Raw genomic sequence first — 223,731 nt, 5'->3', positions numbered from 1 at the left:
TCCTATGTGCCACCAAGGAATCTAATTCATCTTTCATCTCATTCATGTTCTTTTGAAACAAGATACATTGGGAGTCAAGTCCTTTCAGGTGTTTATATAAATACATATATATATATATATAAAGTGGATTTTATGTTCTCCTTCCATGTAAGTAACAATTCACAATCATAATGTAAAGAAGAAATAGAAATCTGTTGTATTGTACTTCAAGATGCTTCCCTGATGTACAGAATCTCCTTGTAAAATAAATAATTGCATTGTATATCAGTCTTCCTATCAATATTAATTATTAATGTATTTTAGAATTAAAAAGGACAAATTATATTATTTTGGTATGTAGTATTTCTTTTTTATGTTCTACCTCATTCCAGAAGTTTTAAGGTAGGTTAAAAATGATTCCTCAGAGACTTCCCTGGCAGTCTAATGGTGTAGACTTCCATGCTCCCAATGTAGGGGCACAGGTTTGATCCTGCTCAAGGAACTAACATCCTGCATGCTGCACGGCACAGCTAAAAAGGGGGGGAGGGGAAGTCCCTAAAATATTGTTAGACATCCTAAATGAGAAGTAAATGAGGGAGAAAAGTTATAGTAAGAACATTAAATGCAGCCAGAGGTGAAGGTCAGTAATGTTTGTGTCTGTCTATATACAATTGTAGAAAAAGAATAAGCTTCAGAGTTGAAAGCCAACTGTGAACCCCACACTATGTAGCTCTAGGTTTTATTAATCCCACCTAGTCTGGGAGGTAAGTAAAAATAAACTCATTTAACCAGTGAAGAACTTCAGAGGTGAAGTTACCTCCCCAAAGTCAAAGCAAATTATGTAATCATCCTTTACATATATTCAAGGAAAAGCAAGTGCATCCTGACCAATTGTCCCTAAAGGGACTTCCTGTATGTGGACCACATATAATTAGACCTTAGGCTGACATCACAAAAATAGGACAGTTTGTAGCTCATGTATTCCACTCTGGCAAGCAGCCCAGTTTCAATCCAGGTGGCCCCACCAATGACTCACTTCCTACTTTTCGCTTCAGAGGCTGGTCTTGATTAGCATGCCACCCTTTACCTAGGGTTAAGAGAAACCATGAGTCAGAATTGCTTGAGTCATTGGGCTCCACCTGCTCCCATATCTTCCTTCTACTAGCCCTCCAAAGAGACCTCAAACTGCCATTACCTTTTTGAGGTCATGTGTTGTCTCTAGAAGTGTTTGCAGCAGTTCACAACTCAATAAAAAATGAGGTTAAAAAACAGGTTAACAACAACAACAAAAACATGCACCTCATGTGTGGACCTTACTCACTGCCTCTACCGCCTACGGTATCAATTATCAGAATTAGAGATCATAATATGTTCGGCATCCCAAATGTGAAACTTTGGTACTACTATGTTCAGCATTCCAAATCTGAAACTTTGGTATTAGTATATTTGCAAGTTCCTCTCTTACCTTGCAGGTCCAGTGTGGCAATAAATTCTCTACCCCAGCAATGTCTCAGTTCCTTTATCTCCTCTTGCCTTATTTACCACTCAAGTTGGAAGCCAGCATAATTTAACAGGACTTTATAACCCTCAATCCATCCTCCAATATTGCCACTAGAGTTAACCTTTCTAAAAGGCAAAGACAGTCAGCAATTCTTTTATTTCAAAACTTATTAGCCCCTAGGACTTCCCTGGTGGTCCAGTAGTTAAGAATCAGCCTGCCAGTGCAAGGAGCATGGGTTCAATCCCTGGTCCAGAAAGATTCTGCCCACCTTGAAATAACTAAGCCCGTGCACCACAACTACTGAAGCCTGAGCACCCTAGAACCTGTGCACCACAACTAGAGAGTAGCCTCTGCTCACTCAACTAGAGAAAGCCTGAGCCCAACAATGAAGACCCAGCACAGTCAAAAATTTTTTATAAATTAAAAAAAAAAAACCTTACTGCCCCTTAGATACCTACAGGATAAAATTTAAACTTTGCCTGGACTACAAGATATTTTGTATTCAGCTCTTGACTACTTATGCTCATGAGAAGTCCAGGCAGTTCTCCTTTTGATGTTCCCAATCAAGCTGACCCCTTACCCTTCCTGGGAGACCACAGACCCACCAGTTCCTCAGCCGAGAATGCTGTCATCATTTGCACTTCACCCTTCTACTGTTCTTCCACAACCTTCTGCTATTCTTCTACTAAGAATCTGCCTGCAAGGCAGGAGACCCCAGTTCGATTCCTGGAAAGGGAAGATCTACTGGAGAAGAGACAGGCTACCCACTTCAGTATTCTTGGGCTTCCCTTGTGGTTCAGCTGGTAAGTGAAGTGAAGTGATGTGAAAATCGCTCAGTCGTGTCTGACTCTTTGCAACCCCATGGACTATACCATCCATGGAATTCTCCAGGCCAGAATACTGGAGTAGGTAGCCTTTTCCTACTTCAGGAGATCTTCCCAACCCAGGGATCAAACCCAGGTCTCTCACATTGCGGGCAGATTTTTGAGCAGCTGAACCACAAGGGAAGCCCTCAGCTGGTAAAGAATGGTTCAGATGGTAAAGAATAGGCCCGCAATGCAGGAGACCTGGGTTCAGTCCCTGGGTCGGGAAGATCCCGCAGAGAAGGGGATGGCAACCCACTCCAGTATTCTTGCCTGGAGAATTCCATGGACAGAGGAGCCTGGTGGGCTACAGTCCATGGGGTCTCAAAGAGTTGAACATGAGATGAGCGACTTAACACTTTCTTCTACTATTCCTTCAAGTTTTAGCTCAAATTTTAACTCCCCAAGAAAAACCTCTCAGCCTTTAGCCAATTTTTCAATTGCTCTATCCTCAGAATACCGTATTTATGCCATACATCATTTATCAAGTAGGATAATTTGCTGTCATGTCTATTTCCTCCACTGTGAGTTCTCAAGGACAGAAAAGGTGGTTCATCTCAATATCCAGTGTCTAGCACAATGCCTAGCAAATTGTCATATTCACTATGGAAATATTGAACGAGTTATTGAAAGACAACTGAATACTCGTAATATCACCAGAAAAGTAGCAGAATTATTTGTCTTTCTTCCTCTAAACTACTAGTTCTCAAACCTTTTTGTTTCGTGACCCCTTCATAATTTAAAACATTACTCAAAACCCCAAAGAACTGTTGTATCTGTATGTGATATCTATTGATACTTACTGTACTAAAAACTGAGAAAATTTAAAAACATTTATGATACATTTCAAAATAATAATCCATTACATTAATTGATCATATATTTGTATTAAAAATAACTATTTAAAAAAATAGAGAAGAGTGGCATTGTTTTACAAAGTAATGCTCAAAATTCTCCAACTAAGCTTCAACAGCACGTGAACTGAGAACTTCCATATGTTCAAGCTAGACTTAGAAAAGGCAGATGAACCAGAAATCAAATAGCCAACATCCACTGGATTATAGAAAAAGCTAGAGAAATTCCAGAAAAAACATCTACTTCTGCTTCGCTGACTACACTAAACCTTTGACTGTGTGGATCACAACAAACCATGGAAAATTCTTCAAGAGTGGGCTTCCCTGGTGGCTCAGCTGGTAAAGAATCTGCCTGCAATGTGGGAGACCTGGGTTCGATCCCTGGGCTGGGAAGATCCCCTGAAGAAGGGAAAGGCTACCCACTCCAGTATTCTGGCCTGGAGAATTCCATGGACTGTATAGTCCTTGGGATGACAAAGAGTCAGACACAGCTGAGCGATTTTCACTCACTTACCTGCCTCCTGAGAAACCTGCATGCAGGTCAAGAAGCAACAGTTAGAACCAGACACAGAACAACACACTGGTTCCAAATTGAGAAAGGAGTACGTCAAGGATGCATATTGTCACCCTGCTTCTTTAACTTACATGCAGAGTACATCATGAGAAATGCCAGGCTGGATGAAGCACAAGCTGGAACCAAGATTGCCACGAGAAATATCAATAACCTCAGATATGCAGATGACACCACCCTTATGGCAGAAAGCAGAGGAACTAAGAGCCTCTTGATGAAAGTGAAAGAGGAGAGTGGGAAAAGTTGGCTTAAAACTCAACATTCAAAAAATAAAGATCATGGCATCTAGTCCCATTACTTCATGGCAAACAGATGAGGAAACAATGGAAACAGTAACAGACTTTATTTTCTTGGGCTCCAAAATCACTGCGGATGGTGCTGCAGCCATGAAATTAAAAGATGCTTGCTCCTTGTAAGAAAAGCTATGACAAACATAGACGGCATATTAAAAAGCAGAGACATTACTTTGCGGACAAAGGCCCCTCCAGTCAAAGCTATGGTTTTTCCAGTAATCATGTATAGATGTGAGAGTTGGACCATAAAGAAAGCTGAGCGCTGAAGAATTGATGCTTTTGAACTGTGGTGTTGGAGAAGACTCTAGAGAGTCCCTTGGACTGCAAGGAGATCAAACTCGTCAATCCTAAAGGAAATCAACCCTGAATATCCATTGGAAGGACTGATGCTGAAGATGAAGTTCCAATTCTTTGGCCACCTGATGTGAAGAACTGACTCACTGAGAAAAGACCCTGATGCTGGGAAAGATTGAAGGCAGGAGGAGAAGGGGACGATAGAGGATGATACGGTTGGATGGCATCATCGACGCGATGGACATAAAGTTGAGTAAGCTCCGGGAGTTCGTGATGGACAGGGAAGCCTGATGTCCTGCAGTCCATGGGGTCGCAAAGAGTCGTACACGACTGAGCGACTGACCTACTACTACTAACTATCCGCCTAAACACTTAAAAACACGCACTTGCTGTAACCTGCACGCTCCTTCCGGAGAAGGCGATGGCACCCTACTCCAGTACTCTTGCCTGGAAAATCCCATGGACGGAGGAGCCTGGTAGGCTGCAGTCCATGGGGTCGCGAAGTGTCGGACACGACTGAGCGACTTCACTTTCACTTTTCACTTTCCTGCATTGGAGAAGGAAATGGCAACCCACTCCAGTGTTCTTGCCTGGAGAATCCCAGGGACGGCGGAGCCTGGTGGGCTGCCGTCTATGGGGTCGCACAGAGTCAGACACGACTGAAGGGACTTAGCTGCACCCGCAGCAGCACGCTCCTTCAAGGTACTGCGGGAAGACTCTAGTATCGCGAGATGCCGCTGAGACAGGTTAGGGTGTTAACCTGCATTGGGTTCCCAGAACCCTTAGCGAAATTCTAATCCCCTAACTGCGCATGTCGCGACGCAGGCGCAATAGACATTTCTTGACTTCCGCTGGCTTCAGGAGCTATAAATACCGATGCCGGGCGTTTTTGGGGTCTTTTCGGGAGAGACTCTCGTGGTACGCTCGTGTTTGTAGGTGAGTGGGACCAACTGCCCACTTTAGTATGATTCCGAGTCTTCGGCGTTCGTGCCAACTACAGCTACTCACAAAAAATGGGGTGAGGTGGGGTGGGGTGGGGTGGGGTGGGGTGGGGTGGGGTGGGGTGGGTCGGAGAGGCCTCGCGCGCCGCCGGTCTTGGCTGTAGCTAAGGGGTGCTGGCGACGGAACTCGCGGGCCTCCAGGACTGCCGCCCTCCACGCCGAAAAGCTTAAGTGCGCAGCGCCCTCATTTCCTAATGCGCCATTATGCCGCCTCCAGGCGTGTTAGCGTCTTCAGTCGAGTTGCAGACGGGGCATTTTGTTTGATTCGCTGATTTAGAAACGGCTCAGCTTCCACTTAGTTTTTCTTTGGCGATAATGTTTAATTTTGGATGATAGACTTATGGTCCTTAACTGTATAATCGCGTTAACTGCTTGCATTTGCTACTTAAAGTATTGTGACCAACGTGGATACCCCGGGAGGTCACTCTGCCCGGGCTCTGTCCAGGTGGCGTACGGGAGCACAGGGCTCTGCCCGGTGATGTACAGTCCCCTTCCACAGCGTTGGAGATGAAGCCGGGCCTTGAGTCTGCGCCTGCATATTCCTACGTCTTCTCAGAGTCCTGTGGACAATGACTGGGGAGAAAAACCATGCAGGAAACAGATCTCTAGAGCAATCTGTCTGGATATGGGGTGCTCCGAAGTGAGTTTTTTTAATTGTGTTAACCTGTTTTGCTGTACAGTTGGGTTAAGGTTTTCCTCTTTTGCAGCATTTCGTTTGGGATTCCAAATACAACTAGATTTGAGGTGAGTAGATCTACGAATTGCGTTTGGCCTATCGGTGTTTGCTTTTTTTAAAATTTTGTTCCACGAAATTGATTTTCACGTCTTTAATACTCGTGATAGAGGAGATTTTTATATTGCAAATGGACTAGTTTTGACAAAGTGATTTAACCAAAGTCAGCAAAGTTTTCACGCGTGAGCTGTGTAATGTGTGTATCTGCTCAGTCACGGAGAACTAAGGATTCGGGTCTATATTACAAGTGAAAATGGGCATATGCTCCAGCATACTTAAGAAAGTAACTAACAGGTAAAGCATGAAATAGTCAATAGCTAACATGAACTTGGAATTTGTGAGCAGCAGTTGATAATCTTGTGGACTTTGACTTGGTTCAAGTATAGGTGTTACATGAGATAAAGGGAAATGTAATCTCTTCAATAGTGGTACAGTAAGTCTGCTACATATCAACCTTTCTGTGAAAAGCGTTGTAGACTTATTACACCGCACTACAATATAGCCAATTCCGTGGAGTTGACAGTACTGTACAGCCCATTGCGTTAGCTGAGTGCCTAGACTAACTTCTGTGATGTTTTGATATTGTTCAGATATTCCAACGTGGATACCCCAGGAGGTCACTCTCCCTGGGCTCTGTCCAGGTGGCGTAGGGGAGCATAGGGCTCTGCCCGATGACGTACAGTCCCTTTCCACAACGTTGGAGATGAAGCTGGGCCTTGAGTCTGCGCCTGCATATTCCTACAGCTTCTCAGAGTCCTATGGACAATGACTGAGGAGACAAACCATGCAGGAAACATCCAATATACAAAAATTTTTAAAGTGAACTAAGACTGTACAAATGAATCTAATCCTTTTTTCTTTTAATGTCATTTTCAGGAGAGAAGAGCCTCACCAGCTTTGCAGTTAGCAATGCTCTGGAGTCTGTCTTTGACAGGGAAATGAGTAAAGTAAAAATTAATTCTCCAGGCAAGAATACTGGAGAGAAACCCATTCCTTTCTCCATGGGGATCTTCCTGACCCAGGGATTGAACCTAGATCCTACTGCATTGTAGATAGATTCTTTACCTTCTGAAACACCAAGTAAAGTGAGTAATACATTAATGGGAGATAAGCTTGGGAGATTTGGAAGTGTATAGGTACGATATTTAACCCCTGGAACTGCACCTTACAACCCAGCAGTTATTTAGTGTTCTGTTGCCCAGGCACTTACAGAAATTTACAAGAAATGCCAGAGACCATATGGGCAGGTCTTAGAAGGTATAGTAACCTGGAAGGCTCAAGAGATCTTTTTAGGTTTCCTATCTGGTGAAAACGTGATGTAATGACAGTAAGATATTGACCTCTCTGTCAGTCTTAAAAGTGGAAAGTAGGGATGGGATGGGGAGGGAGGTGGGTGGGGGGTCCAGGAAGGGGAACACATGTAAACCCATGGCTGATTCATGTCAATGTATGGCAAAAACTATTACAATATTGTAAAGTAATTAGCCCCCAACTAAAATAAATAAGTTTATAAATAAAAAAAAAATTTAAAAAAAAGTGGAAAGTAGGTGCCCATGAGAATGCATGTCTTAAAGAAATACATCAATTTCTAATGTAATCGTGAACTTTAATAAAGATGACTATGTATTTGTGTGGTTTTTGGGGGGTTTTGTTTTTGTCACATCATTCAGCTGGTAGAATCTTAGCCTCGACTAAGGATCAAACCCAGATTTCCCTGCAGTGAAAGCAGCCAGGGAATTCTGTGTGAGTGTTGTGTGAATCAAACTTCTTGTTCAAGCTGTGATACCTGGTAGGTTTTGCTTTAACTGAAGGTCTTGAGCTCTTGTGTTAAATATTGGCATTTGTGTACTACTACTATTGGGGAAGTGCATTCATTGCATTTGCCAAGTCCTGTCCAATTCTTTTTCACCCCCATGGACTGCAGCACATGAGGCTGCTTCTGTCTCCCAGAGTTTGCTCATACTTAATGTCCATTGTGTCAGTGATGCTATCTAACCACTTGATCTTGTTGCCCCTTTCCTCTGCCCTCAGTCTTTCCTGGAATCAGGGTCTTTTTTCCATCTGGCTACTGTATTGGAGCTTCAGCATCAGTCTTTCTAATGAATATTCAGGGTTGATTGTAACATTGTCTGGTTTGATCTTGCTGGCCAAGGAACTCATCTCCAGCACCACAGTTTGAAGGCATCAACGTTTTTTATGGTTTTACGTGAATACTGGAAAAACAAGCTTTGACAATGTGGACTTTGTTGAAAGCTTGAGTCTGTCTTTTTTTTTTTTTTATGCTGGGGTGAGAATTCAGAGGTGGTGGTGTGTCACCAGGTTGGGGACTCTTCACTACCCCATGGACAGTAGCCTGCTGGCAGGCAAGAAAACTGGAACAGGTTGCCATTTCCTATTGCAGTGGATCTTAACCCAGGGACAGAACCCATGTCTCTTGTGTCTCCTACACTGGCAAGCAGATTCTTTACCACTCTGCCACCTGGAAAGCCCACAGTGTTTAAGGTACTTGTCTATAAGTTTTATAGATTTATACTTCCCTAAATTTAAAAGATGTTGAGAGGTCCTATTCTGCTCCTCTGTCAAGGGGTGTGCTTGAGTCACAATAGAACTTTGTCAAGCCCTTTTACAGGCTGCAGCATTATGGGAAAGTCATGAGACCCTGAAGGATGGGGACTAGTGGGGAGCCACCTAGAAGGTAGAGTCTAGATCTTCAGTGCGGCCATAAAGGGAATTTTACAAGATGGGGAGGTGGAATACCTTGTTCCATTGGGGTCAGGTACAAGGGAATTTTTTAGCTTGGTGGGTTGTGGCACAAACAGGAATGTTCAGATTTAATGCCAAGAGGGTAAAAGAATAGGTTGAGTCTGCAACTTCCCAGGTTCCTCTGTCCTCCACTATCTGCCATTGGTTCAAGTTCTTGTCCGTTAAGTTGGTGGTGTCTAACCAGCTCATCCTCAGCCTCTTGGATTGCTTTAACTATGGCTCGCTATACAAGCCATTACATAAACAAATAGCAACACTTCCAGTGCTTACCTGTGCCAGATTCAGATTCTAAGTACTTGGCATATGTTAATCACAACCCCAGGGGGTGGGTATTAATTTGACTGCTTTTATGGGGAAACCCAGGAAAAGAAAAATAATTGCCCACTTCAGTTGCTCGGTCATGTCCAACTCGGCGACCCCATGAATCGCAGCACACCAGGCCTCCCTGTCCATCACCAACTCCCGGAGTCTACCCAAACCCATGTCCATGAGTTGGTGATGCCATCCAGCCATCTCATTCTCTCGTCCCCTTCTGCCCTCAATCCTTCCCAGCATCGGTCCTTTCCAATGAGTCAACTCTTCACATGAGGTGGCCAAAGTATTGGAGTTTCAGCTTCAACATCAGTCCTTCCAATGAACACCCAGGACTGATTTCCTTTAGGATGGACTGGTTGGATCTCCTTGCAGTCCAAGGGACTCTCAAGAGTATTCTCCAACACCACAGTTCAAAAGCATCAATTCTTCAGCGCTCAGCTTTCTTCACCGTCCTAATCTCACATCCATACATGACTACTGGAAAAACCATAGCCTTGACTAGACGTACCTTTGTTGGCAGAGTAATGTCTCTGCTTTTCAATACGCTATCTAGGCTGCTCATAACTTTCCAAGGAGTAAGCGTCTTTTAATTTCATGGCTGCAATCACCATCTGCAGTGATTTTGGAGTCCAGAAAAATAAAGTCTGACACTTTCCACTGTTTCCCCATCTATTTCCCATGAAGTGATGGGACCAGATGCCATGATCTTAGTTTTCTGAATGTTGAGCTTTAAGCCAACTTTTTCACTCCTCTTTCACTTTCATCAAGAGGCTCTTTAGTTCTTCGCTTTCTGGAAGTGGACTGGTCCTCTATTTGTATTGCCAGGGTTGGCCCTGTGTCCAGTTCACATTTTGGCCTCATTCCCACAAATGCTTTTGGATTGTAGATGCGCAATAAATCTGAATAGTGTTTTTAGTATAAATTCTCAGGATAGGGCAGGGTTCTAGGTGGGATTTCATCCAGTATCCAAGTCTCAGTTCAGTTAATCTGTTCAGTCGTGTCTGACTCTGCAACCCCATGGACTGCAGCACGCCAGGCTACCCTGTCCATCACCCAACTCCTGGAGCTTGCCTATGATCTTGGGCAAGCTACTTAACTTCTTACTGCCTGAGTCCATGTACTCTTGCATAGACTGTATGCATACACGCTGAATTGTGTCTTACTGACCCCATGGACTCTAGCCTGCCAAGCAAGCTCCTCTGTCTATCAGATTTCCTAAGCAAGAATACTGAAGTGAGTTGCCATTTCCTTCTCCAGGGGATCTTCCCAACCTAGAGATCAAACCCATGTCTCCTACATTGACAGGCGGATTCTTTACCAACTGCGCCACCTGGGAACCATGGGGACACTAAAAGTACCTACTTGGATTTGTAAGTGTTAATGTTTGTAGAAAACTTAATCTGCTAAGTACAATGAACCTGTAGGAAAATTCTCTGACTTAAAAGCAAACAACTAGGGACTTCATAAAGTGCTCTAAAGTGCTGTTTGAGTGCAGCACTTTAACAGCATAATGTTTAAGGATTTGAAATAGCTCAGCTGGAATTCCATCACCTCCTCTATTGTTCATAGTAATGCTTCCTAAGGCCCAACTTGACTTCACATTGCAGGATGTCTGGCTCTATGTGAGTGACCACACCAATTGATCCATTCAGTTTTACTGAATAAAGTCTTAGCACCAAAAGTAAACTGCCTACTAAATCAAGCTCTGTTTCACTGGGAACCCTACCTATCCATGAGAGAAAGAGGGAGATGCAGGGATTAGTACCCTCCAAGATCAGCTTATGACCAACCTAGATAGCATATTAAAAAGCAGAGACACTACTTTGCCAACAAAGGTCCATCTAGTCAAGGCTATGGTTTTTCCAGTGGTCATGGATGGATGTGAGAGTTGGACGGTGAAGAAAGCTGAGCACCAAAGAATTGATGCTTTTGAACTGTGGTGTTGGAGAAGACTCTTGAGAGTCCCTTGGACTGCAAGAAGATCCATCCAGTCCATCCTAAAAGAGATCAATCCTGGGTGTTCATTGGAAGGACTGATGTTGAAGCTGAAACTCCAATACTTTGGCCACCTCATGCGAAGGGTTGACTCATTGGAAAGAACCCTGATACCAGGAAGGATTGGGGGCAGGAAGAGAAGGGGACGACAGAGGATGAGATGGCTGGATGGCATCACCAACTCGATGGACATGGGTTTGGGTAGACTCCGGGAGTTGGTGATGGATAGGGAGGCCTGGCGTGCTGCGATTCATGGGGTCGCAAACAGTCGGACACGACTGAACGACTGAACTGAACTGAAGATCAGCTAAGTAGGAAATAGCAGGGCAGGATTTGAACCCATCTCCAAAACTGTATCAAGATATACTACTAACTTTGAACAAGGCAGTGTGGTAAGGTATGTACATTACTTCTTCTAGTACTCCATGCACCCCTGTAAAGTAGGTACAGTGTTTGCCCATTTTGCAGTGGAGACTGAACTTGGAGTTGAAGAACTTGCCCAAATTATATAGCCAGTAAGTGGCAAAGCATGCATCTGAGCAAGAAAGTTGACTGCAGAATGTGTACTCAAACTACATCATACCATGCCTCAGGAAGTGTTAGCTGTTTTCACCTTTTGTATTCAGCTAGTTAGTACCCACTAGGGGACTGGAATGCAAAAGTAGGAAGTCAGGAAACACCTGGCGTTAACAGGCAAATTTGGCCTTGGAGTACAGAATGAAGCAGGGCAAAGGCTAATAGAGTTTTGCCAAGAGAACGCACTGGTCATAGCAAACACTCTCTTCCAACAACACAAGAGAAGACTCTACACATGGACGTCACTAGATGGCCAACACCGAAATCAGATTGATTATATTCTTTGCAGCCAAAGATGGAGAAGCTCTATACAGTCAGCAAAAACAAGACCGGGAGCGGACTGTGGCTCAGATCATGAACTCCTTGCCAAATTCAGACTTAAATTGAAGAAGTAGGGAAAACCACTAGACCATTCAGGTCTGACCTAAATCAAATTCCTCATGATTATACAGTGGAAGTGACAAATAGATTTAAGGGACTAGATCTGATAGAGTGCCTGATGAACTATGGACAGAGGTTCGTGACATTGTACAGGAGACAGGGATCAAGACCATCCCCATGGAAAAGAAATGCAAAAAAGCAAAATGGCTGTCTGAGGAGGCCTTACAAATAGCTGTGAAAAGAAGAGAAGGGAAAAGCAAAGGAGAAAAGGAAAGATATTCCCATTTGAATGCAGAGTTCCAAAGAATAGCAAGGAGAGATAAGAAAGTCTTCCTCAGCGATCAATGCAAAGAAATAGAGGAAAACAACAGAATGGGAAAGACTAGAGATCTCTTCAAGAAAATTAGAGATACCAAGGGAACATTTCATGCAAAGATGGGCTTGATAAAGGACAGAAATGGTATGGACCTAACAGAAGCAGAAGATATTAAGAAGAGGTGGCAAGAATATACAGAAGAACTGTACAAAAAAGATCTTCACGACCCAGTCAATCATGATGGTGTGATCACTCACCTAGAGCCAGACATCCTGGAATGTGAAGTCAAGTGGGCCTTAAAAAGCATCACTACAAACAAAGCTAGTGGAGATGATGGAATTCCAGTTGAGCTATTTCAAATCCTCAAAGATGATGCTGTGAAAGTGCTGCACTCAATATGCCAGCAAATCTGGAAAACTCAGCAGTGGCCACAGGTCTGGAAAAGGTCAATTTCATTCCAATCCCAAAGAAAGGCAATGCCAAAGAATGCTCAAACTACCACACAATTGCACTCATCTCACATGCTAGTAAAATAATGCTCAAAATTCTCCAAGCCAGGCTTCAGCAATACGTGAGCCATGAACTTCCAGATGTTCAAGCTGGTTTTAGAAAAGGCAGAGGAACCAGAGATCAAATTGCTAACATCCGGTGGATCATCGAAAAAGCAAGAGAGTTCCAGAAAAACATCTATTTCTGCTTTATTGACTATGCCAAAGCCTTTGACTGTGTGGATCACAATAAACTGTGGAAAATTCTGAAAGAGATGGGAATACCAGACCATCTGACCTGTCTCTTGAGAAACCTGTATGCAGGTCAGGAAGCAACAGTTAGAACTGGACATGGAACAACAGACTGGTTCCAAATAGGAAAAGGAGTACGTCAAGGCTGTATATTGTCACCCTGCTTATTTAACTTCTATGCAGAGTACATCATGAGAAATGCTGGGCTGGAAGAAGCACAAGCTGGAATCAAGATTGCCGGGAGAAATACCAATAACCTCAGATATGCAGATGACACCACCCTTATGGCAGAAAGTGAAAAAGAACTCAAGAGCCTCTTGATGAAAGTGAAAGAGGAGAGTGAAAAAGTTGACTTAAAGCTCAACATTCAGAAAACTAAGGTCATGGCATCTGGTCCCATCACTTCATGGGAAATAGATGGGGAAACAGTGCAAATAGTGTCAGACTTTTTTTGGGGGGGCTCCAAAATCACTGCAGATGGTGACTGCAGCCATGAAATTAAAAGACACTTACTCCTTGGAAGGAAGGTTATGACCAACCTAGATAGCATATTGAAAAGCAGAGACATTACTCTGCCAACAAAGGTCTGTCTAGTCAAGGCTATGGTTTTTCCAGTAGTCATGTACGGATGTGAGAGTTGGACTATAAAGAAAGCTGAGCACCAAAAAATTGATGCTTTTAAACTGTGGTGTTGGAGAAGACTCTTGAGAGTCCCTTGGACTGCAAGAAGATCCATCCAGTCCATCCTAAAAGAGATCAATCCTGGGTGTTCATTGGAAGGACTGATGTTGAAGCTGAAACTCCAATACTTTGGCCACCTCATGCGAAGGGTTGACTCATTGGAAAGGACCCTGATACCAGGAAGGATTGGGGGCAGGAAGAGAAGGGGATGACAGAGGATGAGATGGCTGGATGGCATCACCGACTCGATGGACATGGGTTTGGGTAAACTCCGGGAGTCGGTGATGGACAGGGAGGCCTGGCGTGCTGCGATTCATGGGGTCGCAAACAGTTGGACACGACTGAGCGACTGAACTGAACTGATACCATAAAATCTGTCTCAGTTGTAACAAATTATCAATCTGCTATGTCCCTGGGTCTACTTGACTCTGGAAAATATCAATACTTAGACATTACTTTGCCAACAAAGGTCTGTCTAGTCAAAGCTATGGTTTTTCCATCAGTCATGTGTGGATGTGAGAGTTGGACTATAAAGAAAGATGAGTGCCAAAGAATTGATGCTTTTGAACTGTGGTGTTGGAGAAGACCCTTGAGAGTTCCTTGGACTGCAAGGAGATCCAACAAGTCCATCCTGAAGGAAATCAGGTTTGAATATTCATTGGAAGGACTGACGTAGAAGCTGAAACTCCAATACTTTGGCCACCTGATGTGAAGAACTGACTCATTCGAAAAGACCCTGATGCTGGGAAAGATTGAAGTGGGAGGAAAAGCGGATGACAGAGGATGAGATTGTTGGATGGCATCACCAACTCAGTGGACATGAGTCTGAGAAAACTCTGGGAGTTGGCAATGGACATTGAGGCCTGGCATGCTGCAGTCCATGGGGTCGCAAAGAGTCGGATACGACTGAGCAACTGAACTGAGATAAACATGAGTGCAGTTTCCTAAGGAGTGAGAGCCCTTCCTGGCTGTTAACCTCTATCTTTCACCACTTTCTGTCTTTGTGTACATCTTTCCCTCTGATGGATGGAATCTTAGTTCCCCAAGCAGGGATCAAATCCAGGCCCACATGCAGTGGAAGAGTGGAGTCTTCGCCACTGTACTGCCAAGAAAGTCCCAGAACCTGTATCTTTATGAAGATACCTGACATTTGATGATGATTTGCCACGTGCTAGGCATTCTTTAAGCCTTAAAACAGCCCTATATATGCAGGGACTTTTTTTATATCCATGTTATAAAAAAGGAAGACAATCAAGGTTAGATTAGTTCCCCAAAGTCACACATCTTTAGATGAAGGTTCAACCACCACCCTTACCTCCCTTTCCCCTAAGGACCCAGAATGGCCTCTCTTGAAGGGAGGGTGGGCTCCTTGAGCGTTCCATACTGATAACATTATTATCATTCTAATGTGATTATTTTTTTACTTGATGTCCATCTAAACTGCTAGTTGAGTTATCCTCAAAGAATGGGATGCTTGGCACATAGCAAACACTGGTTGATGACTTTGTTTTTCTGTGTTCTACTTCATTGATTTCTGTTTTGATCTTTATTATGTTCTTTCTTCTATTTCCTGGTTTCCTAAGGTAGAAGCTGAGGTGATTAATTTAAGACCTTTCCTTTTTTTCTGTTACAGGCATTTAGTGCTTTGAGTTTCCCCTAAATACTGCTCTGGCAATATTTCACAAGTGAAAAACAAAAGAAACAATATTTCACAAGTTCTGCTATGTTCTCTTTTCATTTAATTCAGTTCAAAATACTCTCAAATGCTGCTGTGATTTCTTCTTTGATCTGTGGGCTACTTAAAAGTACATGTTTATTGTTCATATTTTTGTTTGTTTAGGCCACACCACAGGGCTTGCAGTTTCCCACCAGGGACTGAACCCAGGCCATGGCAGTGAAAATGCTGAGTCCTAACCACTAGACCCCCAGGGAATTCCAAAAGTGTATTTTTAAATAATTGGGAGTTTTTCAAAGATCTTTCAGTTCTTTGTTTCTACTTTCCATTGTGGCCTGAGTATATACTTTGTTTGATTGAATCTTTTCAAATTTAACAAGACTTTTTCTAAAACCCAGTATGTTGGGAATTGTTTCATGTGCACTCAGGAGGCATGAGTATGTTACTGTCTGAAAAAATCGAGGTGGAATGTGAAAGATGAAGTATTCTGTAAATGTCAATCAGTTCAAATCCATTGAAAGTGTTGTTCAAGTCTATCCTGGCTGGTTTTCTTCCTACCTATCAGTAATATTGAGAGTAAGGTATTGAAATGTCCACCTGTCTTTGTGGATTTGTCTATTTCCTCTAGAAGTTCTGTCAGTGTTTGCTACACGTATTTGGGACCTCTGTTATTAGTTGCATATATTTAGGATTGTGCATTTTGATTTTCTTCTTTACCATAGGGAAAGTACCTTCTTTTTAAAAATTTTTAATTGGAGGATAATTGCTTTACAATGTTGACTTGGTTTGTCATACAACAACGTGAATCAGCCATAAGTGTACATATGTCCCTGCTCTCTTGAACCTTCCTCTCATGCCCCCTCACCCAAACCCACTCCTCTAAGTTGTCACAGAGAACCAGGTTGAGCTCCCTGTGTTAATACAGCAACTTCCCACTAGCTATCTATTTTACATATGGTAATTCCCAGGTAATGGAAATGATAAAGAATCCACCTGCCAATGCAGGAGAAGCAAGAGATGCAGTTTCGATCCCTGGGTTGGGAAGATCCCCTGGAGGAGGAAATGGCAACCCACTCTAGTATTCTTGCCTGGGAAATCCCATGGACAGAGGAGCCTGGCGGGCTATAGTCCACGGGGTTGCAAAAGACTTGGCAACTAAACAACAACAACAATGTATATGCTTCAATGCTCCTCTCTCAATTCCTCCCTCTCCCTCCCCCGCTGTGTCCACAAGTCTGATCTCTGTGTCTGCATCTCTATTCCTGCCCTGCAAATAGGTTCATCAGTATCACTTTTCCAGATTCCATATATATGCATTAATATACGATATTTGTTTTTCTCTGACTTACTTCACTCTGTATAACAGACTCTAGGTTCATCCACCTCACTACAACTGACTCAAATACCTTCTTTGTTTTAATAATACTCTGCTCTAAAATTTACTTTGCTGTTAATATAGCTGCTCCAGCTTTCTTTTGACTACTGTTACTAGAGTCTCTTTTTCTGTCTTTTTACTTTTAATCTATTTGTGTAGAGTTGACCCTTGACCAACAAAGGGGTGCTCCTGTATCGGCCCTCCGTATCTGTGACTCTGCAACTTTGGGTTTAACCAACCTCCGATTGTGTGGTACTACAGTACATAGTTCATATTTATTGAAAAATATCTGAGTATAAGTGGACCTGTGCAGTTCAAAAGTATTGTTCAAGGGTCAACTGTGTTTGTTTCTGTTCAATGTGTGTTTCTTGTAGGCAGTGTGTCGTTGGGTCTTGCTTTTTCTGTTTATTATGACAATCTCTGTCTTATTTGGAGTGCTCAAACCACGTTTCTTTTTCTTTTTTCTCTTATTCCATTCTTTTTTTTCTGTGGTGGCTCTTCATTGCTGCACTCAGGCTTTCTCTAGTTGCGGCTAGCGGGGGCTACTTTTTGTTGCAGCTCAAGGGTGTTTCATCGTGGTGGCTTCTCTTGTTGTGGAGCACAGGCTCTAGGGCACACAGGCTTCAGTAGTAGAGGCTCGTGGGCTCTAGAGCACAGGCTTAGTAGCTGTGGTACACAGGCTAAGTTGCTCCACTGCATGTGGGATCTTCCCGGACCGGGGATCCAACTGCCATCCCTTGCATTGCAAGGAGGATTCTTAACCACTGGAACACCAGGGAAGCCTCCAGACCACGTTTATTTTTTATCACACATCTGTTGGCTTATAGTTTATGGTTCGAACATTTTTTAGCCATTATTTCTTCATATATTTTCTTCAAAAAACAAAAAGCATTTTATTTATTTATTTGGCTTCTCTGGGTCTTAGTTGTGGCATGAGGGCTCTTAGTTCCCTGACCAGGGATTGATTGAACTGGCCTCCTGCATTGACAGCATGGAATTCCAGCCACTGGACCACCAGGGAAGTTCCCTCTTCAGTTCAGCTCAGTTCAGTCGCTCAGTTGTGTCCGACTCTTTGCGACTCCATGAATTGCAGCACGCCAGGCCTCCCTGTCCATCACCAACTCCCGGAGTCTACCCAAACCCATGTCCATTGAGTCAGTGATGCCATCCAACCATCTCATCCTCTGTCGTCCCCTTCTCCTCCTGCCCCCAGTCCTACCCAGCATTAGGGTCTTTTCCAATGAGTCAACCCTTCGCATGAGGTGGCCAAAGTATTGGAGTTTCAGCTTCACCATCAGTCCTTCCAATGAACACCCAGGATTGATCTCCTTTAGGATGGGCTGGTTGGATCTCCGTGCAGTCCAAGGGACTCTCAAGAGTCTTCTCCAACACCACAGTTCAAAAGCATCAATTCTTCGGCGCTCAGCTTTCTTCACCGTCCAACTCTCACATCCATACATGACCACTGGAAAAACCATAGCCTTGACTAGACGGACTTTTGTTGGCAAAGTAATGTCTCTGCTTTTCAATATGCTATCTAGGTTGGCCATAACCTTCCTTCCAAGGAGTAAGCATCTTTTAATTTCATGGCTGCAATCACCATCAGCAGTGATTTTGGAGCCCCCAAAAATAAGTCTGACACTGTTTTCACTGTTTCCCCATCTATTTCCCATGAAGTGATGGGACCAGATGCCATGATCTGAGTTTTCTGAATGTTGAGCTTTAAGCCAACTTTTTCACTCTCCTCTTTCACTTTCATCAAGAGGCTCTTGAGTTCTTTTTCACTTTCTGCCATAAGGGTGGTGTCATCTGCATATCTGAGGTGATTGATATTTCTCCCGGCAATCTTGATTCCAGCTTGTGTTTCTTCCAGCCCAGCATTTCTCATGATGTACTCTGCATAGAAGTTAAATAAGCAGGGTGACAATATACAGCCTTGACGTACTCCTTTTCCTATTTGGAACCAGTCTGTTGTTCCATGTCCAGTTCTAACTGTTGCTTCCTGACCTGCATACAGGTTTCTCAAGAAACAGGTCAGATGGTCTGGTATTCCCATCTCTTTCAGAATTTTCCATAGTTTATTGTGATCCACACAGTCAAAGGCTTTGGCATAGTCAGTAAAGCAGAAATAGATGTTTTTCTGGAACTCTCTTGCTTTTTCGATGATCCATCGGATGTTGACAATTTGATCTCTGGTTCCTCTGCCTTTTCTAAAACCAGCTTGAACATCTGGAAGTTCATGGCTCACGTATTGCTGAAGCCTGGCTTGGAGAATTTTGAGCATTATTTTACTAGCATGTGAGATGAGTGCAATTGTGTGGTAGTTTGAGCATTCTTTGGCATTGCCTTTCTTTGGGATTGGACCGAAAACTGACCTTTTCCAGACCTGTGGCCACTGCTGAGTTTTCCAGATTTGCTGGCATATTGAGTGCAGCACTTTCACAGCATCACCTTTGAGGATTTGAAATAGCTCAACTGGAATTCCATCACCTCCACTAGCTTTGTTCGTAGTGATGCTTTCTAAGGCCCACTTGACTTCCCTCTTCATATATTTTCTATTCCTACTTCCTCCTTATTTTCAAGGTCTCCAGTTACCTATAGAGTAGGCCACTTATTAAAGTTATTCCATAGTTCACTCATACTATTTTCACTTAAAAAGTTTTTCTATGTTTCATTTTGGGTAGTTTCTTTTGCTGTGCACGAGGTTCACTAATCACTGCTTTTCCAATATCTAGTCTGTTATTAATCCCATCCAGTATATTTGTCATCTTAGATATTATCAAGAAGTTCACTTTGGATGTTTTTATATCTTCCATGTCTCTACCTAACTTTTGGACATATGGAATACAGTTAAAATAAGTTTTAATATTATTCACTTCTAATTCTATCATCTCTGTCATTTCTAGGTCAGATTCAATTGATTGTCTTCCTTACTATGGTTTATGTTCAGTAAATAAAATACAACAATAATAGAGTGAAAAATTAAAATTAATATTTATGTTCAAAGAAGAAAAGATAAATGGGGCCAAAGAAGGCTTCATGGAGATGGCAAATAAAATTTAGCCTTAAATATATGTATCTGATATATATGTAAAAATCAAATATATATATATATATCAAGAATTCAACTAGACAGGAAAGAAGGCACTAGTAGGAAAGGTGAGAAAGGTAAGAAAGCAGGAATGAGCATGGGCATGTTGAGAGGACAGTGCAGAGGCCAAGGGGGAGATGAGAAAACAGCAGCTTGGGGCATTTGGTGCTCCTAGCACAGCACTGAAGAAATACGTAAGTCTTCAGACTTAGAAAATGAGCTTATGGTTGCTGGGGAGAAGGATGCGGGGAAAGGATAGCTAGGGAGTCTGGGATGAACATGCACACACTGCTATATTTAAGATGGGTAACCAACAAGGTCCTACTGTATACAGAGAATTCTGCTCAATGTTATGTGGCAGCCTGGATGGGAGGGGAGTTTGGGGGAGAATGGATACATGTGTATATATGGCTGAGTCTCCTCACTGTTAACCTGAAACTGTGAAACATTGTTAATCAGCTATATTCCAATACAAAATAGTTAAAAAAAGAAATATGTGAATCTTTACAGATTTTTAAGCAAGTCGAAGTCTCATAGTCATGATTTAGGGAGACTAACTTGGGGATCTTGGAATGAAATGAAGGCCAGGAGGGTGCTGCTTTAGACCAGAGCGGCAGAAATAAAACATGGAGAGGAGAGGGAAGAGCCAGGAAAGATGTTGAAGTTTAAGAAACTTTTAACCTTGGCTTGAAGGATGAAGGGTGGTGGTGGGGGTCTTCATCCATGGAAAATGAGGCTTATTTGGTGTATTGAGTCTTCTGCATAGAGCCCTAAGACTAAAACCTAGCGTAGAGGTCAGTACCAGACAGACCAGATGGGCTGTCCTCTCAGTTAAAAGGTGGTGGCTCAGCCCCGAACAAGATTTCTGAACTCCTTCTACCACTTAGTATCGTGACCCCAGACAACCTGCTTAACGTCTTTGAACCGCATTTTTTTCATTTTCCAACTGTCAAGAGTTTTGTGAGGAACAAATGAACTAATGGACGGATGTGTGTCTGAAGTTGAAGTTAGAGGTTTTACAAAATAGGTAATACTTATTTTTATAATTACATCAAGCCATGTGAATGAATAAGATCTTGGAGGAAGACAGCAGAGACAGAGATCCCAGGGTTCAAACTTGGAGGAATTTCACAGCATATCATCCAAAAGGGGAGTCTGTGATGGAGGCAGAAGTAAACTTGAGGAGGTAAGAAACCTTGAAAATGGGGAGTGCTTTGGGGTGGGCTCTGTATGGAAGAAATTCAGCTGGTAAACGCTCATCAGGCGCTTCCCTGGTGGCTCAGATGGTTAAAAAATAATTTTTTTTTTTAAATCTGCCTGCAATGTAGGAGACCTGGGTTCAATCCCTGGGTTGGGAAGATACCCTGGAGGAAGAAATGGCAACCCACTCTAGTATTTTTGCCTGAGAAATCCCAGGGACAGAGGAGCCTGGTGGGCTACAGTTCATGGGGTCACCAAGAGTCGGACACAGCTGAGCGACTAACACTTTCACTTCAAACACTCATCAAAAGTGTCCATCTAGAGTCCAGGAATGATAGCATGACTTTCAGAGTCAAGAGTCTACATGAAATGGAGAAAACATCCTTCTGCAGAGGTCACTCCTTTGACCTGGGAAACCCCCAGACACAATGAAAAGGCCTGAAAGGTGACCACAGGGAACTTGAAATCCTGAAGAACTGTTTGAATCCATCCTGAAGAAGGAGCATGTTAACAAGAGCAGGGTAGGCAGCTAGCGTTTTCCATCACTAGCTCCCAACCTCAGTTCACACCCTCCTCTTCTTTCTTATCTGGCCTCCATGCCTCACTCTTGGTTTCCCCTCTGCCCAAGGCCCAAGCCCGTTCTCCATTTGTTTTGTTCCAAAACAAAAATCTGTTCCCATCACTCATGTGCTCAGATCCCTTCCAGAGTTCCCCATGTCCCCAGGATAGAGGCGGTCTCCTTAGACAGACGAAATCGCTAAGTCCCTCTCATGGCACCCTCTGCCCCCAGTCCGACTTTGGCAGTTTTCCCAACCCACCAGAGGCTCTCATTGCTCCCTGTCCTCGCAAGGATGCTTCTCCTAGGATGCCGTGCCCTCTTGGGCTTAACCTGGAAAGCCTTCGTTAAGTCCCAGCTGAGCTGGATAACCCTGTGCGTACCCTTGTCACAACAGCCCTTGTCACGGCCCTGAGTAGTTGTCGATAGTCTGACTTCTCATCTTTCTCTGACGGAAAGCCCCTTGAGAGCAGGGACGATCAGTGTCTCTTATCCGTACAGTCCCTCCAATACCATATTTTTTCCCAGGCAAACCCTCATTGCAAGCAGACCGTCTGGTTGTCAGTCCACTAGTTCCAATTTAGGGTCTTCAAAACACACACCCGCTCTGTAACCCGGGGCCGGGGCGGAAAGAGCCTGGTGGCGAGCGCCTTAGCCGGATCGCGCCACCGGCACCTCCCGGGGGCGGCCGCCAGGGGGCGCCGGGCTCTTTGTTTTCTTTTCTGGCCCGGGGTCGGGGCCGGAGGCCCGCAGAGCGCATGCTCTGGGGCAGTTCGCGGCCGGGCCGGCGAGCGGAGGAGTTCCTTGTGGTGGACCTGCAGCGAGGTAGATCGAGCCAGTCACGCACGGAGGGTCGGGGCGGGGGGCGGAGGGCGGCGCGCGGGGCGGGCACAGCCCGGGGACGCCGGCGGGCGGCGACGGGCCGGGGCCGTTGCCCGCGCGCGTCCGTGTGGCGCGGCGCCGGCCCCACGTGAAGCCAGCGCGGCTGGGAGGCGCGGGTGCGGGCGCGCGGGTCTGCGGCCCCGCGGGGCGCCTGGGAGTCCGGGCCCCGCCTCGCCCGAGCGAGGGCCGCGCGGCCCCTCCGCCGCCGCGCCTAGCACGCCCGGCCCGCGCCGCCCGCGGGGGCGGGAGATTCAAACGGCCGGAGCGCCGCCGGCCGGGGTTTTGCGCGCGGCCGCGGTGACCTCGGCGCCCGCGGTGCGCAGAGCCGCGCGCCTCCCGGGCCGGGGCTGCCGCCCCGGCGGTGCGGCGTTTCCGGAGCGAGAAAGTGATTAAAAAAAAAAAAAAAAGTCCAGCATTGGTTTGGAGAATGTGGTTTGCGGAGCAGGGTGGGAATCCCGCCCGGCGAGGGTCGCCTCGAGGAGCTCGAGGGTAGGCTGCCGAGGGTCTGCGCAGGGAGCGAAATCTCAGCGTCAACAGGCACCGCCACGACTGTTAACCGGTGGGAGAGGTGTGCCGGGAACTCCGCATCAACTCATCTGTCAGCAGATTGGTCGCTGGCGGTCTCCTTGGTGTCGCGCGTGCAGGGATGGGGAACATGGTGAGAGGGCCCCGGGTGGCCGTGATCGAGCTCCCTGTCTCCCCTGGGGAGGCCCATGTGGGGCCACAGTTACTGTCCAGGGTGATCCGCAAGGTGTGCCGATGGAGCCGGGGCGCTTGCTGCTCCTGGCGGATGTTAACCGAGGTGCTCCAAGTGTGACTTGAGTGCCTGTAGCAGAAGTCGAGTGTAGGGAGTATGGATGGGGAACTCGGACGTTCACCCAAGCCTGGGCAGGATGAGTGATGGCTTTCCAGCCGAGGTGACTCTTGGCCAGGGTTTTGAAGGAACAGAGGAGTTATTCAGGCGGACCGAGGGTGGAGGGCTTCTGGTGATCCAGGCAGGGAACACTGTGCATGCAAACGCAGGAAGGTGTGGGTGAGTGTTATCATCAGAGGTACCACGGTGTTTAAGTCTGATTGGCGCACAGGGTACCAGGAGAGGAAGAACAAGATGATCGAGCAGAGGCTTGGTCTCCAAAGGTCTGGAGTGCAAGTGCTGGGTGGGGCGGAGAAGGCAGCGATGGTTTTACCCAAGAAGGGCATCAGAGTGGAGTCTGGAAAGGTAAACTAGGAGTTCTCCATGCTCTTGTTGGGAAGCCATCCTGTTCAGCTTTGCAACTTCCTAGTTGGCTACCCCTGGGCCATCCACCTAATCCCCCTGGGCCTTGTCCTTACCTGTAAGATGAAGATAAGAGAGTTACTAATATTCTATAAAGCTGTGGTTCTAACACCTGGTGGAAGGTGTGGCCTCCTTCTGCTGGGAAAAATGAATGCACTTAAGCCCAGGCCCTCCTCTGTATTTTTGGGCTTCCCTGGTAGCTCCGTTGGTTAAGAATCGGCCTGCAATGGAGGAGACCCAGGTTTGATCCCTGGATGGGCAAGATCCCCTGGAGAAGGAAGTGGCAACCCACTACAGTATTCTTGCCTGGAAAATCCCATGGACGGAGAAGTCTGGCAGGCTACAGTCCATGGGATCACCAAGAGTCGGACACAACTTAGCGACTTAAACCACCACCACCCGCTCTGTATTGAAGGGGGATCCTGGTAAGGAGCTCTTGGGTGCGATCTACCAGCTCTGTCCCCAACATCGGGCAGGAAGGAGTTACTGCCCCAGTGTTTGTTGACAGACAAACAGAGCCTCTCTCCTCCCTTCCCTCCCAGGGGACTTTCCTCACAAAGAGATTCTTCAGCCCTTGCGTCTGTCTGGCAAGTGTTTGCCTCCTGACATTGGGGTGGCTGGGTGGGGACAGCTGCTGTGTTTGGAGAGGGTGCTGTCTCCCTTTGCAGAGATGAGATCACAGGGGGTCACAGCAGGAACACAAGGGGCCTGGTAGACTGTCTAGTCTACCAAATGAAGAAACAGGCCCAGGGAGAAGTGGGGATGGGGGATGCTCTGGTCCTGGTGGGGAGTGGTCGGCAGACCTGTCATCCCACTTCTCTGTGGCCTGGGCCCCCTTCCCCTCAGCCTTCACTTTCGTATCTGTAAAGCCAGGATGATCACACCTCTGAGGGCAGGGTGTGAGCATTCTAGAATTGGCTGGCAAATGCTGTTGTTCAGCCACTAAGTCATGTCCAACTCTTTGTAACCGCATGGATTGCAGCACGCCAGGCTCCTCTATCCTCCGCCATCTCCCAGAGTTTGCTCAAATTCATTTCCATTGTGTTGGTGTTGCTATCTAACCATCTCATCCTCTGCTGCCCCCTTCTCCTTTTGCCTTCAATCTTCCCCAACATCAGAGTCTTTCCCAATGAGCCGGCTGTTCGCATCGGGTGCCCAAAGTATTGGAGCTTCAGCTTCAACGTCAGTCCCTCCAATGAATATTCAGGGTTGATCTCCTTAAGGATTGACTGGTTTGATCTCCTTGCAGTTCACAGGACTCTCAAGGGTCTTCTCTAGCACCATAATTGAAAAGCATCAGTTCTTCACCTTAGGTGCCTGTTAGTGGAAGTTGACTCTATCTGACTTATTGAGATTGTATCTCGCTCTTCTTCCAGACTGTAAACTCCTTGAAGATGGAAGCTGTGTTTGTGTGTTGGGAAGTGAAGGGTGGGGACAAAAGACTAGGACTTATACCCAGCCCAGACTCGCAATGTCAAGTTAAGAAAACACACCCAGGGACTTCCCTGGTGGTCCAATGGTTAAGATGCCACATTTCCACTGTAGAGGGTGCAGGTTCAATCCCTGGTCAAGGAACTAAGAAAAATAAAATAAATAAATAGTGTAAACCCATGGCTGATTCATGTCAATGTATGGCAAAAACCACCACAATATTGTAAAGTAATTAGCCCCTAACTAAAATAAATTTATTAAAATAAATAAATAAATAAAAACACATTCAGACCGATTAGAGAGGAAGTCTGTCCCAAGGGACTTATTTGTGCGGTAGAAAACATACATGTGGGTCATGGGTACAGGACTCCACCTTTTAGAGGGTGCCCTCATCCCCCATGCTGCCTCCAGGATTGCTCATAGACACTGCAGTGCCTGGAGTCCTCCCTTTGAGAGATGAAGACTCTCAAGTTCAAAGAGGACTCAGGTGGGCTGGACTTGAAAGCCAGTGCTCTGTGCACTGCGGCATGGAGTTGTGCTTGTGGTCCTTCCACACATGGCTTCAGCACATCTCTCGCCCATCTGGCCCTCTCTCCCAGGCCCTCACTGCTTCTGTGTCTCCCCTTTGCTCTCACCCACCATCCAGTCCCTTTCAGCAGGCTCCCACCCTCTGCTCCCTGCCTTTGGCCAGGTTCATAGGGGATCCTGGGGAGCCCTATCCAGGCTACCTTGACCTCTGCCTGGATCATGACCTGCCTTTAGCCAACCATTCTTTTGCTTTTAATTATCAGATATACCTGGATTCCATTCCTGGCTCTCTTTTCCGGCTGTGCCAGCTTAAGCAAGTAAATCTACTTCTCTGCGCCCCGGTTCCCTCAGCTGTTACATAAGAGTGGCAGAGCCCTCTTCAGCTTGTTGTGAGAAGTTAAAGGTGGTTAGAAGGTAGGTGTGGCCAGTGCCCCAGAGAGACTCATCTGAAGGAGCAGATTGGTTAAATAATTATGATCCGAAGTCTGTCCTAATTTCTCGGAGAGAATGATTCCTTTAGGATTGAGAGAGGGATCCGAGGCAGTTTACCAATGGAGGCAACTTTGAGTAGAAGTTCTTGCCGTAGGATAGGGCTGGGGTGGGATGGAGATGCACTTGGTATGGAGAGAAGAGGAAGCAGTCTTAAGATTGTGAGAAGGGAGGGTGTGACAGGTAAGATGAGGCCAGAAGTTGTGTCAGTACCAGACCCTGAGGGTCTTTTAAAAAAGATCATGAGTATCTAGTAGAATAACATGTTTTTTGGTGGGGGGTTAATGATCCATGACACTGAATACCTCCTATAGCCTTCGTTTTTCTGTCTCCACTCCAGGCCTTTCCCATAGGTCAACCCAACAGCAGCACCGATGTGCTGACACCATTCTGTTTCCTGGGTTTTTTCACTTCTTGTTGTGAGTACTTGTCCGTGCTCCTCCTCAGACTCCCTCCCCAGCACAGCTGACGGCTGCAGGTCACTCTGATGAGCTGATGGGGACATATGCCTTTGGCGGGACAGGGCCCCGGACCCAGTGAACCAGCTGCCAGCCTGGCCGAGGGTACAGCTGTTTACTGGCAAGAGTGGGTCCCTGGTGTATCCCACACTCCTTAACCCATCCAGCTCTGCCACCTTAACATCCCTTCTTGGTCGGCTCCCGCACACTTCACAGTTGACAGAAACGCCTGGCGAGGTGGGCCTCTCGGTCTCTCCTCTGTTTGTCCCCCAGTCTTCTCCGTAACTGCAGGTCTACCATCTACCTAGTTACTTAAGCCAAAGCCTGGGAGTCCTTGTGTTGGGCCAAGTTCACAGGGGGATCAAGGGGGCCCTGCCCAGGATCCCCTGGATTTTTTAGGATGAAATAGTCATTCTGAGTTCCTTCCCCACCCTCATTCCCTACATCTAATCCACTGGCAAAGCAAGCCTGTCTCCTAAATTGTCTACTTTTCTCTCTTGCCTCAGACCAAATCATGTCACCGACTTCTCATTTGGATGCCTGCAATTGCCTTCTCTTCTAGTCCTTTCCAGAACAATCGTTAATGAGACAGTCTTCTTAACGCTTGTCTGTTTTCCCTCCTAGGCCTGGTACGACCCGGCCCCTGCCCCCCTTTGGCCTCTGATCCATCACTGTGCAGCTATGGCCCTGCTGGCCTTCCCAGGTTCCTGACCATGTCACATGGTTTTGTCCAAGCTTTCCCCCTGCTGGCTTTCTCTGCCTAGTATTTCAAGTCTTAGCCTAGATGTCACCTATCTGACCTATATTTCCTCCCCTATCCCACTTACTACCTTTTTTTTTATTGTGATAAACTATACATAACATAAAATTTACCATTGTAGCCATATTTAATTGTATATAGTTCAGCGGTATTAAATACATCCACGTTGTTGTGTCCCAGGAATATTCCTGCTATATCACCTTGCCTGTACATCACACCACACTGTCTATAATAATACTGTCGCTGCGTGTGTATGTGTTTCTGTCTGTAAGCTTCATGAGAACAGGGAGAGGGTTAGTTGCCTTTTTCCTTGCTACCCCTGGCCCAAAGCCAAGCAGTGGTAATAAGCATTCGTGGAAGAATTGAGTCCGTGCTGCTATGGACCGTGTGCTTGGCACTGCAAAGCCCTTTACAGACATTTCATTCCATCTGGACAGCAGCCCTCGAAGTGGTCATTACATCCCTTTTACATGAGGATACACATAGTTCAGAGAGGCTAGAACTGCCAGAGAGGCCAAACAAGGTTGTACAAGCAGGGTTGAGCAAACCACAGCTCTATCCCTGATGCAAAGAACTGACTCATTGGAAAAGACCCTGATGCCAGGAAAGATTGAAGGCAGGAGAAGGGGACAACAGAGGATGAGATGGTTAGATGGCATCACGGGCTTGATGGACATGAGTTCGAGCAAGCTCTGGAAGTTGGTGATGGACAGGGAAGCCTGGTGTGCCTCAGTCCATGGGGTCGCAAAGAGTCAGACACAACTGAGCAACTGAACTGATCTCAGTGAAGGTGCATTTCTAGTGTGGGAAGAGGGGTCTTAAAGAGGCTGGTTGGAGGGGAGGAGTGCCACCCTGGAAGAATAAAAGTTGGGTGAAACACAGAACTGCCACCTCAACAAAGTCAAAACTGGGCCAGTCTCAGCCTGTTGAAGCTCAACCTGCAGACGCTCAGCCCACACAGCCTTGGGGCATTCTAGGCCTTTGGCTACTTCCTTGTCTTCAGCACTTTGTTCTCCTCCCCCAGGGTAGCCAGCAGAAATGTACCTGGAGGTTCCAGGCTGTTGACCTCACATTCACATACCGTGGAACGGGGAGCTGGAGAGGCTGAGGCTCTAGGACCTACTGGAAGGAAGGAAGGATGAGATGCTGTTTAGGCCCATGGTGGAGCCTGAGAAGGGTTCTTAGAATTCTCTTGCCATTTATAGCCTTGGTTAAAGTCTCCATCCCTTTTCTATAAAATGGAGGAGAGGTGGTTAGGTTAGATTAAATTAGCTGTGCCTAAGCATTACCTGGAACAGACCCTAGATGTTTAAACACCAGCATTGATTTATTGAGCCCTTACCCTACCCTGTAATTGTATGTGTGTGTGCTAAATCACTTCAGTCGTGTCTGACTCTTTGTGAGCCTATGGACTGTAACCTGCCAGGCTCCTCCGTCCTCCACTATCTCTCAGAGTTTGCTGAAATTCATGTCCATTGAGTCAGTGACACCACCCTTATGGCAGAAAGCAAAGAAGAACTAAAGAGCCTCTTGATGAAAGTGAAAGAGGAGAGTGAAAAAGTTGGCTTAAAGCTCAACATTCAGAAAACTAAGATCATGGCATCTGGTCCCATCACCTCATGGCAAATAGATGTGGAAACAGTGGCAGACTTTATTTTTGGGAGCTCCAAAATCATTGAAGATGGTGACTGCAGCCATGAAATTAAAAGACACTTACTCCTTGGAAGAAAAGTTATGACCAACTTAGCATATTAAAAAGCAGAGATATTACTTTGTCAACAAAGGTCTGACTAGTCAAGACTATGGTTTTTCCAGTAGTCATGTATGGATGTGAGAGTTGGACTATAAAGAAAGCTGAGCACTGAAGAATTGATGCTTTTGAACTGTGGTGTTTGAGAAGACTCTTGTGAGCCCCTTGGACTGCAGGGAGATCCAACCAGTCCATCCTAAAGGAAATAAGTCCTGAATATTCATTGGAAGGACTGATGGTGAAGCTGAAACTCCAATACTTTGGCCACCTGATGTGAAGAACTGACTCATTTGCAAAGACCCTGATGCTGGGAAAGATTGTAGGCGGGAGGAGAAGGGGACGACAGAGGATGAGATGGTTGGATGGCATCACCGACTCAATGGACATGAGTCTGAGTAAGCTCCAGGAGTTGGTGATGGACAGGAAGGCCTGGCGTGCTGCAGTCCATGGGGTTGCAGAGTTGGATATGACTGAGCGACTGGACTGAACTGAACTGAGTCAGTGATGCTATCTAACCATCTCACCCTCTGCCGCCCCCTGCTTTTGCCTTCAATCTTTCCCAGCGCCAGGGTCATTTAAAAGAGCAGGCCATCTTTTATTTCATGGCAGCAGTCACCATCCACAGTGATTCTGAGTAGTTACTATCCCCATTTTACCGAAGAGGACACTGAACGGTGAAGAGATTAAGTAACTTTGTCCAGGATCAAACAGGTGGAAAGTAGCTGAGTACGTGGCCTGGCTCCTCTTAACCACCGCTCGCTCCACCGCTGCTGCAGATGGCCTGCGGCTGCTATCAATTCCAGAGGGATCACAGAGTTTGGGAGCCTTAAGACTCAGCCGTCTTTCATAACCTTAAAAACTGGGCTCAATAAAGATTTATTTCAAAAACTGCTTATGTGGAGGAAAAAGGGCTTTCGACCCAATTTGGGCTGAGTTAAAACTGAGACAGTAGGACAGAGTGTCTGTTCTCAGTGGCCTTGAGAAGACAACAGCAGTTAGTTGAAGCAAGGAGGCAGTCAGCGCGGATGGCTCAGCTGCCCTGATCGTGCAAGGTGCCACGACCCTTCGCGTCACCCAGAGGCATTTCCTCTCCCCCCTTTGTAACACCAGCTGTTTGTATATTAGTGTGAGTGTACATACAGTGTTTATTTCTTGTTGGATGGGTTTAGAGGAAAGCCAGGTTCCTCCTAGGAGTGGTGGCATTTTGGATCAAAGGGCACAGATGGTTTGGTTTTTTTAATTTATTTAATTTTGGCTATGCTGGGTTTTCATTACTGCTTACGGGCTTTCTCTAGTTGCAGTGAGTCAGGGCTACTCTGTTGCAGTGCATGGGCTTCTTACTGCAGTGGCTTCTCCTGTTGTGAGCGTGGGCTGTAGGGCATGCAGGCAGAATAGTTGTGGCATGTGGGCTTAGATGCTTCACAGCATATGGAATCTTCCCGGACCAGGGATTGAACCTGTGTCCCCTGCATTGGCAGGTGGATTCCTAACAACTGGACTGCGGTTGAGAAAGTGGTCTGGTTTGGTTTTATTTAATGAAAATAGCTGTGAGTGTGTGTTTGTGTGGTCTGATTATAACAGTAATGTATCACGAAAGTTACTAGTGGTTATGTTGGGGTTGGAAGGAGTTGTGATGTTCATTGAATGTTCTTCAATGTTTTAATTTTTTAAGAATAAAATTTAAAAATATATGTCATGCTGTTTGTATCTTGGATTAAGATATAAAGAAAGAAGTAAAAGTTGTCCATAATCCCATTTTCCAGAGGTTACCGTTGTTATTATTGAATGTATTTCCTTCCACATTTTTTTATATGTGTATGCTTTTTCTTTTCCACAAGTAGGATGATGGCCTGTTTTTCAATCTGCTTATGTTCCTTGGCAATGATTCAGTAAATAAATCTCTGAAAAGATCACTTTTAATGGCTTCGTACTGTTTTATCATCAGTATGCCACATAATATCTAGCCAGTCCCCTACTCCTAAGTACATGGGTTGCTCCATTTTTTGTTGTTTTAATTTTTTTAATGTTATGAGGATACAGTAGAGAATATTAGTGGAATTTAATCTTTGGGCTTATTTATTATTCAGTTCTTCTCAGGTAAATTCCGAGAAGTGGAATTGATAGGCATTTCTTTTCACTTTTTTTAGGTTTTTTGATAAATATTGCCTGAATAGAACCATTTCTGACATGGAGTCTTTGCCTGGGTTTTTCAGGACAAGAAGATGCCACCCAAGCGTACAGCTAAGAGAAGATCTCCCCCAGAAGATGCCCTCCCCAAAAGCAAGAAGGTGAAGGGTAAGTTGACCCTCAGTATGGGTGGCCTCTTGGCATCCCCAGAATCTGGGACTGGGCTCCTTCCTCCCTGAGATTTGAAGCCAAGGGGCCAGGAAGTCCAGGAACTCCACCGAGCTGGAGGGTCTCCTGTAGCTCACTGATTCCCACCCTCTGGGAATGATAAAGGGGCAGAGACTTGCTTAAAAGCCCTCAGGTGAAAAACTAGACCTTATGGCTTTGCCCTAGGCAGTAATGCCTGGTTAAGACCATTGACCTCCAGACTGGGTTCACGTCCTGGCTCTGCCACTTTCTAGCTGTATAGCTGTGGCAAATCACTAACCTCACTAAACTTAGACTACCCCATTCATAAAACGGGCAACCTCACTGGGCTGCCATGAGCTCGTGTCCTGGTTAGCATTCGAGAGAAGTGCCTTTGGTCTCCTCTCTGCGGGGACCCTGGAGGGAGTCAGGGAGGAGAGCCACCCCCAGTCTGGGAGTTAGGGGGCAGTGTGGACCCACACTCAGACAGTGTCTGTCTTTTGCAGACCCTCGTAACCAGGCAGTGAGGGCCGTTGCCTCCCGCCGTGTTCCAGGCGCCCGCTCCTGCCAAGGTGCCTGCGGGCTGTGCCCTCCTGACCAGAAGGCTCGACCAGGTGGCTGCCTGCCCAGAGCGCCCTCTGCGCAGCCGCAGCAGTCCTGGCAGCCGTGGCCACACCCCCAGGGGTAGGGGCTGGACGCCATTGGCTGTCCGGGGTGCTGGCAGCCCCACCCCTCATTGGCCAGATGGCCCCGCGCCGCACGCTGATTGGCGCGTACCTCTTCGCAAATGTTCACCCCCTGGTGGCTCAGATGGTAAAGCATCTGACTACAGCGAGGGAGAACCAGGTTCAATCCCTGGGTTGGGAAAATCCTCTGGAGAAGAAAATGGCAACCCACTCCAGTACTCTTGCCTGGAAAATCCCATGGACGGAGGAGCCTGGTAGGCTACAAGTCCATGGGGTCGCAAAGACTCGGACACAACTGAGCGACCTCACTTCACTTCTTCGCAAATGCCTGTGCGGTCTCTTACTCCTTCCTCTCCTCTTCAGGCTGCGTGTCTGCTCCTCAATAGAAGTGGAGTGGGGGTCAGTGTGCCTGTGTCCAGGGGTTAAGTCACAGCCTGAGGACGGAGACTAGGGACTGTGCTTGACCATGTAGGCCTCCTCGGTTTGGTTTCGCTGCAAACTCTACTCGTTATTAGCTCTTAGGACGCTCATTTCTATACAATGGGAGCCTGAAATGGAAGGCCTATAGCATAATGTGGGGGGCTGCAAATCAATTTAACATTTGTAGAGTAAGCAGTGTTAGATGTTGTTATGCCCTGTGTGTTAGTTGGTTCCTGACCAAGAACAGCCAATCACAAAAGCTATCTTGTGCCCCCTTTCTCCCCACCTGGACTTTTTTCTATGTATCAAGTGTATTATTGCCATTTCCTTCCACTCACATTAATAATGTGCTTACGTGGGCACTTTCCTGGTAGTCCACTGGCTAAGACTCCATGCTCACAGTGAAGGGAGCCAGGGTTCCATTCCTGATCAGGGAACTAGATCCCACATGCTACAACTAAGGACCCTGCATGTTGCACTGGGACCGAGCATAGCCAAATAAATAAATACAGATTATTAAAAAAAAAAATGTGCTGGAGTTTTTTGGTTTTTAATTTAAAATTAAATTTTTTTTTTTATGTGAGTCATATTTTAAAGTCTTCATTGAATTTGTTTCAGTATTGCTTGTTTTGTGTTTTGGTTTTTTGGGTGTGAGCATGTTGGATCTTAGCTCCCCCACCAGGGATTGAACCTACACACCCCTCTATTGGAAGGCAAAGTCTTAACCACTGGACCACCAGGGAAGTCCCTAATGTGCTCAGTTTTTAATCTTTACAAACATTCTTTGAGATAGGTACTTTTCTTACCCTCGTTTCACAGATGAGGACGCTTAGGCTTGGAGAGGTCTGACTAACGTTCTGTGGCAGGGCAGGGATTCGAACCCAGGTCTTTGTTATCCCACAGCCTGTGCAGCGACCTCTCCTCTCTCTTGTCATCCTGCATGCTCAGGGGCTATCTTCTTTACCCCTCAGTCTCCCATAGGTCCCACGGCACAGAACCAGGTATGGTGCTGACACTGGGCCAGGGTGACGTGGGCCAGCTGGGGCTGGGCGAGAATGTGATGGAGAGGAAGAAGCCAGCCCTAGTGTCCATCCCAGAAGACATCGTGCAGGCTGAGGCTGGAGGCATGCACACTGTGTGCCTAAGCAAAAGTGGCCAGGTAGGTCAGGGTGGCACCAGATGAGACAGGACCTGGGATTGGGGGGCTTGGGGAAGGAGCTCTGAACCATATGCATTACTCTGTAGAGATGGGAGTGGCCTAAGCAAGAACATATTGAGAGGCCAGACCTCGCACTAACGGGGGCATCCTCTGCACAGGTCTACTCCTTTGGCTGCAATGACGAGGGTGCCCTGGGAAGGGATACGTCAGTGGAGGGCTCGGAGATGGTCCCTGGGAAAGTGGACCTGCAAGAGAAGGTGGTACAGGTGTCAGCAGGAGACAGTCACACAGCAGCCCTCACCGAGGATGGCCGTGTCTTCCTCTGGGGCTCCTTCCGGGTAAGACTGGGTCTAGAGGATGGCTGTGGAGCTGGTGAACAGAATTAAATATAGCTAGTGGGGCCCCATCTCCACGCCCGTGTTGTACTTATGGAGAGATTGAGACCCTGGGAAGAGCTTGCACCCAGACCCAGGTTTCTGGTTCTTCATCTAGGCCTGTGCACACTACTGGCTGTTCCTATGAATCTGATGTTATGATGTTGTGTATCTTGGAAAAGGGGTGGGTCAGGGATACCTTTGGTCTTCAGCTGAGCCAAGAAGCCTGCTGACCCATCTCCTCCCTTTTAACCTCCCCGCCTCCCCTTCCCAGTCTCTTTCCACGCTTCTCAGAAGCATATCTCAGAATTTCCAAGACGGGAGAGTGTGTTTTAAACAGCACATTCAGCATTAAAATTGTTTTGGTACTTTGTTATTCAATTTATTTTGAAATGTCAGAAATAAAGGAATCTGATATTTCCTCGTTGGAGTTCTTTTAACACTTTTTAATGGAGAATTTCAAACATGTAAGAGTAATCAGAATGCTATATTGAACTCTTATTTACTTGCCTGAACAATTATCAGTTTATGACCAAACTTGTTTGATTTTCACTCCCTTCCATTCCCCAACTCCTTTGTTATATTTTAATTCAAATCACAGACCACATATGATTTCACTCATGAGTATTTCACTATGTGGCCTGGCTCCTGCCCACCTCTTCATCCCCACCTGGCACTAGTGCCCTTCACCACACAGCTCTTGGGCTGCCTGCAAAGCTGGATCTGGCTGGTATGAGACAGGCAGGGCTGGCTGGAAACTGACCCACCCCTCCCTTCCAGGACAATAATGGTGTGATCGGGCTCTTGGAACCCATGAAGAAGAGCATGGTGCCTGTGCAGGTGCAGTTGAGTATGCCCGTGGTGAAGGTGGCCTCAGGTGAGTCTGGGTTCGCACTCTGGGCAGGAGTTGGAGAACCATTATCTGGGTCTGGCCCAGCCTTGGGCCTTAGAAACAACCCCTGCATCCCCTGCTTTTCTCTCACCCTCAGGAAACGACCACTTGGTGATGCTGACAGTTGATGGAGACCTCTATACTTTGGGCTCCGGGGAGCAGGGCCAACTGGGCCGCGTGCCTGAATTATTTGCCAATCGTGGTGGCCGTCAGGGCCTTGGTGGGTGTTTGTTTGTTTTTAATTTATTTTTGTCTATGCTAGGTCTTCATTGCTGCATGGGCTTTTCTCTAGTTGTGGCAAGCGGGGGCTACTCTCTAGTCATGGTACTCAGCCTCTCATTACAGTAGCTTCTCTTGTTTCAGAGCACAGGCTCTAGGGCACACAGGCTTCAGTAGTTACAGCTCATGGGCTCAGTAGTTGTGGCTCCCAGGCTCTAGAGCACAGGCTCAATAGTGGCTCATGAGCTCACAGCATGTCGGATCTTCTGGGATCAGGGATTAAACCCAAGCTTCCTGCACTGGCAGGCAGATTCTTTACCACTGAGCCACCAGGGAAGCCCGTGGTAGGTGTTTTGCCTATTTAGTTTCAGTTTAGGTTCAAAGGATTCGTTAACCACTCATCACACACAAACAAAATGCTGTCGGTTTCACCTGTGTGTCATAAGATTTCGTCTGACCTCAGGGCGTTGGCCTGGCCTCCAGGGGCTTAAGAAATTCCAAGACCCACTCCTTTTCTTAAGTGCTGCTTGACTTACTGGTAACAATTGGTGTGTTCACAAGCAGGCATGTAGTCCAGGCAGGGTCCAGGCGAGGTCAGATGTCGGTCAGAGGCCTGCTCCCCTACTTCTGAAGCCTGAACAAGACTACCTCCAGTTTAATTTCCCTAACAGTAGGTGGCTTAGGTTCCTCTGGTGGGGCAAGTTTGGCAACCCACCCCCTGCTGAAGGTCAAAGGCAGAAGGGATCCTCTTGTGTTCAGGCTTGCATCAGGTGGACCTGCAGCGATAGTTAAGGAATCCCCAGACTTTCTCAGAGTTGAATCTTTGCTCTACCCCTTACTGGCTGTGGGCCCCCAGACACAGTTTCCTCATCTCTAAACTACCTGCCTCACTGGGTTGTTGTGAAGTGAACCAAGTTCATATAGAAGGCTGTCTGAAGTACAGTGAGCCCCATTTAAGTGTTACCTCTGTGGCTGTGGGAGTCTGAGTGAGGCGCCTGGTTTCTGGTGGCCTCAGTTTCCTCTTCTGTATCCTACGGAGAAGAGTCCCTGCGTAGGCTCCCTGTGAGGGCTTCAGCAGTGAAGGAGACACAGGGGGGCAGAGAGAAGAGGCCCTGTGTGCCACTGACTCTGACCTTCTCTGCCTGCAGAACGACTCCTGGTCCCCAAGTGTGTGATGCTGAAATCCAGAGGAAGCCGGGGCCATGTCAGATTCCAGGATGCCTTCTGCGGTGCCTACTTCACCTTTGCCATCTCCTCTGAGGGCCATGTATATGGCTTTGGCCTCTCCAACTACCATCAACTTGGTGAGTCCCAAGCCCATCATCCAGCATAGCCCAGGGTGACTTGGGTTGCAGTCCTGCCTCCACCACTCATTCATTGTGCCCCCTCCCTATGGGGGTCACCTAACCTCTCAGAGCCTCAGTTGTTGTTGTCTTTAATATTCATTTATTTATTTTTGCTTGTGCTGGGTCTTTGTTGCTGCACTGCGGCTTTCTCTAGTTGTGATGAGCGGATGTGATGAGGGAGGGGATGAAGAAGGCAATTCCTTGGACAGTGTCATCCCTGACAGCTCCATCCTGGCCTTTCTCCCGTAGGAACCCAAGGCACAGAATCCTGTTTTATACCTCAGAACCTAACATCCTTCAAGAACTCTACCAAGTCCTGGGTGGGCTTCTCTGGGGGCCAGCACCATACAGTCTGCATGGATTCAGAAGGTAGGGGGTCTTGACCTATCTCTGGGTGGGGGTGGAGTGTTCCCTGGGCACAGGCCTGGGCCCACTCCGTAAACAACAGTGCTTGGAACCTGGGCTTGCTCCATGGATTGGGCTAACTGTGGGTCCATGAGGGTCACCCCACCCGCCAGCATCCTGGTGGTCTTCCACCTGTGAGTTCAGTGGGGGCCTGTGGAGGTTCTCCCGGGCCTTCCTCCACACTGAAAGAGATACTGCAGATCTCCTCACCACCTTGGGGCTGGGGGATCTGCTCCCACAGATATCGGCGCTCACCTGGCCTACCTGGAGTGTGCCCTCTGCTATTCTTTGTCTCTCTCCCTCCTCCCACAGGAAAAGCATACAGCCTGGGCCGGGCTGAGTATGGGCGGCTGGGCCTTGGGGAAGGTGCTGAGGAGAAGAGCGTGCCCACCCTCATCTCCAGGCTGCCCACGGTCTCCTCAGTGGCTTGTGGGGCCTCTGTGGGGTATGCTGTGACCAAGGATGGTGAGTGGGACCGCCTACAGTCGGTCTGGTTGGGGTCTTGGGGTCATGATTCTTACCAGAGTGCCTAGCAGGCTCCGTTGCCCACCATTTGATGGAACTGAGTTGTGGAGAGCAGTGTTTGTGATGATGTTATTTTTGTCCTGATTGTTAGAAGCTCTGGCTTTGATGACATAAAGTGGGTAAACATGTTATTAAAATTATTTTAATGTGTTGGAGCCAAGGGGGTATATTAATTACTGAGGCCCAGATAGGCAAGGCTTCCCAGGTGGCTCAGTGGTAAAGAATCTACCTGCCAACGCAGGAGATACAGGAGTCGTGGATTCGATCCCTGGGTCAGGAAGATCCCCTGGAGGAGGAAATGGCGATGTACTCCAGTATTCTTGCCTGGAAAATCCCATGGACAGAGGAGCCTGGTGGGTCACAATCCATGGAGTCACGAAGAGTCAGATACAACTGAGCCTACAGGCCAAGACAGGCAGAAGGACTGGAACCCAGGTCTCCAGACTCCTAACACAGGCATGCCTTTACATTTTATACGTTGGTGACCCTTTTATTATACAACCTAGTAACTGCCAGCTTCCCAGGGAGCTGTACTTACAATTTCATTAGGAGAAAGAAGGCTTAGTAGTTGGGGTCCTGGCAAGCACAGCAGAGGAGGGTGTGGACAAGTGGTCGCCAAAGCCTGAGGGAACAGACTTGGAAGCCTTGAGAAAGCAGGCTGGCAGAGGTGCTTGATCTGAGACTATCTGGAAAGAGTTCCTGAGGAAGTGGGGCTTTTACTGCACCTTGAAGCTTGAGTCTTTAATGGTAAGAAAAGGAGAACGTCCAGAATAGTCTCAAAGGCAGGTAGTTCAGGGAATGGAGGTGATGTAGGGGTTTGGGGAATGACCAGTCATTGTCAGGCCTTGAATGCTATGCCTGGGAACAGGGAGAAGTCTTTGGCAATGCATAAGGTCTGTGGTCTCTGGTTGACAAAGCTCTATTTTGTCCATCGTCTCCTTGCCTCCTCTCAGCTTCTCTGAACTCCCCAGAGGCTGGGACATTGCCAGGCTGCCTCAGGCCAACCCCAGAAGGCACCCTCATGTGCCAGGCTTCTCACCCTGCAGAAAGATGGGGCTGGGGATCCTCGAGACAGCTGCCCCTGTTTCTCACCCCTGTAGGTCGTGTTTTTGCCTGGGGCATGGGCACCAACTACCAACTGGGCACGGGACAGGACGAAGACGCCTGGAGCCCTGTGGAGATGACAGGCAAACAGCTGGAGAACCGGGTGGTCTTAACTGTGTCCAGTGGGGGCCAGCACACAGTCTTACTAGTCAAGGACAAGGAGCAGAGCTGGTGAAGCCTCTGAGGGCCTGGTTCCCGGCCCCCACAACCTCCCTCTTGGAACAGGGAAGCCGTGACGACTGCATTTCCCAGCAGGCCTCTCCCAGCCCCAAGGACTCTGTCACCTCCTGCCTTTTCCTCATCAGCAGAACAGAACCCTTCTCCCCTTTGCGCTCCCCTCTTTTCTGGAATCATCCTGGGACCTACAGGATGAGGGTGGGTTAGATGGAAGAGAGGGGAGGGGTTTTTATCAGAAGGAACGTTGCTCACCCCATGGCCATATGGTCAGACCGTCCCCCTCATCTCTACTTCCCATGGTCCTGGCTGACCCTGGTTTTTCCTCTCCAAAACCAAAACTTCCTCCCCTGCGTGTTTGGTGCCCATATACGCTGAGAAGTCAGGCTCCATCAAGCCCTGCTCTAGTCCTGTGCCACTCTTCCCATCCTTCATGACCCACAGGCGGACACATGGTACAGTCGTCAGACCCAGCTGTCATGGACCTATGCCTGGGGGAAACTGGAGAAGGGGCAGGGCTCCCCAGCCATGGGCAACCCCAAGCCAAATAGTTGGCCCTGAACAGGTGCCCATGGGGCAAAAAGAAAAACAATGCTCCTCTGCTTGATCAAGAAAAAAGCCAATCAGCCTTTTTCCCAGAAGCACAAAGCATTCTGTCCTTCAGGCCTTGTCTGCAGTCTCCCCCATTCAACCTGCCTCACCTGCAGCCAAGGGCCTGAAATCTGGAAAGGTAGCTGTGCCTGCAGGGCAGGACTTGTGGGGAGAGGGGAAGGAGGGCTTTATAAAGAAACTTACAGCAATATTGAGAGTGAAGGGAGGGAGGGGAAGAGGGTTGGCAGGCTAGAGGCTGGTCCCCAGAAAGCGAAACAGCAGCTTGTACAGTGGCTGAAAAAACAGGAAAGGGTTTTGATTTTTTTTTTTTTTAATGTATTTTGGAGGGGAGAGTGAAATCTTTTAACACTTTGAATAAATTTAGAGTTTTATAAAACAGGCCACTTATTTTCTACGCACTCCCTGCTTTTTTAAGGGAGCACCTGCTGTGTTGGGAAGGGCAGAATGACCCCATGCCTGTAGACCTGGGGAAGACTAGGACTTCAGTGATGTCAAGAAGTCCTGGTATGTGCCAGCTGTTCATTTTTTGTTTGTTGTTTTGTTTTTGTTTTTTGTATGGAACAGTCGCTGTTCTAGACAAATCAAAAAGAGTTGATTGGTCTTTGTTAGGTACTTATGTTTCAAGAATCACTGAATTTTTAAAAAATTATATTGTACAGTATGTGAGACATGGGATGGATCTTTTAATATCCTAATTTGAAACCAAAATTTTTGAGTACAATACATCTCTAGAAATACTTAACACTAAGTTTAACGATGTATCATTGCAAAAGCTAGTGTAACTGATTAAACATGATTAACTGCACAATAACAACTTACGCATAATGATGTAGATTTTCACAGGCATTTGAGCAACCAAATCATATAGAGGTGACCTGTCCAGTATGGTGGACAATAGCTACTTGTGGCTATTTAGATCTAATTTAAATTTGTAAAAATGTAGAATGAACTTCCTCAATTTCACTAGCCACATTGCAAGTCCTCAGTAGTCAAAAGGGGCTAGTGCCTGTGGTTTGGGGCTATGCAAATACAGAAATTCAAAAACATTTCTATAATTGCAGAAAGTTACAGTGGACAGTGCTGATATAGGAGATCTATATATGTACAGCAGGGAAGTTTTATTAGCACCAGGAGGATTCTTGATGTCAGCTACTCTTGGAAAAATGAATATGATGTAAAATAACTTAAAATGTATTCTGTGATTGTTTTTTTCCTTGAACTTTTAGTTTCAATGCAGGTCCTATCCTGATTAGAAATTGACTTCTTTGAAGGGAAAAAATCAGAACTTTCAACTTTAATATTTTCATTGTAGAGAAGCACTGTGTGTCTGGTCTTCCCTCCCCCCACCAAAAAAGTCCATTTGGATTAGATTTATTGAAGCTTTCCCTTTTGACATACAGCAGATTGAAAGTACTCTCCTTAAAAACAACTCTTGTGGATTGGGACTTAAATGGGCCAGGCACTGTACTGAGCACTTTGCATACAATAATAGCTCATTTCATCCTCACATCAGCCTTGCGAAGTCGGAATTGCTGTCCCTCAGGAAAATGTCCCTGGGAGTTCAAGTGACTAACTTGAGATCAAGCTGCCTTTCTTTTCCTTATAGTGAAAGTCACTCAGTTGTGTCCGACTCTGCGACCCCATGGGCTATACAGTCTATGGAATTCTCCAGGCCAGAATACTGGAGTGGGTAGCCTTTCCCTTCTCCAGGGGATCTTCCTAACCCAGGGATCGAACCCAGGTCTCCCACATTGCAGGCAGATTCTTTACCAGCTGAGCCACAAGGGAAGCCCAAGAATACTGGAGTGGGTAGCCTCTCCCTTCTCCAGCGGATCTTCCCAACCCAGGAATCGAGCTGGGGTGTCCTGCATTGCAGGCAGATTCTAACAGTTATAAAGCTCTCTGTAGGTGCTTTATGTATATTAGAAAAGTATCAGGCACAAAGTAAAGGCTCCACAAGCCTTTGCTGTTACAACCGTTGCACATTTCAAAATTCCCTGTGCTTCATAATTGCCTTTTTTTCACATGCTTACTTTTTTGGTATAAGTATTATTCAATAATTCAGTGTCAGAGTCTATCAGAAGTGTAAATCTCCTTTTTTACGTTCAAACGTATCGAGTACTCTAAGTTTTACCTTTTCCCCTATCCTCCTCCAACCTACATTGGTTACCCCAAAACAAATGTAATCACCACATATGGCACAGCCATTAACTAGTATTTACGGTCATAATAATGTAGCTGTTCAAAGGTTTAACAAATTATAATCAGAAGATGGAAAGGTGTGTATATCTGAGGGACGTCCCTAAAATATCTGAAACTACAAATGAATAGAAATTATATTATTTAGGGCTTCCCTGGTGGCTCAGTGGTAAAGAAGCTGCCTGCCAATACAGGAGATGCGGGTTTGACCCCTGATCCTGGAAAATCCCACATACTGCAGAGCAACTAAGCCCCCGCCACAACTGTCTCTCTAGAGGCCTGCGGCCACAGCTACTGGAGCCCTAGGGCCTGTGCTCTACAAGAGAAGCTACCAGTGAGGAGCCTGCGCACGACAGCTAGAGCGCAGCCCCCACTCCCCACAACCAGAGAAAAGCCAGCACAGCAATGAAGACCCAGGACAGTCAAAAATTAAATAAAATCATCTTGTAAAGTGTATTATTTAGAAATGCGCATATTTTAGGGAAAAGGTTTGGAAGTGGTTGCTTCAAGGGACTGGGAGTTGGGATAAGGGATAGGTGGGATAAGGGACAGCTGTTTATTGTTTGACATGAAATCAGTTTTTTTTTCCTGGTGTCTCAGTTCAGTCGCTCAGTCGTGTCTGACTCTGCAACCCCACGGACTGCAGCACACCAGGCTTCCCTGTCCATTACCAACCCCCAAAGCTTGCTCAAACTCAGGTCCGTCGAGTCGGTGATGCCATCCAACCATCTCATCCTCTGTCATCCCCTTCTGCTTTCCACCTTTCCCAGCATCAGGGTGTTTTCCGTTGAGTCAGTTCTTCGCATCAAGTGTATCAGACCTTGCAATGAACATTCAGGACTGATTTTCCTTTAGAACCGACTGGTTTGATCTTGCAGTCCAAGGGACTCTCGAGAGTCTTCTCCAACACCATAGTTCAAAAGCATCGATTCTTCGGCGCTTAGCCTTCTTTATGGTCCAACTCTCACATCCCTATATGACTACTGGAAAACCCCAGAGCTTTGACTATGTGGACCTTTGTGAAATTAAAAGACACTTGCTCCTTGGAAGAAAAGCTATGACCAACCTAGACAGCATATTAAAAAGCAGAGATATTACTTGGCCGACAAAGGTGTGCAACATATCCCTGACGTTCTTGTGGGAATTTGATTAGAAACAGCAAACAAGGAATCCTGTTTGATAAAACTTACATTCTAAATTAAAAATAAGTATGTAAAAATCTTCCACATGTAAAATGAAATTTTAAAAATAGTAAACCAAAAGCACAGGGGGTGGCAGATAGTGCTATTTATCGGTTATAATTCAAAGGCCTCCAACTGCCATGTTGCAGAACTTATTAGAAGCCAGGCATTAGGCCAAATGTTTTTCCAATTGGTCGTTTTCTCCTCACAACAAACACGGTTTGGGACTTCGCTGGCGGGCCAGTGGTGAAGACAATTCCAATGCAGGGGGCATGGGTTTGACCCTTGGTCTGGGGATTGAGACCCCACAAGCCACACTGCTTGGCCAAACAAAACATGGAACAAGGTGAGTACTGCTATTTGTTGGTGAGTTGCTAACTCGAGTTCAACCCTGTGGACTATAGCCCGCCAGGTTCCTCCTTCCACGGGATTTCCCAGGCAAGAACACTGGAGAGGGTTGCCATTTCCTTCTCCAGGGTATCTTCCCCATATACGGATGGAACCTGTGTCTCCTGCGTTGGCAGATGGATTCTTTACCACTGAGCCAGCTGGGAAACCAAGTGCTACTGTAACCCCAAATAGTGAGGAGGGCTGGGATTTGGGCTCTATTTGTTCAAATCTATAGTCAAAGCACCTAAACACTACTGTGGAAGTGAATAGAATAAAACTGGGAATTTGGCAACTTGTGGTTGGATCTAAGACTGAATCCACCAGTGCTTGACTTTGGAGCCAAACACCCCAAGTTTGGGATGTATATACTGTCAAGGAAGGGCTGAAGTGGTTATCAGCCCAGAAGGAGCCTTGGAAATGGATCCTCAAGCACTTGGAATGACTTTCACACTGTTGGAGATGACAGTTCTCATAGAAGTTTCACATTCTGGGAAATGGGTATTCAACTGAGGTGAAGGCTTGGGATACTCCCAGATTAGAAGTCAAGTTGTCAGGATTATCTAGAAACTGTTCACTGAGGGCCTTCTGTGGCAGGTCACTGTTTTGGGACGGGCTAGAATTGGTTTGGATTAGTGTAGGAGATATGGGATGCTAGAAAGTGAGAAGACTTGGGGACTGATTGGCTGAGATGACACAGCTGCCCCAATTTACGCTCGCTGTAATTCTGCTCTCCCTGCTCCCCGGGGAATGATGGAAGAATCCCATCGCAGCAGTCAACAGAAATCTCTTGCAAACTGGGAAATGCAGTGTGAAGGGGTGGCTGGACTGGACCAGTCAGTAATTTGCCTGAGTGAGTGGAGCTGAATCGTCCAGACTCCCAAAGGAGATCTTTCACTTAAAAAAAAAAAAGTGCTTACGTTTGCAATTTTTTTTTTTTTTTTTTTTTTTACAAGGAGCGTAATATTCTGTAATTTTATCTGTACGTGTGTTTTTAAATAGAAACCCGAGAAAGCCAGTCACCTGCTCCACCCACAGCTCGGCGCTGGGCGGGGTCTTCCCCGCCCCCTCCCGCGAGCTCTAGTCTTGGCACCAGCCCGCAGGGAGCCGGAAGGACCCGGAGCGGCGCGCGGGCGCGGCCCTGGGCGCCGAGCTGCGGAGCATGCGCAGAAGGCGGCCGAGGCGCATGCTCCCTGGAGCTCCCGCCGTGGCGGGCCCCGAGTCCGCGCCAGCCCGGGTGGCCCACAGAGTCCCGGCGGGGCCGCGGGCATGGCGGCCAGCCTGTGGATGGGCGACGTGAGTGAGGGCGGCCTCCCGAGTCTGTGGCGCAGAAATGTTAGCGTCGCGAGGAAGAAAGGGGCCGAGGGGGGCGGGTCCTCGGGTCTCCAAAAGGGTGGAAGTGAGTGGGGAGCGGAGTTCTTTTAGGCGACGCCGGCGCGAGTCCCAGTATTTAGGTGCCGGGGGGCCGAGACTGAGGGGAAGGGTCCTCCTCGGGCCCTCAAAGGATGGAAGTACTTGGAGAGGGGGAGTTTTCGTAGGTGACGCCCAAAGTGAGTCCCAGCGCGTAGGTGAAGGGGGCTGACTCGGAGGGGGAGGGGTCTTGGGGGCCCCGATTGGGTTCACGGAAGCGAAAAGGAGGGTTTAGGGGCGGATAGAATGGGAGGAATCCTAAGGGTTGAAGAGCGGCCCTGGTTCTGGGACTGGAGGGGTGGATTCCTCCATCCCAGAGGGGCGGCTTCTACAAAGGAGCACATTTAAAGGGCGAGGGACCGGGAACGCAGGAGTTCAGATCATTCTGCGGATGGCAACCTCTTCACCCCGCCCCCCCCGTCCTCCTCGCCCCCCCGCCCCCCCGTCCTCCTCGCCCCCCCGCCCCCCCGTCCTCCTCGCCCCCCCGCCCCCCCGTCCTCCTCGCCCCCCCGCCCCCCGTCCTCCTCGCCCCCCCGCCCCCCCGTCCTCCTCGCCCCCCGCCCCCCCGCCCCCCGTCCTCCTCGCCCCCCCCGCCCCCCGTCCTCCTCGCCCCCCCGCCCCCCCGTCCTCCTCGCCCCCCCCGCCCCCCGTCCTCCTCGCCCCCCCGCCCCCCCGTCCTCCTCGCCCCCCCCGTCCTCCTCGCCCCCCTCGCCCCCCTCGCCCCCCTCCCGCCCGCAGCGTGCAGCCCACCCCCGGGGCTGAGGGCGGAGGGGCTCCGGATCCGGGACCGAGGAGCGTGGATGCTGGCCCGACCTGCTCTGCTCTTGTGTTTACGCAGCTGGAGCCCTACATGGATGAGAACTTCATCTCCAGAGCCTTTGCTACCATGGGGGAGACAGTGATGAGCGTCAAAATTATCCGAAACCGCCTCACTGGGTTTGTCCTCTTACTTCAGTCTTCTCCGTTCTACTTGATAGATGGCGCCGCATGTGTCATTCAGGAGAAGGGTAACATCGCGGAGGGTCAGGGCTTCTGACCCCTACTAATAGTTGTCATAATGATGTTACCGTTTGGGGGCGTACAGCTGACTTGAGCCAGCCTGGGTTTGAAAGCTCCTGTCTGCTGTGTGTGACTTTGGGCAATTGACTTAATCTCTCCCTCTTGACTATAAAAATAGACATAATGAAAGCACCTACCTCATAGAGTCCTGGTGAGGATTAAGTGCCATTAATTCACGGTCAAGGTTTACCACAATGTCTGGCATATGGTATATGCTTGGTAAATATAAATAGGTTATGATTTGCTAGGTAAGAAGCACTTTAAAATCACAAAAACCTCTGAGCTAAGTACTGTCATTAGAGAAGCTTAATAGCTGTCCTAAGTTTACACAGCTTTTAAATGAGAAGCCAGGACTGTAATTCAGCTGTGTTCTCGAAGTTCATGTGTACCCTTAACTCTTATGTGAAACACTACCTATGTGCTGCTGTTCTAGATTTCCTGGTCACATGGCTGAAATAAGCCGGAAATAGTCCCTCCTCTCATGGAGTTTACTACATTCTAGTAGGGGAATGAGACAGTAAATACATACAGAAAACAAAATGTGAAGAATACTTTCACATAGCCAAAAAGAAAAAAATTGATAGTGTTTAGTGAGGATCGACTTTGTGCTGAGTACTAAAACAGCTTGCTAAAGCATCAGATAGTTGAAAAATGATGGGAGATATGAAGTGCAGCCTAGTCTTTGGCTGTTTGGTAAACAGGTACTTTCTTATTGTTATTATAGACAGAAAACCCTGATAATCAGCTGCTGGCATGAAAATACATTCTGTAATGCTTTCCAAAACACTGACATAGGTTCTCACATTTTAGTCTTTATTAAGAATTGGAATCATCCTTTCCTGCCATTGGGCTTCCCTGGTGACTGAGTGGTAAAGAATCTGCTTGCCACTGCAGGAGACTTGGGTTCAATCCCTCGGTCAGGAATATCCCCTGGAGTAGGAAATGGGAACCCACTCCTGTATTCTTGCCTGGGAATTCCCAGGAACAGAGGAGCCTGGTGGGCTATAATCCATGGGGTCACAAGAGTACAACATGACTTAGTGACGAAACAACAAATAACAACCATTGATTACTAAACCCTAGCTGTTTTTTCATGGTGGCACCAACATACATATTGCATGTGCAGTCTGCCTCACGTGACAAAGACTTTGAAGTGCCTTGTGAGAATACTGTAAAATAAATAAATGTGAATTAAAAACCAGGAACAGAAAATACGGGGAAAAGATAAGACCCAAGGAAAAGTAATGCACAATAAAGCATAGTGCTTAAGAATGTAGTGGTTGGTTGCAAAATACTTAATACCACAGAGCTATACAGTTAAAAAATGGTTAAAATGATAACATTTTATGTAATTGTGTGCGTGCTCAGTCGTGCCTGACTCTGCAACCCCATGGACTAGCCCACCAGTCTCCTCTGCCTATGGGATTCTCCAGGGAAGAATACTAGAGTGAGTTGCCATTCCCTTTTCCAATGTTATGTAATCCCTAACGACAATTTTTAAAATTCAGCAAAGGAAAAAAAAGAATACAGTCTCATGTGGAGTAACCACATCTCTTCCATCACTGGTGGGACTATAAAATGTTACAACCACTGGGAACAAGTATCTGGCAGTATCTTTTTTATTTTTTTCCTTTTTTTAAAAAAAACTTTATTTAAATTTTGGCTGCACTGGGTCTTTGTTGCTGAGCATGGGCTTTCTCTAGTTGCTGTGAGTGGGGGCTACTCTCTAGTGCGAAGGCTTCTCATTGCAGTGGCTTCTCGTTGCAGAGCAGGGGCTCTACTCAAGTGGTCTTCAGTAGTTGGGGCACACAGGCTTAGTTGCTCTGAGGCATGTGGGATCTTCCCTGACCAGGGATGGAACCTGTGTCCCCTGCATCTGTAGCTGGATTCTTAACCACTGGACCACCAGGGAAGTCCATACATCTGCCTCAGCAAGTCTAGTCCTAGGTATTTACTCAAGAGAAATGAAAACATGCATCTACCACAAAAAGAACTTCAATATGTATAGCACATTTTGTGTGTGTGTTTGTGTGTGTGTGATCATGCATGCGAGCTCAGTCACTCAGTCGTGTCCGACTCTTGGTGGCTTCTCTGCCTACGGTATTTTCCTGGCAAGAATACAGGAGTGGGTTGCCATTTCCTACTCCAGGGGATCTTCCAGGCCCAGGATTGAACCCACATCTCTTGCATCTCCTGTATTGGCAGGCAGATTCTTTACCACTGTGCCACCTGGGAAGCCCCATAGCACGTTGGACAATGGCCCCAAACTGCAGTCCAGGTATCCATGAATTAGTAAATATATAAATACTGTTATAGTCATACAGTATATGACCGGTATACATATACAGTTTATGTATATGTATGGTATACGTGTGCGGTATATGACATACAATTTCCGAAGTTTGCTTAAGTTCATGTCCTTTGAGTCGGTGATGCTATCTAGCCATCTTATCCTCTGCCACCCTCTTTTCTTTTGCCTTCAGCCTTTCCCAGCATCAGGATCTTTCCCACTGAGTCAGTTCTAAAATACACAAAATTAATCTGTGGTGGAAATAACTCAGCATCTAGAAGAATTTGTGCATTTCATTGCATGTAACTTAGAAGGAAAAAACTGGACACAATAATTGAACTCTAGTTAATAATACCTCTCCAGTACTCTTGCCTGGAAAATCCCACGAACGGAGGAGCCTGGTAGGCTGCAGACCATGGGGTCGCTAAGAGTAGGAAATGACTGAGCGACTTCACTTTCCCTTTTCATTTTCATACATTGGAGAAGTAAATGGCAACCCACTCCAGTGTTCTTGCCTGGAGAATCCCAGGGATGGGGGAGCCTGGTGGGCTGCCGTCTATGGGGTTGCACAGAGTCAGACACGACTGAAGCGATTTAGCAGCAGCAGTAGCAGTTAATAATAAGCATATTAAAATAATTGAGAAAAGTGTACCAATATCTGCAACTTACTTTGAAATGTATCAGAAAATAAGGATGATATCTGTATTTTCCAAGTCTCCTATAAATGTGTTATCATACTTTCATTATTTAAAAAAAAAGAAAAAATATCAACAAAAACAAAAAAAATAAGGATGATAAATGGGTAAGGACGTGGATGGATGGATTGTCACTTGGTAAAGTAATTATTAAAAAAAAGTGGGTATATACATATATATATGTATAAGGGTGTTTGCTGTGACAGCTCTTTCAGTTTTTATGTTTGGAATTTTTCATAATAAACTGCTGGGGAAAGAATATAGTCAGATTATCCTGAACTCAAGTCCAACCTTTGGCAGGTACCAGCTGTGTGGTTTAAGGCGTATTGTATAATCCTGAGTCTCAGTCTCCACATCTAAATGGGAGCAGTAGTTAGCTTCCCTCATGGGATTATTCTGTGAGGATTAGATGAGATGGTGCGTGTGAAGTAGAGAGCGCAGTGCTTGGCCTACAGTGACTGCCCAGTAGCAGTCGGCTCTTACTGGTGGTGGTCTTTACATCGGCTTAAGATTCTAGCACACGCAAGACAGAAGACACAGGTTTGCCCCACCGTTCTTCTAAGGGTTAACATTTATGGAGCTCATACACTGTGTTCTTAGATCCTTGCGCTCCGGTACTTCCCTTGCCCATACCTTTTGGCTTGGTGTCCATAAGGTTATTTGAACTCAGTATCGTAGTTCCGGAAAAGTCGGATTTATTTCACTGGTGATAGATTTAAGAATGCTGTTAAGGAAAACTGTTTTCAGTATAAATCTCTTAGGAGGAAAGAATATCAAGGATCTAGCCACATCTACCTACTCATGTCCCTTAGTGATGCTTTAAAAATAGACCACCAAGAATCTCACAGATATCCCCCCAATTAGGTCAGCTCCATGGATTTACTTTATCCAACTAGATTTTAAGTTTCTTAAGGTCAGGAACCATGTTCTTCAACTCTGTATCAGCCTGGCTGGTGGTAGGTGATCAAAAATTTTTCAATTATGAAAAATTTAAAACATCTACAAAGAGTACAATGAACGCTCGTATAACCACCACCTAATTTAAAAAATTGTTAATATGTTGCTATATTCTCCTTATCTACCCATCTATAAAGAGAGATTTAGGTAGGTAGATGTTTTCTTTTTGCTGAACCACATGAACGTCAGTTATAGGCATTATGACATTTCTAAATATTTGAGTATTGTTTTTTAATGAACTAGGATCCAATCAGAGATCAGATCCTATATTGCATTTGTCTCTTTTTAATGTAGAAATGCACACTTCTTTCTTTTTTCAGAATAATGACTTTTTGAAGAGGTAAGATTGTCTTACATTAGGTTCTACATTCTGGATTCTGGTCCTATATTCTGGATTTATTTGTTTCCTTGTCATAGTGTTTCACTTGTTCTGTTCTTAATGTTTCCTGTAAACTGGACATTAGGTCTGAAGGTTTGCTTGGGTTGCATAGGAATATTTTTTTTTTCAACTCTGCCAGGTGTTAGGGCACAGGAGATCTTCAATCTTTGTTGCATTGTGCAGGATCTTTAGTTGTGGCAAGTGGGATCTAGTTGCTTGACCAGGGATGGAACCCACGCCCCCTGCATTGGGAGCTCAGAGTCTTAGCCAGTGGACCACCAGGAAGTCCCAGGAAAGTCCCAGGAAATATTTTTGGCAAGAGTTCTTCATAGGTGTTACAATACATAAATAAATGATTTACTAAATGAATCTGGTACTGGACTGGATTGGCAATACTTAGGTCTATAAATTCTGAACTGGAGTACAGCATGGAACAAAAATAATATGGGCTGTCGTGAGAAAAACATTTTTTCCTCCAGCCCAGACTTAGTCTCTCGTCTAGGTATCACATCTTGTGTGTGCATGTGTCTGTCTGTCTGTCTGTGAAAGCTTGAATTATTCTTTTTTTTTTAAATTGGAGGAAAATTGCTTTACAGTGTTGTGTTTCTGCCATTCAACAACTTAAATCTGGCACAATTAAACATATATCCTATCTCCCCTCCCTCTTGAACCTTCCCTCACCCCTCCTTTTTTAAAATATTTATTTATTTGGCTGTACCTAGTTTTAGTTGCTGCTTGCAAATACTTAGTTGCAGCATATGGGATCTAGTTCTCTGACCAGAGATAGAACACAGGCCCCTTGCATTGGGAGCTCAGAGTCAGCCACACGATCACTATCAAAGTCCCTGGGTATCAGATCTTGAACCATTCCCTTTTTCTGTTTTCTCTCCAGGATCCCGGCTGGCTACTGCTTTGTAGAATTCGCAGATTTGGCCACAGCTGAGAAGTGTTTGCATAAAATCAACGGGAAGCCCCTTCCAGGAGCCACACCTGTAAGGACACTTAGATAATGATAATATTGCCATTTTTGTTACCATGGATAACTATCATTTATTGAATCCCTATCATATATTTTATTTAATCCTATAACAACCCTAAGCAGTAGGCATTGTTATCTTTGACAGACCAGGAAACTGAAGCTCAGGGAGATGGAATATCTTGCCCAAGGCAACACAGGTAGTAAGTGGCAGAGCCAGGATGCAAACTGAAGGTTGGTTGCCTCTAAAACCCATGCCCTTTCCACTCTGCACCGCTGCCTCCCTTCACAGAAGACTTGAACCTCTAGACCTCTTGCTTGATCGACAAAGTAGAACAGGCTGGCAGCTGTGAGGACACGTTTCAAGAGAGTTGCATTCTGCTCTTCCCACAGTTACTTAGCTTACAGCTGCACCACGCTGGCACACCTGGGCTCATAGAACCATGGAGCTGGCAGTGCCCTTAGAGGTCATCCGTGCATCCCCCTCCTTTTAAACAGGAGAAAAGGCTGAGGCTTAGAGAGGGGGAGATGTTTTGGCCAAGGTAATTTATTTCAGTTTTTTTCAAAAATTGTTGATTCTTGAAACACCGTTCTCTGTTTTAGTTTGTTCATTTTTAAATTTTCAGGCAAAGCGTTTTAAACTGAATTACGCCACTTATGGGAAACAGCCAGATAACAGGTAAGTAGAGAGTAGCCACAAGGTAGCTTCAAGTCCTGGGAAATGTCTAAATCGAGACAAGATGTGTTCACTGCCCTGGTCACTTCCAGAGAGGAGGATGGGGAGCTGAGTTTGACCCCAGTTTGCTTCCCTCCTGAAGGCCAACTCCTCCCATCCCTGTTGGGGGACACTTCCAGTTTGCTTATGTGAAGGCCCTTGTCTTCTGTGTATCTGCTCCGTCTCCTAGTCCCATGACTGCCCATGGTAATGACATTTTATTCAGTAAGAATTGCTGTAGCAACATAAACGTATCAAGCATTTCAGATTGCTGTTTGAAAGCTGGAGAACAATGTATCAAAAGCTTTAGATAGATTTATACCCTTTGAACCCATAATTTTGCTTTTAAGAATTTATTCATGGATATGTGTAAAGATTATTCCTGGGTGGCACTAGTGGTAAGGAACCCGCCTGCCAATGCAGGAGACATAAGAGACGTGGGTTTGATCCCTGGGTTGGGAATATCTGGAGGAGGGCGTGACAACCCACTCCAATATTCTTGCCTGTAGAATCCCATGGACAGAGAAGCCTGGTGGGCTACACAGTCCATAGAATCGCACAGAGTTGGACACAACTGAAGTGACTTAGCACGCATGTGTAAAGATTAGCCTTGAAAATGTTCGTTGATATCGTGTAATATCACTTATATGAGGAATCTTAAAAAAGAACTTACTTATAAAACAGAAATAGAGCCACAGATGTAGAAGACAAACTTATGGTTACCAGGGGATAAGCGGACGCGGTTAATAAATTGGGAAGTTGGAATTGACTTATACACACTAGTATATATAAAACAGAGAACTAATTAGGACCTACTGTATAGCATAGGGAGCTCTACTCGATACTGTGTAATAGCTTATATGGGAAAAGAATATAAAAAAAGAATGGATATACGTATAACTGATTCACTTTGTTGTACACCTAAAGTTAGCACAACATTGTGTATCAACTACAGTAAAAGTTTTTTTAAAAAAAATGTTCATTGAGATACTGCATATAATGGGCAAAACCAGGGGAAAATCCAAGTAATCTAATAATAGGAAAGTGGTTTAAGTTAAAAAATGTTCATTTTTTGGAATATTATGTATCCATTAACATGTCATGTTGTAGCAGAATACTCACATGTCAAGATGTTGGTGAGATGCTGTAAGTGAAAAAAAGGCTGGAAACTAAATGAGTGGTATCCAGTTTTTGTTAATTCAAAGGAAGAAGCTAAAGCAAAATGACAAAAATGCATATCACGGTGCTCATGGTGATTACCTTTGAGTTGGGTTATTGGTATTTTATTTTTCTTTGTCTTTTTATATATTTTGATCTTATACAAGGAATATGTATCATACTTGAAACAAAATAATAATGAGTTTATTGTTCTAGTACAGGGGTTAGCAGACTGTGGCCTAATTTTGTTATTACCTGAAAGCTAAAAATGGTTTTTACTTGTGATTTTTTTGGCGGTGCCTCATGGCTTGCAGGATCCTAGTTACCCAACCAGGGATTAAGCCCGGGCCCTTGGCAGTGACAGCACAGAGTTGTAACCACTGGACCGCCAGGAAATTCCCTCTATATTTTAAAGTTTTTATTTGTTTATTTGGCCATGCTGCACAGCTTGTGGGATCTTAGCTCCCTGACCAGGAATCGAATCTATGCCCCCTGCAATGAAGGTGGACCACCTTAAGTAACTACTGGGCCACCAGGGAAGGCCCCCCAGCCCCCTTTTCATTTTTAAAGGATTGTGGAAACAGACAAAAGACAACAGAAGTCAGAGGTGCCCCGAGAGAGCCTACAATAGTTCCTCTACTGTCTTCACAGAAAATTTTGCTGACCCTGTCCTGAAAGTTGAGGGATTTCATGTTAGCCCATCTCTAGGAGACAAGGTTCAGTTCTCATGCTCTCTGTACTTTTCACCATTTGGATTAAAAGTATGCAGAGAATGCAGAATCTCTGGCTTGTCCCTTGGTCTGCACTCATGTAATGCTTGAAGACAGACAGGCTTTATAAGGTGGGTGAGGGACTTGGGGCAGGAGACTCCTTCCAAACCTCTTCTACCAGGATTGCCAAATGAAACAAATTAGGTTAGGTTAAGGACCCATCGGGTGTGTTGTTCTCTAAGGCGGCACGGAAGAGGTTTATCTAGAATGGGCCAAGAGAGCTCACAAGAACAGAAGTTTTTCTTTGTGTCTGAATCTCGTTCTCTCTTCTCAGCCCTGAATACTCCCTCTTTGTGGGGGATCTGACCCCAGATGTGGATGATGGCATGCTGTATGAGTTCTTCGTCAAAGTCTACCCCTCCTGTCGGGGAGGCAAGGTGGTTTTGGACCAGACAGGAGTGTCTAAGTAAGGCCTTACTTTTACTGATGCCCACCCTGTTGGTTGCAGCATGTATCTCATAGCTGAGGGGGTGATAACAAGGGCATGGTGGTGAAGAGCGCAGGCTCTGGAGCCAAACTGCCTGGTGCAAATCCCAGCCTCAGTACTGCCCAGGGCTTATGCAGCAAATAAGTTACTGAACCGCTGCCGCTGTTTCCTCATCTGTGAAATGGGACTGGTTAATAGTATCTGCATCTCATGGAGGTTGGTGTCAGGATGAAATGATGTAATATAAATAAATCAATAGAAAATGCTTTATAGGTATTTCCTCTTTTATTGTTGTTACTTTAAAACTGGAAAGACTTCAACAAGGGTTTATATTTTTTCCTCCCAACAATTAACAAGGGTTAATATTTTTATATTACAGGATATTGAATATATAGTTCCCTGTGCTATACAGTAGGACATCATTTATATATAGTAGTTTGTCTCTGCTAATCTCAAAAACTCCTAATTTATCCCTTTTCTACCCTCTTTCACCTTTGATAACCTTACGTTTGTTTTCTGTGTCTGTGCATCTGTTTCTGTTTTGTAAGTAAGTTCATTTATATCATATTTTAGATTCCACACATAAGTGAGGTCATATGATATATGTCAGGAAAGATTCCTTTTTGATCTGAGTAGTAGTTATGAGCTTGGACTTTGAATTCTGCTTCTGGTATGACTTTGGGCAAGTCATTAAACCTCTTTGAAGTTTGGTTTTGCCTTCAGTAAGACGTGGATACTCCCTTCATCAAGTTGTTGGACAGTTTATTGAGATAACTCTGGGAAAATACTCAGCATAGTGCCTGGGAAATAATAAGTGTTCATTAAATGTTAACTGTCAATTCATTTATCCCCAAGTGGGATATGAGTTCAGGAGAGCAGGAACCTTGTCTGCTTGTGACTGCTGAGTCCCAGGGCCTTGGGTAGCACCTGGCATGCAGGGCAGGCTCGGTAAATACTTGGCCTTCTATGACTGTTACTACTACTGCTTCTACTGTAGTAATAATAATAATAATACTTCCCAGTAGATTGGGAGGGAAGCTCCTGTTTGGGGAGAAGCCCCATCAGGATGGCATGGAGGAGATTGGTGAACTGAAAGTGGGACCCTCCAGTTCCTAGGTCTCATGCTGCTCTGTGACACCCCTCTGTTTCATGGGGTGCTCAGGCCTGCCCATGTGGTTTGATGGGTGCTCTCTCTCTTCTCAGCTTCTTTTCTATTCTTTGGTTTTACCTGCATCACATCTGTGATCTAAATAGTGCGTGTGTATGTGTGTGTCTTTTTCCTGCAGGGGTTATGGTTTTGTGAAATTCACAGATGAGCTGGAACAGAAGCGAGCCCTGACAGAGTGCCAGGGAGCCATAGGACTGGGGTCTAAACCAGTGCGGCTGAGCGTGGCCATCCCCAAAGCGTGAGTCCTGCGCTGGCATGGGAACGGGGAGAGCCTCTGGACCCACCCCCACCAAGACATGCCTCGTCGGTTGCTAATAATCAGGGCATCCGCTTGCTGATAATCAGGGCATCCGCTCGCTGACTGGGAGGCTGCCAGGAGACTCAGTGCAGGCCACAAATAATGAGTGCCTGGTATTTGCCAGTCTGGGTGCTGGAGATGAGCCAGCATCACCATTGCCCCTGCAGAAGCTTACAGCTGAGGAGAGAGCTATGACTGGGGGAGGCAGGTACATTCAGAATCGCCGTAGCAATGCTGGAAAAGCAGCTGGGCGCTGCAAACTTAGTTTGTGTGCTCTTTGCCCAGTAGAGCTGCTGTTGAAACGTACAAACCTCTTATGAGTGCCCCTTGCTATGGGAGTGGCTAAGAATTCATGATATAGGAAATTGCCACAAGCCACGCATTGTGGCCAAAAAAAATGAATGATATAAGCATGATAGAATATTATGTACATCACTATTGTACCTGTCACTCTGGGCAGAAAACCCTTCTTCCCGTGCAACTCCAAGCATGTTTTTTACTCAGATATAAGACAGTTTTTCTCTGCGTAGAATCTTCCATCCTTTGGCCCAAGCAGTGGTTCTCAACTTGAGGACATTGGCAACACCTGAAGATAAATTTGGTTGTCACACCCCATACTGGGAGAGGGGAGCCTCTGGAATCTAATGAGTACAGGCCAGGTATGCTACTAAACATCCTACAGTGTGTAGGACAGCTCCTGGAACAAAGAATGGTCTCCTCTGCCACCCAAAAGTCAATTTTATGAAGGCTGAGAAACTTTGTGTTTAAAGTAGATAAGTGGTTACACTCTTCAGGCAGAACTTCCAGGTGGCCGTGTTTTTTAAGGCAGCAAAAGATTTGGAGGTTCTTCGCAGTTTAGCTTCAGCGATTCTCCCCTCCTAATGTTATTTGTTCTAAACTCTACTGTATATGTAAAAACATTAAAGAAAACATTGAAAAGAAAGTTCCTTGTTACTCTAAATTACTGCTTATAATTTCTGGGTTCCTTTTCAGGCTTTTCCATAAGCTTCTGTTCTGTATAAATGTAGATATTGATGTAGATACACACACACTGCATGCATATGGGTCAATTTACATGTGGTAGATTCATTGCTTTATTCATTTTTAATTACAATAACAATGCTCACTCTTTTTCTTCCCCAGTTTACTCAGTATACACACTCACTTTGCCATAGAGTTGCATAGTTGTCATCGTTACAACATTTTTAATAGCTGCGGAATATTCTTTTGATTGCACATTCTGTCTAGCAGTTCCTCTGATGTTTACTATTTTGGTGGTTTCTGCTGTGTCATCATTTATTCAGTCAATGATAACAGTCCCTGCAATCGCAGCCCCGCCCTAGACTTTGAAATTGTAGCGATAAACAAGAAAAACAAAGTCCCTTCTGCAGAGGGTTATATTCTGTTACATCTGTTTCTTTATTGAACATTGTTGTCAGCGTTTGATGCCTGCCTCTAGGGAGGTGCCCTCATGCACTAAGAACTGAGTGATAAGAGTTTCCTTTGAGAGTCAGACTTGTAAGAGCGAGTGTGGAAAAACAGAAATGTGTAGACCCAGGCCCTGTACCTTCAGTGACCTGAACATGTCATGAGGGTGGTAGACTCCTTGGACATGTGGGTCAGGGGGGTAGGGCCATGGAGGCAAACATCAGCAGTTTTCAGCCTGGCAGTGGGCAGGGAGAGGAAATCTCTGCCATTAGACTTCATTGAGGCGCCCCATCGGGAGGTGATGCTAAGGCCTAACTGCTCTGGCTGAGTGCTCACCAAGCGGACATTGAGCACAGGAGGAACTTGGGAAGAGCTCATCACCTGTGGTTTTTTAAGGTTTTGAAAGCAGTGGATCTCTTGCAGGCTTGACATTGTCTTTGGTTAGCAGTGACTGGGGTAACTGGAGAGCAGAAAGCTTTCTGTTGACCTTGGGCCTCAGCCCTGATTGGTGAATGCAGGAAGAGGGAGACGGACGGGAGACTTGAGTCCGCAGGGCAGGTGCTGTATGGACCGTGTTGTGGGAGGGGTGCAAGCCTTGGAGTTAAAATTTGGCTCCAGTCCTCTGTGTGGTCTTGGGTAAATCACTTAACCATTCAGAGGCTGTGTTCTCATATTTATGGAGGGAATAATAAATAATAGCTCTGTCGTAGAGCTGTGCAGACCATATATGAAAAAGAATGGGCACAAATCCCAAGTACCTACTCCACAAATGATATCTCTGACTACAGTTCCAGGCTCCTGAAACACTTACCTTATGTTTTGTAGGGAAAAGGTGATAAGATATTTTGTAATTTGAAAATGCTCCTTGAATCATTCTAAATCCAGATTATCCAGGCCATGTTTACCTGAGCCTTTGTGGCTGGCAGAAAAACAGCCCCCCAAGATCTTGAGAAGGGGAAAAGTCAGTACTAATAGAGTTTGTAAGGGAGACAAACCTAACCACTGCAAGTGCCTTTTTTTTTTTTCAATTTGGCCATGTTCTCTGGCCCACAGGATCCCAGTACCCGATCAGGGATCGAACCTGGGCCCATGGAATTTAAAGTGCAGAGTCCCAACCATTGGACAACCAGGGAATTCCCAAAAGCTCCTATCTTTAAAGCTGGGTTCTGGGATCAGACTGCCTGGGTTTGAATCTCTTATTCACTATGTGACTTTGGACAAATGATGTAATCTCTCTGTACCTCAGTTTTCTCACCTGTGAAATAGGATTAGTTACATATTTACTGTGTAGCACCATTGTGGGGATTAAACAAGGTAGTCTGTAAAGCACTTAGAACAGTCCCGGTCATACAGTATTATGGAAATGTTTGCTCATTTGTTTGTTTATTTTCCCTTCTTCATTTAAGGAGCCGTGTGAAGCCAGTGGAATATAGTCAAATGTACAGTTACAGCTACAACCAGTATTACCAGCAGTACCAGAACTACTACGCCCAGTGGGGCTATGACCAGAACACAGGCAGCTACAGCTACAGTTATCCCCAGTATGGCTACACCCAGAGCACCATGCAGGTAACCATAATTTGGCCAGTCTGGCCCCACATCCTCTAGAGACCTGAGTGATTCTCCAGGATGGGGTGGTTAAGGACAGGAGCTTGCGCTTCAGAAAGACAGAGGGAAAGATGAAGTAGCTTAGTTCCTCTTGTTAAAAAGCCATCCTAGTCATGGGCCAGGCTTTCACTGTGCTTCTCACCCACCTCTCTGGTCTCTTGGCAGACATATGAAGAAGTTGGAGATGATGCGTTGGAAGGTAAGAAGGGACTGCCTTCACTCAGTGTGTAAGATGTGAAGGTCACCTGAGTGGGGAGTGCGGATCCCAAATCACCCCAGGGAGCAACAGACGGAGGAGGGAGCCCGAGGTTCCCTGGACACGTGGTGTTCTACCCCAGGATGTAGGTCTGAACCAAAAACTCCGTTGCGTTATATTTGTTTCACAGTTTGTCAGATTCATGTAAAATAATTTTTTTAATTTCACGTTTTAATTTTTTTCCACACTCTTTTTTTTGGCTACTTTTTTGGCTACGCTGAGTCTCTATTGCCGAGCCCGACAGTCTTTCTCTGGTTGCAGAGCACAGGCTCTGGAGCATGCAGGCTCTTTATTTGTCACGTGGGCTTAGTTGCCCTGCAGCTTATGGAATCTTGGTTCCCTGACCAGGGGTTGAACCGGAGACCCCTACATTGGAAGGCAGATTTTTAACCAGTGGACCACCAAGGAACTCCCCCATATATCTTGAATTACATATTTTCTTCACTTTCAAGTAATAGTTATGATTGAAAGTTTGGAAAATACAGTAAAGTATAAGAAAGAAACTAAAAATCACCCCCCAGTTTCGCTACATGGTAATAGCCATTATTGCTTATTTAAAATTAAAAGTGTTTATTGTGATTTTTTTTACTGAATTTAACAGAAGAAAAAGTAAAACCAAAGTAATTGTTGACCTTCAGACAAATATTTTTTCAAATGAGATATTTATACTTTTAAAGGAGTTTAAGGTTTGAAAAAATTATTTAAAAAAACTTTTTTTAATTTTCTTCAAATATTTCTGAACAGAATGTTAGATTTGAGGTTTAAAGAAGTAAAATCAGACACCGATTTCTAAGTAAATCTTTATTTTAAGGTACAAAGAGACTCCCCCAAGTTTAAAATCTTAAGTCTGTTTTAAGAATTATTCTTCAAGAGAAGGTCATAGGGAAAATGTGATCTGTAAGCAAAATATCCTTTAAAGGAAACATCATCTGTAGTCATAAAACAAACTTCATAGCGTTTTAAAGCACTTCACTGAGCCTCTTGTCATCTGATTCTGGCAGCAGCGACCATAGGGGTGGGCTGGGCAGACAGTGATCTCCAGTAGAGGGATGGTGAGCTGGAGATACACGTGGTCTTCTCAGGGTCACCCAGTGAGTTAGGAGCAAGGTTCAACCTGGAGTCCCTGTCTTTCTATCCTTAGTCTCTTGCCGTTTCTTGCCTCCTTTTTAGAGAAATTATCCTGATTATAATATTTGTGTGTAACTCCTTAGAGTTTTTCTATTTCTTCATCATCCATTATTATAGCCAACACTGCTATAATAGTTTTGCAGGCACTGCTGCCTATCAACACTTTGATGAATAGGTACTTTTATAAATCCCATTCTACAGAAAAGAAAACTGAAGCTTAAATAGTTAATAGCCAGCAGTTTTTACTATGTGCAGGGCACTGTTCTAAGCACTTTTACAGATATTAACTCATTTGATGTTCACAGTGGTTCTGAGGTAAGTTCCATAATTATCTTGATTTTATAGAAGAGAAAACAAATTAAATTTCTTGTTCAAGGTCAGCATAGTTGCAACATCGTAGCAAGAGGTAGACTGTCTTGGAACCCTGCCGTCCTGCCCCAGACTTCAGGCTCCTTACCACAGTTATAATGCCTCCCTCTTTTTTTTTTTCCGGTGGCTAGATCTTAGTTCCCCAATTGGGGATTGAGCCCAGTGAAAGCATGGAGTCCTAACCACTGGACAACAGGGAAGTCCCTAACGCCTCCCATTTTAACCTAATAGCCACACAGAAACAGGGCCCAGGAGGGCTCGTCGTCCTTCTTCATCTGTACCTCGGGTTCAGCAGGCTGTCTTCCAGGCCCTGTCATCCATGAGGAAGGGTGCTGTTCTGCCCACCTCCTTCTATAACCCAAGTACCTGTCCTTGGGAATTCCCTGGCGGTCCAGTGCCAGGTGCTTTCACCACCATGGCCTGGGTTCAGCCCCTGGTCAGGAACTGAGATCCCTAGAGCTGCGTGGCTCGGCCAGAAACACCCAAAACAAAACACAGCAGCAGCAAAAATGCTTGCCCTTGCTGGAGCCTTTTGCTGTCCTGTTCCCATATGTCATTACCATCGCTGAATGGAGTAGCCAGACTGGTCATGCTCTGCTTTCCCAGAGTTCCCATATGGAGCTGCTGTACGTGCTCAAAACTTCAACTCGTAATTTAGATTAAAATTACAAGAGAGATTCCTCTGGTTGCAGGAATGAGCACAGTACTTCTGTGAAAAGATTCACCACTAATTGGTTGATTCAGCACTAACTGGCTGATTCTTACGAGCACCTGAGAAAGTTGGAAACAGTTTACAAAAGAAGCGCAAATGGCCTATCAACCACAAGAGAAAAGAATTTAAGCATATACTATTTGTGTTAGTCAAGAGTCTCCAGAGAAACGGAGCCAAAAGGATATATATATTTATAATCTGTGATGTGCTTCAGCAAGCTGGAGACTCAGGCAGGATTTCTATATTAGCACCTAGAGGTAGAATTCCTACTTTGGGAAACCTCAGTTTAAGGCCTTTAGTTGATTGGCCAAGGCCCACCCACATTGAGAATAATCACCTTTACTTAAAGTCAACTGATTTGTAGATGTGAATCACATCTACAGAATATCTTTATCTAGACTGGTGTTTCACCAAACAACTGGTCACCACTACCCTGACCAAGTTGATACAAAATGTAACCATCACACTGCTAATACTAGTACTTAAATACAACTTAAAATATACTATCTTTCTAGTTATTTAAGAATTCTTAAAATGTTCATATTCATGAAATCAATTTTACCTGAAAGATTTTATTCCCAAATGATACCAATACAGATAAATATCTAATAATAGATTTATTAAATATTGGTAAGATTTTCTTTTGTTTTATTAAATCATGTCTTTTTCTAAGAATATTGATGTAGAAGAATGTTCTCAATGAAAAAAGTCCTGAAATACAATAGGATATACAGTAAAAACTCAGTTAGGTTTTTTGGTTTTTTATTTTGGAGGGTATAACTCACATAATATAAAATTCACCCTTTTAAAGTGTACAATAGTTTTTAAAAATAGCCACAAAGTTGTGCAGCCATTACCACTGTTTAATTCCAGTGAAGAATCCTGTGAAACCTCTAGCAGTCACTCCAATATCCTGACCCTGGCAACCACTCACCTACTTTGGATTTACGTATCCTGAACATTCTAAATAAATGGAGTCATGTATGATATGTGGTCCTTTGTGAATGGCCTCTCTGACTTAACTTCTGATTTCTCTGTGTTATAGCATGTGTCATTCCTTTCTTTTTATGGTTGAATAATATTCCATTCTGTGGATATACGTTTAGTTGATGGACATTTGGATTGTGTCCATTTTCAGTGTTATAAATAATGTTGTTATGAATATACATGTATAAGTTTTTGTGTGGACATAGAAAAGTTTTCAGGGAAAAGTTTTCAGTACTCTTCAGTATATGCCTGGGAATGTATTGCTGGATCATAAAGTAAACTCCGTTTAACCATTTGAGAAGTGGCCAGACCTGTCCAAAAAGACTTGGAGCATTTCCATTTCTCCACATTCTCACCAACAATTACTATTTTTCATTTTGGCTATCATAGTGGCTTTGATGGCAGATTGCCACTTCATGGCAAATAGAAGGGGAAAAAGTGGAATCAGTGACAGATTTCCTCTTCTTGGGCTCTAAAATCACTGCAGATGGTGACTGAAGCCATGAAATTAGATGATTGCTTCTTGGAAGGAAAGCTGTGACAAACCTAGGCAGTGTTAAAAAGCAAAGATGGCACTTTGCTGACAAAGGTCTATATAGTCAAAGCCATGGTTTTTCCAGTAGTCATGTACAAATGTGCGAGTTGGACCATAAAGAAGGCAGAATGCCAAAGAATTGATACTTTCAAACTGTGGTGCTGGAGAAGACTTGAGAGTCCCTTAGACAGCCAGGAAGTCAAACCAGTCAGTCCTAAAGGAAATCAACCCTGAATACTCATTGGAAGGACTGATGCTGAAGCTCCAATACTTTAGCTACCTGATAAGAGCCAACGCATTGAAAAAGACCCTGATGATAGGAAATATTGAGAGCAGAAGTGGGCAGCAGAGGATGAGATGGTTGGTTGGCATCACTGACTCAGTGGACATGAGTTTGAGCAAACTCAGGGAGATGGGGAAGGACAGGGGAGCCTGGGGTGCTGCAGTTCAGGGGTCTTATTTATTTGGCTGCACCAGGTCTTAGTGGTGGCAGTTGCAGCATGCACAGTCTTTAGTTGTGGCATGTGGAATCTAGTTCCTGGACCAGGGATCGAACCAGGGCCCCCTGCATTGGGAGTTCAGTTCGGTCACTTAGTCGTGTCCAACTCTTTGCAGCCCCATGGACTGCAGCATGCCAGGCTTCCCTATCCATCACCAACTCCCAGAGCTTGCTCAAACTTGTGTCCATTGAGTCAGTAATGCCATCCAACCATCTCATCCTCTGTCGTCCCCTTCTCCTCCTGCCTTCAATCTTTGCCAGCATCAGGGTCTTTTCCAATGAGTCAGTTCTTCGCATCAGGTGGCTAAAGTATTGAAGTTTCAGCTTCAGCATCAGTCCTTCCAATGAATATTCAAGACTGATTTCCTTTAGGACTGACTGGTTTGATCTCCTTGCAGTCCAAAGGACTCTCAAGAGTCTCCTCCAACACCACAGTTCAAAAGCATCAATTTTTTGGTGCTCAGCTTTCTTTATAGCCCAACTCTCACATCCATACTTAACTATTGGAAAAACCATAGCTTTGACTAGACGGACCTTTGTTGGCAAAGTAATGTCTCTGCTTTTTAATAGGCTGTGTAAGTTGGTCATAGCTTTTCTTCCAAGGAGCAACCATCTTTTCATTTCATGGCTGCAGTCACCATCTGCAGTGATTTTGGAGCCCAAGAAAAGAAAGTCTGTCACTGCTTCCGTTGTTTCCCCATCTATTTGCCATGGAGTGATGGGACCAGATGCCATGCTCTTAGTTTCTTGAATGCTGAGTTTTAAGACAACTTTTTCACTCTCCCCTTTCACTTTCATTAAGAGGCTTTTTAGTTCCTCTTCACTTTCTGCCATAAGGGTGGTGTCATCTGCGTATCTGAAGTTATTGATATTTGTCCCAGCAATCTTGATTCCAGCTTGTGCTTCATCCATCCCAGCATTTCGCATGATGTACTCTGCATAGAAGTTAAATAAGCAGGGTGACAATATACTTCTTTCCCAACTTGGAACCAGTCTGTTCCATGTCTGGTTCTAACTGTTGCTTCTTGAGCTGCATACAGATTTCTCAGGTGGCAGGTCAGGTGGTCTGGTATTCCCCTCTCTTGAAGAATTTTCCACGGTTTGTTGTAATCTACACAGTCAAAGGCTTGGGAGTGCAGAGTCTTAGCCACTGGACCACCAGGGAAGTCCCTGCTGTTCTGAGTTTTGTACTGACAAAACTTCCTTCTCTTTATAGGTTTATCACACAGATATATACCCCTAAATAGCAGGGTTTCGTTTTGCCTGTTTTTGAATTTTGACGTTGTGCTGTGTATATTGTCTTGCTTCTTTCATTCGGTGTTTTATTTGTGAGATTCATCCAAGTTGGATGCAGCGGAAGTTCATTTTCAGTGCTCAGTAATATCCCCTTCTAAGAATAGTTTACTTGTTAGGGGTTTAAAAGGAAACTATTAGGTATTTTGTCATGATTTCTGGTGAACAAATACCACTATTGCAATCAAGAAAAAAAATTTAAAAATACAGAACTTGGTGTTTCAGCTTGTGTATTTGACTCTAGCTCTTTCATTAGACATTCATTGTTCTTGATTTAGTAATCTTGATTAGGTTTTCCAAACCCAAATTTCAAAAAAGGACCACACCAGAAAATCTGACATGTGACTGCTGCAGGTATGTGTGCTGCTGCTGCTACTGCTGCTAAGTCGCTTCAGTCGTGTCCGACTCTGCGACCCCATAGATGGCAGCCCACCAGGCTCCGCCGTCTCTGGGATTCTCCAGGCAAGAACATTGGAGTGGATTAGTGTTTAATAAACATGGAATGACAGCCAGAACTACTTGAGTACTAATTACCTGTTACATTCTGTAAAATTATTAGAGTTAGACCCTTGATTAACTTTACCATCTGAGCCAAGTAAGCCCATAGTAAAGAGTCTGCCTGCAGTGCGGGAGACCCTGCTTCGATCCCTGGGTCAGAAAGATCCCCTGGAAAAGGAAATTGCAACCCACTCCAGTGTTCTTGCCTGGGAAATCCCACAGAGGAGCCTGGCAGGTTACAGTCCATGGGGTCACAAAGAGTCGGACACGACTGAGCGACTTCACTTTCTACTTTCTTTTCTTGATTAACTAGGGCTTAGGGGCTCCTGCTAGCCTCAATCATAAATCCACATGTAACCTGTAGTCAGCCTTCACTATCCTCCATTCCTCCGCATCCTTGGATTCAGCCAGCCGTGGATTGAATCGTGTAGTACTGTAGCATTTACTCTTGAAAACCTCCACATGCAAATGGATCCTGTCCTGTTTGAGAGTGAACTGTCCACTACCCTGTTCTCTTCCTCACCAACCCTACAAAGGCAGCAGTGCTGGCAGCCCTGGTGAGGAAGGAGGGAGCAGGGAACTGAGTCTCCCATGGCTGCTGAGTGCTGCTCCCCTCTGCGCCCCTGAACCCACTCTTGCTTCTCTTCCAGACCCCATGCCGCAGCTGGATGTGACTGAGGCCAACAAGGAGTTCATGGAGCAGAGTGAGGAGCTCTATGATGCGCTGATGGACTGTCACTGGCAGCCTCTGGACACAGTGTCTTCAGAGATCCCTGCCATGATATAGCCAGGACGAGGGACAAGCCAGAATGGATTTGTGAGGGAGAAAAAAGACTCCTTTTTTAAAGTTCCTCCAAGACTTTTTTGGAAATATTTCATAAAGATTTTAGTAATCAACCACTCCTGCAATTATATTTTTCCTCTAACACTGCTGCCTTCATTTGAGTTTGAAAACCCAGAGACCAGTTGGAAGAGGGTTGAATGAGGTTCATCTTTGAACAGGAATCTCATTTATCCAGATAATGTCACCTACACTCCTGGACATAATGATTAACCAAGGTGGGTCATCAAGTTAGTAAGCCAACTTCTTAGTGAAGTTCACATTTAAGGTTGTGATTACCTGCTGGGATAGTGTCACATGGTGGGCAGTTACTTGTTTTCAGGTTTCTTTTCCCCCTACAGATTTGCTTCAAATCAGGTGGCTAGGAATTCATTATTTGAAGGGGGGAGTCAGTTGCAGGGCCCATTGAATGGTTGGTTGAATGGTGGCTCAGACGGTAAAGCATCTGCGTGTAATGCGGGAGACCCGGGTTCGATCCCTGGGTCGGGAAGATCCCCTAGAGAAGGAAATGGCAACCCACTCCAGTACTCTTGCCTGTTAAATCCCATGGACAGAGGGGCCTTGCAGGCTAGTTTCATTTTTCAATTTGAATGGTCGAAGTGTTCAGGTTTCTCTGTCCATGAAATTTTTCAGGCAATACTGGAGCAGATTGCCATTTCCTCTTTCAGGGGATTTTCCCCGCCCAGACATCAAAGCACCTCTAGTATTGGCAGGCAGATTCTCTTACCACTGTCCCAACCTGGGAAGGTATAAGTGTTGGAGCCAGCTTACTCTAGACCAAAAAGGCCTAGACTGTTTTAGGTATAAGATGGTGCCATGTATGTGCCAATCCCACCTCTTAAGAAAACGTTAAAACGAAAGTGCATAAGCTATATTAAACTAAATGCATGAGTCTTACTTACATATAGGAAATGGTAATTCAGAAAGCTAGCCTATGAGATTATCAACCACTACCAAACCAGATCTTGATGACTGTCACACACATCTCTGCTGTATTTTCCAAATAGGAAATCCCATTTACCAGGACCCTCCTGAAGTGCCTGGAATTATGCCAAGGATCACTTCCCTAGCTTTGTGTAGACCTGAGGGGTGGCAGAGTTATGTACCCTTCAAAGATCATTAAGCACCAGTCTTGGGCTCAGCCTGAATTCTCACTCAGCAAGAGTAATATAATTGCAAGTATAGAACTGATCCATACCACTTTCTGAGAGATCAGTCTTCAGAGATTGAGCCTCTTAATTCACCTTGGGTCTTATGAAATATTTAAATAAGAATAAGCAATAAATTGAAAACATCAAGAAACTGACACAAACATATATCCGTGAGTCTTTTTTATTGGTCACTTATATGCCAGCAGCATCACCAAAAACAAAACAGCTGTTTCCACCTGAAAGCGCCCCCTGTCTCTTCATTTGCCTTTTTGTTTCGCTCCTGAAAAGGAAGTATAAGCCAGTGTGTTAGTAATGCCCCAATTAATCAATGCCCCTGCAGGTTTTCGTAAGAGCTGGTCTCAGTCCCATATCCGCATTTATCATCCACAGATGTCCACTCAGATTAGGTTTCATCCTAGACCAGTCACAGCCTGAAAAAATACCAAGCTAGACAGAACTACCTGTTTCTACCCAATCGTCTCCCACTCTCAAAGGAGGGGTGGGTAAGACTCCATGGCTACCCAAAACCACCAAGCGTGAGCAGCAGTCAGCCCTCACAGTCCTCAAGGTAAAGACATAACAGCTGCTACATTCTACTCTCTGGATGTGCTCTTGGCCTTAGTGCAGGCAAAATCTAACAGACCAAGTCACAAACACTTTTGTCATCTGGTTATGAACAGCCAATAAACACAGCTTCCAAGGAAAGCCAGATGTAAATGATACATTAAAAAGACAGGACTTTTACACACTGAGTATCTTCATCTATTGGCTACACTGCTTAGAGTCTTAACAAGTACAAATGGAAGCTGTGATAAAGCTTCAGCTAGACATTCAACTCACCCAACTCTGTAGATCCCCACAGATGAAGACAGCTTTACCGGCAGCAGGTCTTAGGGGGAGAAAAGTATCAATCAGGAGGCAAGAAAGCTATTGGTATATCCCTCCCAAATACAAAAATATTAGCCAGCAATTACTACACCAACTGCCAGTTTCACATATAGTCTCCCTTTAAGCCTAAGATTACTCCATTTTAAGGGGTGGAGAAAACAAGTTCCAAGAAGATTCAACTTTGTCTGAAACTAGCCCACATGCTGTACAGCACACACCACGAGCACAGTTTCAGTACTACTATTCCTCCTTTTACGACCACCAAGACCAGGGTGTAGATCCGATGGGAAAGGGAACTGGAGGGTCAGGCTGTCTCCAATGCCCAACTTTACCTTATTCTAAAGCACGGCTCCAGCGACAAGCTGGTATTTTCAGTTACTTCAGTATCAGGCACTGCCAGTTAAAAAACTGGGGGCAACCTGCAAAAAAGAGTGTGGAAGCTCTAACCAAAAATTTAATCTACATAGAATGTGATTTTGATGTAAACACATGGATTCAAGTGGAAGACTTCCAGCCCAAATCCTGAGAGATTATAGGAAAGTCGAGTGGCAGCTGCAGGTATTGTGCTGACCTGTGCTGTCAAAGTCTCTCCACGTTGCTCTCGCATGCAGTTGGAGATCCCATGGCCACAACAAGCCACAGCCCTTGGAAACATGCTGTACTGACCCACTAGGTGGCGCCCAAGTCACATCTTTACAGAGCACCCACCAGGTCCTGAGGCTTGTGTTCCATCACTGTCATGTCTTCACTCACCAGAAAGGTCAACTTCAGTCATCCTGGAATCTTCTGGCACAACTAAAATGAGAACAGCATTGTCCTGAATGACCTACTCCTTCCATTCATCTGGTTTTCAGAACCAAGGGTTGTTTTTTGTTTTTTTTTAATACTTACTTATCTTTATTTATATGACTTAGCTGCAGCATGTGGGATCTAGTTTCCTGACCAGGGATCAAACACAGGTCCTCTGCATTGGGAGCCTGGAGTCTTATCCACTGGACCACCAGGAAAGTCCCAGAACCAAGGTTTTTGACTCGCCTTTGGACTGATGCCTTAAGCTTTTCAGGGCAAAGACCCACAGAATGGCCACAATCTGCACCACTTGCCCCTGGATTTCCCCAGTACCAGTATCTAACCCACCCATATCTGCATCTCCATATTGGTTCTTGGCCTCTGCAAGCCATTTCTCAAAAGCCTTATTCTTGCATGTAAGACCCCGTCAATGGAACATTTCTGGTGGCCTCTGAAAACGTGTCAGTTCAAACAAGGGTCTCTGGTTGTACCTGAGAAATGGCAAGTACAATGGGAACTGTCTTTTCCTGAAATGTTGCAGATCAGTTACAGCAAACAGAACGGCGACCGTCAAGGAAAACTGTCACTTTGGGCTCCTTTTTGACCACAGCAGCTATGTGGAAGCAGCTGCAGCTTCGATAAGGGCCACGGGGGGCGGGGATCTAGGTCACAGGGCAGACCCAACACTGCAGCCCTCAGACTCACCTAAATCCTGTGCGTCAGGACTCATCTACTGGGACATTCTGGAAACTAAAAGAGAACAGACATCCTATAGGTTCTGATCACCACCTTCTTTTACTATGTGTCAGTGGTTTGTCTCATTTTATCTTCACAGGATCGTTTTATCATCCCCGCTTACATCAGATTTAGACTTGTTACTTGCCGAAAGTCCCCTATCAATGGAGAAAGTGACAACCTTGGGATTCAAAATAGGATCTGAACGACTATAGCCCGTCCTCCAGAAAAGCTTGTCCTTATACCCACCAGGGTGACTTCCTTATCATGTGTTGTGCAGCCAGATAATTTAGGAGGCAGGCAAGTTAACATGCCCAAGGTCACGGAGCAACTGTCACAGGCCTATTCAAGGTCTGGCTGACCCCACCACGTGGTCTACCCCAACTTAAGCCGCTTCAGTCCCAGAAATGCCGTACACCCGACTGCCTGCCCATGTTACTCACCCGTCACACCGGAGCACAGGGCCGCGAGGGCCGCGGCGGGAGCAGGGCGTGGCCCACACAGGGTCCGGCCTATTCCAATGCGCCTGAGAACCACGTGGCCTTCCGGACCTCGGCCCGACCAGGCCAGGAGGCCTGGATCGTCTGTTCCGCGCTCAACATCCCGCCGCCTCTAGAGGCAGCCCCGGCAGGTCTGGCGGTCGTGGCAGCCAAGCTAAGGCCGGGTATGGCGGAGGATGGGCGTGGACCACTTTCAGACAGAGAACACAAGACAGACAAGGCTACCAGCGCGCTGCTGCCGGGAAAAAGGACGCTTGTGAGCAGGGAGGGGGTTTATATAGGCCCCGCCCCTCGCAGCTGTGCCTGACGATTGGGAGCAGCGCGCCGCGCGGAACGCTGGGAGTTGTAGTTCGTCCGCGTTTGGCGAGCGGCCGAATGTCTGACTCGCAGTCCTAATCGCGTGTCGCGTGGGACCCTTTTCACTCGGTTGGAGGAAGCTTGTGTAAGTGGTTTCTTCAGGATCCGAAGAGATTCCTCCGCCATCATTCAGCACTCAGTGAACGTCCAATAACCCAGGATGGAGCTCATAAATATCACCGCCTTTCAAAATTGGGAAGAAAAAGCAAGAGAGTTCCAGAAAAACATCTATTTCTGCTTTATTGACTATGCCAAAGCCTTTGACTGTGTGGATCACAATAAACTGTGGAAAATTCTGAAAGAGATGGGAATACCAGACCATCTGACCTGTCTCTTGAGAAACCTGTATGCAGGTCAGGAAGCAACAGTTAGAACTGGACATGGAACAACAGACTGGTTCCAAACAGGAAAAGGAGTACGTCAAGGCTGTATACTGTCACCCTGCTTATTTAACTTCTGTGCAGAGTACATCATGAGAAATGCTGGGCTGGAAGAAACACAAGCTGGAATCAAGATTGCTGGGAGAAATATCAATAACCTCAGATATGCAGATGACACCACCCTTATGGCAGAAAGTGAAGAAGAACTAAAGAGCCTCTTGATGAAAGTGAAAGAGGAGAGTGAAAAAGTTGGCTTAAAGCTCAACGTTCAGAAAACTCAGATCATGGCATCTGGTCCCATCACTCCATGGGAAATAGATGGGGAAACAGTGGAAACAGTATCAGACTTTATTTTGGGGGGCTCCAAAATCACTGCAGATGGTGATTGCAGCCATGAAATTAAAAGACGCTTACTCCTTGGAAGGAAGGTTATGACCAACCTAGATAGCATATTTAAAAGCAGAGACATTACTCTGCCAACAAAGGTCCGTCTAGTCAAGGCTATGGTTTTTCCAGTGGTCATGGATGGATGTGAGAGTTGGACGGTGAAGAAAGCTGAGCGCTGAAGAATTGATGCTTTTGAACTGTGGTGTTGGAGAAGACTCTTGAGAGTCCCTTGGACTGCAAGGAGATCCAACCAGTCCATCCTAAAGGAGATCAGTCCTGGGTGTTCATTGGAAGGACTGATGTTGAAGCTGAAACTCCAATACTTTGGCCACCTGATGCGAAGAGTTGACTCATTGGTAAAGACCCTAATGCCGGGAAGGATTGGGGGCAGGAGGAGAAGGGGACGACAGAGGATGAGATGGTTGGATGGCATCACCGACTCGATGGACATGGGTTTGGGTAAACTCCGAGAGTTGGTGATGGACAGGGAGGCCTGGCGTGCTGCGATTCATGGGGTCGCAAAGAGTCGGAGACGACTGAGCTACTGAACTGACTGAACTGAACTGAATGTTTACCCAGTCAGCTGGGGGAGGGCTTTTGGTTCAAACCGCCTGAGCACGTCAAGGAGCAAAAACTGAGCAGGATTTCGGTGGAGGGATCTGGGGGCGGGCTTCTTTTCCAAAAGGAAGAGGTGACTGATTACAGAACTCATTAGATGAATGCATTCTTTGTTCCGGCTTATCTCTTTGGCTAATAGATAAAAAAAAACTACTGAGTGCTTACTAAGTACATTATGCTCGATTATCTCAGCAAGTTTTCAAAATAACCTTGTGTATGGGAATTACAATTATGCCTCTTTCACAGATAAGAAAACAGAAATGGCTTACACAGATTGCAATTGAGTTAGGACCTAAAATGCGGAAGTTCACCTCATAGGCCACACTCATATAATCACTGTGCCATATACAAGTTTTATCCATAAAATGAATAAGCATCAATATATATATAAAAAAAAGTAGTGGGACTCTGAGGTCTCAATGCAGGGGCCCCAGTTTCCATCCCTGGTCAAGGAACTATATCCCACATGCTGCAACTAAAGATCCCACCTGTGGCAGCTAATACCCAGGCGTCCATGCTCAGCCAGCTCTGACCCAGGCTCCTCTGTCCATGGGATTTTCCAGGCAAGGATACTAGAGTGGGTTGCTATTTCCTCCTCCAGGGTTGAACCCCTGTCTCCTGCATCTCCTGCACTGGCAGATGTGTTCTTTACCACTGAGCCACCTGAGAAGCCCAAGATTCATGCAGGCAAATAAATAATTTAAAAAAATATTTCCATTATATATTTTAAAAAGAGACAAATTGGGAGAGAATATTTGCCAAACATGCACTGAATAGGGGCCTTACATCTAGAACATAAAGAGCTCTTAAGGAACTACCCTGGTGTTCCGGTGTTTAGGAATCTGCCTGCCAACAAAGGGAACACGGATTCCGTCCCCGGTCCAGGAGGACCCCCCATGACGCTGAACAGCTAGGCCTGAGCGCCACAACTACTGAGCCTGCGCTCTGAAACCTGCGTGAGCTGCACCTATGGAACCCATGTGCTGCAACTGCTGAAGCCTGAGCTCCTAGAACCTGCACTCTGCAACAAGAGAAGCCACCACAATGAGAAACCTATAAATAAATCAATTGCTCTTAAAACTCAACAGCAAAAAGTAAAATCACTCAATTTTTAAAAAGGGGGAAAAAGAAGCGGTAGGACAAAATTTGAAAGACACCTCACCAAAGAAGATAAACAGATGGCAAATAAACACATGAATGATGCTCAATATCATAACACTAGGAAATGGCAACCCACTCCAACATTCTTGCCTGGAAAATCGCATGGTCAGAGAGGCCTGGTGGGCTACAGTCCATGGGGTCGCAAAGAGTCGGACACGACTGAGCGACTTCACTTTCACTTTACAAACACAGTGGAAGGGCTAAAAGTTAAAAAGATTGACAATATCAAGCAATGACAGAAAAGTAGAGCACATGGAAATTTCATGCAATATTCAGGACAGTAAAATGGTGCAACCACTTTGGAAAACGGTTTTGCAGTTTTTAAATAAGTAAAAATGCACCTACTATCTGACTCAACTGTTGCAGTACTAGGTATTTCCCAAGAGAAATGAAAAGTATACATCCACACAAAGACTTGAACATGAGTGTTCATAGCAGTTATATTTGTAATAGGCAAAGACTGAACACAACACAAATGTCCTTCAATAGGGATTGGATAAATAAATTGTGGCATACTAATACAGTGAAATACTATCATGTTGAGTGAAAGAAGCCAAAGACTATATGCTGTATGATAAAAATTCCAGAAAATACAAACTAATCTTTAGTGCCAGAAAGCAGATTGGTGGTTGTCTGGGAGAGGAGGTCAGGAGAGAAAATTAAAGAAGGACATGGAGAAACTTTTGAGAATAACAGATGTTCATTATCTCAGTTGTGGTGGCTTTGTGGGTGTACACTTATGTCAAAATACATAGTGTATATTTTTAATATGTGCAGTTTACTATGTATCAATTACATTTTAATAAAGATGCTAAAAACAAAAAAGTAAGCAAGAGAAAATGCAGATCATGTAATTCCCCTGCCCCACAATCACTGACTTCTCAACACATTTGGAATAAAGCTCAGTCCCCACGATGGCCTCTGAAGCCACAGGTGATTTGGCTCCTCCTCCTCTTTGCTTTCATTACCTGATCCCTGGTCCAGGAGGATCCCACATGTGGCAGAGCAGCTAGGCCCCTGTGGCACAACCGCTGAAGTCCACACGTCCTAGAGCCCATGCTGTGCAACAAGAGAAGCCACTGCAATGAGAAGCCCACAGACTGCAATGAAGAGTAGCCCCCGCTCACCAAAACAAGAAAAAGCCCAAGCAGCAACAAAGACCCAGAGCAGCCAATAAATAGATACATTTTAAAAATTAAATTTAAGAAATAAAATTAAGATCTGATAGGCAGTGGGAAGCCGCTGTGTAGCACAGGAAGAAGCTCAGCTGGTTGCTCTGTGATGACCTAGAGGGGTGAGATGCGGGACGGAGGGGATGGATGTATACATAGAGCTGATACACTTTGCTGTACAGCAGAAACACAACACTGTCAAGCAATTATATTCCAATAATAACATTCATTAATTACAAAATCAAACAAAGGGAAAAAAAAGACTAAGATCTGTCTAATGCAAATGTGCACCTGCTACGATTCACAGTTACCCCAGAACTGCCCTGTGAGGTGGATGCCATGATTTGTCTCACTTGGCAGAAAGGAAGCAGGGCTGGGGAGGAGAAATGACTTGCCTCTTGGGGAGTCACATAGGCAGTCTATGACAAAGTCAGCTGACAACTGGATTCCAGTGCCAAGTGGAGTCAGGGGCAGACACATGACCCCAGCCCACAGCAGGAACATCTAGGAGAGGAAGTTCAAGGAATCTGATGCTGACAGTGCAGTCTGCCCACATGCTGACCACAAAGGCTTCTGGGATGTCTGTGTTCAAACTCCCTTTCAAGCTGTTCCATGCCTCTCTGCCTTCACCCACTGCCCCTGTCTGAGTGCCCTTCCTCGCTCACCTCCCCAGCTCCCACTGTCCTTGGAGACCCAGCTTCAGCTTCAGCTTCTCCAAGAGGTCTTTTCTGACCCTGTGGCTTCCTGAGTCCAACTCTGTTGTGGTATTTGAATGAATAATGAGTGAATGAATAAATGAATAGCCCATCCACTTTTATTCATTCATTCAACTATAAATATTTACTGAGCCAAGCACTGAGGATACAGCCACTGGTCCTTGTCCTCCAGGGGCCTGAGCCTAGAAGGGAGACAGACATCACAAAGGACAAAAGGGCCTGTGACCTCACTAGCCAGTCAATGAGGGGCTTCTTAAAGACATAGATCTAACCTGAGGCCTAAAATTAGGGTTAGTTACCCTTTGAAGAGCAGAAGAGGAGTGTTCTTGGCATTGGGCTGATAAGAGGAAAGATGTTCAGCATGGCTGGAGCAGCAGCGGTGGGTACAGAAGGGAGTGGGTGGAATGAGGGGAGACAGTTCTGCACAGGCCTGAACTGTTTTTCCAGCTGAACAGAGCAAGGTGATGAGAACATCCTGATGGAAGCCTCCGAGGGGCAGGTGGGAATGGGGCAGACTCTCCTGGTTTGGACAGAACTGGTCGGGAGGATTCCTCCCCCAACAAACACACCCTACCTGATTTTCCTCTTTCTCTCCTGGAGTGGGGGTGAGCAGAGACTTGGGCCCCTTCAGGCTAGTGCAGTGACCGAAGGGCAGAATTACTAGGAGGCTTAATAAAATGGCTTCTCACTGATTTATTTAGGAAACCTGGGCCTTCCCAGGTCCCCAAACTGTCCAGCCAGAAACAAATTTGGCCACTACTCTGTCTTCTGTGCTGAGTGATCTTGGGCTGGTTACTTAACTTCTCTGAGCCTCAGTTTTCTCATCTGTAAAAAGCCGGGCAGACTAACACCTACTCACAAGGTTGTGTGAGGAGGAAATGTGATGATATGATGGTTTGCCTTAGTGAGAACTGCTTCCCACTGCCAACCTGTTAAACTGGTAACATCCACCCATTGTGGGTTAATGGGATTAAACCAGCAGACAAGCTGTTTGGGACCAACCTTGAGCCTTGATGTCCTGGGTGTTCAGAAAACCAGACTGGAAAGAGTGGAGGAGATCTTGAATGCTGGAGCATCTGCCTTACCCTCGCCCCTAACTTTGTCCTGGTCCTTTGGGAACTTGCTTTGCAGTTCCCTTCTGTGGCATCAAGGGTAAGCCACACATGTCAGATGTGTGACAAGCCACACATCTGAGCCTCAGTCTCCTCAGCTCTAAAATGGGCACACTATAGCCTTCTCAGAGGGTTGCTGTCCCAAAGCATAAGAAACTGACCATCTCACCTCATAAACATTAGCTGTCCAGTCCACAAGCCAACTGCACTCTCTCTGGAATTGTAGTTGTCTGGCTACCCTGCCCCCTCTACCTGACTGTGTCCAAGTCTCTCTCTGGACCCTGGGGCCCAGCACAGGCAGGCAGGGTGGAAGCAGTGGGGCCTGCTGAACCCTTGAACCTGAACACTGAACTGGAGGCTCTAGACCAGGGCCAGTAGGGCTCCAGGAAAGGGGCATCTGGGTGAGAAAAGTGCATCTATAAACCATCAACTTTCTCCAGGTCCAGCAGCAGGGGCGCAAGGGGGTACTAACAGAGAGTTGGGGCTGCAGAGGGAAACCACCCCAAAGAATGAATAAAGTGGTTGCTCTGGCGCTGTTAGTCAGTCTTAGGCCAGTGCACGTTGGGTGTGGTGATCGGTCCTCTGTAGCCCTCCTCCCCACATTATCTAGTTTAATCTTTTCTTCCTTGAAGTAGAGATTATTATCTCCACTTTACAGAGGAGAAAACTGAGGCTCGGAGCGAGGAAGTGATCTGTCCAGGTGTTTCCACCGGGCCGGGTGGTTTCCCCGGCGTCCGGTTCCGCGTTGCTGAAGATGCCCCAGGTTCTCCAGGTCGGGGTCTGGGCGTCTCTGGGGCCGCCCGGAGGCGGGGGGCGGGGCCCAGAGACTGGGCGTGGGGTGGCTGCGGGGCGGGGGCGTGGTTGCGGGCGGGGGCGTGGTCGCACAGTTGGCCCCCGGGTCTCCGGAGGCGAGACGCTGGCCATGGAGGCTAGGGGCTGCCGTTACCAGTTTCGGATCGCGCTGCTGGGGGACGCGGCCGTGGGCAAGACGTCGCTGCTGCGGTGCTACATGAGGGGCGCGCCCGGGATCCCCGAGCCCGAGCTAGAGCTCGAGTCGGCGCCCACGGTGGGCGTTGAGTTCTATACCCGCACTGTGCAGCTTCAGACCGGGCCGCGCGTCAAGCTGCAGCTCTGGGACACGGCGGGCCAGGAGCGCTTCAGGTGCGCGGTGGGTGGGAGGTGGGCCGGGAGAGGGACGAGAAGGGTTTGGGGTGAGGGGTTTCTGGTTGGGGCGGGGTGACCATGGGGATCCCTCAGAGTCGCCGCCCTCAGTGGCCTAAGTAGAGATCTGGGGGTCCCTGCCCTGGGCCTGGGTCCTTCACGCTTGAGTCATTCATCCTACAAATAACAGCTGGTGGGCTGAGCCCCTGAGCTTGATGCCTGAGACCTGGCCTGGCCGGCCCCAGTGGAATATTCGACATTGAAACCTAGAGGGATGAATGACCTGGGTGCTGAGAGGGCCCACAGAAGCGCAGAGAGGGAGGTGTCAAGGAGAGGTGGAAAGAGGAGAAATTTGTGTTGGCTGTGAAGGATGCGTAGGAGTTTGCCAGGCAGAGAACGGGAAACCTGCGATCAGGAAAACATCAGGTTTTCTCCAGGAATGGTCAGGAGAGTATGGGAATCAAACTGCTCCCTGACTGAGGAACACACAGTAACTTGGGAGAGACACAGACCCAGGGAAAAGGGAAGCAGAGGGTGGTGTGAAATGAGCTGAAATGGGGGTGTGAGGCGGTCACTGGATGGAGGGGGACGCATAACCCTCTCCCACCTTACTCTCTTCACCATTAGGTGCATCACCAGGTCCTTTTACCGGAATGTGGTGGGTGTCCTGTTGGTCTTTGATGTGACAAACAGGAAGTCCTTTGAGCGCATTCGAGACTGGCATCAGGAGGTCATGGCCACTCAGGGCCCCGACAAGGCGATCTTCCTGCTGGTTGGCCACAAGAGTGACCTACAGAGTGCCCGTTGCGTCTCACTCCAGGAGGCGGAGGAGCTGGCTGCCTCCTTGGGCATGGGCTTTATGGAGACTTCCGCCAAAAGTAACTGCAATGTGGAGCTGGCCTTCGACACCCTTGCCAACGCCATCCAGCAGGCCTTGCGGCAGGGGGACATCAAACTGGAGGAGGACTGGGGGGGTGTGCGGCTCATCCAGAACACCCAGATCCCCCCGCCACCCAGCAAGACACAACACCCGGGCCCATGCAGGTGTTGACTCTAGGAGGGAAAGGGTTAAAGCAGTGCTGGTGGGATGGGGAGTGTTAGTATCTCTCTGGAGGCCAAATGGCAGAATCTATTCAGACGGTTATTACAAACCATATCCTGGCACAGTCATGCCTCCTGGATTTTGGGGTCTCGGAGCTCAGCCCCTTTTCCACCAGAAAGGTCTAAGAGGCCAGGTGTGCAACTTCCTGTCCTGGAGCCTGTTTCCTCTGTGGTCAGAGGAGCTCATAACAGACCCCACTCACGGGGGGTTGTGGGCATGACTGAGATCATGGATGCCTATGCTCAGCCAGAGCCAGAGCCTCCTACACAGTGAGAATCGAATAGCAAGAACTGTCATCGCTGCTGCTCTTTTCTCTTGGCCAGGATGTGGCCATTTCAGGCAGCGTCCCTGGGCTCGGACGCCGAGCTGCTCAGCGTGTGGACGCTGCTACACAGGTGAGGAGGGGAGCAGGGGCTTTCAGGCTGAGCCAGGTCTTCAGGCTTGGATGAGAAAGTGTGCCCTCAAACCTGGATTGCTGCCCAGTGCTCCTACTCCAAGGCCACGGATCGGAGAGGCAGGGACGAATATGAACAGCTCTCTAGCTGGGCACATGGTGGACACTGTTGATTAGCCACCAAAATCTCCCCTCAGGGCTGAAGAACCCATGGCCTCTTCCCCACCAAACCTAGCTGCTAGGAGTGCTATGTGGTGGCGGAGCCCAGGTTGCTCTCTCTGGGAATTGCCTGCTCATCTGGGGCAGCCCACAGTCCAGCATCAATATATCAGATCTGTTGGGGGAAGGGGGAGTGTTCAAAGTTCTGGCCTTCTTGCCTCAACTCTAGACAACTCTGAAGGAAACATCCATCTTCATCACTCTCCATGGGGTCCATTGAGGCCACTGTTAGGACAGCATCACAGCTACATTCTCCTGCTCAATCCTGCTTGCTTCCCTTCTTTCCCCCCAGGAGGTATTGATCTCAAGAATCTCCTAATAGGGACTTCCCTGGTGATTCAGTAGCTAAGACCCTGAGCTGCTGATGCAGGAGGCCTGGTTTCGATCCCTGCTCAGGGAACTAGATTCCACATGCTGCAATAAAGATCGAAGATCCTGAGTGCCACAATTAAGACTCGGTGCAGCCAAGTAAATATTTTTTTAAGAAAGAATTTCCTAATAAAAATCTGCACAAAAATACAAGGGGGAAAAAAAAAGTCTGCACCTTTGGAATTCCCTGGCGGTCCAGTCGTTAGCACTCGGTGATCTCAAAGCCAAGAGCCCAGGTTCAATCCCTGGTTGGGGAACTGAGATCCCACAGTCTGCATGGCGTGGAAAAAAATTTATATATAAAAGTCTAGGGGACTTCCTTCATGGTCCAGGGGCTAAGACTCTGAGCGCCCAATGCAGGGGGCCTGGGTTCGATCCCTGCTCAGGGAACAATTACCCACATGCTGCAACTAAGACCCGGTGCAGCCAAACAAGTAAATACTAAAAAAATAAAAGTCTGCACACTGATTTGTTCTCAGAATCTGGCTGCTAGGGAACTTAACCTGCCACAGAAGCTGCTAGGCACAAAATATCCAGTGGCAATGCAGGAAAGCTTTATGGAGAGAGGAATCTTTATACTTCACTGAAGGCAGAAGGAGGAGAGGGTGACAGAGGGTGAGATGGCTGGATGGTATCACTGACTCAATGGGAACTTGGGCAAGCTCTGGAGATAGTGAAGGATAGGGAAGCCTGGCGTGCTGCAGTCCATGGGGTCACAATGAGTTGGACATGGCGACTGAACAGCAACACAGCAGGTGTAAAGGGGATATCTGGGCGGCCTCATTGTGCCAGTGGGCAGGGCAGGGCAGTTGCCATAGTAAGAAAAGCACAGCCACCTTACTCACTTTGTGACCTGGGGCCAGTTACTCTACCTTGTTGAGTCTCAGATTCCTCCTCAGTAACCTGTCACTGAAAACCTCACCTTCCTAGGGGTCTTGGGAAGTTTTCACTCGGGGTGATTTTTAGCTTCCTCGCCACGGCGCCTGGGCCAGGAGGGACCTCACTGTGCTCTGCTTCCTCCCTGCCTTCTCTTTTTAAAACATCACTCATTCTTCTGAACATCTTGCAAAGTTGGCATGACTATCCCCATTTCACAGATGAGAAAGTGTAGGCAGGAGAGGGGAATTATTTGCTTTAGAGTTATTATCATTCCTTCATCAAAAATGTCTTAAAATGAGCTCTACTCTGATCTGGGCTGCAGGGATACAGCAGTGAACAGGACAGAAAAGCAGTCCTAGGGCTGACATTCTAGTGGAAGAGAAAATACTAGTAAGTGGGACTAAATGAGTCCTAGCTGTAAGTACTATAAAGACCAGAGATTCGGGAGGTGGGCCTGAGGGTGATGGGGGCTCCTTTAGAGCACAAGGTCAAGGAGGGCGTCTCTCAGGAGATGGCCTTTGATTTGAGAACCTAGATGAGGAGGAAGAACCAAGCTAAGAGCAGAGATCTAGGCAGAAGGAACAGTGCCCAGCTCTGATTGGGCACTTCTTATGTACCATTTGCCAACAAGTTTGCCATTGCTGTCTCAGTGCAGAGCCACCCCCACCCCCCCAATCTTTAGTGTAGATTGTATCACCCATCTTGAGGGTCTCAGGCCTATTGGGTGTGATTTAGCATCCACATTGCCCCAGGGGATCTTTTCAAAATACAGATTTGACCTGGCTGCTCCGCTCCTAGGATCCTTCCCTGGCTCCCCATTGCCTGCAGGGTAAAATCCAAACCCTGTCCCCCCAAGTCCAATCTGATCTGGTCCTACGGCATCTCCACCTGCTTTGCCCAGGTTCCCAACCACCTACAGCCCTGGGCTTTGCACATGCTGTTCCCTTTGCTTGGAACACCCTAGCACTTTCCTCCCTCCCTGTGTTATCTGATAGCCTGCAACAGTCAGAATAATATGGCCTCCTCTTAACCATTGCATTATCCCAGCTGCCAAAAATAGGGCAGGCTTTTGGTCAAACCTGGGTTTGAATCTCAGCTCTGCTATATACAATTGTGGACCCTGGGGAACTCATTTCATCTAAGCCTCAGTGGACTCATCTGTAAGATGGGGATAATACTACCTAACAAGTTTTAGAAAGGATCAAATGACAAATCAAAGGCAGTACTCCTCACTAGGCTCTAGGAGTTCAAAAGGTGAAGTCCACTTCTTCCCCTGAGGGTTTTGCTCTTGTGACTGTTAGGGAACAGAAGCATACTTTAGAGTACATACTTTAGGGAAGTAAGAATCCCAGACGCTAACAAAGTTCTTAAAGGTCCTGACCCCTTGCAGAGATATGGGTTAGGCCCCCCACAGGCTACTTGGTCTCCAAGCCTTTCCATGAGCTGCTTCCTTATCTGAAAACCTTGCAACCCAGGCCTGAATCCCCTGTGCCCTTCAGAAGGAACAGAACCAAAGGTCTGCCACCCAGGAGACCCTTTCTGAAGACCTGCCTATTTTGGGAGCCACTGAAACCTGGCAGATGAAGAGGGAAGGCCCGTCCTACCCCCTCTGCACAGGCTGGGACTGGAGCCTTCTGGGTAGATCTTTCCTCTACCTCTCAGTCTCAGTTTCTTCACAGTAAAATGAGAACAATTCCTACCTCACAGTTTTGCTAGAGGATTAATTATGACGTGGATTAAGTGTTAGATTACTTAACACTTAATAAATGTTAGGTTATTTCTGCTAACAAGCCCCCTCTGGGTCTTTCGTGTGTGATTCCCTTGCCTGGAATGTTCCTCTTCCATCTCTGTCAAAACTCTGTTCACCCATCAAAGCTTAGTCCAACTTAACCTATTTCTTTCCCTGAGCCTTCAGGGCACTTATTGGAACGGCTCTCCTCTTTGCACATTTCAGGCTCTGCTATACCTTTTTGCCCCACTAGAGGGCAGCTCTTCAAGATCATAGATCTCCCAAGTGAGCAGCTTCAAGTCTGTGCTGCCCTCCTCCTCCCTGCTTTACCCCATGCAGGAGGGACCCTCTCCAGGATGGCTTCTTGATCCCAGATGGCTCCTTCTAGGTCCTCAAAACCCACCCCCGCTTTTGTGACCACTCCCTACAACTGCCTTTTGGTTCATTCAAACTTTTTGTTCATATGCCTGCTGTTAGCATCAGAGGGCTTCCCTAGTGGCTCAGCTGGTGAAGAATCTGCCTGCAATGTGGGAGACCTGGGTTCGATCCCTGGGTCAGGAAGATCCCCTGGAGAAGGGAATGATATTCTCCAGTATTCTGGCCTGGAGAATTCCATGGACACAGTCCATGGGGTCGCAAAGAGTTGGGCACGACTGAGTGACTTTCACTAGCATCAGAATCTTCTTGTCAGATAGAATCTTTCCCACAGCCCTAAAATGCTCCACAGCTGAGAGAGGTAATGCTCAGGCTGAAGAGGGGTGGGAAGCCCACGGTCGGCCAGCTGGGCTACCCACACAATACACCACACCCTCCCACCCCCTGCGAGACACACACACGACAGACTCCAAACACGGGCACTGGACCCCACCACTAGGCCTGAGGGCTGCCCACCCCCAGGCTTACTCTGCTCACCTCTGACCATTCTCTCCTGACATAGCACCTTACGCTTTAGCCATGTTGATGAGGTGACTTCTTCACACCTCCAGGCCTTTGCATGTGCTGTCACTCCCCTCTCTGTCCACCCCCAGGACTTGGGGAGAGTGTTTAGGGCACAGTCAGGAGAGCAGGTGCTGGAGTCAGAGGGACCTGGTTGAAATCTGAGCACCATCACTACTACCTGTGTGATCTTCAGTAAATTACTTAAACTCTCTATTAGTTGCCTCACTGAAAAGTAGGGTTAAATGAGATTATTGCAAAGTGCTTGACACTTTTTCTTCAGGCTTGTTGGGGAAACAACCTTATTCACAGGTGCTCGGCACAGCACATGGTACCTAATAAGTTCTCTTACCAAGAGCCTCCCGATGCCAGAGGCTGGAGCACCCAAGTTCCTCAGCCCTGCTCCCCACTCCCTGGGCTGCTCAGCAGGTGTTAAGTCGTCCGTGTGCTCAGTGTGCAGGCCTCTGGGAATCAGATGGGCCTGGTTACTTAGTGAGGTAGGAGGCCTTGCACCCAGGCTAAGCTGCCCCAGACACCAAGTTAGGAGATCCCTTATAGATACTTGGTGACACCTCTCCCCACATCCAGTCACCAAGGCACACATGTGCACCACTTAAACAGCTGTCAAATCTCCCTTCTCTCCACTTTGTTACAACCACTTCAGTCCAGGCAACAACCTTCTCATGAACCTCTGCTTCTACAAATGTTTTCTTATCCCCTCCACTGTCTGGCCAGAGTGATCTTTTCAAAACACCAATCTGACCACATCACATTTCTGCCTAAAATCCTTCAATGGTTCCTGCTTTCTGGATAAAGCCCACTCTTCTGAGGCCTACAAGACACCGCACGACCTGGCCCATCTCACTTCACCACACTGCACTGGGGATGGCAAATATGCAGCTCTCTCTCCTTGAGAGCGACCCCGCCTTCCCATGGACCCCTCAAATTATAGCTCAATTGCTCAGACACTCTCCCCTGACCCTGGAAGCCTCTGCTTTGTAGTTCTTGTCACAGAGGCAGGTTCCCTTTCACTCGGTGGCAGGGACACTCCCTGTGTTCATTCATCATCGTTGGCCATGCCTGGCATGGGCAGGGGCACAGCTTATAAACACTCGCTGGATGAACAAGGCTCTCAGGAAGCACACAGGACAAGATGTCTCAGCTGGAGGAATGCACTCACCTGTCACGCAGCTGATCAAGAACTGAGGTCTTTTGACTCAACCTAGCTCTTGCCATTAAACTGCCCGGATTCCCTGCCCCCTTCTGTCCTCAATGGAAGATTCAAAACTAATTCTGGATTCCTTCTTGGCTGCCGAGGCCAATGACTCGCTCCTACTGCAGGAACTTGGTGGGAGGCTTTTTGCAGCTTGGTAATCACCAACAGAAGATCCTTTGCATGTCCCTCAGCAGCATCAGGAGGTTCTGGAGAAAGAACAACCCTTCAACATCCTCTTCCTGGTGGGAGGCCACGAGAGTGACGACTGAGCGACAGGTGATGCCGGAGGAAGGCGAGAAGCTGGCTGCCTCTTTGGGTGCTCATTACATTGAGATCTCAGCCAAAAGCAATGGTGACATCCAGCACAGACTTTAAGCTGTCACTCGGGAGATCTATGAGCTGTGAAGAGAGGGGTCATGGGGCCAAACTCAGGGTGGGAGTGAAAAGCAGGGTCCCACCACAGACCAAGTCTCAGGAGGCAGAGGCCCAAAGCAGGGCAAGGGGGGATGTGTCCATGCTGGTGGCCCCTGGGGGGACAGCCATGCTCCCTGAAGCTCCTGGAACCCTCATGATCCACAAAGGTCTCTGCCAGGCAAAGAAGAGGATGATGCCAGGTGCCACTGAAGGTCATGACCCTGAGGTCTCAAAGCACCTGGTTTTCTCTGTATGATGGTGAAAATACTAGGATCTCCACAACCACAAACAGACAGAAGCCTGCACGGAAAGGCCTTCCCCCAGGTCTATTGCTATTGTTTCTCAGCATCAAGTATGAACTCCAGAAGTTCCAGAAGAGCATATCAAAAACAATTTCCCCAAATCAGGATGCCTCTTCAGTTTGGGGCTCATAAGAAAAGGTCACCCCGCTCGATTGTTATGGCAGAGAGACTGGACTGAAAGTCCTGCTGATGGTAAAGTCTTCCTTGGAGTAAAATAATGGAAAAATTCCTGGGTTTTTTCCTCCATCACAGAAATGAATAGTGCTGCCACCTACTGACTAGAGGACTGCATTCAGCCTTGCTTATCCTTCTCTGGCATTTCAAAGGCTGTAAGCTATGTACCCTGTGTCTTTCGATTAATAACTTCTTTATTCTGGAAAAGCAAATGAAAGTCATATTCATATAAACACTGACATTACAAAGTACAGGGAGAAGGGTGAGGGAGAAGGGAACAGAAACCTCTACAGACTCTGCTAATATTAATACTCTCTCAACAAACAAAACCATAATGCTTTGTCCCCTATTCAATCACTTATATAATAAACCACAAATAAAATCTTCTCTGGAAGATACACTGCTCTTCTTTGAGACAGCAGGGAAAAGGGACTGGAAGTTGGGGTAGGAGGCTTTATTCTTTTGGCAGATCCTCTCAGTCATTATAGATATTGCTGCACTGTTAATAAAAAATATATGCTTCTCTGTAAAGCATTAAAAAAAAAAAAAAATCCAAGGATGAGATGGCTGAGGTCTCAGCTCAAGTATCTCCGAATACATTGCTGTCCATCCCCTGACCTTTCCGTGCGTTATTTCTTGGTTGTTTTCCGGATCAACGCCATTCTCTGAAAGGAGAGAGAAATAAGCAATTGCACAGGTTAGAGTGAGGAACTTTCCAGGATATCCTTGTGTGGTTACCAGGCAGCATGGTCTATGCCACTCCTGAGGCTGGAGTCCTCAGGAACTCACAGGCACAGGACAGCTCAGCAGACTCCTTCTAAATAAAGTGCAGTCTGTGGGGCCCTAAGAGATGTTTACATTGGCCAGTAGACACATTTCATTGACCGAAAGGCTCAAAGAGCCCTATGCTAGCAGGATGGCAAAAAAAAAAAAGAAAGTTAAAAGCAGAATTGACATCTTTTGCCTTTCAGGGATTTAAGGGAAAGGCCATCAAAATATGTGTTTTCTAGGCTTACTCCTCCCCTCACCAATCTCTTTTCCTGATGGTGGAGAAAAGAGGGAAGAGGCCTCTGTTTTGAGCCTGTTGCCAACACACAAAGGGAGCTGACGTTTCATACCTGATGACCTGCAATGGAGGAAACTGACTCTTAATAATTTCCACCATAACCCATCAGGGCAACATTCAGATCATGGGTTTCAAATCTTCCTATTACCAGCCACTGGCCAAATTAACGACTTGCTTTGCTCACTCTTTTTGACCAAGAGATTGTTTTAACATTATGATATTTGCTGATTGATAAATAAATAGGGCTGAAAGTGGACAATTTGATAGCAGAACCAAACTGACTGTCCATTGTTGCCTGGAGGGACTCCCTTCTGAACAACACTGCAGTCCTTTGATTTAGGCTATCGGCAGGCTTCTTATAGAGCTTCTTTGTGAGCTTTGTAAACATACCCATCCAGAGATCCTAAGCTATGGAAAAGCAAGGTACACTCAGTCAGAACTGCCCAACTGTAGCCATCTAAAGCTTGCAAAAAGCCCACTTTCAAATCAGAGTAGCCAGTTAAATTAAGACTTGTCAAATGGAAGCCAACATTGCTATGAGACTGACTAATGACAGGGACAGCTTGTTCTCCAGCAGAAATGAAGACAGATTCTCTTACTGACCCCTCAGTTCTGCAGTAAGAGGGACAGAGAACAAAGGCTAAGCTGGGGCAGAGGCCAGAATGCCTGGCAGAGCAGCCTGGGTGCTACCTCCTGGCATAGGTATAGCATACTTCTTTCCTTAAACTGCCCGTTAGTCAGGGGGTCCTAGATGATGTTCAAATAAGCAACAGTGAAAGATTTCATTAAAGAGATGCGGTGGGGGCGAGTTCCATCCATGTTAGAACCTAGAATCAACAACTTTAAGCAACACCCACAGACACTCAGTTTTTGGTCTCATCAGAGTTGAGAGAAAAAACAGACCCCATGCGAGAACAGCAAAGTACCAAGGAAAAACCTGGCTGACGTGCCATGGAGCCTTGCTGCCTCCTGCCCGCTCTGACATTTGGGGGAAATGACAGCGCAGTCATTTCCCAGCTACAGATGGTAGCTGTGTGCCTTCTCTCGGAGACACAACTCAAGGAATCAGCTGTGGCAGCCTTGGGACTCTGAAGGCTTCTCACCTGTTTGTGAGCTTCTGTGGTGCAAGCTTTTTTGTAGGGTCGGATTTCTTCTGAGCCAAACCCTGGGATCCACATGTTCCACTGGCGTTCTGTAAGGAAGAAGCCCACACAGAGATAAGGGGACCAGGAAGAGAGTGTCCAGGTGCAGTGTGACTCTCAGACAAGGGTCAGGGAGGATTAACCTAGGCAATCCACTGTACTAATAAACAGTAACTCTGAAGAGCGGCTCTATGGGACCCAAACAGGTAACTGCATATGGTGCCTTCAAGGTTTTAGAGGACGCTGTTTGACCTTCTTGCAAGGAAAAAGGAGGTAAATGAGTCAAAATTTTGAGCGTGAAGACCTAAGGTTTTCTATGTGGCTTTTCAGGAAAGTTATTTGTTTCTTCAATCATCGTACCCTTATGCTCAAGGCAACCCCTTTCAAACCTAAAGGAGGAGTAGGAACAGAAAGGCACTCTTGGCAGTCTGGAGTGAAGAGCCAGGTCCTAGCTCTGTTGCTTCCCTGTGGAGCACTATAATGTTGGGTCTTGGTTTCTTGACCTTTTATATGGTAGTAACAACAGAAATACTCATTGGAAGGACTGATGCTGAAGCTGAAGCTCCAATACCTTGGCCACCTGAGGCAAAGAACCTACTCATTGGAAAAGACCCTGATGCTGGGAAAGATTGAGGGCAGAAAGAGAAGAGGGCAACAGAAGATGAGATGGTTGGTTGACATCACTGATTCAATGGACATGAAATTAGGCAGACTCCAGGAGATGGTGGAGGACAGGGAAGCCTGATGTGCTGCAATCCATAGGGAAGCAGAGAGTTGGACACGACTTGGCAACTGAACAACGACAACAGCAGAAATAACCACCTGATAGAGGGGTTGAGAGCCCTCAGGGGCATAATGCAATCCCAGAGCCTGAGAAAAACACACAGAAATACAGATACTGACACAGGTATGTCCATGCCACGCTCCATGTCCTTGTGCCACTAGATGACCATGCCTGTAAGACTGCCACTCCAAGTTACCAGAGGGCAGACATTTGGTTATTCTACTTTGTCAGAAACTGGCATAGCTACATGGACCCCTCAATCCACAGATAAAAGTGTACTGCACTTTAAGTACAACAAATGTAAAAAAATCACACATATAAGATTATTTGGGGAATAAATCTCTACTCAAGGAGTACATATTTAACGTATATTCAAGTACAACTAATTAGAAGATACGTAAGTTAATCAGCTTAGTAACCCTGAATATTTACATTCATTTAAATCTAAAGAATTAATATGAATGTATATTCTACAAATAAATATATTTAATGCAAAAAAAAAAAAAAGAAATGAAAAGAAAGAGAAGTCACTCAGTCGTGTCCGACTCTTTGCGACCCCATGGACTGTAGCCTACTAGGCTCCTCAGTCCATGGAATTTTCCAGGCAAGAGTACTGGAGTGGGTTGCCATTTCCTTCTCCAGGGGATCTTCCCGACCCAGGGATAGAACCCAGGTCTCCCACATTGCAGGCAGATGCTTTACCATCTCAGCCACCAGGGAAGACCATGTCAATCAGAAGGTGAGGTTATTTAACTATTCAAGTATAGGAAATAACTGGGTGAGAAGCAAACACTGGCAGCAAACATCCCAGCCTGTCCAAAAGAAAGCCATCAGGTTTACAGCTCCACTGGCAAACTTATCCTTGCTAGGCCTAGGAGGAGAGGAGGTGTGTGCAGCTGACCTAGATGGTTAGCACCAGGTTCCCTAACTTCCCATACTCTGATCCCATGCCTCCCAGCCATCTTCCTTATGATTCAGGTTCCATTAGGCTCCCTGACAAGAAGCTATTCTGGTCATATGGAATTTCAGGTATTCATGTCTGTGATGATTATTTCTTACCCTTAATGAAGAAACTGACATTTCAATTTTATTTTCAACAATCAAAATACAAAATACTTTTACAAACAGGAATGTTAAACTCTAAAAGTAATAGAAACTGTGTGGGATTGTTTTGGGGACGGTATGATAAAATATACATACAATTAACTATTTTTAAGTGTGTGGCTCAGTGGCAGTAAGCACATTCACACAACCATTGCCACTATCCACCTCTAAAACTTTTTCATCCATCCAAACCAAAACTCTGTACACATTAAACAGTAACTTCCATTGCTCCATCCTCCTAGCCTCTGGTAACCACCATTGTACTTTTGGTCTCTATGCATTTGTGTTGCGGTGGTTTTAAAGTATATCTTCCATCAAGAAGTGGAGTCTGTGATCCCTCCCCTTGAACCTGGACAGGTCTTTGTGATTGCCTCATAGAACAGAATTCAGCTTCCCAGGTGGCATTAGTGGTAAAGAACCCACCTGCTAATGCAGGAGATGTAAGAGATGGTGGTTGAGAAGATCACCTGGAGGAGGAAATGGCAACCCACTCCAGTATTCATGCCTGAAGAATCCCATGGACAGAGGAGCCTGACAGGCTATAGTCCATGGGGTCACAAAGAGTTGGATAGAACTGAAGCGACTTAGCACATGCACATGCAATGCAGTGTGTCTTCAGAGACTAGTTAACAAAAGCCATGCTGTTTCTGCCATGCTTGTTACGCAATAATAGGTAACTGAAATATCTGTCTTCTGCTATTCAGTTCAGTTCAGTCACTCAGTCGTGTTTGACTCTTTGTGACCCCATGGACTGCAGCATGCCAGGCTTCCCTGTCCATCACCAACTCCTGGAGCTTGCTCAAACTCATGTCCATTGAGTCGGTGACATCATCCAACCACCTCATCCTCTATCATTCCCTTCTCCTCCTGTCTTCAATCTTTCCCAGCATCAGGGTCTTTTCCAATGAGTCAGTTCTTTGCATCAGGTGACCAAAGTATGATGTGAAAGTATGATACAAAGTCTTCTGCTAATAATACCAGAAATGTTAACCAGAAGTGTGTCATTTATTCCACCCCCAGTTCCAGTACCTTCTGAGCAGTAGCTCCCTGCTACTGAGAATACTGAGAAGGAAGCCTTTCAGTCATGGGCTGATCTGCAATGAATCCCTTAATAACTGTGCCTCATTCTCTTGGCCTGACTTTGTAGTCACAGATTGTTCCCTTCCTTTTGATCATACTGCAACCAATGCAGCAGGGGATGGGGATAGGGGTGGCTTATTCATTTCCAAGTGATTTTGATTATCAATGTTAGATGAGTATCTCCCAGAAAAATCTCAAAAAAAGAAGCTCAAAAAAGAGCTCAAATTTAGTGTCTTAAGTAGAAAAGCAGAATACAAAATTATATGTGCATTAGGGATATAATGTTCTTGGGAAAAATACATCAATAAACTAAAAACTGGAAGGAAAATACCATTATATGAATGGTGGAGATATAATAGCTACATTTTACTAAGCTCATTATTTTGTGCCAGTCACTTTTAAACATTATCTATAATCCTCACAATGACCCTGTAAGGAGGATATTATGATCCCTACTTTACAAATGAGGAAATCGGCTTTAAGAGAAAGTAAGTAGAAAGGATAAGGTGATACAGTTAGAACGTGGCAAACCCAATGCCAGGGCTCATTCCCCTAACATGGATGGATTTCTCTTTCCTGTTTACTGTTACTATTGAATGAATATATAAATCCAAGAGCCCTAAAGTCTGATCCTGGCAGGAAGGTTCCTGAAGGAGCAATAGTGTGGATACCTCAGAGAGAAATGAGACCGCATACCTAGATGCAGCTGGACATCTTTCACCTCCAGGGTGCTGGACTTGCGATGCCGAGCAAGCTGGCAGGCAGCTGTCACCACACTCTCAATAAAATCATCAGCAATCTGCAGCAGCATCTGGCAGAAAAACGGTGGGGGAGAGTAACATGGCAGGGTAGGCTCCTGTTGCTGAGACACCTGTATTTGCTTGAATCACATATCTAGTCAGGCTTTCTATTACAAGGCCTGGAATCAGCATTTGAATGAAGGTAAGGAGGAGGAGTGAGGACATGAGAAACATACCCACTCGTTAACCAGGTTGAGAGAAACTCACACCTTTCTAAGGATGCATTTTCTGTACTTTCTACCTAGCAGCAGTCAACCACCCCAAACCCTACCCCCTCTATATCTTCTTCTGAATTAGGGAGGAACATAAAAGTGAATCATTAAATCCTCATTTTCTCATTAAATCCTTCATATTCTCTTAAGCATTTCTATTTCCATTATCTCACCGAGTCCTTATAACAATCCCATGGGGAAAAAAAATGGGGCACAGATTTTATCCTAGTTCTATAGAGGAGGATGCTAAGATTCATGGAGACTAACTTGTTCATAGCCATGTAACTACTAAGCGGAAGCAGGATTCGAGCTCAAAGTTCTGAGTCCAAATCCTGGATTCTTTCCACTTCATTATCCATTATTCGTAGACCATGTAAAGAGCAAAATCAGAACTCTGAAGTTAAAAATCTACAATGAAAAAAAACTGAAATTTTGATTAGTGAATACCTTCCTCATGTCTTCCTCTGGAAAAAAATTAAATAAAATTAAACCATAGTTATAAACATTCCTTTTTCTGCTAGACCATTAATATATTGCTATCTTTCCTATGGAACCAAACTATCTAAAAGAAAGATTTCCAATGATTAAACATGGCAAGTCAACTCCAAAAATGACCTCTCCTTCCCTAACCCAATAAAACAACAAGAAAAGGGGGAAAAAAGACATATAAATCCACAAAGACAACAAGAAAAGGAGAGAAAACCTTAATGGGCAAGAGATTCTAATAAACTTTTACAGCAAGTTTTTGGAAAAGAGGTAACAAAGAAAGAATGGGAACTGACCTAGCAGACAGAAGGTATAACACAAATGCCAGCAGAGGGGACACCAATGAGAACTGAACTTATTTGCCAGATCCAGGATTTGGAGTGATCGTTAACCACAGAAGACTTGACTGAGATATGGAACTAAAAACTGAAGAACTGTTACATGTCTATATACAGAACAGACTTCCAATCCTCATCTTCAAAAGCAGCCAAGCGACTTTTCCCCACACATATCAGGATTACTAGACATCTGAAGAAAATCTCCAACACTAAAAAGAAAATAAACAAACCAAAGAGGGATAAGGGGACCCAGAGGAAACAGACAATACAGGGAAAAGAAGAAAATGTCAAACAACATAATTAATATCTTCAGAGAGAAAAATAGAAAAAGACCCTAACAATCATAAAATAAGAACAGAATGGCTTAAGGGGAAAAAAAACAGTCAACAAGAAAAAGTTCATGGAAATTAAAATTTTTATTAAAAAAAAAGTTAACATTTAGAAGATAAACTGAGGAAAATCTCTCCAGCAAGCAAAACTTAGAATTGCAAATAAATGAACGATAGAAAAGATTTTAAAAACCCACAAAACTAAGAGGATCAATGCAGAAGATCCAACATCCAACTGTTACTGTTATAATAATCCTGTGGGGAAAAAAAATGGGGCAAGGATTTTATCCTAATTTTACAGAGGAAGTTGCTAAGATTCACGGAGACTAACTTGTTCATAGCCATGGAACTACTAAGCTACATGGACAACTGCCATTCCAGAAAGAAAGAACAATAATAGAGAAGAAATTATCAAAAAACTAAGATTAAAAAAATGGAACCCTCATAACAGCTGGTGGAAATGTCAAAGGATGGAACACTTTATAAAAACAGGAAATTCCTCAAAGGAAAAATACAGTTACCATATGACTCATCAATTCCAGTCTTAGGTATATATCCAAAAGAAATGAAAAATATGCCCACAGAAAAAATTGTACATGATTTCAAAAAAAGAAAGAAACGAAAGAAAAAACAAAAAACCTGTACATGAATGTTCATGGCAATATTAGTGATAATAGCCAAAAAGTGGAAATAATCCAAATGTCCATCAACTGATAAATGGAAAAACAAAATGTGGCATACCCATCCAATGGACTATTATTATTATTCAGTCATAAAAAGAAATGAAGTATTGAAACCTGCTACAACAGGATGAATTTAAAAAACATTATGTTAAGTGAAAGATACTAGTCATATAAGACCAATTATTATATGATTCCAATTATTTGAAATGTTCAAAATAAACAAATCTACAGAGACAGAAAGTAGGTTAGTGGTTGCCAAGGGTTGTGGGGGTTGGGGGAAAATGAAGTGACTGCTAAGGGGTATGCATTCCTTTTAGGGGTGATGAAAATGTTCTAAGATTATGTTGATAGCTGTACAATTCTGTGAATATACTAAAAACCAATGAACTGTGTATATTTCAAATGCGTGAATTGTGTATTACATGAATTTTATTTCAATAAAGCTACTATCTAAAAAACCAAACTCACATAGTGAGGACAAATATTTTCCCTCCAGATTAAAAAAAAAAACAAACATAAAATAACAGTGGAATTATACTGTTTTTGCAACCTGTATTTCCTTTCTCTATCATTCCATATTCCTCAGAAAAGGCAAAAAAAAAACCCAAAACCAATATCATCTTTGAATTGAGGTGCGCAAGTGTCTAAAAGAAGCCTCTAAGAACTTAGCACAACAAAAGAAAAAAGATACATATAAGGCTCACATGAAAATTCAGAACAGGAAAAAATTTAGACCCTAAAAGAACTGGGACCAGAATAGCCTAAGGTTTCTTGGATTTCAGAAGACAATGGAGCAATCCCTTCATCACTAACAGGAAAAAAATGATTTCCAAATAGAATTCTAAACTCAGCCAAACTAAAAATTAAGTGTGAGGTTAGACTGCAGATATTTTCAAACATTTTACCTATCATCTAGCTTTTCATAGGAAGTAACAAAAAAAAAAAATCTAGTCTAACAAAAGGAGGGAGTAAAGTAAGAGGATGTGGGATTTAGGAGACAAGACATCCAAACAGAAAAAGAGCAAAAGGAAGGGGAGGGGTCTGTGTAAGTGGATTAAAATAAATCAAACTAGAAGAGGATGGAGGTTTCTGAGAGTATGATCTCCAGGAGGGGGAAAACCCAAATCAAGTATTTTTCCATTTGGAAATAATGTTGATGGGGTATAAGATAGCTAATAGTGGAAGCTGAATAAAAAAGGCACAAAGAAAACTAAGTAACAAAAAGGGTCAATTATTTACTTGAAGAAGATAAGTTATACCAAAAAGGAAAGGTAGTCATAGGCATGACTTGGCTCAGTGGTGAAGAGTAAATAATTAAACAGCCAGAATAATGTAAATACTGATTTCTGAGCTGTGCAAAAATTGTGACAAAATGATACTGGAAAAATGAGAGAAAGGAAAGCATGTATGGCATGTATGTGAATGGTTTAACAAATTCTTGTCTACCATAACAGTAAGTTTACAACCATTATAAAATTAATGAATCAAAGAATATCTGTTTAAGTATATTACTCAGAAATTCGGTGGAATGGGTACTTCCCTGATGGTCAAGTGGTTAAGGCTCAGCACTTCCAGTGCATGGGGCATGGGTTCAATCCCTGGTCGGGGAACTAAAATCCCCAGGCACCAACAGTGTGGCCAAAAAAAAAAAATTAATTAAAAAAGAAAAGAAATACAGAGGAAACAATTTAAATTGTTGAAAGTGACTGCCTATGAACAGCAGGCTACACTCTTTTTGACAGGCAAAAATAGCAGTGTTGTTAGGTATAAGCGCTAAGCATTCTCTAAGGTGATTTGTGTAAGTTATTCTACCGGACCCTCACAAAAACCCTGAATAACCCTGTAGATAAATAATGTCATACCTTACCAACACAGGAGGAAGCTGAGTTTCAGAAAGCTTCACTAACACACCCACAGCGCCAAGTCTCAAATTCAGATATATCTGCATCTAAAGTCTGTGCTGTTAACGGCCATTCTATACGACATCTCAGGGACACAGTCTCTGGAGTACCCAGTCCTACCTTACCTCCTCCACATCTTCGTCCAATTGCTCATTAGGATCCACTTCTCTTACCAAGTCCTGTAATTTCTTCTTGGTCAATACCTAAAGTTAATTGGAAGAACAGTTTTCAGCCAATTTACTGGGTTTGATTTCTACTTTCCAAAGAATTATCAGTCTGGCCTACCTGGAACTATTACTGGAAGACTATACTCTAGAGACAAGAATAGCCTAGGGAAAGGCAGAAAGAGCAGCATGGAGGAGAGGCCAACATCTGTCAAACAATTTTAGGAAACTCTGTATTAATTTGCAATTTTCTGACCACAAGTTGTATAACTCCTCTGCTGCCTTTGGACAAGCTCTTCCACCCTTCTTCCTATCTGCTCAGCTCACAGAGCCTCCTTTCTGTGCTTTCCTAGGCTATCCAGGTAAAAGCAACCACCTCCTCCTTCGGCCTCTATCGTACCCTGTGTATCCTTCCATCATTGGGTTTCTTTGCTTGTTTTCTGACTTAATAGCCTAAAAGCTCCTCGATGGCTGGGAATATGTGTTCCTCTCTGTTTAACTGAATATTTGCATAAGTATGTACAACTATGAGCCCCTCCTTCATAAAGGAAAAATTATGTCATGTGTGTATGCCACTAAAGAAGAATCAAAAGACACACACTAAAATGTTAACCAGTTACTTTGGGGTGGTAGTAGAATTATGGACTATTTACTCTTTCTAAAATTTCATGAAAAGCCTGCATAACATTGGAAATAGGAAAAAAGAATATAACTTTAAAATAAATATTTGTTAATAATGTCTCAGATCTATCCATTCTACCATTATTGCTTAATTCAAGTCTTTACCACATATCGTGACTTGGTCTTCCTCTCAGTCTGCTCCCTTTCTTACCTTTCTCACCCCCTTACTGTCAAACTAATCCTCCTAAGATACACTAATTTTAATGTCTCACTGAATATTTGCAAAGATTGTTTACTGACTAAAAGTTCCAGTGGAAACTAACATAGGCCCAGTATGTTCAGCCGTAATCCCACCTATACAATTTTAACTTCTGCTCTTCTCCAACTCCACACTCAGCATGGTAATCAATCTCCTGACTATCTGCCTAACCCTTCCCATTCACCATTGCTAGTCCCTCCCCCATTCTCTTGAACTATTGTCTCCTCATCCTGTTCTACTCAGTCTACAAGGCCCAAGTCAGAGATTATACTTATTTTTTATGGCTGTGGACGACAGAATCAGGATCATGGGTAAAAAGAGGGGGTCAGATTATAGAATCATTACAGAAAATGAATAATGGTAGCAGCTAGATGAACTAGAAGGAGAAAAGACTAGAAGCAAGAGTACTTTTATTATAGGAATAATGAATAATGAATCCATTAATTATTTACCTATTTTATTTTGCTCAACAATTATATAGCATATATTTATATATAAATATATAAAAACCTGTCAGAGGCAAAGTATTGTATTAATGCATGTATGTGTATATATATATATATACATATACACATATATATGTATACACACATATATTCTACAAAGTAAAAATTGATAAATGTACATGATATATCGATAAAGAACTTGAGAAGTCTGAGAGGAAGAGGCAGCATCTGAGATGGACATCTCTCAAAGGATCACTGCTTTAAAGAGCAGATAAGAAGTGCCCACAGAGAACAAAAAGAGGAGGATACCTGATTGTTTTCAGGGCTGAGACGCCCTCCTGTCCCAGGAGTGCCTGGGATCTTTACCACTGCAGTGCTATTGGCCATGGAGCCTTGTGGAGGGGTGCTAGCTGGTTCCGGTTTTATTGATGAGAAATTGGACAGGTTGATTAGGGCTGAGGGACCAAACTGGTTCATAATCTGTCTTGCTTTGGACTTCAGCTCATAGAGCTTATCGAGATCTTGTTTCTTTTTGGAGCTATGAGGACCAAGGCCAATCAACTGTAGAAGAAAAACAAAAGAATTAATTCAAGAAAAACATGTAATAAAGGATGAGTTTTAAAAGTAAAATTCTATAAGGTCTGTTGGACTTTAAAGGGTCTTCATTTGCAACCTGCACATTCAAACTGGAATGAAGAATGTTCACTGCTCTCACCTGATATTTAGAAACCATCTCTTTCTGAAAAGCTAAATAAATAGTCCACACAAGTGAAATAAGAAATTAAATGAAATGAGGAATCTTATGTACATAAATAAACTAAAATGAGCAAGACATTTTTGAAGACTTTGTAAAAACAGAATACTTGGTTAAATAGTACATGCATTATTTTTGAACATCAAATAACACTAAATTCAAATAAATCATGGCACAATCACATACTTGAAACCTAGTCACAAAACTTCAAAAAACAGATTAGTTCATTTCAGCATTTCAAACATGCTTAAATCTATGCCAGGGCCTGATAAACACAATAAATTTAGCAACTGTTAAAAGTAAGCTCTTCTCTGTCATCAAGGGCAAATTTTCTGAGTGTTAGCAATCTTTAAATACATGCAGAGTCCCTAGGCTGGAATAGCCAAGACTTCTAAATTTTAGAGCCAAGAAGTTGACTCGGTGGACCTCAGCTTTGGTGTCATCAAGATCAGAAGCACATTCAAGAGGTTCTGCCCACAGTGACCTCAAGGAGCTTACTTACAGCTATCTGAGTGTCTAGATCTTTAATTACATCAGCAACGGCTGTGAGCCCGGTGAAATGAGAGGCAGCCATTTTCAAAAGCTACCTGTAAATGAATAACTGGCGTCAAGCACCACCCTTGTCACAGACCCATTTCAGTTGCATGGCCTGCATGTCTTCAAAGACCAGGATGCAGAGAAACATTTCCTTATTCCTACTGTGCACCAAGAAAAACATCTCCATCTCTTTCATATATAACTTTTGAAATTAATTAATGATAACAGCAGTAACATTAAGACTCTCTTCCAAAAAAATGAATGCTCTACTGTTAGGGATAAACTAGCAGCAGATGAAACACTTTATTGGCCAAAATTATAGAGTTTGAACCTGCAAGAATCATGGCAAAGTTTTCAGAACTTGATAAAGCTTAGCAACCTAAATGAGTATCTCCATCTATTCTAGTCTTGCTCCTATTGCTGAGTTCCTCTCCAACAAATTGTCTAACTCTCTAATGGGAGAAATCATCTTCTGCTGGTTTACTCTTAAGAAAAGCAACTAGTTAAATGGTCAAGAGAAACTTTGTTGGCCAAGAGTTGGCTGAGGGGGGTAGCATAACATTAAGGTTACTTTTTAAAAAAAACACATGGTCCATGCTTCCTTCTCCCTTACTCACAAATGTTACCAAAGAAAGAATCAGGAAAAGAAAAGGTCGTTAAATGGTAATAACTGTTCTAATGTTATAAAAAACAAACTATTTTCCCAGAGCAAGTTCTATGATAAAGCTTTATTGAAGATTATCAGTATGAACATACTCTGTCCTCAAATAACATTCCCACAACATTCAACAGACTTACTTCCCAAATAGCACTGAGTATTGCTCAAAGTAAGTGGAAGAACTTTTTTGTATTTCTGAATAATGGGAATTTCCCTATTAAGAACTTGGAGATAGGGACTTCCCTGGTGGTCCAGTGGCTAAGATTCCATGCTCCAATACAAGGGGCATGGGTTTGAACCCTGGTTGGGGAATAAGATTGTACATGCCACAGCTAAGAACTGGTGCAGCCAAATAAATATTAAAAAAAAAAAAAAGAACCTGGAGATTAAAAAAAATAGCTATCTACACAGTACAAAATATGAATAATCATATAGGAATTAATCATAAGGAATAGCTCTGATGGCTACTAATAAAATAAACTGCCTTAATGAAATAAGTGGAATCTGTATAACGTAAGAAAAATCAAAGTTTCTAAGACAGGACTGAAATTTACCGTTCCCACTGATTCTGTTGAGAAGCAAATGATACTTCTAACTTTTCAAAAATTCTGGGTCAGTGAGCTACTTCTTTCATTAAAACAAAACAAACAAAGCAGATGATAACCAGACACCCATTTCCAGACTGGCACTGCTCTGAGTTTCCTAGACTGCTCCTTTATTTGGCTGAATTTAAAGCACCAGAACACACCTGGGTGGGTGATGATTACTTGGGCTTATACACCTGTCAAGCTCACCTGACTGAATATTTAAGATCTGTGCATTTTAAATTATGCCACAATTAGGGACAATAAACAGGTAAAAGATTACAAACAGGTAAAAGATTACACTCCTAGGCATTTATCTCAGAAAACCGAAAACTTACATTCTCACACAAAGCTATATAACATGTATCAATAGAGAAAAGACAGATTATTGAATAAATGGTGGTGTATGACTGAATATATCTGGAAATCATCTAGTTTCATATTTAAAATTTAAATAGTTGATCAATTTGCACTGGGGGGTGTTATACATTTTCCTTTTCATATGCTCCTCCATTCCAGATGGATCAGATATTTAAATTTTAAATATCAAATCACAGATAAAATACAGAATATCTTTAAAGAATATTCTGAAACCTAAACTTTACACTTTATACAAAAATTAACTCAAAGTGGATCGCATATGTGTAAAATGTATAACTACAAAATAAAAAAAAAAAGAAGAAAATTTTTGGGCTCTAGCTAGGCAAAGCATTCTCAGACATGACACCAAAAGCATGATCAATAAAAGGGAAAACTGATAAATGGGCCCTCATCAAATATTAAAAGTTTCCTCGGTGAAAGTCCATGTAGAAAAGATGGAAAGACAAGCTACAGACTAGGAGAAAATATTTACAAACTATAGATCCAACAAAAGACTAGTATCTAGAATGCATTAAATAAACTCTCAAAACTCAATAGTTTTAAGAAAAGTAATTCAATTCGAAAATGGACAAAAGTCACACCAGACATTTCACCAAGGAGGATAAGCAGAGAGCAAATAAGCAAATTGAAAGTCATTCAATCAACATTAGTCATTAAAAAAAAGGCAAATTAAAACTATAATGAGATATAACTACATAGTTATCAGAATAACTAAAATAAAAAATAGTGACACCAAGTGCTAATGAGGATGCAGAGAAACTGGATCCCTCACATATTGCTAGTGGGAATACAAACTGTATAGCCACTCTGTAAAACAATTTCTTAAAAATCTAAATACATACTGTCACAGAGGAGCCTAAAAAGACATGAAGACTAAGTGGAAAAACTAAGAACTGAATAAACCATGGACTTCAGCTAATAATGATGTATCAAAATTGGTTGATTAGTTGTAATGAATATACTATACTAATGTAAGATGTTAATAATGAAGTGCATTATTATAGTAACTGGGTACAGGGTATATGGGAGCTCTATACTATCTTCTCAATTTTTCTATAAATCTAAAATTGCTATCCCCGTAGGACCTCCTAGATAAATAAATAAAACTGCTCTAAGAGTTTATCAAAAAATGGAAAAGAAAAAAATCACTAATACAGAAAAAAACAGGAATGAATCAAAATATTTTGGTGGAAAAAAAACCAGTCTCAAAATAATACATACTATGATCCCATTTATGTGAAATTCTAATATCTAATGATCTAAACACAAGTCTCTAATGATAGATGAGGCAGAGACTGACTGCAGGGGGGCAGGGTGGAAGTTTTTGAGGTGATGTAAATGTTCTATATCTGAAGTGGGGGGAACGCTTACATAGCTGCTACATTTATCAAAACTCACAGAACTATATGCTTACAAGGTATATATTTTATTGAATGCAAATTATACCTCAATAAAGTGAATCTGGAAAAACAAAAACAAAAAACCACGCAACTGTTATATGACCCAGCAACTGCAATCCTAGGCATTTATCCTAGATAAGTGAAAACTTCTGTTTATACCAAAACCTGTACATGAATGCTCATGGCAGACTTACATGCAATAATCAAAAACTGCAGTCAATTCAGATGTCCTTTAATAGGCGAATCATTAAACAAGCTGTGGTATATCCATACCATGGAATACTACTCAGCGAGAAAAAGGAATGAACTACTGATATGCACAACTTGGATGAACTTCCAGAGAATTATGCCGAGCAAAAGCCAATTCAAAGAGTACACACTGTATAATTCCATTTATATAACATCTTTGAAATAGCAAAATTTTACAAACAGAGGACAGATTAGTGAGGTTGTCAGGGACTGGGTGGGAGGGAGGGAGAAGTTGTTATAAAGGGGAAACGAAAAGCCCTTGTGATGGAACTGTTCAATATCTTGATAGTGATGATGGATAAATTTATGTATAAAAAGTGATGAAATTGTGTAGCACTTAGTACATATATACATATAAGCAAACACATGCAGGTAAAACTGGGGAAATCAGAACAAGATTGTTTGGTTGTATCAATGTTGATATCCTGATTGTCATATTACTCAACAGTTTTGCAAAATGTTATGGTAGAGAAAACTGGTGGTGCAAAGGGTGCTCTGTATTATCTTTTATAATGTTACACAAATCTAAGTTATCTCAATTTTTAAAAATTGGAAAAACAATATTCTCAAGAGTAAATAATATCCTTTTAAAGATGAAAGCTCAGGAGCAATAGCTCAGGAGCCATAAAAGAGACTAATTGTTCAATTACACAAAAATAAAAATGTCTGCATGGCAACAAATGTAACAAATGAAGTTAAAGGACAAACTAGCAAAAATATATGCAAAATGTATCAAAGAACTAATTTCTTTTATATATAAAAAATAACTGCAAATCAGTAAGAACTAACTACCCAAAATAAATACTATGAAGAAATATGACAGTACAAGAGAAATTCAAATGGTTCTTAAAGCAATGAAATGATCCTTATTCTCATTTATAATAAAAATACAAATTAAAACTACAAGGTACTATTTATTTGCCATTTGGCAATGATGAAAATGTTTTAGTATACATACTGTGTTTGAAAATTTTATGGAGAAATAATCATTTCATAAGTTGCTGGAGTGGGGGGAATGAAAATTAGTTAGAGGTCTCTATAAAGAGCTACTTGGCCATATCTATCAAAATAAGAGAAGTATATATTGTTTTGATCCCATGGTTCTATTTTTAGCAAATTATATTACAGTTGAACTTGTATGTGAATAGAATACTATACATACAAGCAATTTCAACCTAAATGTCTATCAAAGTGATAGTTAAATACACTAGAATATAACTATATAATGGAATACACTGAAAAAAAAAAGACATGAAAATATTATCTAAGTGAAAGAAACCAGTCACAAAAGACTATATATTGTATGATTCCTTTATATGAAATGTCCAGAATAGACCAATCTATACTGTAGTGGTTGCTAGAGCTGAGGAGTGGGGAGATGGACAGGGACTGACTTCTAATGTTTATGCGGTTTCTTTTAGGAGTAACAAAAATAATCTAGAGTAGACTGTGGTGATGGTTGCACAGCCCTCTATGTACCACAGAACACTGGACTAGGGACTTCCCTGGTGCTCCAGTGGCTAAGACTCCAGGGCTCAGGTTCAATCCCTGCTCAGGGAACTAGATTCCACATGCCACAACTTAAAAAAAAAAAGATCCCCCCGCCTCAACTAAAGATCTTGAATGCCACAATGAAGATCAAAGATCCGTGTGCTACAACTAAGACCTGGTAAACCAAATAAACAAAGAAACCAAAACACTGAATTGTGTACTTTTTCTTTTTTTGGCTGTGCCCCATGGCATGTGGAATCTTAGTTTCCCAACCAGGTGTTGGAACTCCCGCTCCCTGCATTGGAAGCATGGAGTCTTAGCCACTGGACCACCAGGGAAGTCCCTGAATTGTATACTTTAAATGGGTGAATTGTATAATATGTGGCTGTCTCAATAAACTGGTTTCTAAAAAGCAAGGAAGTTCATGAAATGACCTGCAAGATACACTGTACATTGAAATTGCAAGGTACAGAATAGTGAGGATAATTTGCTATCACTTGTTTTAAAAGACACATAATTATAAATGTATAAATTATTCCTGGAAAGATACATAAGAAACTGATAGCGATGGTTGTCTTGAGGGGGATAGGGGAATGGTAGTATCTCGGTGGCCATGGAACCAAGGTGTGAGACTTATCTTTCATTATATACCCTAAATTCTGTAATATGTGCATACGTAACCTATAAAAAATTAAAATAAACTACTGTTTGGTTTGTTTCCTCTGAAGAAATAGGTAATATTGACCCCTGTTTTTAAAACCTAACAAAAAATAGAGCAGTAGCAACAAAAATAAATCTTGACCTTTATCTCATACCTTATACAAAATACATTCAAAACTAATCACAGACTTAACAGTAAAAATGTAAAACTATAAAACTTCTAGAAAACATAGGAGAAAATCTCCCTAACTTTGGGTCAGAATTCTTAGATACAACACCAAAAGCAAATCCACAAAAGAAAAAATTGATAAAGTGGGCTTAATCACAATGTAAAACTTCTGCTCTGCAAATGAAAATAAAGACAAGTTTCAGACTAAGAGAAAATATTTACAATCATGTATCTGCAAACAATTTGTATCCAGGATATACAAAGGACTCTCAAGATTCAATAAGAAAACAACTCAATTAAAAAATGGGCAAAAGATCTGAAGAGATCCTTCACCAAAGACAAGCAGATGGCAAATAAATACATGAAAAACTACTCAGTATCATTACTCATTAGGGAAATGTAAAATAAAGCCATTATGTGCTCAGTCATGTCCAACTCGTTGCGATCCAATGGACTATATAGGCCACCAGGCTCCTCTGTCCATGGAATTTTCCAGGCAAGAATACTGGAGTGGGTGGCCATTTCCTACTCTCTAGGGGATCTTCCCAACCCAGGGATGGAACCTGGGTTTCTTGTGTCTCCTGTATTGGCAGGCGGATTCTTTACCACTGCGCCACCTGGGAAGCTCCAAAGCCACTATGAGATACCAGAAAGCACCTACTTGGAGAAGGAAATGGCTACCCACTCCAGTGTTCTCACCTGGAGAATCCCAGGGACAGAGGAGCCTGGTGGGCTGCCGTCTATGGGGTCGCACAGAGTCAGACACGACTGAAGCGACTTACCAGCAGCAGCAGCAGCAGTAGCAAGCACCTACTAAAATAATTGAAATTAAAAATAGACAAGTGCTAGAGAGGATTTGGAGCAACTGAAACCCTCATACATTTATGGCGTGACTGTAAAATGGTAGTCTCTTTGGTAAATGGTTTGGCAGTTTTTTATAAAATTAGATACTTACTATATGACCCAGCAATCCACTGCTAGCTATTTACCCTAGACAAATGAAAACTTATAGTCACACAAAAATCAGTATGTGAATGTTTATAGCAACATTATCCATAATTGCCAAAAACTGAAAACAATCTTTCAACTGGAGAATGGATAAATGAACTATGTATATCCATACAATGGAATACAATTTAGCAACAGAAAGTAAGAACTACTAATACAAGGAACATGGATAATCTCCAGTGCATTAAGCTAAATGAAAGAAGCAATATTCCAAAGGCTACTTCCTGTAAGGGTCCAGAAAAGCCAAACTACACATGGATGGAGAACAGAGCAGTGATTGCCAGGGGTTTGACACTAGGGAAAGTCTGACTACAAAAGAGCAGCATGAAGGAAATCTGGAGGGTGCTGGACCTGTTATGTAACTTGAGTGTTATGGTGCTTACATGACAGTACACACTTGTTTCAACTCACAGAACTGTAACCTGAAAAGTGAATTTTACTGTGTGTAAATTTTAAAATAAAATTTCAAAAAATCACGATGTGATCAAAATGGTCCAAATTATCTGTTTACTGACAACTTTCATTAGCTCAATTGTAGATGATGCTGGTCAAGCACAATGGAATGAAGTGACCGTAAATAACCTGAATTCCATTATGTAACATACTATGGTTGCTTTTGGGCTACTCAAATCTCTAACTCATTTTCTTAGCATGCCAAGAGGTAGGAATGTACTATGGATTAAAAACAGAGGTATTAACTGTAGGACAGTTTGAGAGAACAATTATAATAGCAAACTCTTTACTAGCCCCTACTATGTGGAAATCATGTGCCTGGATTGGCTTTAAAGTCCTTTTACCTCTGAAATGTTTAGGAATTTATTATTTAAACAGATACTAGGTAGGGAATTCCTTGGCGGTCCAGTGATTAGAACTCCATGCTTCCACTGCAGGGAACACAGGTTTAATCCCTGGTCAGAGAACTGAGATCCAAACAAACAAAAAACCCCAAACTGAAAGGGGACTACCAGCCTGATGGCATAAAAGCCCTATCACTGTGGTATATGACTTAATGATTTGGGTTTTATACCTGGCAGTTTCTTTTCTCACTGGTTTCTAGATGCATATAAACAAGCTCATGGTTCCCAGTCTAAATAAACCACAAAGAATCCATTTTACTGCAGTCTGTGAGATCTGAGAGCAACAGAAATGTGGGATTTTTTTCTACTCATTTTTTGACTAGTTTGATCCTGTTCAGGCAATTTTTTTTTTTTAGGCAATTTTGAATTAGCAGAAAAGCAGTAGTCAGTACAGCAGCCAAGGGATGGACTCTGATGGCAGTTTCTGGGTTCAAGCACCTACTCTGCCACTTATTAGCTTTATGTCCTTGAGCAAGTTACCTAATCTCTTTATGTCTCAATTTCCTCAACTAGAAAATGGAGTTAAATCATAAGGTATACACCGTGGGATTGCTGTGACCATTCACTGAGTTTATGTACTCTAGAGCACTTAGAAGAATGTGTGGCACTGGTAAGTACAATTTAAATTGTTTGCTAGTATTTTATATGTGCTCTCCTCTTTTAAATTTTAATTATAAAAGTCAGTATATTAAGCCTAAAATGTTTCACCCATCCTGCTATGTATTAGTGGCATCCTATAATTATTCTTATTACTACAGACATTTAAAAAAGAAAAGTGGATTAAAAAAAAAGAAGTTGTGGCAAATGGTCAGCAGGAGGCTGATGAAAGGTACTGTGACACAGGGAAGATGCAAGTCAGTTGGGCTAGGTGCCACCATAGTTCTGCCACTGAGTTATGTGAGCTGCCTTTGCCCAGAGTTTCTACTCCTATAATTAGAAAAGGACCAGGCAAAATCTAAAGTCTCCTCCAGCTCTAACAATTAGTATAAGATTTAAAATTAAGTTCATATGTGTAGATTTAAAAGTTTGTCTTCAACACACTTGTTTCACAGAGCAGCTTATAAACACTGCTGATGTGTTGCCTCTCAAGTAATTTGGGTCAAAAGTAATATGTTCTATGTTCATATCTGCTCTAACACAATGATTTTCTGATCAGATACTTACTTAGAAATCCTATTCTAATAACTCAATCAATGCTAGAGCCACAAATGAGTGAAGTAAGTAATACAAACATAGATGAGAATGATAATTCAGGAGTAAACTATCATGAATTAAATCATCAGGTATTTTGAAATGGCAGTATGGTCATGCTTTACCTCATAATTTGGTGTCAGTTTTGGTCACTTGCTTTCAGTATAGGCACTTGAAAACAGTATAGGCAAACCCACTGGGAACTAAGTTATTCCAGTTTCCCCAATCATCTAATTCATGTTACAATAACTGTAAAGTTACTCCAATTTAAGTCCTTGTTCTTCACATTGGTGTTTCTTAGCCTCCTAAATTTAAAATTAATATGTCTTACTCCACTGTGAGGAAAGTTCTACTCAGGTCCCATTTTTCTACCTTGAATATCTGTGCTTCTTTAAAACACAGGAATTTACTTCCTCTCAAAAAGCATACTGCTTAAATATCCTAATAAGTTACAGTACTTGATATTAAGAGGAGTCTGGAGGAGGAGGGAGAGCTTTTATTTAATGCCAGGCTTTGTACAACTATTCCCTCTATTTTGCTGAAGAGCAAACTGAGACATGGTGAGGAATTCACTCAGAAAAACAGAAAAAAATTTTAGTCAAACACATAACTGGGTTTGACTGGGGCTGGGTCACTTAGTAGCAAGTGATTTCAGGCAAGGCACTTCGCCTCCCTGCACTGATTTCATGTATCTGTACAATGGAATTAACAATAGTTAACTTGTGGAACTGTAAACTTACTCTAAGTTTCAGCAAAAGATATTACTGAAGAATCAAGTAACTGGTTCTAGTATCCTCACCATCCTTATCTAAAAGCAGCCATCTTCACTAAATATTTATGTTAAAAATAAAGGACACAATTTACTTATCTCTGACTTTCTAAGCGACTTACTATATTTTTGAGGGGAAAGGGGCTTCATTTAAAGGTTTCCTAACTTGTAAGTGACACTCATTTTATCAATGTCAATACAGTAAGAAGACTCAAAATAAAATACTAGAATCTGTAAAAACTTCCCTCTTGAGTTTGAAGTTAGAGCAAAGATTATAGAAATATATTTTCAAGGAATACTAACCAAGCATCTCCTACCTGCTATGCAGAGCAGGGTACTGTATCAAAATCATGATCTAATCAGTCGTGACCTCACTGTAATCTTAAATCTTTGGATTTTAGCATCCTTACATGTAAAATATGAGTTTAAAAAAAAGATTATCTTAAAAAAAAAAAAAAAAGATTATCTTTCCCGGTCCTTTCATCTCCACCATCCTCATTTTTTGAAATGTAGAGATCCGCGCTCAGTTGAGTAGAATGGGATTTAAACCACCTACTAAGTATATAACTGCTTCAACTTTACACCAGCGCTTCACCAGAACGAAGCTGAAAAAGAAGATGCTTGCAAGTGGGCTTCCTAGATTGCATCCGACACAAGATAAGCCTGCCAAAAGGTCAAGCAGGCAGCGCGAAGGAGTCGTCGTCTTCCCCTGAATACATCCTTTACCACTCTCGGTTCAGAGACTATGAGGGGAAAAAGTGGATCCCTGTATCTTTTCCGAACTCTCTCCCTTTTACTAAGAGGCTCATTTTCTCACAGCCATGGCCCCTTATCCTCTTCGCTTTTAGGGGTTCGGGTCCTCACAGCCCTGTTCCCTCAGATACTTCGGAGTCTCCAAGCCCCGATCCCGTTCCCACAGAAGTCCGTCTTCACTGCCCGCTCCTGTTCTTCCCAAACCCGTGTCCTCTTACTATTCCTGCCTCTCAGCAACCGAAGTCTTCGCTGCCCCGTTTCTGAATCCTTCCTTAGAAGCATGGGTCTTCACTGTCCTGCTTCTATCGCTTAGCAGCCCAAGTCCTTACAGCTCGGCTTTTACCTCTTAGGAGACCGTGTCTTCACGCCCCGTTCTCTTCCGACCCTCTCCTCTTAGGAGCGTGGGTCCTCACAATCCTGTCTGGCCCTCTCAGCCCGCTTTCCCTCGGATGCCGGATAACTCACATCCGTCCCCTTTCCCTATGTCCCGTCTGGAGCCCAGGTCCCCACAGCCGTGTTTTCTCCAAGCCCCGAGCCCCTCAGTCCCGTCCCAAGAGCCTGATTCCTCACACAGCCCCGTCTCCTCCACAACCTGGCTCTTCAAATACTGACCACTGTGGGTCTGGGTCCTGACTCCTTCCTCCCGCTCTTCTTCCTCAACTGCCAGGGCCCAAGACTCACAGGCAGCAGCGTCTATCTCCCCATGATATGCGGAGACTGCCCCAGTGAAGCGTTCGTCTCAGCAGCCTGTCCGACTGCTCGGCCCTCCCCGAGTACTTCCGGCACCGCTCCCCGCCTCCAACCCGGAAACGCGCGGCTCTTCCGGCCGGCGGGCGCGCTCCTGGTTGCGCAGGCGCGGACTGCCTTCAGACACGTGGTGGTGATCTTGACGGGTAGCTCAGCTTTGGCGGTTGGGGTTTTTCCTGCTAGTGACTGACTGATAGTGTCAGCGAGCTCTGCGCCTTCTATCCCGGAGTTACTAACCCTTCCCTGGTTGTTTCTTCCCAAAACAGCTTGTATATATTGCTAGCAAGACCGGTAATTGACGCCGTCGGATGGCTTAGAGGTCGGCATTTTTGGTTGGTGTCTGTCGTGCTGTGAGGACAGTAATTGAAGGCGGGAGGAGAAGGGAACGACAGAGGATGAGATGGTTGGATGGCATCACTGACTTAATGGACAGGAGTTTGAGTAAACTCCGGGAGTTGGTGATGGACAGGGAGGCCTGGCGTGCTGCAGTCCATGGGGTCGCAAAGAGTCGGACACGGCTGAGCGACTGAACTGAAACTGAACTGAGGACAGTAATATCTCCTGGGACCAATACTCCATAGATAACCTAATTATTGGACGTCAGCCAGAGAAACTTGGGGACAAGAAAGAACGGTTTATGGCCGTGGTTTGGCAGTTAATAACAATTGAGCGCTTACTATCCACCAGGAACTTTTTATAAACGCCTTACCGCCGCTAAGTCATTTAACGATTTAAAGAAACCTGTGAGAAGGACTTACCTTGTGGTCCAGTGGGTAAGACTCCGCGCTCCCACTGCAGGGGGCGCGGGTTCTATCCCTGGTTAGGGGAAGTAAGATTCCGCTTGCAGCGCGACGCGTCCAGAAGAAAATAAAGGAAACCTGTGAGAGATTAACCAAATACTAACTAAGAAGTGCAGAGGCACAATTGGAACTCAGAATTCTCACTCTGAAGCCTGACCTGTCTAACCATTATAACTGATGCTTTCGGTTACTTCATCTATCAAATGCCAAATGCTTGGTGAGAACTGAATCCCTGCTAGATGCTAGAGTTGTAAAGACCTTATTCCAGCCTGAGTGCCTTCCAGCCCGAGTCCCTCCTAAGAGCCCAGGTCCCCAAACTAAGATGGACGGAATCCACAGACAAAAAGTAGTGTACAAAGCCCTGTGATAGCTTAGTGAGCAGCAGTAACTGTTAGCAGGAAAAGCTGCCTCCCACCAGGAATGGTACAGCAACTTGCTCTCCCTGTCTTTCTATGTTGCCATCCTCATCCCACCAAATTCCCAATCCACCGGTAACCCTGCCACAGATCTAGATTCACAGATTTCAGGCGGCTTCAGCATTAGGCTCCAAGCTATGGCCCTAGTCTAATTTCTCTGCCATTGCTCTCTTCATTCTCCTAAGGGTCTGGCATTCCATTTTTGTTTTTGCACTCTGTCTTTTTAAGACCCAGTGTACTTTTTTTCTGGGTCTTAATTATTCTTTTTAATTTTATTTTTATACAGTTTTAAAGGTTACACTCCATTTAGTTATTACAAAATATTGGCTATATATATCCCATGTTGTGCAATACATTCTCCTAGCTTCTCTCACACCTAGTAGTTTGTACTTCCCACTTCCCCACCCCTATATCGACCCTCCCCTCTCCCCATTGGTAACCAGTACTTTGTTCTCTAAATCTATGAACCTGCTTCTTTTTTGTTATATTCATTAGTTTGTTCTATTTTTTAGATTCCCCATATGAGTCATATCATACAATATTTGTCTTTCTCTGACTTATTTCACTTAGCATAATGCCCTCTAAGTTCATCCAAGTTGCTGCAAATGGCAAAATTTCATTCTTTTTTTGATGGCTGGGTAATCGGTCCTGGTGGGCTGCCGTCTATGGGGTCGCACAGAGTCGGACACGACTGAAGCGACTTAGCAGCAGTAGCAGCAGCAATCTGTTAATGGACACTTAAGTTGCTTCCATATCTTTGCTATTGCAAATAATGCTGCTATGAACATCTTGGTGCATGTATCTTTTCAAATTATTGTTTTTTTCGAATACATACCCAGGAATAGAATTGCTGGGTTGTATGATAGTTCTGTTTTTAGTTTTTTGAGAAACCTCTATACTGTTTTCCACAGTGACTGCACCACTCCCGGTAGGAGGCAAGATAAACACAAAACTGTTAATAGTAGTTTGGGAAAACCATTCTCACATTTCTGTACTGTATCAATTCTCACTTTTCTGTACTATGTCAATTTCTTTCCAATTTCTTTTTTATATTAAAAATGAAATATACATGAATGATTCCAATTTTATGCCTTTCTGGAAAACGCAAATCTACAGGGCCAGAAAAGAGGTTACCAGGATTGGGGCTGGGAGGAGAGGTTGACTAGAAAAAGGGACAAAGGAACTTTTTGGGGTGATAGAAATACTGATTGTGATAACAGATACATGTCTATATGAGTTTGTTAAAACGCATATAACTGTATGATAAAAAAGGTGAATTTACTGTATATACATTACACTTCAATGAACATAACCTTAGGGCTCCCCCACTGTGGCTCAGCAGTAAAGAACATGCCTGCAGTGCAGGAGACACAGGAGATCCGGGTTCGATCCCGGGGTGGGGAAGATACCCTAGAGGAGTGCATGGCAACCTACTCCAGTATCCTTGCCTGGAGAATCCCATGGACAGAGCTGCAGTCCATGGGGTCGCAGAGTCAGAAAGACTGAAGCGACTTAGCACACAAACCTGACTTTAAAAAATGTCAGAGAAATTACAGAAAACAAGGACTATATTTTTAAAAGTCTTAATTGCACAAGTAACAAAATACACAATAAAATAATCTTCATGGTTTTTAACAAGACATTATAAGTAAATCTAAAGTTTTGTGTGTCTGTGCCCAGACTCCTTCCCTTTCCAGCGGTAATCATTGATATGTATTAATACAAATATGTAGCCATAAAACATCAAGCACTGGGTTTTGTATGCACACGTGTGCTTTTTATTACGTCAATGATATCATGCGGTACCCTATTCACATTTTTCACTCAATTTTTAAATATTTGTTGATAAAGCACAGTATTTTTTGTTTGTTTACGTTAATGGTATCACGCTGTACCTTATTCTACTACTTTTATCAATCTGTGTATTTTGATGTCCAATTCACTCCCTGTAAGTGCAGCAGATGGCATTCCACTTTATGAACCCACCACATTCTGCTCTTCCGTTGCTGTGTAGGTGACGGTTAAATTGCTCCCAGTGTTTTGATCTTACAGTGATCCGACGCCTCCAGTGCTCGTGTGGCCGCTTCGGAGTGGACGCCTAGGAGTAGCACAAATTGTGCATTTTCAATTTTAATAGGGTGAGATTTGAGTCTTCCCCAGATAAGTACCTCTATCTACCGGAAAGTCAGTCTCACAGCGCACCTCACGCGCAGTAGAGAATCACGCTCCTTCCTACAATCCCCTCCTCTACGCCTCCCTAAGCCCTCGCAGGCACCTTCCCAGCAAGCACCGCGCATATTTGCATACAACTCAAGTCTCTGCTTTTACTTTAAATAAAAATCCAGAGACAGATGATAGAGTCTCCTTATGAAAACTTCTTTCCCTTTCAGAAGAGTCTGCCGTTACATGTTCAATTTCGGGAACTCTGAATGGAAAACTGCATCGACTTTATTTTCACCTTTACCAAAAAAGGGATTTGCCGACACTGCCACCCTGCTTTCGGAGCTGTTAAGGCAAAAAGGGCTTCTGTCGTGAGTGGCACACGTAGGGCAGCTCGTTTGCTCTACGTGCGGAATCGACATCAAGAGATTTCGGAAGCATAATTTTTGTTGGTGGGGTAGCTGGTGATCGTTGGTCCTAGCGCCCCAGCTTATAATGTTTTTAAGACAGAACTGGAAATAACTGTATAGCGTTTTCTGAGCGCGAATTCTTTTTTTTGTTGATACCGTTGATTTCAGTTTTAAAATTTTGAAAAGGTTTGTACTGACTTAAGCGGTTTATTTTCAAGATCTGCGTTACAGTTCTTTCGCTTTGGTAACTGAGACATGTAAACGTCGTGTTTTTCTCTTTACACCACGCAAAGAAAAGGAATTGTCTATGCATTCCGTGGTTGTTAAATTAATGAAATAATGCAAAACATTTTGTAAATAACTTTTTCTTACTAGATATATAAAAATTTGCGTTGATGTTTTTCTTGTAACTTACAGCCTTTAAAAACAGAGGCACTACTTTAAATCAACCAGGTAAGTAGTACTCTTACTATTGGTAACTTTTTCGGAGAGCAGCTCAGTAAGAAAAACAAAGGTCTAAAACCTTCAAAAAATTCACCTCATACGTAAAATTATGTTTAAGAGGAAATGGAGGGAATTCCCTGGCGGTCCAGTGATTTAAAATGCAGAGCTGCCGCTGCAGGGGGCGCAGGTGGTCCAGGAACTAGGATCCTGCATGCTTGCTGTCTTGTGTGACAAAAAAAAAAAGATTTTGCTACAAGGATTTATTCCGTTCATTCTAACAACAAATGTGTAAGTGTTCTGCAATATAGAATGGTCCGTGCAAATCCCTGGAGGCCCAGACGGTAAAGAATCTGCCTGCAATGCCGGAAACCTGGGTTCTATCCCCGGGTTGGGAAGATCTGCTGGAGGAGGGCACTTTTCCCTTTCATGCACTGGAGCAGGAAATGGCAACCCACTCCAGTATTCTTGCCTGGAGAATCCCAGGGACGACGAAGCCTGGTGGGCTGCCATCTATGGGGTTGCACAAAGTCGGACACGACTGAAGCGACTTAGCAGCAGCAGCAGCATGTCCATCCAGTTGGTGATGCCATCCAGCCATCTCATCCTCTGTTGTCCCCTTCTCCTCCTGCCCCCAATCCTTCCCGGCATCAGGGTCTTTTCCAGTGAGTCAACTCATCGCATGAGGTAGCCAAAGTATTGGAGTTTCAGCTTCAACATCAGTCCTTCCAATGAACACCCAGGACCGATCTCCTTTAGGATGGACAGGTTGGATCTCCTTGCAGTCCAAGGGACCCTCAAGAGTCTTCTCCAACACCACAGTTCAAAAGCATCAATTCTTCGGCGCTCAGCTTTCTTCACAGTCCAACTCTCACATCCATCCATGACTACTGGAAAAACCATAGCCTTGACTAGACGGACCTTTGTTGACAAAGCAATGTCTCTGCTTTTTAATATGCTGTCTAGGTTGGTCATAACTTTCCTTCCAAGGAGTAAGCGTCTTTTAATTTCATGGCTGCAATCACCATCAGCAGTGATTTTGGAGCCCCCCAAAATAAAGTCTGACACTGTTTCCACTGTTTCCCCATCTATTTCCCATGAAGTGATGGGACCAGATGCCATGATCTTAGTTTTCTAAATGTTGAGCTTTAAGCCAACTTTTTCACTCTCCACTTTCACTTTCATCAAGAGGCTTTTTAGTTCCTCCTCACTTTCTGCCATAAGGGTGGTGTCATCTGCATATCTGAGGTTATTGATATTTCTCCCGGCAATCTTGATTCCAGTTTGTGCTTCTTCCAGCCCAGCGTTTCTCAAGATGTACTCTGCACAGAAGTTAAATAAGCAGGGTGACAATATACAGCCTTGACATACTCCTTTTCCTATTTGGAGCCAGTCTGTTGTTCCATGTCCAATTCTAACTGTTGCTTCTTGACCTGCATACTGTAGCGCACTCCAAATCAGTGCACAGGCGGGGAGTGGGATAACTGGATCCAGGATCCCCACTTGGATACAAAAAATCCGCAGATGTTCAAGTACCTTACATAAAATGGCATAGTGTGTGTGCCTGCGTGCTCAGTTGTCTCCAACTCTTTGCAACTCCATGGACTGCAGTCGCCAGGCTCTTCTATCCATGGAATTCTCCAGGCAAGAAGACTGGAGTGGGTTGCCATTTCCTCCTCTAGGGGATCTTCCCCAACCAGGGATGGAATCTGTGTCTCCTGCCTTGGCAGGCTGATTCTTTACCATACTTGCTATATGCCTCTGCACATCTTCCAGGTATATTTAAAATCACTTCTAGATTACTTACAATACCTAAAACAACATAAATGCTTGTAAAGTAGTTGCAGGCGGGCAACAAAATCAAGTTTTGCCTTTTGCAACTTTATGGGTTTCTTCTGTTTTTTTAATTGGTGGTTGGTTGAATCTGTGGATGCAAAACCCAGGGATACAGAGGGTTGGTTGTATTATTTTGCTCACTTAATGAATGAGAAAACAGAAGCTCTGAAAGGCCCAAAACACAGAGCTAGAAAGTAGCAGGGTCAAGAGGTGAGTCCAGATCTTCTGAAAGGAAACTTGCTCTGACTGCACAGAGTAATATCCAAGAAAAATGTCAACCAGAATGGAATCTATTACAGAAGGAAGATTTACTGGGAGAGTGAAGCTTTTTTCCTTTTATTTCTCTATATTTTCCAGTTAATTCTAAGAAAATATGGAGTAAATGAAAAGATTAGAGAAATGATGAGGATGCACAGTCACTGGAATACAAATGATGAAAAATAAAATTAGACTCACAAAGAAACCAGTCAGTAAAGACCATATATTATATGATTCCTTTTACACAAGATGTCCAGAAGCAGCAAAGCTATAGAGACAGAAAGTAGGTTAGTGATTGCCTGGGACTGGAGTTGAGAGCAGGGATTGACTACAAATGGGCACGAGGCATCTTTCTGCGGTCAAGGAAATGTTTTACAAGTAAATTATGTTGCATAACTCTATGCGTTTCCTAAAATCAAAGAGTTGTACATTTAAAATGGGTAAGTTTAAAGAAGAAAAGAAAAAAACAAAAAAATAAAAATAAAATGGGTAAGTTTTATGATATGTAAATTGTATTTTAATAAAACTGTAAATTTTCTCTTTTTCAGCAGCCTGTCTTCCTCTCGCATTTTCCCAAAGTGACTAATTCCTCCTCATTCTTTGTGTCAGTTCAAATGTCATTTCCTCAGGGAGGCCTTCCTTGGCCCACCCCCAACAGACTTACTTCTAGTCATATCATAGACTCATAACAGGATGGGTTTACTGCAGGTGGGTGATGGGAGGGGAGGTGGTTCAGGGAGATGGATTTTGAGAGGCTATGAAGCTTTTGTATTTTGAAGGATGGAGGGGAAGAGGGTGTCAGTTTGTCAGAGAAGTGAAAGTGAAAGTTGCTCAGTCATGTCCAACTCTTTGCATGACCACGTACAGCCCATGGAATTCTCCAGGCCAGAATACTGGAGTGGGTAGCCTTTCCCTGTTCCAGGGGATCTTTCCAACCCAGGGATAGAACCCAGGTCTCCCACACTGCAGGCAGATTCTTTACCATCTGAGTCACCAGGGAAGTACAGTTTGTCAGAAGAGAGGAGGAAGTTTCCATCCTTCAGGCAGGCAAATGCCAGCATGGCTTCTCTCTTGAAACCAACCAAATCTGATTCCTGAGCTCCCCTATTGGTCTATATCTCCAATGTTGCAATCAGTGACCACTGATAAGAAATGAAGGTCACACAAAAATTGTATTCTATACAGTAACTGAAAAGAAAATTAAGAAATAATTCCATTTACAATAATATTAAAAAGAATAAAATACTTAAATGCTTATATGATACTTAGGAAATGTAACCAAGGAGGAGTGTAACTTGTACATGAAAACTACAAAACACTGTTGAAAGAAGTTCAAGAAGGCAGAAACAAATGGAAAGGTCGTCCATGTTCACAATCTTATTAAGATGCCATTACTATCCAAAGTAATCTGTGGATTCAATGTAAAAAATCCTGTAAAAATCCCAATGACATTTTTTGCAGAAATAGAAAAATCCATCCTAAAATTTGTTTGGAATCTCAAAGGACTCTGAGTACCAAAAACACTCTTGAAAAAGAACAAAGTTGGAGGACTACACTTCCTGATTTCAAAATTTACTACAAAGCAAAGTAAGTAAAACTGGTGGTAAGTAAACTGTGGTACTGGTGTAAAAACACACGTGTAGACCAATGGAATAGAATAGAGAGTGCAGAAATAAATCATGGCCTCAAATGATTTTTTATAAGAATGCCAAGACCATTCAATAGTGAAATGATGGTCTTTTCAGCAAATAGTGTTGGGAAAACTGGATAGCCATATGCAAAAGAATGAAGCTGAACTCTTACCTTAAACCACATACAAAAAATAAATCAAAGATCTAAATTTAAGAGCTAAAACTAAAAAGTGCTTAAAAGAAAATGGGGAAGTTTTATGACATTGGGTTTGGTAATGATTTCTTAAACATGACATCAAAAGTATAGGCAACAAAAGAAAACATAATTGGACTTCATTAGAATTTACAATCTTTGTGCATCAATAATCACTATTGATGGGCTTTCTTGGTGGCTCACCCGGTAAAGAATCTGCCTGAACTGCAGGAGAGTGGGGTTAGATCCCTGGATCAAGAAGATCCCCTGGAGAAAGGAATGGCTACCCACTCCTGTATTCTTGCCTGAAGAATTCCATGGAACAGAGGAGCCTGATGGGCTACAGTCCATGGGGTTGCAAAGAGTTGGATGCGACTGAGTGACTAACACACACACAACCACTATCAATAACCACTACAGAATGAGAGAAAATATATACTGTGTCCCAGACCAACTTTTTCCTCTTCTATGGTGTCACCTCCTGCCCATGCCAGAAACTGGAACTCTAGGACTGCCAGGACCAGGCTTTGAGTGGAATCTGCAGCAGGCCTGCTGTGGTGGGATCAGTTGAAGAGTTTATGTTCAATCTGGAGGAGCAGTGGGCTCCCCTACCAGCCTGCTACAGCCTTCCTAGTACATGGGGAAGAGCCCAGTGTGACCAGAACAACCAATTTGGAAAAGGAGGCAGAAAACCTTTTATTTGATATCTCTGGATTTGTAAATATTGATAAACAATTTAAAACAAAAACTTCAGATATCCTCTGGACCCTATGTTATCCATCTGTGAAGAGGTATGATCTATGGGTCCCTAGAAGGATAGCCTCTCGTCCCCCCTCTCTGGTATCTACTTCTAGCCCAGAACACTGTCTCCAGCTGCATGGACAGTTACTAACTCTGCAATAATTTCATAATTTCTATCCCCACTTCCCCTTAGATTCCCATCCCCCCATCAAGCCTGCTTCTTCTCTTGTCTCTTCCACCTCTGTGAGTGGCACCTCCATCACTTAGTCACTTCCCAGAGACCCCTCTAAGACCACCTCTCTGAATCCCCACTTGGTCTGAACCACCATCATCACCTGTTCTATTACAACCAGAACCTCCTAAGTGGTCTTTTGACTTCCTGTCATGCTGCCTTCTAGTCTTCATTCTTAACTCCTCCAGCGGCCTTCCTGTCCCTTAGAATTAACCTTTAACTCCTCATCGGGGTCTACAAGACCCTACATGAGTTGGCACTGGGATCTTCTCTTGATTCTGTTTCTCTGCTCCAGCCTGACTGGCCTTCTCCAAGTTCCTCCAACATGTGAGGATCTCATGGCCTTTGCCTCTGCTGTTTCCCCACAGAATCCTGAAACACTCTGCTTCTGGATCTTCAGCTGGGATCTTCTCATCCTCCAGGCCTTAGCTCCTGAGCCAGCCTTCCCTGTTCACTTAACTATGTCTAGTTAGGTCCCCTCCTCAGTCATATTCTTTCTCAGTCTCTCTCTGGCACATCTCCTTCACAGCCCTACCATACCTGGCATAGCCTGCCCTTTGTCTGTATCCACTTCCCTCCTTTCTCCCCCACTTCCCCTGTCTTTCTACCCACCTACCCCCAACATATACACTACGCAATAGAATCTCTATGAGAACAGAGACAAAATCTATTTTATTCACTGGACGACTCCTAGCCCCTGGACCACTGCCCGCTACAGAGAGAGCAGTCAAAAAAATCTTTGTTTACTAAAGACTGCCTGTACTTTTGCTTCTAGGTCCCCACCCCTTGCAGCTCACTCCACCCTCTGCATCACATTCTCAGAAGCTGATATGGGGACTGAATCAGAAAAAGAGGAAGTTCTTCCCATGGGTGCAAAAGAAAAAAAACCTCTGTGATGAATCCAGATACAGTCAAGTGAATCACCTCCTCTCCCACACCAGCCCCACCCACCCCTAATGTCCACCACTGCCACCCAAGCAAAAGGCTAACTTGCTGATTTTGGAGTCAGAGAGGACAAGATTCAAGTCCTGCTGGCTCTGTGACCTTGAATCAATCTCTATCTCAGCCTCAGTCTCCCCATCTGTAAAAGGAACACAATAATGGTACCCTCCTCACAGAGGGGGTTGTGAAGAGTACATGAGGTAATCCACACTCACAGAGGGACTGGGAATCATGTCTGGAATGTAATAAACACTCAAGAAGTGCCAGCTGGCATTATTTTTAATACTCCAACTGGTACCACCCACCTGCCTTTCAGAACAGAGCCCAGTCATCATTGTCCATAAGTCGCTTAGTCATGTCTGACTCTTTGCGACCCCATGAACTGCAGCACGCCAGGCGTCCCTGTCCTTCACTATCTCCCGGAACCTGCTCAAACTCCTGTCCATTGAGTTAGTGATGCCATCCAACCATCTCACCCTCTCTCGTCCCCTTCTCCTCCTGCCTTCAATCTTTCCCAGTATCAGGGTCTTTTCCAATGAGTTGGCTCTTCGAATCAGGTGGCCAAAGTATTGGAGCTTCAGCTTCAGCTTCAGCATCATTCCTTCCAATGAATAGCTACAGTTAAGACCCTCTCTGGGCCTAAGTCTCCCCATCTGTAGCTACACTTATTATTATTATTTGGGGCTATGCTGTGTGGCATGCAGGATCTTAATTCCCCAACCAGGGATTGAACCTGTGCCTCCTGCAGTGGAAGCTTGGAGTCTTAACCACTGGGCCACCAGGGAAGTCCCAGGAGCTACGCTTAAGAGTACGCGCTCTCTACCAGGCACTTGGCATATGCATTGTTATGCCTAGTAGAGTCTAAATTCTCTCAGCTGGCAACCAGCTTCCTGCCCAGTGCCAGGGACATCATAGGCATGCCCAAAACCTTGCTCTTCACTGTCTTTTATTTAATTATTTTATTTATTCATTTTAATTTTTAAAATTATTATAAAAATATACTTAACATAACATTTGCCATGTTTAAGTGTACAGTTCAGAGGCATTAAGTACATTCATATCATTGTTTACCATCACCAACAACCATTCATAGAACTTTTGCACCATCCTCAATTGAAATTCTGTACCCATTATATACACTAACTTCTCAAATACTCTCAAATACTCCCTTTCCCCCGGTCCCTGGTAACCACTATTCTATTTCCTGTCTCTATGAATTTGATTTTAGTTACTTCAAATAAGTGAACAGAGCTTGGACTTTGGACAGACCCACTGGGAGTGGCAGCTCTGCAACTTCTTGGACTTGTAACCTGAGGTTGTGCCCCTTAATTTCACTGAGCCTGTTTTGCCTCTTCTGAGAAAAGGGGATATCACTCCCTACCTGGAAAGGAAATTCCCTGCCTGGAATTTTATCTGTGGGAAAACTCCTAGTACACTGCAGACACAGAGGAAGGGCTCAAGCAATGTTTCTTTTCCCTTCAATCCCGTCAGCAGCTAGTCCCAGGAAATCATCTTGGCTAGGCCATTGCATAGACTGAGGTCAAGAGCCCAGATTCTGGTTCTACCGCATACCAACTATGTGACCTTGGTTTTCCTACCTGTAAAATGGGGACACTACTAGTACCTTCCAAGTACATTAATACCAAGTGTATAAAATGGGCTGGCACTTAGTAAACGTTAGCTGCTGTTCATGCTGCTGCTGTTGTTACTTGGCTTGGGATAGACACAGTCAAGAGCCAGCAGAGCTGTGGTCTTTCCACCTAGCTGTCCCCTAGAGTCATTGAAGGCCATTTTAGACAATATTCATGGCCAGACTCCACCCTCACAGGTTCCAGTTGAATTTATCTGGGATGGGGCTCTGGAATGGGTATTTTATAAGACCACCCCAAATGATTTTATGTGTGGCTAGGGATAGAAATTCCACAAAGGTGGGATTACTAGGAGCACAGGCTCTGGAGTCAACTACCTAAGTTCAAATACAAGCCAGGCAATAAATAGATGTATGATTGTGAGAAAGTTTTTTTTTTTCTTTTTTTCGCTGTGTAGCTTGCATAGAATTTTCGTTTGAACTAGGGATTGAACCTGGGCCCTTGGCAGTGAAATCTTAAGAGTCCTAATGAATGATTGGACCACCAGGGAATTCTCTGAATGTGGGAAAGTTCTTAACCTCTCACGTTACACTGGGTTAATAACAGGACCTGGGAGGTTATATAGATCTAACATGCTTAGAGCAAGCTCTCAGCAGGCCTGATACCACTATCCCTCAGGTTCCCTTCTGTTTTCAAACCATGCAGCCATGGTGGGCCTATGTCCAGCTCACACCTACAATCTAACCGGGGGGGGGGGTGTTTAAGTGCCTTGAACATCCCAGATGGGGACCTCTCCTCACCTTTCCAGCTTCCCCCAAAGTTATATTTGGCCCTTCTACTGTTTGGCTTTTTTATTCAATCAAAATGAACAGAATTATCTCCCAAACAAAATTGCTTAGAAATCAGAGAGACCTGAGAATGCTGTAGGGAAGGATAGAGCCAGATTGGTCATTCAAGTATGTCTCATATTTAAAAGAAGAAGGGAAGGAAAGGAGATGTGGTGGGGTAGGGAGGGGTGGGGGAGAAGGAGGAGAAGAAAAATTATTCTCTTCAATGCTTAGGAAACTGTTTAAAGGAAAAAGAAGTATAACATGGATCGCATGTTCAAGATAGTTCTTCAAGATAAGGAAAAAATGCATAGAAAAAAGATTGGAAGGAAATATATCCCATGTTAAATAAGTGGGTTTTTTCCCCTGCTTCTCCATCCTTCTATTTTTCTTTCTTTCTTTATTTTGACCATGCTGGGTCTTTTTGCTGAGCTCAGCCTTTCTCTAGTTGCAGCAAGTGGGGGCTACTCTCTAGTTTTGGTTTGGGCTTCTCATTGCAGTGGCTTCTCTTGTTGCAGAGCACTGGCTCCAGAGCACACAGGCTTCAGTAGTTTAGGTGTGTGGGCTCAGTAGTTGTGGTGCATGGACTTAGTTGCCCCAGGGCATATGGGAATCTTTCCAGACCAGGGATCAAACCTGGTAGGCAAATTCTTAACCACTGAACCACCAGGTAAGTCCCTCTCTATTCTTTTATGTATTTTACAATTTTCTGCAGTGAAAAGGGATTACAGGAAAAATACGTGAAAAAATAAAAAAGGAAGACCGTCACATGACTTTTTCTCGTGTTAATTTATCATTATTATTTATTTTATATCTTGGCCCCGCAGAGACTTGCAGGATCTTAGTTCCTCGACCAGAAGTGGAACCTGGGGCCCCTGCAGTGAAAGTTCAGAGTCCTAACCACTGGACCACCAGGGAAGTCCCTCTCCTCCTAAAATAATCATCTTGGTGCTTTATATCTTAGTTTCTCCTTTTTGTTAAAAATTTTTGTTGTTGTTGTACAGCAGAAACGAACACTACATTGTAAACCAATCATACTCCAATAAAAAATAATAAAGAAAAAAGAAAAAGTATATATATACAACAAAAGAAAAAGTATATATATATACAAGTATATATATGTATATATATATATGTATATATATATATATATATATATATATACAAAAAAAAAGTATATATATACAACAGATGAAAAAAAGATGAATAAATGCTAGAGGTATGCCGTACAACATTGTGCCCATGGATAACAATATTGTATTGCACACCTAAAAACCTGTTAGGAGAGTAGATCTCATGTTCAGTGTTCTTACTACAATTAAAAAAAAAACACGAGTCAAAAAATATTGTCTCTACTCACTGTTTCTGCTAATTCTCCTCCCACTTACCATTTGAGCCACTAGAATCTGGCCTCCTTCCTAACCTTAGAGGTGACCCCATCCTTGAAGGATCAGCAATGACCTCTTAGTTGCCACATCCAGTGACCTTTTTTTTTCCTTGCCTGAGCTCTCTGCAATATCTGGCATGGCTGGTGCCATCCCCTTCTTCTGGAAGCTCCCTGCCTGCTCTCTGGGCTTCCCTCTCCTCTGTCCAGGGAGCTAATCACTCTGACCACTTTCAGTTGGTTCCTTTAGTTTCCTCAGGGCTTAATGTTCCCCACATTTGGGCCTCTAGGTTCCTTCCTCTTTCCCTACACACTCTCCCTAGGTGACCCATTCACTCTTGGCCTCTATTGTCCATCTAACTGACAAGTCCTCAAATCTAGCCCTGGATTCTTGCCTGAGGACAAGTCAATCCAACTTCCTCCTGGAGGCTTTCATTTAGATCCCCCTCAAATATCACAGACTGAAGAAGCTCAAGTGGACACATCATTTCCACTTTCTCTCAATCCCAACTCTTCCTGTTTCATTCTTTTACTTGGGGAACATCCTCATCCCTTTCTCTCATTCATCACATTCGCTTGGTCACTAAGACTTGTTGTTTCGATTGGAATTGTGTCCAGAGCCATGAACTCTGCCCTGCATGAGGCCTATCTCTCTCTCTTGTGGGGAGGATCCTAGTAAGATGATCCTAGTCTCCCTCACATAAGTTTCCTTGTCCTGGTCTTTCTCCTCTCCAGCCTATATCTTATCATTTTTTCTGATTATTCAGTCATTCAATCAAAAAACATTTGCCATGTACCATACTCCATAGATTGACACAAAATAGGTCAAAAAATAATCCAGAGAATTTCATGTTGTGGAGATTGCTATGAAAATCAGCTGGAGGTTGGGAGACAATAACTAGGACATGGATATAGGAGTTCTCTCAGATGTGGTGCCCTGGATAGTCCTCCAAATGAACCTGACCAGCGCCCCGATGGAAAGGGGAGCAACAGTGATAGAGCAGACTGTGGCTGGGGACCCCGCTTTAAGGTTGGGAGCCAGGGAAGGCTTGTGAGGAATGAAAGATGAGTGAACCCTGAGAACCTGAAGGAAGAGCTTCCCAGGGAGAGAGAAGAGCCAGTGACAAGGGCCTGAGCGGGGGCACACATAGGGTGGGTGTCTGGAGCACAGGGAGTGAGGGCAGAGGAGGGCAGGAAGATCACACATGGTGGTCCTAGAGGGGGCTCTGGGTTTTATTCTAAGTGCAATGGGAAGCTACTGAAGGGTTTTTAAACAGAGAAATCACCTACTTTGTTTCTTTAAAAGATTACTCCCTCTAGGTACCTAGGGTGGATAACATTTAGAAGGTGGGTGGACAGGGTTGCTGAGTACTAGGAATTACTTCAATGGTCCAGGTAAGTCCTGTGGGCTGGGGCTGGGTGTTAGCAGTACAGCCAGAGAGGACTTAAACCTCCAGTGGGTCCCCACCCCTTGTAGATTACCTCTTTACTCCTTATGAGGACCGTCTGGTTCCGAGCCTCCCTCTTCACACCCACTTGTTCTTTTCGGAATGTTCTGCCCACTTTTCCCTTCGATGAACTCCTAGTCATCCTTTAAGACGAGGTGCAAATGCCCCTCATCTGTGAAGCCTTTCAGGAATCCTCCAGGGAGAGTCCTTTGCACTTTTTCAGTGCTTTGTTCGTATCTCTACCGTAACACCTATCACACTGTACTGCCTTGTATGTTTACAATTCTGTCTCTGAAGAAGGTAGACCGAGAGCTTCTGGAAGACAGGGACAGGGTTTTGGTAAATGTTCCATGAGTGCACGATGCATAATCAAAAGATATAGATGAATATATATATATATATATATATATATAGATGGTATCACTATGAAATAGTTCACAAAGGTCAAGAGTCCAGTCATACCAGTCCCTATTATATTCAGAATCATCTGCTAATGTGTAAATTGTTGATCATAAGAATAGATATGAATGTGGATACTAAACCTCATTTGATCCTGGAAACAGCCCTGAGAGATGGACACAGTGAGAAAACTATCTCAGTTTTACAGATGAGGAAATCAAGGCATAAAGGAGATGTGACCTGACCAAGATTCCTGAGCTTTGATCAGTTCAGTTCAGTCGCTCAGTAGTTTCCGACTCTTTGCGACCCCATGGACTGCAGCATGCCAGGCCTTCCTGTCTATCGCCAACTCCCGGAGTTTACTCAAAACTCATGTCCCTTGAGTCTGTGATGCCATCCTGCCATCTCATCCTCTGTCATCCCCTTCTCCTCCTGCCTTCAATCTTTCCCAGCATCAGGGTCTTTTCAAATGAGTCAGTTCTTCACATCAGGTGGCCAAAGTATTGGAGTTTCAGCTTCAGCATCAGTCCTTCCAATGAATATTCAGGACTTAATTTCCTTTAGGATGGACTGGTTGGATCTCCTTGCATCCAAGGGACTCTCAAGAGTCTTCTCCAACATCACAGTTCAAAAGCATCAATTCTTCGGCACCCAGCTTTCTTTATAGTCCAACTCTCACATCCAAACATAACTACTGGAAAAACCATAGCCATGACTAGATGGACCATTTTTGGGAAGGTAATGTCTCTGCTTTTTAATATGCTGTCTAGATTGGTCATAACTTCTCTTCCAAGGAGTAAGCGTCTTTTAATTTCATGGCTGCAGCCACCATCTGCAGTGATGAGCTTTGACAACCAAGCCTAGAATCCAGGTTGTCTGGACCCCAAATCCTTTTCTATTTTTTGACTCCTGGGCTGCCTCACCTGTTCCTGAATGCAGAGCCTGTAAAATTTCCTGTTACTTCCTCCTGACAGAGGGGACAGAGAACAGAGATGTGAGTCGTAAGAGCAGAAAAGATGGGAAAGCAACTCTCTCCCCACACTCCCCCCCCAACACCTCCGACTCAAAAGAGTACCTGCATACCACCTCATTCATTCTTAATAAAGGTAGCAACCATCTGAGTGCTTATAACTATACACTCCGCAGAAAGAAGGGCCTGAGTTTGCATCCTGGCTATACTACTTACAAGTTTGGTGACCTTGAGGGGTTCATTAATTTCTCTTGGCCTCCTGTATTTTATCTGTAAAACAGGATTGAAAAGAAGCTACTTTGTAGAGTTGCCGAGAGGATTATATGAGATAAAGGAATCTTCTTCAAGGCCCGGCCAAACAAAGGCCTTCACTTTTTTTTAGCTATTTTTATTTATTAGCAGAACAGATCTTAGTTTCCTGACCAGGATCAAACCTGTTCCCCCTGCCTTGGAAGTAAGGAGTTTTTACTAGTGGACCTCCAGGTAAATTCCCACAAAGGCCTTATTATTTGCTAATTATTACGACTGCCCCCAGGAACTTTCCTAAGCATTTCCAAGTATCACTTCTTTAAACGCTAACAACCTATGTCCTCGAGGAAATTGGGGCTTAGAGCTGTCAAGTAACCCCCAAAGAATTTATGGGTTCTGACTGGAACCCTGAACCAACTCGCAGCCAGAAAAGGCTTGGCAAACATGCATGCGTCAGAGAGGGCAAAGGAGTTTGCTTACAGACTCTATACTCAACCAGATCTTTTGATTCCAAATTGTTAGTTGGATCATCACTTTTTAAAGTCTGGTAAATGTAAGCTTCATAACCAGATGTGAGGAGTGAAACGGGGCACGCAGAGTCCTCCAAGGGGAGTCCTGCCTTTGAGAGACCTGCCTTTGTTCCCGATTGCGGATGCTGCTGCTGCTGCTGCTAAGTTGCTCCAGTCGTGTCCGACTCTGTGCGACCCCATAGACGGCAGCCCACCAGGCTCCCCCGTCCCTGGGGTTGAGGATGAGGTGTCTTTAATTTAGACCACGTTTTCCTCATCCATGAAGTGGGGTTAGAAGAGTTATTAGCGTCCCTGGCGTCCCTCCCAACACTAATTTTCCAGAGCAGGAGCTGCTTGCTCTGATAAAGGCCCCAAACTCTCCGGCTGAAGTTCATCCTCCGCGGGCTGGCAATAGGGACGCGTCCCCTTTAAGGCTCCAGCTAGCCGGCGGCGGCGGCCGGAAGTGTTGAAGCCCGACCTGGTGGCGGCGGTGGCGGTAGCGGCCGTGGCGGCCTCTGCGCATGCTCCGTCGCCCGCCCGCCCTGGCCGCTCGCCGCCCGCCCGCCCGACGGAGACGGTGAGGAGGGGGAGGGGTGGGCGCGCGGGCGCGGGCGCGGGGTGGGGTGGGGGCGGTGGGGGCGGGGGGGGCGGGCGCGGGGGCCGCGCGGCGGCCGGCGAGGGCGGGCGGGCGCGCAGGGGGCGGGGGGCTGCTGCCTCCGCGGGCGCCTCCCCACGCCCTGTGCGTGCCGCCGCCGCCGCCGGGGAGCGAGCGGACGTCGCGGCGCCGCGGGGGGGTGGGGGGACGCTGCCGCTGGGTCCGCCTGAGCAGCCGGGCCGCCCCCAGCGCGGCCGGCCGCGCCGCTCGGGTCCGGCCCCTGGCCGAGAGCGGTGGGGGGCCGGCGAGCCTGGCACTGGTGGGGCCCCGGCGCCCCCGGACCGAGGGGCCCGGAAGTCCTCTGCCGAGGGACCAGGAAGGGCCGGAGCGACTCCGGACTGAGAGGCCCGGACGTCTAGGACCCCGAGAAGGGGTCTGGGGACCCAAGGGGGTATCCCTAAAGGCAGGATCCGGCGAGCATTAGGCCCTTCGATGAGGAGCTGGGGATGAGGCCTGGGTCGCGCTCGGGCTAGGGGGTAGTGATGAAAGGAGGGGGGGCGAAGAATGAAGGAAGCCCGCTGCCTGCCCGGGAGGACCTCTCGGAGCCTTGGGGTGGGGAGCCAGGGCAGAGAGTGGGTTCTGCTGAGGAAAAGAGTATCCAGGCTTCACCCGGGGGCTTCTAGAGGCCTCGGTCATTTAGTCCAGGAAAAAGAGGCAGGTGCTTCCCCGAAGGCACAGTGACAGGTCCGGTAAGCAGGGGACAAGGAAGAAGAGCTCCTAGGGAAAGTGAGCAGGCCTCTACCTTCCCCTAGATGAGGGGGAGGTAGGAAGACACCTCAGAGCCTCCAGAGGAAGGAATGAGAAGGGTCCAGATCTGCGAGGGAATAAAAGAGCTTGGAGTACCTCCTGATATAGGTGGAGAGGAGGGTGATCTGGCCTGTGGCGGGTGGGGAAACCTGAGTTTTTGAGGACCGGAGAGAAGATAATTGGTGGGAAGAAGGCTAGCATAGCCCTGCTTTCTAAAATGACAAGGGAATTTGGCCTGGTGTTTCCTAATTGAGGGGCAGGAGAGGTGAGAGCAGACTCTTGAGGGTCCCGGAGTGTGATCCATCCAGACTTAAGCCACGTCAAGTCTTGCTCGTGGGAAGCCTTGGCTGTCTAAGGAGCAGGAGGAGGCATTCTCTCAAGATGAGAGAAATTAAAAAACACTTCCTAACAGACACAAACAGGGGCCTTAACTCGTGTTTATTTAGGAGAACCAAGAAGTGGCATTTTCCTCCTTAACCTGGAGGATTAAGGAAAGAGAGGATCAGCTAATTTTAGTCTCACAGGATTGTTTTCTCTCTCTTTGCCTATGGAACATTTGGGGGACTTTTTCATTAAATGGTTGGACTGACCTAATTTGTCAGCCTTTTATCAATTATGTGTATTTATTGTCTACTGACTTGATGACTTTTTTCATTAATTACCCGTTAGTTACTTACTCGTATTTACAGCAAACATATTGAATAGCTAACTTGTACTCAGCTTCATAGGGTTAGTTTGGGTTGTGTTTTGTTCTTGTCCTAAGAAGAAATCTCCTCAACTCTAGTAGGTTGACCCTTCAAAGAACCCTTTTTGCAATTGCTTCTCCAAACACCTACAGGTGGTCACTATTATGTGATTCATCTGAAACTTCATTTGCTCTGGCTTTTTACCTCAGTGGTCCTGTGTGGTGATCTGTTGGCTTCATTACATCTGGTAGCACCTGGATCACCTAGTAAATACATGAAACAGAATAAAGAGGGAAAAAAAATCAAGGAGTTTTGACTTCATGTAGTAATAAAGTGTTTTAGTTGGAAATTTCTTAGAATAGGCTACATAGTCTACAAGAATTAAAGTATGGAACAAATACATTTTGGAGTTAGAAAATTTGAGGATATATTTGACTCCCTCTTAGCTACCAACTGTCATGTTCCTGTCATGTGTTCCATGTCGTGTGTCCATGATCATGTAACATTTGTGCTTACATCTTGCCATGTTTTTTAAACTTTTCAGAACACAAAAATGAATTTAATCCCAAGTAGGTCAGGAATCATTCGTTTAATTTTTTGATAGTTTACATGAGTAGTCATGTACTTACTTTCAAGGTGTCTTGTCTTTGAAAATAACTACAAATAATTCTTCCTTTTCACAGAAGTTTGACATATATCCCTTATGTGTGTTCTCCTAGAATTACAGAGTGTTGTGCGATTCCACAGTAAATACTCCAAGGTCCTGTCCATGAAATACCCAAAGGAGCAACTTACTCATCTTCCCTTAGTTTTTGTTGCTATAAACAAGAGCCATTTTTCAGTTTACACTCAGCTCAAAGAAATGACCTTCCAATTAGCCAGTGTAGTCTGTAGAGCTGTTTAGGGTTTCTTGCTCAGAATATGGTATTTAGGGTAGTAAGAGATATTCAACCCAAACTTGCCTCTCTGAGGAATGTAAGAATTGCCATGTAGGATCAGACCTGTGTCTCTGACTGACAATGACAGACTTATTGTGGATGATTATAATTATCTTTTCTGGTAAACTCTCAGAAGGTTAGAGAAGCAGCCATAATATTGCTTTTGAATTCCAAGGTGTGGGAGGGGTAAGAAGTAAAATATGAGCTCTTATTGAGGAAAGTATTAATCAAGAGGTTAGTCAACCATTTATTCAGAGTATTGTAGAGAGAGGACTCAACCTTAAGGTAGAAGATTGAACTAGAAGCATCCTTCTAATTTTGCTTTTCTAACCCATTAATCTACCTATGCTGTTAATTTAACATTTAAACCACTTTTTTGAAATAATAAACTACCTACGATTGTTAAATGCCAAAGTATTGTATCTTTTAAATTCATTGAGTATGTAACAGGATAATGCTTGACAACAAATAAGTGTCTGACAAATGTTAGCTGTGATTATTTCAATTCACCCTACATTTTTATGGCTCAAACTTTAAAGATATCGATCAGTTCAATTATTCTAGGATTTGATGGCACTTTATCATATCCCTTTTGGCATTTTCTAGACTCAAAGGTCCTAATCATTTAAGTTCTGTTTCTGGCAGCCAGCTAAACTGGTCCATTGATTTCCCATCCCCCCCCCCCCAGTTTTAAACTTTTAATTTACAGAAGTTCACATTGTATATTCTAGTATCTTGCAATTACTTTTTTCCTCTACTGTATGACAGTGTCACATATCTCTTTCCCTTCTGTAGTTCCTTAAGAACAGATACCATCCCTTTTCATATCTAAGGAGGCTAACTGTGTCCGATGTGATTTCTCCCCATCATTACGGCCAGTTCAAGCTTTCTAAGCAAATTTATATCCCCTAAATTAAAGAGGTAGAAAGTTCTAGAAGTCTTCTAGGGTAAAGTGAGTCACTGATTGTGTGAAAATTTATTACATACCTGCTGTGTGCCAGATTTCCTTAGAAAGTTTTAGGTAGGCAGTTTTGTAAATAGAAGTCTGATATTTGAAAACTATTGCAGTTGTGGCCCTGGGCACTGAGCTAGCAAAGGGGAACCTGTTAAAAAAGTAAAGCTAGCTTTTCTCTCCCAGGATGCAGTCTGGTGAGGAGAGACTAACAGGGTGGGCTGATGGTTGTGACAGGGATGCTCCAGGCGCTGAGGAGGCAAGAAGACCCCCTCAAATCTAGTCAAGGAAGTCATAGATGGCCTTTCTGAGGAAGTGATGTTTTAAATGTCACAAAAGTGTAGCAGTGACTTGCCAAAGAGGACAGAAAAAAGAATTCCAGGTACAGCAAACAAGTGTGAAGGCTCAGGTGAGGAAATACGGCATGTTTGAGAATTTGGAAAAAATGCAATGGTAGGAGCCCACAATGTGAGAGGAAGAACTGTGGGAAATGAGGCCAGCAGGGTCGGGAGGGGACAGATTCGGTGGGTTTTGTAAGTCAGGGTGTTGCACCGTAATAGCAGCAAAGGGAATGCCCTGAAGGATTTTTTAAGTGGGGGAAAGGGCCTTTAGTCAGATCATTTTGTCTGCTATCTAATAATGAGTTGGAGATCCGGACCAGAGGTTAGGATACTGATGAAAAGCAGCTGGAAAAATCCAGGTAACAGTGTGGTGGTTCAGCATATGATGATGGCAGCACAGATGGAGAGGGGAGGATGGTTAAAAGAGATATATAGGTGAGAGAATGACTAGGATTTATTTGGTGGTTGGTTGAATTTAGAAAGAATAAAGAGGAGTCAAAAATAGCTCCTTAGTCTCTGGCTTGAGAAAATGGATGGAGGGTAGCCCCATTTATTGAGGCAAGAAACATAGGAGCAGGTTTGAGAGGGAACATGCTTTCAGTTTAAGATGCCTAAGATATTTTAAGAGGTTTTTGGATATAGGAGGTGTTGAATCCAGGAAAAAGTTTGAATGTGAGAATCATAAAGGGCAGGTCTAAGTCATATGTGAGGAATTTTAACTTGGTCAAACACAAACAAAAATTGATCTGCTGTATGTCAGTGTCTGCAATGAACAAGGCTGTAGGAGACAAGATTTTTAGATAAGCAGCACCTGTCTTCACAGTGTGGTCATGGAGGTAGATGTATGTTCAGTTACTTGCTGTACAAGGCACAGTGTGATTAAACACTAGAGGAGAGTGGCAAGCAGGTATTGGGGGCCTACAGGAAAGAAAATGGGGAGGTAGTGGCTTTGTGGAAGAGTGAGCTTTGAAGTGGGCCTTGAAGGGAGAAGGAGATGAGGGAGAAAGGAGTTTTGGGGTTACAGAATAACAAAGGTACAGAAACTTGTACATGTTACATGTCTAGAATTCAGTGAGAGATTGATGTGGCTGGATTTTAAGATTCTTGGGGTATTATAGTTGCAGATAAAACTGGGAAATTTGGGGTGCCAAATGAGGGAGACTTTGAGTGCTGTGTTAAATGTGTGTATTATAGGCAAACAATTGCTGTGGCAGAGCTGAAATGTGGATTTGGTCATCCTGAGTACCAAATACATATCCATTGTGTGTCTAGGCACGGTTCATTGCAGTCCTAATCATCTTCAAGTACTCACATATCTCAATCAACGCAGTACTCTTATCTATATTCTCTTACATGACCCTCTCCTTTCTTTTCAGCCGTGAAGACTAACAGCTGCAGAATAACTTAGGACACTCTGAGTTTTCATTAAGATTGAGATAAGCTTTGAGTTACTTTAGAGTCAAAGATCTTTTGGTACTGGACAGTAGTTTCCCCAACAGCTCTGCAAGTGAAGTGTCAGGCAAGCTCCTATCTCCGTTCAGTTTGAGGCAAAGAGGTATTAAGATGTTCCTGGAGGTCATACAGTTGGACACAACATTTATTAAACGGCTATACAATGCAAATCATCTTTCTTTTTCCATGCAACTTAGTTTCAGAATGCTTGATGAAGTATAATGGCTGGTTGCAAAGAAAATAAATGATTCTTACTTTCTAAGCATTTACTGTTTGGGATGGAACTAATGATGTGTTGTATACCAGCTCTCTAGAATAGAAAATACCCTGATTTGTAATGCTTGCCAATTTCGTTGGTGTATACACTCCCAGCATCACTGATTTCAAGCTACCAACTTGATGTTGCTAAACTGGGAGTTGGAAAGAGATGTACACAGTTGGCTTCCCCTATGACTCAGCGGTAAAGAATCCACCTGCAGACCAGAAGATGCAAGAAATGTGGGTTCAATCCCTGGGTTAGGAAGATCCTCTTGAGTAGGAAATGGCAACCCACTCCAGTATTCTTGCCTGGAAAATTCCATGGACAGAGGAGCCTGGTGGGCTACAGTCCATGGGGTCGCAAAGAGTTGGACAGGACTGAACGACTGAGCGCGCACGCACAGTTAGTTCTCAGGAGCTGGTAGAGCTGCCTGCAGCACGCCACTGGGTGAATCACACAGACTAAGAGAATCTCCAGTGGCTAGTGAGTCCAAAGGCATTTCTGTGGAAAGATCAGAACCTGTGTCTGCCCCTTCTCACAATTCCCATCTTTTTCAGGAGACCATGATCTCCAGGATGCCTTTGGAATTAATAGTGATATATTGCTGTTCCTTTCCTCAAATCAGACAAAATTACTGGTGCTTCTTATTTCTGACAGCATTCCCAGCTATCTGACTTCATGTGAAAGATGGCTAATGCAGAAGTGAGTGTCCCGGTGGGGGATGTGGTTGTGGTACCCACTGAAGGAAATGAAGGGGAGAACCCTGAAGACACTAAAACCCAAGTGATCTTGCAATTACAGCCTGTGCAACAAGGGTAAGTGACTAAAGATTTGAATGTGTTGAAAATTTTGGGGAGTTTAAAGAGTGGAGATGTTATAACTTTAAGGTGATTTAGCACAATGGAACATTCAACGTCAACTCTCAGAGCTGAGTGTTCATCTCTATAATGTATTGTGTGCTATATTTGTCATTCAGTACTTATTACAGCAACTGACTGTTTCCTCATCTCTCGCCCTCTACTCTGAGTTCCTTGAGGGTAAGCTACATGGTTCCCTCATCATATTTATCCACACTGTTTAGCACAGTGCCTTGGTACATGTGGTGCTTTTGCCAAAAGATGAGATAGTTACAGTCAGAGGAGAATAGGCAAGGCAGCTATAAAAGTATTCCTATCAGAAGTTCTCTGGGCCCTCATGGATGGGCAAATTATCAAACTTAGTCTATCAAAAATATGTATTTCAATCGCCTACCATTATATAACATATCACAAAGGTGTTGAAGGAAATATAGCACATGGTTCTCACCATCACGAAGCTTGCAGTCTTGTTGTGCAAAGCAAAAACACATGTTTATAAATAGAGTGATCACTTACATGGCAAAATCTAAGAAGTATCAAGTGGCATGGTGAGGATGTGCTTTTGAATTTCGAGAACTGATTCACAAAATCACTATGAATTTGAGAGAAGAGATAAGATTCTTAAATAGGCTTGAAAGTTAAACAGGAATTAGATCTTCAGAGAGAAGAGGGGGCTAGTTATTTTATCTTGGGGAATATATAAAAGATTTAAGAATCAGAAGTGGTCTATGGGCTTCCCTAGTGGCTCAGACGGTAAGGAATTCACCTGCAATGCGGGAGACCTGGGTGCTATCCCTGGGTTGGAAAGATCCCCGAGAGAAGGGAACGGCTACCCAATCCAGTATTTTTGCCTGGAGAATTCCATGGACGAGGAGCCTGGTAGGCTACAGTCCATGGGGTGGCAAAGAGTCGGATATGACTGAGCAACTTTCACTAGGCAAACGCACGTTGGCCCTCTATATCTGTAGGTTCCACATCCTCAGATTCAACCAACCTTGGATGGAAAAAAAATTCCAGAAAGTTCCAAAAAGCAAAATTGGATTTGCCACACACAGGCAACTATTTACAAGCATTTACATTATATTAGATATTACAAGTAATCTTCAGTTCAGTTCAGTCTCTCAGTCACGTCCGAATCTTTGCGACCCCATGGATTGCAGCACGCCAGGCTTCCCTGTCCATCACCAGCTCCCGGAGCTTGCTCAAACTGATATCCTTTGAGTTGGTGATGCCATCCAACCATCTCATCGTCTGTCGTCCCCTTCTCCTCCTGCCTTCAATCTTTGCCAGCATCAGGGGCTTTTCCAATGAGTCAGTTCTTTGCATCAGGTGGCCAAAGTATTGAAGTTTCATCTTTAACATCCGTTCTTCTAGTGAATATTCAGAACTGACTTCCTTTAGGATAGACTGGTTGGATCTCCTTGCAGTCCAAGGGACTCCCAAGAATCTTCTCCAACACCACAGTTCAAAAGCATCAATTCTTTGGCACTCAGCTTTCTTTATAGTCCAACTCTCACATCCATTCATCAGTTCAGTTCAGTTCAGTCACTCAGCCGTGTCCGACTCTTTGCGACCCCATGAATTGCAGCACGCCAGGCCTCCCTGTCCATCACCAGCTCCCAAACCCATGTCCATCAAGTCAGTGATGCCATCCAACCATCTCATCCTCTGTCTTCTCCAACACCATAGTTCAAAAGCATCAATTCTGCAGCGCTCAGCTTTCTTCACCGTCCAACTCTCACATCCATACATGACCACTGGAAAAACCATAGCCTTGACTAGACGGACTTCTGTTGGCAAAGTAATGTCTCTGCTTTTAAATATGCTATCTAGGTTGGCCATAACCTTCCTTCCAAGGAGTAAGCGTCTTTTAATTTCATGGCTGCAATCACCATCAGCAGTGATTTTGGAGCCCCAAAAAATAAAGTCTAACACTGTTTCCACTGTTTACCCATCTATTTCCCATGAAGTGATGGGACCAGATGCCAGGATGTCTGGCTCTAGGTGAGTGATCACACCATCGTGATTATCTGGGTCGTGAAGATCTTTTTTGTACAGTTCTTCTATGTATTCTTGCCACCTCTTCTTAATATCTTCTGCTTCCATAACTACTGTAAAAACCATAGCTTTGACTAGATGGGCCTTTGTCAGCAAAGTAATGTCTCTGCTTTTTAATGTGCTGTCTAGGTTGGTCATAGCTTTTCTTCCAAGGAGTAAGTGTCTTTTAATTTCACGGCTGCAGTCACCATCTGCAGTGATTTGGGAGCCCAAGAAAATAGTCTGTCACTGTTTCCATTGTTTTCTCATCTATTTGAAATGAAGTGATGGGACCGGATGCCATGATCTTAGTTTTCTTTCTTTTTTTTTTTTTTAGTTCTACCAGTTCTACCAGTTTATTGCTACCAACCCATCTCCCTCATGCATGCATGCTCAGTCATGTAACCCCATGGACTGCAGCCCACCAGGCTCCTCTGTCCATGGACTTTTTCCAGGCAAGAATACTGGAGTGGGTTGCCATTTCCTTCTCCTTAGTTTTCTGAATGTTGAGTTTTGAGCCAACTTTTTCAGTCTCCTCTTTCACTTTCATCAAGAGGCTCTTTAGTTCCTCTTCACTTTCTGCCATAAGGGTGGTGTCATCTGCGTATCTGAGGTTATTGATATTTCTCCCGGCAATCTTGATTGCAGCTTGTGCTTTATCCAGCCTAGCATTTCACATGATGTACTCTGCATAGAAGTTAAATAAGCAGGGTGACAATATACAGCCTTGACATACTCCTTTCACAGTTTGGAAGACACCGCAGTGAGAAGCCCATGCACCACACCTAGAGAGTACCCTCTGCTCACCACAGCTAGAGAAAGTCCACGCACAGCAAAAAAGACCCAGCACAGTCAATAAATAAAAATTATTAAAAAATTAAAAAATGTCATAAAACTATGGTTATATTTTTAAAACTAATAAGAAAGTGTCCTAATCTTTTACAGATACATAGAAATGTCTGGGATTTGCTTCAAAAAAAATTCAAGAGTGGGCGGGTGTAGAGATGAAATCAGACTGGCCATGTGTTGATAATTGTTGAAGCTGGGTGATGGATGCTTACATGGGGGTTCATTATCATATTTTCTTTATTTGGAGGTATTTTTGAACTTTCCTATAATAAAAAGCTTTTAAAATTACCAAGATAGGCTAATAGGCTAACGGTTTTTTTAATCATTAATTAATTTTTAATCATCTGATTTATGCAATAGCTGATTTAAAGTGTATGGGAGCATGTGTGTAGATTATATGCAAATACTGTGCCATTTTATAAGAGACTTGTCTATCTGTGGATTTTGGTATTTGCAGGGGTTTCCTGGAACCAGTCTCCCCCCAGTTCTGGGGAAGGACAGTAATCCAATCCCAGTCTACTAAGTCATGTGCTGCTACTGCTGCTAAGTCGCTTCAGTCGTGTCCGACTCTGTGCGACCCCATAGACGGCAGCCCATCAGGCTCTGCCGTCCCTGGGATTCTCCAGGCAAGAATACTGGAGTGGGTTGCCATTTCCTTCTCCAGTGCACGAAAGGGAAAAGTGAAAGTGAAGTCGCTCAGTCATGTCCGACTCTTAGCGACCCCATGGACTATAGCCTACCAGGCTTCTCCGTCCATGGGATTTTCCAGGCAAGAGTACTGGAGCGGGGTGCCACTGCCTTCTCCGACTAAGTCATGTACCTTGCCTTAAAAACTTCTAGAGAAAAACTGTTAAACTATTAACCTGTCTTGGTAATTTTAAAAGATTTTTATTATAGGAAATTTCAAATATACCCCCAAATAAAGAAAATATGATAATGAACCCCCATGTAAGCATCCATCACCCAGCTTCAACAATTGTCAACACATGGCCAGTCTGATTTCATCTCTACATCCACCCACTCCTGAATTTTTTTTGAAGCAAATCCCAGACATTTGTATGTATCTGTAAAAGATAAGGACACTTTCTTATTAGTTTTAAAAACATAACCATAGTTTCTGACATTTCTTTCTTTTTAATAATTTTTATTTATTGACTGTGCTGGGTCTTTTTTGCTGTGCGTGGACTTTCTCTAGTTGTGGTGATCAGAGGGTACTCTCTAGTTGTGGTGCCTGAGCCTCTCACTGCAGTGTCTTCTCTTGCTGGGCCCTAGGGTGCTTGGGCTTCAGTAGTTGCAGCACTTGGGCTCAGTTGCCCCATGGCAGGTGGAATCCTCCTAGACTATGGATCAAACCCATATCCCCTGCATTGGCAGGTGGATTCTTAACCACTAGGCCACGAGGGAAGTCTGACATTTCTAAATATTGTTAAGCATAAAGGAGATATTCTAAGGTCTATAAAGGAAAGTTGATATAAATAATGTCTAACATATAGTCTATGCTGCTGCTGCTAAGTCGCTTCATTTGTGTCCGACTCTGTGCGACCCCATAGACGGCAGCCCTCCGGGCTCCGCCGTCCCTGGGATTCTCCAGACAAGAATACTGGAGTGGGTTGCCATTTCCTTCTCCAGTGCATGAAAGGGAAAAGTGAAAGTGAAGTCGCTCAGTCGTGTCCAACTGTTAGCGACCCTATGGACTGTAGCCTACCAGGCTCCTCCATCCATGGGATTCTCCAGGCAAGAGTACTGGAGTGGGGTGCCATTGCCTTATAGTCTATAGAGTGCCTTAAATTTTTATTGGCACCAACAGATTATGCATGCTTATTCAAACTCATTTGGGAATTTTATTTTGATACACACACACATACTTGTAGTCGTTACCTTTTGAGGTATGGTGACATCAGGAAGAATTAAAGGGTAGGTTCTTCTGTCTTTCCTAAAATACTCCAGTTGTCACTTGTCCTATCCACAGTGGAGACAGAAGAAACTTCTCTGCTACTTCAAGACTTAATTCTTTTGAAGATTTGGTTCCACTTATTTTTCTGTTTGTCTTTTTTATTTTCCAAATGATACTGTCTTATCTGGAAACCTGGCATTGCTTGATTAGGTAGAGGCATCTTTGTCCAACATATATTGACTTCCCAATCCACTGTCTACAGTGAATTTTAATGCATGAACTAGTGAATAAACATTTTGAGGTATTGCCTTTTTTTTTTTTTTTGAGCTATTGCATTTTGAGATGTTTGTCAGTTGTATTATTTAATTATTTTAATATTTTATTGTATCTTAGCCTCATTTTGTAAAAATGAGCAGGATATAATAACAGTGATTCTAGTGATGAGATATACAGGTCTCATAATTTTAATACACTTGAGACAAAGATGAAACTTATCAGGTGTCAGTCTTCAGCCTCATCACACTTTACCTGATGGGCTATAATTCAAGTGTGAAGGAAATAACCAATCAAAGGGTATGTATAAATTGCTAGGAATAAATTGGTAAAGATTATATTAAAAAGATGTGAGAGTTGGACTATAAAGAAAGCTGAGCACCAAAGAATTGATACTTTTGAACTATGGTGTTGGAGAAGACTCTTGAGAGTCCCTTGGACTGTAAGGAGGTCCAACCAGTCCATCCTAAAGGAAATAAGTCCTGAATATTCACTGGAAGGATTGATGCTGAAGCTAAAACTCCAATTTGGCCACCTGATGCGAAGAACTGACTCATTTGAAAAGACTCTGATGCTGGAAAAGATTGAAGGCAGGAGGAGAAGGGGGTGACAGAGAATGAGATGGTTGGATGACATCACCAACTCGATGGACGTGAGTTTGAATAAGCTCTGGGAGTTGGTAATGGACAGGGAAGCCTGGCGTGCTGCAGTCCATGGGGTCACAGAGTCAGATACAACTGAGTGACTGAACTGACTGGCTGGCCGATATTCAAAAGGCAAGAAATAGAGATTTTGTATAAGTATTGTTAGATTTCAATATGTAATTCCTTTTGCCCATATTTTAATTTTTTTTACATATGTGACATTTTGCTGCCAAGTCACTTCAGTCGTGTCCGACTCTGTGCGACCCCAGAGACGGCAGCCCACCAGGCTCCCCCGTCCCTGGGATTCTCCAGGCAAGAACACTGGAGTGGGTTGCCATTTCCTTCTCCAGTGCATGAAAGTGAAAAGTGAAAGGGAAGTCGCTCAGTCGTGTCCGACTCTTCACGACCCCATGCTCCTCCATCCACCAGGCTCCTCTGTCCGTGGGATTTTCCAGGCAAGAGTACTGGAGTGGGGTGCCATTGCCTTCTCCGTTTTATACTTTCCCAAATATTCATCATATGCACATTTTTAGGGATACATACGAAGCAAAGGTAGAGTATTTGGTAACAGTCTTTTTATATGAATACATAGAACTTGACACATTGTATAAGATGATACTTTCATAACGATACTAAGTTAAAATATATCCACATTCAACTTTTTAAGAAAATAGAGATACTAAGGTACTCAGATACTAAGATACTAAGAAGATTTTTAATTCTGGGAGTTTTTCCAACAAAGAAGACTTGTTCAGTGTATGCTTTCTTTTTAAAAACAAAAAACAGGGTTATTAAATGAGTATATTCTTTTTTTTTTTTCAAATGAAACCTTTAAACATACTTTGGAAATTCTCAGGAGGAGTGAAAGTACTAAGATTCCATTACATTCTTGACTTTCCAATTCATTTTGGATTCATAAGAGTTTTTAACAATGAGATCACGGGCTGGTGATTTTAATAGTACATAAATTTACTCAGTGTGCTGAGTGGAATAGTTCAATTTGAGGAATAGTGACCTTACTTTCCTTATGCTCATATCCCTCCCTAGTAGGAGGTTTAAAGTGTTAGGAATATGTATAAACTCAGATCAATAGGGTACCCCTTAGTTTATGTAAGAATCCCACACTCAGTTAATCAGAATAGCTTTCCGTAACATTCAAGATAAAAAAAAAAACAACCTGTATATAGATTTTCAGTTTTCAGTGAATTAGAATACAATAATGTGGACTTAACTTTAAAACTCTTATACATATATACCATATGTACTATATATTATACTATTTATATGTATTTATTTGCACACATTATACTATTAGTGAAGTTAACATCACAGTCATTGTAAATGCTAATAGTAACTGACTTGTACTTCACTGATCCATAATTACCACTTATTATTTGTAGCATAATAATTTGTGTGCATGCTTTATACTTCAATTTAGAGTGTAAGCTTCTGTGTTCTTGGGAAAAAAGGATTTCGTATATCATGTGTTCTCAAAGAATGTTTGTAAATTAATAAAGGAATAACAACAATCATAATAAAATTTTGGGGTGATTATTAAAAAAAGCTCTAATTAACATAATTTTGCCTTCGATGATTCAGAAGGCATATTGGTATCTTATAAATCCTTAACATTTTAAACATATTTTATGATTTTTGACTATAGTTTTAGTAAGTATAGAGAATTAAGCTAAATCCATCACTATTATGAGTTGCTTTAGAAAGATTTTCCCTGATAAAATCTTATTTGCCTGTAAAAATACAGACTATGCCCTGACTTCCCAAGTACAATTTACTGGTTGTTGAAATTATGTATAGACAAGAATTTATTATTTTAAAGGATTTTGTACATATTGGTCAAGTTAGAATGAGCTCACCAAATTTACCTGAAGTAGAGGTATGGTTTTGTTTTTGTTTTTTTTTGTCTGTGCTGCACGGTGGGATCTTAGCTCTCTGGCTGGGGATTGAACCTGGGCCACACCAGTGAAACTCAGAATCCTAACCACTAGGCCTCTCAGGGACCTTTTAGATTATGCCCAAGGAGAGAAAGAAAGGTAAATAAGTAAATAGTATCAAGTATTATAGTTGTTGTGACAAAAGCCTAAAGTACAGTTGGGTCACAGAGGAGGAATTGGGTGATTATACTGGAGGACTGAGATGGAAGGAAAAGCACCATACTGGCTGCTGATTAAAAAAAACAAAAGATGGGAAGAGGCAAGAGGAAGAAGAGTGAGAACAAAAGGTATAAAAGAAGATGGCAGTTTGGTATGATTGGGGCTTGGGTTGTCTGGTGGATTTTCTTGATCCCTGTCTCCTGTACAATGTCACAAACCTCTGTCCATAGTATATCAGGCACTCTGTCTATCAGGTCTAGTCCCTTAAATCTATTTGTCACTTCCACTGTATACTCATAAGGGATTTGATCTAGGTCATACCTGAATGGTCTAGTGGTTTTCCCTACTTTCTTCAATTTAAGTCTGAATTTGGCAATAAGCAGTTCATGATCTGAGCCACAGTCCGCTCCCGGTCTTGTTTTTGCTGACTGTATAGAGCTTCTCCATCTTTGGCTGCAAAGAATATAATCAATCTGATTTCGGTGTTGACCATCTGGTGATGTCCACATGTAGAGTCTTCTCTTGTGTTGTTGGAATAGGGTGTTTGCTATTACCAGTGCATTCTTGTGGCAAAACTCTGTTAGCCTTTGCCCTGCTTCATTCTGTACTCCAAGGCCAAACTTGCCTGTTATGCCAGGTGTTTCTTGACTTCCTACTTTTGCATTCCAGTCCCCTATAATGAAAAGGACATATTTTTTGGGTGTTAGTTCTAGAAGGTCTTGTAGGTCTTCATAGAACCATTCAACTTCAGCTTCTTTGGCGTTACTGGTCGGGGTATAGACTTGGATTACTGTGATATTGAATGGTTTGCCTTGGAAACGAACAGAGATCATTCTGTCATTTTTGAGATTGCATCCAAGCACTGCATTTTGGACTCTTTTGTTGACCATGATGGCTACTCCATTTCTTCTAAGGGATTCTTGCCCACAGTAGTAGATATAATGGTCATCTGAGTTAAATTCACCCATTCCAGTCCATCTTAGTTCGCTGATTCCTAGAATGTCGATGTTCACTCTTGCCATCTCCTGTTTGACCACTTCCAGTTTGCCTTGATTCATGGACCTAACATTCCAGGTTCCTATGCAATATTGCTCTTTACAGCATCGGACTTTGTGTCTATCACCAGTCACATCCACAGTTGGGTATCGTTTTTGCTTTGGCTCCATCCCATCATTCTTTCTGGAGTTATTTCTCCACTGATCTCCATTAGCATATTGGGCACCTACTGACCTGGGGAGTTCATCTTTCAGTGTCCTATCTTTTTGCCTTTTCATACTGTTCATGGGGTTCTCAAGGCTGTCTGAGGAGGCCTTACAGATAGCTGGGAAGAGAAGAGAAGCTAAAAGCAAAGGAGAAAAGGAAAGATATTCCCATCTCAATGCAGAGTTCCAAAGAATAGCAAGGAGAGATAAGAAAGCCTTCCTCAGTGATCAGTGCAAAGAAATAGAGGAAAACAACAGATTGGGAAAGACTAGAGATCTCTTCAAGGAAATTACAGATACCAAAGGAACATTTCATGCAAAGATAGGCTCAATAAAGGACAGAAATGGTATGGACCTAACAGAAGCAGAAGATATTAAGAAGAGGTGGCAAGAATACACAGAAGAACTGTACAAAAAAGATCTTCACGACCCAGATAATCACGATGGTGTGATCACTCACCTAGAGCCAGACATCCTGGAATGTGAAGTCAAGTGGGCCTTAGAAAGCATCACTACGAACAAAGCTAGTGGAGGTGATGGAATTCCATTTGAGCTATTTCAAATCCTCAAAGGTGATGCTGTGAAAGTGCTGCACTCGATATGCCAGCAAATTTGGAAAACTCAGCAGTGGCCACAGGACTGGAAAAGGTCAGTTTTCGTTCCATTCCCAAAGAAAGGCAATGCCAAAGAATGCTCAAACTACCGCACAATTGCGCTCATCTCATATGCTAGTAAAGTAATGCTCAAAATTCTCCAAGCCAGGCTTTAGCAATACGTGAACCGCGAACTTCCAGATGTTCAAGCTGGTTTTAGAAAAGGCAGAGGAACCAGAGATCAAATTGCCAACATCCGCTGGATCATCAAAAAAGCAAGAAAGTTCCAGAAAAACATCTATTTCTGCTTTATTGACTATGCCAAAGCCTTTGACTGTGTGGATCACAATAAACTGTGGAAAATTCTGAAAGAGATGGGAATACCAGACCATCTGACCTGTCTCTTGAGAAACCTGTATGCAGGTCAGGAAGCAACAGTTAGAACTGGACATGGAACAACAGACTGGTTCCAAATAGGAAAAGGAGTACGTCAAGGCTGTATATTGTCACCCTGCTTATTTAACTTCTATGCAGAGTACATCATGAGAAACGCTGGGCTGGAAGAAACACCAGCTGGAATCAAGATTGCCGGGAGAAATATCAATAACCTCAGATATGCGGATGACACCACCCTTATGGCAGAGAGTGAAAAAGAACTAAAGAGCCTCTTGATGAAGGTGAAGGAGGAGAGTGAAAAACTTGGCTTAAAGCTCAACATTCAGAAAACTAAGATCGTGGCATCTGGTCCCATCACTCCATGGGAAATAGATGGGGAAACAGTGGAAACAGTGTCAGACTTTATTTTGGGGGGCTCCAGAATCACTGCTGATGGTGACTGCAGCCATGAAATTAAAAGACGCTTACTCCTTGGAAGGAAGGTTATGGCCAACCTAGATAGCATATTTAAAAGCAGAGACATTACTTTGCCAACAAAAGTCCGTCTAGTCAAGGCTATGGTTTTTCCAGTAGTCATGTAAGGATGTGAGAGTTGGACGGTGAAGAAAGCTGAGCGCCGCAGAATTGATGCTTTTGAACTGTGGTGTTGGAGAAGACTCTTGAGAGTCCCTTGGACTGCAAGGAGATCCAATCAATCCATCCTAAAAGAGATCAATCCTGGGTGTTCATTGGAAGGTCTGATGTTGAAGCTGAAACTCCAATACTTTGGCCACCTCATGCGAAGGGTTGACTCATTGGAAAAGACCCTAATGCTGGGTAGGATTGGGGGCGGGAGGAGAAGGGGACGACAGAGGATGAGATGGTTGGATGGCATCACCGACTTGATGGACATGGGTTTGGGTAGACTCCGGGAGTTGGTGATGGACAGAGAGGCCTGGCGTGCTGCAATTCATGGGGTCGCAAAGAGTCAGACACAACTGAGCGACTGAACTGAACTGAACTGTCTGGTGGGGTTTGGTGAGAACTGATACCAGGGACCAGATCATGGAGGGACTTAAATATCATATTAAGTATTTGGGGCTTTATTTCAGCAGCAAGGAAGGGGTTCTTGCAGTGTTTTGTGGAGGGTGTTACCTGATCATTCTGGAAGGAATATAGGAGATGAGATTGATGTGAGAAGACTGGTTCAGACTAGAGATGACACAGCCTGAGTTTAGGCAGTAGCAGTGGAAATAGACAGGGAGGGTGGCTGGTGTTAAGGAGGTGTATCTGGCAGGACTTGGTGACTGGCTGTGTGGGAGTTGAGGAGGATGAAAAGGGAGAAATTTAGTGTAATTTCCAGGCTTCTGTTTTAGGCTACTGTGTGCTGGGTAGTGCCATTAACGAGGGTGGGAAATATAGGAAGAAGAGTAGTTTGGGAGGTGGGAGAGGAAAGAAAACTTGGTTGTTTTAGACATAATTCATTCAATCAAGTCCTATGGGATATTCAAATGTATTTATTTATTTAGCAGTTAATTGTGTCCTGCTGTGGAATTCAGAAGGGAGGTCTGTGCTAAAGATGTCGCCATTGGGGAGGGAAATCACTGATGCAAAGGGGATTATTCAGGCAGTACTTTAGGATAGCAAGTGCGATAAATAGCATGTTAGGCTTATTGTGGAAATCAAATAAAGGACGTCAGTGTTCATGTCAGGCTATCTGAGCCCATTTCTTAGAAGGCAGAAACATTTTGGAGAGAGAGTTTTCCTTGGTACCTCTCATTACTGCTAGTTACTTTGGGCATAATTGCTCTCTCTCTTTTTTTAAAAAACTAGGCTCTGCTCATGTCTGTAGTTTGATTATGATGCCTTAAAAAATGCTAAAGTGTAAAAATGGCTAAAGTGCCTAGATTCCAACAAGGGACATCAGCTTCTATAGTCAGTAAGTTCTTCCTGGTTTGAATTGTCTAAGGTATTACTTTTTAGTCATGTTTGGATAATTCTGTAATATGTTACAAGTGAAGCAACACTTTATGTCATGAACTTTTAAAGTTAGGAAGGGATAAGTCTGGTGTAAAATACAGGTAGTTTACAAGTAGCAGTGTAAATAGAGTAGCAAGAGAAACTTTTGCTCTGGGGTGAGGAAAGTTGATTCATTTCCATGATAGTAGCTGCTAAGCAGTCTTGGGCAGCCTGGAATTTAGACACATTGGGGCTTGAGTCAGAACACTAGCATCAAGTTGTAAAGTATATTATTTTATTCCTTTTGAGATAGTTTAAAACAAATTTCTTAACCCTGTGCTGTAAATAGTAATTTTGTCATGATTTATGTAGTTTATTGATGGATACTTTTACAACAGGATTTATGAAGCCGGATCTGAGAACAATACGGCAGTTGTGGCAGTAGAAACTCACACAATACACAAAATTGAAGAAGGGATTGGTAAGTCCTTTTGTTGTTCTAGTACTTTTTTTTTTAACCGCACTTTGAGGCATGCGAAGCCCTCTGCAGTGGAAGCGCAGAGTCGTAACCACTGGATCCCCAAGGAAGCCTTGTTCTAGTACTTTTCACCTTAGCCTCCTTGGTTGAGATTTCTTGCTTTTTGTGCCTGATTTCCCCCTCGCGTCCTCCCCCACCTCCCTACCCAGTGTGCTCTACCAGTGCTGTAGCCATCAATTTGATGATAGTACATCGAGAGACAGTGCTAAGATGCTAGGGCTATCAGTTGATGTTTAACATTAGTTTGCTAGGGTTACTGAAAAGATTTCTCATCAGTTGAAATCCGTCAAAGAAATTGGAGTCTCAAGGTTGGTCTCTGTCATTAGGGAAATTGCTGATGAGGTACTGATTGGAAGGCAGTCAGTGGAAAGAAACTGAAGAGGAACTCTGAAATTAGTCAAACTTGGAGTTTGAATCCCACATTCTCACTTAGCTGTATGACCTTGGGAAAATCCCTTCACCTTTCTGAGTCCCATACGGGTACATTGGAAACCCTGACCGCCCCACGGGATTGTTTTAAGAATTAGAAAAGATCGAACCTGTAAAAACACATGGCACAGTGTCTGGCACATAGTGGGAGCTTGGTAAGAGAGCTGTTACACCAAATTTCTTCCAGAAGCTTCCTAAACAGTATGAATCAGTGTGAACTGTTAGCCCCTCAGAGGAACCAGGAGACTAGAGATGTTGAATTAAACTTTAAAGAAGAGTGTTTGATAAATAACTGATATTTTTTCCATTTGCAAGATGCAAGCACTATAGAAGCAAATGAGGATATGGAAATTGCTTACCCCATAACTTGTGGGGAGAGCAAAGCCATTCTCCTTTGGAAGAAGTTTGTATGTCCAGGAATAAATGTAAAGTGTGTCAAGGTAATTGTCTTTTCTCCTTGCTGGGGTCTATATTGGGGGTCATTGTTTTCAAAGGGTATGGTTTTAGAACCTCTTCTTCCCCACCATTTCAGTGTTTTTAATTTTGTGGCATCCCTTTGAGTCACAGTTTAAAAAAAAAAAAGGACTTTGGAGTGATACTGACCTGGGTTCAAGTCCCACCAGAATACAAGTCTTTTGAGAGCTGAGAATTTGTCTGTCTTGTTCACCGTTGTATCCCTAGCACCTAGACTAGTGCTCTGAATATGTATCAGTAAATATTTTGTTGAATGAATGGAGTCTCAGTTCTATCACTAGTTAGGTGACCTTGGTCAAGTAATATTTCAGAGCTTCATATGTTAAAATACAAATAATTATACATATATACACACACAGTAAGGTTGTTGGAAGGTGAAATAGTATATGTAAAATGCCTTATACTAGTGTATAGTTTGGCAGAGTTTCTTCAAAATTATTACTGATAAAAATAAATAATCTTCATGAGAGCACAGTGTAGAAATAATTGCTTATTCTATCTCCGCTGGTAGCCACAGCTGTACCCATAGATAGTAGTCACCATCAGTAGCATCATCCTGGAATCATTAAGGATTACAGAGTTTTGAGGGTCTGCAGTGCTATTGGTTCCTACCATGCTTTTTCTTTCTACCAGATCCTGAATCTTGTCATCAGGGCTGGATAGATAACTTCAGTTTATTTTAATAGCCTTTGCAACATGGAAACCATCTGCTTGATTCAGGACATAAATGGATTTTAGATCCTAATCAGTATATTAATACCAGGACAGGGCCAGAGAAGGATCATTTCCTCTAACTCAATAGGGTGGGAAGATAGAGAATACAAGGCTATGATTAGAGATGTCACCTGGGTATTTTTTTGTTTGTAACGAATAGAGTTATGTCTTTCTTTTCCTCGTGGCCTGCCTAAATTAACACTGGATTATTTTGGACTTTTCCTTTTACATTAGTTCAATGATCAGTTGATCAGCCCCAAGCATTTTGTTCATCTGGCTGGCAAGTCCACCCTGAAGGACTGGAAGAGAGCTATTCGTCTGGGTGGAATCATGCTCAGGTGAGCTCTAATAGCAAATTCACACCTTTCAAGTGACTGTGGGGTACTTAATCATGGTAGAATCCAGAAAATCCAGTCTTTTCTGTCCAACTTGAATTTTATTCTGTCTGAAGGATTGGCTTGAATGATTCATGTATTATTTGACCTTCATCAACTTGTTCTTAAAATCCCTGTGAGAGAAGGAAAATTGAATTAAATCGACTCCTTCCAACATTTAGGGCAAATTCTTATGATGTCACAATGCTGGGTAGGGTCTTCTCTGGGCAGAGAAGCTCAGGAGTAGATGACAATCTTGCTTGAGATCACTCAGCATAGGAGCTAAGCCTGGTGCTAAGAAGGAGTGGCTACCATGGAGATGTAGGCTGACGGACAAATTTCTGGGAAAATCTGGTAAGGTAGAAGGGTGCTGTTCATTCAGAAACAGTTATGCACAATGAATGCAATCCTTGCCGTCACTGTGCCATAGAAATGAACTTTATTTTTTTTAATACAGATGGTTTTTTAAAAAATTATTTATTTATTTGTGGCTGTGTGCTGGGTGTTTGTTGCTGCCATGGGCTTTTGCTAGTTGCAGTGAGTAGGGCTACTCTCTAGTTTTGGTGCACGGGCTTCTCATTGCAGAGCATGGGCTCTATGGTGTGCAGGTTTCAGTAGCTGCAACATGTGGGCTCACGAGCTGTGGCTCATGGGCTCTAGAGTGGAGGCTCAGTAGTTGTATTGCATGCGCTTATTTGCCCTGAAGCATGTGGGATCTTCTGGGACCAGGGATTGAACCCGTGTCCCCTGCATTGAAGGTGATTTCTTAACCACTGGACCTCCAGGGAAGCCCAGAAATTAACTTTAGAATGTATAATGTCCTCACCATACCTGTTTTTGCAGCAAGTTTATCATTATAATTTCATCCCCTACCCATAAAATTAACATTATTTTCTATCAGTAGCAGTCACCTGTTGATAGAAAATTTTAAAATGTGGTCAAGAATTAAAAGTTCCCCACAGAATGTGTATCAAGAACCTTAAAAGCCTCTTACTCTTTGTCTTCAATTTTTTAAGGAATCTGTCTAAAGAAACATCTATAGTACTTTTAGAGATTCAAGTATAATGGGGTTTATTGCAACATAATTCAGGACAGTGAAAGTTACAATCTGCTTTAATACACAGTCAAGGTGTATCTGAAGTAAATTATGGCTCATCTAAATATATATGGGTTTATACATTAAAATATTCCTAAAGATTTTTTATGTGGAAAATTGCTTGTAATGTAAAAAAGAAAACAAAATGGACTATCAATTAATTTAGTTGTTTTAAAAAACATATATGTAAGTAAATTTAGTGGAAGAACATATGCTAAAATGTTGACATTATCTTTGTGTTGGGGGATTTTTTTTTTTTTTAGGAGCAATTGTTTTCTTTATAGTTTTCTATATTTTCCAGAGAAAATGTTAATTTTTTTCTTCATGTATTATCTTTATAGTCAGAGGCATAATTTTATTTTTATTTTTTTTTTTTTTCTGCCCCTCCCCCCCTCAGAGGCATAATTTTAAAAAATTCATTCCAGATCATTTGTATGTGTTAATTAGTAGTTGAATGAAATTGGAGATGAACACCTTTAACTTTTGTTGTTGTTGTTCTTGGGTTGTTTTATTTGTCAAGAAAAACAAGCATATGCCAACTTTCCCCAAATATAAAAGACCCAGAGTGCCTAAAAATCTTTAGTGAAAGCCAAGTAACATTATAACATAGAGTTCACTGTAATTAAAATATCCTATGGTTTTGCTCATAGCCTATAATAACAATGTCTTATGAATCTAGTTATAAGGACATTCTATAGTGGGAGTTTAGTGTAATCAACTTTGCTCTGTATTTATAGGAGAGTTATCTCTCTTTTTTTTTTCAAAGGAAAGAAATGTGCTGAAATTTTATGTCTCCAGAAGTGGCGACAGATCTTGCTGGTCTACAAGTACTAACACTTCAGAATCTAACCACAAAATTTGAATCCGCCTGTGCCTTTTCTCAGTTGTGCTGGGATATGAGTTAGTCTTTTCCCCTTTGGGGTTTGGTTTCAATGAGATTCTATGGGGAAATTTAGCTAGTGTCACAATTATATGTCTAAAACTTAGTGATAAGGGGAAATAAAAGAGAGTACTGATAATGAGTAGACTAGGGAGGGAAGAGGAGTGCTTGTACATGTGGGCAGGACCCTGAACATTTTATTGCCCCAATTAGAATTTTTGCGACCTAATGACTTTTAATACTACTAGGTTTCACTAATACACAGAAGGGACTCTGCAACTTTGTCTCTGTCCCCTGTAGATGAAGTACAGGCTGAACTGGTACTTCTTGTTTCTCTTTGCACAGGAAAATGATGGACTCCGGACAGATTGATTTTTACCAACATGACAAGGTTTGCTCCAATACCTGCAGAAGCACCAAATTTGATCTTCTTATCAGCAGTGCAAGAGCTCCAGTGCCAGGACAGCAGACAAGTGTGGTGCAGACACCCACTTCGGCTGATGGTAGGGGGTAGGAAACCACCTGAAAACCCATTGTGTTTTCCAGTAGTACTTTCCCCTTCATTCTCTTTTGTGTTTCTTAATTTTAATTCTCATGAATGTTGATGTAAGATATGGTAATATTGGGTAGGAGTCCAAGCTTTAGAAAGAACTCGGTTTTCTCCCAAATGATTCCTATTGGCCAGTCCTCCTTCCTTGTTTCTGTATTACAATGCATGGTAAACATTAGAAAGGTGATTCATATAATGCTTATTTAACAGTATTACTTTGGTGTCGGTGCTGCTTGGTATATCTTTGAAATTAGATTGTTTTGAAAATCCTTGGCGATTGTGATGGTCAAGGCAGGCAAGTGGATTTAGAATGGTGAATGGTTTTCAGCTGTTGAACTGAGATGTCTCAAAGACAGTGTGTCATTGACTGGGCTGGACTCTGGAGACTCTGCTGTAAGGGGCAAAGAGCTCTGTCTAGGAGGAATCCAGATAAATAAGCTGAGACATCTTCACAAATGAGATAGGGTGTGCACACACTTAACTTCAGTATTGTTGAGTTTGGAATGAGGGCTCTCTAGGAAAGATATAGCCATGTGAGGTTGTTATTGTTAACGACTTAGTTGAGCTGGAAACTTAGCACAGCTAAAATTCTTAGAATGTGTCTAAACTACTTCCAGGAAACTTAAAAATATGCCTGACAGAGACACGGAATGCAATGTAAGGAAGGTACTGTGCTTTAAAAATGACTTTTCAAGGTTTCTTTTGGTCAACCCTAATGTTCTGTTCTCAACCTAACTGCTGAGTGAGTAGAAGCCAGATCTCACTGAGTTTCTTTTGGGAAAGAATAAAATAAGTAGCAGTGTGAATATTTGGTGGTGTGACACTTTGACTTGAGAAGTGAAAAATGCTGTGAAATTATCTACTTTCTTTTTATTTTGCTGAACCTTCTTTACTTGATCATCTATATTGATATTTTGCTTGTTTACTGATATCCTTCAGAGTGGAGAGTCCACATTTTATATTTATGTCTGAATCAGTTTGATTTTTCTCAATTCTTTTGTTTAAAACCTTAATATATTAAATTGATAGCAATAGGTTTTTTCTCTGTAAATCTGCTATTCATGGACCTCTTATCTGATTTTTTTTTTTTTTTGGTCTCATTTATCTTGCTTTCTCTTACATGAGCTGATAAGTAAGTTATAGCAACTTCACATATTATAGATGGTTACTATCAAATACACGGAGTAGGGCTCTTGACTAAGCACCATAATTTTCTTTTTCAATTATTTCAAGTCCTCCTCATCCTCACTTAAGTCTGGGTACAGCCTGGCAACAATCATGCCCACCTTCTGTCCCTTTCAAAAATATAACTGCTCAGATTGCTTTTTTGTGATTTTGTAAGTTATCTTTCACTTTTATTCAGAGTAAGAAGAAAGCATTTTCTGCAAGGCAGGTTTTCTTTAGGAAAGCCAGTATTCATCCTGGTTTACCTAGGATTCTAGTTTTTAATATAGGGACCTGCAGGCAAAAGGCCATAAGTTAAAAAACAGGATCTCTTTGGCTATCTGAGAAAGAGGATAGCTGTGACTTTTTCATAAAATTCACTGGCCTTCCCTTTAATGCACTGCTTTTAGGTGGCATCACACAGATTGCCATCTCAGAAGAGAGCATGGAAGAGGCAGGGCTGGAATGGAACTCGGCTCTCACTGCTGCTGTCACCATGGCCACAGAGGAGGGCGTGAAGAAAGACTCAGAGGAAATTTCAGGTACTATCTATGGTACCCAGATTTCTTGCAAGGTTTTGTAACTCTTATCACCATTATGATTATGGACACAGAAGGGCTCTTCGTTACTTGTGCTGGTTTTTCTTATGCATATTAATACTAATTATAGCTGCAAACATCTTATTTGAATCCATGTAACAGCCTTGCAAAGTTAGATTTTATGAAGAAATTGAGATTAAGAAATGTTTAGTATGTTGCTTAAGACCAGTCACACAACTGGTGTCAGAGCTGAATTCAGCTGTTTAGCTCTGGCGTCCATCTTCTTATGCTGCCACACTGACTCCACCTTTGGCACATTCGTTAGGTAAACCAAACTGCAAGATTTTAGAAGAAAAAATTAGCTAGCAGGTGGTGTAGATGATGATTAATGGTGATTCACTTAAAGGGGACAGGAGAAGCTTTACATCATCATTCATTAATTCATTTAACAAATGTTTATTGCTGCCTGTTTTTAGCTGGCACTGTTGCTAGATCTAGATAGAAAGATGAAAAGACATAGCCTCTGCCCTCAGGGAGCTTATACCCCACCTATTCAACTATTTCATTTTGGTGTTTTAAGTATAGGATTAGAGGGCGTATATCTTTAATTTATTTATTTATTTAACTTTTAAAATATTATATATTGAAAGTGAAAAGTGCAAGTGTTAGCCACTCAGTCGCATCTGACTCTCTGCATCCCCATGGACTGTAGCCTGCCAGGCTCCTCTTTCATAGAATTCTCCAGGCAAGAATACTGGAGTGGGTTGCCGTTTCCTACTCCAGGGGATCTTCCCAATCCAGGAGATGGTAATGGCTACCCACTCCAGTATTATTATCTTTTAAATTATTTAAATAAATGTTTTAGTATTTATTTAATGTTTAATTTGATACTTTTATTGAAGGAAGATACCCATTCCCTGTAGCCAGAGGCATGACCCAGTGAAGTAATTATCACAGTTACCTGGAGTCCAGATAATTATGTACCAACTCAAGGAGGCAGCTGGTGTTCCAAAAGCTTCTTTTCTTCTTCCAGAAATGCTTGAATAAGAAATCATTGGAATCCTCTAGTTGCCTAGTGGTTAGTATTCTGGGCTTTCACTGCTAGGGCCTGGATTCAATTCCTGGTCAGGGAACTGGTCCCACAAAGCCACACAACATGGAAAAAAATCTTTTTTGAACTTAACATTGTAGAGCTATACCTAAGCATATGTAGCATCCCTTATTTGTGTGGTCAGTTGTGTCCAGCTCTTTGTGACCCCATGACTATATGACTATAATCCACCAGACTCCTCTGTCCATGGAGTTTTCCAGGCAAGAATACTGGAGTGGGTTGCCACTTCCTCTTCCAGGGGATCTTCCATGCCCGGGGATCAAACCCATGTCTCCTGCATTGCAGGCAGATTCTTTACCACTGAGCCACCTGGGAAGCCTAAGTATATGTAGCATCCCTTATTTACCTTCTCTCTTATCCTTTTTTGCCAGAGGACACTTTGATGTTCTGGAAAGGAATAGCTGATGTAGGACTGATGGAAGAGGTTGTCTGCAATATACAGAAGGAAATAGAGGAGCTACTCAGGGGGGTTCAGCAGCGGCTCATCCAGGCTCCCTTCCAGGTCACAGGTAAACACACTAATCCTAATGATAGTGGTCATTTATTAAACAGTAACAATTGTAGGCAGACCTTGTTAGCCTCATGAAACACTGAGGTACAGGTATTTTTACAGATTAGGAAATTAAGGGTCATAAAACATTAAGTTACTAGACAAAGTTCATAACTAGTTTTTTTTTTAACTGTAAAATATTGTTTTTTTAATTGAGGTGTAGTTGATTTATAATATTGTGTTAGTTTTAGGTGTACAGCAAAATGATTCAGTTTTGTGTGTGTGTATATATTTATATATATTTAGATTATTTTCCATTATAAGTTATTAGAAGATACTGAATATAGTTCCCTATGCTACACAGTAGATCATTGTCGCTTATGTATTTTATATGTAGTAGTGTGTATCTGTTAATCCCATACTCCTACTTTATCCCTCCCCCACTTCCCATGGGGGAAATGGTAACCGTAAACATGTTTTCTATGTCTGTGAGTTTGTTTCTGTTGTGTAAATAAATTCATTTGTATTATTTTGTTAGGTTCTACATATAAGTAATATTATATAATATTTGTCTTTGACTGGCTTCACTTGGTATGATATTCTCTAGCTCCATCCATGTTGCTGCAAATGGCAATATTTTCTTCTTTTTTGTGACTAGTTATATTTCATTGAATATATATACCACATCTTCTCTATCCATTCATCTGCCAACGGACACTTAGGTTTGCTTCCATGTCTTGATTACTGTAAAATGTAAATTGCTGCTGTAAACATTGGAGTGCATATATCTTTTCAAACTGGAGTTTTCATCTTTTCCGGATATATGCCCAGGAGTGGGATTGCTGGATCATATGTGGTAGCTCTGTTTTTAGCATACCTCGGTTATAAACTCAGGTTTGGCATTGCTTTTTCCACAGGTAATTTTTGCCTTTGTAAATGGTGCCAGAAAGCAGTCTCTCTATCTCTCGATATAGATGTAAATAGATATATAGAGTCTGAAAATGGAAGAAATCCGCCTGTTTTAGACAATTCTCATATTCTGTTAGTTTAAGGCTCCCAGAACTATCGTGCGCACTTTTAAGTATTTCTGCATAATTACAGGGTACTTGCTGTCATGCACAATGTAAAAGAATGTTTTAATCATCTGATACAAAAGGGCTCATTATGAGGTCTCATAAGCTTGTATGTTTAGTAGATACATAGATTTGTTAGATGTGTATTGTTACCTCTTTATGACGCATACATTATGTGTAAGGAAGTAAGGAAATGTTAGTTGCTCAGTCGTGTCCGATTGTTAATGACCCCATGGACTGTAACCCTCTAGGCTCCTCTATCCATGGAATTCTCCAGGCAAGAATACTGGAATGGATTGCCCTTCCCTTCTCCAGGGGAATCTTCCTGACCCAGGGATCAAACCAGGGTTTCCTGCATTGCAGTCAGATTCTTTACCATTTAAGCCACCAGGGAAGCCCCTGGTATTTACATTATGTAAATACACTTAAACTTTACAGCAGAATCTTTTTTTTTATGATTGGAGGTTGTTTTTTTTAAAGGCAACTAATACAGAGAAACAAGGGTGATTCTTTTAGACAGGGTGGTCAAAGAAGCCCCCTCTAAGCAGGTGGCATTTGAGTAGAAATCTGAATTGAAGGAGACAGCCATGTGACAGGCTGGGAGAAGGAACACTCCCGGCAGAGGGGACAAAGATCGTGAAGTGACAGTGAACCATGACAATGACGGTGGGTTCAAAGAATTAGAGAAGTGCTGACGTGGCTCCCGTTGACTAAGTTAATGGAAAGAGTGACAATGATGAAGTTGGACAGAAGCAGAGGGGACATTTTAGATAAGCTTTGGTCAGATAAAACCCAAAGATAAAATTTTGGGTTTTAGTGAGCCGGGGCGCCGGGACTGCGTGAGGAGATGAAGCCGGCGGTGGACGAGATGTTTCCTGAGGGCGCCGGGCCGTATGTGGACCTGGACGAGGCAGGAGGCAGCACCGGGCTCCTGATGGACTTGGCAGCCAATGAGAAGGCGGTTCACGCAGTGTTTTTTAACGATTTTGAAGATCTCTCTGACGATGATGATGTCCAGTGAGCTCTCTCCAGCGGTGCATTTGGTCAAGCTTCGCCACAGGGTGGTGTGGCGGGTCTCCTTAAAGGACAGTTTCAGGTGATTCCGGAGAACTTGTGGGAATCGACTGAAATTAGGAGATTAGCCAAGAAAGAGAAGAAGGTTTTAACCATCTGGAGGAGGTCTGTTAAACTCTGAATGTGGCCAGCTTTTGTCCTTAACTTCAGTTAAAATAAAGTGATGTTATTATTTGCAGGGTGAAAAAAAAAAAAAAAAAAAATTTGGGTTTTATTTTAAGGTGACGTTAAGCCATCATAGTGATTTTGAGCAGGAAAGTAAAATGACCAGGTTTATTTTTATTTTTAAAAGATCACTGTGGTCGCTCTAGGGAGAAATAGATTATATGGGGCAAGAGTAGAAACAAGAAGACCAGTTGGAGGACTTCCCTGGTGGTCCAGTGACTAAGACTGTGCTCTCCTAATGCAGGGGGCCCAGGTTCAACCCTTGGTCAGGAAACTAGATCCCACATGCTGCAACTAAGAGTTTGAATGCTGCAACTAAAGATCCTGCATACTGCAACTAAGACCAGCGCAGCCAAATAAATAAATAGTTCAAAAAAGAAGAAGACCAATTGGAAGACTCTTGAAGGAGTTAGTTCAGGCAAGAGATGGTGGTAGTGTGAATTAGTGGGTAGTGGTAGACCTGGGAAGAAATGATCATACTGGGGATATGTTTTGATGTGGAACTGACAGGTCGTGCTGATGGATTAGATGTCAAGTGAAAAAGAAAGAAATCTAGGATGACTCATATTTTTTGTCTGAACTGTGAGTGGTGGCAAAATTTCTTGAGATGAAGACTGCTGGGGTAGGAAATCAAAATTGACTTTTGACTTTTAAATTGAGATGCTTATGAGGCCTTCAAATGGAGATGCCACTTGACTAAACAGGAGTATGAATCTGTAATGTAGGAAAGAGGTCTGGGCTGGAGATCTACATGTGGAAGTTCTTAGCATGTCTATGATACTTAAAACTGTGAAATGGGACTCAATATGCCGGCAAATTTGGAAAACTCAGCAGAGGCCACAGGACTGGAAAAGGTCAGTTTTCATTCCAATCCCAAAGAAAGGCAATGCCAAAGAACGTTCAAACTACCGCACAATTGCACTCATCTCACACGCTAGCAAAGTAATGCTCATAATTCTCCAAGTCAAGCTTCAACAGTATGTGAACCAAGAACTTCCAGATATTCAAGCTGGATTTAGAAAAGGCAGAGGAACCAGAGATCAAATTGCCAACATCCGTTGGATCACAGAAAAAGCAAGAGAATTCCAGAAAAACATCTACTCCTGCTTCATTGACTATGCTAAAGCCTTTGACTGTGTGGATCACAACAAACTGTGGAAAATTCTTCAAGACATGGGAATACCAGACCACCTTACCTGTCTCCTGAGAAACCTGTATGCAGGTCAAAAAACAACAGTTAGAATTGGACATGGAACAACAGACAGGTTCCAAATCGGGAAAGGAGTATGTCAAGGCTGTATATTGTCACCCTGCTTATTTAACTTCTATGCAGAGTACATCATGAGAAACGCTGGACTGAATGAAGCATAAGCTGGAATCAAGATTGCTGGGAGAAATATCAACCTCAGTTATGCAGATAACACCACCTTTATGGCAGAAAGTGAAGAGGAACTGAAGAGCCTCTTAGTGAAAGAGGTGCGTGAAAAAGCTGGCTTAAAACTCAATATTCAAAATACTAAAATCATGGCATCCCTTTCCATCACTTCATGGCAAATAGATAGGGAAACAATGGAAGCAGTGACAGACTTTCTTTTCCTGGGCTCCAAAATCACTGCAGATAGTGACTGCAGCCATGAAATTAAAAGACGCTTACTCCTTGGAAGAAAAGCTATGACCAACCTAAACAGCATATTGAAAAGCAGAGACATTACTTTGCCAACAGAGGTCCATCTAGTCAAAGCTATGGTTTTTCCAGTAGTCATGTATGGATGTAAGAGTTGGACCATAAAGAAAACTGCGTGCCAAAAAATTGATGCTTTTGCTCTGTGGTGTTGGAGAAGACTCTTAAGAGTCCCTTGGACTGCAAGGAGATCCAACCAGTTCATCCTAAAGGAAGTCAGTCCTGAATATTCATTGGAAGGACTGATGCTGAAACTCCAATACTTTGGACACCTGATGTGAAGAACTGACTCACTGGAAAAGACTCTGATGCTGGGAAAGATTGAAGGCAGGAGAAGGGGATGACAGAGGATGAGATGGTTGGATGGCATCACCAACTCAATGGACATGAGTCTGAGCAAGCTCCAGAAGTTGGTGATGGACAGGGAAGCCTGGTGTACTGCAGTCCATGGGGTTGCAAAGAGTGGGACACGACTGAGCAACTGAATTGAACTAAACTGATGAAACCGGATGAGATGACTGGAAGAGAGCTGTAGATAGAGAAATGGTCTGAGTTAATAACAGCTCAGTTAGTAACAGCTCTTTCAAGAACCTTTGTTTAAAGGGGAATAGAGATAATACTATTAATAATAATAAATGCCCATGTTTGGCATTTAACATATGATATTTCTAATCTTCATATCTATCTTGCAGAGTAAATATTATTAGTCTCATTTGTTTCAGATGAAAAAACTGAGGAGTGAAATGACTTACCCGAGGTCACACAGATAGGGAACATCAAAACCAAGATTCAAACTTAGCTCTGTCTAGTAGATGACCGTGTTTTCTTTTTCTTTCTTTTTTTTGCCATACCATACAGCATGTGGGATCTTAGCCAGGGATCAAACCTGTGCCCTCTGCATTGGAAGTCGGAGTCTTAACCACTGGACTGCCAGAAAAGTCCAAAATGACCATGTTTTTCTAAACCAAGTCAGAACCTATAACCAGATGCAAGATTTTTTTTCTTATTTTTGTATTTATATGAAGAGATGTATAAAGATATAACAGTTAAATGAAAACTAGTTACACATGTGATAAACCTTTTTTACTTAATATTTACTTATTTGTATTTATTTCTTTGGCTGCGCCGGGTCTTAGTTGAGGCATGTGGAGCAGGGATCAAACCTGGGCCCCTCTGCAATGGGAGCACAGAGTCCCAGCCACAGGAACAACAGGGATGCCCCATGATAAATCTTTGTTAAATTGTTTTGAAAATGCAATTAGTATTCTAATTCCTGAATTGTTTTATATTTATAAGCAGCATAGTAGGGAGTTTGTGGAACATTTCTGTTTTAACTGGACAGACTTATTTTGTTTTAAATAGATGCTGCTGTTCTTAACAATGTAGCACATACATTTGGCCTAATGGACACAGTCAAGAAGGTTTTGGACAACAGGAAGAACCAAGTGGAACAGGGAGAAGAGCAGTTTCTCTATACTCTCACAGGTATGTATAGCTTCTCTCTTTTCTTTGGTGATATGCTAACATCCTTGAGTCTTGCCATTTCTTTGTTGTCTTCTGTTGGGACTGGACTGGCTTCTTCCTTCCTTCCTTCCATTCTTCTTTTCCTCCCTTCCTCCCTCGCTCCTGCCCTTTCTGTTTTCTTCTTTCCCTGTCTCTCTTTCTTTCAATTCACATAGTATCAGATTTGGCTTTTTCTTTGTACATAGTCCCAGGTGAGGTGGAATCAGGTCAAGCAGAGGAAGCACAAAAAAAAAGAAAGGAAAACTAGCAATGTGATCCTCCTTTTATATCTTTGAAGGATTAAGATGTCTGCTAGATTGCTCCATTGCCCAGTAATATAAGTAGCAGAAGAATAAAGCTGACCTTTGTCTTTTTTATATTATTAACACTGAGTTGGTTGATAGATACACATTTTGCACTTCCCTTATTTCTGGTAATCAGAAATTATGACCATATGTATAATTTAACCCTTTTTAATAAGTATTGGTTTGGCCAAAAAGTTCATTTGGGTTTTTCTGTATGAGCTTATGGAAAAACCTGAACAAATTTTTTGGCCAACCCAATGCTTTGTGCTGGTCTCCAAGCTAGATTTTAGAAATATAATGTTGAATAAGGTAATCTCAGTCTCTCGAGGGCTTTCAAGGAACTCAAGGGAAAGCAGACTTAGAAATACATGCAAACAGTAGTTCTGTAACAGGGGCATATGGAAGGTATGGTGGTAGAACAAAGGGAATTATCATTTATATCCAGAGAAGAATCATGAGAAGCTTTCAGACAAAGTAAGGTACAAAGCAAGTTAGAGGTATAGATTATCAATCTTAGATGATGTAGAATATAGTCAGTTGGGAAGACAAAAGGCAGGAAAGATCATTTGGTAAGAGAAGAACAATTTAGGTTATTTTAAACTTATTTTTATGCCCAGTTTATATTTTAAATTCAGTTTACCAAGTATTCTCAGAGATCCCCTTTTTCATTTCATCTTCCTAGGAATATTATAGGCTGTTATCCTGATTTTACAGATAGCCCAGTGAAGGCACAGAGAGAATAAATGATTTGCTGGGATCACATCACTCCTTGACACTGAAGCCCAGGGTAGAACTGTCTTCTTTCAGACTGGTAGAACAGTCTGAAAAATGGTTTTTGTTAGAAATGTAGGCTTCTGGTTCCTTGTCCATATATATTAGTTATAACCACGGACTTCCCTGGTGGCTCAGACAGTAAAGTGTTTGCCTACAATGTGGGAGACCCGGGTTCAATCGCTGGGTTGGGAAGATCCCCTGGAGAAGGAAATGGCAACCCACTCCAGTATTCTTGCCTGGAAAATCCCATGGATGGAGAATCTGGTAGGCTACAGTCCATGGGGTCGCAAAGAGTCAGGCACGACTGAGTGACTTCACTTTCCAACCACAGTAAGCATAAAGTTGTGTTTTCTGCTTTTTTCACTATGATATACTAATATTTTTTCAAGTTGCTACACAGTATTTTACCTAGACATTTTTCTAGGGTTGAATTGAAATTTTCAAAATTTTCTTCAAAGGCTTATTTATTGCAGTGAACTTGTATGAATATAACATTTCTTCTTATGTCCTTTTAAACTACTTCATGGAAGTTACTTGGTGGCCTAGTGGTTAGGATTCTAGGCTTTTGATGCCGTGACCCAGGTTCAATCCCTGGTTGGGGAACTGAGATCCTGTAAGCCGTGAGGCCCCCAAAAAATAAAGAAATAAAATACTTCACAGAACTAAGCTTGAGGCTAAATGGTACCGATATTTGTTTATGGAGTTTTGTGACCTACTGTCAAATTCCGAGTAGATTATACCAATTTAGGTCACGAGTTTGAGCTCCCAACATTGGGTGTTGTTTTTTATAATACACTCTGATTTAACTTTTTTAAAACTATAGGTTTAATTGATATCTTGTTTAGGTTCACATTTCTTTGATTACCACCAAAGGTGGACAAAAAATGTAGTATCTTATAACCTTAAAAAGACAGCATTGTAAAATTTTTGTCTATGTTCTTTATCCCTATGACTTAGTGACTTAGCATGCATGCACGTACACACTCTTTTATTCCAAACAAGGAATTGACTTGCTGTTGGTGTTGCACAGGGAGGATAGTGCTCTTCAGGTGTAACTGGTTATTTATTGGATGTATATCAGGTGCTAAGCAACAGAGAAGTTCTGGTGTCGAACCAGACTCACCAGTAGTCATCAAGGTTGGATTAGACCCTTGGGAAAGGGATAGTGATAGGTGTATTGGGGTGGGAAAGCCACCAAATTGACTATCAGAAGACTTTTGTTTTGGCCTAAGCTCTGTGACCTTAAATAAATCACTTTACATCTCTGGATCTCTATCAAAATGAGTGTGTTAGAACTCTAAGACCTCCCTCAGTTTTCTTAGAGACTTCATCTATAACTTTCTGTAGACTTCTCTGGGGCTAATGGTAGATTAAAGCCATCTGGGTCACCAGCAAGTGATCCTGCCTTGAAGGACAGTTTGGAAATCACTGTTTTTCAGAGTGGCCATTATAGCTCCTTTGTAGGTCCATGGCAACTGCAAAGGGATTGTACAGATATTGTTTTCATCTGTAGGCAGGGCATATATAAGCTGCTAGACCAAATGGAGACTTCTTTGGTTTGCATTTTGGTGACAGGTGACAAAATGCCACAGGAGCTTCTAGAGTTGAGCTATAGTAGGATCACAATATGGCAAGATTCTGAATTATCACCTTGCCTATAATCACACAATGAAATATAATAACTGGTGGCGTTGTAAAGATCATACAGTCTAGTTCCTTCTTGAAAACGATGACATGACTTGCCTGAGGCTAAATAGTAGCAAAACCAGGACAAGACCCCAGGTCTCCTCACTCCTAGTTTACTGTTCCCCAAATTATGCTTCTCTCTACACAAAGTCTGTCTTTTTTCCATAGACTTGGAACGCCAGTTGGAAGAACAGAAGAAGCAAGCCCAGGATCACAGGCTGAAATCCCAGACAGTTCAAAATGTGGTACTGATGCCTGTGAGCACTCCTAAGCCTCCCAAAAGGCCCCGGCTTCAGCGGCCAGCCTCCACCACAGTCCTGAGCCCTTCTCCTCCTGTCCATCAGCCTCAGTTCACAGTCATCTCACCCATCACCATCACGCCAGTGGGTCAGTCATTTTCCATGGGCAATATTCCAGTGGCCACCCTCAGCCAGGGCTCCAGTCCTGTGACTGTCCACACACTGCCTTCTGGCCCTCAGCTCTTCCGTTATGCCACAGTGGTCTCCTCAGCCAAGAGCAGCTCACCAGACACAGTGACCATCCACCCTTCGTCTAGCTTGGCGCTGCTAAGCTCCACCGCCATGCAGGATGGGAGTACCCTGGGCAACATGACCGCCATGGTGAGCCCTGTGGAGCTGGTGGCCATGGAGTCTGGCCTCACCTCGGCCATCCAGGCAGTTGAAAGCACCTCAGAGGATGGGCAGACCATCATTGAGATTGACCCAGCCCCAGACCCAGAGGCTGAGGATACTGAGGGCAAAGCAGTCATTTTGGAGACCGAACTGAGGACTGAGGAGAAAGTCGTGGCTGAGATGGAAGAACACCAGCATCAAGTCCACAATGTGGAGATTGTGGTCTTAGAGGATTAACTGGGGGTCTCGGGGCCAGGAGATACGTTTTGGTTGGGAATTTTAATTATTTGTTTATTTTTATCATTGTCCCACTCATTTCCACATAGGATCCTTTTTTTTAAAAACAAGATCTCATTGTTGTAACTGAACATGTCGGGTCCCTTCCAGCCCCTCACTGAAAAATGGACAAAACAAGCTGCCCTTCTGGAAGTTGAGAGTAGGTCATTCAATGTCCTAACCGTCTTACACCAAGAGAGTTGTTTCTCTGAGGGGAGGCATCAAGATAACCTGAAACCCTATCCAGAAGTCACTTTCCAGGCTAGTCTCTCTGTGTACACACATGGTTTTAGTCTCATAAAGGTGCACTGGCCAAACCAGGGAACACAAATCTGACCCTGGAAGGCAACCCACTCACATGTGGATGCAAAAGTATACTTGATTTTGTATCCTGGAACAAGCCCTCAGAGGCCAGTGCAAAACCCCCACACAAAAGTGAGTTGAACTCTGCTTAGAGGGGAAGGTAAAAAACTAGCAGAAGCTTAAAAAGGGAAGTGCTTTGGCCAGGATGGGGCAAGGAAATTATCTTACTTCCAGAAGTGCAACTGATGCCTCTTGTAATCTCTGAGGGTTACCATCATGGGTGCCATTTTGAGGCAAGGCCAGTGTTAACCGGAAGGGTACATTTTCACCAAGCAGGTGGCGTCAGGGACCTGCAGCTTGGCAGCGATAAGAATCCAGAGATGTCACAGCTGTGCTTTGGGGCTCAGGCTTACCTTGCAGCCCTCTCTGTCAAAGCACTTACCCTCCTAGTCCATTCATTTGCAAACTGTGTGATGTGGTATAAAATCGCTCTGGTCCTTAGACTGTGGCTATTCTGGGGGGTGGGGCTCCAAGGCCATCATTTTTATTGCATGACTCCAAGAGCAGGAGAGTTCCTCTTCCAGACCAACTGCCCTTTTTTGCGGGGCCCTTTCTTGACTTTGGAACCAAAAGCAGCCACTCCTTTGGTGCTTCCTCTTGTTTTCCCCTCTGTCCCTCAATGGTTAATGGCATCTGTCTCCTGGATCCCACGCTCTTCAGCTTTTTGGCTGATTCAGAGAACAGTGACAGGTGGCTGCCTGCCTTCATCCCCTTTTAGATTCATTTATACCATTTATACCACAGATGTTTCTGTGAGATACTGAGCTCATAAAAGACCCTTAGGTTTGGCAGGGAGGACTCAACACCCCAGCCTGTCAAGTAGATGTCTCCTCCTGAGCGAGCTGGACTCCCTGGGAAAGAAGCATTGTCTGCAGCATTATATTATAGGAAATGTACCAGGAATGTAATCATAATGTCTTTGGGTGGGGAGGGGGTATTTTGTTTTGTTCTTTTTTTAACGTTTTTGTATATTTGGAGCTGGGCCCATTTTCTGTGCTGTGATTCTTTCTCTTTGACCATCTTCAGTGTTTGGAGCAAGAGTGGACCCTGGTTTTTATTTCTAAAGATTGCATTGTTTACTGCACTAGGAAAAATGTAGGGAAACTGCAGACCATTTAAAGGAAAAGTAGGTCAAAAAAGAAAGCACACACCTTAGGAGTGGGAGTCTTTTTTTTTTTTTAATTAAAAACAAAACTTTGACCTGTAGTTTCCTTCTTTTTTTTTTGAAGGCGCCCACCTGAAGCCATGTTTCTTCCAATGGATGTTGGAAACCCCGTTGTTAAGCAAGTGAAAACTGCATTCTGCCATCCGTCCGATAGCTGTGTATAGCTAGAGAAGCCCTCTAACCTGGAAGGGTCAATCTTAAAAGGCTTAAGGGTGAAATTTCTGAATCCCATGCAGTTGTGCTTTTCAGCTTTAAGATTGTCCAGGGTTTTGTTTTTCTTTTCAGAATAGTCAATAGACATAGCAATCAATTTAGAACAAAGCTTTGGCCCTTAATATATCTTTAGTGAGGGGAATGACTTATTTCTTGCTTCTTTAGATTTTCTGTTGGTACATAAACAAAACCAAAATTTCTGCCTAAGTCTAAAACTTCTACTTGAACCTAGAAACGCACATGTCATGCCTATTGTGGTTTTTAAGGACACTTTCCTCTTTTCCAGAGACAACAGGCTTAACTCTGGACAGAGGAGGAGCCCTAGAGAACACCTACACGCTAGCTCAGGTTCCCTTCTTTCTTGTTTCAGAGATGTTGGTACCATTTTAAAGTAGTGTGAACATCATGTTTCCTAAGTCTAGAGATCGCCTCCTAAAGACAGAGCCTGTTTACTTTCACTCTCTGAATATTTCACCTGTTGGAAATACAGGAGCTTTGTTGTTTTCCTGGTCTCCCAATAGCCTGTCATTATTGCTCAATGCTATGTACCCGTTGTTGAGTGTGGGTTTCCGCGTAGCCCTGGTCTAAATGATCTCAGCTGGGGTGAGACACATGGAAGCCCCTGGTATGTGCACAGGCAGTTGCAATGAATCATTCCTCAGGCTGAGCTTTCAGTAGCCATCTATCTTTCTGTTCATTCACTAGGTAAATGTAAGTGTCACCTGTGTGCCAGGCTTTGTGCTCGGCACTCCCAGTACAGAGATGAAGGCTCGCTCAGTCCATGCACTCAAGGGACTCATTCTCCAGAGACTGTCTGGAATTAAGAACTATATTTCAATGTAATTGGTTTCCTTTGTAACCCTATGTATTTTATTTCATGCATTGATAAACATTGTTCCAAGAGCTGGTCTGTAGATTTCAGAAGGCTACCCAAGGTACAAAATGGTTAAGCCTTGCTCTAGGGAGATACTGAAACTAATCATCCAATGGGATAAGTGCAGTGACAGAGCTATTGGCTGGGGGAAGAGAGAACAAAGGGTCAAGCATCTAACCCAGCTTGGAGGCAGGGATCAGTAAATAATGGGAGTACTTCCTGGAGAAGATGTACACCTAACCTGATTTAGGAGAGACCATTTTTGGCTACTTTTTTGCATTCTATTTTCAAGTTGTTGGACTTAGGAATACAAGAAGGGGGAAAAAAAATCTGCTGTCTTGTTGCTTCTGCCTCCAGAGCTAGGCAGAGTCAGCAGCTCAGACAGTCTCTCCTGAGAGCACTCCACTGGAGAAAGCCCAGTCATGCATCAGCTTCCCAGTTTCCAGCAGATGGATCCAGTACAGGACTGGACTTTAGCTGGTAGAAGGTAAATGCCCCAAACGTTCCTGCCATGTGGTTTTCACAAAGGCCTCAGAAGCAACTGTTCAGCTGTCTTACCTTGGCCATGCCCCTGTCTGGCCCCTGCCAGAAAAGGGGTTCTTTTCCCCTTTTCAATTTCCAGGCTCTGTCCCTGTCCCCTCCCCCAATTAAAACAAAACTCCCTGCCATTCTGAAATTAAAAAGGAACAATAGACTTGAATATTTAAGATTTCAAGCTGCTTCATGTGAAGTTTCTTTTACGCTTCTGTCCATATTTGGGAAGGAGGACCAGAATTAATCCAGATACCCTCGAAATTAATATTCAATTCAGGTGGATTGACCGTTTAGTGGTGGCATTTTAACCCATTTCATGAAAGGCATTAAAGGTAAGTCTAAGTCTGTATGGTGGGAAGTACTGGTAACATTTGATGGTAAAGATAGTGAAATCAAGCACGAAATATGGAACTCCTAGTTCATTGAGTTATAACTGGCCCACAATGCTCAAGGAGGCAGAAAGAACAAAGAAAAGTTTGAATTCTCAAAATAGGCATGAGCTGTGATTCACTTGGGTAATAGTCCTGAGGAAATAGTCCTTTCTGAGACAAATCAGATTCTAGGTTAGCTAGCCCCTGCCTTTTCAGTCAACTTACCTAGTACAATTGATCACAGACCCCTCACACCTTGGATACCTCCTCCCTGGGAAATTCTTGTGCAGTCTGTAACGTACTACAATAATAAGCAAGGCTGATGCGCTAAACAAAGGATCAGTTCTGCTAGACTGGCGCACTCTGCCCCTGGCATTCTCTTCTTAGATAGCCTTAGTTGAGTCACTTCTAGGTTTCCTTGCCAATCCTGGAACACCTTAGTCCCGAGCTAGGCAATCTCGCTCTCTCTAAAATGTTCTACTTTCCTTGAACGTGCTCACCATGCGCCACCATTCTCCTTGCTTTGGAGAAACCAGTGTGACTTAGTTCCCAAATCCTGCCATGTTAGTAACTCTGCCTTTCTTAGCAACAACTTTCTTATCAACAACTCAACTCGAGACAATCATTTCCTTCGAAGGAGACCCCAAGACCCAAACCTCACTGTACATCCAGAGACGTCAGTTTTCACTCTAGAACAGCCTTCTTTACTCTAGTCATCACCTGAATTGAGGCATCTTTGGGATATGCTTGTGCTTGAAGTTCCTCAGAACACAGATTCTAAAATCTATCTTTCACACCCAATCAATTCTCTACCTATGGTCCATGGCCCAGGCTAAGACATGCCTGTTTGCTGGATAAATTATTGCAGCCCAGTATGATTCCTACTACATCTTCATAACTACCTGAAATTTCTGTTGTGTCTATGAGCCTCCCAACCTGAAGACTCCTGAAGCTCTCTCATCCTAAAGTAGGCCACACCCTACTTCGAAATTGCCTCTGGGTTCTCTTCCTGCTTCTATGTGCCTTTACTAGTAACTATGGTTTATGATATGGTATGTGTGGGTTGATTTTTCTAGTTTGAGAACAAGTAGACATTAGCATTGGGTCACATATAAAGATAAATCTGAGGCTGGGTAGTGATCCAGAAAGAAAGACGGGTTCCTCGTTGGACTTTAATGTAGGTGCTTCTGTAAAAGGGGGTGTTACCTGCATTTCAAAGTATGTTTAAAAAAAAAAACCCAAAACTTCTCAGTTGTTTTCTCTAAAATATGTGTTGTAGAGCAAACTGGAAGCCCACAGCTCTGAATCAGCCTTAAGATTTACTTTGGCCCATATTTTTGTTTTAACTTTTAAGAAAAAAAAATATTCATTTGGCTGCATTGGGTCTTAGTTGCAGTTGTTTTAACTTTTTACTGACATAGAAATGCATACAGGAAAGTGCACAAATCACTGTACAGTTTGATAAATTGAATATACCCATGATAGCAGCTTTCAGATCAAGGGGGAAAAAAGTAAAAGACAACCCACCAGCACCTCTCCCAGACTGTAACCGCTAGCTATGTACGTCTCTAACATCATATCTTAGGTTTACCTATTTTTGAACTCTTTTGGGACTGGCATTTTTTTTCCCTCAACATTATGTTGTAAGATTCACCCATAATGTATGAAGTGTAGTTGATTGCTTCTCTTTGCTGTGTAGAGACTATTATTTACTATGCCACAACTGATCGGCATGTGGGTAGCTTCCAGTATGGGGCTGTTATAAATAATGCCTGTGAAAATTCTTTTTTTGGCGGCGGGGGCGCTGTGCCATGTGGCTTTCCATATCTTAGTTCCCTTGACCAGTGATTGAACCCAGTCCTGGCAGTGGAAGCACCAAATCCTAACCACTAGACCACCAGGGAATTCCCACCTTCGAATATTCTTGTACCTGTCTTTTGACGAACAAATCAGTGTATTTATGCCTACGTGCGTGCATGCTTAGTTGCTCAGTCTCATGTCTGATTCTTTGCGACCCCATGGACTGTAGTCTGCCAAGCTCCTCTGTCCATGGGATCCTACAGGCAAGAATACTGGAGTGGGTTGCCACTTCCTCCTCCAGGGGATCTTCCCGACCCAGGGATTGAACCCCATCTCCTGCATCGCAGGTGGATTCTTTACCATCTGAGTTGCCAGGGAAGCCCCGTTTATGCCTACACAGAGTTTCAAACACAGGAACAGTTCACGTGAAAAATTTAGGATAAACCTTTTCTTTAAACAACAGAGAAAACAAAAACCAAAGCCCAGAAGATCTGACAACACTGGGTCCACATTTCCTTACAGCAGCACCAGACTGGAACTGAGGCCTGTGTTAGACGGACCATGGCTTCTTAACAGACACTGTCACTCCCTATTACAAACCCAAATATATTAATACTTTTTTTTGTAGCTTATTTTGTGGTTCAATAGTCTCAATCACACTCTTCCCCCCAGACAGCTTCAGAGCTTATTATTAATACCTCATTTCCTTCAAGTCTCTATTCACATGTTCCTTTATCAGAGAGGACTTCCTTGATTACCCACCCTATGAAAAGTGGCAATTTCCTTCTGCACTGTGCTTCCCACTTTCCTTTACCCTGCTTTATTTTTCTTTCTTTTACTATCACCTGATATACATGTATTTTTTTCTCCCCCAACTAGAATGGAAGCTCCATGAGAGCAGGGACCTTTCTCACCTCTTAGTCACTGCTGTTTCTGCAGTCCCTGGAACAGTGTCTGACATGTAGTAGAGGCTGGATAGATATTTGATGCATGAATAATAATAACAATAATAGCCAATACTTATTGAAGGATAACTATGTACCAAGCATTGTTCTAAGCACTTTACATTGTTAATCCATTTGATCCTCGCTACAGTCCTGCGTGGTCAATAGCATTGTTTACATCATTTTACAATGAGGAAACTAACATTTATATTCCACTCTAAACAATAGATACATTTGAAGCATTGTATATGGATCAAATTTATTAAACAGAGTCTTTAAATGTGCTAGAGAATCTTAATACCTAAAAGGAAACTTTCAACTAACCATTTTATCATGATGATGTTCCACTGATAATGTATTTTGTTTAGCTGCTCCTTACGGTTGTTTTGCTTACAGTACCGTTCACCATCTCTCAAAAGTACTGGTGAGGGAGTTGTAGGGGGAGGGAACTTAACTGAGAAATGATTTGAGAACCCAAATTATCTGTCCTGTCCATCAGTCACAGGAAATACTGATTTATCACTTTGTTAATGGTCCTGTTTGAGATGATGCTGGTGTCATGGTCCCTGGTTAGAACTCCTTCATTTGTTTCCTACTGTATAGAGCCCAACCCCTTATGATTATACAGTGGAAGTGATAAAATAGATTCAAGGGATTAGATCTGATAGAGCGCCTGAAGAACTATGGATGGAGGTTCATGACATTGTACAGGAGGCAGTGATCAAAACCATCCCCAAGAAAAAGAAATGCAAAAAGGCAAAATGGTTATCTGAGGAGGCCTTAACAATTATCTGAGAAAAGAAAAGAAGCAAAAGGCAAAGAAGAAAAGAAAAGATATATCCATCTGAGTGCAGAGTTCCAAAGATTAGCAAGCCTAATAGATAAGTAAGCCTTCCTAAGAGATCAATGCAAAAAAATAGAGGAAAAACAATAGACTGGGAAACACTAGAGATCTATTCAAGAAAATCAGAGATACCAAGGGAACATTTCATGCAAAGATGGGCACAATAAAGAATAGAAACGGTATGGACCTAACAGAAGCAGAAGATATTAAGAAGAGGTGGCAAGAATACACAGAAAAACTATACAAAAAAGATCTTCATGACCCAGATAACCATGATGGTGTGATCACTCACCTAGAGCCAGACATCCTGGAATGCGAAGTCAAGTGGGCCTTAGGAAGCATCATTACAAATAGAGCTAGTGGAGGTGATGGAATTCCAGTTGAGCTATTTCAAATCCTGAAAGATGATGCTGTGAAAGTGCTGCACTCAATATGCCAGCAAATTTGGAAAACTCAGCAGAGGCCACAGGACTGGAAAAGGTCAGTTTTCATTCCAATTCCAAAGAAGGGCAATGCCAAAGAATGTTTAAACTACCGCACAATTGCACTTATCTCACATGCTAGCAAAGTAATGCTCAAAATTCTCCAAGCCAGGCTTCAACAATATGTGAACCGTGAACTTCCAGACATTCAAGCTGGATTTAGAAAAGGCAGAGGAACCAGAGATCAAATTGCCAACATCCACTGGATCATGGAGAAAGCAAGAGAGTTCCAGAAAAACATCTGCTTCATTGATTACACCAAGCCTTTGACAGTGTAGATCACAACAAACTGAGGAAAATTCTGAAAGAGATGGGAATACCAGACCACCTTACCTGCCTCCTGAGAAATCTGTATGCAGGTCAAGAAGCAACACTTAGAACTGGACACGGAACAACAGACTGGTTCCAAATCAGGAAAGGAGTATGTCAAGGCTGTATATTGTCACCCTGCTTATTTAACTTATATGCAGATGCACTCCAGTATTCTTGCCTGGAGAATCCCAGGGACGAGGGAGCCTGGTGGGCTGCCGTCTATGGGGTCGCACAGAGTTGGACGCGACTGAAGCGACTTAGCAGCAGCAGCAGCAGCACAGTGCATGCTGTTGCTCAGTTGTGTCTGACTCTTTGAAACCCCATGGATTGTAGCCCACCAGGCTTCTCTGTCCATAGGATATCCTGGCAAGAATACTGGAGTAGTTTGTCCTTTCCTACTTCAGGGAATCTTCCTGACCAAGGGATTGAACCCTGGGTCTATATGCAGAGTACATCATACAGAATGCCAGGCTGGATGAAGCACAAGCTGGAATCAAGATTGCTGGGAGAAATATCAATAACCCCAGATACGCAGAAGACACCATCCTTATGGCAGAAAGTGAAGAGGAACTAAAGAGCCTCTTAATGAAAGTGAAAGAGGAAAAGTGAAAAAGCTGGCTTAAAAGTCAACATCCAAAAAACTAAGATCATGGCATCTAGTCCCATCAGTTCAGTTCAGTTCAGTTCAGTCGCTTAGTCGTGTCCGACTCTTTGCGACCCCATGAATTGCAGCACGCCAGGCCTCCCTGTCCATCACCAACTCCCGGAGTCCACCCAAACCCATGTCCATCGAGTCGGTGATGCCATCCAACCATCTCATCCTCTGTCGTCCCCTTCTCCTCCCGCCCCCAATCCTACCCAGCATTAGGGTCTTTTCCAATGAGTCAACTCTTCGCATGAGGTGGCCAAAGTATTGGAGTTTCAGCTTCAACATCAGAACTTCCAATGAACACCCAGGATTGATCTCTTTTAGGATGGATTGGTTGGATCTCCTTGCAGTCCAAGGGACTCTCAAGAGTCTTCTCCAACACCACAGTTCAAAAGCATCAATTCTTCTGGTCCCATCACTTCATGGCAAATAGACAGGGAAACAGTGGAAACAGTGACAGGCTTTCTTTTCTTGGGCTTCAAAATCACTGTAGATGGTGACTGCAACCACGCAATTAAAAGACACTTGCTCCTTGGAAGAAAAGCTATGACCAACCTAGACAGCCTATTAAAAAGCAGAGACATTACTTTGCTGACAAAGTGCGTTTGGTCAAAGCTATGGTTTTTCCATTAGTCATATACGGATGTGAGAGTTGGACCATAAAGAAAGCTGAGTGCCAAAAAAGTGATGCTTTTGAACTGTGGTGTTGGAGAAGACTCTTGAGAGTCCTTTGGACTGCAAGGAGATCAAACCAATCCATTCTAAAGGAAATCAGTCCTGAATATTCATTGGAAAGACTGATGCTGATGCTGAAGCTGAATCTCTAATACTTTAGCCACCTGATGCAAAGAACTGACTCATTGGAAAAGACCCTGATGTTGGGAAAAATTGAAGGCAGGAAGAGAAGGGGACAACAGAGGATGAGATGGTTGGATGGCATCACTGATTTGATGGACATGAGTTTGAGCAAGTTCCAGGAGTTGGTGTTGGACAGGGAAACCTGGTGTTCTGCAGTCCATGGGGCCGCAAAGAGTTGAACACACCTGAACTGAACTGAACTGAGAGCCCAACCCCATGTGCCTTGTTCATGAGGAACCAATTTCATAGAACATTAATAGTATTGTAAAGTCTTTACCAACTCAGCAAAAACATATTTCCCTGCTCCAGGAACAAAAATGAAACCACTATGCCTCAGAAATGCTAAGTTAACATTTCTATTTACCAAGACTTTCTGATTAGCCTTTCAGAGCAAAGTGAACAGGGCTTCTCATATTTTTGCCTCTCACACTCTGTAGCTGCTACCCAAGGATCAAAAGGGAAGCATTTAACTATAAAACACTGTCAAATAGTTTAGAGGCACATTCATTAGTTTAACTATTTTTTCTTGGCACAGACTTAAAATTGAACCAGTCCTTCCTAGGTGTCCCTAACTTCATTTTTCTCTTGGCACTATCTCTAGAAATCTTGTTTATACTCCATTTTTTCCTCTGGGCTATTATCTAAGACTATAAGCTGTTTCCTAGCACAGTGCTGCTCAAACTCTGAGACCCCGTGGATCAATGAACGAGATTTGAAAAAAAAAAAAAAGTCTTAGGAAACAGTATGAGGAAAAAAAAGAAAAGGAACCAGTATGGGGTTTTATACACTATATTTTACCAATTAAGGATACTAACTTACTGACTTATTTTCTTTTGCTCACTGTTATATCATCAACATCTAGTGTATATTTTTTATTTTTCCAAACTTTAAACTTTTTATTTTGCATTGGGGTATAACTTATTAACAATGTTGTGCTAGTTTCAGGTGAACAGCAAAGGGACTCAGCCATACATATAAAAATATGGAACATTTCATGAATTTGCATGTCATCCTTGCATAGGGGCCATGCTAATCTTCTCTGTACTGTTCCAGTTTTAGTATATGTGCTGCCAAAGTGAGTAAGGGCTATTTTTTAAATGGCTAATTTTTACTGGCATCATTTGAGAAGAAAGGGCATTTTCACATCAAGAAAGTAGGAGGAAAATAATCTCAGAATAAATAACAGTCTTCTACACTGAATAAGTTGAGCTTTATGAAAAGCTCATTACATTATCATTAGCTTTCTCATTTCTTGGGGGACTGGTGAAAATTTCAGCTTTCACGTCTAGACTCTGAGTTGAAAACTTCAAGGATCTCTTCCTGCTGGCTCTTTCTGGGTTCTGGTTCTTTTCTGCCCTTGATGACATCCCTGACAGGGGCCCTTGTATATACACAGCTGTGGATTCCTAGTGTCCTTAGGCCACCTGGCCCAGCTGTAGGTCTTTTCTTCCTTTAGCTTTGTTCTCATGTTGCTCTTTTCAGAACTTCATTCAGCAAGTCATAAAACACACCTGCACGTCAGAAGCCAACCATCCATTTATCTTGGGATTTCCACAGTGCCTTTCCTTTAACATTCAATTATGCTAGTTAAATCTTCACATTTAACTTTTGAACACAAAGGTTGGCTCCATTAATAAAATGGAGATGACATTACTAGGGAGAATTTTGAAAATGAATGAGAGAAATTAATTCAACAAACATTTATTTAGCAAGCACTGGATTATAAAGATTAATAATAAAATGTTCTTTCTCCTATAAGCAGTCACAGATTTATTGGAGAGGCAGTATATAAGCTGAGAGTTGGTTCTCTTAACCTGTAGTCGATGAAATGGATGTACTTGGGGGAAGTGTGAAAGCAAAAGCATTAGTCCCTCAGGGATTCTCCAGGGAAGAATACTGAAGTGGGTAGCCATTCCCTTCTTCAAGGGATCTTCCCGACCAGGGATCAAACCTGGGTCTCCCACATTGCAGGCATATTCTTTACCATCTGAGCCACCAGGGAACCCCCATACTTGGGAAAGAGAGTGCATAATGAGATTGTAGCCAAAAATGTGATTGTATGTGCATTTTTCTGAGAAGTTTCATTACTCTCATTAGATTTTCAACTGAGTCCAAGACTTTCAAAATAAAAATGCTGATATAAACAGATAACTTTAATACACTAAAATAGGTTACCATAAGGAACTGTGACCAATATTATGGGTGGACAAAGAAAAGAGCACCTTTGTTCTGCTCAAGGGAAAAAATATGGCTTCATTGATCAGGGTTTCGAAGGACAAATAGGAGTTGGGGAGGGGAGATGGCAAGGACATTGGAGGCAGAAAGAACAGCATGTGCAAAGTCGTGGGTTCCAGGAAAAAATGTATGTTTCAGAAAAATGCAATGCAGCTGGAACATGGAGTGCATGGTGAGAAATATACGTGGCTAGCGAGTCACAAGCTTTGTCAACTGTGTGGATTACAGAGAACCAGCAGAAATCTTTGTTTGACACTGTCAGTTGTGTGATGTATATAAACATTTATCAAAGGATAAATGTTCCATTCCTGCCTTACTAAGGGGGTGACTTGGGCAATGAAGTCTGCTGTTCCTGAAGTCTGGAAGCATTTGAGAAAAAGAGCAAGCATGCTAGGGCCCAGCCCAGCCCCACAGTAAAATTCTGGAGATTACACGTAAAACCTGTCCTAACCAGGATTGAACCGTGCCCCCTGAGGTGGAAGGCTGAGTCTTAGCCACTGGACCGCCAGGGAAGTCCCCTCCTTGCCTGCTTCTTTTCTTTCTCTTATCCACACTGACCCCTTCATACATCCGGAAGAATTTCTTTGGTTTTTACCTTCCAGAGGTCTAAAATGGTTGAACTAGAAGGAACCTCAGAAGTTATTCTGGCCCCACATCCCTATTTTACAGTCTTGGAAATAGACTCAGTGAGGAGATGATTTCCTCTCCTTGTCTCTCCCTTTCTATCTCTAGTTTGGTGCTGGGCCTGTGGCTTTTCTCTTGCTCTTCTGGGAAAATTTCAGGGGCTTTTTTGGCTTCCACTAACATCCCCATACCAGAGATTCCAAGATTTGTATTCCTAGTTTGATTTTACTCTCTAAGCCCCAAACCTTTTAATTGTCTACAGAACATTCCTATCTGATATTTTAGATTCTCCTGAAACACAGCATTTCCAAAGGTGAATTAATGATCTTTCCCCATCTCTAGTATTAACCTCCTTTAGAAAATGGCACCTGCTCTCAATGCAGGGGGCCCAGGTCGAGGAACTAGATCCCACATGCTGCAACTAAGAGTTGGAATGCTACAATGAAGACTGAAGATCCTGTGTCCTGCAACTATGACTCAGCGCAGCCACATAAATAAATATAGATATTAAAAATAAATAAACATAGTTAAAGAAAATGGCACCAGATCCACCGAATCACTCAAATTAAATGAGCTATTATGTTTATATCTCCTCCTTTAATGCCTTCCTCAAATCCAACCAATCACTGAGACCTCTCATTTTACCACCTAATATGTCCATTTGTCCTTTTCTGTTTATATATATATATGTTTTTTTTTTTTCCCCAAGCCACACTGTTCGTGGGATCTTAGTTCCCCCACCAGAGATTGAACCCGGACCCTTGACAGTGAGAGTGAGGAGTCCTAACCATTGGTCCACCAAGGTATTCCCCATCATCGCTGTATTAGACCACTATCTTTTGCTTGGACTTGCTGCAATATTCTTCTAACTCCTAATGTACGGATCACTCCCTGAATCTCCTTTCCACACTGCAATCACAGTGAACTTCTTAAAACATAAACCTGACAATACTATGCTTCTATTAACCCTTTGCTAGACTAAAGTCTCTATTTTTCTTCTTTCTGCCCAATTCTTGAGTCTCATTTGCTTTCATCCTGTCTCTCTTTATGCACCAGTCACACTGGCCTTTTCTTCAATTCCTCACCAGTGCTAAAGCTCCTTCCCTGCCTGAGGCCTCTGCACACATTATCTCTCACATTCCTTCCCTCCTAGACTGGTCAATTTCCGTTCACCTTTAAGGTTCCAGCTGAAGCTCAGGACTTCAGAGAAAACTTCCTGGTCTTCTGACTAAGTGAGGTCCATCTATGCTTTCTCATGCACTCCACACGACTGTGATTGAATAATTATTTTAATAGCTATTTGCTGTCAGTTTCCCTGACTATAGACTTCAAGGGGAAGTGAACCCTTAAGACTTTCTCTCCAGCACGTTGCCTCAGTTCAGTTCAGTTCAGTTCAGTTGCTCACCATGTCTGACTCTTTGCGACCCCATGGACCGCAGCACACCAGGCCTCCCTGTCCATCACCAACTCCTGGAGTTTACCCAAACTCCTGTCCATTGAGTCAGTGATGCCATTCAACCATCTCATCCTTCATTGTCCCCTTCTCCTCCTCCCCTCAATCTTTCCCAGCATCAAGGTCTTTTCAAATGAGTCAGCTCTTTGCATCAGGTGGCCAAAGTATTGGAGTTTCAGCTTCAACATCAGTCCTTCCAACGAACACCCAGGACTGATCTCCTTTAGGATGGACTAGTTAGATCTCCTTGCAGTCCAAGGGACTCTCAAGAGTCTTCTCCAACACCACACTTCAAAAGCATCAATTCTTCGGTGCTCAGCTTTCTTTATACTCCAACTCTCACATCCATACATGACTACTGGAAAAACCATAGCCTTGACTAGACGGACTTTTGTTGACAAAGCAATATCTCTGCTTTTTAATATGCTGTCTAGGTTGGTCATAACTTTCCTTTCAAGGAGTAAACGACTTTTAATTTCATGGCTGCAGTCACCATCTGCAGTCATTTTGGAGCCCCCCCAAAATAAAGTCAGCCACTGTTCTCCACTGTTTCCCCATCTATTTCCCATGAAGTGATGGGACCGAATGCCGTGATCTTAGTTTTCTGAATGTTGAGCTTTAAGCCAACTTTTTCACTCTCCTCTTTCTCTTTTATCAAGAGGCTCTTTAGTTCCTCTTCACTTTCTGCCATAAGTGTGGTGTCATCTGCATATCTGAGGTTATTGATGTTTCTCCCAGCAATCTTGATTCTAGCTTGTGCTTCATCCAGCCCAATGTTTCTCACGATGTACTCTGCATATAAGTTAAATAAGCAGGGTGACAATATACAGCCTTCACGTACTCCTGGCCCTCAATAAATACTTGTTATGTTAGTAGAGAGACTGAATGCTCTATGCTCCTAGTGGTAGAGGTGAAACTAGAATTCAAACTCTAGATACAGTATTCTTTTCTCTGCCACCCTTAGATGATATCCCACGCTCCAGACTTCCTCTCCCTCTTCCCAATGATTAATTATATGTCTTTTTTTTTTTTTGGCTGCGCTGGGGTTTTTCTTGCTGCAAGCGGGCTTCCTCTACTTGTGGTGGGTGAATGCACAGGCTTTCCATTGTGGTGGCTTCTCTTATTGCAGAGCATGGGCTCTAGGGCACTCGGGCTTCAGTAGCTACAGTCTGGGCTCTAGTGCACAGGTTCAGTAGTTGTGGCGAACAAGTTTAGTTGTCCCATGACATGTGGAATCTTCCTGCACCTCAAACCCGTGTCGCCTGCATTGGCGAGTGGATTCTTAACCACTGCACCACCAGGAAAGTCCTATATGTCTTAAATTTTTTTTTTTTTTGGTTGTGCTGGGTCTTAGTTGCAGCATGTGGATCTAGATCCCTGACTAGGGATTGAACCTGGGCCTCCTGCTGTAGTATCCAGGAGTCTTAGCCACTGAACCACCAGGAAAGTCCCTAAATATATATCAATATTGTGTGTTCTGTTCAGGGGCCTGTTAAAGCCAATCTTGTGAACTAATTAAGGTTTAGAGACTATCCTTCCCTCCAGGATATCTGCCTTTTAACTGGGAACTCCTGTAGGGCAGAAAGTAATCCCAAAGAGACTAATCAAAATTTCAAGCACTAAGAAAATATTATTGAAAGGAGGGAATTTTCACTATCAAGTCGCTTAATGGGATTATAGGAAAGAAGCTTAAAATGTACCAGATTTGCTTTAATGTTTTTGTTTTTTTGATTTATGGAACTTTACCTTTGCAACAAACCTGTTAGGAAGATATTATTATCCCTTTCACCAAATGAGGGGATCTCTGAAAGTTTTAGTGATTTACCTAGAGTCATAAATCTGTTGAGGAGGCCTGTATTTAGTCATTCCCCCTCCCAGGTTATGACTCCTGGTCCAATCCTATTTTTACACGTCTAAAAGGGTAGGCTAGGCAACTTCTTACAGTTTACACATAAATCTGGGTCATGGAGTTAACTGACTAAGTTATCTTTCTTTTTTTTTTTTTAAAAAAAAAAAGGCTTACCAGGTTACTTTTCTTCCTTTGGTGGGATCTATGCTCTAAACCTGGATTCTGCCATAAATCTATCATATTTGGTACCTCACCTTATCCATTCCAACCATAAATGTGATTATGGGCAGGAAAAAAGTACTTTGAGCACTTTTAGCAAAATTATGATGCAATATCCAAGATATGTTATCACTTCTTTTACTACTGAGTCTACCAAAGCTTCCTGTATCCAAGGAGTGGGTGGTATCAGGGTGACCCTTAAGAGTGCATTATTCATCTGTTTACTACTATTTGCAAAAACAAAAGCTATTAGGTGATGGGCTGTCCCATATCAAATATCCTTGCAGGAGTCAGGTTTGCCTCTGATGAAAAATGCTTCTGCCCACCCTTTGTGTGTATATGTGTGTGCTCAGTCGCTAAGTCCTGTCTGACTCTTTACAACCCCATGGACTATAAATCCACCAGGCTCCTCTGTCCATGGGATTCTCTAGGAAAGAATACTGGAGTGGGTTGCCATTTCCTCCTCTAGGGAATCTTCCCAACCCAAGGATAGAACCTGCATCTCCTGTGTCTCCAGCTTTTGTAGGCAGGTTCTTTATCACGAGTGCCACCCCCATCCTTTCAACCTCCTCAATACATATGATTTCTCTTGGGGTTAGAGGGACACTATTATGTTCCTCTCAATGTCAGACAAACTTCTTTAATAGCTTTGTGACCCTGGGCACATGCGTTAATCTGTTTGTAAAATGTCAGTTGTAAAATGGATTGACTGACAGCTATTTTGATGCTGAAAGCCTTTAATATGTTTGAAAGCACCTAACAACAAAGCCTAGTCTACAGCAGGTATTTAAAGAGCATTAATTTCCTCCCTTCTCCAGGTAAGGGCTCATTGAAAGAACAGTAACATTTTGTGTAGATGTGTGAAGTGTGTTTTTCTTGGAAAGAAAATCCACAGTTTAAGATTATCATGGGGGCCAGCAATGTTCCTGAAAAAGAATTGTAGATTCTCCTGCCTGAAACCGCCAAAGGGTAAATCTCTTTCTCAGGGGATCAGATTTTTGGGGGATATTTTTGTTCTCTGGGTACTCTTTCTTGTAGCCTGATAACAGAAGAGGATAACCACGTGAGGGGCTTTCTTTCTCAGGGCAGGGTCCCTTTGAACTTTCCCTGAGGGCTCTGCGACTCGCGTTTGTGTTCCCTCCCATATGAGGGGTAGTGTGCCATCTGCAACTGGGAAGCTGGTTTAAGGTCGCTCAGCCTTCGAGGGTCGCTTCCTCACTGAAAAAACAACTTTTGTGGGTTTCCTCAAGCTAAAGGGACTCTCTTCAGCTCCAGCTGTTAGTCAAAACCTCGTGGTGCAACCCTAGCCACCAATCCCACCCTCCTAGGCCCCAATCCCGAGGCGGTGGGGGCGGGGAAGCCGCGCGCGCCGCTTCCGCTCCTCCACACCACCAGAGGGCGCTGCGGTCCCGCCTCTGCCTTCCCGGGGTGCTTCGCGCCGGGCCCCTTCCGCGTGGGTGAGTGAATGTGAGAGTCAGCGTCGCGCCGCGCGCGCCGACCGCCTCCGCTGCCCGGCGCTCTTATTTCGGCTGCGAGGGGCGAGCGCGCGCGTAAAGGCATAGAGACGGGCGTTGAGCTCTCGGGCTAGAGCGTCGCCGAGTCGGAGCCGGAGCCTGAGCCGCGCGCTGTGTCTCCGCTGCGTCCGCCGAGGCCCCCGAGTGTCAGGGACAAAAGCCGCTACCGCGCCGCCTGCTCTCGTCGCCGGGGCTCATCCGCTGCCGCCGCCGCCCTGAGGAGAGTCTGCCGCCGTCTTCACCCGTGAGGATCCGAGAGCCATGTCGGCCAGCAGCCTCTTGGAGCAGGTACAGGCCCGGCCCGCATGCCTCGGCCATTGTGTGAGGCGAGAGGGAGCCTGACTAGGCCCGGACCTGCCGCCCCCAGTCGGGCCAAGGCGAGGCGGCGCCTCTCGCGGGCCAGGTTTCGAGCCTCTCGCCGGCCGCGCCCAGCGCCTCGCTCTCGGCCCGTTCTCCCCGCTCTTCCCCGGGCCTCGGAGCCCGCCGGCCGCCCCGCGTCCCTTCCTCTCAGCGGGCCTCGCTTTTCTCGTTTCCTTCCCCTTCCTTGAAGCCCTGGCCCCCTCGCGTTGTTTGTGGCGCGGCCCCGGCTCCTCTCCGCGGCCCCCTCCGGCCTCGCACTTCCCCCGTCTCCCATCTTCAGCCTCCCCCTCCACCCCCGTTCCTGACGGTGCTCCTCAGGCCTGCGCCTTTATTCCCTTCTCGGGCCCGGCTTTAATTTGTCTTTCCTTTTCCGTTTCTTTCTCGGACGCCTTGCCGCTCGGCGACGTTTCCTTCGCCTGCAGAGACCAAAAGGTCAAGGAAACAAAGGTGAGCCCGGCTCCGCCGGTGGCCCGGGGCGGGCGGGGGGCACCCCGAGTTGGGGGGCGGGGTCTCCGGGAAGCGCCCCGGGGAGAGGACCTTTCGGAAGCCGCTTAGTTTGCAGGTGCCTCATACACTTTTGTGTTTGACCCTTTCGGTGTGTTCCGGCAGCTGACGAACAGCGTTTTAGTGAACAAGGAGTAATTCATTAGAAGTGGGGGGTGGAATCGGTTTTGAAATGTTCCAGGTCCTTAGTTTCCTGTAGGTCTTAGAAGGCCTTTGTTTTTCATCCTCGTGGATCACACTCTGGAAGTACTCACATGTGGTGGGGGAGGGGAAGCGGGAGAGAATTGAAATCTACAGGAGCCAATAAAATGACCTTTTTAGATCAACTCTTTCTGGGTGGAGGGAGACATTTTCACTGACGTATTGTTGCTCAGCATTCACTCTCATCTTTACCGTTTTGAAATACAAACTTAACTTGCTGTGTTTTTCTCTTGTTAGGAGGTATTTGATTAATTTGGGAGGTAGATTGTACGATTGAGACACTCCTAATTGGAATTTTTTTCCTCTAGTACAAAATGGATCTGTACATCAAAAGGATGGATTAAACGATGATGATTTTGAACCATACTTGAGTCCACAGGCAAGGCCCGTGAGTAGTTAACCATTTACATGCTTGATCATAGGATGTAGTATACGTTTATTCTTCGCTCTATCAATAAATCTAATTTTCACTGGATGACTTTCTTAATACCAGTCAACATGTTATAAAAAAAAAAAAGTTGCTACAGATGTTGTAGGCTGTTAAGATTCTCATCTCTATTGTCAGCAAACAATTCTCTGAGGCTAGTACTGATAACATTTTATAGTGTACTAACAGCAACATTTGTTTGAGTAGTTCTAACTCCTTACAAAGAATATAACAGTGCGAAACTTAAGAGTACTTTTCTGTGTTAAATATTTTCACCCCCAAAACATTTTTCACATTGGCTTCTTTGGGGAGCTATAGAATTTACAAAATGGATTTAAAGTAATATAAGATACTGTTTAGCACAAAGATAGAGCAAGAATAATGGAATTCAGTTTTTACAATGTAATCTATCTTATAATGTGAAGATGAGTTGCATATAGGTTTATGTACGAACATGACCTGTGCCCACAAAAAGTTTTAACTTGGCAGTTCTTTGTATCAGTATTTTGAATCCCAATAGTATTTTGAATCCCAAAGACACAGCCACAAAGTTGTAGCTAATAAATATAACTCCCCAGACTAATTAGCCAAAAGGAAAATTGACGGTAACTCATTCACAATATCCTAGAAGATAGAGAAGCTTATGGAACACTTACGTAAATTCTGAACAGATGCTCTGTGATATGTATAATAGTCTTGAATAACTTGACATATTAGTGAGAGTGCATGTTTGGACCTAATTCTTAGGTAAAACTCTTTGATTCCTTATGTAAAAGTTTCTGCATTGAAAGTGTAGAAACCACTTAAGCAAGTGATTGGGAAAAAGTTTTTACAGAAGACAACCAGTTAATCAGGAAAAGTAGGGAAGGAAGTAGAGGAATGAACTATCACTGGGTTCCTGCTATTGAAGTAGTTTGCTTACATAATCATAACAGGGAGAGTGGGAGCATTTGGAAACATAATTCTAGGCAGTTCTTGTGAAACGTTGTGTAATTCAGAGTTTTGAGCTCAGGGGCATGTGGGAACCTGCCAGATCAGGTGTAGGCATTCAGCTGTTATAATAGCATAACCTGTGATGATGAGTGCATTTGTTTTATTAAAAAGTAAACTAAAACTTAAATGTCTTGAAAAATTTGGGGGAGGGTATATGAATTTTGGTTGAGAAGACATAATTTGAGAATCTTTGTAGTTTGTCAAGAGTGTTTCATCTATTAACCAATTTTTATCATATTATTTGGAATAATTCTTCAGGCTTAATCTGTTAAGTTTAGACTGGATTTCTTATTTGTAATGAATTTGGAGCTGTTAAAATTAAAACACTATCTTTGAGACGTAGACTTCTTGTAAACTTGAGGGTATATGTCACTTAGTTTTTTAAAAGAAAGTTTTAAATTGGTAGAGAAAAGCACCATTATTTAATCAAAACTGCATTAGTTGAAAAATTTAATATTCAGGAGATGTGTTCAGGAGATGAGTGGCCAGGGAGAAGTACTCTTGGCTTTGATAATACAAACTAATACAGACCTAGCATGTTAATAGTTATGATCATCCAAGTCTCTTAAGAACAACATTCCCTATTGACTAAGTTAGTGGATTCTTAGATACCAGAGCTCTTTTGAAGTTAGGGTAAAGCAGTCTGTTTTTGAGTTGAGCTGACTCTGCATGTATAGAAACCAATTTTATGTATCTGTTACTTTGATTTAAGGCACTACTTTGTGAGTTACAGGGTTTGTTAAAAAGTTGAAATACTGTCAGCATAGATGAAAGAATGTTTTTACAATGTAATCTGTTTTCTAATGTGAAGACTAGTTGGGTAAAACTTTCTCTGGTTGTTATTCTCAAGGATGATTCCTATTTGAAAGCTATGGACTGTACCATGCCTTTAGAAATTAATTCTTGTTTTTAATGGAAAAGTTAAGTGTACATTTTAGCTACAGCCTTTACTTTTATAGACAAAACAGAACAAGTAGCAATACTTGTTTGGTTTTGAATCCTCTGGAAGCCACTATGCACTTTCATTCCAGGTTATAATTATTTTTTTGTCATTTTTTTAAATTTCAGGTTATAATTAAATAGTGGCGTCTACTGATGTTCACAGATGGTCTGCCAGAAAGCTATATTATAAACTAGATGTATTGAACTTTTCTTTTTGGTTTATGGTTGGGTAATGGCTACACAGATTTTGGGGATAGAAATTGAAATTTCCAGTTCTTTTGTTGTTTTATTTATTATACAATGCAGTTTTAATAGGAAACTCTTTTCAATACTCTTCTCTTCTGCCAGTATTCCCATTCCTTCAGTGTCCAGAGATAGTGGTTTTACAAAGGCATCCTCAGAGAGAGGGCTTCCTGGGTAACTCAGATGGTAAAGAATTCACCTGCAAAGCAGGAGACCCTGGTTCCATTCCTGGGTCTGGAAGATCCCCTGGAGAAGGGATAGGCTCACTGCAGTATTCTTGGGCTTTCCTTGTGGCTCAGCTGGTAAAGAATTCATCTGCAGTGCGGGAGACCTGGGTTCTCCCTGGGTTGGGAAGATACCCTGGAGGAGGGTATGGCACCCACTCCAGTGTTCTTGCTTGGAGAATCCCCATGGACAGACAAGCCTGGTGGGCTACAGTCCATGGGGTCTCAAAGAGTCAGACACGAATGAGCGGCTAAGCACACATTGTTTCTCACAGAACAGGCCTTACACTTGGTGAGATGATGGGTTTTCCCTTTTCTGAATTGAAGCACTAAAAGCTAAGGCCGGTGTTCACTGTATGTCAGTTTAGTTTTAAATGTTTAAACACTTCAATGATTAAACCAGAATATCTTAGTCTATAAAAATACCAGCAAGTTTATGGGAAGAGACCATCTGAAAAAAAAAAAACACTCATTTTTTATGGTAATGGCTGAAATGTTTGTACTGTATGAATAATTGGGAGAGGAAATTTCCTGGTTGTTTTATTTATTTTTGTGTTTAGTTTTAATTTGCCTTTTTTTTTTTTCCTTCCACAGAATAATGCATATACTGCCATGTCAGATTCCTACTTACCCAGTTACTACAGTCCCTCCATCGGCTTCTCCTATTCTTTGGGTGAAGCTGCTTGGTCTACTGGGGGTGACACAGCCATGCCCTATCTAACTTCTTATGGACAGCTGAGCAACGGAGAGCCTCACTTTCTACCAGATGCAATGTTTGGACAACCAGGAGCCCTGGGTAGCACTCCATTTCTTGGTCAGCATGGTTTTAATTTCTTTCCCAGTGGTATTGACTTCTCAGCTTGGGGAAATAACAGTTCTCAGGGACAGTCTACTCAGAGCTCTGGATATAGTAGCAATTATGCTTATGCACCTAGCTCCTTAGGTGGAGCCATGATTGATGGACAGTCAGCTTTTGCCAGTGAGACCCTCAATAAGGCTCCTGGCATGAATACTATAGACCAAGGGATGGCAGCACTGAAGTTGGGTAGCACAGAAGTTGCAAGCAATGTTCCAAAAGTTGTAGGCTCTGCTGTTGGTAGTGGGTCCATTACTAGTAACATCGTGGCTTCCAGTAGTTTGCCTGCAGCTACCATTGCTCCTCCAAAACCAGCATCTTGGGCTGATATTGCTAGCAAGCCTGCGAAACAGCAACCCAAGTTGAAGACCAAGAATGGCATTGCAGGGTCAAGTCTTCCACCACCCCCAATAAAACATAACATGGATATTGGAACTTGGGATAACAAGGGTCCTGTGGCAAAAGCCCCCTCACAGGCTTTGGTTCAGAATATAGGTCAGCAGCCAACCCAAGGGTCTCCGCAGCCTGTAGGTCAGCAGGCTAACAATAGCCCGCCAGTGGCTCAGGCATCAGTAGGGCAACAGACGCAGCCATTGCCTCCACCTCCACCACAGCCTGCTCAGCTCTCAGTGCAGCAGCAGGCAGCTCAGCCAACCCGCTGGGTAGCACCTCGGAACCGTGGCAGTGGGTTCGGTCACAATGGGGTGGATGGTAATGGAGTAGGACAGACTCAGGCTGGATCTGGATCTACTCCTTCAGAACCTCATCCGGTCTTGGAGAAGCTGCGGTCCATTAATAACTATAACCCCAAGGATTTTGACTGGAATCTGAAACATGGCCGGGTTTTCATCATTAAGAGCTACTCCGAGGACGATATTCACCGTTCCATTAAGTATAATATCTGGTGCAGCACAGAGCATGGTAACAAGAGACTGGATGCTGCTTATCGCTCCATGAACGGGAAAGGCCCCGTTTACTTACTTTTCAGTGTCAACGGCAGTGGACACTTCTGTGGCGTCGCAGAAATGAAATCTGCTGTGGACTACAACACATGTGCAGGTGTGTGGTCCCAGGACAAATGGAAGGGTCGTTTTGATGTCAGGTGGATTTTTGTGAAGGACGTTCCCAATAGCCAACTGCGACACATTCGCCTAGAGAACAACGAGAATAAACCAGTGACCAACTCCAGGGACACTCAGGAAGTGCCTCTGGAAAAAGCTAAGCAGGTGTTGAAAATCATAGCCAGCTACAAGCACACCACTTCCATTTTTGATGACTTCTCACACTATGAGAAACGCCAAGAGGAAGAAGAAAGTGTTAAAAAGGTAACCAGCTTACCCTTCTTAAAACTTTTAAGGGAAGGAGAAGGAACCCTTTTTAAGACATTAAGGGAAGGAGAAGGAACCAGAGAGAACAGGAGAGGTATAATACTGAACCGTTAATAAAAGCTTTGTAAATAACACAAGTATCATTTAACAGTTCAAGTCTTTATGGGAGGATAATTGGTCTTATTATTTGAACCTTAGTGTAAGAGTGTGGGAACATTAATAGGGGACAGAAATGTGGGCTTAAGTTAAAGGAAAGCAGAAACCATAGAGAAACTGACTTTATGTGATGCAGGAATAGGTGATGAATGAGTCTGAAAAGTACACAAAGGGAGTAATTGAAAGAGAACTGAAAGTAGGAAAAGATTGAGGCTGTAATGTGACAGAGAAAAAGGTAAAAATTCTGTTGCAAGTTTTGGCCTAGCTGGGTACTTGATTATTTTCAAGAATCACCAAGCCCTGAGATGTCTGCCTGCCTGCTGACAACTGGCAGCGTTAGAGGTGGTTTTTCAGAACTTTCTTCCTTGCTCCGATCTTTTATAGTGTTCTGCTTAATCATTTTTTTTTTCAAGATCTTTTTCCCATTAGAAAAGTTTGTTTATTATATAAAACTTGAAAAACAGATGGTCAGAAAAAGCTGGCCTCTAGCTCTTAACATTTTGCTGTATTCCTAAAGATCCACTTTCTCGTTTCCTCTGTAACAGGTGGTTATCTTGGACAGAGTGGTGGGGAATAGTTCTATACTAAAAGGTTGAATTTATTTGAAAGAGTTGGTCTGGTGCGTTGAGTGTGTAAGGACCATAAGTGAATGATAAAATACTGGTCAGGGCAGATCATGTATTATCCAGAACTTGAACATATTTAAATCTAGAAAGTAGGTGAAAAAATAATGGCGAGGAGAAAATATTTTAAAAAAATATTCATTAATGATAGAACCCTGAGTTGTTAATTTCAAATGTGAAATAAACAAAACTTAACAGACTTATGTAAAGATATTCTCCTTGAATTGGTCATTAATTCATAGGGATCTTCTGTAATTGATCTAGGACCCGAGGCACTTGTTTTGTCTCTGTGAAGGAGGACTGCTCAGAGAAATAACTTTGCTCAGGTAGATTCTCTACCTCCATAACACAGAAGCAGGGGTCTGTAGTTGCCTAAAATAGAATAGTTGACTTTTATCTTTGGTATGTACAGACAAATAAGAAATAGAGATATACTTGTCAGTGATGCTGAAAGTATTGGGGAGATAGAGCCAGATTACTGGAAAGTTGGCTGTCAGAAAAAAACTTGCTCCTTTCCTCGAGTTTTAACAATTTAACTTAAAATTCTCCATAATCTTGTAGAAAAAAGGTAGTTCATTATTTTTGCCAAACTTGTGAAAGGCTCTAAGTATGTCTGCACAGGCTTCTCTTTCTGGAGGAACACGAGTAGACTGGCATTTTGGGCATCATGTAATGGCAGAGCAGATTATTAATGTGTGTGAGGGGCATCCAGGTGCTTGGTTTAATCACTTGGAACATGCATACTATCTGTTATGTATTAAGAACCTACTTGCTTTCATCTGCAAAGTTCTGTTCTACATCTTGTGGTTTTAAAAGAAGGCAAAGACAGGACTGTTTTTTGGAATGTACAGCGTAATTGTTAAGATCATTCTGTATATGTTAGAACTACTGGGGAAGCTGTTTAAAAATGAAGTAGCAAGTTTGAGGATTGTTAACTTATGTTCAGTCTTTATCAAGTATTAAATTCACTTGAGTGGTTCAGTGAATGATAAAACTTCATAAGAAGGTGTAAGATAACATAGACCAGCTTTTGTATTTTCAAAGAGTGAATGTAGTGGTCAAGCTAGGGTCTTTGTTAAGGTAACTGATGGATCTTCCGTAAAGACTTTTGATGAATGAGTATCTTAATTGTTCTCAGGTGAACTAATCACCAGAAATAAAAATAAAAGCTATTTTACTTGTGTCAGATTACTTTTTAGTTTACTTGCTGTAAGAAAAACTTGCTGAGGTTTCAGGAAGGTCCCTCTGGTTGCTTCCAAATCCAGTTACCCTTTCAGTCAGTATTGCCTTACTCCTGTGTTGCCCACTGTTATTCTTAACATGCTTACATAACTGACTATAAACTGTTCTTTTTAGTCTTTATTAGGCTTCCAAGACAAAACAAGTTTCATGAGAATGGGACTGATAGCTCATTGAAGCAGTGAACTCCCTTAAGTGGGGTGTTTGTGTGTCTGCCTTGGTATTATTTACAAGATTGCAAAAGATCTTTTGACCAAATGGTAACTCAGTCAGTAGGGAAATACTTAATACTTCATTCTGAAAATGATGTCACAGCTGTTCTAAAGTTCTGTGATTGGGCATGTTTCTTGGCAGAACACAGTGAAGCAGAACTTCAGACATTTTTGCCTTGTTTTGTCACATGATCTAATTCAATATCATAAAACCTTTTCAAGATCTATCTGGCTTGAATATCTTAGCTGTCTGGCTTGACAGTTCCAGCAAATTTTAGTGAATTTGATATGTGGTTTACTTTGTTGTATACCTTGGATACTGTTTTGTAAACTCTTTCTGCATTTGTTTAGAACTTGCCCCTAATTGTTAGATATTTCTTCTGTGACATCACTTTTAAAGGCTTCATAGTATTCTATCAAAGATTTATTGTAATTCACCAGTCCCTGTTGAGTATGTCGTCTTCTTTATACTTTTTTCCTGGCTAAAATAACACTGTTGTAAACTTTCTAAGGGGCTTCCCTGATAGCTCAGTTGGTAAAGAATCCGCCTGCAGTGCAGGAGACCCTGGTTCGATTCCTGGGTCTGGAAGATCCACTGGAGAAGGGATAGGCTACCCACTCCAGTATTCTTGGGCTTCCCTTGTGGCTCAGCTGGTAAAGAATCTGCCCGCAGTATAGGAGACGTGGGTTCAAGCCCTGGGTTGGGAAGATCCCCTGGCGAAGGGAAAGGCTACCCACTCCAGTATTCTGAGCTGGAGAATTCCAAAGAGTCAGACATGACTGAGTGACTTTTCACTCACTCACTTTAACATTCTAAGATACAAATATTGATTCCCACCTATCCTTAAGTGCTGGGTCAAAGGATATGCTTTTTGAAGGTCTTGGCTGTGCTATACATTGCCATGAGCCTTTTTCTTAAAATTTTTTTTGTTGAGAGAGCTCTGTCATATTCAAAAGGCAGCGACAGTCAATTTTTCCCTCTATCTCAACTTTGGAGTAGTGTCTGGGATAGAGGGAGAGTTTCTCCTTGCATTAGTGATAATTTTGTTTATAAACCTCATAAAATAGTTGGCTTGGTTTTATCTTTCTATCCTTTTAACTCTAGGCAAAAATAAAATAGGCTTTCTTGGTGGCTCAGTGGTAAAGAATCCTCCTGTCAATGCAGGAGACATGGGTTTGATCCCTGGGTCAGGAAGATTCCCTTGTAGAAGGGAATGACAACTCACTCCAGCGTTCTTGCCTAGGAAATCCCATGGACAGAAGAGCCTGGTGGGCTACAGTCCGTAGGGTCACAAAGAGTTGGACATGACTTAGCGACTAAACAATAACAACAAATATGATAGTCTAGTAGAGGGGACTAAGGGCTGTGTAATTTTCTTAAAGCCTAGCCCAACATTAGACTCATTCAAATATCTGGGTAAGCGGTTATCCAGTTGTTTAACTGGAAAGCTCGGGAATTTAGGAGAGACAGATCTAGAGAAAATGTGACTATAATGACAACAGCTTAAGGTATATATTTTAAAAAATTCCGTTACTAGTAAGTGAGAATAGTAGGATTTCTTTACCTCTGGGATTCTAATTTTCAAGCAGAGGACTTAAAAATGGAGGCTTAATTGTGTTTTGACATAATGAAAATTTATTATGGTGTGTAAGAATTGAGATGAGGCTATTTATCTTTTCTTTGAACAATTTTACAATGTGCTAGACTCTACAGAAAAATCAGAGGAGTCTTGTCAGGGAGCCTTACGTTAGTGACATGTAACAGTACAAAATGGAAAGTGTTTTCTCAAGGTGTGCACAGGGTGCCACTTTGAAAGCTTGGAGATCGCCTAACCCCGTGGGGGGTGTGGGTTGATTGATCATAGACGAATCCTCGAAGAAGTGATCTCTGAGCTGTGCCTCGGTAGATACGTAGACGATAGCCAGAGATGTTTTGAAAAGAGTGAACATAGGTTCAGAACAGCTCAAATCTGTATAGGTAATAGCATTGTGTAGATAATTTGGAATAGGAATTCTTGTATAGTTCAGGAAGTCTACTTGTAGATTGTCAGATGAGTTTCCTGTAAGGAAGTTTGGAGATCAGATGAGGAAAAGGGAGTTGATTTGCAGTTAGTTGGATGTAGAAGGAATCTGCTGAGATAGATACAAAGTTGGCTTAAAAAAACAAGTATGAAGGGTAGTGTCTAATTTGAATCAGGTTGGAGGAGGTCCCTGATGTAACCTTCACATGAAAGGCAGTGGGAAACTTGTAAAGGTGGACCTGTACTATTACCGTATGTATACAGCTCACTTCTCAGCTCCGTTCTTTCTGCAGTGTGTTTTAGACATTTTATTTCTCATCATAGTGTTTGGCTTAGTAGAGATGATTTAGAAGGGGAATATATAACTTTTTAAAAACTCTGGTAGGTTTATTCTTCATATCAGTGACAGCACTAGAATCAAGGGATAGAGGTTATAGGGAGGAAAATTTTTGTAAATAAAAGAGGGAACTTTTCTAAAAATGGAGTCTTAGTCACAGGAAGGTTTGAAGAAGAGACCCAAAGGACTTTTATTAGATAAATTGTAAAGAAGATTCACACATGGGGTAGTTTAGAGAAATTGAGGATTAAGAGAGGGTTCTCTCTCTCTCTCTCTCCAGTGGCTTAATTGTGTCCAACTGTTGCGATCCCATGGACTGGAGTCTGCCAGGCTCCTCTCCAGGCAAGAATACTGGAGTGGGTTGCCATTTCCTTCTCCAGGAAGAGAGGGTTAGGTGGCTTGATAACATTTGAGGTTCATGGAGAGGAATTGATGATACAAAAGAGGTCTTTTTTGGAAGACCTTATTTTTGTTTGTGTTCTATAATTTCTGACTTAAATACTTACTACATATAAAATATAAAAAAGGGCTTGAGGCTAGAAGAAGATAGATGACAGAAAGGATTTGTGGATTCTTGGTGGATCTTAGTATAGATTAGGTGTCTGGGTAGTTATTAATATATTTATTGTGTGTTAATGAAAAGCTTATCTAAAATGTAATAAAGACTTAGCAAAGGAACACAGAAGTGATTACCAGGTGATTGTTTCCTTTTTTAAAAAAAATCTAGGTTTACTGTAGTGTTGGCACAGGTAATATTTCTCTTTATAAAGAAGTTGTTTTTGTTTTTTTTTCTTTCAGCCCTCTTCCCCCCCCCACCCTTTAACTTGGGCACTCAGTCCCTTGTTTACAAATATTGGCTGCATTTTCAACTTCAGAAAAAAATTTAAAATATCGAAGTTTTGGTGATGCAAAAATCAGAAAGAAAAAAGCCATCACTTTAGCTACAAGTATTGTTTTATTAAATCTTTAAGAAACAAATGACCATGGAGTATTGTTCTTTCCATTTAATATTATCCTACTCCTCTTTTAAATTGCTTCTTCAGAACTAGTGAGTGGGCATCCTGTTAATCAGGATGGCAAACTTGAATGTTTTGTAGAATTCTAAGGCATTCTATGTCTTCTGTCTTGCAGATAAATTTATTTGTCTTTTTGCCAATAGGATTGAAGGAATTCTATTTGTATAGAATTGCTTTGTAAAGAATTCCTTGCTTTGTGGATAGATGAAATGCCTCTCTGTAGCTTTCTTAAAGGAGGACCAAAAGAGGATAGGTGACGCTGAATTTGGAACTTTTTGAAGCATGCCCTTTGTTTATATCCATCTTTCAACAAATGTGTTTATGTTAATTGCTGGGATAGAACAGATAAACAAGCCACCATCTTTGTCTTAGGACCAAACAGTGTTGTTAAGCGGACAACAAAATGGATAAAATATGAGATAAGAGCTGTAGTAGAGGGATGAAGAAATGTTTTGGTTTTCTGGAGAAGTGATAAGTTTGGGGAAATTAAGAAAGGCTTCATGGAGGAAACAGCATTTGGTCTGTATCAAATAGAATGAGTAAGGGGATAATAAGCACTTAATGATAGCACAGTGCTTGGCGCTTGTTGCACAGAAAAGTTTAGCTTTCTCATCTAGTATATCATTTTCATATTTTAGGTGAAGCAGGCTTAAAGAGGTTCTGTATAAAGGTCTCATGGGTACAAGTGGTGGAGTTGGTATTCAGTGTCCAAGTCCAATAATGTGCTTGAGCTTGCTCATTGTTTGTTTAGTTTCAAGAATTTTAGCAAGCTAGTTAAACACAATCATTAAGCAAATTATATGAACTTAAAAATTAAATACATTGTATTAATAGGTGTTTTAGATTTCTATTTACATTTAATTACATTATAAACTACAGTTTGTAATGTAAATGAAGGTTAAACTACATAAATTTAGAATACTGTTATTTCCATTAAACCATAATATTTAAATTCATCAATCTTGAAGTTATTATGTCTGTATCAGTATAATACACTGCGATTGCATGCCTTCTTAGCCCTACCGACAGCCCATTTTTAGTTTGAGGTCAGCTGTGTTATTGACACTACAGAAATTGGCAAATGCTGTATACAAATCAGGACTTGATTTTTGTTGATTGTCTAGATTTATAAGTGGCAGAGAAAATATTAATGCAGATTTGCCGTGAGGCATTCGGGATCTTAGTCCCCTGACCAAGGATTGAACCCATGTTCCCTGCGGTGAAAGTGCGGAGTCCTAACCCCTGGACCACCAGGGAACTCCCTTAATGCAGATTAAACACATTTATGTCTCTGTCCTAACATATTTTCAATAACACAAAATTTGAGGAATTAGTCTTCCGCAATTTGAAAATCATTATCCAGTTTAGCAAGGAAGTTGTTCAAATTGACGAGCCAGTGAAGTCTTGACGTACATCTTCATTTCAGTTGTCTTAAGTCAGTAATGAGTACTGACTTTGTTAGGTACTTTTGTAAGTATAAAATGAACTCACTCAGTCATGTCCAACTCTTTGCGACCCCATGGACTGTAGCCCACCAGGCTCCTCCGTCCATGGGATTTTCCAGGCAAGAGTACTGGAGTGGGTTGCCATTTCCTTCTCCAGGGGATCTTCCCGACCCAGGGATTGAACCCTGGTCCCCCACAGGTACTTTTATAGTTTTGCTTTAATCCCCACACCAACTCTCAGAGACAATATTCCATATTTGTAGGTGGGAAAATGGAAACTCAGGTTAGCAATGTAACTAAAATAATCTGTTAAACGAAGAGAGAGGTATAGGTGACTCAGAGGCCAAATGAGAGTTTTTTACAATAGTTGGGAGAAAGACACTGAGAGCCTGAATCAAGATAGTGGGAATGGGGAAATGTGGTAGAAATATTTGCTGATAGTTACTATAAAAAAAAAAAAAACTACTTAGAAAATACGAAGAGGAGCAGGTTAGGGTTTGGAGATATGTTGGCTTTTGGAAATAGCATTAGGGGTACCTGTGGTACAGTCAGTTGATGGTAGGATCTTGGGCTCAGGAGAGAGGTCTGTTGATAGAAATTTGGAAGTTTTCAGCCCTCAGTGTAGGTAAAGGCATGGATGAGTTTAAGATTCTTTAAGAATATTGGTAATAAAAATAATGGCTGAAATTGTATGTTCTGTGGTGTCTATAGTATGCAGCTATCCTGAATACATATTTTTATGTACGTTTTCATTTAATTCTATCATTGTGGTGTAGGTACAACTTACCTCAATTTTACAGATGAAGACTCTAGAGAACTCGAGAGTAAATACCTCTGCACAGTTACCCAAACTAAGAAAGCAGAGCTGATGTTCTACTTCATTGTGGTTCCAGAGCCAACGTGCAGTGAGAGAAGAGGGCCAAAGAAAAAACCCCCAGCAGTAACACAATTTAAAGGATGAGTTAAAGAGGGAGCAAGTGAGAGAGATTGAGAGGGAGTAGTTTGAGTTTTAAAGAGAACCAGGAAAGGGCTGTATCTTGAGTAGAATTTCAAACAGTGGGGTATAATCAACTTAGAGACTGTGGAGAGGTAGCAGATGACTGCAAATGCCAACAACTATCTAAGTAAAAGGAACGTGAGAGTACTTTGTTAAGGGTTTGAAGGTTTTGTTCTTCACACATTATTCAACAGACTCTACATTTGTTGTTTCTCTAGTTTTCCAACCCTTCCCAACCTGCAAAGTTTTCCAAGCTGTCTATTCCAACCAAGTCTTAAAGAGATTTAATGAAGTAAGACCAGCTTCTGTTTAGTTAGTATTGGCTGTTCTGGTGAATTAGACCATAGAACAATTTCTGAAATACAGTTGAGTATTGAAAATGTCAGTATTCTGGTTCTTTTTTCTTTTTTTAATTTATTTATGCACTGGGTCTTGGTTGCTTTGTGTGGTGGGCTTTTTCTAGTTGCAGTGAGTGGGGTCTACTCTCTAATTGCGGTGCGATAGCTTCTCATTGTGGTGGCTTCTCTTGTTGCAGAGCACAGGCTCTAGGCGCTCGGGCTTCAGTAGTTGCCGCCCGTAGCCCCTCTAGTTGTGGCGCACAAGGCTTAGTTGCTCTGAGGCATGTGGAATCTTCCTGGAGCAGGGATGGAACCTGTGTCCCCTGCATTGGCAGGTGGATTCTTCTCCACTGTACCACTAGGGAAGTCCAGTATTCTGTTTTTGATAGGGGTAAAGATTGATCTAGAGGGGACTGCTGTTTTTCCAGACCTAAACACTTTGGGACAAGGAGTGGTTAACAATTTTAGAATCATTTACTATTTGTATTTACTCTGAGTAGTATAAACCAAGAATTACTGAGATGTGATCTATTTTGCTTATCTACCAGAAGTAAAGATCAGTCCTGTAAGTTTTCAGACTTTTTTTTTTTTTTTTTATAAATTTATTTATTTTAGTTGGGGGCTAATTCCTTTACAATATTGTAATAGTTTTTGCCATACATTGACATGAATCAGCCATGGGTTTACATGTGTTCCCCTTCCTGGACCCCCCCACCCACCTCCCTCCCCAAGTTTTCAGACTTTTTAACATCACAATTTTTTTTTTCTGCTCCAAACACTCTTGACTCAGAACCCCATGAATGGCTAATTTCACATGTGTGCTGTGCTAAGTTGCTTCAGTTGTGTCTGACTCTTTGCATCCCTATGGACTGTAGCCCACCAGGCTCGTCTGTCCATAGGGATTCTCCAGGCAAGAATATTGGAGTGGATTGTCGTGCCCTCCTCCAGGGGTCTTCCCAGTCCAGGGATTGAATCCAGGTCGCCTGCTTTACAGGCGGATTCTTACATGCTCAGTGTTTTTCTTCCCCCCTCATAGGGAATCTGCTGCTTCAACATCTCATATAGGCGTATTGGTTATTTAGCCTTGGAGCAAGGGAGGGATTAAGAAAACATCTCACAGAAGCTGGGGATGCTACAGCATTGGCTTTGACTCCCTTAAAGAACTGTATGATAAGGACTGACGCCTGCACTAGTTAGGAGTTTCCTGTAGAGGAGAAAAAGCTCTGTTACCTGAATTAGGGAAAACAGATGTCGTCTCTTTCTTCACCATTGAATTCTGCAAGTCTGCAGGAGCTGACAGCTAGCTCAGTAAATAGTGCCCTAATACTTTTCATCCCTTGCTGAATAAACAATCCCTAATTGAACTAATTTAACTCCAGTTTGGCCTAGGGAAGAGATATAGATAAAGTAGTATAGGATAGTGTGTATTGGAGGAGGTGTCTTAGATGAAACAGTATAGGATAGTGTGTATTAAAGTGCTAATTTTACAGTATGAAACTAAGTACAGAAGAAAAGAATAGTAAGACCAGGATCATCATTTTTATGGAAGACGAGTTGAGTTGGGTCTGGAAGAACATGTATATAGAAAAAGAGTGTGGAAAGAAAGGTGAAGGAAGAAAATGGCTAAGTCTTCAAGTTTCAGCTGTTGAATGTGGGGTGGGGGAAGGGAAGAAGCAGGCAGTTGCTCTTTCCAACTCTTGCATTTACTGCTGTTGTAATACCTGTTGGTTCATATGAAACAAGATATTTTATACTCTGCTACATGTGTCAAAGCTGAAAATTTTGGACAGATAACTTGTGTAATACATGAAGTCATTTAGAAAGGGTAGACATACATAAGCTTTTGTCTTCATGTGGACCTTTTTGGCAGTTGGTGTGGATAGCATATTGAGTTTTTAATTTGTGTTAAATTTGCTGTGTGCCAATTTTGTATTAACATTTGCACATTTCCTGTTGCATTTGTTTTTCATTGGAAAATATAACCAGATTTTAAAAAATGTAGCAAATGAAAAAAAACTGACCCATAGTTCCTGTGCTCTGACAAAACCACTTATCATTTTGGCTTATTTTCCTACACAGGTTAGTGGTTTATATAGTTATCATATTCTATATAGTATTTAATCCTGCTTTTTCCCCCTTACCACTTCAGGTATTTACCCATATTTAGCCATTTTTTTTGCACGTTTATATAAGGCACTTGACATATGTTATTGTAGATGCCTTGTAACAATCCTGTAGAATAGTTAAGATTATGTGTTTTTTTTTTTTTTAGCCCCACTGTGAAGCTTGGGGAAGGGGAGGGGATCCTGACTGGGGATCTGACCACCAGGGATGGAACCTGGGCCATGGGCAGTGGAAGCAGAGTCCTCCTAACCATTGGATGCTGGGGAATCCCCAAGATTATTTTCATTTTACAGTTAGGGAATTGAGATTCAAAAAGGAATAACTTTCTTAAGAGACTGGCTAGGTCGTAAAAGAGCTGAAATTTGTTTTGCCCCAAAGCTTTTTGTTCTTTGATCTTGCTGAATCTTCACACTTTTATCATTTAAAGTAGCTAACAGCAATCATCTATCTATTGATGCCTATAGCCAGTCACCTCTTTGTTGCCTATATGAGGAGAGCATAATTAATTGACAGAGAAGGCAATGGCAACCCACTCCAGTACTCTTGCCTGGAAAATTCCATGGACGGAGGAGCCTGGTAGACTGCAGTCCATGGGTTTGCGAAGAGTCGGACACGACTGAGCGACTTCACTTGTATGCATTGGAGAAGGAAACGGCAACCCACTCCAGTGTTCTTGCCTGGAGAATCCCAGGGACAGCGGAGCCTGATGGGCTGCCGTCTATGGAGTCGCACAGAGTTGGACACGACTGAAGCGACTTAACAGCAGCAGCATAATTAATTGAAACTTAAACCTTTATTTAAGCACTTAGGTTTAAAACTTCCCTCATCACAAGCATCAAAATGGAGCAAATTATATCTACCTAACCTTGTGAGAGTTGCTGCTAATGACAGGCAGCAGGAGTAAGGGAGAACATAAATGGTTCTTTGGGTTTCTTTTTAGTTTTTAGAAATTTTATTTACTGTTTATTTTTGGCTGTGCTGGGTCTTTGTTGCTGTGTGTACCCTTTCTCTGGTTGTACACAGGCTTCCTGCAGAGCATAGGCTCTAGAGCGCCGATTCAGTAGTTGTGGCACACGGGCTTAGTTGCTCTGGGGATCAGACCCACTTCTGCTGCATTGGCAGGCAGATTCTTAACCACTGGACCACCAACCAGGGAAGTCCTACAGCTTACCATTTTAGAGGACCTACATGTCCTTCCTCTCCTACTAAGTGCGCACCTTTGAAGCTGAGGCTTTGGAATCTGCATTTTCTCAACTCTATAGTTGATTCCTTTGTATTTAAATTATGAATGTCATTAGGTAGTTTTTTGTGTGTCCCCCACCTCAAATTCCTCATGCTTATTTTTCCTGTAAGTTTCTTCCTTTGCACTAAAGTTTTCCCAGTCTCTGCCTGCTAGTCTTCAGACTTGATCTTTGGAAACAATGTTAGAAGTCATAGGTGTCTGGTAAGCCTTTTTTATACTGTGGCCTACCTTGAGGCTGAAAGGGTCTTTTGAGTAGTATTTTTCATCAGCTATCAGTGCTATGAGCCTCCAGTGAATTGCCTGTAATTTGTTCATTAAAAGGTGGCAGTGTAACTGAGTATCCTCCATGTAACTTCATGCTGTAATCTACTCTTCAGAGACATTATGGCTACTTCTAAGAGGCTTTAATGTTTTAAGTTTTACCTTATTTTATTGTATCTTCCTTTTTATGAGCACCTCAATTGTTTAGAGTTGTTAGATAATTTAAAGGAATAAGATTTGGTGACCACTGTCCATCCTGAAGTTGTCCAAAGATGTTAACTGATTTTTAAAGGTAATTAGTTTTGGGGGATGTGGGAAGGGATTCTGTGAAGTATATTATGTATGACGGGCTTTTTAAAAAACTTAGGTGTATGTATATTGTGCATTAGGTTGGTATTATTGATTGAGCATGAAGCATAGATTCTTTGGTTTTGTTAACATAGTAGTGAAAAGGCTAGGAGCCTTCTCTGCCTCTTAGTGATTTGAGCAAGTAAACCTTCTGAGCCTTAGTATTTTATGAAAATAGGGGGAAAAGCTTACTGGGTTGTTAGGATTAAATATATATATATGACTGAAGTATTTGCATACAGGTCTTTTATGAATATTATCCATAATCTGAGGCATATAAATATATATATACACATAAATATACATATGTTTGTGTTTATTTTGGGTCAAGCATCAAATTCTTCAGTAACTTTTGATACAGTACTTAATAATGCTGCTGGGTCCCCATTCTTGGAACAGACTGAGGAGGGCACAATACTGAAGATCAGTTAAAAGGAGTCTGTAGCAAAGTTCTATTGAGCGATTGCAGTAGCTTGGACTAGAGAGAGGTATTCATGGAGGTGTCGAGGATAGTTCCACTGGAAATTTTTGAAGGTCAAACTGGAGGTTATATCATTTATCAAATAGCTGGGAAGCATATTCAGTGATTGCTTCATTTTCTGAATGCTGGGAGTTGGGGGGGAGGTTGACTGATAAGCTATTAAAAAACCGTATTTGTTAAATTGTATTCTGAAGTGTTTTCAAAAATTGGTTTTATTGTAAAATTAGTTTTTGTTCAAATGTATTCCTTATTGGAGAGCCAGTTATTTTCAAAGAATAACTGAAAAAAATGTAATCTATCTTACCCTAGTAACTAACTGTTACTAGTAACAGTTAGACTTACTTTCAGGGCTTGAAAATAGTCGATTATCCAGGCTTTTACTTCTAATCCTTTCGGTGAAATGTATATAGGAGTTCAGCTACTAACTCTTTGTAAATGTGATGGTAGGAAAAGTTAATAGTTAAATGCGTTTACTTCGTCCTGGTGCCCCTATGTCATTTCCTAGAAGTTTATTTCAACTAAATGTCCATTTCTGCACCTAGAAAACCTCAAAAGGGAGAAGATAGAAGATACTTTAAATAAAATACTATAGATCTGCTTTAAATTAGAGAACTGACGGAAGATATTTTTGTTCCTTCATTATGGGGAAGGCAGAATATTAATTATATATAGCTTGTGATCTTTCTGCCCTTAGACTCATGTAATGCATATATTAACAGCGCCAGAGATTATTAGGATTGTTTTCAGGGAGTTCCCTAGCAGTCTGGTGATTAGGACTCCACACTTTCATTGCCAAGGGCAGGAGTTCAATCCCTGGTCATCAGGGAAATAAGATCCCACAAACCTCAAAGTGGGACCAAAAAAAAAAAAAAGATTTATTTCATAAACCATATAAAACAGTGAAAGTTATTTTAGTATAATCCTATTTTTTCATGTTAAGCTGTCTACCATTTTCTTATTTTCAGCCAGAGGTTGTAAAGTGTGTGTTCTTGTCTACCAAGGACCATGGGGACATAAGATTTAGTTGCGGGCTGTTAAGTAAATTTTATTTCAGAGGATAGACATCTGATTTTAAAGTAAATAAAATTATATCTAATAAATAGATATGTATGTGCCTGTTGTGTTTGTGGCTCACTTAAAAGTGGGGAGAGGAGTGGTAGTAGAGATGAGAAAGGATATTAAGCTAAATAGAGGAAAAATTAAGCAGATTTACAGAATTTCAGAAAGAGATTTAAAATGTGCAGGCGTTAAGTAACTTTGCCACTTTGTGGCTTTTAGGATATTTCCTCTGGAGATGGATTTTTGCATTTTATAGTCATAGATATAAGGTGAGAAGAGACTAAGATGTGATGGATAGATAGTATTGAGTATTAACCTCTAGTTGTTTAAGTGACAGACCAGATATTGAGGCCTAGAAACTTCTTCCCCTGGCTTATGTATTCTTAGTTAATATCTTTAAATTTATCTTATTTAATTTCATAAGATTTTTTCCTTTAGTCTCTTCATTGAACAGTGAACAATGAGATTGTGAACTGATTTAACGATTAGGTGAATGTTCTAGTGGGAATTTTGTGATGTGGTATGAATTCAGTAAAATCTTGCTCTGCTATTTTCCTTTATTCCTTATTACCATCACAGTATTGTAAAGCTCTGGGAATACATCTTCCTTCCTTTTAGCATTTGGTCTGTTTTCTGTTTAACTAGGACTTCATGATTAATTTTGTGTTTGTGCTTGAGGATCTTATACAGGGGCTTAACCTAAACTGGCCACTGCAGCCTGTTCCTACTACCGACTACACTAGAGCTGCCTGGCACCTGACTAGGTTTAAAAAATGTGGTAGATAGGCTGCAACATGACACCACCTTGGGGAAAGCCCGTAGGCCTTACCACTTGCCCTGCTTCGGTGGATCAGTAGCATCTCTATGTATAAAAGCTGGAGTGTCCAGCAAGAAATGAGGACATTTTGGGCTTATGGCAATTCCAGCCGGGACTGGACCCGCTGCAGGTCTCAGCTTGCTTTTGTGTGCTCTGCTCTTTCCTTTTATTGTGCATCCATCGTCATTCTTTTGTCTCACCCCCAGGTTTTTCTTTATTAAATATTACCGTGGTAGCCCTGGTTGATTACAAATGTTATAAATACATCCAACAAATGAAGTCTTGACCATAGATTTTCAAAGCAGTCAATTTAGTGGAATTCCTGCAGTAATAAGAAATAGTCAACAAAGTGAAAGAAAAGACCTGCTGTAAGAGAAGTATTTTATAGAAACCTGAAAGGTTTTAACGTCTCAAAATGGTTAAAATAATGGTCCTTGTGTAAGAATCTTTTCTGTCATTTTTTCTCATTTTAAAAGACTTGTAAAAAGCTGATAGGCAAATTTGTTTCTTTTTCTTTTGCTAAAATACTCTCATGTTTGATGATTTTAGTATAGATATGAGGAAATAAACACATTTCAAAGTTTTATGAGTTGTAAACATAAACTTTTTTCTTGGCTGCACCTGCATGTGGGGTGTTAGTTCCCTGCCCAGAGATTGAACTAACGCCCCTGCGTTGGAAGTGCAGAGTGTTAACCACTGGACCGCCAGGGAAGTCCCCAAACATAACTTTTTAATGCAGCCAATTTTTGCAGAATTAAATGAATTGTCCCACATTTTATTCACTTTTTATCTTGAGATAATTTCAAATTTGGAGAAATCTAAAGAACAGTGTAAAGAACTCCCAAATATTCTTCACCCAGATTTACCAGTGTAATATTCTGCTACATTTGCTTCATCATTCTCTTTGGAGATGTGTGTGAAATTTTTTTGTGGATCATTTGAAAGTAAATTCCAAGGCATCATGCCGTTTTCTCCTCAGTACTTTGCTGTGTAGTTCCTAAAAAGAAGAGCATGCATTTATGACCGTAGTGCAGTTTTTCAGAATCAAGAAATTTAACATTGATGCAGTACTGTTACCTAATCTACAGATGGTATTCATATTTTTGCCAGTTGTCTTAATGTCCTTGGTAGCAATTTTTTTATGGTTCAGGATCCAGTACAGGACCTTTCAGTTTTATGTCTTTTTATTCTCTTAATCTGCAGTTAAACACACATAATCAATCACACACCAGCATCCCACCCATTCGCCCTTTTTGTTTATTACATGATATTTCTGAAGAGTATATGGATTCTGGTTTTGTAGATGTCGCCCTCAGTTTGTCTAAAGTTTCCTTTCCTCATAGTGTACAATCAGATTACGCTTTTCTGGCAGGAGTACTACATAAGTGTGTCCTCAGCACATCACATTAGGGAGGCATAACATGTCTGTTTATGCCATTATTGTTAGTGTTTACTTTGATCACTTAAGGTATTCACGTGGTTCTTCATTGTAAAGGTAGTTTTCCTTTCAATAAGTGGGAAAATAGTTTGAGACTATAAATATCTTGCTCCTCATCAAATTTTCACCCTTTAGATTTAGCAACCATTGCTAATCCTTGCACAATTAAGATATTACTAAGATAGTTGTTCACTTATCATTAAGGCTGTGTAATGCTCACATCATCATAGATTTGGGCAGTCATGGGCCCTTCAGACAGGGTCATCTGATTCATTCCTGTTTCTAGCCAAGTTGTGGATTTTGGTTGTTGTGTTTTGTTTTGGTTTTCTTTTTTGGCTGTGCTATATGGTTTGCGGGATCTTAGTTCTCTGACCCGGGGTCAAACTCGTGTCCCCTGCAGTGGAAGTGTGAAGTCCTACCCACTGGACTGCTGCAGAATTCCTCCTAGCATTTTTTGTTTTTTTATTTTAATTTTAAAATGTAGCAGTATTAAAAATCTTGTGAATCATTTACAGTTTTATTATTTACATTTATAGTTTTATTATTGGTGCCAAATTCACTTCACTTTTCAAGATGTGAATGCTGAAGTTATCTTTACAATTTCCGAGAAGATGCATATTTATTTGTAAATATGTAAGCTTATTTGTGTACACATCAAAATTGTATTTGGAAGTAGAAGAGCAATTTAATCAGCTTGCTGAATTGTATCAATGTTATATTTTCTTGATGTTGATTAGACTAAGGCAGCTAATGCCATTTGTTGTTTGCATGACATTTCCATAATTTAAAGCAGTGGTCCCCAACCTTTTTGGCACCAGAGATCAGTTTTGTGGAAAACAATTTTTCCATAATGTGGGGGTGGGGGGTGGTTTCGGTTTTGCCCCCACCCTGGCCCCCGCCCTACCACAGCTGTTTACCTCCTACTGTATAGTATGGTTTCTAACAGACTGTGGGGTGGGGAGCCCTGATTTAAAGCAAAACTTCTGTCACACAGGTTTACATTAGGACACAGGTGGTATTTGCCATCTTGGTATAATTGTGTGGTTAAATTAAGAAATAGATTTGTTGGAGACAAAGTTGAACACAGGTGTTTGTGGATTTAGTATCACATTGTATCAGTTCAGTTCAGTCCCTCAGTCCTGTCCAACTCCTTGCAACCCCATGAACCGCAGCACACCAGGCCTCCCTGTCCCATCACCAACTCCCGGAGTCCGCCCAAACCCATGTCCATTGAGTCGGTGATACCATCCAACCATCTCATCCTGTGTCACCCCTTCTCCTCCTGCCCTCAATCTTTCTCAGCATCAGGGTCTTTTCAAATGAGTCAGTTCTTCGCATCAGGTGGCCAAAGTATTGGAGTTTCAGCTTCAGCATCAGTCCTTCCACTGAACACCCAGGACTGATCTTTAGGATGGACTGGTTGGATCTCCTTGCAGTCCAAGGGACTCTCAAGAGTCTTCTCCAACACCACAGTTCAAAAACATCAATTCTTCGGCGTTCAGCTTTCTTCACCGTCCAACTCTCACATCCATACATGACCACTGGAAAAACCACAGCCTTGACTAAACGGACCTTTGTCGACAAAGTAATATCTCTGCTTTTCAATATGCTGTCTAGGTTGGTCATAACTTTCCTTCCAAAGAGTAAGCGTCTTTTAATTTCATGGCTGCAGTCACCATCTGCAGTGATTTTTGGAGCCCCCAAAAATAAAGTCTGACACTGTTTCCACTGTTTTCCCCATCTATTTCCCATGAAGTGATGGGACTGGGTGCCATGGTCTTAGTTTTCTGAATGTTGAGCTTTAAGCTAACTTTTTCACTCTCTTCTTTCACTTTAATCAAGAGGCTCTTTAGTTCTTCACTTTCTGCCATAAGGGTGGTGTCATCTGCATATCTGAGGTTATTGCTATTTCTCCTGGCAATCTTGATTCCAGCTTATGCTTCCTTCAGTACTTACATTCAGAGCTAGGAGGGTGCTCCCAGATCCATAAAAAAGCAGATATATAAAAAACAAACAATACCAGCTTTTATATGCTTAAAATAACTCAGGAAGGACAGGAGAAACTGGTAATAGAAATTGCCTCTAGGGATTTTTCCCAGTTTTTTGAGATATAATTGACATACAGCATTGTTAAATGTGTACTACAGCATAGTTATTTGATAAATGTATCTATTGAGAAATGCTTACCACAGTAAGTAGTAATTAACATCCATTACCATTTTTTTTCTTGTGATAAGAACCAGAATTTTATTTAAAAGTCAGTTGTAGCCTGTTATCCACTGCCAAACTTGTAAGTAAGTTTGTGAGTGAGCTTAACTGAAGACCTGTTCTTTGCTTTCTAGGACCTTTTGGTTGAGTTGGGACTAATTTTCTATGAAACAAAACAATTTAATTTTCAGTTGTGGTTGCAGATTTAGAAGGACCTTGAAAACTGCAGTAGCTAAGGAAGTCTCAAAGAAGGAAGGAGTTTTGAACTGTACCCTAAAGGTCAGAAGGCTAGGTATTCCAGGCATTCTTGGCTTAAAAACTGTAAGAATGAGATTTAATCGAGAAACATGAAAAAAGTCCATATTTCCTGCAAGGAAAGGTAGATTTTGATTAGCAATAGAAGAGAGGTTAGATAAATAGTATTCATCCAAATTAAGGAAGACTGAACTAGGTAGATAAGTTTAAGATTGATAGAAAAATTCTATAAAGCAATTATCCTTCAATAAAAAAAGAAAAAGAAAAAAGATTGATAGAACCTATTGTTATAGCATAAGATACATTCAGTATTTTGTAATAACCCATGATGTAAAAGAATATAGGTAACTGAATCACTTTACTATATGCTTGAAACTAGCACAAAATTATAAATCAGCTATATTTCAATTAAAAAAAAGACTGATATGAGAATCGATGTGCTGTTGAAAGTTTCGTTTTGGTCAGTGCCAGAGGTTTTTTTAGTTGGGGTTTTCCAATTATAAATAATATATCCATCATCAAAACTTTGGGACAGTTACATAGAAAATGGGGGGGGAGTCAATATTGCAGCTCTGGAACATCAGAATTTTTGAGGTCCCTTATTTATGTTGGATTTCATTTATTCTTTTTTTCTTTTTCCTTTTTCAAATTGTTGAATTGAGTTTGAATTCCAGAAGTTAGCGTGTGGGTGAATTTTTTTGTTAATTTTATTAAGTTTGAAATTTCAAAATGACTTATTTTGAAAATAATATCCCATAACTTTGTATGTTGGTGAGTTTATCTCTGAATTCCAGATATGTCCAGTAGGACATCACAAAAAGATAACTGTTCCTTCTGAATAGTTTACTGTTCTTTATACCCATGGAGTAATTTAGTGGTAGGGTAGTCAGTTCATCACAAAGCCTCTCTTCGCTTTGTTGACTTTTGCATAAATATTCCTACATGTTGTAGACAAAGAACCATATAGCCATGGGTTTGGAATCTTGGTTCTTGGGAAACCTTGGTTAAGTAACTATTTTGAGCTTTAGTTTTTTATCACTAAAGCGGGAATAGTAAAGTCCTTGCAGGTTGGTTATGAAGATCATTCTGTACAGTGCCTGGAATGTGGTAGCCCATAAGTGGTAGTTGGCTTTTTTTTTTTAAATAGGAATCATGTTTAACTTCAGAACCATAGTTACCGTAAGGTGAATAGGAGCAAATGGCTACTTACGTAGCTTTGATGAATCAAGTGTTACCTTCAGGTATGTGCGCTTGCTCCTAACCACTTAATGCTTTTGCTTTTTGCTTTTAAAAGACATGTGGATTGAGTTGTATGTTTTAAAATTCCTTTGTGAGGTAGTGTGTGAAATGAAATGATGTTTAGGGTAAATTTATGAAAAGCTCATAAAGAATGATTCTTAGTAAGAAAGGAGCATTTAGATTTTATTTCAGGGAAAACATAAGTATTGCATTCAGTTTTCAAAATCCATTTCTGAGTGGATTTTAAACTCTCCCTTGGGGAAAAGGATGATTTTCTTGCCTGCTATGGAGTAAGAGCTTGTTATGAGCTGCTATGTCAGCTCATTAATTCTCCCACAGCCTGGATACATATCCTCACTTTACCAAAAACAAGAAGGAAATTGAGGCCTGTGAATATGTTTAATGCCTTGGGACTAATATAGGATGACTCGTTCAGGGCTTACGCAAGAAAAATAATTTCATATTAATTAGGGTTCGTGAATGTTGGTACTTTCATTTAAAATATTGGAAGTAGAGCTTCCCTGGTGGCTCAGTGGTAAAGAACTCACCTGTCAATGCAGGAGACAAAGATTTGATCCCTGATCTGGGAAGATCCCATATACTGTGGAGCAACCAAGCCTGTGGGCCACACACAACTATTGAGCCTGTGCTCTAGAGCCCGGGAGATGCACCTCCTGAAGCCCACACCCCTAGAGCCCATGCTCTGCAACGAGAGAAGCTGCTGAAGTGAGAAGCCCACACACCACAACTAGACAGCCCTTGCAGCAGCAAAGACCTAGCACAGCCAAAGATAAATAAATTTAAAAAATAAAATAAAATATTAGAAGTAAAAAGTCTTTACCTGTGGGGAATATTCTGTTTAGCTCAAATAATTAATTTTCTGTAGTGTTATTCTGTGAAGCTTTAATTCTTGTTCAGATAAGTTTTAACTAACCATTTCAATTTTTTTTTTTTAACTTCTATAGGAACGTCAAGGTCGTGGGAAATAAGAGGCAGTTCTGCACAGACTGCAGCAACGGTTGCATCTGCATATCCTAAGAGGAAAAAAAATGACCTTCAAGAGAATTAGGACTTTTTTCTTAATTTCACTGACTTCAGAGACGATTGCAGACTTGCAGTTTAAGTATTGGAATTTCACAAAAGACATAGGACCTAACTGGAAAATGAAAAAAAAAAGAAAAAGGAAAAACTAAACAAAAAATCCCTCTAGGTAGTTTAGGTGAAAAATGTCCCTTTTATTTTGGCTTTGGTTGTGATTTCAGAGCATAATGCTTTGTTTTTTTGTCTTTTTACTATGTTTTTCGGATTTTAAAGTCCGTAAGTACATACAGTTTTCTCTAATTTTTAAACCCTTTCCTCCCCCCGTTTTGACATTTGCACTTGGAGAACACTTGAGTTTTGAAGGTTTTGGGCATCCACCCCAGAAAGTGGGAATTTGGTTTTTTCCTTCCGAACTGGAAGAACATTTTTATGAAGAATTTCTGTCTTGGAGAATTTAACAGTGTTACCCAAGGTTGTGTCTTTAAGGGTGGTTCATTTTCTGTGACCCTTTGTTACTCAAAGTAAAGTACTAGGAGTCCTAAGAAATGTTCTGTTCTTGTACATTATACTGATTAAGTCAGGATTAATTTGATTTCAAAGCTAAGAACAGTGGTAAAAACTTGTTTACAGAAATGCATTTTGGAAGAGAAAAATATTGTAAAAATGTGTAGTGAATGTTTCTTCAGTTTCTTGTTCAGCCAATGAGGAAAGGGCATTGCCTTTCTTTTTACCATTAATCACTTCTCAATAAACGTGAGATCCTGTTGAGCATCACTTCTAGTACCATTTATTAGTATTATTTGATTTGCTATGTTTTGTGAAAGCTTTGGAGTACAAAGAGTTTCACGAGGTGAGACAGCAACCATCTTTAGAAAGTTCACTGAGATGGAATAGTTCAGGCTTGCTTCGTACCCAGGGTTGGATAACCATGACCACTGCAAAGCATGGTGGGCCAGTATTCATAATGCTTTATTTCTGGATACTTCCTGGGAAGGTAGTGCCACTGCTATGCTAAATTGTTCAACAAATATTTGATTGTGAGTCTTTATTAGTGGCCAGTCAGGCACTGTGCTAATAACCCTGTAGTAACCTGGCCACATATCTTCTGTGCAAAATAGGTAGAGCCCAGTATCAAGGATATACATGTTTAATCTGAAATATGATTTATGTAGGCAGGATTCTATGTGTCCCAAGAATAAGAAATTCCAATGGGCTTGGATCTTTGTGAACCATATAACCATAAGGGTAATTGATTCATCATTATTTATTTTCTATGGTTTGAAGATTCTGTCTTTCTTAGAGATTTTTAGCCCGTAAGGTGTCTCAGTTTTGGGGGGTTAGTTAAATGTAAAAACTTCCGTAATAAGAAAGGATTCTGAAAATAGATTATAATACTGTTGGATCATGTTTTGCCCTCAAATGATTTATTCATCCCTTTCTACACAACCCAGGCTACCAACTCAAGAGTGTGATAAAATTAGTAAATTGCTGATAATAATAATTAGCATTATTGTTAACACTTAGAGTTGAGAACTTTCTCTGCCTGAGACACGGTCCAGTATATCTAGATATTTCTATTTGCTAAGCTTTTTGAAATACCTTCCCCCCCAAATCAGGGAGTCCTTTGTGCTTTTATCAGTTTGAGGATGCCCAGTTTCAAATTGGAAATGTAACATTTATTGCATTCAACTTAAGCTGAGGCTTCTGTGACTTCTAGAGGACTCCCATGGGCTTAACGGAGGTTTAGTATTTCACTTTTGAAAGGGAAAAAATATCCTGAGAAAAGCAAATTTAAAATCAGTTTCAGCTAGATTTTCCTACCTTGTATTCAAGTTGGACATGAGATCATTTAAGATGCTTTTCTGCAATTCGAAATGTTAGTGCCTCAGTATTTAAGCCAGTCTTTATTTTTACTGGTATGGCTTTGAGGACAAGCTGAAAGGAATTTGGAGCCCTTAACAAGGCTGCTCACTTGAGTGAGTATTGAGGGAGTCAGGATGTTGGATTTGTGTATTTAAAAAAAAAAAATTGGACTTTTAATATATAAGTAGTATAAAAAATTAGATTATATTCGCTCTTAAAGAGTTGGTCCAAAAGTTGGTTTGGTGAAGATCCCAAAATGCAGCTAAACTAGTTTTCTTATTTGCTAACGACAACTTTGCCAGTGGAAATTGTTGACTTTTGACTATTTGCCCTTGTTGACTTTTGACTGTTTGCCCTTAATGCTTTGTCTGTCATTTGCAAATGTAAGACTCCAGTAGCCGTGCTTGTTTACTTTTCTCCTTTGTTGAATATGAAGGGAAACTGAACAATCTCACCGCGTGCCATCAGTGTTAACTCAAAGCATTTTAAATCTTTAATATGAACAAACTGTGTGAGTCGCACATTCACTCGATTTATACTTAATTGGCTACCTTTCTCCAACCATGTTCATTTTTAAAAAACTTAACTTTGCAAAAATGGTGTGAAGAGTTTGGATATACCCTTCACTCAGCTTCCCCTAAATGTTAACATTTTACATAAGCCACTGAACCATTTTCAAAAGGAGTAAATATCGATACAGTACTAATAACTAATCTGTAGACCTTATTTGACTTATACCATTTGTTCAAGGAATGCCTTTCTTTTTTCCAGCTCAGCATTCAGTCCAGGATCCCATGGTGTGTTTAGTTGTCTTTAGTCTGTAGGCTGCAAGTTCTTCAGCCTTTATCTTTTATGATTTTGACACTTGGGAAAAGTACTGGCCAGTTGTTTATAAAGTGCCCCTCGAATTGACTTTGTCTAATACTGTCTCACTACTTGATCGAAGTTATTTTTTGGTAAGAATACTGCAAAAATCATATGCCCTTCTTGGTGCATTATATCTGGATACATGATGTCCATATGTGTTATTATTGATGGTGTTAACTTTGATCACATTAAGGTAGTAGTTGCTGTGTTTCTCCACTGTAAAGTTACTTTTTCCTGTTGTAGTGAATAAGGAACTTGTGGAGGGATATAATTTTAAACAATCTTTGTTCACTAATTTTGACACCTTGGATTGTTATTCACTGGCTATCAATTATGTGACATTTACCAAGGGTTAATTCATTATGTCTATTATTTCTTCTACATTTGTACTATTAGAATTCAACTGTAAGGAGAAACTGTCCCTTCTCCCAATTTTTTTTTTTTTCCAATTTTATTTATTTAGTGACTTCAGTATGGACTCAGAAGTATTTTATTCTGTGGGTCAGTGCTATCATTTGTTGCTCAAATTGTCCCAGCTTTGTCCATTGGGAGCTCCTTCACGTTGGCTCCTGTGTCCTTTTGACATGCCCCAGTGTTCTTTGGAGCCTTTCCTTAACATTCTGGTATATACTATAAGATGTTCTTGGCTAGTCTTGTATTTTTAATCTCTCAGCCCCATTTTTCCAAGGAACAAAGGTTCCTTTTATTGGAGAATATTTAGAAACCAACCCTTGATTTTTTTTAAAGCAACACTTTGAATTGCAACGGATTATTAAAGTGGGGGCTTTATTTCTTGTACAAGTGAAGAATTATTTAGCCTAATCAAAACACCTAACCACTCATCTCATTCACTTTTGTAGAGCTGTGTACGTCTTCTGGAGTTGTAGAGAGGGCTTTTCACTTGGCTTATAAATACTTCATCTAGAGTGGGGGCCAATGAGTACAGGTTGGTTTGCACCCTTCCGTAATTTCTATCTTTTTAGTCTTGTAAATTAGAGACCCAAAATGTTGAAAATCCTGGCTTCCACCCCACCTAAACTATTTTAGGGGTTCAGAGTTTTTTTCTGCCTGTGGAAAAGTAAGGGGTCATATGCTGATGTTTTTCATTAGGGAGCAGATAGCACTTGAATATTCCCACTTTTATTTGAAAAATGGTTTTTTCCCCCTGGAAATGTAGTCTTGTGTCATGAATGTAGGACCGTTCCCTCTGAAAATGAAAGTGAGTTAAAGTGTCCTGAGGATTCAGGTTTCACAAAGCCAGTTTACAATCTTCCTGTTTTTTGCCTTTGATAGTATCGCCACTTTCTCACGACTGTGTCACTCCCTGCTAGCACTGTTTCTGGCAGCAGGTGAAACTCTACCCCCGAGACAAGCCTTTCTTTGAAACTAATACTTGTTAACAGCTGCTGGGTTTGCACGTGGAAAGCTGACATGGCTGTGGGGTAATCAGCCACAGGGAGATTAAGTGGGTTGGAAGATGTCCCACAAACCTGCAGAGCTTTGCTTGCAGGTTCCCTGGACTGGCTCTAGCCTTGCCCGCAGGGGAGCGTAGGGCGCCCCGCCCGCCCTCCTTCAGGTCGCTGGGCTCCATGACTGGACAGCGCGCGCAGGTTGGCGCCGCGCCTGGTGGCCACGGCATCGGGCATCGTGACCCACAAGGAGGCGGAAACTTCTGCCCTGCTAACCCGATTCTCTGCTCCCGCGACCCCGCCAACTAGCCCGCTGCAGCCGGGGGGTGGGGGGTGGGGCCCGCTCTGCATACCCGTTCATTTGGTCTGATTTTCCCCTGACTTGCTGTGAGAAATGTGGGTTCAAGATGGTGTAGATACTGCTTTTGCACTCGTGCAAAAGCCTCTCTTAGTGCCAAACCTCTTACCTTCATAGGTGAGCTAGGTCTCTGCTGCCTAAAGGACAGGGAACTGGGATTTCACGCTATCCTGTTAGGGCAAAGATGACGTTAGTGCCATGCATGACTTGTTGCTTGCTTCTACCTTTTAAAATAATGCTCAACCGTGTGGCTGGCTGAAGGTTGTAAAACTGTTACTGTGGCCCCACCTGCTGGTGATCGGCAGTGTTCACGTCCCCTAAAAATAAAGTTACCCTGGAGTTTCCCTTTAAGGGGCAGCTCCCTAAAGAAACTCCCAATTTTGCTGCTTTGTCCAGTTTTTCGTGAGAGTGTGTTCATCTGCTTTCCCATCTATTCAGTCATTCAGTCTGTATTTTGTGAGCCCCTGTTGGTGCTATTGGGCACTGGGGGAGAGGGAAATGATTAAGATTCTTGTCCTCCATTTAGTTCAAGGATTGCAATGTAGTGCAGGTTTACAGTTGTGGGAGGTACACAGAGCAGGAAGAGCAGAGGGGCTATACCGAGCAGATTTCCCTTTCAGTATTGGATCTTCCTAGATTTTTCTTACTCAGTGGGAACCATACGAGCTCCTTGCCTCTTCATCTTCCTGTTGGCAGTTTGAGCTCACTCCTGGGTACCCTGCTCCATCAATGAGATGTCTGATTGGGAAAGTCAGGGAATTACTGTTAGCATGTAATTTCTCACTGGAAAGAGGAATTGACCTCTGAAGCCACTTGATGTATGGTTTTTGTGGGAATTTAGATTCATTTTAACTACTAGTGCTTTTCTAATAAAAACAGAACAACCTGTCCAGACAGTTACATATATAGACTAAAAAAAGTATATCTTGGTATAACACTTTGCTATCTATCCTAAACCATTAAACAAATTGCTTTATATGTAAATTCAGTATGTAGTATATAGCATGTGTGTATTCCTGAATATAATGCATATAATTTTAAGTTATTTTACAAAGATGGAATAATACTAAACCATCTACAGTGTGTGCCTCCCCGCCCCTCCCCCATCACAATTTCAGGAATTTTTCTATTTTGGTCTGCCTGAGAAGGACCCAGGTCTTCTAGAACAATATTGTTGACCTTCTAGGATCCTGGAGTGAATAGTGCCCCAAGGACCTAGGTTTCTGTCATCAGAAGCTACCTGACAGAACCTTGAACTTGTCATCTTGTTCTTCTTAAGCACTGGGATCCAAACTTTTCCAGATTTATATTTCCCCAAAGCCTTGCAACTTGCAGAGTTAGGCACTTTGTTTTTAGATGAATGTCATTCCAAATCAAGATTCTTTGATGCAGAAGTCTAGGACATGTCCTGGATGTGGTTGAAGAGTAAGCTGGCCAGGATTGGGATAAGGAGGATAATGTTGGGGAAGACTGCTAAATGCCAGGCAGAATTCTAGGCACTGGGCCCACAGCAGAAAACTGAAAGCCCTTCCTTCAGTGGGACTTGAATTCTGGGATGAGTGCTATAGAGAAAATAACACAAGATAACTGTTTGAGGCTGGAAGAGTCATGCTAACAAATTCAGAGGTGAGTGATGATTTCGGGTAAGGCTTTGAGAAGAAAGCACTCACTTGTGAGAAAACTATCATTTTACCTCACCCCACCTCACCTCTCTTGTTTGCTAGATTGAACTTCATGGTCCTCATAATCTCCCTCCCACCTTGTATTCACTGTCAACTCTCATGCCCCTTACCCTTCATCTGTTTTAATTGACAAACCACAGTCTTGGTTACATAAAATTCTTCACCTACCCGCACCTGTGTGGTTTAGAGTAGTTGTATAAAAACATTCAGCCAGTGTCTTGTCTTAAATTCATGATCATCAACCTCAGGAGGGGGATCATTTCAACATTTCCCCCATCTGTTCACTTTTCCTACTCACAAGACAACTATTTCCTACTTTCTTTCCTCAAACCTCCAACACCTCGTATCCCATCTTCACTCTTTGTGAGTTCACATGACAGAAAAAGGAAGCAATCAGAATGAAAACCACCGACTCCTTCCACTACATCTACTTACCTCATAACTGTAGATTGATGTTTCTTAAAGCCTGGTGTCCGGGCCAGCAGTATCAGCACCACTGGAGAACTTGCCAGAAATGCAGATTATTGGATTCCACTTCAGACCTACTGAGTCGAATTCTGAGGGTGTGGCCTAGCAATCTGTGCTTTAGTAAGTGCTCCAGGCGATTCTGATGAAGCTTAAGAGTTTGTGAACCAATCTGTTTGGGACTATGTATGTTTCTATAGAGTCCCCTTGCACACCAGATCTTAGTCTTTCAGCATCTCAGGAACATCACTCCATCAAATCTACCACATCCCAATTTTACCTCTATTGGATCATTCCCATCAGCATAAAAATGTGCTGCCTTTTTTTCCCATTTCTTCTGTCAGTTACAACTCATTTCTCTATTCCTCTTTGCAGCAAGACCCCAAAGAGGAAGCTGTTACTCCCCAGCTCCATTTGCCCCTCATTTTCTCTAGCCCACTCCAATCAGTGGCACTGATCCTGTCAAGGTCACCAGTGACCTTACACTGTTAATTCTCAGCTCCTATTTGACCTATAAATGGCATGTGGTCTCCTTGATACACTTGCTTCACTTGGATTCCAGCATGGCACATACACTTACTGGTTTTCCTATTTTACTGGTTGTTCCTACTTAGTCTCCTTGGTTGGTTCTTCCTCTGCTTTTTGCCCTCTTGATGCCAGAGTGATCCAGGGGCTTAGTCCTTGACCTACACTCACTAGATTTCATCCAATCCAAGGGCTTTAAATACCATCCATGTACCAACTACTCCCAAATAAAGAGTTAGTTCAGGTCTGTCCCTGGCACTCTGGTATATTCAGTTGCCAGTGCAGTCTCTCCACTAATGTCTCACCAACATCTCAAACCTAACATATAAACCTACATCCCTCCCTTCCTCATCTGCCCCATCTCATGTAATAACTTCATCTCTCCCATTTCTCAGGCCAAATCCTGAGAGTAATGTTTAACTCTCTTCCTTATATCCTACATCGTAATTGTCAGTAAGTCTTACTGGTTGTTCACTTCTCAGCATATCTATGGTCAAGTTATCATCCTCTCTCACCTAGATGACTGCACCAGTCTTTTAGCTGGTTTCCCTGATAGCTCAGTTGGTAAAGAATCCGCCTGCAATGCAGGAGACCCCAGTTTGATTCTGGAGTCAGGATGATCCGCTGGAGAAGGGATAGGCTACCTACTCCAGTATTCTTGGGCTTCCCTGGTGGCTCAGCTGGTAAAGAATCTGCTGGCAATGCAGGAGACCTGGGTTCAACCCCTGGGTTGGGAAGATCCCTTGAAGAAGGGACAGGCTACCCACTCTAGTATTCTGGCCTGGAGAATTCCGTGGACTGTATGGTCCATGGGGTCACAGAGTCGGCCACGACTGAGCGACTTTCACTTTCTGTCCTCCACACAGCAATAAAGGGATCCTGTGGAAAAGTACATCAGATCATGCCACTTCAGAGCTCAGACTGTCTTGGCTCCCATCTCACTCTAGAGTAGAGGCCAAAGCCTTCAACAGCTCACAAATTCTTATGCCATTTTGAGCATTGCAATTCCATTTTCATCTTTTCCACTCACCTTGTCCTCCCCGCTTCTCTTCAGACAGGCCAGGTTCCTATCACAGGGCCTGCACCCAGGCTGGGTCTTCCACCTGGAATACCTTCCCTCATTTATCTGCAAGTCCCACTCACCCCTCTTTCAGCAGGGATTCCCTCACCAGCAAGATCTCTCCAGACTATCCTATTTATGTTCGCTCTTCCATCTCCCATACTGCCTGCCTCCCTTGCTCTGGGCTTACAGTAGGCAGCAGTAAACCTGAGATTCCACTCACCACAGACCTGTCTCTCTAAGGTGGAGAGTCAGGAAAGTTAATAAAAAGCTGACACAATTTAAAGTAATTGAATATCAATTACTGGTTAACAGAATTTTAAAAACATAGTTTCTTATTCTCCAATTCCAGATTTCCTGGGGAGATAGAACACTGACCTGGAAGTCAGAAGCCTTGAATTCTAGGCCTGCATCTATCATAAGGGGCTCTGTGACCTGTGGCAAGCAAGTCATTAGCTTGGTCAGCCCCGGAAGTGAGGGAACTGGACTAAATGATCTGTGAGGTTGACCTTCCAATCATGTCAGCTCTGCTACCAAGATAAATCCCCACACTGTCGGTGTTTCTCATTTGCATCGCCCCACCTCTCCATGCTGCGTTTATTTCCTGCCTGGGGTACTGCACCTGCCTCCTTTCTCATCTCCTTTCACTCTTGTCCTTTAATCCACCTTCCACACGGCTGCCTGAGTGGATGTACACGTGTAAATCAGAGCATGCCCATTTCTCTCTTGAGCCCTCTAGCAGTTGCCTGCTGCACTTCGAATCACCCCTGTGCTCCTTCTCCTGGCCTACAGGGCCCATCACCATCTGGCTCTGGTTTCAGCCACAGCGGTCTCCAGCTCCGTCAGTATGCCAAGCTCATTTCCTCCTTGGCAGTCCTTTGTCTTGCTTGCACGTTCTTTCTCCTATGTTCTTCTGGTGATTTCCTCTCTCTCTTTTTTTTTTTTTCCTCAAACTCAGCTTCAACATCATTTCCTGAGCGTGAGCATTCTTTCCTGGTAGGTAACTGGTAGGTAAAACCAGTTCTCCTTTGTTTTTTAAAATTCACCTCCCTACTTATTTTCTGTTTGCATCCTAACATTTATAATTTTAAACCATGCAACATTCACACAATGGAATACCATACAACTATACAAAAGATGCCTATGTATTGATACAGAATGATTTCTTAAGATATATTGTTAAATGAAAAAAAGTCCCAAGGTGCAGTGCAGAATGTGTAGAATACCACCGTTTGTATAAAACGTGGGAGGAGAATATATTTGCTTGTATAGTCATATGTTTTCTCTGGACGGGTACAGAAGAAACTGGTAACATTGCTGGCCTCTGTGGAGGGGGCTAGGTGGCTAGGGGCAGGAATGGGAGGCTTCACTGTGTACCTTTTTGTATTTTGAATCCTATAGTGTACCACCTATTACAAATAAATACATAAATATTACAAGTTGTGTACTTGCTTTGTTTCCTGTCTCCCCAAAGAGAATACAAACATCATGAGAGTGTATACCATGTCCTTATTCCCTACTATGTCCTCAGCACTTAACACAATGCCTGACTCCTAACAGTGCTCAATAAGTAATTACAAGATGAAGCAATGAAAGAATGAAGGTCTCTTCCTGCTCTAAAACTGATTTCAAGACTATAAGATGTGGACTCAAGGAACAGCCATTTAGAGGCACCAAACGAGAACTATTTTGTACTGTGTACTGTTTTTCTGGTTATCAATAAGCTTTGAAAAACAAAAGTGTTGAGGGGTGTATGAAGGGTGAAACGTGGAGGACCTCCTTCCCAGTTGAGAGCCCAAGTGCCACAAAAGGACAGTGTGCTGCTTAGACCATGTCCCAGTCATGGCCTCGGCACATGGCAGCCTGAGGGACTGGCAAAGCAGCCGCCTTTCCTGAGGTCTCAAAACGTTCAGAATCACACCACACTCCAGTTCTGAGATTGTCTTCTTCCATAGATGCTAAACATTTCTGAGATCAGGAACTGCATTTGTCTTGTTCACCAGTGTACTTAGAGCCCGGCATAGACGTGATAAAAGAATGAATGAAACAACAATTTGCGTTGAAAGCCCAGAATCAGGAGCTGTCATTTCCCATCTAGCCAGCAGGTGGCATCAGAGGAGCATTTTCTGAGTTGTCGGTTCCCTCCAAGCCTACAGTCTGGGGTGTGGAGCTGCATTTTGACCAGGGCCGTGGCGGAGGGGGCAGGTACCTGATTTTTTGACAAGTTTACTGAGCAGCTATAGTAGGCATTGAGAGTTGTAAGAAGAGATAGAGCTGGGAGACAGAAGCCTCACACAGAAATCAATACTATGTAGGAAGAGAAGAGCTATTTCAGGCCCTTAGGAACTCTGAGAAGGGAGGGTTAAGTTTGGGGCATTTGGGAAAAGTTCACAGAGGAAGTGACATCTGAACTGGGCCTTGAAAAGGAGGACTTAGGCAGTTGGAGGACATTATGGGTAGAAGGAATGGTTTCAAGAGAAATTGTGAGACTGGTGAATTGCCAAGAATAGCTGAGTTATCCCAGTTTGGTGGGAGATAAGGGGGTAAAGGAAACATTCTGCTCTGAGAATTTACCCTTTTGTTGAAAGGACAGAGGAACTAATGTGATGCATACACTAGTAGCTCAAGAGATAGTCAATGGATTGAGATCTTCGTGTCAGGTAAGTAGTAGAGACTCAATACATGTGTTGTTGAATGAACGAATCATGGGGCTCTGTTTTTTTCTGTGCTGCGTCACATGTCCTTGCTGGTGCTTTAGGAGCGTGTTTTCCAAGGCTCTTTCCTCCTGTGTCTGAAGCTCCTCAAGGACAGCTTTTCTTTCTCTCAAAGACAGAAAGCCTGACCCCAAAGGGGAAAGGATTACAATTAACCTGTGAGGTTCCCAGTGTCCAGAGCCTTCCTTATTAGAGGGTTCCCAAGTCCTGTTTCTGGAACATAGTCGCCTTCCTTGTGTGTGTGTGTGTGTGTGTGTGTGTGTTAGTTGCTCAGTCGTGTCCAACTCTGGACGGTAGCCATGTAGACCCCATAGACTGTAGCCCTCCAGGCTTCTCTATCCATGGAATCCTCCAGGCTAGAATACTGGAGTGGGTTGCCATTTCCTTCTCCAGGTTTCCTTCCTTAGGACTGAGACAAAAGTAATCATCACTTATATTTTTATAGAAACTGATGGCTTCCATAGCTTTCCTATTGATAAACCCACTGGAAACATTTCAATCCTCATTCTTAATTCAGAGGACTGCTTCTTTCTTAAAGCATTCTCCTTCCGACTTGTGTGACCCCATGCTCTCTAGTTTACTACCTGCCTCTCTCCTCTTTTCCTCTCATCTGCTGACTTCTGTTCCTCTCTGTAGCCACTTAAGGCTGAGTTCTAGGTCCCAGCCTCCTCTTGCTTTATTCTCTCCCTGGGTGATATTCTTCCCTGTGGTTTCATTATCATCTAGATATCAGCCATCCTCTGAGCTCCAGCCCACACATCCCACAGCCTACTTGACTTTTTTGTTTGGATGTTTGTTGGGCATCTTAGTTTCAACATGTATAAAAACTCCTCATCTTCTCCACCTATTCCCCTACCAGGGTGAATGGCCGCATCACCCAGCCTGTTGAGCCAGCCAGAAGCATGTGTGTATGTGTGTGTGAGTCATCCTTGTCTCAAGTCCCGATCATTCCACCCCCTCACTCTCTCCTGAATCTTTCCACTTTCTTCCCTTCCCATCACTACTGTCACCTTCAGCTACCTGCTCTGCCAGGCCATTCTCTCCTCAGTAGACAAAGTGACTTTTTAAAAATGCCAATAAGATCATGCCACAGCTCAGCATCTTTCATATCCCCTCCCATTTCTTTGAGGTTATTATTGTTGTTCTTCCATTTCCCTTCTATAAAGTCCTAGCCCTTTAATCATGATCTTCAAGACCCTGCATGATCTGGCTGATGCCTACCTCTCAGACTCCTTCTCAGGCTGGACTTTCCTCCACTCTACTTGAGCAAGGAGGAATTTCATATAAACATTCATTCAATCATTCATTCAGGCAGCCAGGTATTTATAGAGCACCTCATTGCTGCCAGGTGTGGTACTAGGTGTTTGGATGTGAACAAGGTGAATATCTCTGCCCTCGTGACCCCTCCCGAGGTTCCTCTTCCTGCTTCAGGCTGTTTTCATACACTGCTCCCTCTGCCTCAACTCTCTCCTCCAACATACACACTCTACTCCCTTCAACTACTAATCCTGGCTCATCACTCAGGTCAAAATTGAACATCACTTTCTCTCTGAAGCTCTCCTGGGGCTGCCAGGCTCTGTTAGGACTCCTGTTAGAGATCCCAGGGGTCCTGACCTTGCCTTCATTGCACATTCTGTTTCCCCTGCTGGACCAGAGGCTCCATGAGAATGAAAACCAGATCTCCGGTGTTCACCAGTGCCTGTCACGATGCCTGGCTCATGTCATGATTTCAATACAGGTGAATGAAAAGACACAGGCATTTCCTTTGGATCTGCTCTTTTAGAATATTTGAGGATGACACCTTAAATGCTCACAGACAGGGCCACCCTAGTCGTAGCCTTGCACAATCCAGTCTACCAGGTGCCAATGCTGTGCTTTAAAGGAGGCCTCTGACTGCGACATCACCTTGGTTCAAAGAAGCAAAGAGCCAGGCTGCACAGAGATTTGCTGCTAAAGGCTTTCATGCAGTCAGCCTATCCTGCAGAAAGGCAGTCAGTGGTGTCAGACAAAGGACAGGGCTTTCCAGGGGGAAGGATTGTAGCTTCCAGTATTGGCCACTTGTTAGTTGTGTGAACACATCATTCAACGTTTCTGCCCCACAGCCTTCCCACCTGTGGGAAAGACAGGTATAATCATATGTGTGTTGCTGGGTTGATGGGAGGAGTTCATGAGCTGTCACAGAGGACTTGGGAGCCATTAGTGTCAGTCTCCGTAACTTCAAGGCAGTGCAGGTTATTTGTTAGCAGTCTTGGTTCTGGGTCAGACAAACCAGAGTCTGAGACCTGGCTTTGTCACTTAGTGATCTGACCTTGAGGAAGTCATGTCACATCTCTGAATCTTACTTTGCATGAGTGGAAAATGCAGACAAAGTTGTACCTACATCCAGTGAGTGCTTATGTGAAGAACATGTATATAAAGAGCTCAGCCCAGAGCCTGGTACACAGTAGGTGCTCAGTAGATGCATACAGCATCAAGATGGTGATGGTCAAGGAGACAGAAAGTGAGCCCGAAGTTCTGATTCTCACTGGTGAGTTCATTTTGGAGCTGCTTATCTAGCATCTAACTTTTGGAGGGACCCCCTCTCTGCCAAGTCTAGGATGGGAGAGAGGACATAAATAAGAAAGTGTGTGCCAAGTGATAAAGGTTATTTAATAAAAGCTTATTAAGGGAGTTCCCTGGCGGTCCAGTGGTTAGCACTCTGATTTGATTCCTGCTCAGGGAACTGAGTGAGATGCCACAAGCTGTATGGTGTGGCCAAAAAAAAAAAACCAAATCAAACCAAGAGACTCAAAAACTTGTTGAATGAAAGAAGCTAGAAGCAAAGGAGTCCGTACCATGTGATTCCACTTTTATGAAGTTCTAGATCTGGTGATGGAGAGAAGTGTGAGTCCCACTGTGGCGTTGGCTGGGAGAAGCATGAGGGAGCTTTCTGGAAATGTTCTGTCTTGACCTGGGTAGTGGACCTCTGGTCATATGCAAAATATGCAAAAATTCCACAATTCAGGGAGCCAGTAAACTCTATGTAAATTATATTTTAAAAAATTGCACCAGAGGAGTTTAGAGAAGGGAGCAACTTCTTCCAGCCGTATGCACCAGGAAGACTGCATGGCCTGGAGAGGGAATAGCAGAGAGGAAATGACCCCTTTGTCTCTCTTGGTGGCTCAATAACAAAGCATCTAAACAAAGCACTTAAATGGAGTCAGAAATCATCAGTAAGTGGTTTTGGAGATTATTTGCTCTCTGTTTACATTGAAAAAAAAAAAGTTTGAGATTATGTAATTGCCAAAGTCAAAGTCAGGGAGGTAATTATCAAGTGTAACATGAGTGCTCTATTTTTGGCCTCGGGCTAGCTCTTCTGGCCCTTCATTCCCTTCAGCTAATGTGATTGCAAGTTGTTTTGCTAGTTCTCTTCTATCGGAGGCGGCTGTATGATGGGAGGCAGTGGATGGGGAAACACAGAGTGGAATGATAAATCACGTCTCTGCTGGGCTTCACTGTTCACAAAGCACCTGTGTGCACAGCGTCTCACTTGATGATAGCAATCTAGGAGGGCGGCAGGGGTATCAGCCAGGGTTATTGATTGCAAGCAACAGAAACCAATTCTGGGTAGCTTAAGCAGAGAACGAGTGTATTGGGAGGTCATCAAATAGCTCACAGAATCACAGGAAAACTGGAGAACTAAGGTCAGAAAACAGGCAGGAATCAAAGGAAGCTTACTTAAGTCTGGGTATTTGAGGCTGTCTTTGCTTCAGCAGCTTAGCTATCATGGTTACATTTGGAAATCATCAAGACAGATTTTCATGTAAGTGGTAGTGTGGACATCGCTGATGGAAAGTAATTTGACCAACAAAGAAGGGAGTTTCCAGGACAGACTCATTGAATGAGCAGAGGCAGGGAGGTAGGAAGAACATTGAAGGTGTGCTTGGGGAACTGAGTTTGTTGCAAGGTAGCAGAGAGCTAAAGCTGGGAAAGGAAGTGGAGGCTGTACCGTGAAGAGACTTGCGTGTCTGGGTGATGAGTTGGTACTTGTGCCAGTGGGCAGTAAGGATCCTTGGAGGTTTTTATTTATTTATTTATTGGGCTGCATCACAATTTATTTGGGGCTTCCTCAGTGGCTCAGCTGGTAAAGAACCTGCCTGCCAATGTAGGAGATGTAGGTTTGATCTCTGGGAAGATCCCCTGGAGGAGGAAATGGCACCCCACTCCAGCATCCTTGCCTGGAAAACTCCATGGACAGAGGAGTCTGGCGGGCTACAGTCCCTGGGGTCATGAAGAGTCAGACACGACTGAGCACACACGCATGCACACAAGGGTCTTATCTGCTGTGTGTGGGCTTGGTAGCCCCGTGGCATGTGGGATCTTAGTTCCCCAACCAGGGATAGAACCCACATCCCCTGCATTGGAAGGTGGATTCTTCACCACTGGACCACCAGGGAAGTCCTCCCTTGGAGGTTTTTGAACAAGGGAATAAGATTTTCTATTCCACTTCAGGAAGAATAACCTGGTACCCACAAGAGGACTGTGTGAAGCAGGAAGAGTCTGGACCTGGGCCAGCTGACATAAGAAGTGACACTCTCACCTCCTCCTGAGATGCTGAGGCTGAGGACCCGAGAGGGCTTCGGTGCCTGGGTCATTGGAACCATGAGAAAGCAGTTTCAGGAGTGTGCTGAGGCCAGTGTGCAATGTGAGAGGCTGAGTAGGGGTGAGGATGCGGGGTTTCAGGCAGATGAGAACACAGGCCTTCACTCCAAGCTTTCCACCAACTACCCCCCCAGCCGACAACTGTCCTCAGCTCCTTCTGGGCTCCCTGTATCTCCCCCCACCCCACACTCTTCCCCTGCCTCAGGGTTGAATCCCTCTGGATTTTTCTCTTTCATCCTGTTTCCCCAACTCGACAGAGAATCTTAGTGTCTGGGTCATCTAGAGACCTTAGATGGGCCAGCGGAGGCTTGGGGAAGGGACAGGACTAGCCAAGCACACAGCCAGGGAGAGACAGAGCCAAGAGTGAAGCTTCATCTCTTCTGCCCTGTTCAGGGCCCTGACTAGACACGTCTCTTCTGAGACCCTGTCCCCGACTAAGCCCCGTCATTGGATTATATCATAGTGTCATGGTGGCATGTATTCGGTTTGATTGCATATCCTGTGGGCAACTTAAAATTCCTGATTTGATGTGTCTTCCAATGAGACCCAGCAGAGGCCTATTTCCTCGTCCTTGGTGTTCCTTCCAGAACTAGAGTCCAGGGTTCTTCACGGGGAGCTCTTGGGCCTGAGGTTGAGGGCAGCTCTCCATCTCAACCTGGGAAGATTTCTGAGCACAGACCCCTGCAGCCTTCAGATTGATCCCCAAAGGCAGTGCCCTGTGAGAGAACACTAAGGAAGGAGGTGCCCTGGTAGAAGGCTGGAGCCAGCCTTCTGCTCCTTGGAAGTCCCTCTAGAGACCTCTTCACCTTCCCGGGAACAGTCTAGCACCACCCCAAGGCTGTATAGGCCTGATATGCTATGTCTTTCTAGAGTATCCTTAGGGGCCCAGGACACATTTCATGTTCATCCTTCAGCTTGCGCTTCCAAGAGCATGTGAGGAGTGTAAAGTCAAGCTACAAACCTGACCCTGAGGAGTTTCCTGGTGGTCTAGTGGTTAGGACTTGTCACTTTCACTGCCAAGGGCCTGGGTTCAATCCCTAGTCAGGGAACAAAGATCCCACAAGCCACAAGGTGTGTCCAAAAACCAAACATACAAACAAAAGACCAAAAAACAAACCTGAGCTTGGATTAGAAATTCCCAGGGAAATACCCACCCTCCACTCTAACTCAGACCAAGACATACACATTTCCTTGTTTTTCCCTGTGCCAGACAAGAGATTTTTTTTTCCTAATCTCCTCTTCTGCCAAGGATGTAGTCCTGGGAGGGTCCTGCTTCATATGATGGTCTCAATTCTAACTCCTCATCCTGTATCATTAGAACCTAGACTCAGCTACCCCTTGTCATCTCTGCGCTCAGTTCCCTACCCTGGGAATCTTCCCCTGCTGTTCCTCAACTTCACCCTGGAGGAATGAATCTCAGCATGGCTCTGATCATGCTCAAGAACCTTCAGTGGCTCCCCATGGATTAGAAACGTAGCACATCATTAACTAAGTAGCATTTCAGACCTCTCATCACCAGTGACTCCCCGCAGAAAGGCCACCAGGCAGGCAGAGCAGTAACTCAGGGGGTATCAGGGAGAAGTGCCTGCCACCTGCTGGGTACTTGGTGCCCCTTTCCTGGCAAAACGATGCCCCCTTCTCTGTCACTTACATTCTCCTCAGAATTCTTGTGCCTGTTTTATTCATAACATAGTAGGGATGAGAAAGAATGCTATTTTTAAAAAGCTGCCCCAAATGGTAAATTTTATGTTATGTATATTCAACAAAGGGAATAGTGGGGGAAATAAGAAGGGGAAAAGTGGAAGCACTGACAGATTT

General features: G+C 43.1%; 6 protein-coding genes, 3 long non-coding RNA genes, 9 other non-coding genes and 1 pseudogene across 99 annotated transcripts; 11 read left to right on the top strand and 8 right to left on the bottom strand.

The window, feature by feature from the left end:
- Positions 1–5,187: 5,187 nt before the first annotated feature.
- On the top strand, positions 5,188–42,211 carry RCC1 (regulator of chromosome condensation 1). 50 transcript variants are annotated; one of them, XM_081586186.1, is made up of 16 exons: positions 5,188–5,291; positions 6,064–6,100; positions 6,966–7,174; positions 21,054–21,183; positions 26,134–26,284; positions 26,700–26,778; positions 31,541–31,622; positions 32,147–32,212; positions 33,718–33,905; positions 34,064–34,243; positions 35,060–35,156; positions 35,269–35,391; positions 36,539–36,694; positions 36,986–37,105; positions 37,454–37,606; positions 38,767–40,746. In XM_081586186.1, the coding sequence occupies exons 7-16, from the start codon at positions 31,550–31,552 to the stop codon at positions 38,943–38,945; spliced, it is 1,335 nt and encodes a 444-aa protein (XP_081442312.1). In that variant the 5' UTR covers positions 5,188–5,291; positions 6,064–6,100; positions 6,966–7,174; positions 21,054–21,183; positions 26,134–26,284; positions 26,700–26,778; positions 31,541–31,549; the 3' UTR covers positions 38,946–40,746. The 50 variants fall into 50 exon arrangements, 30 of the variants coding, with proteins under 30 accessions (XP_081442312.1, XP_081442321.1, XP_081442337.1 ...); XR_014080991.1 differs by lacking the exons at positions 5,188–5,291; positions 6,064–6,100; positions 6,966–7,174 and adding exons at positions 8,727–8,784; positions 42,031–42,211 and having other exon boundaries at positions 38,767–39,674; positions 39,972–40,060; XR_014080992.1 differs by lacking the exons at positions 5,188–5,291; positions 6,064–6,100; positions 6,966–7,174; positions 26,700–26,778 and adding exons at positions 8,727–8,784; positions 10,425–10,537; positions 42,031–42,211 and having other exon boundaries at positions 38,767–39,674; positions 39,972–40,060.
- LOC145543942 (small nucleolar RNA SNORA73 family) lies at positions 5,756–5,959 on the top strand. The gene has a single exon (XR_014081179.1). It is a non-coding gene; the product is annotated as a small nucleolar RNA SNORA73 family (small nucleolar RNA).
- On the top strand, positions 6,685–6,888 carry LOC145543941 (small nucleolar RNA SNORA73 family). The gene has a single exon (XR_014081178.1). It is a non-coding gene; the product is annotated as a small nucleolar RNA SNORA73 family (small nucleolar RNA).
- Positions 42,212–44,432: 2,221 nt separating the features above from the next.
- Positions 44,433–65,835, top strand: TRNAU1AP (tRNA selenocysteine 1 associated protein 1). Of its 8 annotated transcripts, none has more exons than XR_014080983.1 (9): positions 44,433–44,619; positions 45,572–45,669; positions 51,006–51,105; positions 51,716–51,768; positions 54,007–54,138; positions 55,446–55,565; positions 58,460–58,622; positions 58,827–59,252; positions 60,856–61,247. XR_014080983.1 is itself a non-coding variant. In XM_081586157.1 (9 exons), the coding sequence occupies exons 1-9, from the start codon at positions 44,593–44,595 to the stop codon at positions 65,723–65,725; spliced, it is 864 nt and encodes a 287-aa protein (XP_081442283.1). In that variant the 5' UTR covers positions 44,433–44,592; the 3' UTR covers positions 65,726–65,835. The 8 variants fall into 8 exon arrangements, 6 of the variants coding, with proteins under 6 accessions (XP_081442283.1, XP_081442282.1, XP_081442284.1 ...); XR_014080982.1 differs by having other exon boundaries at positions 60,845–61,247; XM_081586157.1 differs by lacking the exon at positions 60,856–61,247 and adding an exon at positions 65,589–65,835 and having other exon boundaries at positions 58,827–58,860.
- A 1,446-nt stretch (positions 65,836–67,281) lies between these two features.
- On the bottom strand, positions 67,282–67,355 carry LOC145544043 (small nucleolar RNA SNORD99). Its single transcript, XR_014081268.1, has one exon. It is a non-coding gene; the product is annotated as a small nucleolar RNA SNORD99 (small nucleolar RNA).
- A 642-nt stretch (positions 67,356–67,997) lies between these two features.
- On the bottom strand, positions 67,998–68,123 carry LOC145544007 (small nucleolar RNA SNORA61). Its single transcript, XR_014081233.1, has one exon. It is a non-coding gene; the product is annotated as a small nucleolar RNA SNORA61 (small nucleolar RNA).
- A 223-nt stretch (positions 68,124–68,346) lies between these two features.
- LOC145543991 (small nucleolar RNA SNORA44) lies at positions 68,347–68,477 on the bottom strand. The gene has a single exon (XR_014081219.1). It is a non-coding gene; the product is annotated as a small nucleolar RNA SNORA44 (small nucleolar RNA).
- Positions 68,478–69,122: 645 nt separating this feature from the next.
- LOC145543969 (small nucleolar RNA SNORA16B/SNORA16A family) lies at positions 69,123–69,257 on the bottom strand. The gene has a single exon (XR_014081198.1). It is a non-coding gene; the product is annotated as a small nucleolar RNA SNORA16B/SNORA16A family (small nucleolar RNA).
- A 5,612-nt stretch (positions 69,258–74,869) lies between these two features.
- On the top strand, positions 74,870–79,069 carry RAB42 (RAB42, member RAS oncogene family). 7 transcript variants are annotated; one of them, XM_081586152.1, is made up of 6 exons: positions 74,870–75,012; positions 76,404–76,517; positions 76,695–76,906; positions 77,534–77,950; positions 78,332–78,403; positions 78,914–79,069. In XM_081586152.1, the coding sequence occupies exons 2-6, from the start codon at positions 76,500–76,502 to the stop codon at positions 78,921–78,923; spliced, it is 729 nt and encodes a 242-aa protein (XP_081442278.1). In that variant the 5' UTR covers positions 74,870–75,012; positions 76,404–76,499; the 3' UTR covers positions 78,924–79,069. The 7 variants fall into 7 exon arrangements, with proteins under 7 accessions (XP_081442278.1, XP_081442274.1, XP_081442276.1 ...); XM_081586148.1 differs by having other exon boundaries at positions 76,404–76,906; XM_081586150.1 differs by lacking the exon at positions 78,332–78,403 and having other exon boundaries at positions 76,404–76,906.
- Positions 79,070–84,816: 5,747 nt separating this feature from the next.
- On the bottom strand, positions 84,817–111,713 carry TAF12 (TATA-box binding protein associated factor 12). Of its 13 annotated transcripts, none has more exons than XM_081586172.1 (8): positions 111,682–111,713; positions 111,375–111,577; positions 109,022–109,141; positions 96,365–96,616; positions 94,691–94,768; positions 90,513–90,627; positions 86,810–86,898; positions 84,817–85,305 (listed from the first exon to the last, which is right to left on the bottom strand). In XM_081586172.1, exons 4-8 carry the CDS (start codon positions 96,530–96,532, stop codon positions 85,270–85,272), a joined length of 486 nt encoding a protein of 161 aa, XP_081442298.1. In that variant the 5' UTR covers positions 96,533–96,616; positions 109,022–109,141; positions 111,375–111,577; positions 111,682–111,713; the 3' UTR covers positions 84,817–85,269. The 13 variants fall into 13 exon arrangements, with proteins under 13 accessions (XP_081442298.1, XP_081442296.1, XP_081442297.1 ...); XM_081586170.1 differs by having other exon boundaries at positions 111,466–111,577; XM_081586171.1 differs by having other exon boundaries at positions 111,375–111,713.
- Positions 111,714–111,994: 281 nt separating this feature from the next.
- Positions 111,995–112,127, top strand: LOC145544018 (U11 spliceosomal RNA). Its single transcript, XR_014081243.1, has one exon. It is a non-coding gene; the product is annotated as a U11 spliceosomal RNA (small nuclear RNA).
- A 1,848-nt stretch (positions 112,128–113,975) lies between these two features.
- On the top strand, positions 113,976–121,809 carry LOC145543722 (uncharacterized). Its single transcript, XR_014080984.1, has 2 exons — positions 113,976–116,171; positions 121,567–121,809. It is a non-coding gene; the product is annotated as an uncharacterized LOC145543722 (long non-coding RNA).
- A 2,213-nt stretch (positions 121,810–124,022) lies between these two features.
- Positions 124,023–126,100, bottom strand: LOC145543718 (uncharacterized). The gene is made up of 3 exons (XR_014080981.1): positions 125,824–126,100; positions 125,157–125,210; positions 124,023–124,937 (listed from the first exon to the last, which is right to left on the bottom strand). It is a non-coding gene; the product is annotated as an uncharacterized LOC145543718 (long non-coding RNA).
- A 66-nt stretch (positions 126,101–126,166) lies between these two features.
- On the top strand, positions 126,167–163,619 carry GMEB1 (glucocorticoid modulatory element binding protein 1). Of its 4 annotated transcripts, none has more exons than XM_081586144.1 (10): positions 126,167–126,275; positions 132,386–132,543; positions 144,921–145,003; positions 145,805–145,929; positions 146,912–147,015; positions 149,373–149,530; positions 151,152–151,283; positions 152,763–152,900; positions 158,237–158,359; positions 161,311–163,619. In XM_081586144.1, the coding sequence occupies exons 2-10, from the start codon at positions 132,416–132,418 to the stop codon at positions 162,009–162,011; spliced, it is 1,692 nt and encodes a 563-aa protein (XP_081442270.1). In that variant the 5' UTR covers positions 126,167–126,275; positions 132,386–132,415; the 3' UTR covers positions 162,012–163,619. The 4 variants fall into 4 exon arrangements, with proteins under 4 accessions (XP_081442270.1, XP_081442273.1, XP_081442272.1 ...); XM_081586147.1 differs by having other exon boundaries at positions 132,386–132,547; positions 144,895–145,003; XM_081586146.1 differs by lacking the exon at positions 126,167–126,275 and adding an exon at positions 126,547–130,085.
- Positions 154,776–155,045, top strand: LOC145543717 (COP9 signalosome complex subunit 9 pseudogene; annotated as a pseudogene).
- An 8,816-nt stretch (positions 163,620–172,435) lies between the features above and the next one.
- LOC145543886 (U6 spliceosomal RNA) lies at positions 172,436–172,542 on the bottom strand. Its single transcript, XR_014081132.1, has one exon. It is a non-coding gene; the product is annotated as a U6 spliceosomal RNA (small nuclear RNA).
- Positions 172,543–178,558: 6,016 nt separating this feature from the next.
- LOC145543715 (uncharacterized) lies at positions 178,559–199,140 on the bottom strand. The gene is made up of 2 exons (XR_014080980.1): positions 192,571–199,140; positions 178,559–188,886 (listed from the first exon to the last, which is right to left on the bottom strand). It is a non-coding gene; the product is annotated as an uncharacterized LOC145543715 (long non-coding RNA).
- On the top strand, positions 179,437–207,103 carry YTHDF2 (YTH N6-methyladenosine RNA binding protein F2). Of its 5 annotated transcripts, none has more exons than XM_081586143.1 (5): positions 179,437–179,641; positions 180,136–180,160; positions 180,727–180,797; positions 183,842–185,428; positions 206,254–207,103. In XM_081586143.1, exons 1-5 carry the CDS (start codon positions 179,615–179,617, stop codon positions 206,275–206,277), a joined length of 1,734 nt encoding a protein of 577 aa, XP_081442269.1. In that variant the 5' UTR covers positions 179,437–179,614; the 3' UTR covers positions 206,278–207,103. The 5 variants fall into 5 exon arrangements, with proteins under 5 accessions (XP_081442269.1, XP_081442267.1, XP_081442266.1 ...); XM_081586141.1 differs by having other exon boundaries at positions 180,727–180,806; XM_081586140.1 differs by lacking the exon at positions 206,254–207,103 and adding an exon at positions 180,407–180,412 and having other exon boundaries at positions 180,727–180,806; positions 183,842–187,378.
- Positions 207,104–222,889: 15,786 nt separating this feature from the next.
- On the top strand, positions 222,890–222,962 carry TRNAE-UUC (transfer RNA glutamic acid (anticodon UUC)). Its single transcript has one exon. It is a non-coding gene; the product is annotated as a tRNA-Glu (tRNA).
- The last annotated feature ends 769 nt before the right edge of the window (positions 222,963–223,731 follow it).

Source organism: Giraffa tippelskirchi, chromosome 3 (assembly GCF_054371585.1).
Source record: "Giraffa tippelskirchi isolate mGirTip1 chromosome 3, T2T-mGirTip1v1.2.pri, whole genome shotgun sequence".
Taxonomy (NCBI): Eukaryota; Metazoa; Chordata; class Mammalia; order Artiodactyla; family Giraffidae; genus Giraffa; species Giraffa tippelskirchi.
The sequence above is the reverse complement of the archived record's forward strand: the minus strand, read 5'-3'. Positions and strand labels throughout refer to the sequence as shown.

Coding starts and splice junctions, on each gene's coding strand:
- GMEB1 (XM_081586144.1), top strand. CDS start 132,416: ATGGCTAATGCAGAAGTGAGTGTCCCGGTGGGGGATGTGGTTGTGGTA. Junction 147,016..149,372: donor CTGGGTGGAATCATGCTCAG/GTGAGCTCTAAT, acceptor CTCTTTGCACAG/GAAAATGATGGACTCCGGAC. Junction 151,284..152,762: donor AGACTCAGAGGAAATTTCAG/GTACTATCTATG, acceptor CTTTTTTGCCAG/AGGACACTTTGATGTTCTGG.
- TAF12 (XM_081586163.1), bottom strand. CDS start 97,383: ATGGCTGCCTCTCATTTCACCGGGCTCACAGCCGTTGCTGATGTAATT. Junction 90,628..94,690: donor TGGACGAAGATGTGGAGGAG/GTAAGGTAGGAC, acceptor TTTTTCTGCCAG/ATGCTGCTGCAGATTGCTGA. Junction 86,899..90,512: donor AGATGTCCAGCTGCATCTAG/GTATGCGGTCTC, acceptor TCTTCCTTACAG/AACGCCAGTGGAACATGTGG.
- RAB42 (XM_081586148.1), top strand. CDS start 76,500: ATGCCCCAGGTTCTCCAGGTCGGGGTCTGGGCGTCTCTGGGGCCGCCC. Junction 76,907..77,533: donor GCGGGCCAGGAGCGCTTCAG/GTGCGCGGTGGG, acceptor CTTCACCATTAG/GTGCATCACCAGGTCCTTTT. Junction 77,951..78,331: donor CAACACCCGGGCCCATGCAG/GTGTTGACTCTA, acceptor TCTCTTGGCCAG/GATGTGGCCATTTCAGGCAG.
- RCC1 (XM_081586177.1), top strand. Junction 33,906..34,063: donor GCCTAAGCAAAAGTGGCCAG/GTAGGTCAGGGT, acceptor TCCTCTGCACAG/GTCTACTCCTTTGGCTGCAA. Junction 37,106..37,453: donor AGTCTGCATGGATTCAGAAG/GTAGGGGGTCTT, acceptor CTCCTCCCACAG/GAAAAGCATACAGCCTGGGC.
- YTHDF2 (XM_081586140.1), top strand. CDS start 179,615: ATGTCGGCCAGCAGCCTCTTGGAGCAG. Junction 179,642..180,135: donor CCAGCAGCCTCTTGGAGCAG/GTACAGGCCCGG, acceptor CTTCGCCTGCAG/AGACCAAAAGGTCAAGGAAA. Junction 180,807..183,841: donor TGAGTCCACAGGCAAGGCCC/GTGAGTAGTTAA, acceptor TTCCTTCCACAG/AATAATGCATATACTGCCAT.
- TRNAU1AP (XM_081586156.1), top strand. CDS start 44,593: ATGGCGGCCAGCCTGTGGATGGGCGACGTGAGTGAGGGCGGCCTCCCG. Junction 51,769..54,006: donor GGGAAACAGCCAGATAACAG/GTAAGTAGAGAG, acceptor CTCTCTTCTCAG/CCCTGAATACTCCCTCTTTG. Junction 58,623..58,826: donor ACACCCAGAGCACCATGCAG/GTAACCATAATT, acceptor GTCTCTTGGCAG/ACATATGAAGAAGTTGGAGA.